This window comes from Aythya marila (genome assembly GCF_965140915.1).
Source record: "Aythya marila genome assembly, chromosome: 1".
Classification (NCBI taxonomy): Eukaryota; Metazoa; Chordata; class Aves; order Anseriformes; family Anatidae; genus Aythya; species Aythya marila.
In genome coordinates, this window is record NC_139042.1 from 67328326 (window position 1) to 67616683 (window position 288358).

The 288358-nt window shown below is 40.4% G+C and overlaps 1 long non-coding RNA gene across 2 annotated transcripts; it reads left to right on the forward strand.

Moving 5' to 3' along the window:
* Positions 1 to 112428: 112428 nt before the first annotated feature.
* Positions 112429 to 232312, forward strand: LOC309891928. 2 transcript variants are annotated; one of them, XR_014319571.1, is made up of 3 exons: positions 112429 to 112543; positions 206506 to 206550; positions 232221 to 232312. It is a non-coding gene; the product is annotated as an uncharacterized lncRNA (long non-coding RNA). The 2 variants fall into 2 exon arrangements; XR_014319572.1 differs by lacking the exon at positions 112429 to 112543 and adding an exon at positions 138600 to 138693 and having other exon boundaries at positions 232221 to 232239.
* The last annotated feature ends 56046 nt before the right edge of the window (positions 232313 to 288358 follow it).

Sequence of the window (288358 nt, forward strand, 5' to 3'; positions counted from 1 at the left end):
TTGCTGGTCCCTGATCTTACATGTGCTTAATTTTGCTTTTAGGAGTGCGTTTAAGGAAAAAAAAAAATCAAGGTGCTAGTTAGTGTCTTCTTGGCTTTGCCTCAGTAACTAATGTGAATATTCTTCTTTGCGAAAGTGATTTTTCAAGATACCTACTGTTGAGGTACTTCTGAGAGGAAACCCTACAGAACAAAAGAGGTTGTTTACTGCTGTTCTGTAACGTGTAAAGACATTTTACATGAAAAGTGACATTACTGTGTTCATGAAGGCGTGCATAATTAATGAAGTGATAGTTATCGGTGAGAAAGCTGAACTGTAGAGGGATTTTTTTTTAGTCGAGGTTTAAAGCGGTTTTTGAGTATGTCAGTGGCTGATGTTTTGGATAACTGATACAACTTTGGAATTGTCTGTGTGTGGATGCAGATAATCATATTAGCAGCCCAAAGCTGACATTTCTTCCAAAACACTGAATGCTGATCAAATAGCAAAGCTTTAAGAAAACAAACAAACAAAAAAAAATCACCACTACCCTGTGGTACTCGCTTTCTAAGGGAGAGTATCCGTTTCTTTGTTACCAAATTATCTCTGCCATATAGTCTCTACAGCATCCAGTAGTACCTCACTGGACCAGCTAGCTATCTCGTTCCTCTCTTGGCAGGGGGAAGTGTCCGCGTCACGGCCGTTCTGCGCTTTTGTGTAACTTGTCACCAGGGTACATGTGGAAGCACGGAGCTGAGCTCCTGGAAGAGATAGACAGGATTTGTTGCCTTTCTAGCTCATTACACTTTTCTTGCTTGCTGTCCAAGCAAGGATGCTGGGGTATATGATGAGTCTTTTCACTGTGGTGAATGTGGCCCTTCTTTATACATCATAAAGAGGCCAACAACAAAAAAAAATCCCTCTACCTCTACACCTGTTGTTCACCTGTAAAGCTTCAAGCTACAAAATTATATATATTTTAACCTTGTTTTGTCTTTCAGAAGCATACTAATTGTTTGCCACTGAGGCCTTTTATCTACTGTATTTTAATATGTTCATTTGATAGTCATCGAGATCTCTTTGTACTTCTAACCTGTAGATCTTGTCATGTTTCTTACTGCTCCTTTTTCCTTGTTCTCCAGTCCACTTTTAAATTGATAAATAGAAAGCTGTACACTCTCTATTCCAATTACATTTTACACTAGTGGAACTGGTATTTTGGTAGCGCCTTAATTTTGCAGTTGTGAAATGATTGTATCAACTCTTATCTGGGGCTTCTGACCAGATTTAAATGAGTATGTTTAATGTAGATAAACTTGAAACCATTTTTTTACTGTTTTAAAGCTAGTTATGAAATGGAGTGTGTACATATGTATAAATATAAATTATTAATCTGCACCTTTTTGTATCTAGTAAATACCGGAGGAGTTCATGTTCTAACCACATTTGGCACTTCTTGTTGCATAAGCAAAGCCAAAACTTTTTTTAAAAATTGCAATGTTCATTTCATGTATATTTGCAATATTCATGGGAAATGTATTTAATTTATGTGATATTTGGAATAAAACAGATTGAATTTATAAGCCTGTGAGTTTATGGGAAAGCTTGTTCGCTGTGTTTCTGAAGGGAGAAACTTGGCTTCTTGTTTTGTAGCTGCTCAGATGAGAAATGGGTATTCTTTAGCCCCAAGTCAGAGAACCATAGGGTCATAGAATGGCTTGTGTTGGAAGGGACCTTAAAGATCATCTAGTTCCAGCCCCCCTGCCATGGGCAGCCACCCGCTAGGTATGTATGAAATGTACCATGTCTGGTCCCACGGAATAAATCCTAAAGAATACAGTTATAATTAAGGATGCAAAACGCTCTACTGACAAAATCCAGTGAAAGAAAATGGCTCTATGGCACTGCAGGGCTTAGGTGAGGTTCCACCACAGGTCAGTAGGTGTGGCTGGGTGCACCCAGTAAAGGACTCTGGCGTGTGGGCTGGGCTCCTTGGGCAGAAGCACCAGAGTGCAGTTGTGAGAAAGCAAAGCAAGTTTCTGGAAAGTGTGTCCCAATTTGAGATCAGTGGAAGTAAAATCACGGCATAAAGATTGTAAATCTTACTAGGATTTTTATTTTGTCCTGCATGTCCTTAGCTAGATGACGTAGAAAGGTACAGTATCAAATCATGCCCATTTCCATGAGCCTTAGAGTGATGCCCTTCCTGGGACATGTAAACCTAAGTGGTGTGTTACCCTGTTTGCATTTTTTTCTGCTTCATCAAAGCAGAAACCCAAAATAACTACTTGGTTCTGTCCAGCAGCACTTAGGTTTGGAAAGCTGAGTACTTGCTGGAAGCTGTTTACTATTCAGCCATAGAATTAAAAAAATGAGTAATCTGGACCAAAAAAAAATCTAAGGCTGTGTGTCTGTGGGGGAAGAAAAAAAATAAACGTATGAATCCATGCCAGCACTTTCCTGAGTTCATTTCATGAATGTGTATAGTACACACAGCTGAAAGACAGACATGTTTCTAATCACATTTACGTTACAGGGTAGGGATGTGTTGTTTCTAAATGGAGATGAGTATCACTTGCTGACAGCTCCTGTAGCTCTGTGCTGCCGTATGCGGGGTTTGGCCTTACCTGCTATGTTTGGGAAATCATGTGTCCACAGAAGAAATGTTCTCCTTTTTCAATGATGCTTAAGTGTTTGTTCTAATACATATCTGCTTCTCTTTTGAGGCAAAGTCAATGTTGGAGCCTGGCTCCTGAAAGGACCTGGATTTTGAAGGGAAGCTGGACCAGAAGCTGTTCCTGAGGGCTGGGCCAGTATATATGAACAAGACTTAACTGGGCCATAGACTTACTGTGGACAAAGTCAGAGAAATGGTTCTGGTCCCCTTTCCACTCTCCAGTATACTCCAGAGGCAGAGCTGAAACTTCTGCCCTGCACTTTTAATGATTAGCCAGTGGAAGGAGGTTACCGGTGTGCAGGCGCAGTGCAGCAGCCTTCCAACAAATTCCTCTAAGGCATTCAGGTACTGAGCACGGACCTGTCTCTGCAGAGATCCTCAGCAGAGTTACGGGTAGGCATGTCACTGCAGTCACCAGTCAGTCCCAGGAAAAATATGCCGTAGTCTCAGCTAAGGGTGGATAGTTCAAGATAAGGGCAATTAAAAGGGGCAGGCAGCATGCTGGAAGCATTATGTCAAAAATTCTTTTCAAATTATACTCCTGGTTTCCATTCAGACCCGAGGATGGCATACTGCCAGTGCCCAAGAGCTTAACTTTTTTCCTTAACATAGCAGCAAAGGGAGACAACTGCACAGCCTCTTCAGCTCGTTCACATCAACTGTGGCATGAAGGCCTCTCACCCTCGGTTTGACCCACGGACCACATAGGAGACCCACCGCTCGTCACAGTCATGCTCTTTTCTGTGATTCCCATCCCCTGCTTGTCACTAGCCCTTGTTCTTTCCTTACCTGTTTTTTCTTTTCAAGGGAGAGAAGGTGTAAAAGGTTAGAAATAAACCAAGCCCCTCAGAAAATTTTGCTGGCTCAGCAGTTACTGGGGTTTGGGTCCAAGCTGCTCTCTAAGAGAGCAGGTTCAGGAAGCAGGACACCTCGTATCCTGCCACAGCAGATCTGACAGAGAAAGAAAGATGCTTTTAAAGGAGGAAGAGGGAGAAATATGTAATCTGGTGTACCTTGTTGTAAAAGGAAAGATAAATTAACTTTGAGCCTAGGCTCTGCCCTGCTCTGGAGCAAATACCCCGTGTTTTCTGCTGGTGTCTGAGGCACCTCGCAGCGTTGGCTGGCTGCCTTTGGCTAACCAAAGACAGTTTCTAGCTGATGGACTTGCTGTGCCTATGTAGTCACAGCGTCAGAAAATGTCTAAAAGCTCCATGCCAGCTTTATTTCTTTATTCTGAAACCATTCTTCTTGGACAGGAGGAGGCAAGGCCATACATTGACACATAGCCAGCACCCTTATGTTTTCCCCATTCCCTCTGTGAGTGTTTTGCAGTGTTCAGGGAAGGCCATGAGGCTGCGTGGGGATTGAGCCTCCACCAACACGTGGGGTGTGTAGCAATGCTGGTTAAACCAGTGGGGATGTTCTTTCTTACAGAGAACACGCAACAAGGCTGTAACAAGGCTGCCGAGCTGAAGTTAGTTTCTGCAGCTCGGTTATTCCAGTGGAGACTGGCATTCAAATAAAGTGATTAAAAGAAAATCCAAGTTACTTACCCAAAGCTAGAATTCGCAGAGCGTGTGTGCCATGTCTCTGCATCCCAGACTGCTCCCCTCTCCTCTCAGTTCCTTGTTTCTTTGTCTCTGCTGTGTCTGGAGGGCAGGAGAACATGTCGGGGAGCACCCTAACCTCAAGCACCATGTTTGTAGTGTCACCAGAACAGTTCCAGGGGAATGGCTGATACTGAAGCATCCAGGCTTAAGGTACACCATCACCAGAGCTTAACTGTATGGTGGAAACATTCATCCACAATGGAAGAAATGAAGTAACTTTCGAGTAAGTTTTTATGCTCTCTTACTCCCTGTTGTTCTGGATCAGCTCTCTTCGTGCTCTGCTCCCACACCAGGTGTAACCACAAGGCTCAGAATTAAGCACATTCAGTCCCACAGGCAGAGCTGAGACTCTGTAAATCTTCCATGAGAACTGGATGATATTCAGATGTCCTTTCTCAATGCTTACTAGTACCAGACGCTCAAAAAGTACAAGAAATGCTTGAATGGGAAAAATGAAAAGAATTTGGCAAGATATTTCTCCCCAGTTTCTCAATTAGAGGCTTATATATGTCTCAAAATAGCCTTTTCTTTCTCCTGGTATATAGAATTTGAGGGAGGCTCTAATCTTTAACAAGTAATGCTGGACAGTCATGGCGTTCATAAAAACTGCCCATTCTCTCTTCAACTCTGCAACATTGTGACCTCTGTGCCATGGCATACCAGCAAATTTCTCAAATTAATTGTGCATGGAGGTTTTTTTATTTTCTCTCTTTTTATTTTTTGTCCCGTTTCAGCATTTCTGTTATTTTTGTCATCTTTTCTCGCGCTAAAGAGGCACAAATCGATCACACTTTTCTAAAACAAATCATAAAAAAGCCTGTACCTCCCTCTCTTCACACGTTTGGCTGTTTTGTTTGCTGTGTAGGTAGCTGCAAGACTGCATTCAGCAGCTTTGTGCCTAAATTTTGGGCTCCTGGTTTCGCAGAGGTGCCTCCTTACCAGATGGTGCTTTCAGGCAAGTAATTTTCCTGTTTACTTTGCAGCAATTGACTCTGCGTAAGTGTCAGCTTTGGCTCGACCTTTTCAAATATTGTCATTACACGTTAATTCTGCAGTGCACAGGCTTCTTGATTTTATCTTTACGGGTAATAACAGGCAATTCTTTCTCAAGAATATGTACTAAAGAATCAGTAAGAGCTGGTGTTCTTCCAGTTACAAGGCAGCCTAGGTGTACCTCTTTTTTTTTTAGCAGAGAAATCCACCCCCCTTTAGAGACCCAGCTGCTGATTCCAGCTTGCCTTTAGCTCAGTGCTCGGTTACTGCTGTGCTTAGGGCTGGAAAATCCGCTGGCACTGAGGAGTTAAATATTTCTGAGTTTGCACTTGAGTCATCTGTCCCTGCTTTGGGAGTCAGTTTGCTTGCAAGCACGTATGGGATTGGAGTCAGTCCTGGAACACGAGCGTGCGGCTCTCACGTCTGACATGCACCCGCTCGGGCAAAGACCAGGGAACAGCTCCTGCACGTGCAAACATATCTAGAGGAGAAAAGGACACAAAGGACTCAGGGAGGATTAGCTAAGGACATGTTGTTGCTTCAAGTCCATTCATTTTAGATGGGAGAAAGAATCCAGGGAAAGACGTGAAGTTTTTGGCTGTGCCCCTCCTCCTGAACTGTGTGTGAGATTGTTCCCTGGCACGGATGCTGCCTGGCACAGAGCAGCCTGTGTCCATAGTGTTAAACCCTCTTTCCCAGACAAAATGTGAGGCTGCACATAAGCTGCCTGCTGGGAACAGTCCCCGGGCTGTGCTAACTCCTGAGCTGCATCTGCAAAGCCTTCCTCAGCCCTCCCCAGTTTGCTTGTGCAGAGATAGTTGTTTTTGAGCCTTGATGGTTGTTTTTACGTAACAAGAAGTTTCATGATAAGGGACCCCCGGTGTAGGAGGGGGTGAGCACAGCTGGGATTAGGGCTGGTAGGAAGGCAGTCCAGCTCTGTCTGGCTTCAGATGTGATGCTGGTGTAGGAAATCCTAGCATGCACCTCCTAGATGAGCACATATGCAAGGCTTCACAGTGCTCTGGCTTGATGTTCCTAACCAGAGTGTAAGGTCTTGGTCCTCCAACTGTGCAGGAAGGGGAAAAAGTCGAGGACTGGAGAAGCAGCAATGAATTTTGGCTGAAATCACAGGAAAATGTTCTAAGGTATGTGTATGTTACATGAAGACAGGATATGAGCTCAGGCTTGTGCATACAGGGCTGGTGATGACCCAAAAAGCCTGCAGTACGCTGCACAAAAAGGGAACAGAAGAACACCAATCTGGTCTGGAATAAATATCTGTCAGGCCCAGTGCCCTCCTCCTGGCAGCAGACAAAAAAAACAAAAAACAAACCAAACCAAAACTAAAACAAACAAACAAACAAACAACAACAACAAAAAAGAAAACAACAACAAAACAAAAACAAAAACAAACAAGCAAGCGAGCAAGCAAAAAATAAACACAGGGGGAACTGGGCAATACGAACACTTCATCTCCCATCCTGCAGCACTGACAAGACTTCCTGAGCCAGATCCAATGTCTGTGCATTTTGGAGCCCTCAATAGATCTCTCCTCCATAAATTTTATGCCATCTTTTTTCAACCCATGGGAAGGTTCAGCATCCACAGCCACGTTTGACAAGGATGTCCACAGGCTGGCTGATGGATGTATGATGGACTACTCATTCTGTTTTGTTTTGGATGAGGATATTACATAGAATCATAGAATCATTAAGGCTGGATATGATGTCCAAAATCATCTGGTCCAACCATCTCTCTACCACCAATATCACCTACTAAGCCACGTCCCCAAGCACCACATCTAACCTTTTCTTAAACATCCCCAAGGACTTGACCACTTCCCTGGGAGGTGCTCCTTTCTTCCTTTTGTGCCCCCCAGCCCTTGTATTGCAGTATTAAAGGTTAACTCTAGTACCTTAGGGCCCAGGTAGAGGCATGCTGGAAAATAAAGGCAGATTTTTGGAAGAAGCCATGTGGAAGTGGCCTTACAGTTGGCTTTTTTCCTCTTCATATACAGAAACTAAGAGGCACCAAAGGGAGGCAGGCATCAGGAGCTGAACAAAGAGGAACAAAAAGAAAGGATTCTTCCTCCAGGCCCTTTCTCTCTCTCTCTCTTTTTTTTTTTTTTTTTTTTTTTTTTTGTTCACAGACCTTCATTAGACCACAGAGTACAGGCTCAGTCATTCACTCCCTTAGATTCCTCCCGCAATTTCCCATAATTAGCCTTCATCCATATAAGCCTGAAGGACTTATTGCCATCAAGAAAAAAGAGACACCTCCATCACAGGTGCACAAGGACTGTGTCTGGCTTACTGAGGTCCAAGTAAGCCACCCAAAGGTGGCTGGATAGATGCCACTGTTTGCCTTACCTCTGTGTCTTCGTCAAAATAAATGAGGGATGGCAGAGGCTGTTTCTGCTGGCAGCAAAGTTTGTGTTATGTGATAGAACCATATTTGTAGCCTTTTTTTGTTTTTTTTTTCTATTCAACAGGCAATTTTGCTGTTTCTTCTGCCCACAGCTTCGAGAAAGCTAGGCAGCTAGCAAAGCAGAACAGATGGTAGAGAGAAATCTGCCTGCAGCACCCTCACTAAGTAGAATATGTTTCTGCTTTCTGTGAGGGAAGTACAGATGCACAAAACATAGATGCTAATAAGACTAAAACCCCTTTAAGCCACCACTGGAAGGTGGCAGTAGAGGTCCCCTCTGAGCTCTAGGAGCATCAGGTGACAGCAGACTGTGGAAGGGTTGTCAGGCAGGCACTGCTGTAGTAGTTGCTATCTGGTATTTGGGAAGATTCAGAGATACCAAGTCTCACTCTACACAGCCTGGACCTGTTCTGGCCAAGATCTGGGCTCAGACTGCCTGCTGGCTTCTTCTGCCTGTCCTCTGGATCTTGCCTTTCCATCACCAACTGCAGACTCCTGTTGGCATCTCTCTTCCACTGAAGCTGCTGCCCCAGTGAAAGCACATCGGTGAAAGAGGTATTCACAAGAAAATGAAAATAGAACAAATGCTAGGGACTTCCTGGCATGCTTTGATTTCAACATCTTTTAGATTAAAGCCATTACCCCTTGTCCCATCACTACACCCCTGAAAAAGAGTCTCTCCCCAGCTTTCCTGTAGGCCCCCTTTCAGTACTGGCAGGCTGCAGTGAGGTCTCCCCAGAGCCTTCTCTTCTCCAGGCTGAACAACCCCAACTCCCTCAGCCTGTTTTCCCCTCCAGCCCTCTGATCATCTCCATGGCCCTTCTCTGGACTCATTCTAATGTTTCTGTGTCCTTTTTGTGCTAGGGTCCTCAGAGCCGAATGCAGCACTCCAGGTGGGGTCTCACAAGAGCAGAGCAGAAGGGGAGAATCACCTCCCTCACCCTGCTGGCCATACTTCTTTTGATACAGCCCAGGATATGGTTGGCTTTGCAGGCAGCAAGCGCACATTGCTGGCTCATGTTGAGCTTCTGTCAACCAACACCCCAAGTCCTTCTCCTCCGAGCTGCTCTCAAGATAAGAGTTGCACACTTTTCATCTGAAATCTTATTAATCTATGAGTGCTTTGTATGCTCTTCTCCTTCTCCAACAGCTTTTCTGTCTCTCTCTTCCCTGTACCAGCAGGCAAAGGAGCTGTAGGGGAAGGAAGGCACTGGGGGAGGAGAGGGAGTCTGAAGAGAAGCAGGAGCTTGCATGGTTTTCTTGAGCCATCTCACCATGTCGGACAGCTTTTACCCACTACTCAGCTCACTGCAGACCCTCCTAAACAATACAGGAGGCCACTGAGCTGTGTGATTTTATCCTTACAGACAGGGCTGGAAGCCTCTGACCCACCTCCCCCTTGCTGAACATGGCCCAAAGCCCTGGTAGCAGGCCCAAATTGGGCCCAAAGCCCAAACACCAGACTTGGACTGTCAGCCCTGCTTCTCTCAGCTCATGCACCCCCAAAAATTCATCCATCTGCCCCGCGCTGACCCAAACCAAGGCCTAACCCTGGACCTCTCCTTCAGCCCCTCCTAGCAAGTGGCTGACAGAGCGCTGCGCCAGCCCCTCACACGTGGCGTTGTGTCTCACCACGGCTGTTTCTGTGCATAACGTTATGCCTTCGAGCTGGGCTGTGTCATAATTGCTGCCCACTGTTGTGGTTAAGGCATACCCAGAGTGTATAAACCATGAACTAATCCCTCTCCTCCTTCTAAAGGGCTTCGACTGTGCTTGCCAGCAGTGGCAGAAAGGTGCCTCTCATTGGGATTTAAAAAATCTCCATGTTAAGGCTAAACATGAGAGCAATGCAGACCAGGCAGCATGACCTTTTTTGCCTCAGCACCTATGAACAAACCTTCCCTTCATGTCCCTTACAGTTCGACAGACCCTTCTTGTCTTCCTATGCCCTAGTTCTGTGTTATTTTCCTCTTTTTTGCTCCCACGGCAACCTCGTATGTGCCTGGACTGGCTCCCTGAGCACCAGCGGGTGTTCCAGACATGAGAGCAGAAATTACACGTTGTACTGCTGTTTTCTGCTGTTTTCTTTCTTCAGACACGTTGCTTTTGGGGGAAGGGGTTGGTGTGAATTTAGCCTTCAGCCATGTGAGTGACTCAGCACTATTTTAATCTCCGTATCCTCCCAGACAGGAGCCTGGTTGTCCTGCCATTGTGTCCATCCTGCTTCCTTGCGCTGGCTAAGGCAGTTTTCCCTTTGCCCTTTTGCCAAGCAGTGGGACTTGATGATGCTCCTCTGACAAACGAGCATTGCCTGGAGTTTTGGCTCCTCGATGCTGGCTGCACACTGTGAGGAAACATTGCCCAGGAATCACAGGGACGTCATGTCTTAGCCTCCCTCTTCAGGACAAATTCATGTCTTGGACACAGAATAACAGCCAAATAAACACTGCTCCATTTAGGATTTCTCACTCACACCCCCTGCCTTGGGAGCAGACCCCTTTTTCTGAAGCAAACTCATCCTTGTCAGAGTTTCACAGGGAACACCTGTGTGAGTTGCAGCATGGGTTTCATTTTCCTTGGCTACCATTGTGCTGTGGGAGAACCAGGGACTTGAGGAGGACAATGATAAGACTGTAAATGACCATGCCTCGCTTTCAAGAGAGGTAATTAAACATCTGAAGGCCAGAGACGGAGATTAATGACAAGAGGACCCAATCAAAAGCTGTGGGGATGGTGACACTAGCTGGATGAAATGTTGATCCCCTGGCTGCTAAGGGAGCACAGAAAGCTGCCTTGATGCTGTGCTGCTGTATCTGAAACTTGAGAGAGAGGTTTTGAGACATGTGGAGATTTTGAAATTGTATTAAGTGATGAATGTTAAGAGGTAATTACAGAAAAAGAAAAACAAGCAAAATGAACAGTGTTTTTTTCCCTTCCTCCCCCAAGTGAAAATGGTAATAGAATATGGTCTCCTGGTGTAGTATAATGCTTTAAGTACTGTGTGTCCCAGTTTCACAATGCTCAGTACAATGTGTACAAAAACAAATATGAGTGTGTTGTGGTTAGGCTGTTTATCAGATATCTGCTTTGCTGAATATATATTTGTATATGTGTGCTATTTTCCCTGTGAAGTAACTGTAAAATAAAGCAAAGGAAAAATCCATTACCAGTCAATTAAATTTCATGGGGTCCTGCAAAAAGCTACAGAGGATGGTCAACATCAGAAAGCAAACCTATCGCATTGCTTTTATGTGGTGATGTTATTAGTGTTAATAACTATCCCCTGGATAAAGAAAGTAACCACAGCATCATTTTGCAAAGCTTGCTGTGTGTCCCGTCCTCTGCTATAAACCCTCCGATTATGGGATTACTGTATAGCATTGGCATCATTCAGCCAGTGCTAATAACTGAAACTGTCATCGTGTGCCAAAACTCCATTAACAAACACTGGTTCACATTTCAAATGACTGCTCATTTCAGCCAAGCATGGGCATTGTTTTATTTGCTGTTCATGAACCAGATTGCTTTTTTACATAAATATAAATTACTGCTTATGTCTACTCCATGAGATATATGGAAGGGGTATTTAGCCCTTCTTTTGCTTCATGGCATTCTGTTTGCAATCACTTCAGGCTACTCACATTATCATGGGACTTCAGTCCCTTACCTACCACAGGCACTGACTGGTCAAGGCAAAGACTGTGAAATGCTTCTAGGCTCAGTGGCTAGCACATGCTTTGCAGATTTTTTCCTTCTGTGTCCTTCAGCTCAACTGTAATTGTGCAGACAAACCACAACCCTCTTCAGCCCTCCGTTTGCTGAGATGGGTAAACCACCTCCCTCCTCTTCCCTCATGGTCCAAGTAGTCCAGCTCTGCACTTGATCCTGTTTTGAGTTCCTATGTTTTTAATATACATGCCTAGAAATACACACTGTATTATACTCCCATATTTCCTCACTTGTACTGGACATGTCTCCCTCAAGACTGAATCTTCCCTTAATGGATCCCAATGCTGTTGGTGGGTTATGATAAGCTTCTTTTTTCTTTCTCTGCTTTCATGATTTCAAAGCATCAGTTCATAACTTCTAGATAACATTTTACTGCTAGTTCCCAAACATATATTATATTGTTGAGTTTCATGTCCATTTAGTTCAGCCCTATGGGTCTTCAAGCACAATATTCTTGTCCTCCTTTGTACTGATGTTGTTCAGCTTTATGAAATGCTCCCACTGCTGATGTAAACCTCAGAAGTTATTAAACAGGAAGGACTTTTCCCAAGACTGATATTTGAGAAAAAACACTAGATATCTTCTCCCACCTTTGGTGAGACCCTTTGCTGACCTATATTGGCAAAGTTAAGTGACTTACACAATCCAGAACAAATGAATGCAGGTTAGCAGGTGCACTTGCTCAGAAAATGTGCTGTCCAGTTCCTTTTTGTAGAATAGGCTTGCACTGTTCCACTCAAACTGGGAACAACGATCTGAAAAAATACATATTCCCAACAACCTGAAACAAGGCATGCTCCAAAAGGCAACATTTCCAGTTCTCAGAGCCAAAAATAATCAGGTGACAAAATTCTCCAACAAGAGAAAAGGACTCCCAGCCTCGGTATATTATAAAGATACAGTTTGTAATGCCACTAATTGTAGTCTTTTGACACTTGAACCAGAGGGGCTGTCCAAGGAAGGAGACATCCAACATCATGACAGGGAAATGTGGGACCAGTGTGCAGCATGGACCCAACTTTTGATTTCTTTGTGGCAAGAGATCTAGCCAACCTGAGCTTTAGCAACAGCGTAATGCTTTACTTTTCCTCTTTGTTACTCAGATATGCGCTTTACTGGCAACTAGTCTTTTGTTTCTACAATAAATCACTGTTAATCTGTTTTTGCCTCATGTATCATTTTGTTATTCAGTACTCAAAGTACCTTCTTTGTAGTGTGACACCATCTCCAGCCACATAATTCCTTTCCAACTTGTCGTGACTGCAACCCAAAGGCTTTGTGATTTGTCTATTCATCACCATCTCTTTGAAGTTCATTGGAAGGATCCCATGTTGAACAATGTCAAGAACAATTGAGATTAATTAATTTTTTAGAACAAGTAGATGCAGCAATCTGATTAGTCTGTGTTGATTTTGTCCCATTTTGCCTTTAACTCCAGGTCTTTAGTAGTTATCCTTAACCTAAGGCTAGTCTAAAGTCTTACATTCTGTTAAGGCCAGCTTGATAGCTCTGTAGGTGCCTAAACAATTATACTTCTTAAATATTGGTATTACATTGCTTTCAGAAGGTAACATTTCTAACTGGACAGAAGCATAAAAAAGCCTGTCCACCATTAAAAAAAAAAAAAAAAAAAAAAAAAAAAAAAAGTGCTTTGACTCCTTCAGGAGTAAGGTTACTTGTTAAGTGAATAAAAAGCCATAGGCTTTTTTTTTTTTTTTTTTTTTTTTTTTTTTTTTTGCATTGGTTTCTATCTCCACATTTTCAGTCTCCTTATCCATATCACATTTAATTCCAGTGAGCATTAATGTCTTTACCAATATTTGCAATCTTACCTAGAGCATTTCTATACCACCTTTAGCCACTGGTTCCTTTTTCTTCTATTCATTTTTTATATGAAATTAAAGAATCTCTTCCTAGCTGCTGGCATACTTTTTGAAAGATACAGAGTTTTTGACAATAGAGGTCTGGGAAACCTTCCAGTGGCTATTAGATGTTGTTGCTGTGTTTATTGACCCCCATCTCTGCAAAGGCTACCGGCTCCTTTAGCAAAGTGTTGATAAGACTCAGCTGCTTTGGTACAAAGCTGAGTTTTGTAGCTTCGCCACAAGAGGTCACTGTTATCATTAGCAATAGGTAAATCTCTTTTTAGGACTTGCGAGGCAGGCATAATTTCTCCCTTAAAGAAAAACTAAGGTCATTTGGAATAAATTTCCTCCACATAATATCTCCCTCATATGCCTTTCAAAATGAATCTCCTGAGATAACATTTTTTTCATTCCTAAATTCACCACAGGAATCCAGTATTTTGAGGATGCAGAGACTATCCCACACTGTCCTTGCCAAAAAATGAGCTTTGCAAATGAAGACATTTCAATTAGAAAGACTTACAAGAACATGCTAAAGGTTCTGTTCACAGTTTCTCAGGACACCACAGCAAAACCCATAAATAAATTAGCATTGAAATTTTCTGTTACTTATGTTGGTAGTGGATGACAATCTCACTATGTTACAGGTTCCTTGTCCTAGCAGGTGGCCTTTTCTCAACTTAAAAGACGAATGGACTGGGGACAGTTTGTGAAATTGTTGCCAGAAGTAAAAGCATCCATTAAGATATCAGATCCATGAATTCCCCTAGGAAGAGGTTATATAAAATACTAGCATGATATCCCAACAGTGAAATCTGGTGGAGAAAAGGAAGTTTTTAACCAGGGCCTCAGGAATGTCTGATTTTCTGTCACCCCAAACTAGAAGGGCTGACTGTAAATTCCTCCACGTCACATGCTGGGGCAGAGTAGGATCTGAGCTATTTGAGCATTCTCCTCTTTCAGCAAAATTGCTTTCCCTTATCTTGAAAGAATCTCAGAAAGGCAGCATATTTGACTGATTACCATGCACACAAGGGCTTCTTTCCTTTTTAGGTCCTCATATGAAATGGAGAAGAAAGGCAGGGAGGTCACTGTAATGCACTGTAGACAGTAATTCGTAGCAGCAGCAGCGCTACCTGCTTAGCGCGAGTGCTTCAAAGTATTCTGCTGTCAAATGGAGGCCGCCATTCCTCACAAAAACAGCAGCTGGCCTCCTCAGAGGGAAACAGGATGGAAAAAGCAGAGGGATATTACTTTAGGACAGATGCAGATCAAATGAAGCAGTGCTTTGACTTGGGCTTTCTGCCCAAATAACAGTGTAACTGCTGTGTTAATGGAAACCCTGGAGGTGGAATGAATATAGGTCCTTCTCTGGGCAGGCAATAGCTGGACCAAAGTAATTCTATACCATGATTGAGGCGCCGTCTATGGAGACAAAAATAGACTTTGCTCTTTTTTTTCAGCATCAATTGTGCGTGTACTGAAAGCGCTTAGGTAAAATCTTCCACTCCATACCAAGGAAAATTGCTCCTTAACCTCCAGGTAAGTTGGTCCAAGAGCATTTCTAGTCAACACCTCTACAGACCTTATCTATCCGAGCACACCGGCTATAATAACTGATGCAGGCTACCAATCATCTCGCAATAGCTGCTTGGGAATTGCTCCCACTAAGGCACGCTGTTTGAAGAAAAGCCGCTGTATTTCCAGAGGATCATGATTATTCGGGAGAAATAAACTTCAGGAAGGTGAGGCCCCCTGGCGAGCAGTTCCAGACCAGCTCTTGCACTGAGAAGCACTAGTGGTTATGTGAGTGTCTCCCATTGTTGCTAGCAAAAGATGCAATCTGTAAAACACTGAGTAAAGCACTGGCCAAATTTTGTAGTGCCTCAAGTCTGGTTTGGACCACTTCATGAGCAGAACTTGATCACCCCAACCTGTAATAGAAACCAGTCGTGACAGGGGCAGCAAGGGAATAGGTTCTTAACAGGCAGTGCATCAGTACCAGAATCTCTCTCAGACAAGCCCTTTTCATATGACTGTCTCAAATAGTTCAGGCAAAATCATTTATATTACTTGCATGCTACAGCCTACTAGGGGTTAGCCCTTCTCTATGAAGTATAATGCTGCTTCTGCTATTGACATATCTTGTAGTTCTCCTTAAACTTAGGCATCCTCTGTGTGTCTCTGACATATCCTTAGGAGTCTTAAAATCTTGAAACCTTCCTTTTCACAAAGATCCTTGACACCTGTGATCTTTTCCTGTGTGGAGGGATGGTGTGTGGGGGACACACATATGACAGTGGCGTGAACCACAGGTTTTTGTGAGCTTGCTCTTGAATGCTTTTTACAACAGCTGGAAAGAACAGCAGAACCTGAACTGGGGTGTCAGAGGGGTAAATACTGGGAGTGGGAGAGCAGTAGGGATGGCAGCAGAGAGCAGAGACACCATCCCTGTTGTGGTGGTTTTCCTGTGAGAAGTGAGGAAGTGATCTATTGAAAAACAGTTGTGAAAAACAAACTCTGGAAGTGCTGCTTTGAAAAATGAGCATAAACCTTTCTGGGACACTAGTTTCCTAAATCTGGGAGGCAATCCAGTCTGGCAGTGTGTTCCCAGTCACCTTTCCTGGTCAGCAAGGGGTTTCTCCTCCCTGAAGAGGAAACCTTTCCCAAGTTTTCCTTGGTGTCCAGTAGTGCTCTTGCACTAATAATAACTGCTCAGATAGGGGCTGAAGGACAGGAACCTGAGTGACTTTTCATTTTGTTCAGCTATAGCTACTGTAAGGCAGGCGAATCTGTGGGGGTGCACTCAGATATACCTTGCCATTGAAATTCACATCTGTGACACAGTTTGATTCACAGCCACTGAATATTAGAAAAGCAACATTCGTGATAGTGATCAATATCTGTATTGCATTTCATGGTGGCTGTTCAGCTAATTAGGAAGGATGCCTAGAAAGAAGCTGGTTTATGAAACCTGCAGGTTTCCCTCTAAAGAAAGGCACAAAGGAGTAAAGCAGGAGGAATTAGCAGATTTGTCTTTTGAGCCCTGCGGAAAGATCCTTGTCACCAGTGGCGGAGGCACTATCAATAGGAGCAGGAAAAGGACACCTCCTTTGAACCTCTCTGCTTCCTTACCCCACAGAGCTTCGGATCGTGTCAGACGAGGGACACTGGCAAAGATGTGTGCACGCACAGCAGCACCAGGTATGGGCATTGTAGCCACAAGAAAGAAAGGCTTATTCCATTCAGCCCTTGTAATCCTGGGCAAGGCTTTATTTAGATGTTTCTAATTACCACAGTATGTTTAAATAGATACCCAGAGAAATCAGCAGGGAGCAACAGCTCTCCTCACTGCCTGGCAGGGCTGATGATGACAAGGGTCATGTAATGACTTAATATGATGCCACTTAATATCCTACTTAAGCAATGTAATTATGGGGTTTATTTGATAGACCAAGAAGGTTTATCTCCTGCAGAAGGCATGAATGAGATTGCCAGATGTAGGTGCTGCTGGGTTACAGGATTCATTTTTTATATTATATAGTTTTTACAGCCTTGTCCACTTGGGTGATTTTCATTTTCTAAATCCAACGCAGTCTGTCTCTTCAGTCTGTCTCAGTGGTGCCCCTGTATAAATAAGCCACTTTCCTCTAGTAGTTGGCAGCTCTCATTACAAATATTTTCTGCCAGCTGCTCTTGGAAGATTTCTTTATTTTAGCTCTTCACAACAAAATGGAGATCTCAGACACTCATCCCATGCTTTAACATAGTGTGTCTCAAAGGAAGTGACTCAGTCTTTGTATACAGCCTTAGTCGACAGCTAAGTTTTCATGCAGGAACATAAAAAAGAGATTTATGTAACTAATATAACACTGAAAATAAACAAGCCCTCCAACCAAGTTCAAAGCACCAGGTTAACACATACTTTCTAAATAAATATGATGCTTTCAAATTTGTCTAGACCTCATGATCTAAACGTTAAGATACTCAAAGAACCGGGAGGGGGGCTGTAATTTCAGAGACATTGGGGATTTTCTGTAAGGATTTGCAGATGCTGAGCTCCTTCCATATCTTCTGAAGGAGAAAGGGGAAAGGAGAGATCTTGGAGGCAGGGGGAAGGAGTGTCTGGGGAAGCGTGCCCCAATCGGTGCAACCCCAGCTCCTGTAAAAATGCTGAAGCGAATAATCAAACACCTGGAAGGGAGCGTGGAAAGAGGAACTGCCAACATGGATTTGTCAAACCGCTCTTATTTCCTTGTGTGACAGGGTGACAGATCTTGCTGACAGAAGCAAATGCATGTCTGGTCACGGTGTCTCGCGCAGAGCGCTCACAGGCAAACGCAGCAAGTGTGTGGTCGAGACAGATCTACGGCATGGTGGGCACAAAACGGCTTGGAAAGCGTTACTCGGAGAGTGCTGATGATTAGCTCATTATCAAAATGGAAGTTTTGATCAAGAAGGGCTCGGCAGGAGGCTGCCTGGGCTCTTTGATTGCTTGCTGTCTTTGGCAGTGAGAGCAATGATGATGATGATGGACTCAAGAATGATCCCGGATGCGGTTACAGACAGCAGCAAGAGGTGAGGATCCTCTGTGGTGCTGGGGATGGGCTTCAAATTGCTCGATGCCTTTGAGATATGGCCTAAAAAGAAGAAAGAAAAAAGGAAAAAAATACATTTAACAGAGAAAAGTCCAAACAGCAAATGCCAGAGGACTAGCTCTGCAAATAAATAAAACTATAAATCAAAAAAATCTAGAAACAATATGACCGACAATGTAGAAACAATACTGACCTTGGCAGGAGGTGTCAGGAGGAGCTGCCAGGCCTCGCACCAGAGTCTGAGGAGCTGAGACAGGCATCTCCTGGGAGCAACACGGATGGAGCAGACCTTGATGCAGGTGAGGGAGATGGTAGGAGACTGCAAAGACAGCAGCAGGGTTTGCTGGGGAGATTCAGAGGCTTCTGAATCCTGTGTGTGGTTTTAAGGCAAACAAGGTTTTTCTGGTGGTCAGGGCAGTCACCTTTGTTCCAGGCTGAATCACACACACAATCCAACCTCAACCTCAACCACAACCACAGAGTGGTTGGGACTGGATAGGACCTCTGGAGGTCAATTAAAGTACTGAGTGTTCAAAGAATTAACTTGGGAAGGGAGAAAGGGATGAGTAGTTGGCTGCATGAAGTCCTGCAGCTTGAAATTCAGGAAGATATTTACTTACCTTCAAGTCCACAGAGGTATGTAGGTGGGACTTGAGGTATGGGCCTTTCGCATCTAGCCTGTCTGAAAATACGCCACTTTTTGCATTACTGCCTCTTCCTCTACCTGGTTAGAGGGAACATTCACCAGACACACTGAGCATTTAAAGACAGCAATGAGAAGAACTTGCTACTATTTCCACCTTGAGAAGAAGCAGCTTTCTGCCCTGGGGACAACACAGGTTAATGACTACCTAAGGGGAAGGACATCCCACTATGCCTGTCAGCTTTTGACTGTCACATTGTGCCCTCCAGGCGGGCATCACTGAGCAACCAGTCTTCCTTGTGGCCGCAGGGAACGAAGGCTGACTAAAGCAATGCAAAAAAAAAAAACAACCCTGAACTGATTCAGACAAGCATGACTCAGCCACCATGTCGCAGTAAGTTTATGATGCTGAAGAAGAAATTTACTCTTGAACACATTTTAATTGACACGCCAGATTACATGTACTGAAAGAATATCTTTCAAAATAAAAGATGACAGACTTTCAACATCTGCTCTAATTCCCTGCAACTATACTAGCAGATGTAAACTGTTATGTGTTCTATTAGTAAATATCCTTCCTTTATTTTCTTTTTTTTTTTTTTCCTAAGTATATGAATGTACTTTTATTTTTTATTATAGCTATAATTATATACTATATTTTATACATTCATGCTCTAATTCTGGATTTAAACAAAAACTGCTCAGGGTGGGCAAAATTCTACTTGTAGAAACAGGTAGGAGTTTTGCTAATTACTTTTGTGGGGCTAGGGTTTTGCTCAATAAGATTACGCATGTCTCGGGAGTTTCCAGGAGCAGAGAGACTGAAGAGACTGAAGCTGAAGTTGTGCTTATATGGCACCTTAATTGCAACAGAAAAATTCTGGGGGTTTGTTGTTGTTTTTGAGCTACTTTGCATTTTGTTTCCCCTTGAGCTGATTGAGCGAGGAGTGCTTGTGAGCCCTTATTTTGGCTGTCTCACAGTGATGAGAGAATGGCAGAGTGGAGGAACTGTGCCAGCTCCAGCACTGCACCCCATCCTACAAGCCCTCTGGGAGGGCTTGCACAGATCCATCAGGGTGTCCCAGGGCTGGGGATTAAAACATGTAAAGCTGCTGGTATAGCTGATATTTTTTCTTTGCCAGCAACAGGTCTGCTTGAAGAAGCTGCCCAGCTTCTGCTCCCCTTGGATCTGCCAGTTCTTAGCTCGTGTGCACACCTCAGCCCCTGCCAAGCCCCAAAATCTGATTTAGCAGGGACCAACCTTCTCTAGCTCATTTTCACAAGAGTAGCTCAGCTGGTAAATGCGAGGGCAGTAACCTCCCGCAAAGCGGTGGTGACAAGTACGTGGGGATGATGACCTTTGCTAGTGGAAGCAGCCAGGACAGGATGTCCTGCATCCTCCAGCACCCGCTGCAGTCTGTGGCAAAATCCCTGCTTTTATTGACCATGCAGAATTGGTTTGGTAGGGCATTGCTCAAAGAATATAGCACACGTAGCTGACAAAGTGCACTAATGGAGTGGGAGGGGGAAGCCAGCCTCCACAACAGCAGTAGGCCATCAGCAGATGCATCATGGTGCTCATTCATCCAACATCATCCTCTCCAAATATCCAAGGAAGTTAAAAAGTAAGCTTTGAAGCCAGCCTGGGAGGTAGAAATTGAAGGAGAAGAGAAATTTGCATCTTTCTGTGCATTCAGTCAAAACTGCTCCCGTAAAAACACATAAAAGCCCCTAACCATTATGGATTTGTATATGCAGATTTAATTCTTCAGCTGCTTTATGGTAAGACACAGAAACCTGTCAACAGAAGCAATGTCACTGTGCTCCATTAGCATGAATTTATTTACATGGCTATCAACAACCAACCACTTAAATAAATCATTGTTAGGGAAGTGGACTACTTGAAGAATGTGGGGCCCATTTGGCCATAAAACACTAATTATCACAGCATCACCTCTCCAATGAATCACTAGCAATGAAACACCATTATGGAAAGTATCAATTTTCATGCACAACTTAGCAACACTGTACATGGTCAAGTAATTGTACCAAAGTGCCTAACAAATAAAACTTTTCCAAGAATATACATTATTCTCTGAGCAAAACCATCTACAAGGAGGACATGGTGATTTTTGCAATTGATATTATGAATAAATAACAGCTCAATCTGCATGTTGCTTATTGCTGCCTGGAAACACGGACAGCTCTTCACTTACAGCAAGAGGAATTCTGTCAAAACTTTTCTTCCTCAGGTTTGAAGTCACTTTTATATGTCTGTGCTTCTTATCGGGCAGAAGACTCACAAGGCCTTTAAAAGCAAACATAATATGGTTTAATGATGTGGATATGCAAATGAAAATATTCTCTGTCCAATACTTCCAGTCACTTTTTTTTTTTTTTTTTTTTTTTTTTTACCATCCAGATGCAGCATATCTTAGTCATGAGGCAGATAAAACAGGTTTTTCAGATTTCCTGAAAGGGGGAGAAGAGGCAGTTTAATATTGGTGCAGAACAGGGCAGGGTCTTGATCCATGGGGAATAAAATAAAATAAAATAAAATAAAATAAAATAAAATAAAATAAAATAAAATAAAATAAAATAAAATAAAATAAAATAAAATAAAATAAAATAAAATAAAATAAAATAAAATAAAATAAAATAAAAAATCTGCCTTTACTAAAAAGTGGGCATCTATTGTGGATCTTCTTCATGAGTCCAGAGCATCACCCCAAAGCAGCTGAGTGGGGTAGATGCCTGGTGCTCACCAACAGGATGTGTCCATTAATGAGGCAAAATGGGTCCATGAGACTCACGGTTCGTGCTTATCATGGAGGCTCTAGAAAAGAGGAGATGCGACTACTTGTCTCATTCTTGACCTGTATACAGACCGAGAGCCTGTTATAAAGAAGCACTCAGTGATGAATGCACTCCATCAGTCAATGCAGAGGAAGGAGCATTTCCTCCTGTCTGCTCTGGTTCCAGCGGCAAGCTCGCCTCATGCTGAAATGCACTCTCTCATGGATGTGGGCTTCTCCTGCATCCTCTGAGGACCGCAGTTGCACACTCACACACACCACAGCTCAGCACGTCTCATGTCTAGAGACAGAGTTCTCTGAGAAACCACAGCTCTGGGTCGCTCCCTGTGGTCTCTGTCCCTCGCTGGGGACACTGCTCACTTTCTGTGTTCCCAAGAACAGCTCCTGAGTGTCCACGGGTTGCAAGTACAGAACCGTGTGCTACATTTCTCTTTTGTTATCCAAGGAAATAGCTTGTTGTGGTGGCTTGCTGTTGTAGGGCACCTGTGACTCCCTGGGATGCTGTTGGGAACAGCATAGCAGGTCGTGGAGAAGGTTCTGGCTGGTGGCTTTGAGGTCATTTACATTCTTCTCATGTTTCCTCAAGCAGCAGTCTTTTCCTGACATGAACCCTGGCTTTCTTGCCTTAACTGAATCTCCTTGCTCGGGTTTTCTTTGCTAACCATCTTTTTACTTTCTTCTCCCATATTTACCTGCTACATGCATACCTGTGCCAAGAATTGGAGGCACAGGTACCTGCCACATGCATATCTGTGCCAAGAAACCCATTAGAGGATGGGTTTACACAGAGGTTGAACAGACACACAATGGCTATGCTGCCTGCTTCACCACAACCAAGTACAGGCCTGGGAGTAGGACACGGGGCTCTGTGACTGCAGACAGGGCAGGCCCACGACTCTTTCCCATGTCCTCTCCATGGATTCTGACTTTTGTGGCCACTTAACTTGCTCCTGGCACAAGCCAGTGAGTAATTCAAAGCCACTGGTGGGCAGCTCCACTTTTGGCAGGTTGGGTGTCTTCCCCGATCCATGAAACATGGCTGAGAGGTGACTCCACACACCAGTTTTCTCCCTGCAGAGACCCCAAGGCTTCACCCCAAGGCTCTTCACCTTAATTCCTCACCCAGATGCCCCTCGCCATAAGGGTGGCCTGGCACAGGGAATGAGGCTTACCCCTAAGTTCCCCAAAAAGCAATATATCTTCTTTTCAAATTACACACCCAGGTGGGCTATAAATGGAGAGTAACTACTGCACTCGAGAACAAAGGCGTTTGCTGAGCAGCGATAAATAATAAATTGCACAGGAAAAATGCATCCCCTACCTTGGGTTTTGTTTTGCTTTGGCTTAGCACAATTTCCACAAAATTTTGGCAATCATGCTGCCATTATCTTTTGACAGCGGCGGCCCCAGGAACTTGTTCAGCCCGCAGCAAGAGCCCTTTATGTACCTACTGATGTGTTGGTTCACAGACAGGCTGCGCGGGGCTGCTGATCTGAATAGCAATCAGATGCCAGCGTACGCCGGCTCTGTGCGAGAGCCGTGGACATTAATAACGTCTCTGGGGAGTGGCTGCAGCTGTAATAAAGAAAAGATAGCTGCAGTGTTTGCACAGCTCTCCTCATTCATACTGAGATGTAGTGAAGTGTGATAATAAGGACTTTACCAAATTTAACTGACAGCCTTGGGGGGGGCGGGGGGCATTCTACATGAGGGAGAAAAGAGGGGAGGAACATTTGTTTTGGCCAGACATAGGGGATTCGCAGGTTTTTTAAAGCGACCCTTTGTTTTTTGGTGGATTTTATTTTCTTCATATTTGAAACAACAGTTGCAGGATGGATATTACCTAAGGGGCTTTGCTTTAGAGCTCTGGCTCTGGAAAAACGTCACAGCACAGGCCTACATGCACATTTTAATCCTCCATCTCCTAACAGCATGGTTTCAAGTGCCTGGACATTGATTTCAGTGCAAAATCACCAATTTTCACAAGCTGGGCACCACTAAGAGCTGCAGGCAGCTCTGTGGCCCCTATTGTAGACAAGCTTTCAGTGGCAGTAAATGCAAGAAGATGGGAAAACGCCTGCAGGTGACAGAAGAGCCTCGGTAATTAAATGCAAGAAAGCTCATGTGGATACAAATGTAAACATGCATAGTGTCAACAAATGGAAAATTTAATGTCACATTGAGAGTTTTTGCCAGCTCTTTTTTTTACGAGTTTCAAGCTAATTGACACTATTAAAGAAATCTCAGTTGCTGGAGTCTTTTGATTGCAGGAGAATCTCATCTTCCACTTCAAATAATGGTTGGACTGCTAGTCCTTTGTCTGAGCTTAAATATCCTGAAATTATGACTTAAGGACTCAGAAACCGAGAGACAAATAAAAGGAACCTCGCTTGTATTAATTTTAAAACTCTTTTGACACTTAATTCAGCTGAGGCTTTCAAGGCCTGTGTTGAGTGCTTCAGTTTTAGCACATCTGAGCGTCTTACACATGCTCAGTGTAAGGCTTTCCTCCACATAGCAAATGTATGACAGGCACACGCGTGGGAGCAATCACACATGCGCATATTAATGCCTTTCTGCACTTTCTGAAGATATCAGGAAGGTGGATGACAAAAGAAAGAAAGTCCCTAAGTATAAAAATGTCAGTGTTTTCTTGTATAGGTTGGTTGTTCCTTTTTTTTTTTTTTTTTTAGTTTTTGACAGGCTGAGTTGTATCACAACGCATGTCATCAGCACAAGCCACCAGGCTGCCTCTGTGCAGCTTCAAGCATGGTCTGGGGGAAGAAGAGCTGCAGAAACACTCAAAGGCTTGGGAAGCAGCTGGGGATGAAACTCTACATGTTTGTGAAACTTCAAGCTGCTCGCTACCACGATCCTGTCTGGAGGGCAGAAGCGCTCCACTGCAAGTGCTTTTCTTCACTGTCCATGACAGATTCAGCCAACAATGTGATCCCTCATCTGCTGGCTCATGTTTGAGCTCGTTCCAGCTCCCAGTTATCCAGGCTTGGCTTAGTTCAGAAGGCATGTCTGAAATGTTCAAACAGCAGCCGTGACAGCAGCGGGGCAGCCAGGCCGGCCGCGAGGCTCTCATCTGACACTGCAGCAGGGCAGGGGGCCTGGTCTCACACCGCCTGTAGAAACAGCACCTTCCCCTCCTCCAGCTTTGTGAAAAAGCCCAAAACAGGCTGAGACAGCATGGGCAGGAGAATACTTGAGCTGTTGCAAAGGGGCCTCTCAATGGGGTGCTGCAAAGCTGGAAGCAAACCCACCTACCTCTGTTTCTTAATTCCTAGCCTACCAGGGAGTGACTGTTCCAGTCACAGGAGGGAATCTAAAAGATGTACCACAGAATGAGGGATGCTTGCTTACATGTATTTTCTTCAGATGAGTGAGGCCTCTGAGTCCCTGTGGTCCCACTTAATTTCAATACCTTGCCCGTGTCTCAATCCTTTTCACCATACCTTGCATTTTCTGGTCAGAGGGTCGGTCGCCTTTGTGCAGTCGTGGCAGCACAAGCATCTGCCAGTCCTTCAACATGTGCTTTAGGCTCGGCTTATGTATGTCCAACTGATTAATTAATCTCTGTGCAGCAACTGGAAAATGTAAAGTGCTACATAAAAGATAAGTATTACTATTGCTAAATCTGCACTCGACGAGTGTGACTTGACATAAAGTGGCAGGTTTTATCTTGCTCATTGCTACTATCTGAAAGAGGCCATTGAGAGCAAATTTCGTGAGCATAATTTATTCTCTAGACATAGTGGGATAAGTGGTGCACATGAGCAACTTACGCTGCATGCTCATTGGGAAGCTTTTTGCCTGCAGAAGGTTATTTTTTTCTCACACGTTGTCCTGCTACCTGTGACTCAGAGCTGTGCTTGCAAAGCATGGCACGGAGGGACATCATATGGGCAGGCGATGCTCCCTGGGGAAATTTGGACTAATAAACCTGTCGTGACATATGGTTTCAGAGCTCTTGGCAGCATACGGAGGGTGGGTTGCTGAAGTAATGCAGCAGATTGTAATGTGTGATGGGGGAGCAGTGACATTTGGGGTGCACAGGGCAGAGATGCTGGAGAGGATGGAAGGAGACCCGTGGTGCTGGAGGTAGAGGTGCCCCCCACCTCCCTCCTGGCTGCCCCCTTCCCACCTCTCATCCAGCCAGTGGTGAAGCCACCTGTGGCTCACACATCACCAGTTTTTTTTTTTTGGATGTAGATATACCTGAGATGGGATAGGGAGAGCTGCTGCCTCTTCCCATGCCTGCACACCTCCCTCAGTCTGGTCTCATACGGGCATTGCATAGACTCCCCAGCTCCTTGTGTAGTCATTGGGGATAAGTGAGGAAAAGGTATTTGCCTTCAGAGGACAATTTGGAAAAATTAAGTACCAAATTTTATGCATTTTTCCGTAGAGCAATCCACCACTCCAGCATGCTGAAGGTAGCTTGGAAGCAACATGCCTCATAACTACATATATTAACTAATATTTATATCTTGTGTGTTTGTTGAGAACCTTGTGCTACAGGGAGTTAATCCTGACTATTCCCTCTGGGCCTGATGGTAATATAAATATTTAATAATAATGATAATAATATTAAAGAGCTTTGAAAATAAAGAACTCCATAAGTGGTTCACACTGGTATTTTTATTAATAGGAGCACGGAATATTTGTGACTTAATAGCTGCTAAACACTTTCAATTGATCTGAGACTACAAAGCCAACATGAGCACATATTCAATAAATTGTACCCATGCTGTTCCAGCATGAAAGTGGGTCAAGATCCTGTACTTGGATAAATACCCATCTCTCCGCGTTAAGTAGGTCAGCCCTTGTCCAACCGCTCAGCATGGCTCGGACCTGAACTAGTACAAAACTGTTTTCACATGTACTTAATTTGTCAGCATTTAAATAAGTGAAGCACAAGGTCAACGGGAACATGACCTTATTCGTTTTAATGGGGAAAAGCAGGAAGGGCGAGGGTTACTTCTGCTAACGTTAAATCCCTGCCGTGTGTAGCAGATACCCAACTATGCCCAAGGAGAGATGAATCAGTGATGCCGCATGACCCCAACTCTTCCCCTTCCTGCCTTTCTAACGAAGTCTAGCATCTTTGCATCTCACTTAATTTCTTTGAGTTTGGCCTTCTTTAAAGAAAAAAAAAGCATGAACTTTTTCCTCCTCTATGTTACTGCTGATGGCTTCTCTTTTCTTTTTTTTTCAGCCTTTCACATTTCTTGGCATCTCTTTGCAAAAGAATGAAGGATCCAGTGGCGGTGCTTGTACACAGAGAAACTGCTCATGTAAGCACAAACCTCTGGCTTCTGCCCTTTTCCTGGTTTTCCAGTCCCTGTAGCATAGCATGCACGTGTTTGGCTGCGGTAACGTATGCTGGAGGGTGTAAATCCACCTGGTTAATGACTTAAAAACCACTTTCTTAGTCAGGTGAAGCAAGGCTCTGCTTAAGATCAAGCTCCCTCCCCTAACAGATGTGGTATTTTGTTTCAGCCTTCAAAGATTTCCCTGGTGTTCCTTCTGATCATCCCTGTTCCTCATCTTCCCGGGTTTCCCAAAACTGTATAAGAAGTACTTTACTTTTAACGGGTTTTAAGTTAATAAATGATAAATCCAGCCATTGTGGGGTAATGTGTCATAGCCTAAGGAAAAGAGAAAGGTCAAGAGCAAACCTCAGACACAAAATATGTGGTTTCCTTGAAAAGCCTCAAAGGTAATGGGGAAAATTTTTCTTCTTGTGCCAAGCAGGGTTTCTGGACAAGCTCCTGAGAATCACTTTCTTCTGGATCTGGTGCAAAGTCCCCAAATCTGCACTTAAAAATTTTAACCGGTCTCTGAATCCACAGGAGAAACAAAAATAAGGGAACCATAAAGATGAGGGCAAAGAAAAATGCCTCTCTCTTTTTATTCTTATTCAAAGCTGTGAAGGGATAGTTAGGCAGTGTTGTGTAAAGGCAAGAAGAGGGGGAAGAGAGCATCAAATAGAGGCAAATGCAGGGGAGGAGCAAGGAAGAAGGGAATCTTTGCTTTCAGCATCAGACCAGCATGCTACAACTCACCATATTCCCCAAGTTTTTTCCTCATGTTAGATCATTTGGGTACTGTCCTAGATGTTGCAGCAACACCACATGGGATTTGCTTGGAAGAGATGGCTATACCAGGGAAAATCAGAAAGAAATTTCACATGTTCTGAAGGTAACATACTCCAGAAACCCTGGCATGCTGTGAAGATGGTGACCTGAAGTACCTCTAGGACCTTAGGTGATGAGCAGAGAAAACATGTTAGTTTTCACCTAGTTAAGGTCAAAGGCAAGTGTCTGGCTTGGCCCATAGCCCTGTGATCTTGCATCCAACACCTGAATGCCATCTCTTCAGATGGCATTCAGGTGTGCAGACAAAGGGAGAGGTTTTTAGCTGTCTCAGCATCCCAAAAGAGTGGGATGGAGTTTTTGAATTTCTTTTGTTGTTTGTTTTTCAAAGTTGTTCCACTTCTTTCATTTTTTATCTCTTTTTATGTTCAGCGTCTCTGTGAGTACATCGCTAACTCTTGGCTTGCAGTGGGCTGTAACTGTGCGTCTCTGCATTAAGGTGCTGTAATGGAGAGTTATTTGATTCAGTATCAAACTGTGCAATATAAAATTATTGAGTAGTCTTATTTTTGAAATAAGTCTTTGGTGTCTCTTACATTCTGATATTGGACCTCTTCCATTAATTTCTGCGTAGTCCTGCATTTGGAAGTAATTTGTGTCTTGGAACTGCAACCTGAAATTATTGGCCAGCATTGTCTATAACGTAATGAGTGCTAGACGTTTATAAGCTTAGCGGGTTTGTCAAGAGAATATCAGCTTCCGCTCCTCACCCTATTACCAAAGGTGTTCTGGCTGACCCTACAGTTGCCCCAGAGTTTTAGTCATCTAGAAGTTTTGGCTTCAAAATCAATACGAGTTTCAGTTATGCTTATATATCTTAAGCAATAATAGCAAAAGTGGTCTGCACATCCGTCTGATGTTGGAGGCAACATTATCGAACAGCTGACAGAGCAGACAGGAGCTCAGCTGGCTTGGGCATGCTCTGCTGCAATGGGCTTTTGATGGGCAGCATGACATCTTGCTATAGCTGGGCTATGTCCACATTTTATTATTATTTTTTTTTTAAAGCAAATAAATGTATGCAAAATGTGACAATTGTTTCACTTTTCCAGCTTGGTTTATTCAAACTAAACAACTGTGCTTCACTTTCCGGAGAAATCTCTGTTTTGTGCGTTCACAGTTTGTAAAGGCACTTTGAACACACAATAAAGCTGCTTGATGAGAAAAAGGGAATGGTATCAGAGAAGCAGATTGGAGTCTGATTCGTTATAATTCTCTAAACATATAATAGTCATTCACCTCCTAATCTGATAGCTATCGACTCGCTAGGGTTTTCCAGTAGCGTGGATGAACACTGCCAGTAAAGATTTAGCTCCCAAGCTGGGTTCTGTTTCTTCTCCTGGACAGATGATGGCATTGTAACCCTGCTGTATTCTGCAAACCCAGTGAAGGTACTCCCAGAGCGAGATCTTGATTTGATTGTGCTATGCACGCTTTAGCAGCTTAAGATTTCGCCTTTTGCTTTTCATGTCTTCAGTGAAACAGATGAATGCTATAATAGCAGTAGTTTCTAAAAGGAAGACATGAAATTCCTACATTTATAATAAAAAAGTGTTACAAACCTCATTGTAATTCAGACTTGAACTGTTCACCCTGTGCACGTCCAGAAACTCATTCTCTAATACTAGATGCAATGATCTCTGGAGGGAAGTTTTCCATCTGTTTCCTTATGATGTTAAGCTGTTAGTGCTGTTCATTATTTATTACATCTACTGGTGTATGTTAAGCTATGATTTTCTTCTTGTCTGGTATTAAGAATTCAACTTGGTTAGTGTAAAAAAACCCTAGGATTTGCATATTGCACATTGATATTTAGCGTATTTGGGGTGGGGGGAGATAGGGGACGGTAATTGCTCCCAAGCTGCTTTTGTGCTGGCAGATAATTTATATTTAATTCAGTGATACAGAGCTAAATTAACCACTTAAGATGGAGATAAATATAGACATGCTATATATAGGTGGAATCTGCCACCATACTCAGATTGAAGAGCATTATCTCTGCTTGATTTCAGTGGAGCTACTGCAGGGTAAGCTGCCTCTCAATATGACCAAGGTAGGAAGAATTGGGCCCATCATAAATACGTATGAGTACAGAGTTCACCTATATGAATGAAAGTGTGTATGTGGGAGAGAGGGCTTTTAAAATATAAGCATGCATTTACCAGTGTGCATATTAAGTGGAAGCACACATGCATATGGTTTACTCTGTATTTTCAGATATTCTATTCCTGGAATATACAGCGGACTTGGGTTATTATTTTTTTCTATATAGGATAAATGACTAATTCTCTCTTTGGAGTCAGGAGTGGTTCAGCCCTATTCTCTGTTCCTTTGCAGAAATTATTACCTTTTTCTGAAAATAGAATTCTTGTTGAGTTTATCCTATTTCATCACTGGTTGCATTAAATACCAGCACTTCAGGTGTCACAACATAGCTGGGAGGGATAGTGTTTGTGTTATTATTTGCAATTATTGTATCAGGAACAGCTCTTTGTAATCAGCATCTTGCTCACAGAAATATCTTGGAAGATTTTACAGAAATAAGATCAGTATCTTATTACACTGTAATTAAAATATCAATTTTGGCTGGGAAACATTATCTAGATCAGCCACTGAGGTTACTGTTAACAATACCAATTCCTTTAGAATAAATATATGTGTTTCCAAACTGCATAATGGGAAGTTTTAGCATATCATTCTCACATGTAGTGTCTTTTGATGTGATGGAGAATTGTAGATGAACTGAAATGTTCGCTTTCCTGTCATGTAGCTGGTTCTTTATCATAATATAGATGTTATTAAGATAAAATCTGTCTCTCAGTATTGTAGTATTATAAAACTCAGAATTAGAAATGCTTTATCATTTCTGAAGAACAAAGGCTATGACTGCTTTAAGCAATATCAAAGTCAGACTACCTTTATCAGGGAGGAACATGAAGGGAACCACCAGTATTTGCCAAAGCATAAGTTAATTCTTGTTAGACTTAACACGGGATGTTTGCAATTACCAGGTAAAATAATCACTGAAAGATAAAACAAATACGCTTTCTTAGTGATGTTTTATCACTTTTATTAAGTGGTAGCAAAAATCACCTAGCAGGGAACAAGATTGCTTGATTGTACATCTGCTCCTTTGACTTCCAAGTCAGATGCTTATTTGGAGTAAATCAATACCACTTTGACAAGCCAGTGGAGCTATGTCGACCTACACCTACTGAGGTATACGTGTAAGGTACTGGATTTATAAGTATAACGGTATTATTAAGATGCCCTGGGCAACAGAAAGAAGTCTTGTTTTGCACTCATTGCAGATCATCTCTAGAAGACTGCACCCACTTGGAGGAAAAGTTTAGATGCAATTGTTGATGGATTGTGATCTATCTTGTCACAGTGGCATCATTCAGCAGTTTTTAGAAAAGGACATGGGAAAGTGTGGTTAGTCCCCTTATAGCAAGGCTCATTTGTATCTGCGAAGTCTATCTGTTATGCTGAGGATCTGGAGGTCATCTCTGGAAGATGTTCCTTACAGAGACAAGCTTTCCTCCCCCATCTGACATTGTGTGCTTTTCAGATGGTTTTAAAGGGAAGTTGTGGTATTCAATGAATGGGAAGGCGGTGAAATCAAGCAGTGAAAAGCCAGGAAGTGTCAGCACTAGGGTTTTGTACGCAGGCACTGAGTAACCATCAGTAACAATGTGAGTAACTTCTCATGGCATATGAACAAGGCAGTGCAACCCTGATCTAGTACATTCAAGTCCTAGGATTTCCTAGTTATTTTTCAAGCTATGAGTTTGATGCCAAAACAGTTGGAGGCACTGTACATATTCAGAAGGAGAGGTAATTTTTATTACCAATTAAACAAACAAACAAACAAAAAAAAAACATCAAGTGCCCACAATTACCGGATGGATTATTTTGTAAAATAAGGATTATATAAAATGTTTTTTAAACTGTGCTTTGACAGTGAAAGTACCTCTGTTGAGTCTCGCTGAGTTTGTAAACCTTTCAGAACCTTTCATTTGGTATCAGGAAATGATGTATAAATTGAGGAGGCTGCTTGCCTTCTGCAAACAGAAATTAACAACATAACCAATGGCAAGTCCTTCATGTTGCCTTGTATTGCACTGGATATGAAGCAATGGGGCCTAACCACAAATCAAATAATTTTGATATCAGGATGTTGGAAAGGATTAGTTAGGATGGATTCTTAGTGATTAATATAGTTTTTCACCTGTTTAAAGACAGCTTTTCAGTGTTTTGAGTTCACCCAAAACATTAGCTCCCATGATTGTGTACTCTTGTAAAATCCCATATTCCAGTCAAAGACAGAGAATGAGGAAAAAAAAAAAAAAAAAAAAAAAAGAGAAAGGAAAGAAGAAAGGAAGGAAAAGAAATTCTAAAAGCATTTTGTTCAGCCTCCTGCAAAGGTGGAGCTACCTGCCACTACTACAGCCATATCACCACATTTGTAGACACAGAGAATGTCCTGGCATCCTCGGCCTGAGGATCCTCAGTGAGCTGGAAAATCCTGATTGTATTAAAACAAAATAGTGTGGCAGAGGGGTGTGAGCTAGAAGAGAAAGATAGGAAAGAGTGTGACAATGAAAGCATCTACCTGAGTTCTTCACCTACAAACAGGTCAGGGAGAATGAAGGAATTAAACAGAAGTTATTTAAGACAAAAGATGTTTTAAATGTTTGCTTTCCACTTCTTCAAACAAAACAAAACAAAACCCATCTGGGAAGTCCCAGAAACAAAAAGCCTGAAAATGGGAACATCCAACCTATCCTTTCCTCCTGCTGCTTTTTCGGCACAGAGGGTGGCACAGCATGATCACTGCTCAGGCAGCAAGGTTGAATAGCTCTGTGCCACTTCTTGTGATGGTCTTGGTAAAGATATAATTAACCTCAATGAGAGGCTACCTCATACTCTCCCTGGAAAGTGCACTGTAAGGATTGCAGAGCTTAGAATTTGCCAGGTATACACTTGTGCATATATAAAAAGCTATATTTATCTCATCTTGTTAAATATGCTTTTAGCAGGAAGATTATGCCATCATGGTAGTTACACTCTGAAATGCAACTAACATGGCACTTACATTCTAAACCCTTATTTTCATTCACTTTTAACTTTCTGAGAAAAGTAGCTTTTGCATTGATTTATCATGCTCCACCTGGGACCAGACACGATCATTTTGCAGACAAAAGGGAAGTTTTATTAACATCCATCCAGTCATTTAGCCAATTCAGAGTTGTCTGACTGAGAAAAAGACATTTTCACTTTTAAATCAATCACATAAATTTTGGGGGCTGAGATAATTCATGACTTGCTTTGTTTCATAAAAAATACCATTTTCTCATGGGTCAAGTGGGTTTTTTAGCTTCCCCATTTCTGAAGAAGAAAGAGCAAATTTAGAAATAACAAAATAGTGAACTCATGCACTTATGCATATGCATGTATGGACCAATTTCAGAAAGAAATTTGGACAGGCAAGAAAATCTCAAACATGGGTCCCAGGTATGCAAGTAACCACAAACACGTGCAAATCTTTAATATGCTCACCAGAACTGTCCACATGCAGAAAGTCAGGCATAAGCTTAAGTCTGTGTTAAACTGGAGTCCTGGTAACTTAAAAGACGGGAGATATTAATTATGAGGGTTGACAAATCTCCTTAGCTTTTTGACTGTTACCTGCACAGCAGTTGATAAAATGTTCAAGCTAATGATATAAAGAAGTCAAATAATGATATTTCAGACTTACAGGTTTATCCTGGGATTAATAAATTATAGGAGTCCACAGCGAGTTGTGTTTGAAGGGATAGCAGCTGGATCCTTGAAAACAGATGGCCTTCCTTGTCTAAGTAGGCTTGATCTTGTCTAATCTTAAAAGCTAAGCAGGTTTGGGTCTGAAAGATCCACCAGAGAATATCTGATGCTCTAGGTTGTTGCTTTTCTATAGCAGCAATTGCTGCTCATAATGTGATGGGAAATTTAATGAGAATTTTGTAAAAATAAATAAATAAATGCAAAAATTATAACTTGATTTTATGTTTTTCACATTATTCCTGGCAGCATATTGCTAGAAATTTGCTGTGTTCTCAGGATGATAGGAATTTAATACAAGCTTCTTTTGTCTTAGTACCTGATGCTTTGTTAAAATGGCAAAGAAATCACCAGCCTGCTGCAGTGACCTGGAGCACAAGTTTTGAGAACAATTGCCCATGAATTGAGAAATTTTAAAATGACTTTAAAAAAAAAAACACCTCAATGATGTTTACAATATTTGCTGTTTCATTAGCAGCATTTTTGGTTGCATTTTTTTGTGTGTTTGTTTTGTTTATTGTTTTACATATACTTTTCTCACAGGTATCCTTAAAAAAAGCTGAGCATTTACCAAGCTACAGCAGGACCTTTCAATCGTGATTGCTCAATGCCAAACTAGTCTGGTTCACATCTAACTATTTGCATGTGTAACTGTGCTAGGTGTTGCCACAGGAGGCCACAAGGCTCTGTAGAGCTCATTTTGTGTCTGCCAAAAGAGACAGGAGGAGATCAGGTCCCTCCCTCAGCTCCTGAATGCCTCTTGGGTTGGCAGGCTCTGCCAGACAACACCACTTGCAGGTGTCCTTGGGAATTTGGTTATTCGGCTTTTGAGGAACAAATTTTCCACTTATAATTTTGTATTTTTTTTGTAGGAAATTGACAGCTACTGAGTCAGTGGTACTCAATATTCTAAATAATACTAACATAAAAATGGGATCTGTAAAGATTTAGCCTTTGGCTTTTGTGAGAGAAGCATGATGCCCTCAGGCAACTGGTTTATAGGTGACCACTGTAGCTGGCTGCTGCTAGCTGCTGCCTACCCACTCGGTGCCATCGCTCACATAACAAACACTGGTGTTGAAGAATGATCAGATTAATTAGTCTGTCAGCATGGAGGGATCTGGTTTATAGCCACTTGACTGTTTGTTATGGTGCTTTTTCTCTGAGCACTGTTAACCACATACAAATGCTTGGAAATTGCACTATTCATGAATCAAGTGAATATGGAGAGAATAATTGTCACTTCCCTAAAATGCAACAATCCCAAATGCTTATATAAGCATCTAGAATTAGAAAAATGCTGTTCTTTTCTGGTACTTTATTTTATATTGTACTGTATGATAGTCAGTGTGGTAAAAACCTATATCAATTACAGCATTTCATTACACAGTAGCACAAAACATAACATTGTATAGTAGTTTGCTTGCTCAAGAATAGGCAACTCTATCTCAGACAGTAATACCCCGTCAGAAATTCACAGTTAAATCATATCAAATGTCTCATTCTGTTGCAATCAAAAGAAGCATTTTTATAAAATCCAGTTGAGCAATATTAATCAATTCTACATAAACCAGGTTTCAACAACAGAAAATTTTACTTCTACCCTAAAATCTCTTAAATGCTAATTTTATGCATGTCAAAGAATTTCTGATGACAATATGTTACCTTTATCTTATAATATTTTCATACTGAATTCCTAAAAATGACAGGATTGCATGCAAGGTTAATATGCATGTACTTACATAAATGTGTTTCTATATCCCCTAAATACATATGTACATACTGATGCACATGCACGACATACAGATACCTATTTGTGATCGCTTTCCCTTTGACTGCAGCGTTGTCCTTTGTAATCCATTTGCCCTACAGCATCAGTTGTTCAAATGTTTTTTAGGAATTGCACGACTCTGTGCAGACTGTGATAGCAGCTAGCAGTTGTTTGCAAGGCCTCAGACTTCACTTGCATGTGTCTTATTTTTGTAAATATTTTTTTGTTGATGTAGTGGATGGAGGCTTATTAAAAATCCATGTTCTCAAAAGTCCTCAGATCCTGTCCTCAGAGATGATGTGCTATAAATGAACAGAAGATCAGTTTGGGAATTTTAATTTGATGATTTGATGAGATAAAGAGGCAAGAAATAAACAGTTAAAAATAAAAATAATTTTTAAAAAAGGAATTCTCCACCAAAGTATCTCTTAGAAGGCTTATGCTTTCACAAGTATTAGACAAACTACCAGATAACTCAAGTGATTTATGACTTAGTAGTGCTGAAAAGTCACCAGTGGAAAAGAAAAAAAATATTCCTCAAATGTAATTCAGTAATTTCCTTAATTTTCATTTTAATGGAAATAATAATATAGAGTAGGCAAAGTTATGGCTAGTTATTAAAGTGTCATCTGATTACATCACCAATTTATAGAAACATTTAAAAAAGAAACAACGTCAGATCTGGTCTACATGTAAAATAAGATATGGCAACAGTCTTCACAGGAGCAAAAAAATCCTAGCTATGTGTTTTGCTTTGAAGGAAAGAGTCAGGTGCCCCTACCAACTCAGAGAACAGCTGTGACAGTAGCACTTTGCACTTCTACAGTGCCTTTCACCTCACAGTTAAAAAAATAAAAATAAAAAAAATGCTTAATGCAACTGTTTCAATGCCACATCTCATTGACTCTCTCTATGTTTGAAGAAAATTTTGCTCACTCCTTAGAATGTTTAAATTCCTTTGTTTTTGGGAACCAGCTTATACTGGACCAGACTGTACGTTTAAAGGTGCTGAAGTCCCCTGACCAGGATGAGTCCTAGCTCACTGTGACAGCAGCATCAAGTTTCTCTTGAAGGAAAGCTGAGGAGGATGAAGGAGGGGGAGGAATAAGTAGGCTGAGGAAGCAGGTAGGTTTATCAACCTTCAGCCCAGCCACCCAGATATTGTTACTGGCACTGTGTGGTACAGCATCAACAACTGCACTTGCTGCTTCCCCAGGGGCAGACCTTAAAATACCCGTTTGTGCATTGGTAGAATAAGCAAATATTAAAATTGACACATTGTAAGACATTTTTCTCAGCTGCACCGAATAAAAGTAAAAAAAAAAAAAAAAAAACAAAAAAAAAACCAACAACAACAAAAAACAAAAACCTGAAGCTGTGTCAGATTGAATAAACTACTAGGATGAAAGGAGTGAAGTGATAAAGAGTTAGATACAAGCTACAGAAACAAACATGGAAACACTTTTTTTTGGAAAGTGAACGTGGTGTTGGGTCAGTCACCCAGTTTGTTTGAACTATGCTTTTGACTGAATGTGTGATCTTGAAAAAGCAGCTTCTATGATGGAAAAAATGGTAGAGAAAGGGTAAGCTGTTGCACTTTCTAACGCAAAACAACTTCAAGTGGCAAAGCTGATTATTAGACATTATTGGCATATTCACTTTATCACAGTTCAAGTTCTACAACATGATTTTTTTGTTGTGTTTGGGAAACACTTGATGCAAAAGAGTATAGATAAATGTTTTGAAAAACAGATGTAGACCTAAAGAAGACATCTATTCCAAAACATAAGCAGCATAGAAAACGTGTGCCTCATTTTTGAATTATTGGCCTACAAAAGAGTCTTGTTACTGTTCACCTGCTTTTGAAGGGGACTCGTTATATATATATTTTTCAATCTGTCCTAGACATTACTATTCAAGACATTTTTAAATATTATATTTCAGTTTGAATAAAAATATGCATTCGCTTTTTCATTTAATTGTTTAGTGTTTTAACCAGAAGCTCTAAGACATTTCCTATATCCCTGAAATGTATTAAATGGTGGGAAAGTGGTAGGAAAGTGTAGCACAAAAAAAAAAAAAAAGATAAGTTTTCAGTCTCTCTTTTTGTGCTGTACCTCATAGATTAATTATCTGCCAACTCTTCATTTTCATAAGAATTCACAACATCCAAAGTTACACTTGCAGGAAAGCCAATGTAAAATTTGATTTAAATGGGAGAGAGTTAGCTTAATATTTAGTTTTAACAAACAGACAAACAAACAAATAAAGATGCTACAGACTGCCAAATTCTGGTTATTCAAGAACAGCATAACTTAAAATATTTTTTTCTTTTTGTTCACGGAATTCTGCTGTAGCTCTTTTAGATGTAAATTTAACCTGATGACTCCCTTCTCTGGCTAATTAACACTGGCTTCACCATCGTGCTTTAGGATTATAATTGGCTCAACTTGCACACTGACTTTAAGACTATACTGTTCTCTTAATTATTTGACTTCATTAAGAAACTCAGCATTTAACATTGTTTTCCTTTGCTGAAAGAGATATGTAAATTCTGGGGACTTGTTCCAGCAAATCATTTCAATGGGTTCACAGCTTAAAATGTGTGAAAAGCCCCATGGATTTCTTCCATCTGGGCTATATTCATCAGTGTGATATTTTACTGTGTCACCTCGGGTACTGTGCGCAGCTTTGGGTGCCACAGTATAAGCAAGACATAAAGCTGTTAGAGGGTGTCCAAGGGAGGGCTATGAAGATGGTGAAGGGTCTGGAGGGCAAGACGTATGAGGAGCAGTTGAAATCCTTTGGTTTGCTCAGCCCCGAGCAGAGCAGGCTGAGGGGAGGCCTCATGGCGGCCTGCAGCTCCCTCACGAGGGGAGCGGAGGGGCAGGCGCTGAGCTCTGCTCTCTGGGGACAGCAACAGGACCCGAGGGGACGGCATGGAGCTGGGACAGGGGAGGGTCAGGCTGGGGGTTAGGGAAAGGGTCTGCACCCAGAGGGAGGTCGGGCACTGGACTATATCAGTGGAAAAAGTGGACAAGTTTTCAGGCTCTCTCAAGATTCCCAAGAATCTTTTTCCAGTGACAGCAGATGTTCAGTGCAAAGAACCCTTTCCTGTCAGCCTTGCTTTTGCTTGATTTGGGATCATTTTGGTAGCTTTGGGTCAATTCTGTGAATTTGGGCTAGTCAATGAGATCTGGTCTAGCAAGCTTCTGAAGTATTCTTTTAGTGCAACAAAGAAATACATTGAGCTCAGGTTAAGATGGGCCTACTTCACTATTGGAACTCTCAAGGCCCAGTTCTGCTCATATAGTTCAAACAAGCAATGATAATGAAGTAGATCTGACACATAATCCCTTTTCAAAGGTGCTAAGAGACCTTTATGTGATGTTGCTTTCACAGTGTTCCTTGGAGTTATTATTGGCTCCACCTACACCAATTCGCTCTCATGGAGCCTGACCCAGAAAAGAACTAGTCCATGTTTCATCTGACACTATCCTCAAAATTAAAAAAAAAAAAAAAAAAAAAAAAAAAAAGAGAGAGAGAAGGATAACTGAAGAGGTTATTTTCTAATGTATACCTTCATACCTTCAATTCTTCAATTGGAAAAGGCATTTTACTTTTTTCTAATAACTCCATCTGGTACTTTTCCAGATGTAAGTCTTAATTCTGCTCTTTAACAAAAACCATACTGATGTAATATCCAGGCAAAAAATAATAATTAAAAAAAAAAATTAAAAATTGCAAAGTGGAACAAACATTGAGAAATCTTTACTTGGTCTTTATACAAAGGTCCTTGTTAAAATGCCATTAAAGACATTTTTTTAAGAATCCATCGAGAGACAGGGTCAAGTTAAGGTATTTTGGCATCTGCAAAGTAGAACAGTACTATGAAAGCTCAGAAAAGGCTTTTAAGCTTGACAAGAAGCAAGATGTTGTGTAGGTGTGTTTGTGAAAGAGAGAAGCATGCAAGAAAGTGCCCAAGGAAGGCTTGCTTGCCTGGAACTAGAAGCAGATTTAAAACTGTGTGGGGCTGACAGACTGAGCAAGATCCAAAATGTGATCTTCATAAGCCTGGAAAAACACTTGCCATGCTTACCAAGTCAAATTGTCTTTTCATCTCTTGCTTCCTTCCTGTGACCACTTATAAGATTTAGTCTTTACATCCTCACTTCATTGCTAGGATGGAAACTTGCTTTATTATACTGAAAATTCTCATCACTGACTATTGTGAGCTTCTTTTATCTGGCTGCATTGAGTGGTCACAATGTTGTTGCCTACCAGTACACTCAGATTCTGGCTGCTGTAGGACAAAAAAACACACTCAATTTATGTAATTTAAACCAAATCAGGATTGAAGAAGTTTATTGATTTATTAACAACACCTAATTATCCAGCAATCAGTGAACAATACTTTCAGGATCAGTATTGGCAATACAACAGACAAACCACAACACTAGACTCTCCCACATATGACATAGCAGCTGCATGATTTCAAGCACACAAGCAGTTCCTTTGAGAACAAATCTATTGCGACATCAAGACCACATGGAATCACTTTTTCAAGTGATTTGTTTCTAGCTCAACAGGTTAATTAATTTCTTGAAGTGTTACGGCTTTGCAATAACTCTGTCTGGTATGAAGGTATATGGAGATGCCTAGAACTGAAATACAGAATTAAGCACAGATATAGAATCAAATCTTTTAGTGGTGTGATCAGCTCTCTTTGTGTGTGGTCCTGACTCGCAATTCCTCTGAAATTGTTCAGTCCCTCCAAAATGCATGTGCTTAAATCAGGGTTTGATGGGCTGGAGCCCTCTGTGTCTCATAGAAAGCTGTGTAAGTCTGAGCTTCCCAGCTCCAGCACAGACACATCTCAAGCTCCTGTGAAAATGCTGTCAGCCCTGAATCAGAGTGCAAAATGCAGTTATCAAAACTGGCTTGGGCAGCTCTTCAGCTGGGTGTAAGTAACTGGTCAGTCGCTCCACCTGAACATTGCCAGAAGCCTCTTTTACTGAAACCTGCCTCCTTCTTTTAACAAAATATGCCCATCTGGAGAAGATGTTGTACTTGGTAACCTTGGAGAGACATTTAAATATGAAAGTCATTATGAGCAAGGGTTGCTGAGTCAGAGAAGGTGATATAGAAACATTTTTTCACTATATATACATATATATATATTTTTTTTCCTGGAAGGAGTAACCTTTCCAAAATACTCACCTGTGTAACTCCACATCCTAGCTACTCACTAGCAGAAGCTTTTTTTTTTTTTTCCTTTTTTTTTTTTTTTGGACCACTCAGATTGGGTGGGTAGACATGTAGTGTTGCTCTGGAAGGGAGTAACTTCTGCAGAGCAAAGGGCCAAGAGATGCAAGTGACACAGGGAAATCTCAAATGCATTTTCTTCCATCTTTTTCACAATACCACCACATGGAATTGAGCAACACGTCTTCATTTCTTTCTGTGTATTGGCATAATACCTCTTTACCCTTCCTTTTCACAGTCACTTCCTTCTAGTGATGATGAATGTAGTACAAACAGCACAAGCATAATAAATTGGTTCTTAATTTCCTTCTAGCTGATCTTGAATTTGGCTGGTGGCTATAAGTGAAGTAAATGTACTAGAACAGTACATGGTAGGGTTTGAAAATAAGGATCTGATTGTCATAGCCAAATAGTCATTATGAGTGTTAATCACCAAAACTGAATTCCAGCATATACTTAACTGCACACCTGTCTGACATCTGGAAAATTGAACTAATCCATTTTATGAAAGGAACTCCAACTTGGAAATCACATTTGCTCTTGGCAGTGTTATGCCTACTATTGTTACAAATAGCCCTGAAGATGATTGGAATGGAAAGGAAATGAAGGCAATCTCCTTTGTTTTTCAGGCTGTGTATTTTGTGAGTTTGACAGCATTTGGAGGGAGTTATTTACCTTGTTTTATCCATGCCTATCTCACATACTGCACTGAGAGGGCTCATGCATGGTTTGCCCCAGGCTCTGCAAGACTGTCTTTACAGAAGCAGAAAGTGCAGAAGGTTTGGCATCAGGGCAGGGGAGAGGCAGCAACTGGGGAAGGAGTGAATCCCACCATGTGGTGAGTTCCTCCATCTCTTCCAACTGCCCTTGAGAGACCAGAGCAAAACAGAGGAGGTTTCATGCTGTTCCTTTCAAAAGCATTGAAGACTCCTTTGGAAGGTTTTGCTGGATTAAAATGTCCAATTTATTAGTGGTACTGTTTCAAAACCTTCAAAATCTTCAGATTTGTTTGTCCATCTATCTTGAACAAAGGAGAGAGAAATGTGTTTCAAACATCACCTAGAGCTTCTCAGGACCCCCTGAGCCCACTGGCAGCCAAATACAGGTATTGCTGGCAAACCATATAAATAGTGCCCCAAACTCAATGTGCCAGAGATTAAACAGAGATATTCATCTTAACATGAATTTGCCTTACATTAGGTACTTTATTATTATTATTATTTTAATTGTAACTGCTAATTGTTCTATCTGCCAACACAACAGTGTATCTTTTATTAATGGAAGTGGCAGTTATTACAGCATAGTATTGTATTTCCTTTCTTAAAAGAATCTACAGAATCTTACAAGCTGATGTATTTCTTCCATATGTCTTAGTTGTTTTGTCATAATAGCAGTAACTTAAAAAAAATACACATTACAAAACCCGAATCAGGCAACTGATTTTAATTTTGGATTTTTTAGTCCTCTTATAATGTGTGATTGAAAGTTTGTGAGGTACTCAGTGTGGTTTATAAAACCCTGTCAAGTGCTTGTAACTTTGGCAAAGAAAGACTTCTTAATACACAGTTTTTAATGTGAAATTACCATATTTTCAGTTAGAAAGAGAGGTCTTTTTCAGCAGCTAAAATTAACTGTTGAAAAACGTTGGAAATGTGCATGGTAATGAGTTCATTCCTGTCAAAATGAAATCATTAATATTAATTTTTACCCTCCTCTGAGTGACTCCTGCACCATTTTTCAAGTTAGAAAAGGAGTTAACGAATATGCAAGACCATTTCCTGCAGTACAGGATGAGCAGGTCTCCCACCACCAGCAAAAGGCTATTGTAAGTGTTGGCTTCTCCTTTGAGAAGTTTCTTCTTCAGTGTTTAACTTTTCCTCTGATTATTTACAGGCAAAACCATCAAAATTACTGTAAGCTTGTTTACTTCTAAAACATGTGATGTACAGACCCTGAGATTGCCATGAGATGGTTTTCTGGAAGGTTTTTTACCAGCTAAGCAGAGCAATACATCTAAGTTCAGACTATTCCCAAGGGACCTGTTTTCACTGAAGTCGATGGAAAAAATCCCATTGATTTCAGCATAGCTGGATCAAGTCCAAAGTTCAGACATTTCCAAGAGGTCTCCAAGTACAGCAAAAAAAATAAGGGTATTCAGAGGCAAGTGATTCACCAAAAGATTTCAGTATGTATTTAGTCTACGCTGATTAAATTACAATTAAGCATACAACTGAAATAAGTATGAATTTAAATGTCTTTAAATCTGTTTATTCTAAAAAATCACATGCCATACCACAGCCACACTTACCAAGCAGACAGGTGACATGGAGGCTTATACATGTGACAATAGCACGTAATAATAAATACGTTTGGTTTCTGTGTTAAAAAGTGCAGTTTTAATCGCACAGTACATCATAAAACTTTCAAAAGATGGTGTTAACAGTGGTATCTTCGCAATTTAAGAATGTCTTAGTATTTTTAACTGGATGCGCGTTGTTGGCTTTTGTTTTAATATGGGGGGGAGGGGAAATGATCAACTTTTGTCCTCATTTAATGCTAACTAAATATTCCTTAGCTACTGAAGTGACTTAATGACATGAGTATGTGGTCTTATCAAAGTCCCATTATTGTTCTGACAGTATCTCATTTGTATGCAAATCCACTTGCGTGCAACTTATTCTTTGGCAAACGGTGCTAGCAAGCCAGTGAGTGTCGTTTTAATTATGTGCATGTCTCTGTGTAGCATATTTGTTACTGCATATGAACATTATGCTGCTGTAACAACTACTGTACCTTATATCATGCTTATGAACAGCGGTGCAGATCATCGTGCAATTTTTATCATGAGTGATAGACGTGCTCTGTCAGTCGCTGTCACCCAAGGGTAATCGCAATACATAAGGCATCCTTTTAAATAAAATATTAATGGGGCACTTTTTTGTGATTGCCCATCTTTTTCATAATGATGCCCACTGGATATCTGTTCAATCAGTGCCTCATCTGGACTTACTTTGCATATTCTTGACCATTAAGAAAAATTAATCCTGTTAGACATGAATTGAAACAGAGACCCAGTGCACCTTTACCACAGAGGACAGCTTTTGCTCAGTAGATGTAGGCTGGCATCAAAGGATGAGCAGGGTCAGTAGATGTGTAGAGGGGGAGAGGAATGGTGTGTATGTAGGGCCGGATCTCCCATGCCAGGCATCTGTCACAGTAGGAGCTCCTTTACAGTGACTGTTTGTGCTATATATACCCCAAAATGAGGGAAGTCTGCTAGGTGGCTTGCAGGTCCCCTTTAGGACACCCCAGGAATCCCTTCCCAGCAGATGTGTGACACTCGATGTGTTTCTGCAGTCTCCAGGATGGGGCAGACAGACCCTTTCCCCGAGGTCCTATGGGCAAACCTTTCTTTTTCTGTGTTACATTGGGCAATATAACAATATAAAGCTGCCCTTGGCGGTTTCATGTCATGAAACCAGCCCAATGCCTTGTAAGACAATCCATGCTAAAGGAAACATGGTGCAAGAGTAAATATTGTCAAAGTTGGAAAAGTGGCTTCAAAACTGCCAGATTTCAGAAAAAAAAAAAATGAAAAGGACTGCATCAAAATCCCAGCTTCTAGTCAGAAAAAATTTAACACCAACCTTTGGAGGAAAAAAATGTGAACCTATCAGGAGAAGAATAATGATGCAAAATCAGCCGGCATTAATACAGAAGCATAGCGAAAGGACAACGTTCTCCTCTGAAGGTAACCTCAGCTTACGTGGTTAAATGCATGTGGACTGACTACAATAGAGTATCTGTGTGTGGTGCTGTGGTTTGATCTATTCAAGAAGACAGGGCTGGAGGAGCTGTCTAGGTCATTATCTGCAGTGCTCTGCAATTGCAAGTGCTGTATGCTTGTGTACATGCGTGTGTACAGGAGGTGTAAGATCCACATTCCTGCAAAGCTACCTGCATCTTGAAAAACATCTCGGAGCTACTGAACAGAGACCCTAGTCAAAGAAGACAACAAAACTTCTGCAATTACTAATAAACCTGACAAACTGATTTATGGCTGTTTTTCTTGCTGTGATTTGTTGACAGATTGTTCTTTATGCAAAAATTACCAAGGTTTAAATCTGCATCATATGGCCCCTAATTCAGCTGACAATATGTTACCAATTAAATTCCGCTTAAGCTATCATCAACCAGCGAACCACAGACTGTGTTAAAGAGAATGACAGTCAGATAGCCAGTAAAATCATTTGTGCCGTGATTCCAAAGGAAAGCCTATAAAGGAGGGACATTAAATAACTACATGAAAGATAAAAGAGCTTTTTTTTTTTTGTAGTGAAAATGAAAATGCTGCCAGTTTTGCGTGTAATGTTGGAGAAATATGGACAGGATCCCTGTCCTTGGTATCCCATATTGTCCTCACATGCAGGAGGAGCTGCACTGCAGGGGAAGTGCTTAGTGAGAAGAGTGTTAATGAAACTTAACCATTTGCCCTTTCATTTGATCTCCAATTACTCTTTGGCTGGACTTAGGCCCTTGCTCTTCGGTATTGTTATTTTCACTGGCAGGGAGAGGATACATTTACTGCCAGGGAAAAGATCGGATCCCACAGAACAAAGGTGTTGCCAAATTAGCTTCACTCCCCCTAGATGTTTTCTTCTTCACGGAGGTGTCACAGAGTGCCATTGGATGCCACGGGTCCCATTCCAAATACTGACAGTGGCAGCACACGACACCAGGCAGTGCACCATCTCATTTCCACATTCTGATAGGCAACCTTACCTGGGAAAGGAGCATTTCACATTTTGCCAAGAGATAAAAACTGCTGCAGACCCAGAATAAAGGTGCCTTTCCTAGCAGCCTTTGGCTCTGTTTGCTCCAGGAAAGAGGACAACTTCCTTGGAGTCCAAGTCATGCCATGCTACGTGGGCTGAGGTCAGCCTACAGGGTGGAGGAGGACTGATTTGGCTTTTGGCTTCAGCACAGCACCAAAGAATTCAGCTGCACAGTGGAAGCATGCCTGTAAATGCTGCATTGTATGGAGCTTCCCACTGTGAATTTTATCTCTCTCCTTATCTCAGCTTTAATGTTGTGGTTGCGTATTAAGTGTAGGTAAGAAGGGGTAGTAATCTTTGTTTAGAAAATTGAGCATCTAACTATTAACCCCAGTGAATTGAAAATTTACTCCTTTTCTCGCTATATGATCATCGCAGCCATTATTTACTTAAGAGCTTTTTAATGCTTTGCTGTCTGCATTGATGACTGCAGTGTCCTAGCAAGGGACTAGAATTTGGGATCTCATCGTGAGGTGTCTCTAATGAACACTTGAACTCCCCCTCCTTTCTGTACATTGCAGTACAAAATCATAAGCCAAAAAACCCCATGGAGAAGCAACTAAAATTATAACACTTTCAAAAAATACAAACATCCCTCTTACTGAAGATTACAATGTAAATCAGGCATCTATTATTTCTGTGTCAGTATAATAATATAAAAAGAATTTGCACATGATAAGAGGCATCCTCTAAGGATGACAAATTAGGCATAATAAAACAGTTAGGAAAGAACATAAATAAGAAGACATTTGGGGCAAATCCTCTTCTTCCTCTACAGTCATGCAAATAAACAGCTCGAGGGATACACATCCTGGCTGACAACGTAGCAGCCAGTCCCACAGAGGCTGTTAGAGACCTCAACGAGACCTCAACAAGTCTCTCATCCCAGCTATCCTGCCCCAAAAAGAAGGGGAGTAGCAGCAGAGTCTTTGGTCTCCATTCCTGTCGTGCCTTTGAGGTCACAAACGTGAAGAATTGCAGTGCCATCTTTCACCTTTCTGTCATCACACAGCACACTGTGCTTGCTTTCTGGGATGGTAAAGCCGAGGATGGAAAAAAGGTTGCCTCTCCAAATGGAGAATTAACATAAGGGCTGTGTATGAAATCAGATCTATGGCTCTGTAATGTCTTCCAGTATTTCTGTGCGGTCTTCATCAGCTCATCTGTATGGGCATATTTTGGTGTAACTCAGCTGAACTTGGTTGAACTGCTTCTCATGTTTTCCTATATGAAGTGAGAGTCAGTCCCTGTGTGATTCAGTAAATTTTTTCATGCATCAGCACTGTCAGGACATAATGTTTTTGCCTTTTTTTTTTTTTTTTTTTAATCTTGCCTGTGCATCAGTGTGTGGTGCTGGAGAAAAAAAAAAACAATCCTGCAGCATCAGGCAAAGCCCTTGCTGACTGCTCTGCTATGGTACATTTGTCAGTGCTTTTCCTGCTTTCTCGTTCAGATTTCTTTCAGTTTATTTTATAGGTTGCCCTGCAGATCGTGTGGGAATGCAGATCAGACTCTGCTGAAGAAGTTAGTCACGAGGGATGTCACACCAGGCACGAGGATAGCTTTCTGTTCTCCGTTTCCTATTTAAGAAGATGACACCGCAGTGGTCCTGTGTGGCTCAGGTCTCTGCAGCCCAACTCTACGGGGTCTGGCAGACTGCACGTTGCCTCCAGATTTCTGTGTGTCTGCGGTGATCGACCCAGGACCCACCAATTCTTGGTATCCTCTGGGATCCACCCAGCCCCCTTTCCCCTAGATTTCCCCTCCCATGAACAAGCTCAGCACCAGAGTGTAATGATCATTTCGGGGGGAGAGCAGCAGTCACCTAAGCTCAGTGCATATGGTTTTTAATTACAGACAAGAAGAGGACAGGATGGAGAAGTTATAGAGGAGCCGGGTTGTCACCTGGGGACCATGTACAGCAGATGGAAATCATAGTGGACTTTGTTGTAAATAAGCACACCTTGTCCCAAAGATTGGCTGCAATAGTCCCTGTGCTGACCCCCATCTTAGCATAGCACTGGCTTGGTGCACCCGGCAGCTCTGGTTCTGGAGGAGAATGGGTGCTTTGGGCTGCTGCTATGTGTGCTTTCTTATATAGATAGCATATTTTTTCCTCCTTATGTGATTTTTCAGATGGAGCTAGATCTGTCCAGAGGCTCACTGGTGGTGAATGCATGCATTAGTTAGACATAATGAACAGCAGGCTGCATGGCATTTTGCAAGAGTTCCCTTCCTGCTCTACCAGCAAACAACAGAGATAACTGCTGCCTCCTAAATTTTCATACTCTGCTTCTTTCTGGGCCCGGTCCAACTTACACTCAAGGTGTCTGGGAAATTTCCACTGTTTTTCATGGGTTTCAGTCTAGTCCATCCTAAGAGAGGGAAAAAAAAAAAAAAAAAAAAAAAAAGGAAGCCAAAGTTGGGTAATTACCCACTGGCATCTAAGCTGCATGTGCCTATAGGAAGGATACAGGGAAAACAGAATCTGTACCACTTAAAATCGTGTCACCATCTAGTCCCCAGCCAGAGTATCTGCTACAATTCCTAATTTATGCAGTGATTTAACATCACCGTGGGTCCAGCTCATTGAAGCAAATTTATATGCAGGAGCACTGTTTTAATCTTAGACTTAAAATAATTTTAATTAATAATAGCTTCCTTTTCCAGTCTGTCAACATATCACCACCTCTTGGCTTTTTAAGAATTAAAATAAATATAGAAATAAAAATATTAAATTATTGCCAGACAACCAGAACAAAGAAAACAGCAGAACCCTGAAGTCTAGAGATGTGAAAAATGGCCAAGAGTTTTCAACTCCATCCTGTCTACTCAACACTGCTGTAGCTAACTCCATCTTATTTAAGGCTTGCTAAAACTAAATGTGGAAATGAAATAATCAACATGCCGTAATAGGCCATCTCATCCTTTATTCTTTCAGTTTGTCCTTTATTCTATCAGACTCTCAGGTACAAGGTTTCTTTCCCACCCCTGGTTGCTATCAAATATCACCTCCACGACTTTGCCTGTGGCATTTATCCTGCTGCTACTCTAATTTTGCTTCCTCTTCACTGGAAACAGCTGCTCTACGTGGGTAGCTCGTCCACAGCATGGTGGGACGTTATTGGGAATCTTGTTGTTAATGTTAATGGAGCTGGTCCAGCTGCTGGCACAGAACATATGGCTTTACAGGATTTCAAACCCAAAACGTTCTCTCTGTATTTCAGGAGCACAGAGCATGGAGGACAGGGCTCAGACACCTCCTTGCTTTTAGCCCCTGGTCTTTCCTGAGGCTTATTCCCAGGAAGGGACATGGCCCCACTGCTGGGGACAGGTGAGATTGCTCGCCACCCTGCTGCTGCACCTCACCAGGGAAAGGTTTGTGGCTCCTCTCTCTATAGGACTGGGGAGATTATGGGCTGTTTCACCCCCCATGACTCAGAACTGAAAGTTAGTGTGTCTACATTGCCCTTTCCAATTTAAAGCAGGAAAAAAAAAAAAGTTGTGTTCAGAAACCACCATGTTGCTTCCAAAAAGGTTAAAGTTTACCCACCAGGGTGCCTCTTGAAGGTGTGGGATTTTCAACATTGAATATAAAATGGATGAGGGTAAGACACGCCTTTCTCTTTTTCTAAGGATGCACTCATTTAGTGAAAAGGGGCTATGAGAAACATCCTGAATTACAGTTTAAATGAGTTTAAAATTCCAGTTACTTATAGCTTAAAAAAAAAAAAAAAGTGTCTGAAACCAAATGGTCTCAGTGGGGTGGTGCATGGGCAAAACGTAAAATGACACATAATGAAATAAAGTAATTTTATTTGCAAACCTGTTCAGGAGCCTGGTACAGACTGTAACGATCAAGCAGAAGCAGTCTCTCATTTCTCTTGGTGTTCCTTTGCAGAGTTATGTGACCCAAGAAAGAAAACATTAAGATGTTCTGATTTCACCCTATAGGACAGAGAAATACGCTTTGGTTAATGCTTACCATAATTCTATCTACTTGGCTCAGACAGTTATATTTTTATGAATCTTACGTTACTTTCTGTCACCCTCTAGGCAACAATATAGAGTTATTACAGTATAAAGGAAAATGCTTCCTGTTGAGCTTATACTTGAACAAGTCTTAACCAAGTGGAAGCTCTTAATAAAAGGGTAAATATACTAAGGAATAAACAGGTACAGCGAATAAAAAGGAGTACCGGATTTATTGATGCTCAGGTTCATGGCATAGACTAGCGAAAGGTAGAAAACTCCAAGGTAAAGCTGACAGGCCGAGCTCGGTCAGAAATCTGAGGGAGTTAGAGTTTTGTTAAGTGAATTTAGTGCTCATTAAGGGATTTGCGGTGTCAGCATTACCGAGTGGAGTCCTCTCTCACCCTCACATCAGCAAGAGCGTAGTGCAGCAAGATTAATTCTGCGTCCGTCCTCTTCTTGGCCTCCTCAATAAAATTATCACCCAGGGACCCAATTGTTCGGTGCTAGCCGGTGCATACCTGCTCGCCAGGAATTTAGCTGAGATCACCCCCTCCTTTAATGCGGCATGCGGATTGTAGTGCCCTGCACTGGGCTGGGCTTCAAACACCAGATTAACTTTGTGTTATTTAAAAAAAAATTTTTTTTTTTTTTTGCTCTGTAATGATTTATTTGCATACCTTTAGTAACTGCATAACGCACAGAAGCCTTTATTGGCTGGCCTGTGCACTGGCATCGCTTCTTCACTTGATGTGTACCTGAGAGGAGGTGTCCTGGTCTTTGCAACAATGGGTAGGGGCAGGCACCCCGCTGTCCTGGGGGCTTGATTGTGCCAGCTCTTGGTGGTAGGAGACCCTTCTACCAACCATTAAGAGCTGCATAGACCTACTGGTTACAGATAACTTCCAGCCTGAGTTGAAAGGAAAATATTGTCAGTGGTGCTGGCTGCTTTCGTTAAGAGCAATGACAATACTTTGGTTCTCTCTGAAATGCCCACACAAATTGTTTCCTTCTGCTTTACATCTCTCTACCATCATTTTTTCCCCTTGTTCTCACTCCAGTTATTTTGACTAAAAGTTTATTTTGCATAGCAGAGTAAATAGAGATCTGCAAATACTAAACAGACTCAAGCAAAAATATTGGTGCACATGTTCTCAAATTAGTTACATGGAGTGTGGCTCTAGAAAACGCTGGTGAGTTTGGAAAAAATGAACTTGGTCTGGCTGTGTATCTTTCCCTCTCAGCCGAAACCAGCTAGATATAGTTTTCATTCTACTGGAAACTATTCACAATGAGTATACAAGTATATTGCAAACCCTCTTTTCCTATGGCCCCACGTGGCTTTTTAAGCCCAGATATTAAGCCTTCCTCAGCATTACCTTATCCTTTCTTCCAGACATCATTCAAAGGTACAGTTGACTTTCTAAATTACATCATATGTAAGTAGATTTATTTTTCCTTTTCTGCAGATATAGTTTAATTTCCTTTTCCAATTTGCATGGGTGCACACTCATAAATTTTAAATATATTTAACCTCTTTTCAAAAGACCCTTTGAATTTCTCTAAGGTCTGTGCCCTCTGAGTTGGATACACAATCTTTTGTACATAAAAACCCACCAAGACTTCCAGAAATGCTGCATTAAACACCTCCCTGCCTTTCCAAAAGGCTCTCTCTTTCCCTCATGAAACAAAACATCCCCCTGCATGATGCTTCTGTTAGCCTGTAATGGAGAGACGTTTGTTGGGGCTTTGCTGGAAACACAGTTCATCGAGTACCAAAATAGTGAGGGAAGGTCAGCAGGGCTGTCCTGGGCCCCAACAGCCATCCTGCCAGCCCACAGTCCTGGACATGGCCCTGACCAGAGCCCACTGCTGCTGGAGGAAGGCAGAGGAGATGTTTCAGCTTACCAGAGATGGACTGACCTGTGCCCATGGCAAGTCCTCTGTCACTGCCTGAGGCATTAAGAATTGATGAAAGGATCCCACATCAAACTCTTTATTTAATTTTTCTTCTCAAGTGCCTGTAACCTCTGAGTAGTCACCTTGCCATCCAGGTGGCATTACCACCATCACCTCTCTCTTGTTCCTCACGATTAGATTTCCCTTTAGGGGAGCAACCCCTTTGGGAAGCCCACATCTACACCCACTTTCCAACCAGATGATGAGGATGAACTATTTCTTTGTCTTGCCAAAGAGAAGGGTGAGGAGCAGAAGGCTCCTCAGTAGGACCTACCTCCCAGGCAGAGTGCTCCACTCAGGTTTGGGGTAGAATAGCTGCTGGGGGGTTGTATTAAACCCGGCCATGGCTGCAATTGCTTGTTCAATTTGGGTGGCCAGGCTGGGATAGCGCATTTTTCACACCAGAGGTGACCTGGGGAATGCAAAGGGTGGCAATGGGAACCGCATGGAAGCTGTACTTCTGTCCCCACTCCGCGCCCCATGGCACATCCTGGCTGCTGGTACCCAAGCCCAGCTCACCGCAACACCAGAGCCCCTCAGAGAGCACACAAAAGACCTGTGGTTGTTCAGCGAGGACCACCTGCCTCTCCTCCTTGTTTTGGTTTGTAAATGTAATTATCCAAAAACATATATATCATCCTAATCTTTCCCAGATGTCGTGGTGTTGGCTTCATTCAGGTCTTGCCCGTGCGGGCTGGAGGGGAGCTCGCAGCCTGCCTGGCTCGGTGTGGAGGGGGGCGAGGGGCTTGCTCTGCTCCGATGCCTTTGTCTCCTGCCTGCTCTGCCAGCACGGAGGTTTTCTTTGGGGAGCCACTGCTCCTAGGATGCTCTGAGAGGATGCAACCTTAAAACCAGCGCGGTCGCAGAGAATGATAATGAGGGCGTTTATTAAAGTCGTTTACCAGGCAGGAACAGAGTGCACAGGAAGCATAGCATAGAAGAGAGTGCGGAGTAATTGCTTAACTAAACCTGCTGCTGCTCACAATTTCAGAAACCTTCACGGGGAAGATAAAGGAGAGGTTAAAACACGCTTCTCCCCTCTGCCCCCATCCCATGCCTGGCCCCACAGCAGCCGCCTCAGCCCTTGGACCCCTGGCCAGGTGCTGTGCTGGGAGCAGGGTGCATGTCTGCCGGTCCTACCCATCACCAGCACCGCAGGTCGTGCCCTCCCCATCGCCCAAAAAGCCCCCATCCAGCAAAAGGGCTTTGTTCGAGCTGGCCCCCAGGGAAAGCCCAGTCCTAACGCTGGGCTCGGTCCCTTTGTTTGCAGGTTAAAAACTTGACCTTCCCCTCCCCTGAGCCCCAAACGGCCCTCGTAGCACTTCTGTCCAGCAATTACATCTTCTTTATAGATCTTACTCAGGCAAACAGAAGGACTGCGATAACATAAATAGGTCTCAAAACCTTTTGTGTGGGGGAAAAAAATACACAGGAAAGAGAAAAATGAGGGAAAAGAAATGCGTGTGTCTCTAATTGGCATAATTCCTTCAGCCCCGGCTCATAATTTAAGACGGATCAATTCTAGAGCTGACATGATAGATGTCATCATCAATACTCGGAAACAGCGATTTATATTTCTTCGTTCAGGGACACGGCCATCGACGCACCTCGGTGGGGGTCCTACATGCGAGTCGGGAGCAGGATGTGGCCGGCAGACGGAGACTTGACTGAGACTTCCAGCCACGCAACTTATTAAAATAATAAATATTTTCATTATCCATGGAATCCATTATACTTCTCTGTTTTAGCAATAGGTAACTAATAATTTGGATTAATTACCAAGCTAAATCATTAAAAATTAAATCCATATATTTATTTTCTTTAAAAGAGTGATAGTTTGCAACCATTTGTGTATTACGCATGTTAAGTGGGAGGGTGATGAAATATGTTGTGTTAACTGAGCTTTGACAGCATCTGTATCCATGCCACATTATGCTCTGGTCTTATCAAATCTCAGAAGCTACTGTGTATAAATAGACTGTGATGATATTTGCGGGAGAGAAATCATTCACAATAATTTTTTGGCATCTTCTGCAGTGACTAGAGAAGAACCGTCTAACGAATATAGCATATAATAATGCAATAAAGGGGTATATAAGAGCCCGGGATGAGGAGCACTTGTAGTGAATCAGAGTTATGGTTCAGCACACGCTACCTATCAGACATAAACACAACTTTCATCCTAAGGAATTTCAGAGCAGATTGCAAGTGGAAACGAATAGGGAAACCCAATTCAGAGGTCATTTTGCTCTCTGCTGAAGCAACGATTGGCACCATGATGGAACTTCGCAGTTACTTAATGAAACATTATCAGCTCGAAGACATATAGGTACGGGGGGAAGTAATGCTGTCCAGTGAGTAAAATTATTTATGAATGTGCGTTTTATTACGTTTGGAATACTAAACTAGGGGCTGTGCAGCAGCACAGACTGCGTGTTACTGAGCTCAGTACAGGAAAAAAAAAACTGTGAAACTGGATAGGCTGTGATATACAGCTGGCTGGACTAGATAATCCAGTGGTTTTACCTTGCTGTAAACTCTACGAGGTTATGAAAGGAGCTACGTTTAAAACTCCATTAAGCTTAAGCCTGTAAGTATCTAATTAAAGTGGGGCGCTGTACTGAAATTTAAATAGCAACCTTCTTGTTATAAAACATATTCAATGGACTACTTAAGAGCCCACTGGACAAACAAAACACATCCTAAAGCTCCGGGGGACTGATTCTGCAGCACCTACTCTAATTCAGGAGCACGTGTCCCTGAGGAGCCGGTACTGCTTGGCGTGGTGACGAGTTGCAGGAGCAAGACTAAATAATGCTTCCTGCCTTCTCCATCCTTTGGAAGAGATTTGTGTCTGGGCTTTATGTAAACACCCACCGAGGGACTGTATATGTCATGTCCCGGCTTACACGGGAGCTCGGAGTCATTGCTGGAGCTCTCTGTGAAGGCTGACTTGCAAAGAGATGTGCGTTGCATGCTGAAAAAAAGTGTACCTGTGCTCAGTGGCCTTCCTTCTGAGCAGGGTAGCAATCTGCCCTCTGGAGGAAATGCTGATGGATTAGTTTTTTGGGGCAAGAGCACGTCTGCGTTGGTGTGGCACAAGTGGGGTAACGAAGGAGAGAATCATGTCCTTGAAACACACTGTACCGATGCTGAGGAATTTCCTGTGCTAGTCACCAGAAGCTTGTTTAAAAATTTCTGTATCTCACGGTACCTCTGGAACTCCTTTCCTGGCCTGTGAAAGCGTTCGGCTAAGGTCCTGTGAATTCCCTGAGAATTAATTCGTTGCTCACCGGGTGAACGTTGTTTTAAAGGTAGGTTATGCTGAAGAGATACTAGAGAGAGATTTTTCACACAGGATGTGAAGAATGTAGTATTTCTCACCTCCCCCTTATTTTATGTTGCATTAAAATTATCTTTACTCTTCCTTCAGCAGTTGCTATGCCGCACTCAAGACAGAGAGTCTGGGAAGTGGGAAATGTCAACTTTTAAGATGATGTTCAGCTTTCTTGTTACACGCATTCTTTATGTAATGGTTTTGAATTACGTGTTGTTCACAGGCTTTCAGCTCTTCTTAGAAAGTTAGCTTGACTGGGCACAGTTGCTTGCTTATTCTTAATAAAGAGTTGATGACACTGGAAAGAGCCCAATAAAGAGCTGAGCAATTTCTAGGTGAATCTTTAAGAATATACATACAATGAGCAGTATTAGATGACACATAGTTTATTTGTATTTATACAACACCATGCTTTCCTAGAGAGGCAGGCTTCACTCCCTGCAAGAGCTGCAAACCACATCACCAAGTCCCACAGCAAGGGGTGATCGAGGGGGCTTGGTGACTGCAGGAAAGCCACAGGTTGCAACAGGCAGCATAAAATGTGTTCCTTCAGTCAGAGGCCCGAGCTCCTTCCAAATCTGTGCTCATTTATTGCACATCACGGTTCGGATCATGCTATGCTTTGTCATATATGGGACACATCATGGAAAAGGAAAATTCAGGGCTGGAAGGGTAACCTGCTGGTGTGGGATCATATACAAGGAGCTTCAAAAATGCCGTCAAGGCCAGCACTTGGCTGCTAAGTTGAGATTTTCAAGTGATATTAATTTCAATGCAGTTAGTCTTGATGTACTCTGCTCTGCCTGAGAATCGCAGCTGATGGGAAAGAAAAGAACACAGCAATAACAATATACATGCAAGAAATGTAAAAGAAAAAAAAAAATCTCATGTATTAAAACATATTAAAAACATAAAACATGCCGCCTATATTGCTATCATTATATATTACCGCCTGAAATTTAATTCACTCAGTGCGGCTCACGCTGTTTGTTTACTTTTTTTCTATTGATCTTGGTTTGGGTGATGCATTTAGGCTACAGAATTTCACTTCCAACTTTCCACCGGGCTTGTGCGCTGCCACCTGTTAGCACCACAGCACGTCTCGCACTTCTCAGAGTGGCCTACGGTCAGCTCCACCGCTGATGTAAAGAGGGTCTACCTCCAGTGATTTAGGCCGCAGAGACAGCCCAAGCCTCCCCTGCCCTAAATTCCACTTGGAGGGTGATTTAAGCACTGCTGCAAATCACTGTGCAAGCTGGGGCTCCGTGGGAGAATCGGGTCCGTGCTGCGATGCCAGTTGCACAATCTCACTCGAAGCACGGAGAGTGGTGCAGCACGGGCCGTGGCTTTAAAAGGTCAGCATAAATATGCCGCCCTCACTCCTTCGCTCATAAGTAATGTCTGTGCTGAGAGTTTTTACCTGGTTTTCAGGCTGTCTTCAGCCGCACTAACCATTGTCCCAGAAAAGGCTCTTTTCAGGTGGTTTTACTAATGCTGGACCAAGCGTGGCCTCTGAGCTGGCCTGCTTTTCTGCCTTTTCATCCTCATCTTGACGCAGTTAGGCAGGGGGGGTGTCTCAAGCCCTGCTGTCCCTGCCCACATCCTTCTCCACCCCACCGGGAAGGTGAGCAGCCAGAGCAGGCAGGAGCCAGCTCCCGCGGGTCCCTGAGGCTGAAGATGTGCCACTTCTACAGGGTCTGGGGACTTCTGGCAGTAGGAGGCAGCACCACCTTGGCTGTGCAGAGGCACAGAAGCAGCTCTGGAGTGGCTCGGGATTTTCAGAGGGCTTGTCGAGAGCCTGCTGTACGGACGTACGGGTTTTCAAACCTTTCCCTTGGAGCGTGTCTACACGGCAGCCCGAGCTGCGCCTGCAGCTGGTGCAGGGTGACCAACACGAAATGAAACCTGGCTAACTCGGGAATGAATAATATATAGCCCCACAGCCCCAAAACCGGCCCAGAAGGCTGTAGAAATGGGGCTGGCAGGGCTCCACGCGTGCCAGGGCACCACCTTCAGCCTCCAGCTGGCTTGGCTTGCTCTCTGAGAGCAGGGATCTCCCAGAACAGGATGGCCCCGCGGATATTCGCGCTAGCACCATCACACCAACAGCCCCCTCCTGCCACTGCGGGCTTTGCACATTGTTTCTCCCTTCTGTGATGACATGGCACTTCTCTGGCAGCTTGTCGCTCGCTGCTTAGCTAAAAAGCATGATTTTCTGGAAAGTAACACGCATTACCCTCCCCTGATGTGAGGCAGCAGCTACAGATGGGACAGCCTGCCCTAACCAGCCGGTCAGATCCCACAGGCAGTGCTGCGCTCAGGCTGGGCGCACAGACTGAGTTTTTTGGGTTTTTGCTCTCGTTGGGTGGCAGGCACCAACCGCTGGCCCCTCCATTTCTAACCAGACATCCCTCGTGTTTGAAGGATGTGCGTGCACCCGGGTCTCTAACCTGCCGTGCAGATCGACGCAGACTTTCATGTAGATGGAGCCTGTAGGTGGTATGGTTCGTACAGGTCTAAGGAGGAATCAGTGTGGGATTTGCACAGGTGTAGCTTATCTCACGTCCAAGGAGGATGCAAAAAGCGCATTAACCCAACCCCAGATCATGGCTGAAATGCCCCACGGGCAACAAGGGCCTGCGTGGGCACCTAGGGCTGTGGCTGGAAGTGCACGTGGGACGAGGCCCCATGGCCACGATACAGCCACCCCAATTTCCATGGGTGCATTGGTGGTGCGCGTGGGGCTGGGATCACGAGTGGGACCAGGATCACGCATGGGATTAGGATCACGCGTGGGGGACACCAGAGCGGACTTATTAAAAAAAAAAACACACAATAACACCCCAAAATCCCCCAAACAACCCCGATCGCAACTTCTGCGGGTGGAACATTTTGGGGTGCAAGTTGCCACCGGCTCCCCCTTTCCCCCCCCTTCCCCAAATGCCGCCGGCTGTGCCCTCCCCCCCGCGTCCCCCCCATGTCCGTCCCCCCCCCCAGTACCGGGCGGGCGCTGCGCGGGCGCAGCTTGCGCGGGGCGGGCGCCGCCTCGGCCGCGCTCCCGGCGCGCAGGAGGGAGGGGAGGAGGCTCGGGGGGGTGGGGGGGGGGAGAGCGGGGCGGGAGCGGAGCCGAGCCGAGCCGAGCCGCTTGCAAACGAGCGGTGCGCCGCGGGTTTCTTCTTTTTTTTTTATTTATTTTTTTATTATTATTTTTATTTTATTTTATTTTATTTTTAATTTCCCCCTCCTCCCCCCCCCGCTCCCCCCCCTCACCCCCACTCCGTTTTCTGGTGGTGGCGAGGAGGGGAAAAGGGGGAAAAGGAGGGGGGTGTCCCCCGCCGGGGTGCTCCGCGCCCCCTCGCCCTGCCCGCGGTGCGGTCGAAGATGCGCCCCGGACGCCGGGTGGTCGCAGCGCGGCGGCGCTGACATCGCTCACCATGGACAGCTTCGACTTAGCTCTGCTCCAGGAGTGGGACCTGGACTCTCTGTGGTGAGTGCAGAGTGTGGGTATGGGGTGGCTGGGGGGGGGGGGGGGAGAGAGAAAAGGGGGTGAAAAGGGGGAGAGCTTAAGAGCCAAGGGGGCTGGGGGGGGGGGGGGGGGGGTTGCGGTGGGTGGAGGGGGTGCTGCAAGCGGGGGCTGTGCGGTAATTGGGGGCTGCGATGATTTGGGGTGGGAGGGCGTGCGCGTAGCGGGAGGGGTGCGATGCGCTGGGAGGGGGCAGGAATGGGGGGGGTGCGGTGAGGGGGTGCGGTGCCTCTGCCCTAGGGGGTGCAGCACCCCGGGAGGTGCCCCCCCACGCCACTTGTTCCCCCGAGGGGGGCAGAGGGCTGACGCCCCCTCCCCTGGCTGCCGGGGGGAGTGTCCGGGAGGTGAACCCGGTGCTGGGCTGCGGGGGCCCCTGCACCCCCCTCCCGCTAATTCCCGGTGCTCCCCCGCCACGGGCACCCCGGGGGCCGCGCTCCCGGAGCTCAGCCCCGTTCCCCCCGCACGCCCCTTTCGCCCCCTCCCGCTGCCTTCACGTCCCCCCTCCTTTTTCTCCTGCCCCTCTCCCCCCCTCAACCTCCCCTCCCCATGCCCTTGACCTCCCCCTGCACCCCCCCACGGCCCTGCCCGCCCCGGCGGCGGGTGCGGGGCTGCCGGGGAGGAGGGGAGCCAATTTCGAGAAATGGCATTAGCGGCTCGAGGTGGGAAGCGCTGCCCTCCCCCTCCACCCCTCACCTTCCCCTCCCCAACCCCACAAACCCCATCACCCCCCCCCTCCGCATCACCTCCCCGAGGCGCTGCCGCTGCCAAGTCCCGGAGTTTGCTGCGGGAGGCTCGGCACGGCTCGGCACGGCTCGCCCCGTCGGGACGGGGCTGCTTTTGGGCACGGTTGGGGCCGGGGAGGAGGCGACTGCAGCTCGCATGCAGCCTGCTGGCTGCCTGCTTTGGGGAGAGGAGATGAGTTTCGCCCGAACTCAGCGGCACGCATCCCTGTCCCTCTATCTCTCAACTTCAACGTGTTGTGGGATCCGTGTCACCCGTCTGGAGGGTGCAGCGCCCGCTTATCCCTGCGGTGGCAGGTGTAACACAATCAGCCCCGAGGGTCCCACGGGTGAGCTCTGCTCCTTGCAAAAGAGACCTCGGGAGGATGGGGACAGCTCGTGCTGCGTGATGGCAGTGCCTCGAAAACGCGTACGTTGAGAGCATCCAGCCCCATAAAACTTTTATACTGCTGGGGGAACTTTAAAGAGCAAGTATAATGCAAAATTAGTTACTACGCCATAAAAGTTTTTAATTACAGTGCTTCTGCCCGTGACACAAGTTAAGGTTATGTCCTCGTTTCAATTATAAATACCAATATTCGGTTTCTACCCAAACTATAGCATTTCTCTCTGGTCTGGTTTTAAGTCTTTAGTCCATACACACAGTTTTACTATTAAATTCCTCTCTCTCTCTCTCTTTTTTTTTTTTTTTTTCTATTAAACAAGAATAGGGGAAATAATACTTTCATGCATTCAAATGCTTTTCCCTTTCTCGGTGAATGAAGGCAAACTTTGGAGCAATTTGCTTTTTTTTGCAGTAAAAGTGTGATGTTCATTAGTCTGTTCTGTAACCTAGCTGTTGAAGTAAATATTGAATTTGAAAAGCTAACAATGTAACTCTGGAAAGCCGGGGCTTTTGACTGTGTCTAGCAATTGCTGCTTTTCACAACCTTTTTAGTACACCTTCTGACTATTGTGGAGCCACTTTGAAATGACCACCGTAAGCATAAAAATGAGGTACAAGTCCAAAGAGACATCAACTGCTCGCCAGCTAAATTACATGCTTAAAAATGTCTCTATTGGTGTTAAAAGTGATCTTGTGGTTTCATAGATTTTTTTTTCCTCTGCTGTTGCTGTTTAGAAGATAGGTTCAAGAGAAGGGCTTCAAAGAGCACATTAAAAGCCAGCGTGTAGTAGCAGGCCTGTGTTCCTTGCCAAGCTCTCACCCCTGTGCACAGCTTCAATCCCCATGTCTGGAGCAAGGAGGTCGGATGCTTCAACCAGAGCTCCTCCGTGGAGCAGGGGCTTATAGGGGGTTCATGTCAGCATTGTTTTGGGGCCCCATGGTTTACTCAATGGCCTTGACTTGGAGTACCCAAGATCATGGGCTGGAGGCCTGTCCTGAAGCACTTGCTTTGGCAAATGCTTCTGAATCATTGTTTTGAAAGTTATACAATTGGTATTTAAAAAAAAATATAATAAGAAAACACACAACACAACGCAATGCAAACTTACAAAGGTGCTAGTAAAGGTACCTAGGTGCTGCAGCATCTGTGCAAAGGATGCTGGGCTGGTCTCTGATTGCAGGCAGGGTGCCTTCAAATGAGAGCGATTGTTACCAAAAAGGAAAATAAAATATACCACACAGATAACAAGCGAGTGCTTCATGGCAAAGAGCAACACTTAAGAGACTTAATTTTCTCGTCAGCAAGATTGAATGTTGTCCTTTATTTTTTTTGAATGTTGGTAATAACGACATTTTGCGCACTTAACTTATGACTGAAATTCCACTTTTGGCAATATTTGGCAAATGTTTTCCTTAAGAGTGCAGTAATTAAATATTAACATGCTGTTCTAAAGTGCTTCTTTTCTTTATTTGGTATGTTCTTGGAAAATCAAAAGAGTATGGAAAGGGATTTCCAGATGAACAGTAGCATGCTAATCAATCCTCATTGATTGTTACTTTTGTACTGTTAATGAATTTGCTCTCCAATTAATATGTGTTGTTATTTCTTTTACTCTGCTGTAGCATCAAAAATGTAGTAATGTATTGTGTTGTGGCTATAACATAGTATTGAACTAGTAAAGTGAAATGGGAGAATATTGTAAGTCCTTTTCTACTAAAGAGTACTTTTTCCAGGTTGTGTTGATGCCAACAACACTTCTGCTTCCCAGAAAACTACTATAATTCAAATAGTGAAAGCTGAGTACAAACTCAAATAGAAAATTTAACAGAACATAAAAATCTGTGGTGTAAACAAAACTCATGCCCATTTGGTAAGTTTTTTTCTGGAACGTTTAGGGATGATCAGCCCAACTTCACTGAAGGCTTCATAACTGCTGACTAACAAGTTTGTCCCAAACACATGGCGCTAATGACTTTGAAGCACAGCCCCATCTCCTGTTTTTCTTTCTGCATGTTTTTATTTGACTCCAGTGTGTGTAGTTTGATTTGTCCAGACTTAAGGAGGTGGATTCTCCAGTGCCTTATCATCTAGTATTTGTTTACGCCAGAGAAAAGAGATGGAAAATCTCCATTAGTGGTGTTATATATTCCTTTTGTACAGCAGAAAGCATATTATACATGACAGAAAGAAGCAAATGAGCAGACCAAAGGACTTAATTGGAGTGCCAGGACTAGTTCTGCATTACAGACATTCATGTTGTTATTTGCCTTATTTAACAAATCCCAATCGAAATTCAGCCAGCTCCTTAACTGTGCACCTAGGTTTAGGCACAGAACTAGCTCGAGGGAAGGCCATTTAGTGAAGGGTCTCCTCACGTGCCTGTGAAAGATAAATGCATAGGTTAAAGTTTTTCGCATTCATTAAAACCAATTTACATATTTACTAAATTACTTACAGTGTTGTGTCAAACAAGAAAATAATTTTGAGACAATTTTTGATACGTTTGTTAGCCACAAACAAAACAGTGTTTGTTTAGGTGAAAGAAGCCAAGTATATAAACAGTTTATTTGGTACTCATCTGATACTTCTGGATATTTTGAGATAGCATCAGTTTTGTACAGGTTGGGTAGTCATGTAAAAATGTATAGTTGTGTAGCTTCCAAGCTGAGATCAATATCAAATGCCACGGTGTAAGGTGGCCCAGTGTGTTTTACAGACCTTGTATTGAATTACTAGTTCATTTGCTATCTTTGGGTCTGTTCCTGCTCCATTTGAAGTCAATGAAAGTTTTGTTTGGAAGTTGCTATTAACAAAAAATGGCTAGACATCCAGCAGTCTTATAAATGAACCTTTTGTAACTTCTTGATCCCAGGTTGTCTAGCTTTTAGTCACTACATTTTATATTTGTGTAAGTCAAGATTTTTTTAATTTTCCTCTTTTTTTTTTTTTTCAGGTAGCACAGTGTTTACTGGGGATGATTTTAGAAAGCTAATTCTACAAATGCTTCTTCAGTCAAAGTAGAATATCTAGATGTTTATTTTCAGATAATAACAAGTAGCTGTTTTGGGGGTGGAGGTGGGAGTCACTCAAGCCATTCTCTCAGTAGGGTAAGATGCTGGGCTGGCCTAACCTTATACAGACAATATAAAGCAATTTTGTCCCTCTCACAAAAAAATAAAAAAAATAATTAAGTACCTCCTTTTATCTCCCATCTCCTTTACAGCTCTATTCCAGCCTATGTCTTGGACTTTGTCCCTTATTTCTTTTCTTTTAGCTCTTGGCCTCTATCTAGCCTTGGTGACACTTGAAATCCTATTTGTCTCATTTCTGTCGCTGTGGTGTTTTCCCTTCTGTCTTCCTCCCCGTGTCAACTCATGGTTACCACCTTCCCCTCACTGAGAACCCAGCTAAAAATTTGCTCTCTCTGTGATGATTATAAGTTGTGAGCAAACAATAACAAGAGTAATAACTATAGACTGTTCCCTTCCTTCGATTTCACAGCATGTTCTTTCTTCCCAATGCCTGTTTTTTAGGCTGTAAGTCCTTTGGGTCAGGAATTGCTTCCATTGTTCAAGTTTTTTTTTTTTTTTTTTTTTTTCTTCCTTGCAGCACTGAACAAATTGTATGTGCTAAACATAATAAGTATAAATCATAAGAAGTGAGCTTTTTCGTGGCCATAATACTTTATAAGTATCAGCTGAATAATATTATTTTAAGAATACATCTGTAGGGCCATGTGAGTGCTCATTTTCTGGATGTGATGTACCACATCTTCATCTGTTTTAAGTCTACAGAGCTCTACCAAGTCCCCTTTGCTGTTTTATATCAGATAAGTATCTGGCCCATCATATCTGATTTGCAGTATGCTCGCTCAGTCACCTTTCTTAGAACATATGTATATATATATTTATCCCTATACTTTGTTTTTGTCTGATAAATGAAATTTTGATACATCAGTTAGACAGGAAATGTGTTTTTGTATCTCTCCACTGAGGAGTGTTTGAGTGCCTAGGCCCAACTGTTTGAGGCAGGAGGATAACAGCTCCTTGAGCTTTCCTGCCGACACTTGGACTTGCAGATTTGTGTTGCTCTGGGTGTGTTTTCCATGAGAAGCCAAGGCAGAAACCTCCCTAGGTTATTGGAGGGGATTCAAGAGGAGGCATGAAGTGCATGTGGCATTTCACATTCTGTGTGAATATTCTGCGGAAAACACCAGGTTTCTTAAAACTAGTGGAAGAGATATATGGGCTATTAAGGAAAAAAATAGACACAGAATATAGGCTATGGGCACATCTTTCACATTTCATGTTCCTAATACATGGATGTATTAGGAACAACATCATACTCAACTTCACAGTGCAGTCATTAGAAAAACCAACAGCTTAATTGCAAGGCTTTTAACCTCATATAACAAATTAATCCACTTGCATCATATTTATGACTAGGAGACAACAAAACATGGATAAAAAGTATTCCAGCAATTAATTCACAGCATGTGTTCAGAGATACCTAGAAGTCTGGTTATAACTTTCTAAACAATAGGTGTAATAAAATAAAATCAATAGAAATTAAGAAAAAATAATATTACATACAGCTAGAAAACAGGGAGGTTAAATTCTTCATGAGATGAGTGTCCCATCTAACAGTCGACAAATTGCAACTTTGAAGTGACATCCTCACAGAATGAGATTTCGAAAATATAGCATTTTCTATGAAACCCAAAGACAATTTCTTTGTGTATGGGCTGTTTAGCTGTAAGGCTAATTCCAGTTGAAAACCAGAAGGGTCCTTTTTGTGAAAATCTCAAAGTAGGAAAAGGGAAAGCTGCAAGCTTCCTGGATTTTGAACAAAACTAGCTCTTTGAAAACTCTGCCCTGCTGGTTTATGGGAATTGCTGTTTCAGAGCCACTGCCCAGGGCTGGATTCCCTAGGTGACATCTCCCTTAAAATCCACAGGTCACCACGCTGGCCAAACCCACCATGAGCCTTGCTGTTCCTGCCACCCTGGCACTGTCCCGTGGAGGTGGTCCAGCTGCGAATCCAACCCAAAAAGACAAAGAGGTCAACTCCCAGTTTGCTGTGTGTTGGAGGTGGTTTATCTGACCATCTAGACAACATTTTTTGTTGGCTTTTGAAACTTTCCACTGTGTTCTAGTGGAAAGTTGCATGTTTATTCAGAAACTGGGCACTCTCTGCAAATATCTTGGGGTGACTGGAAAGCACTGTTCCATTAAATGTTTGAAAAAAGTGAGCGAATCAGCTGTATATGGAAAACAATTTTTGCAACATCACCACCGGGGCTACTAACTGATCTTCTGTCTGTTAAAATCAATGTTAGGACACTGATTACGCTTGCTGTGGCTGCCTAAGGCCTCAAGAGAGCAAAAATGGACACTTGTAGTTGAATACTTGGGTAATAATCTATATAATCTCTGAATAATTTGTGGGTAGCAATGAATTCTTGTTTAGGAGAAAGAGTGAATGAACTGTAACAGCAGTTACATGAACACGATGGCAATTACTAACATTCTGTGCTAAACATTTTCTATGTCTTTCCAGAGGTAAAAATACATGAGACAGATATTTAAGTTCCTCCCCTACAGCTTGATATCTCAGCTTTACCAATATCTTAAACAAACAGTTAATGACTTAAGTTGACTGCATTTTATTTTGTTAGGAAGATTTTAACCTGCATGCATGTACCAAGGACCTGAGTACGGATGCATCCTGGGAAATGTGACAGTAGGAATGCAATTTAAACCTATCCTCAGAGACACTTTATGTATTTTTTAAAAAATAAATTAGTTTCAATGCAGCAGTGGTGGTCTCAGCAGACAGGAAACATTTACAATTATGCAGGAGGGACCAGAAATCTCCACTAAGAAGCTTTTTGTTGCCGTGCTTTGTTTCTCAATAACGATGATCCACAACTGTAAGTATTTAAAACTAAAAACAAGAGGGTTGTATCGGACAAAGACACACATCTTCTTAATGTAATCCAGTCTTTCCGTGTGGTTGTTTTCACATGTTTCGGCCCAAAGAAAGAGTCCTTTGTGGCTCAGCCTAGTTTGACTGAATGGCAGGACTGGACAAATAGAGGATGAAGGGCAGTATCTTCTTACACTGCATATGTTTTGATTGCTTTGAGCTGTGATCAATTCTTATTGCATGTATCACTCTCTAAATCCACTGGGGAGGAACTGGTGGCCTTCTTACTCCATGCATTGCTATGATGGTACAGTCTAGCTGCCAGGGAACGATGACCTTATGGTGGTATGAAAAATGCAGATATGACAGACAGATAGATGAGGAAGGAAAAACATTGGTGAAGTATGCATTTCCAGCATTCGGACTTAGAAGTCATCTCGGCAGCACTGTCTCCTACCATTCATCTCCCAGTTTCTATCCTTGCCTTCCTTGCTTTGATCACTGTAAAGGTTTTGGGGAGCCTGTACTGATGCATGAGCATAGGCAGATATCCTAAACCTTTTCAATGAGGATTTAAATTCTGCTCAGTCATTGCCAGACAGTGCATACCTCATAGCAATGCACAAAGAGAAGGCTGATTTTTGTCTATGCCATTGACCACTTCTGATTGACCACAAGGGTTCAGATCTTTAGATTACAGGAAGGCGTGACATAATTTGAATTTTTTTTTTGGTCTTTTGTCTTAGAACAGCAAGTGCAGTAGACAGTTGAACCTCAGTCCAGAAAAGAATGAATGAATTCTGCTGTCAGAGATACTTTGGAGAAAAGAATTATATTGGTATTCTTCCAATAGAAGGAACAGTTTTACATTTTTTTGTTTCTGAAGCAGTCAGCGAGGGAACCTGTCATGTCATCAACTGTTTTTAAAGGACAAAGTAACAATAAAAGCTAAGTGTGCTTTTCTTCATTTTTGTTTGGCAAGGAGAGTATAGCATTTTCTGGAGGATGATGACCTTGAGTTAACTAAATGTCACCAGTTTAAAGAGTAAATTAATGTTACAATGTGCTTTGTTTGTGGTTAGGCTTGAAGGCTGTCAGGAATTTCTTAGTACAAAAGGTGATTGTGTGTTAGTCCATTTATTTAGGCTCCCTGCAAGAAAACCACCATGATCCCAACTGATCTGAATTAGCATCAACATGTTGCCTTGTGTATTTGGATATACCAATGTGTTTTGCAGCTAGCTTATGGATCTCTACCCCTTTTCACTGAGTAGATCAGTCCAAAAGGACCACAGGAACCTACATTTTTTCTTGGTCATTGAGTCTGAGTGCTGCTGCCTCAGATCAAAGAACCCTTTTTTAAGAAGGAGTGAATCCCTTTAGAAACTGGTCATGTTCTGTCTTAAAAGTGACAAAGTTTCAGGGTTTTAGGGTTTGGATTTTTTTTTTTTTTTTTTTTGTCACTGCCCCTGATTATGAAAATCTGTTCTGAAACCACAACATTTGTAGGAAAAATGTACATGTTTCCAATATATGTACATTAATGTATTCCTCCCCATTTAGCACAGATGATTCTGCAACATCTGAGGTAAAGTGGCATAGAGATAACCCCAAGAAAGGAAATTATAGATAAATGCAGTTCCTTTCAGACCTGCACGGGCTTTTGTAGATCCAGGCAAGGTGTCTTTTACAACACTCTTCAAGGCTTTGCATTGCACAAGAACCTACCAGTCTGGGCGCATGGCTGCGTGAACATGATTACATACTACGTGGTAGAAATGCAAGCTTTTCTTGTTGTTCTTAGAAGTATATAAGTAGCAATATCTTGAACTAATTACAGCTGATGTAAAGCACATTTAAGGAAACCCATTAGAGGAGAATTAGAACTAGAGCAGATTAGCTAGTCTTTAATGGCCTTGACTGTAGATCTTTTGATGCCTTGGTAGCTTTTCTAACACTCATTGCTCATCTGTCTTGACTAAATGACTGAAGAGCTTCTTTCAACTCACAGTCTGGTTGTAATGTGAAAAAATTGCTGTTTTCAGCTGAAAAAATGATTATCTGGAAAGGTAAACTATACTGAGTCCTGTACTATATTTGTTGTTGAGATTTAAAGCATTATTTTACCACTCAGTGTGACTGTGTAATAGAAAGAACAATCTCTAATATGCTTCCTTGGAGCTATTAATTATTTACTTTCTTGAAACACAGATCATAGACAATTCTACATGACTTCCCTTCTTACAGACTTTCTTGTCTCTGTCTTTATTTTTGTATGCTTTGCAAATGCCTGTAAATTCATTTTCACTGAAAGGGGAAATAAGTAATTTAGACTATTGCAGCTGTTTCATAATTAATTAATTTCAATTTAAAACAATCAAGTAGTGCCCATCCATTGTTCTGTGTGCTTTTCTGAGGCACTAAGATTCACAATATCAAAATAAGTTCCAGATGGAAGCACATACTTTATAATCAGAGAAAATAATCTGTTCTTTTCAAAAACCTGAAAAGTCCTGCCCTGATCAAAACAAGGTATTAGTCTGAAGTACATTTATCAAGTTTTTAGCCATTATTTTAAGAATTACTTAAAAGTACCATTTTTACATCTTATATAGGGCATTAACTTATAAATAGAACTATAGAGGGAGAGAAACAGTGATGCAGGAATGTTTGTTCATTCATTTCCTCAAATACTTCTGGCATCTGTTAAAATGTAACAAGGCTCAGCACATTTTCCCATTTTGGCACATTGTTTTCTATAAAAATGAGAAATATTTGCAATGATAAAACATATCTTTGCTAATAATCAATAAATAACATGTTCTCCTGAGGAAAAAAAAATACGGTAAAATGAACTAAAAAATATTGAGCAGAAGGAAAGCTGATCAAAATGGTACACTGAGAAGTCCTGTATGTTCCCATATGTTAATAAATGTTAGGGTTTGCAGAGGAACTTTTAATATGGCAGTTTGCAATAGGAATAAAATGTCTTTTCTGAACACAAAAGACACTTACGTAAGAGGTTTCTATTATGTAAATGTTACTGTTATTGGCGATAGCCCATTATAAAGAAACGTTTTATATTCCAAAAAGCATTTACAAATAATGGGATAGATGCAGCAGTCTGTAGTCCTGACTTGGACAACTTTCTCTTTGAAGTCAATGGAAGTTTTGCCTGAATAAAGGTGGAAGGAATTAGCCCATTCATTATTATCTGAATTACATCAAGAGTTGACTGCTAAACAATAAAATCATGATTCATAACATAACGGCTTCACTTAATTCTTTTGTAGTCTTAATATATCTCATTATATGGTACTTCTGTTCTTTCCTCTCTGTGCAGTATTCAAATTAATAACAACCACCTTTACATAACTGATGGTTAGACATGTTTTGCTGCCTTAGCAAGATCAAAGGATTTTATATACCCTTTTTGGATAGATACCAAGAATAGGGTGATCAATCTCTTCTGTAACCATTAAGCACAGTGTAAATATCTCAGGGTACCCAATTAGACACAAGTGGTTTGCCAGATGCTGAGAGCATCACCAGTTGTCAAGAGCTTCCCAAGTCTGTGGGGCAGCGCAGAATTTATTAGGGATTAGTGGTGGTCTGAGTTGTCACTCCACTGATTTGTGCTCTTTCAGCTGTGCCCTGCCGTAAGCCACCTGTATGATGTGCGGAGATAAGGTTCGAGAGGCAGATACCCTGCTTTCCTCCAGGCACCTCGGGGTGGGAAGGAGGCAGGGAAGGATGCTGGTGCTCCAGACCTTCTCTTCCTGATGACCAGAGAGGAATGGAGGTTAGAATAAGGGAGACAGCCAGATGAGAATGGGGAGCAGGAAAGGGCATAAGAGGAGACTGAAGAGAGCAGCCTGAGACGAGTGACCCCCAAAATGGCTTTAATCCAAAGTTGGAGTTAACCCCTCACCAGGAAGCCATCTGTAGCCTTAGGGCTTTAAGAATTCTTTTTATCTGGAAATGTAATTGAAACAAGATGTGTAACAGCTGCAAGATGTCAGGTTTGTCAAAGTAACTAGAAAAATGAGTTGTCTGACACACTCACACGCAGCAAAGTAACCTATAGTTAAAAAAAAAAAAAAAAAAAAAAAAAAAAAGTATAAATTATCATATGTGTTAAAAAGAGGAAGGAAAAAAAGGAAAATAGCCAAATAATAAAAGATGTGGTTTATTCTGGAGCATGGATGATGTGAGTTAAACCACTTTGAATGTTTCCAAAAGAGATAACAGCTTAAATCTTTACCCCAAATGAAACTGGTCATCTTCCCATCATGACTAGTATTTCATTCACGAACTAGAATGGTAGGTGCTCTGCATTTACCCATGATAATTTATGCATTACTTCTGCCTGTTGCTGTCCTTGTTATTGCATCATTGGACTTTGCATCTTTGGTTATGGACACATATTTGCTGCACCAGGTGCTGTACAGGCACAGAACAAAGTTGGTTGTGGGACAAAATTTTTGCAGACAAAATGGAAGACAAAAGACCATAATGGATATAGGCAAAACTGATTGTGAAGGAAAGATGGAGAGAATAACCCTAATAAACAGTGGGCACAGCAAGCTACCAGCCTGGCAGTGCTGCCAGATGTTTGAGCGTGGGCATGATGGGGAAAAAAGCCGGAACTTTCTTACCAGAACTTCAAAAAGAACAATGAAGTGATTTTGTGCGTGTTTATGAGGGCTCCTCCCAAGCATGAGTGACAGCACAAGGATACCCTGAAGGTGCAAGTTGAAAACTCGGAGGGTGAATTGCCCTACTGGACCAATTGAAGATTAAAGACAGCTTTTTTTGGTAGTTACTTTTCATAATGATGGGGATAGCCCACACAGAGCCTTGGGTGATGAGGACAAGAGGGAGCCAGGGAAGAGCTGTAAAGAAAAAGGGGTCATAGTCAAAACATCCTGCCTAGGAAAGGCTGCTTGCTGCGGCATTCCAGCTGGAGCTGGTCCTCTCCTGTGAAGTCCAATTGTGCAAGCTGATATATGTGTAGCAGCAGAAAAATGCTCTTAACAGAGCTCTCAGTAGATGAGTATGCTAAACATGTCAGTAATGCATTGCAGTTTAGGGTGTGAAAACTAAAGAATCACAGAATGGTTTGGGTTGGGAGGGATCTCAAAGACCACCTGGTTCCAACCCCCTGCCATGGGTTGTGCAGGACTCTCCCTTGTTGGGTAGCGTATCTCAGTGCTGTGGTGTTATCCGTGGGAGGGCTGGAGCCTGAGGTCATGCAAGGCCAAAGGCAATGAGTGTGTTTGAGCAATCCCTTCCTCTACCCGCTTCCACAAAGAAATGCCGCCTCCATGTACATGATGCTGCAACCTGCAGAACAACCCAGGACAACTGCTGTGAAGTGCTGTTGAAGATAACATGTTCAGCTGCAGGAGCAGCAGCAAAGCCAGGCGTTTGTGTGGTGGAGGCATGAGGCTTTGTTCTGCAGGCAGAAAGCCCCTGGATGGGTGAATTAATCCTCCAGGTAGGATAAGGAGGGATGGTACTGGGAGGGAAGGATAGTCACGGGGTTGTGAGAGAGTTCCCTGAGGCTGTATGCAGAGATGCTGGTAACCTCTCTCTTGCTGGGAGCTCTTGGAAAATGAGCTGGAAGAGAAGAAACTCCTCAGGGCTGAGCTTACTGAAATGGTGATAACTATTGGGTATTCTTCAGGGCACTCCAGCACATCATCAGAATATGTGTGGCCCCAGTGGGAACTAATTAAACATACCTATTGTGGTATTACCATGGAGTGTGGAGTGCGGCTGCAGTATTGCTCCTTCAGATCAGAGAGTGTCTTGGAGCCCACACCTGGATACCAGTCAAATGCACCCTAATTCCCACTTCCAGAAATGAATTGGAAACACACCTCTCACACTTTCTTTTCTGCCTAAAAGAAAATGGAATTCTGTTTTTTGAGCAAATACGTAATACAAGTGTTTTCATTTCCTTTACTCATATTCAAATGCAAAAACCAGCTAATAAAATTTCAGTGGTGCTTATACCGTAATTTGGTTGGTGAAAGAAAAGTCGTCTGTTAAAGCTCAAGTCATCGTAACTCATTAGGTGCTAATGTATCTGCTCCGTGGTACAGGAACAGACTAGCACTATTGAAATGCTGCTAGTTCGCCCTTAATGTGCTCACAGTTCCCTCTTGAGGATTGAAAGTACAAACAAGTTTTCTCTCAGTACACTTTAGGAGTATGCTAAAGAAGCTGTGTTTATGTTACCCCAGAAGTCTTTGTCTGCATGCAGAGAAGTGCAGAACCAAAGTGAATCCAGAAGTTTGAGTACGGTTGCTGTATTTCCTCCTCGTACATCTCAGGAGGAAAGGTGATTGTGTGTGCTCACAGATGTCCCGTGTATGTGCAGTAAATCCAACATGCTCTAAACATGCTGGCCTTGCTGCACCTGGTAATAAACCATTGCAATAAATCAGGTGATCTGCACATGCATAATAAATCTGATGCACCTGAATGCAGGCACACAGGATGGACATGCTGTGCACAAACTGGCCGCTTTCCAGGTCTTCTGGATGTCAGGCTTCCGCTGTGACTGGCTTACCTAGGAGTCCTGGCGAAACTGCTGACTTCTGCTTTTCATGTCAGAATTTCCAGGGCATGTCCCGGAGGGGTGGCACATCTGGGAGACTAAAACCATGAGCATCATTTTTTAGTGTGCCCATACCCATTCAAGCCAGGATATCACCCTGAGAAAAAACAACTCCACACCTACAAAGGTGCTCTTCCTGATAGCTTAGGCATTTGTGAAAATTATATCTCGAATCCTCACAAGCTCAAATCTATTCACCATTTGATTTCTTTGCACAAAAGTTTTGTATGTTTCAGGTGAATGCTCTTATCACCTCAGAGTATGGGCATCCATTCAGTTAGCATCAAAACGTTAATTTCATAGGAGAGCTGTAGCTTAAAAGCTGTGAATGTACAAGGATGTTCCAGAGGGTGGTGAAGGTCAGGGTGTCTCAGGTGGAGAGGGATCAGAGCATGGTAGTCCCACACTGTGATTGTGTGCTCCCCTCCCATGCCTGAAGATGTTCAAAAGCAGTGAACATCAGGCCACAGTGGAGATACTAAAATGGGCCCTAGAGGTCAACTGGCCTGGTAGAAATTATCTCCATGTGATGGAAAACAGTGTGGCCACGTGCAGATTGCCTGTTGGAGATGCTTCTTCTATTGATGGGAGCTTTTCCTTTTTTCTTTTTTCTTTTCTTATCTTTTTTTTTTTTTTTTTCTTTTTCTTTTTCCCTTTTTAATCTGAATGGGAGAAGGAACAAGCTCCATTGAGAAAAGGCAGCAGCAGAACTGCAACTGACCAGATCAGTGCTTCCTTTACCCCCACCTCTGCATTCATTTGAGGGGTAAAGGACTTCAGACCTGTAAGACAGGATGACTGATTTTATAAAAATGAAAATATTTCCCTTTTTGCTTTCTCTGGCAAATGAGCCTTCTTTGCCATCATGATATAGGCTGCATAGAAATGTAGCTGGGGACTGTGCTGGATTGTAAATCATTGCACTTGTGTGTAAATAAGGAGTACATTCAGAGGAAAGATGTTAGCATGATTTCAATAAACCAGAAAGCCTTTAAGATATTATGAGACCCTACCAAATTATAGTTGCAAGTCTCCCTGAGACTTTCTCTCTGTGGTTTTCTGTGCCAATGCAGGACACTGCCTTTAAGCTAATTAGCAATTCTGAGCAAAGTTGGAAGGAATTCATGTTTTTCTTCAGCTGGGCGACATGCTTATCAAGTCAGCTACCTCCAGACTGATGCAGCAGGCTGCCAACAGACTTGTCACAATTTATGAAGAGAGTTTTGTGGTGGAGATAGAGAGTATAATGAAAACCACATCCACCAATTAAACACCTACATTTCCGTTTGGAGTCCAAACAATGGATGGCTTTCCTTTTGCAAAAGAGATTTCTCAAATCAAAGCAACTCAGAGAAGAAATATAAATTAGGAAGGGAGTATTGAGCAGATCTTTAATGAATCTCTGGCACAGTGAAATAGTGAGGCATGACACATTCATGAATATGAACTAATTGCAACGATTCAGCTCTCAGCAATCAAGAAAAAGTAAAGCAACAAAATATGGGACATGTTCTGGTCATGTCTTCAGTACATGTGATATTAATCTTTCCCAAATGGGCAAAGAGTACACCTGATGCTTTTTGTAGTAGTGTGCGATACATGGCTTGAACACCACAAAATTAGTATAAGTAGAATTTTTACTCAAGTGAACAAGAACTGGCCTTAATAGTGGCAAGACATACAAAAAGGATCTTCAAAAAAAAAAAAAAAAAAAGGTTGGGGGGACACAAAAGGACTTGTTAAGCAGAAATCAGACGATGAGGTGGAGCCAGTTTATGACACACTCAGCAGTACTGCGTATAGAGAGGTAGCAACAAGAGCTTTGGGAGCTGTTTTCATTGAAGAAAATCACTAGTATCAAAACATTTCATTCTGGGGACACAGAAGAACAGAACAGACACTTCAGAGAAAGGGTGTCAAAATTAATTTTACATAATTTTACTGACAAGACTCAATTACCATACAGTTGATACAGGCCAGATGCAGTGAAAGATATTGCAGAAATACACAGAGTGATGATAAAAACAAATAGTATTATTATTAACACTGGGGCTGTATTTACCTGAAGTGGTGCTCTGATATTTTTTGGCACCACTTACAATGAGCATTGCAGCAGTAGGTCTGTAAGCAGTTTGCCTGTATTCATAGGGAGCAGCATCTAAGTCCATCCTGTGTTTTTGTCAGGAAGCAAGATGTTATATTTTGGGCTCAGCATCGCATGAATAAAGCCATGCTTTCCCTATACCTAGGTTCATAGGGTTAGGTGCTACACGTCAAGCTCCACTTCAGGCTCTGCCCCTCCAGGCTGTATCTACATGCGCAGAGCTGCCTGTCATCATGGGCTAGATGAACCTTTCCTGAGGGCACGTGCAGCGTACATTTGACACTGACAGTGTTTCAAATGAGTGCTGCTTTGGGAAGCTGTTGTATGCACTTCCACCCTTTTTCTTGCTGCCTGGGACACCTGACGGGCTGACAAGGAGAGGGGCTGAGCCAGACTCTTCTCTGAGGCTGCATTTTCTAACGATGATAGAAAGTCAGTAGATCATTCATTGTAAAGTACTTTAGACAGTAAGACATCTAAACCTGAAGTCTGCGATCTAAGGTGTGTGGTTGCTGAGAAAGTCAGTCAGTTAAGGCAAAAGGCATAGTTTTATTGCTTATGGGGAGCACACATTAAGGGAGCACAGAAGAATCGTAGGTCTCCAGTCTAAAGAAAATACAAGAAGCTCTGGAAGGTCAAAGTACAGCACGTAATCCACAAAGGATGCTTGTTAGCAGCCTGAAGACATACATACCTAGGCTGGAAGCTGAATGGGGTACTAAGGTACTAGCTGCCTATCTGAACCACTAAAAATCCCTTTCATTATAGCTGCTATTTAATATGCCTAATGACTGCCACATCAGCCAGAAATAACTCTGCATTGTTTGGAGACCACAGCTTGATTTTCTTTGTTTAACCAAGTGCTGCAGGTTTATGCCAGGAGTTTAATTTATCTGGTTGTGTGCCATCAAAGCAGATCCTTACTTCAGCCTTTACAGCTTCTAAGGAAGGTGCAGTGTAATGGTTTGTGCACACAGTGTAGGCAGAATTATCTTACTGAAATCATTAATGCAGAAACCCTACACAATCCAATCAGTGCTTTCTGGTAGAAAAGCACTTTTCCCAGTTTTGCTAGCGCACATGCCCAGAGGCAACCTGGGGACAAGCAGTCTCCTCACCCCAGGTACATAAGGGCCTGGAGATGCCCAAGATGTACACGGCCCACAGACCATACTGAATGTCACACATATACAGCTCTGGGATGATGTTGCCTGAAGGAATTTTTGTCATGGGCTCCCCATTTTCTTATGCTGGTGTTTTAACCACTAGGATGTTATCAAAACAGTGTGCTTGGTGGTGTCCTTGGTTTTATTTTTGAAGAGACTTTGTGCCCTCATTGTCTGACTTAAATGCCCAAGAAAGTACATGGATGGGACTCAGGTTGTGAGTTCTGCTTTCTCAGTGGACTCTAATCACAGCAAAACCCAAGTTCTCTTTGACATTTGCCTTTGGCGTGCACAGGGTCTGGCTCCCAGAGTAGCCTGCTGGGTATTGAGGACCTTGTTGTTGGGTGTTGGCTTCTCACCATCCTCAGCATGGGGAGTTTGGGCAGCCAGTGCAGCACTGTGAATTGCCTTTGGGACCTGAGTGCCCAACTCTGCACCCAGCCACACAGTCTTTTAAGTCTTTTAGGAAAGGTTATAGGTCTTAATGTAATTATATTTATTACATTTAATGTTATCTCACCATATTAATTGAAATCAACTGCTTCTCTCTAGTGAGGACTGATAAATGTTATTTCAGAGGGGACAGCAACATTGTCACTATCTTTTCGATTTTCAGACAAAGAATGTTTACCCAGAAAATATACCCAGTTTTGTTAATGCTGAAATGGTCTAAAAGACAGAAGATAATTCTTATCTACTCTAATCTATTTAGAATATTTCAGGAGAGTGCATTACTTGTGTCTGAGTGACAAATGATGATCTGGATTGCACCTGCTAGGTATGTGTCTGGGGAAAAGGCATGTGCAGCACGTAAGGGTAAAGGCATGCATGTCCTCATGCTCTCACGCAGGAACTATCGCCTATTCAGATTTTTTTCTGGTGAGACATAATAATTCCCAGTAGACAACAGGTCAGATTTCTAGAAGAATATCAATAACTATGGGCTTGCCTATATGAGCAAGCAAAAGACTTGAGGATGTAAACTGAGTAGCCTGCTGTACAGTCTGCAGGGTGCTGGCACTGGTATGTGGAAAATTACACACATATGTGCCATTATTTAACTGAATTTGCTTGTATAGATGTAAAATACAGCTAACATAATGCCCATACCAAATTTAAGGCATTTCTTTTAAAAATGAGAGGTGTCACTATACGGTAGTCAAAATTAGTGGCTTCTATCCAGACTTTGAAGATAGCCTTTATCTGTAATTGGCAACTTCTGTCATCCTCCCCAACCTGGTGCAGACATGAGCATGATGCACAGATTTCAGCATTAGCAGTAGCAGATGATTTCCTTCTAGAAGGAAGATGGGGACAAATAAGCATCCTGTTCTGTTCCTTTCAGCAAGAACATCTCTGTTCCCGCTGCAGTCGCTCATTCCTTAGGGCCAGTCACACCAAACAGTTTGAGATTTCACACCTAAGGCTTCTTCCACTTGCCTGTAGCCACCTCTGGACTGTAGCAGCAAAATCTCTAGCGGGTCCAGCTTTTTGCTCCCTCTCTTAGTCTTTTATATAAGCTCTACCACCAACAAAGGCCTAGGGCCCATCCTAGGGCTATGTTGTGTTGTAGGAGAAAGGGAAGATGTGGTGTAAAGGGTTTCCTGGATACCACCAGTATCCAGTATTTTCTCATCATTGAGAAGCAGGTAGGGAACTGAACAGCAGCAGAGTTTCTGCCTTGAGCCTTGTGTTGTTGGAGGGCTTCTTAGGGCAGGAATATTTTTCTGCTGGTTGTGGATGGTCTCTGGGATCACAAAGCAGAGTAGGGAATCTGGCTGTTAGCGTGTATCCTCCCTAGACCCCAGCCTGCTTTCATGGACGCTGGTTATTTCTGGAAATGAGTAGAGTGCAACATGTATACATTAGTAGAATCAAGTCCTTATGCTGTTCAGGAAAATTTGGCTCTGAACTGTATAGCTAAAAAAGCTGTCTGTCTGAGCTGCTTAGAATACTGCACAGTTTTTGCCAGCTGAATAAAACCAATAGAATTTCTATGAACAGAAAGCTTTTGACAACAGTCTTTGAATTATGAGTGGCAAGAACCATTCTCTTCATTTTTAACTTCTAACCTATGATGTATAACGCAACCCTCATTTGAGGATAAGAGGTTAGTATCTTATTGACTTGGTTTTAAATTGCATTTCATTGTATTAAAGAGTATCTGTCATTTTTTTTTTTTTTCCTCTGGAGCTAGATATACTGTAATGTATGAAATATTTGACTTGCATGTAGCTGTAAGGCTAGACTTTGGAAAACATTCAGCTGCAAAGCTAAAATGGTATTTAGTGAAAACATTCCAGAAAATTATGATTTTACAATTACCTTATTGGTAGTTTGATTTTAATGTAGTTTTTCTGATAGGTACCTTTGTACTTAAGGATTGTAAATTAATTAGACATACTGTTTCATCTACTCAGGAGGCAGGAGAAGAGCTGAGCTAATAGCTATGGGAGTGCTGCACCAATTTGAGACTGAGGCTAAAATGACATGATAGAGGGAGAGGTTAGTCCTCTCCCAAGGTTGTCACTCCTGGTCACATTTTAATGTGAATTTATTGGACTGAAAGAGGTTAAAGAGGTAATTCTGCACAAGAAGAGAGAAATTTCTAACATAAAATGGAACTCATCAATAGTCCTTGTGTCTATAGGGAGTTGTCAGATTCCATAATATTAACCATGTAATTAACAGGATATATAAAGTGATGTGCTTTCAGATAATTTATATTTCAGATGCCTTTGAATGTGCTAATAATACTTTCCCTACTTTCCCCCCCCCCCCCCCCCCCAGTCTGTTGGAATCACTGCATTCTTATTTATTTATTTATTTATTTATTTTTCTTCTGTATAAAAACCCTTCACATCTATCAGAAAGCTCTAACTAGAGCTCATTCCCAAGGGTGACTTAATGGACAAAGTATGGATAAATCCACATGACAAATCCACTTTACAATATGGCACAGCTGGCATTCTCTGCTCAAGTTCAGCTCACAAATAAACTTGTACAGAAACTGCATTGATGCAGAGTGCAGGTCAGTGCATATTGCTTCATCATGTCCTGGAAATGACCTCTCATGCTGCTGGTGGTGATGCACCATCTTTTGCATCTCCCTTTCAGACGAGTGAAGGTGCAAGGGGTTGTTTGCAGAGCACTTTGGAAGAAAGTATTCATTTGATCTTGTTGGAATTTTGTTGCTTTTCAAAACCTCAGTTTTCAGTCCTTAGTGACTGGGCTTTGCATACTCATAGGTTCTACACAGACATTGTCAGGACTCAGCATTTATTTTATTTTATTTTTTATTTATTTTTTTTATTTTTAATGAGCAATGTAGGTAGAAGGGGAAAAAAGCTTTCTCAGGCTCTGGACTTAAACAAACTAGACTACATTGTATGTCATGCTTTTACTCAGCAGACCCACTGCACAAGCTCTTTGCTAGTGTTTGAACCTCCCTCACACTCCCCTTAATAGTGTTGGGCAGAAACACCCTGATTTTCTATGGGACTTTTTGGAAACCTCAGTCAGATTTGGTTGAAATCAATTAGCAGGTTCAAAGTCACTGCTGGGAAAAGGGGAGCTGCTGATAAGACACTGTGGTCTTATGCTGTGTTTCTTTAGGGAACCACACTGATCAAGCAATGCCTGTCAACCTGTGGAGCAGAACCGCATTAAAAAGAAGTATTTCTTGTTTCAAAAATATATTTACTTGGAACATGGAAAAAAAAAAAAAGTGCAGGCTGGGTATTGGCTTGGAGCCCAAAACAGATGCTCGCAGGACATTTCCTGCTGCAGAAAATCAGGCCTTTCAGCAGAGGTAGTGGGGAGATGGCTGCTTGTCTGCCAGGGGCAGTTATGCCTGCACCAGGTTTTGTGCAGCCCCTAGCACAGGAAGAATCCTGACTTCTGGTGTCAACAGATAAAGTAGTGTAAACCTACAAAAATAAGTGAAAGGGCAAAGGCGGCCAAAGGCTGGACCTCAGCCTGAGGCAGCTCTACCTCCCCGTTGCGTGCTCTGCAGCATTTTGAAGGCCAGGCTTTCACCGTTACTGTCTTCTGCTCTCTTTGCGTGCCAGAATCTATACTTGCATGTAACATACTGGATTTATAAACCGACTTGGCTGCTTGATAGTCTGATTACATTTCACTGTGACTGAAGAGGAAAATGCCTTGTCTAGTTGCTGGACACCGGCCTAAATATAGACCCATGCAGGAACATAATTCTGCTTGGGGGGCAGCTGAAGAGTTTCTGGCTAGTTTGTCCTGCTGTCTAGAAGTAGAGTATGGGAAAAAAAATACCATTTTCATGCTCTCCTGTTGTAGTAGAAACACTTTTTTTTTTTTTTTTTCTTATAGCTTTGATACATTTAACTGATAAAGTAATGGCATTTTAGACATATTCTAAATCTGAGCATATTTATATCCAATGTGGACAAAGAGCAGTATTTTATAGTAACACGTACAGCTTATCAGAAGTTGGAGCCTTTTCTCCTCCTATAGCCTGGCCATGCCATTGTGAAAATTCACTTATATAACCACATCCAGCAACCGAACAATAAAACATTTCCAGTCACCCTACAAGTTCATTTCATAATAATTTAAAACTGCCTGTTACAACCAATAACTTTGGTTCTGAAAACCAGTGCAGCAGTTATAAAGTCCTGGCATATAACTTTTCATGGAAGGCAGTGGTTTTATCACAGCCATGAACACGCGAGTGACCTGGGGCATAAAATTACTGCTCAAAAAAAAAAGAAAAAAGATCTATCTCCACAAAATGCTCAGATATCCACTTATAACAATTACAACAATGATGATTTCACATCTGTTAGGCAGACAGTTTTAATCTGTAAAAGGTTAAGTATTTGACAGTTACTTGTTCTTACATACAGATTATCTGCTTGAGGTTTTAACCTTTAGATGTACTTAAGCAACTACTCTTTAAAATTTATTGTGTAAAACCACCCAAATAGAAATGGTCTCATTACTTGTAACTAAGGAATACAGGTCTGGGAGACTTTTCCCTCCTTTCTTACCAAATTGCTCAGCTAGCTTTGCTTCTTCCTTTGTGTTTAAAAATATTTGTACACATGCCACTTCAATTTCTACAGCCACCACTTCCTAATTAAAGGATAAAAGAAGGATTCTGTGATTAAACTTGTGGAATCAGTTATTTCTACTTAATAAAGGATTCTGCTTGAGAACATTATTCCTGCACATTGAATTTGGTGAAGTACCCTGAAATACAGAGAGAGGGAAAAGAAGGAGAAGGTATGAATCTTCGTGTGCCCTTTACACTTCCCTGGGAGTGGAGACAGAGGAATTATTTATGTAGCAGCAGGAAGATCTCCAGATTTCTGCAGATTTTTATTAATATTTCTGAAGTATCATAAAACATCGGACATTTTAAACCTGTCACAAGGAAATGAATTAAATTAAAAACTATCACGTGGAACTCAGATGGATGTGTTTTTTTCTTTTCAGGCTAGCATTTACACAGCTACAGTGTGTCAGTGAAAAGGCTTTCTCATTCACAGAAATACGTCTTCCCATCCCTCACTTTTTCCTTCAATATATATATTAGACTACCTCAGTCTTCCTGCCATGTTTCTCACAGTCATGAACTTCTTGTTCTCCCAAAATAGCCATAATTTGGGTCCCTGAGAATATGGTCGTGGTGGCCTTGCAGGGCCATCTTTTATGGAGAACCATAAACCTTCCTGAACAAGCTTTCTAACATATCAGGCACAAATGTGTTTCTTGTATTAGGCACATAAATGCTCTGTATCTGTGATTTTAGGGGATTTAGAGATAAGAGAGAAACCCTACTTGTGGAGAGCTTTCCCTTCTTTCTCTACATGTAGTGTCATGACTCAGAGTATGGTTATCTCAGTGGTGGGTGTGTAAAGCTTCATATTTACCATGGAGAGTAATGTATTGGTAAGTGCTCTGTAGAGGAAGCACGTGGAGGGCATGCAGCTAATGGAGTGGATGCAAACCCAGCATGCACACTGGGCAGCCCCATGCTGCTCAACAACAGTGATGTTGCTCTATAGACCTGCTCATCCTGCTACCTACATGCTCTGGTAGACTTCACTTTGGTCACCTGTGCTTGTGGAGGCTGGCTCTTATCTATGCAAAACTATCCATACAGAGCCACTCTGGAGGAAGTTTTTTCCATTCTTGCAGTGGCAATAACCGTTGTGTTTTTATGCCCCACTCACCTTGCATCATTGTAGATGAGACTGCAGTAGGTCTGCCAGCCCCATAATACTGTGGACCATTTCAACCCCATTAAAACCTAATGGATATATAGTGACTGTAAGTGTACCGTGTGCCAATTAGAATATTTAAACTGGGCAATAAAAAGGAGTTAATAAAATCACATTAGAACTTGAAAATATGATTTAAGGTAACTTTTTTTTTTTTCTTTTCTTTTTTTTTTTTTTTTTCTTTCTCTTTAGATGTTTGAACAATAAGTTTTTTAAAGAAAATTACTCTGACATTCTTTGAAGGCCAAGGAATATGCAGAAGTATGCCTTCTTTCCGTATTTTCTCTATATATTTCACTATATATTTAGCAATCTAGTGAGTCTTTTCCCTCTCACATTATAATGAACTCTTTCAAAACTGATAGCTAGTGAAATCATATGCTTAGCTATATGTTTCACTCCATACATAGAGCAAGAAATTCACTGAGAGTACAGAATGCCAGTGGCACTAATATGTAATAGTAGCACTTTTAAAGTTTTTTCATCCTTCTGTCTCTCTGGGATTGCCAGTCCCACCTGTCTGGTCTCTAAACCTCTCTACTGGTATTTAAATTAAAAAAAAAAAAAATAATAGAAAAATAGTGCGTGAAATTTTAGAACTTTGCAACTGGGAAATTTTCACCTTATTTGTTAACTGAAAAGTAAATAGAACAACTTATTTTCTCTTCTTTTGAGTTTCAGTGATGCAGGATGCAGTATTTCAGTTCAATGTAAGAGATTAGAGAGCTATGGGCCAGCCGCACACTGCTATGAATTGGTAGAGCTCCATTAACCTCAATGGAATGAGACCAGTTGATTGATGGTAGCTATGGCTGTGGCCTGCATCTTCATCAGAAAACACAAAATTCATACATTAGCTATAGTTGTCATGTGTGGAAGCTATTATTGAAGTTAATTGAATTAATTCAAATAAATATTTATGTTTTAAGCAAAACAGTTTATGTTCTAATAAGATAACAAACACATTTTGCGCATCCTTTTCTTTGCTGGATTTTCTTCCCTACAGATAATGATCTTTCAATCTCTGTTCCATAAATATGCATGTCATGTTCAGGTTTCTATTTAAATGCATGCATGAGTAAGTAGCACTGAATTTGATTAACTTCATTAACAATAAATAATGAGGAATACTATTTTAACTGTTTTAGAACAAACACTTACTCACTGGGCTAACGTTACTTGCTTGAGTTACCTTCTTCATCCTAATGGGATTGCACACTGGGGTAAAGTTACTCAAATATGTATGTGTAGGTTCAGTCTTTTATTATGTAGCAACCTTTAGAGCTTTTACTATCTGGCAAGCAATCATTTATATCCTTTTTAAAAATATTTATGGCTTCTTTGACTAATTGCTTCTTACATGACTTAGAGCCTTTTGCATTGGTACCATTTGTTAAAACACATCCAGAAGCAGGCAGAGCAGAATCATTTTTCAACTTTTTAGTGTCATTTTTATAGACAAATAACACTTGTAAATGATGGATAATAGCCAGCAGAATGCTGTGTTGTATAAAATGAGCATGAATTATATTTGCTGGGAGATAGAAGGTTAACTTGCCGATGAACTAATTGAGGAGCCTCATGGTAAATGCAAAGTGGTGCGTGCACATTATAAACATGTCTTGAACTAGCTGAAAGGGGTATTTAGGATAGTTCTGTATTTCAGGTCTTATTTTGGATACTAGCTGGTCTTTTCTTAAAAGAATAACCCTCAGAAGCCCTAACAAATCATAACGAGCCTGTAGGAAGTACAGAAGGGGAGGCAGAGCAGGTGTCTTTAATAATAGGACATGTTAACCTGTCACAGTCTTGGGGAGAAGATCCCTGTGCTCCTCCAAGTCCGGTGCAGGTTTTGGTCACTTCCATTTGCAGTTTGAACTTGAACATTTGTTTCGTGTCATGTAAAATACTGCTTGCTTGGCCAGTATTTGAAAAAGTCACTGCATTTTTTTGTGTTCTGCAGTTCATAGTTTACATTTCTGCCATATTTTATGGCAGAAATCAAAATAACTGCCTTTCCTTTACCCAAGTAATATATGCAGTTGTATATTACAAACCTGTGTGACTGAATAACTTTTCTATAAGAAAGTGTTTGACAGATGCCAGTTAATGTCAAGGGATACAAATGCTCAGTGCCAAGAGATGGCAGAATATATAAATCAATCTGGCTACAAATTGTTTTTTGCATAAACAATGCAAGACTGTGACCTAAGAAGACCTTATGCAAGTGCTTAACTTGATGCATCGGACTGGTTTCAGTGATTTAAATGGAATTATTCAAGCATTTGAAGTGCGAGTCTTCACAGAATTGGGGCTAAATGAAGTAAAATCAGAGTTTGGGCTTGCAGGTTCAATGGAGGCCTTCAGAGATCTTTTTTCACTCACCCTAAAAAATCCAAATGTTACGATCACTTTCTGATTAGACAGGTTGGATCCAATCTGTCAGTGCTACCTTGCACTTTACCAGACATGACTGCAGAGTGGGGGACAACCTTTGGTCTGTCTACTGAGTGGAGACTCTTGCAGCCGGTTACTTGCAGGCATTTAACCTTTCTTGTTGTGGTGACTTCTTCAGGTGTGGGCATGGAGAAAGCTGTAGACCCTCTGAACTGTTGTGATGGTTTACAGCTGGTTTGTGTCTCAAGACTTGTCAGCATGTCCCCCATGATATGATCAAGCATGCCTACAGCATAGCCAGAATGAAGGCATCGTCCTTGCGTGTCAGCCATGTGCCAGCTCCTGTTGTGAGCTGAGCTCTCTTGCACTGGGGCACATTTTATACCCACAATGTGGCAGGTGGAGCCCATTGTGTGTTAGGGATGAGCACTGTGGCTGCTGTACTTGGAGGAAGAGGAGCAGAACAGAGTCCTGCTGCGCCCACCCAGTTGCAGGGGCAGGCACCAAGGCTATTAAATGCCTCATCACTAGTTTTTCCTCAGGACCTCTGTGTGCTCTCTGAAGCTCTGCTGAAATAGGGAGTTTGGGATGACCTCAGGACTCAAACCCATGTTCCCATAGAGTTTTCCAGTGCTTTGGTAGGGTTTGCTTGCCCCTGTGGGTCACTGTAAATACTTAACATTGTATTTACACATCCTGTCTTTAATTTTTGCAATGGTTTCAATTTAACTTTTAAATAAATATTTAGGGTGGGGATAGAAATTAAACAGTTGAGCTCCTGCCAGCATCCATTTTTTTTGTCCTTTTTCAAAGGCACTCATGAGACTCAGATGTAAAACTCTGGATAATATCCTTCCAGTTATGGCATCTGGCTTCTTGGCAGCCTCTTTGAGAAGTTGGCAGGCTTGGTGTTGCCTTTAGATCCAAAACTAGCTCTCTGGTAATTTTTTTAAGATGCTTCTCCTTCTGCTTGTCATTTTTGCTTGGTTTACCTTTGATTCGGAGGAATTTCTGCATTATTAATCATCCGAGTCCATGGTGCTAGCCCAGTTTTCTGTGCTAGCCAGAATTTTATGGCAAAAAAAAAAAAATAAAGGCTCGTTAATGGTTTAAAGATAGGTACATATACCTATTTTACAGTGGTCTCCAACTGTGTACACATTTTTTTTTTTTTTGAGTGAATCAGAATAAAGGGAATCTTAACACCATTGGACTGGAATAGCCTGAAAGTTTTGTTTCAGTAGTTTCTTTATCATTGCAGTAGCACTCAGATCTGTTTTTTTGAAGTGGGAGCTCTTTGGAAGATAATGCAATAGTTTTAGTACAAAAAAAAAAAAAAAAAAAAAAAAATCATTTATGTAGGGAATGTTTGAATACTGCCACATTTCAGATATTTTTTTTTCCTTGCCATTTCTTTGGCTTTCAGGATCTAAACTTACCACCCTGTGGATCCTGAGTACATCCTTCAGTCTCTTATAACTCTCTGCCTTCTGTATTTTTTTCTATATTGTGCATAATGAGCAGCTGTGGATGTGTGAGCTTGTGCCTGCGTATGAGCGTGTGCGTTTGGAGCAGTATTGCCTCAAGGCATCCAGCAAGTCCATGGAGGGGAGCATATTTGTGCACACGTACACATGCTGTGGACTGCTACTGACAGCACAAAGTCAGTGTGGCTCCCCTGCATTGCAAATATTCAAGAAATCAGTGTCTGTGTTTTAGTTTGCATCTTTATTGCCATGCTGCTCCATGATGTGCACTCTTTCCTGAAGCCTTGGAGAGGGAAGGGCTTGAAGTCTGTGATATTTCCTTCTGCACCTGGGGAGCAGTACTGCCATGCGGAGGCCAGCACTAATTGAAGCCTTTCACACCACAGCAGCAGGAGCTAGCACCAGGCAGGCTCCCCAGGCAGCAGCGTCAACTTGCAGATAGTGTCAGATCACAGGCTCAGCATCGCGGAGTCGTCGCTTCTCCAGCCCCAAGCGAAGGCTGAGTGCCTTTCTCCCTCCCACCACATCCCTCAGCTCTGTGCCTGGGACGCTGGCTTAAAATCTTGCTGCTTTCTACTGGGAGTGATAAAGAGCACTTGGCTGTGCCTTGCTGTTTGTGGTGGTGGGTTTACACTGAATGGCAGATTTGCAAACCTCTTGCAGTATCTTTGGATCATTCCCTCTTCTTTTGGAAAAGGCAGTCACACCTCATTCTTTTTATTTATTTATATTTTTTTTTAGGGTCAGAAGAGGGAGAAGAGTGTAAATGCAGTGCTATATACACAGCTGCCTCCAGCTGCAAAAGCAAGGCAGAGTGCCTGGGTGGCTGGGCAGGGCAGCCACTGGTGTGCTGCTGCCCACTCAGTGAACCTCAGTAAAATTACCTGGGAGGGTACTGAAAAAAAGCAAGTGAGAAGCTCTGATCTGGGCCAGCATTGCAAGCTTTGAGAAAAATACCAGGCTTTTCTATGTTTTTTGTTTATTTGTTTGTTAGTTTGTTAGTTTTGTCAGAATACATTCTAGTGGAGCAAAAAGAATTAGACCAGGGTGAATATTTGGTCAGGAAAGCTGTATCATTGTTCTTTAGTCAATTCTTGCACATAAGAAAACCCTTTCAGGGGTTTCACATTGAACAATCTGGAGAGCCAGCCTATGTTTAAAAGAAGGTGTATGTCAGAAGGAAAATATTAGAGTGCATCAATGTACTTCTCTTATAAATTAAGATTCTTCTGAAGTCTCCTTGCAATTTAACATCTACAGGCTCCTTTATAAAAGGTACACATCTACTTTACATGTATATAGCCTAGCACTTACAAACTCAGGTTCATTACAACTGTAAAAAATGTGTGTCAATGTATTACTGAGTTTAAAAAAAATAATGCAACCAGCATTATTTCTGTTTTAATTGATGATGCCTCTTCCCTGTTGTTGCAAAGAGAGTCGCCTAATTACTGAGGAAGGAACAACATGCCATGGTCAACATTTCATCAGTGTACCAGCCCAGAAAACTAAGTCCAGCTCATCAGTTTCTTTGAAAAAAAAAATAAAAAATTACAGGAATCCAAGAAATTCTACAGAAAGCAGAATTATTCAAAGCCAAGACACTTGAGGAAAGGCCAGAAGTTACTTGTGCATAGGCTTGAATATGTTACAAAACACTGATTTCTCCAGTTTAATTATTGACTTTATAATAAAGGCACTGCTCAGAAATTTTGACTAATTGCATTCATTTTCAATTCCCATTTCTTTTAATTAGTTATGACTCAGACTTGATTTGTTATCTTACACTTCATTATTAAAGATAGTTAGCTATTGGAAATTGCTGGTGCACTTGGTATAACCTCCCCGCGCCCCTCGTCCCGCATGCAAATACAAGAGAAGGTGCTGTCAGTGAAAGGTCAGAGATGGTGTCCATCAAGCCAGCCTTTGTTATCAGCTGCCAGGCGGCGTGGGGAAGGGCAGCACCAGAGAAAGGATGGCCTCACTGACTCCTCTAGAAGCACCAAATGCAGACTTTGAAACATTTTGAACCCATACATGAGCTGGCTCGGTCCGGTCTCAAGCGAGCTTTCATCACTGCAGTTGATCCCTGTTCCTTTTGGAGGAGGGATAAGCTACCATAATGTATGCTCATCTGGCAGGGAACTGACTGCATTCCCTCAGCCGATTTGCCTTGACTTTCAACAGCCCCTGTGAAGACAAATCCTCAATTGCAGCAGTATTTCTCTCCTCTTAACCTACAAAATAATTGCCTCAGCTGAGATACATCTCTATTAGCTTTTTAAAAATGCTGACTTTTTAATAGCAGCTTTTTTTTTTTTTTTTCTTCCTGAATTACATCAGACTTTCTATTTATACACTGTCTTCTGCGTTGCAGTGGATTAAGAGAAGATAGGTCTGTGATCTTTGGCCACACAAGATACTGTCTTGATTCTTATTAGAGGTTTAGATTTTCATCATTTTTGCTATGTTCTGCTTCTTAAGGAGAAATTTAAATAGGAAAGAACGCCTTTTGTGGTGGAAGTTATAAAATGTGGCCAAGCAGTCCAAAATGTGACTATTTAAATCCGGGTGTTTGATCATTTCTTTTACATAACATTGCTGATATGCAGAGCTGTGGTACTTCATTCTACAAGGAGAGGTTGCCCCAGTCTTTGGGAAACTTTAACCACACAGCCATCAACACCATTTGGACAGCATCTGCTGCACACTCTAAAGGACCATAAACCATACAACCACTATGCCCATGCAGCAACAGTAAATGCAGCAGAAATGCATCAGCTCTGATCGCTGAATGTTGAACGAGGCAGAGCGCCTTGTGAGGTAGATCTCATTGGGATTCCCGATGGACTGTACAATTGCATCTTCAGCTTTATACTTCAGAGTACTGAATTTTGTCACAAGTGATGAAATAATGCTATTCAAAAGCAACAGTATGTAGTACTACCTGCCAGTATCATTTACATAGATTAGGAAAATCAACTATCAATTAAAAGCATAACTCTTCCATTTTTGATTTTTTTTTTTTAATCCTCACTTCAGGTTTAAAACAAAATACTTAGGATGAGCTTCAGGGAAATCATCTGTAAAGAATTTTTACAGCTGTCCTCCTTTTTAATTAGCCAGAGTGGATAGATAATTCAAGTTTCCCTGGAAAAAAAAACACTCAAAAACTCATATTTGTAAAGGATAAAGACATTAACTTCTTGTTCCAAAGAAGTTTAAATTGCACTTGGTTTGCAAACTTGCAACTCACTGTGTAATACAAAAGGGTGGCTCAGGATATCCGTGGATGATGACTGTCTGTTGTAGTTTCATATTGTGCAGATAACTGAATGAGCTGAATGTTTATCTGAGTATTGATTCTGAGTTTATGAATGCTAAAGACAGTTCTCCATGTCAGTGGTTTAAAACCTTGGATTAAAATGGCTTGTCTTGTTGCTTGAATAAAATGTAATTCTGGTAATCTGCAATTACTGAATAAGCATTAGCAAAAATGGGAGAAAGCACTGAGGTCACAGAGAGAGTGATACCCAGTCACTGTATGTATTTATTAGTGTCACCTATGAAAATTTATGAAGCAAAGTAGTGCTGAAAGAGTTTGCTGTCTTTCTAAGCAATGTTCATTTGAGGAATTGCCTAAGATAAATGGGTTTGGCTAATTGAATCATACACTTTCAGAGTGTGCTACATATAAAACTAGACTAGGAAATAAATATAATTAAAGTAAACATGCCCTTCTAATTAGTAATTGTTTCTGCTGTTTTAAGCAAATTTCAGTGGCACAAAGTAGCTGTTCCAGTGTAAACCTAATAATGGAGGCTGTAATAACAGGTGTAAATTAACACAATGGAAAACATTTACAGTGTAACATTCTAAATTAAAAATGACATTAACAAGTCTGATTTTTTAAAAGCTGTATAATTAACATTTATTCAACCCCTGACAAATTAGTGCTATACAAATTCTAAATGATTTTATTTATAGCTTATAATATTTTTCATGCTTTATTTTTATTAAACGGTAAATGGAGCGAATATGGTTAATTTATCCAAGAATAAGTCATGTAAGGGCAGTGATAAAGGAAAGACAAAGAAAAACAGAAAGCAAAGATATTTACCCAAAGGCATTCTTTTTATAAGTGATGTGCAGGAGTTGTTTGAATACTTAACAATATCATCAGAGTCAGTATTCTTGGTGATGTATTCTCAGAAATAAAACATTGTGAATGGTTTGAGTTTGGAGGAATGCAAGTGCAAACAGAATGATATCTATTGTGCAATAAAATACTTTGATTCCCCCAAGTGCATCCTCAAAAAAAAGCATAATGTACTGCTAAGTGCTTAGCATTGATGTTTGTCTCTACAAATAAATATTACCAACAATATTTTCTTTTTATGATGGCAGCTAATAGAATGCCATGAACAGGTACAGCAAAAATTTCCAAACTAGAGAAAAAAAAAATTGCTTGCCTTAATTTGTGACTAAAGATGCCATGATTTCCACATTACAGAAGATGTCTCATCAGATTCCCAAATACATGTCAAAATGGTATATCTGCACCTTAAGCACATTTTTTTCCTCCTTCTTGTTGATTTTATTGTAAGCCTGAAAGCCTGCAAGTGTAAAAGAAAAAAAAAAAAAAAAAAAAAAAGGCATATCTGCTGGGCATAAGGATATTGTATTTTTTTTTTTTATTATTTTTTTTTCCAGCTTGCTTATGAAAAGGAAATCTGCATTGTCTAATTTGCATTGTCTAAGAAGGTTGCAGTGAGGAGGGTGTCAGTCTCTTTTCAGGGGACGAGTGACAAGATGCAAGGAAATGGTCTGAAGTTGTACAAGGGGAGGTTTAGATTGGATATGAGGAAGAATTTCTTCAGAGAGAGGGTGGCCAAGCATTGGAATGGGCTGCCCAGGGAAGTGGTGAAGTCTCCCTTCCTGGAGGTATATAAGTGGTGTGTGGACTTAGCATTAAGGGACATGGTTTAGTAGTAGGACTCAGTAGGTCAGGTTGATGGTTGAACTTGAAGGTCTTTTCAAACCTAAATGATTCCATGATTCTATGATAAATTGCAACACATGGTAGGAGAACTCAAATACTGTGACCTCATATTTCCAAAAGTGAATTTGTTAGGCTGCAGTTGCCTTACAGCTGCAAGTCCTGAGAGAAGGTGAAACAGTAGCTGTTTTCATGTACAGTGAACCTGTACTCCAGGGCTCAGCTATTGAGGTGTTTGGCTCCTTGCCAACTGTGGTTTTCAGTCACATCCTGGATGTCCCCGAAGTCCACACTGATGACTGTTTTTCCGAGTCGTTTCTGAATGGCCTGTACTTCATGTTTGGCTTTATGTATGCAGTTGGACATAATTTGGATCTTATTCCAATCTTATCAGGAATAAATTAAAATAGTACACTTGACATGAAAGGGTTATGCCATTTATATCACCTGAAGACATTAAAAATTTGAGTTTGGGGACTGAGGGACCAGTTGTGACATTTGGTCATAAAATCCTCTTTTCTTTGCCTGTCATTTGCCTTCTCTGTTGTTGTAAAAGAGAATTCAGGCTTTTTGGGCACCACAGAGTTTGAGAGATCAAAAGTAAATTTCTAATAGAAAATATAAGCTGGTCTGGGTAGCAACCTTCTGGAATTTTTAGCATCAGAGATTAAGTTCCTGATCACGAATACAAGATATTTTAGAAGCTCTATTTGTTTTTCTCACATCTCCTTTTGCATGCCCTGCATGTCCCTGTAGCAGCTAAACATGCTTCATTTGGAGATGATGGAGAATATATTCCTGCTCTCACATGGTTACAGATCAGTTTCTGAATTCTATGACTAAATACAGAAAATTTCTCTGTCCTTTAGTGTATATATTAAAATTGTGACCACAAAACATTATTCCAGATGCCTGTCTGTGTAGATCCCTTATTCCATCCTCAGCTTTGAGGCAGGACAAGCATACCTGGGTCACCCTGACTGATAACAGTACAACTTTTTTAGCATATATTATTCCCTCAAGAAGATTGTGGAGCAGCTGCATAGGTGCTAGGGACTTCCATAGGCCCCCAGCCCAGAATTAATCTGTGTTTGATATATGTTCATCATGGAGACAGCTCTCTACTGCTGGGAAGTAGTCACCTTATTTTGGTACGTGCTAACAGGACGATACTCATGGAGGAGAGGTTTCCCACATGACAATGTAAAACACTGTTGCTCACCTGGACAGAGGACAGGGGGCTGTGTTGTTCACTGGGTGTTTTCCTATTGTTGTTTATTTTGTGGATTAAACCTGACTGAGTAGGTGAAACCTTAACAGTGACAGGCTGGATGGTGGGGACTGGGGTAGGAGGAAGACCAAACAACCAGTTCTTACATAAAGAAGCTGTGAAGGAAGCTGTGGAGTAGATAGCCAGCCTCTTCCAGCACTTCTTTTTTTTTTTTAGTTAGGTAGCATTTCTAAAATCATACCTAAATCTCCACTTCTGCAAATTAAGAGTGACCTAGCAAACAGAGAACACAATTCATCACTGTCTGCTCTGCACCAAGTTTTTATAGGTGGGAAGATCATTAACGTGTGTCTCCCAGTCTTTTCTTTTCTGAACTAGACAAACCCAATTAGTCCTTTTCCATACCTCACTCCATAATGAACCTGTCTGTTCTCTTCTGGGCTACACCATGTTTTCCTACAGCAGAGGCCCCAAGGACAGACACCCTATTCTAGAAAAACCCATTCCCCCTCCATGACCGACCTTTTGGATGCAGCACAGTTAAGGCTCAACTTTGTCCACCCTGCAAAGCAAGATGTAGGTAAAATAGGAGAGACTGTTTCATTTGTCGAGAACCAGGGCCCAGCCGCAAGCCAGTTTGTGGAGAAGGTTGTTATCAAAACAGCATAGGCAATAGGAAGAAGGTGAAAGGAAGACCCGGAGGATATGAGATGTTTTGTGTGCTTGGATTGCTAAAATGTGACCCTAAAGGACCATGAATCATTCAGCTGGTTCTTCTGCTGCAGGATACTTTCTGGGTCATATCAGGTTCCGGGAACCTACAGCCTTGTACTTCTTCGTTAAGACTGGTGCTATTTTTACATGCCCGTGGTGTTTCACAGGTAAATTCTGTGTGGCATTGAAGATGCGCAGTAGAGAAATTGCTCCTCCTTGTAAGCTTTCATGACAAGGGACATTAAATAGGCTACACAATATGACAGTTCCCCCACTGGAAACGGGAGGCTATTAACTCTATGATGTTTTTTTTTGTCTTAAGCTTCAGACAATCAGCTAATCTTTTAGGGTTACACATTTTCTTTAGCATTTGAGCAAGTAAATTCATTAAGGGATATGAAGTTCTGGAATTTCTGTTTTGTTTAATTTGGCCCCAGGGAGATATGCAGAGCAGCATATTTTTTCTGTTCTGTGTATATAAAATGAGATATGTCATAATATGTTAAACCTAGGCTTTTAAGTTGTTAGAGAACACATTAATTTGAAATGAATAAGTTTAAATAATAATATTTTCAACTTGATACTAAAGTCTACCCAGCTCAACTACTCCTTTTAATTTAGTGCATTATCCATTTCAGAATTTATTTCCTGAGTTTCTAATGAAATTTGCTTTCTCTTTATTGTGGTGTGTTCTTAGTATCAAATTAGGTAGGTTAGGTATTCACACATCAGGAGCAGCAAAATATTCTGCAGGGTCATCTAAAAATTCAGAAACCTTTGACAAACCTTTGTTGCTGAGTTGCTGAGATATTATTTTGGTTCACAGCAAAATGAGCATGGGTATTATGACAACTATTTCATGGTTTTCCAAGAAACAGTCTCAATTTCAAAACTGAAGAAATTCTCTGAACTTGTTTTCTTTTAATTGTATTTAAACATATATATGGATATATTTATATCTTTATGTAAGTCTTTTGCTTTCCATCATCTAGAAGGAAGTAATTCTCTTCCATTTTCTTTGTTACTGAGAAATTATGCCAACATTGTTATTTGGAAAGTTTTAAGGAAGGCTAAAAGTAGTAACAACTTTCTGTTTAACAGTGCATGCTAGCAACAAGATACTCTCTCACTAATAACAGCTTCTTTTTATTTTTTTTTGCACTGGGATATTCCAGTTACCATGTGTGAATTGTACTGCACTTTGCTTAGAGTCAAATAAAATGTTTTCTGCTCTCTCCCATCCTCACCCAGGTCATGTTGTCCCCACAGTGGGCCCATCCAGCAGGGTGGAAGAAGACAGCAAACAGCTCTGCCAGGCTTCTGTTTAGTGTTATTTCAGGTTTCTTCCATCAGGCAAAGCTTGTTGAGTAACGCAGCTCTTCACCTGTGTTACAGCCCCCTCCAGGAACACCATCTCTCTGACCTGGAGAGATGTGTTCACTTTTGGTTGAAAAAAATGTGGTATTAGAACTTCCAGAGTCATCCCACGTATTTAAAATATTAAACACCTTCAGTGAGGTTCAGATGTAATTTCTTTACAAGAATTTGGTACTGTGGGGGGCTTATTGTCATCACTTCTAAGACTGCAGAGCCTGAGAGCATGTGAGCAGCCAAATCTAACCTGTGTCATTAGCATCCTTATAAGCATTTGGTTTTAGCATGGCGTACATGAGTTTCCATGAAGTGCATGGATCACTATATGGCCAGGATAGAGCTTATCTTGTCATCAAAATCCTATCCATTCTTAACCAAATGAAGATCAGAGGACTGTGGGAATTTAGGCTGATAATCTGGCAATATAATGATGCAGGATGGGTTCCTCCCATACTGCTTTTCTGTCTCCTGCAGATCTCCTACCTTAAGCATCACCATTTTGCTGGCTTTTCTGAACTGGAAAATCAGGAGAATTCCTTCACCCTTGTTTTCACTTTGTTCTTTTGTTCACCAGTGAGAAAATGTGCATTTTGACTCCTTTTGGTTGTATTACCCTATCGAAACAGGAAAATGTTTTTATGCATAACCTGTCAGAGGAGGATTTTAGTCCTCCTAAGTTATTCCCATGAAAACAACTTCAGCGTGCTTTTGGGGAGGACACACAAATTTGATGTGCTTGAATGCTAGAGTGAGAAAAAGTCAAATGGAAGCCTAATGCTTTAAAACATTTCAGAAATTTGCAGAAAAAAACAATCCATGGATTTCTAAGCTGCCTAACATAATAAAAGGTGATCTTTGCCACAAAAGATTCAAATGGAAGTGCTGTAGACATTTACAAAGCATGTAAATTCATGCCTTTAGAATAATATATACAACAGATTCTTCTTCATGCTCTTATAATAATATATAGAACTTAGATACCTCTTCCTGCTTTCAAAATGAAACATTGAGTAACGTCACTGTTATACTATACAGGTAAATGATATCTTTATAATTTACCTTGACACAAATATGCATTTATGAACTCAGACTTAAAATAAAATATACAATAAAAATACAGTATTTCTGTCATCATCTTTTCTTATTGTCATTAAAACTGGAATTTTCTGAGAAAAAACAGTCAGGGTGAGACATCTGTTGGAGAATGAGGACACGATGTTTCATCCTGCTTCATCAGGTCACTGGCTTTCCCATGTTGGACTGGAACCAGGCCGATGCCCTTCAACACACAGCATCTGCCTCTTTGGCACAGTCTCTTCACGGGCATCTCTGAAACAGCCTCTGCATCTACCCCCACCATTAATGCTTCTGGGTAATCTTTTATTGTTTTTGTGTCCATTGCCTTCCAGTTCAGAAATATCTAAAGACATTCTAACCTGCTTGAAACTGGGCACACTACACAGGCACGCTATTTCTGTGAGTTAAAATACAACAGCATATTTTGTGTATAAGCTTTGTACCTTTATCATGTTTATCATATAAGCATACCTTCATCATATTTTCCTGATGTTACATTTGGCCTGGATTTGTAGCATGGTCATGTCACCACCACTCTTCTTAAAAATGAAATAGAATGTCAAGAAAGGCACAAACATTAATGATAAGATTGTTTAAAATTTTTTTTGGATGCAAAGAGAGAGAAAATACACTCATCCCTTTGCATGTCACTTAAGAAAAGGAGTGCTTGGGTGCTTCTCTCTGTGACTCTGAAGATGGGCAGCACGAATCATGATGTAGTTGCCTTCGCAGGCAGAAAGAATTAGAGCTAGCATGGGTAAGGAGCATACATGATTTACACCAGCCACAGAATATGAAAGTTTTAACATTTTCATCATTTTAAAAAAGAATTTTAGTAAGAATTAGTAAGAATTTAGTAAGAATTTTTATCCATGTATAGATATAAATTGCTCTTTTATGCATGAGTATGCTGGCTTTGTCTAACTTTGCTTCTTAATTTGTTGGCTACATGTCAAAATATGATAGAGCTGCACAGGGTGATCAGGGTGTAATGAATAAGAAGCGTAAAGCCTTGTGATTTCTGTGCGCTGTGCAGCATCATGCAGGTTCCAAAGACAAGTGGTGATATTTGTAATTGGTCAAGCAATAATCCTCAGTCTAGTTTACATTGTCCACATTCAGAAGGAAGAACTGGGAAGCAATTTTCATTTTGCTGCAGCTTAAATATAAAAAATGTATTTTATAGAAGCTAGCTAGTTGCATGGTACAATGAAATCTGGCTGGTACTCGTTTCTTATGAAAGGAGGGTGGAACACCCTCTATAAAGCATTTTTTCATTGTTTTTGGACTGAAGTTGTACACAACTATCATATTTTCATGAACCCAGACTTCTTACAGTGGTCTGCTTGATTCCATTAAAGCAAGCTGTTTGCATACATGTTAGGTAGATCGCTAGATTTAGGGTAAGGTTTTGATTCGGGTTTAGGTTTAGGCTGAGATTTAGGTTTAGGTGTATATGTCATTCCATTTTCTATTGTTCTACTTCAGCAAAGCTGAATGAAGACAGAACCTTGTAATTCCCCTTAACAGGATTTTATGCTTTCAGACTCATACAAACAAAATTCTATTGTTAAAAACAATCGTGGTTTCTTTGTATAGTGAGCTATATATTAGGTGCTCATATAAGCAAAACCAGAGGTTTTAGTGGATTCATTTTTGGACATTTGCTGCTGGATTAGTATTAATTTTATTTTTTTGTTTGTTTGTTTGTTTATCTGTGCAGCTGGCACAGGGTTTAACAACTTTGGTTGTTGCTTTACCTGCATGTGAAGTCATAAACATCATACAAGTTTATTTTTAACCTGTAGACATGTTAACACACATCTATTAAACATTTAGCTCAGCCTTATCTGGATATTGTGATGATTCTTCTGTAATACTATTTAGTATATAACATGCTACAGTAAGGTCTCCACCTATACATTAAAAAATAAAATAAAATAAAATAAAATAAATTAATTAAAGCAAGGCATCTCAAAACATTAATTCTATTTCTACAGAAAAAAAAACAAACTCAGTGACTGTCCAGTGAAGTTCCCAATAAGTGATTTTCTGGGAATACATAAAATCTGATGACTTATACACTGACTTGTTCATTATTTGTTTCACACTGGGGCTGTTGTGTGGTTTCCATAACACAGTAAATCATGATTTAACAAATAAAAAAGATTGTCACCCAAGATCCATTTTAAGCCAAGTGAAACATAATATAATATAAAATTTACATCGTTTTCTTGATTAACCCTGATGAACCTTCAGTCATTATCCATTATAGTAAGAGTAAATTGGAAATGCTGCTTAGTTAATAAAACATGTATAGACATTTTCATGAGTCATAGATTTGATGGTTGCTAACAGCTGACATATTCATAGTGAAATACTGTACTTTGTCTTTCCATGAAAGTACAATACTATATGGATCTGAAATGCTGTGTCCTGCATGGATCTGAAATGCTGTGTCCTGCACTTCACACAGGAGGCAGCCAGTGCTGTAGTTTGGAGCCTCTTGGACATCAGATAATTTTGAATGCTGATCTGAAATAAAGAACACACAATGTAAACACAGACAAGATTTTGCAACCTTTACATTTAGGTACTGAGTCTCTGCGTGACCTTCAGTCATGTTTCATTGGGGCTCTTAACAATGCCAGAAGGTCTGGAGCTTAAAATATTAAAACTACTGAAGAAGTCTTTATCATCTGTGGAACCCTGTAAAGTTTTGCTCTTTTTGCTACTGTGCCAGGAAGGTTTTCTAATAAACAATCTTGTTACCTCTGTAGTGGCAAGATACTCTTAGATCTGGCCTTAATGTTTCATTACAGTCTTTGCTTTTGCTACTTCATCAAGTTGCACCAGAGTAAATTGTTGATAACAGTTTTCTACTGGTTACAAAGCCCTGAATTATGATTATTATTAATATATATATAAATCTGTGCTATGTGAAGTATACCTCAGTGTACCTCTCAGTCCTGCAATTAGCTGTGGATAGATGCATCACTGTTCAGAGCCCCATTGAAAGAATATCCTGTCTGAGCTGCCAGAGAAAAATGAGAGCAAGGAGGTTTATTTTTTTAAAAAATACATATATATTTTTAAAAATACCAAGAAGTCATTTTGACAGCTTTTTCAGGAAGCTTGTTTGTTTGTTTATTTAAATTATTGAAACTACTACTGAAAATTTTCAATGTCTGAAGCCCAGTTTTCTGCAAATATGCCAATAACAAACACTGTGAATAAAGTATTAAACATTTACGGCAAAATATCAGACAGGTTTTAAAAGGCCAGATTTTTTCATTACATTTAAAATGTTTAGAACATCCTTAGAAATTATGCATCAACAGGAGTAAATTCAGCTTATTGCAAGATTCAGTCTATATACTCTTCAGCACATGCACCAAGACTATATGAATAATTTGCCTATGTATGCACATCCCCTATGGAGATGAACTGGATAGCTGATTAAAATATATATAATTTTGGACTAAATATGATTGAAAGGAGCTTGAAAAAGAAGTTTCAAGGAAAACCAAAACCAACAACAACAAAAAAGAAACCACACACACAGGCTTGGCAGAAGATAACTGGAACAGTTTCCCATGCGTAAGGACTTGAGGGAAAGTCATGAAGCTGAGACAAGGAAGGTTCAGGTTGGATATCAGGGAAAGGTTCTTCATGAAGAGGAACAGGCCTCCCAGAGCAGTGGCCATGGCACTGAGCCTGCTGGAGTTCAAGTTGCATTTGGACAATGCTCTCAGACATACGGTCCAATTTTGAGTGTTCCTGTGTAGATCCAGGAGGTGGACTTGATGATTCTTGTGGTTCCCTTCCAACTCGGGATATTTTATGATTCTATGATTCTAAGGATGCCATAGGAAATCATTGCCAACAGGAATCATTGTGGAGAAAAAATAGACAAGTGGGGCATTGTGTCTGAAATCTTTGACATCATTCTCAAGGATGTAATACAAAACTGGATCAGATGAACAGCAAAGTTAGGTAAAGCCTTGTTTAACAGCCCAGGGCTAACTTAGCAATGTTAAGTTAGGCAGAAAAAGAAGGATTCCTTATCAATGCCCTCAGCTCTTGTATTTTTTAACGATAATGTAAAAGTAACATTAACAAAATCAAATGAAAGAGCTTTACTGTGCTTTGCCTGTTTTGTGATCTTTGGTCTTGCTATTTTTTTTCTCTCCAGATGGAAAATATGGATGGGGGAGCAAGAGGAATAGTGTCCTCTATCTCATCTGCAGTATCTATTTCTTGACAACTAAACTCTCCATTTACTTTCAGAGTTTTCAAATGTAATTTTGGATTGTGGAAAAAAAAAAAAAAAAAAAAAAAAAAGCAGCTAATTCCAGGTGCAAGCTTATTAATAGTGGTGAATTTGTAACATATTAATATACTTTCAAACAATACATTGTTAGAACAGTGTACTGAATTTTCCCATAAAAGTTTAGGTCTTAATGTGTGAAATTAAAGGTAATAGTAATGTTCTGCTTCTCACTTGACACACTGTTGTTATTAGATCTCCATGCATTATAGGTAGCTTTGCTAGCAGTTTCAGGGTTATAAAAAAGAACAAAAGAATTTAATAGAAAAAAAAAAAAAAGAAAGAAAGAAGGAAATAGTAAGGCATTGAGTGTAGGATTATCTGTTACTACTGAAAGATGAATTTTTTGATATCGATGTATATTGTGGTTACGGTTTGGTAAATTTTTATAACGTAATGAAGTGTTTTTTCCTCAAACTGTACAAAAAATATAAAATCAGAATTATGTCTCAATTCCTCTCATTGGGCAAAACTTTGCTGAGGAAAGAAAATGTGCGTGTTTTATCTGTAGCAGAGCAGGAATAGCTGTTCTTGCACCAGCAGATGTTGAACTAAATTGGATTCTTTTTTAATGTTCCTCTGTTGTGATGTTTACTGCTGTGATTCAACAACCTAGATTCCAGTCTCAATTGCCATCGTAGGTTTTTCTCAATATTTCAACACGTATTTAAAATTCAGTCAGGTTACATGCAAAGCCCTCATATTTTGAGAGTGCCTCCAAGATATCAACTAAACCCACAATTAGCCTTTTCTTGGCTCTTTCCAGTTGCCCAGCATGGCTCCTCAAAAGACCTGCCTTGGACACTCAGATGCTGATTTTGCAGATGTGGGATATATATATATATATATTTGAATATATATTTGTTTGGTGGATATGATATACTTAACCCTCCAAATGCAGCCTCTGGTTTCCATCTCAGCATTTCCAGGCACATAATTAAAGCAATCTTGCACCTTACAGCCCGCACCTGCCACTGAGCATGTGGCCATCCCAGCACAGCTCCATACGAGCATATTCATGTTTGCGCAGCAGTGTTTCATGGTTAATACAAATCATAAACAGGCTGTAAAAGATGAAGCGTCAATGAATCCTAGCTTTAAAATTGCTGGAAGCTAGAAGTTTTAAAACTGATACTGCAAAGTGAAAAATGAAATTTAACCAGGCATTTTGGTGAAGGAAAAATAATTTATTGGATGTAAGATGAAAAGCTGTGAGAGTAAACATCAATCTCATCTTAGACACATGTCATTGATTGATGTTTGCTCTGTGCTGCTGCCTGGAGGTAAACTCTTTGAAATAGCAAAGTAGGTACTTTATCTGTCTGTGGGTAGGAGTACAGTTTGCTAAGTTACTGTTTTTTTGAGACCCTGCTACATCTTTATGTTCAATCAAAGAGAAAACAGTAAATCAGAGTAATTGCTTTACCCCACGGCATTTCTGTTTGTAAATGGGAAAAAATACTGTAAAAATCCTCAAATTAACTTCTGCTGTTTAAGCGAGATAAAAAGTCTAAAAATAAAATAAAATCAGTTGCGACCTAGGAAGGTATTTTATTGATTATGTCACTTGGTCATCAAAGGCTGCCCCTTTGTTATAATCGAACCAATACTTCAAGTGTCATTAGGGAAAACATTTATGGCTCAAAATGTAAGGCTGCCATCTCTAAGGGCTCACCGTATCCCATTAGCAATTAGTTCCCAAACAGGCATCATTTATACTTAGCTGAAAATGGAATTGGTACTGAGAAACTGGCCAGCAAAAAAACATGGATGTGAACAGTGGAAGAGAAAACAGACAGTAAGTGATGGCACTCCGATGTTGTCAGGCAATTCAGCAAGAAAAATAACCTGAATTGTTGTAATTAAATTGTCAGAATTTGACTGTTTTCTAAAAATGTTTGGGGTTATTGCCCTTACAAGGTCCCAGGTTGGCTAGTCCTTTCGTGTTTTAAAGTATTACAGAGATATGAGAATGATAGCTCTATTAAACTCAGACCCTAATTTCCATTCTGAATTAAGTCTTATAATCACTGTCCTGCATAAGGGCTGAGATGTTTTTATTTTATTTTATTTTATTTTATTTTATTTTATTTTATTTTATTTTATTTTATTTTATTTACTTTTTATTTACTTTTTATTTTGGTGTATGAGTTTTTCCCTGGAGTTACTCTTTTTAGTTACTTTGGCATAAATGTGGTAATTCAGGGGAGAAACAGGCTATTAAATATATAAGAAAATATCCTCACTTTAGCATGAAATTTAGTATGTTGAATCATGTGCCAGATTACAATTTGCAGGGAAATGTTGAGAATAATCAGAAAGCCATTTAAAATTCTTTTTTTGAAATATTAGCTGTTTTTTTTCATTGTTTTGAAACAGTTCCAACTTTGCACATAATTCAAAAATGACTGTGCTAAAATTTCATTTAAAAGATATATGTGTCCTCACAGAAAACTTGTTCATGGGTCTAGCTTTATCCTTGAAATTGCCATATTTTTTAGTCACTTGCAGTGTGAATTTTGGGTTTGGATTTCTTTTGTTGTTGCTGTTTTTGTTTGTTTGTTTGTTTGTTTGTTTGTTTTGTTGATCAGTTTTGTGTTTTGTTTTCATTTGGAAGATGATCAGCTTTGCACACACCCTGGGGATAGTTAAACCCTGCACCTGGGGGACTGGAAGTGATATTATTTCCACAGTGATGGGAGCGGCTGATGCCATCTGACGGTGTTTCACACGGAGCCTCTTCATCTGGTAATGAGAAAGGAAGGGTCAGTTTGGGCCCAAGTGAGGATGTCTGGGCGTGAGCTGACAACATCTGGGAAAACAGCTCAGCCTTTGCAAGAAGCATTTAGGTCTTCTCACAGGAAGCCCACAGGAATTGGGATTTTGCTAATTTAAGAGATCTTTCCATGTCACTGTGAGTCATCAGCTCTGCTTTTGTTTTTAATAAGTCTAGACTTCAGAAAGTTTTGTATGAAGTACAACGTGTAGCTGCTGGGGCAAAGGAGATCAAACTCATGGGTCACAAACATCAACTGCAAATAAATAAGCTGCTTCTGCTATATCTATATTACAATATTTATGTGCATAGGGGGTTAGAAAGAGGCTGTGGGGGGTGTTACAAAAAATAATCTGACAGGAGGCAAGGGGAGCACCAGTGATCTTGCCCCCCGTTTTCCTACTCAGGTCCTTTACTGTCTCAAAGCTGCCAGGTATTAGAGGATGGTGATCTGGTGGCCAAATGACTGTATCTCTCCTGAATCTCCCTTTGGTGATGTGGTGATTTTGTGGTTTCTGGAAAAGTTGAGCAGTATCATTAATGCCCACAACACAGCTATGAAAGTGGGTGATACTTCAGTAAAGGTGCAGTGCTTCAGTTTGTTTAAAGTGACATCTTCTTTGGAGTGCAAAACTTGGGGGTATTCCCTATGGCTGAAGGACAGGAGAACATGTTAGTATATTGTCTCTATCCAGGTAATCATGGAGGTTAGACCTTTTATTCCACTTGTTCCAAATAATGATGTCTGAGGGAGGGCAAATTGAGGCAGAAATAGTGTGCTTTGGAGAGAAAAAAAAAAAAAAAAAAAAAAAAAAAGAAGAAAAGAGAGAAAGAGAATCCTCAACACTTAAAACTTTAGGCTTTTTATATGATTGCTTTCAGCCTAGCCTGAGACTACATAACTCCGTGGACTTTGTAAGAGATTAAATCCAGTCCCAGGTATTTCAGGTAAGGTTATTGCTCTGCTCCTAGGCTGTCCCCTGAGCTGTCTGTGTCTATTTCTAATTAAGGACTAAAGGATATGGTTCCTTCTGATGTCAACTGTAGCGTGAAGAAAACTGTGGGTACTTCTGGCAGTGCTGTGGTGAGGCTGTTGCTGCCACCACCCTCCCAGCACAGGTCAGCTCTTCGGTTCAGGCAGCTCTTGTGGGGAGCAATGACCAAAGAGGAGGTGCCCAGAAAGGGAGCCTTCCCAAAGCCATCACAACAGCTTGGCATTTATTAAATGTGCCTCCTCTGAGAAGTGTGGCAGCCCATTGGCATTCTGATCTGTACAACACCGGAGAGTGAAATTATTGAGGGTATTCCGGGAGAAGCAGAGAAGGTAGAGCTGCTGTGACTGGGATGATGTGTGTGGGAGGTGCTTTGAGTCTGAGAAACTGGTATTTGGATGTAATTAACTGGTCAATGTTTCCTTTTCAGCATGTCTCTTGGCAGATCTTAGGGCTAAGATGAATCAAAGTGTGTTTTTTAAAGCAGTGTGCTAAATTCAGAATAGTGCAATTTTTGTAATATAACATTTAGTCATATATATCTTTTGCATGTATTTGACCCATCACTCATGCTTCATGTCCTTTAAACATGAATTTGAAACAGGCACTGCATTTAAAAAAAAAAAAAAACAATATACATGTATCATTTAAAATCTATTTAAATTAACCCCTTTTGAGTTTTACCTCTATAAAACAAATATAAATGACACTGACTTTTGAGAGATGACTGGTTGTAAGTTCTTTGGTTACCCTGACTTGCAAAACTACTTCAACATTTTGGCTCACAGTACCAAAACTCTTAACCTATAAAATGATGTGTGAGTGTGCATATAACATATATATATATATATATACATACATGTACATATGTACACCACATGCATATGCACAGATGCTCCAATGGGGGAAAAAAATCTGGAGATATTTTGTGAACTACACAGCTTAGCTATGGAAATGATAAACATAGTGTAAATGGTTAAAAGGTACATGTGCATTTGGGATTGTTTTAAATTACAAATTAAAGGAAAAAAAAAAAAAAAAAGAAGGAAGAAAACTATTAAAAAGAATCATTTTCCATTAACTGAAGTGTTTGCAATAAAGACAATTGTAGCAGTTGGCAGCGTTCTCCTTGAACCAAAATAAATAAATACATTTGGTGACATACGTTCAAGGAAATGTGATTCTGCAACATTCATGCAAATAAGGAGCAGCCTTGCAAATGCTGGAGATTTCGCCATCTGTATTACCCAAGGAATACAACTCTCGTAGTTCTTCCCGACTTACTGCTTATAGATGGCATATTAGGCATTGTCACACTGTTGCTCCATTTGCATAATCGTTCTGAATTATTGCAGGTTGTGATTTGTGGGGCCAACAGTGAGTGTCTCATTCAGGAAGGGGTTCAGAAATCTGAGGACTTGTATGTCTTCATCAAATAGTCCTTCATCAAATGAAGGGATATTAGAGACTTGTGTGTCTTCATCATATAAAGGGATAAAAAGTCCCTCCACTTCAGGAGTATCACACCACAGCATTTTTAAATTTGTGTGAGGCGTAGTGAAGATCGGTACACTTGTTTACTTCCTAGAAACTAGGTAGGGATCAGTATTATAATTAATCTCAGAGGAGCTGCCCATCTTTATTTGACTGCAGGCTACAATCCAAATGCAAAGCATCTGAAAAAGTCAACAGGGGATGGGGAAAGGCAGCTGAGGATGAAGTTATAACTGGATCCCTGCAAATTCAGAGGAAAAAAAAAAAAAAAAAAAAAAAGTAGAAACAAAAACCAACACCTAATAGCAGTTATCCCTGGTGGCATAAAGCTTACTTTAAACACAGAGATGTTTGTTAGAAAGTCTCTTATCCCGGCTTAAACAATGGGAGTACAGGGAGATGGCATGCTGTCGTGCCTGAGGACTATTGGTCATGCAGGAGTAAATGACAGCTGCTCAGCCTCCTAGCCTCAGTGGTGTGCACAGTACGTGGTCTCTTATCTGGACCCCTTTGGGATGCCTTTGCTAGTCCCTTCCTCCTGGAGGATGGTGTTTTCCTGCCCCAAACTCCACTCCTATGAATGTCTCCTCATTACACTGTTTTTTAAAGAGGGAGTATTAGTATGAATAACATGCTTACAAAAAATATAGTATAAAAACAACAGCAACAAAATTACATCCGTATGCGGAAGAAAAAAAAAATTGGTTGTTAGCTGTCTTCAACTTGCTGTACTAAAATCTTATGTTCACAACAAAATTCTGCTCAGTCTTGGGCATCTGCCCTTAGCTGGCTATCAGGAGGGTCACCTGAGAGCCCACCAGGAGCTGGTCTTATCCCACCTCCTAAGTCCTCGTGTGAAACCTAGTTGTTAGGGCAGAAGGAGTCCATGAGGAGTAAACAGCATTTATAAGTAAACATAAGGTTTTGTGTTCGTTTGTTGACTGCTAAGGCATTGTTTCTAAATCCTACTAGTGTCTAACATATCCTATGTATTTTCAGCTCTCTCAAGTCTTGAATTAGAATCAGATAGCTGTTGGCCTTTTTTGCAGCCTTGCCTGAGGCACACTAGGTAACATCACGTGGGTAGCCAATGCAACATATGTTTTGCAAACTGGGAAGTGGTTAGCAAGGCAACATTTTTTTTTTTATTAACACATGGTGCACTTACATGACATTAATATATATTTCTTCTTTACAGATTTACAGTGCCAGAAGAAAGGCATTAGCTGAGCTAGGCAAAATAGGCAATCGGCGCGCTCGTTACATTTTACTGAAATAGCATGTAAACCACACTGCATGCCTTGGTTTCCTGTGTGATGGGAATAACAGCATGAAATGTCTAAACCTGTGTTGTTCTGAGGAAATTTAGGGAAAGGTTTCTCTGGTTTATGATGTCATGCATTATACCATAATTCTGGGGGGGGGGTGGAGAAGGGAGTTTTTTTTTTTGTGTGTGTCTGTATTGGAGCCAGACTAATTCATTTCTAAAAATTAATACTGTTGTTGAATGCAGTGATTTTATTTCCTCTCCAGCTACACTCTACCAGCCATACATACCCTATCATGCCAGTATTCATTTATTCGTGCTCTGAAGTTGTGATAATGTCAAATCCATCAGAAAGAGGAATTGTTTCAGCAGTAGTTTCACGACTTGGCTGATTAACAGAGATCAGAAGAAGCAGCCTAACTGTGGAAACCACTACAGCATGTAGTTTTAACAGCTCTTTAGGGAGCTAGTTAATGAAAGAATCACTACAGAAACACATCCATGTAAAAAAAGGAGCATTCTCATACAACACTCAGAGGATATGTCATAAGTGGAAATATGTTCATAATTTCTATTTACTCATAGCTGTAATTACCATCTGCCTTAAGAGTACTTTCAGTCTTTGTCAAAGTTGCTTAGATATTTCCTTTGTCACATTTCAAGCAGAGAAGTTCTGCACAGACTAGATCCTGCCCTGTGATTTCTTTTTTATTCTTCTGTAAGAATTTAATTATCTATTCTCTGTGTGAAGAAAGCATCAGCATTCCCAGAGACCTGAGCCTCCCCAGCCTGCTTGGACTGGCATTCATCTGATTCATGTTCTTGCTTATTTTTGCCATCTGTCTGCAAAACAGAGCTCTTCACTTTTAAACTCACAGTGGTTTATATGTTGCCCGCTCATTTTTAACTCTAAAAAAAATCTATTCCACTTTTTGCTGCAGTGTCTATGAGCCGGATAGAAACGTGCTGCGCAGGAAAGAATGGGAAAGGAGAAATCAGGAGGCCCAGCAGGAGGATGGCACATTTAACACAAGTTACTCCCTCTTCAGTGAACCGTACAAGGTAGATGCTTCCTGTCTGGGTGGCTCTTTATTTATTTATTTATTTTTATTTGACAGTATAAAATCACAGCCTACAGTAAGGCATTGTCCAGGTCTCAGCAACCTCCCACAAGTACCAGCCTCACAAAATTTGCATAGAACATTTATGGTTCATTGAGAATTGGATTTTTCTTATATTAGCTTCTTACAGTGTTCAGCAGCACATGAGAATGAAATAAACGAGAAATATCCTAACAATATTTGAGGTGGCATTAAAACTAGGAGGTGAAGGTGATGGTGCCCTGTTTCTGCAACACTTAGGAGAAAGTAATTGCGTTAGAATTGTGTGTGAAGGACAAGCCATACAGTAAACATTATGCTCTGGCCAAGGTTAATGTGATGAAATATCTTGTTTTGATTTTTTTCCCTATAAGCATTACTAACAACATTTGTCTGCTAGGCATGTTTTGCCCTCAGCAAAGGCCGAAGTAACTCAACTCCTTGTTTTATCTCTCGTGGAAACACTTAATGCGATGAGGCACAACCATCTCTCCCCACCTCGTGTTAGGAGGGCCAAGCAGGATCCTCTGCACTTAACTGCTATGTCCAGAAGTTTCCAATCAAGTCCTTCTGAAGGGTAGACCAGAGAGCAGCATCCCATGGAGGCTGCTTCTCTCCCCTAGATAACCCATGACTTTGATGCACACAGGCAAAGCTATGTGCTTTGGGTGCTTTAGTGCCTCTTTTCCCATATTTGGGATCTGGCATTTGGCTCCTGCACCTGACTTCAGTGCTTTCGTGTTTCTACCTGTGTGTCAGGGTCAGCTTTTAACTTTCTATTCCTTCCAGATTGTTGCTGTTTCTAGTCCCTAATAAAAAAGAAAGATCTACCACTTTCAAACCATGTCCCTTGATAGAAGACAGTACTGTCTGCCTTGAAGCTGACTTCCAGCTGCCCAAATTTCAGATTCATTACAAAGACATTTAGAAATCATTGGAAATGTCTTGAACTCCTCCTTACAGCTCCACTTGAAAAAGTCTACCGTGAGACCAATCAAGGACTAATACATGGAAAAATGCCTGAAAAACTAAAGTTAGCTGTCTCTTGGCATTTAGGGAGGGCTCTGCTGCAACAGGGACTAATAATTTTCCATTTGGTAGGTCCGAAATAGACCCCTCAGAAAAAAAAGGGCATGTCTTTTTGCTGGGTCCCTGATACTGTTTGTTTGTTTGTTTATTTATTTATTTATTTTTAGTATGATATTTTGCACACCTTGATTATTACCTGTGTCCCAATTACTGACTGCCACAGACTTCATGTATCATGGGCACATCAGTAGTTTCTGAATTATTTATGATGTTTGAAAACATTTGTGTGCAACCACAGTATAATTCCATCCACTGTAATGGGAATGGACAAAAATTCATTGCATGCTCTAAAAGTAGTGGGTACCCCACAAGAAGGTCAGAATAAAGGCTTCATCCATACTTCTCACTTTTAAACACTATGGCTCTATTTTGGACTCGCCTGTAGAAAAGGTGCTGCAGAGATACATCCCACAGCTGACTTATTCAAGGAAATGCTGAGAAAGGCAAAGCCTAGGACAGCTGTATAAGTTGACCACTGTTCTTCTGGCATGACAGTCACAGCTGCTTGGGAAGGCCAGTCATTCTGACAGTGTCAGACACCAAAACTTCAGCAGTGGGATACTCTGCATGTCATATCCATACTGACAATGGACCTATTGGGCTGTCTGACATCATCTGAGTATTTCTGAGCTCTCAGTGTGGGGATGCAGAGCTATGCCTTCATCATTTTTATCTTATTGTAGAGAGAGACAGAAGAAGAAGTAACATTTCTGTAAAAGCAAAGCTGAAACCGACTCTTACCTTATTTAAAGACTGTGTACAAGTTTTAGATGTTTCCACAGGGGAATGAAGCTACAGCAGACATTCACTGCAAGCTCTGATCAAATTCAGTATTCCTCTGCACAGCTTGAGAAACATGAGCTAAAGCCAGAGGATTTGCCATTCAGAAGGCCATATCTGAAAATCAAAGACAGACTGGAAATCTCTTAAATCTTGTGTCCTCTCTCACCTTGACTTGTCTCACTACTCCTGAAACATCAGATTTTCCAAAAAATCTTGACTCTTTGGGTTGCCCCTTATCCTCTTTATTTCAAAGTATCCATAGCAACCTTCTATGAAGGATTACAGGAAATCCAGTGTCTTTTTACTAGAAATGTCTTTTAAAGGAGGTAAAAAAGTAGGAATTTCATTCTGGATATTTTCTGGATAGAATACTTTGCCTCATTAACCATATCAGTGTGTTTTTTTTTTATGAAGAAAAAAAAATCTGATGTCCTTCCATGCAACCATCAGGTTTATTTTTAGAACTGTTGGATCCTGCAAGTCTTCAAATGTATGGATACATCTTACTTAGCAGAACATAGAGCAATGTAAGTTAGAAATGTTTGCACAGAATGCTTTTCCCACTTACTCATTTTGTGATTGTTTTCCCTATGTGAATGATTAAATAAAGCCAGCAGTATTTCAGAGCAAATAATAGGACAAACTTTAACATCTAAAGCTCATAACAAGTTACCTCAGATCCCATCTGTTTCCTGGGAGAATGTAAGTCAGCTCTTCCAGATGAGCTCAGCTCAGCACAGAATCTCACTTCAGGACGTCCCCAGTTTATCCAGAAGGAATAAACAACACCAACCAGTTGACAGCCCATGCAATGATAGAAACGTTCAGTCTGTTTGCTGCTATTGTGGTTATCTGGCATCTATCAATAAGATGCATCTCTGTATGACATACATATCTTACCCATATAGAAGAAAATATACTAAATTCTCTGGGCTGGTGATAATCTACAGATAATCTGCAATTAGGCTTTTATTTTTTCCCATTCAGAAAACAGCAGTCAGAAAGAATGGACCTTCTCTTAGAGAAGCTGGGCTTCCTGCGGCAAAACTTAGACATAAATTCTCTTACATCCACAGATCGAGAGGCAGCTGGATAGAGAGCTGTCTGACAAGTTGTATCAGGGGCCCTATTCCATTCTGTGGTCCTTGTTGACATACTCCTGGAATTTGAGGAAACCTGAAGCACAGGCTGGCTGAGACAGGCTGGGCACAGACCCAAGGGCAGATCTCCATCCCTTGAGGAAAGATGCAAATGCACCTCTCTGCAAGGTATCTACACAAGTTAGAGGATCCACAGGAAATGCAGAAGAGATCCACTCAGTAAAGAAAACTTCTCTGTGCTTTCAAGAAAATAATTCTGCTGGTCCAGGAGATGCCTAAGTGTAGAAACCATTTCATTGACCCCAGGAGACACATATATATAAGTCCAACCATCTTCAAGATCAATCAACCTAACTCCATATAGCCATGAATCTTTCCTCCAAGCAGCCCAGGATCTCCGTGCTGGTCGTTTTTTAAAGCTGATCGTTTTTTTTTTTTTTCCTCAATATCAGCCAAGCACTCCCACATAGATGCCTTCTGTGCCTCTTAATCTGCCCATGTTTTCTACCCCAGTTAAGGTTGTGAACTAGACAACTCATTGCATCTGCAGCACTTTCTTTTTAGAAGTACATGATGCTTCCTGCTTTTGAAGCCTCTTTAGTAATAACCTTTTATCTGGGACTCCAATGTGGTTCCAAAGAAAGAGAAGAAACGTCCCCTTCTTAAGCCACGTGCTGTCTGTGAATTAATGGTTCATATTTCTTTGTGTAGCAGGTTACTGTCCTTGTGACAACAGCTGCATATGCAGAGAGAACATCAGGCTATAGAAGCTGATCCATCTTACAGCAAGTTTGCAAAGCAATGTTTCAGATGCAACATTACTGAGCTTTTCCCTTCCCACTTCCCTTCAACATATATTATTGAGGTGTATTCAGCTCTGTTAGACAACATTGTTACTTGCATATCAGAAAGCTAGCCATATATTTTCAGTAGTTGCAAGGTACTCTCCCTGAAACTTGAGGGAACAAGTTGCAAGCAAAACAAGACTGTTTCTACTGTTGACATTTACAAGGCATTTTTGCTTGGACCTAGTTTCTTTTTAGAAAACCCTTTAAAGAAGATTTTGAACAAAAGCAGTTTCAGTCCTTTTCCCTTGCAGTTTTTCTGAATTATTCAATTTTATTGGAAGTCTTAAAAAAATAATAAAACACTTTCACATTTCCAGAGTGACTGGTATTGCCACTATGTCCTTCATGTTTTTATATAACTTTAAGTGGGTCTTCTCTCCCTTTACCCTCTTCTTTCTCCAAGAAACTGATTCCTTCTTAAACCAAGATCCATCTCAAGAACCTCTTCGCCTTCTGAAGCCAATGGTTGTTTCCCCATCCATATTCCATGTCTGAAAGAGAGAAAGGAGAACACCACCAGCTCATTAATGTCTTCCTCTGGAAATGTAAAGCAAAGAACATCACACAGCTGATTCTTGGCAGGGTTCAGAAAAATTTTCACTGCAGAAAAGCTAATGATACACACTTTTGCTTGCAGAGGCTTTTTAAAGAAATATTTTTCAACCCTTCTCAGTATTTTTCTTTCACTTGTTATATCTCTTTGTGGAGTTTCTGCCTATTTAGTCAGGAAACAAATGGGTGATTTCAAAAACAACAATTTATCTTAAAGCAGAGAAATGTTGGCTATGTCCCTTCTACAACCACTGAGTATTGTGAAGAATCTGGGGGATTCTGTTTTTTTTTTTTTTTTTTTTTTTTTTTTTTTTTTCTTCAAAGAGGCAAGTGCCTTGGAGTAAGCATCTCAGCAGAGTACTTTCAAAGAAGGGATGTAATGATCTATAGTTTTCCCATCGTGCCATGACCTGTCTTCAAGTCACCTCACAGTGTTTGGCTGGCTTAGACTGGGGAGTTCATTCAACAATTACACTGGGCCTTGTGAGGCTTCCCAGTTGCAATGTGGAAACTTAAGCAGGCAGAGAAGGAAATCAAGAATGCGATATTTTCATTCATGGCTGAAGGATAGCCTGCACCGGGCTATAGGAAAAGTTTTATCATGGTCAGATTTAATCCAAACCATTCTGTGGAGTTGCAATAATAAATTTTCTAGTTTCCAGGTAATATATTTTAACTACAGCATGATGCCAGTGATAGATTTCTTTTTTTATATACTCTAAGGCCCTTTATAGCTTTTCCAGTTCAGGGTAGATTTAAGATGTTGACAAGTGTCTTCAGAGACAATAAGGATTTTCGATTTCATCCCTCAACACTGCTGCTGAATAAGGCAGTGCTACTTCAGTAAGGATTTCAGCAGAAGCAAGCAGGGAATTTTGTTTGTCTTACGTTGACTGTTGTGGAACTCTCACTTTTTGTTTTGCAGACCAACAAGGGGGATGAGCTATCAAATCGCATCCAGAATACCCTGGGCAACTATGATGAAATGAAAGACTTGTTAACTGACCGATCAAACCAGAGCCACCTTGTTGGGGTTCCCAAACCTGGGGTTCCTCAGGCATCTCTCCCCAAGCCCGATGAACATCTTATTGCAGACTCAAGACCGCCACCTCTTCCCTCTATTTCCAGCACTTCTTCTTCCACACCAGCAGCTCTACCCACGCAGCAGAGCAAAAGCACCACAATGGGTTGGCAGAAGGCTGGGCACAATGCCACTTCAGAGGGCCAGCAGAGAGCCAGCAAACATGGGCACCACTCACTGGAGTCACACAAGGGCGACTTCAAACTGGCGAACCAAAAATCCAGTCTGGAGAAACTAAAACGCTATGCATCTAGTCCCACTTCCTCTTCCTCCTCCTCCAATGCTGCTCAGCAAAGCTCACTGAGGGCCACACTAGGTGACAACGCCAACAGAGTGCCACAGCCTGCGAAGCTAAGTTGTAACACAGAAGGAGGAGCTCAAGCGCAAGAGAGGCCCTCAAAGCACGGCGGCGGGCACTGTGTCCAAAACTTCCCACCATCTCTTGCTTCGAAGCCCAGCCTGGTTCAGCAGAAACCAACAGCCTATGTAAGGCCGATGGATGGTCAAGATCAGGCCCCTGATGAGTCTCCAAAGCTGAAGTTACCAGCAGAGACAACCAAGTCATACAGGGGAGTGCCTTCTAACAAGCCTGATTCGGCCAGGACCAAGTCAAAGATAGCAAAGTTCAGCATTCCTAAGCAAGAAGAGGTATGTGTTTTGGTGCTTTTTATGACATCCCATCTTGAATAGGTGGATGAATGGAAGCTTAGAACTGCAAGCTTCATCTGTCTCTTCACACATTTTTAAAGTCTTAGTTTGCATGTTTAAATTTTCTCTTACTCTTCTGACATTGACGTACTATATTGCAAATAGCAGCCTCACAGTAATGCAAAGATATCTCAAAAACAAAATGCTCACTGTCTTTAGGATTGTAACACCTCCTACGGTGGCACTTTCTAATAGTACACATTCACTGACTTCTTTTTTCTGAATGTCCATATATAAAGTCTGGATATTTTTAATATTTCTTTTTGCTGGGCTTGTGTGTTACGTTGAACTGTTCATATTTAGTTTACTTTTTTTTCTCTTTGGCAAAGATTAAATGAAGTGGTTGTGATAAGAAATAGTTTTGCTATCCTTAGTGACATCAAAGTAGTTTTACAATCTAAATAAACTACATAACAATATGAGATCTACAGAATAGATGAAAATGTAACCAATAGATGAAAATGTAACCATGAGACTCTCCTTTTAGTTCCTTGTATCTGTTTCTGTTTCAAACAGATTTCTAAGACTGGGATTTTCTTCCTAAAGAACCACAGTCTGTAGAAAACCAGTCTTGCTACAAAGATTAGAACATGTCTAAAAAACCTTCTACACAATATTTCTGTTATCAGCAGTAGATTATGATGGTAACTGCTTGGAATTATTTTACGTTCATTTATTTCATATTCCATTGACTTCAATAGGACACCATATTTATTGCTTGTAGAATCTGTGATTTTCTGGTTTTCAGTTTTTTGAATGGGGAGGAAATGGTTGGTTTTGGCAGAATGAAGGATGATTTCTTTTGGGGAAATGTATTGAGAGCCTTGTAAGTCAGTACAAAGATGGTCACATCCTCTTTTGTGAACTGATAGAGCTACCATGACTTAAACAATTTATAGTATTTATTGGAGTAAATGATTCTATTTGACTGAATCACTGGGAGAGTCTCAGAGCAGAGATACTGATTTACTCTTATTTGACAGCTGTGCGTGTCTTGAGTTGTTTTTAGTTTAAATATTTCTGTTTCTGGCGTTGTTAAAGGAGAGGAAAACTCTCGTTTTCAGTGAAGTTCTCTGGCCTTTTAACGCCTGTTTTTCAGAAATGGAGTTGACTGTTGTATTCCCCCTTCAGTTTGGTTTAGGAAGTTTCTCTGGAAGCAATTACTTCTCTCAGCTCCTCTAGGCATTATACCTATGTGGGTTTTTTTTCCCCTCTAAGTTTAAGTTCAGTCAGTTCCAAACAACTCTGAAGTGATGTATTATTCCTGAAAAGTGGTTGTTTTTAGGCTCTTAAGCAAATTTGATAAGCAAATTTAGCATTTATAGGTTGCTGTAATTGTGCAGATAGATCAGGTAATGGCATATACTAATATCCATTTAGCTATTATTTCCTCCTTCAGACTTGTGCTTCTATCTGAAAGTGAGAAGTATTGTTAGAATTAAAGAAGCCTGTGGCAATTGTCTGAATCTTTCAAATTTCCCTCTTTACATGTATGCAATACCCTAGGGACCAGTTTGGAAAGCGGTTTTGATAGGCAATCATTTGCTTGTCTGAAATTCAAGATTTACCATTTGCATTCCAGAGTTGCCTACCTCAGTAGGAATGAAAGCTTTCACTTGTTGTATATGATCCATAATGATGCATAAGGATAAATTATACTGCAGTTTCTAGACATATAGACATATTTGACATTGCTTTAAACTAACTTGCTTAGATACTGATGGCAATGTAGGGTATGGTAGGAGAGCATGGACTACAGGGTAGCTACTAAGTGTTCACCAATTTCTCACAGATCTTGTGGAATGCAATATTTTTGAAACAGTATTTGATAACATAATATAAAAAATAGCTGAAGTTGAAGGAGGTAGACAAAAATGAGGTTAGGGGATCATAAATATGACGGACATATTGTTCAGAAGAAAATAGTAGATACTATGGGTGGTGTTGGAATTTGAATCTTGAGCTAGTGAAAGACAATGTTTAGATTTCATATTTAAGGGCTGAAAGTCCTGGTGATAAAAGTGTCCATCTTTTTTTTTTTTTTTTCCTTTTTTTTTTTTCTTTCCTTTATCCTGACAATTTCTTTGTTCTAACATTTTCCATCCCAAGTGACATAAGATGAAATTGGTAACCCACTGTTATTGCTACAGGGAGAAGTATTGACCAAGACTGAAATGTTTTTGTTGCCTAATCCACCCTCCCTTTAATTTTCAATCATGTTTCTTTTTGTTTCAAAACATTTTTCCATTCTTGTTATTTTTTATCATACATCTCCTAATACCATTTTGTAAGAATTTCCATGTTGTTTATTTTTTATTTTATTTTATTTTCTGCTTTCAAACTCATAAAATTTCTTCTCTACATCAAATGGCCACTGTTCCTCATTAGGGGCAGAAGTTTTAAGCTGCTCTCAGCACAAAAGCTGTCACAGTTTTGTGAACCTGTGCAGGCAAGAATAAGTTTCTCTTGTTCAGGATGGGGCTAAACGTGATGGCCAGAAAAGACCATGTATCCCTAGTGGCCATGGCATGGACAGAAGAGAAGAGATGTAATATAGGACGGTCATGAAGGGAAACAGGCTGACAAACAGGCTAAGACAGTGTCTGGAAAGCTATATGGAAATGGAAATGAGTGGCAGAAATCTGCCTGAGGGCAGCCAGGAGAATATGGGAAGAAAGGGAGGGGCAAAGAACATGGGGATGGGACATAGTGGAAAGAAACTTGATATATGCTAAAATAAAAGGTATATGTCTGAAATAGTAAGGCACTTACTGCACTCTGGGAGCTTAGTGTAGGCAACAACAAAGTCTTCAAAGGAGTCAGAGAATGACCAAATGATTGAAGTTGGAACTGACTTCTTGAGATTCACTAGGCCAATCTCGCTGCTAAAACAGTCAGCTAGAGCAGGCTGCCTGTCACCATGTCCAGTTGGGTTTTGAACATCTTCACAGATGGAAACCCCAAAACTTCTCTGGGCAACTTGTGCCAGTGTTTGATTGCCCTCACAGGAAACAAGTATATTCCTGTGTTCAGATGGAATTTCATGTCTTTTAGTTCATGCCCATTGCATCTTGCCCTGTCAGTGGCCACTACTAAGAGTCCTGCTCCCTCTCCTCTGTTGCCTCCCATCAGACGTGTTTATATTGTTGAGTTGCCCCAGCCCCTTGAGCCTTCTCTTCTCTGGGTTGAACAGTTCCAACTCTCTCAGCCTTCCCTTTACTGAAAGATGCTCCACTCCTGTAATCATCTTTGTGGCACTACACTGGACTCACTCCAGTAGGTTCATATCTTTCATGGACTGGGGAGCTCAGAACTGGCCCCAGCACTTCAGATGTGGCCTCCATGTCTTCCTCTGTTCATCTAGTCAGACCCCAGCCTGTACTAGTGCATGGGGTTATTCCCCCCCTATATTCAGAATTTTACATTTCTTCATTTTGAACTTCATGAAGTTCCTGTTAGACCATTTCTCCATCCTGTTGAGGTTCCTCTGGATGGCAGCATGACCCCTGCAACTAATTTTGGATTGTCTGGATGGCAGAATGATGCCAGAAACCACTTTTCTCCATTTTATATTACCTGCAAACTTGCTGAAGGTATGCTCTGCCCCATCATCCAAGCCATTAATGAAGATGTTAAACAGTGTTGGTCACAGTATTGACTGTGTGGACACACCATTATGAACTCATCTTCAGCAGGACTTCGTGCCACTTGTCACAACCTTTTGGGCCATTTAGAGTCCTAGCTCTCTGTCTACCAGCCTAGTATTGTCTGACCAAGTAGAGAGTTGAATGTTAAGAAATAACCATTTTCTCAACTCCTTCAGGTTAGATTTTCTTCTAAAGGGCAGATGTAGTGATAATCACTTTGGTTTTATTTTGAACATCATATGGCTACAGGCAGTTCCAGATTCCACAGACAGAGAAAACAAGGAAACAAGAATATATTGTTATAAATCTCTGATTTGCAAGTCCCCTTTCAAAGGCACTCACACATTTCCATGCACTTGTATCTAGCTTATGGTGCTTTCCAGAATCTATCAGTATATCTAATAGTTATGCACTTTCATTTGTGTTTATCAGTTTGAAGGAACGATCACTGGAAAAATAAACACAAAATGAAGCAAAATTAAACCTCATATAAGAACTGAAGAATAAGAAGCAATGTCACACAACATGTGTGAGTTTTCAGCAGGATACAAAATTGTCTTCTGTACATCCCTTGAGGTTTTCAGAGAAACAGGGCACAAAGTTGGCTGCAATACAATTATTATTCACTAGAAATAAATGCACTTGGATACAAATTAGACCATTACTTTTCAAATACATGAAAAGGGTTGATTTTTAATGTAGTTCAATACCTCATTTAATATTTTTAATCAGTTTTGGAAAGCCTTCAATATCTTGACACAGACTAAAGCTTATAATTTTTTTTTAATTGTTTTAATGAGAGTAACTTGGATAGACCTGTGTGTAGAAAGGTATCAGTTACTCCTTTGGGAATTTAATCTTTAGGAACCAGGTTCATCAGTGTTAATTAGAATCCATACCCAACCTCCCTGTCCTTCCAAAATTATCATATTGCTCTGTATAAATGATAGCTTGTCATCTCAAGTACTGATACTTCACATTTTGAACTACTTAGGAATTGTATTGCTGAAAGTAAAAACCCACTGTACTGAACAGACGGGAAGAGAAATGTATAAAGGAAAGGAAACAGGAAAAGCATGTGCCTTTTATTTCTACAATTTTGTTACAAGTGAGACAATAAGAAAAAACTAAGATGGTAAATCATGTTCTTTACATTTGAGCTCTGGTTTTGAATTTCATCTTGTGGGCTGCATGCTGATTTTTATTATTACATTGAAGAAGCCTTATCTACTCTCCTTTGCTTACTTCTGTAAGGGTTATGGAGTAAGAAAATCGAGGTTGTATTAAAAAATGACTAGTGGTCTAATGGTAAAAAGGATAGATTTTGTTCTGTTAAATTTGAGAACATGTTTATGTGAAATGTAGATAAGGTCATCATGAGGACGTGTACTTATTTCACTTCATGGAGTACTTACACAACTTCTTCTGAAGCAGAAGTAATGCAAAATAGATTAAACTTTGAATCTTTTTTTTTTTTTTTTCCTTTTTTTCTTTTTCATTTTTGCCCTGGCCTTACTCAGGCAAATTCCTATTTGCCTGGATAAGATACTCTCTGCAGTCTTTCTCGTTTGAGTGGCTATATATAGCTATCAGCATCTGGCATACACAGTAGCAAGTGTTCTTTAAATCTGCAATTTTTTTTTTCCTATCAGTTCTTTCCCCATGTATTAACGGAAACCCAAAACCAACCAAACAAAAAAATCCATCTCTTTTCTTTCCCCTTATCCCCTCTGAAAAAAATAATCCCAACAATAGACTTAATATCATCAATTTGTTCAAAATTGCATTCTTTTAAGGAGAGATTCGTTGCATAGCATGGACAATAAGTAGGTCCATGCTTAAAATTGAAAGTGGAAGTTCCCATGTGAAAACACAAGTGCATCTCCACCTTATTTGACTACACAAGTTCCAGTGTAGATTAAACAGGGAAGGTGGTCCTGATCGGCACATGCTTCCTCTGGAAATAGCATGTATCTGGACCTACTGGGAATCAGTGTCAAGGAAAAGGGTTTAGGGGAGATCTGACTAAGTGCCTTTCCTCAAAGGCATGGTGCAGTCTTCCCCCTGCTGTGACAGAGCCTGTTGGGCTGCTGCAGGAGGAGGATCCAAGCAGGAGTTGAATCCAGACTTATTTTTTTTTTCTCTGATTCCTGGGGTGTATGATTCTGACCCAGAAAGGCAAAAGTGAAAGCAGAGGGGCAGTTAAAGATGCTTTTAGATAAAAAAAAATAAAAATAAAAAATGAAGAAATGAGTTGAATTTATTAGCAAAAAAACGTCCAGAAATCCTCTGGCACTATTCTAGTAGACATCGGTGCATTCTAGTCTGGAGATACAGGCACAGAATTAAGAGTGTTGATACTCCTCTACCATTTATCAACTTTATTGAAGAATTGCAGTGCTTGAGAATCCAGTTAGCAATCACAGCACTCGAGTACTGTAAGTATGAGCCAGTTGTAGATGTTTTCTTTCCCAGATGTTCATGGGAAAGAGTTAGCAAGCTGCATTTACAAGAAGACACAGCTCAATTCATCCCTGTAATGTTACCGCTGACCTTCCCCACAAATAAAGGATGTTTTCCCACGTTAGACAGGAAGAACTGGACAACAAGAGCAGTGTGGTGCAAAGATCCCTGCTAGTCGTAGGTTATTCAAGACCTTCTAGTGAGTCCGTGGGAGGGCTGTGCATAACTGCCCATTTTTGTGTAAGAGAGTTCAACAGACTAGGACTGGAGGGAAAGAATGTATTAAATAGACAGAGCAGTGTTTGAAACTGTTAATAAAAACAGTGGAGACCACAATGTGCAAAGATGGATTTTCCACATAGATTTCAAATTATGATACAAGCCTCTCCCTTTCTAGCAATCTGTAGTAATGAAGGCACACAGTAACTGTGTGTGCAGGCAATTTTGCTGAACGCATCAGGCTTAATTTTTCTAGTTATTCTTGCATTGTCGTTGTTGTAGAAATAAAATGCTGTTTAAATACCTTTACTTGTCTGCTAGAGCTCTCTAGTTTTACTGTTTCCAACAGGGAAAGAGTTTCATTTCCCTTTTGAATTATTATTATTATTATTGTTTTAAATCTGGGAAAGCACTAGCTAAACTTATCTATAGGTTTGAAAATAACGAATTGTTTTACTTAAACCTAAAGTTTTCTGTATGCATTGCTTTCCATATGGTGTGTGCTATGCATTTGTTGCTATGGTGAATCTCTTGTTGTCCCTCATTGTTTTTAACTGGTAGGATGACTATCATCAGAGAAAAATCTCCTGAAACTGGATATAAACTTACATTTGTCAAGGGAATCCCTTAATGTACACACCTGCCTTTTCATGAGTTTTTCCCAAGATTGTTTTTTTTTCCTAATTATTGAAAAAAATATTCTGTGCAGCTCATTGGGGTCCCTTATAAATGAGATCCTCCCTTCAATAAAACTGGTCTTCCCGTCTTTCAAAAGATAAACAAGTAACTGCTTTTCTAGAGTTCAGTAAATGTAATAATATGGTTCACTGTGATAAAAGTGTGTTCCTCTTGCTTTTATTATTATTTTTTTTTTCAATGAGACAGGATGGTTTGGTTTATGAATCAGATCTGGAGTTGATACAAAAGTGCACGCATAAATTTGACCACAACCCTGTATAATTGCTTCTTCAGTTCCTTTTGGTAAGTAGTAAAGATATTGATGAAGGAAATAAGATTTCTAGGAGTACAAAAACATTTTTTAATTGCACATTTTGTCTGATTTTTCTAAATCCATCAGTAGTACTTATGATGATGGTAACGGGATGTAATTAAAAATCCTGCCAGAAACAGGTGGCACTGCTATCACTTTTCCACCTTTGGCCCCATTAGCATGGATTGCTCTGAATCTGTGACAGTGTTCAGCAGTTGGAGAAACCCTTCCTTTTCTGGATGTGCTGCAGAGGCTGTGCACTATGGCATGGCACTCCTGCAAGCACAAGACACTCTCCTCAGCTCCCAGTTTCAGATCAGCATCTCCTCTCCACCTGCTTGGTGGCTTCTCAACAAAAGAGTGCTTAGAGAGGGCAGGGTATGTGCGGAGAGCGAGGGGGGATTTCAGATTACCAACGAAGTATTTAGACACTGCTTCTCAGACCTCACATTGTACGACACTAGAGCACTGTGTCGGTGTGCAGTCAGGTGTGGAGTCCAAGCCTGCATTGCTCCTGCAGGGACTCACATTCCCCTTTCCAGTAACTATAATGAGGTGGAGCACTCCTGTCTGCTCTTTGTATTCACAGCAATCTATAAGGTATCACAAAGGATTTAAAGGTAGTTAAATGTCTTTTTGTTGTTGTTTGATCAGTTTATGCAGAGTGTTTTATTTTATTTATTTTTAAAGAAAATACAAGAAAAAAGATTTTATGGATTTGTTCTGTAGTTTCCCCCGTCTTTCATAAATTAGAGTGGCATGAAACTACCATCATTGTACATGCACACTGGGGTCAGTTATGACTGATGAGTAGGAGAACCAAATGAAAATACAAAGAGCTTCACAGATCACTGTTAATTCCAGCTAAATAAATAACGTGTATGTGCCACTTGATATGTAAGGTTAAAAAGGTCAGACCTCCAGTAATTGTTGTAAATGCACCCAGCCAGGCCAGAAGCAGTTAAATTCTTTATTGTTGGTCACATACTCTCTTACAGTAAATGAAGACAAATATACCCTTAAATATCTGCATGTAACATACTTTATTCACCCTGCACGTCGTAAAGTTGTCATTTCCGTAGCACTTCTGAATAGGGAAGATCTATCCCTGTGGTACCACAAAATAGCTTCCTAGAAAAGTAATTAACAGAAGGCTGTTTTTTGGTTTGGTGTTTTTTTTTTTTTTTTTTTTTTTTTTCTCAAGTTAAGAAAAGATAAATAACATAGACGTCTGATTTCCTGTCACTCTTGCTTAACTTTGTATGAAAATGGATAGCTTCCAAATTAAAGCAGGCACCGGCCTGTCTGGAGAAAAATGCATCTCCAAAGAAATATGTACATTACATATTCATGTAGTTCCAAATCTCTTAATTGTATTTTATGTATAACAATCTCATGTACTGAAATATGGTACCCTTATTATTTCTTGAGTTAAAACCAGCATGCCAGAGAGGCTGAGCTTGCTTTGTACATGGTTTAGGATAAGAATTTCCTTTCCCAAATTCCCTCACGTATACCCTACTCTCTTCCCTCTCTACCACCAAGTTTCTCTAAGATATGGAGGCCCAGTGTGAGGTGGCTTGACACCACATTTTATTCAGAAGATAAATACACAAAGAACATTCAAGACAGTGAGCCACAGGGTTGAGAATACATAGACCCAGCATTTTATCTCAGAACCAAAAAATTGATATGTATACTCCTCTATTTACTGCAAATGTCTGTAATGGAAGCTTGTTTAGGTACAAAGAGAGGAAAAACAAGAGCATTTCTTGTTAACTCTTATCATTGTGTCCTAATACCTGTTTAAGGAGTGATGGGATTTGAAATGTTCTCTTTGCTTTATAACCCTTTTGAAATGATGTTGAAGATGATTTATTTTTTCTTGCATATGCTAGAGATTATTAGCATTCACACACCGACAGCATAATCTGTTGTTAATCAAATTTGGCATTTGTTTAAAGCTCATTGTACAAGTGCATCCAAATACAGAGGCAGGAACTATGTGACTATTTACGTGACTACTGCAACTCCTAGACCTTAAGTAGAAGACAGCTAGAAGATTATTGATTACAAACACAGTCAAAAGCAATTTTATATAGAGTGGCCATGGTTTGGCAGTTAGGCATTATTTTAAGAAACCTTCTTCAGTTTAATTACAATTTCAGGGACATCTGATACAAAGAAACTTATTAGCTGGTTAATTGCTGATCTCTTGGAAGTACCAGTCTGGAGCTGAAATATGCAAAGGGCATGGAAAGGAGAACTACATGTAAGAGCAATGTGAGATGGACGGTTTGAAAAACACCATAAGAGGATAAAGAAGGTCTTTCTTGGACCAAATCACAAATGTTTAGCAGGCAGGGAAAGTAAAGCATATACAGAATGAAAGGATACAAGAAAGATATAGGCCCCATAAGAGTGTGTGTGTGTGGGGGGGGGGGGGGGGGGTCAGTCTGAGAAGAGAAGAATTATGTCAGAGCCTGAAGAGGAAAAAATGAAGTTATGCTTTGAGAAACCCACTGAAATTGCTGCTGGTATTTCAGCCATAATTTATGATAAAGTCCATGTGCAAGATCTTTCACTATCTTAGAGATGGCTGGGAAGGCCTAAAAACTATTTATTTGTTTGTTTGTTTATTGTTGCTGTGTGTTTTTTCTTGTACCTGTGAAGAGCATGCACCATCACTTGTTCTGTAACCACACCATCTCTTTAGTGGTTGTTCCCCCCCCTCCCCCCCATTTTTTTTTCCCCACTCAGAAGGTTTATAGCTTCTTATAATAATATCCTGTTACATTCTCATCAATAAACCAAAAACGATGCATCTTTTACTACTGCAATCTCATTTGGGAGTTTCAAAGCCCTTCATAAGCATTAACAGCAACTCTGACAAGAACATACTAAATTCATTTGCAGAGGAGTCAGCTGAGGTGCAGGTGGGTGGGGACACCTTCGCAGATGGCACCCGTGCCACCCCGAGTCAGTATCAAAGAGGAGAATAGAGATGGATAGACTGAACTCCTGGCTCTGCCCTTGGATGTCTGCAACACAACTCCCTGTGTAACAGCATAGCATATAAAACTGTTCCATAACTTCTGCAATGGAAAAGAAACTTATGCAAAAGCATAAGCAAGGGCTGCTTGCTGAAGTCTCAGTTAATGTTGCTTGCTGTATTTCTTCCTACCATTTAGGTCACTTGAGGCAGAGACAGTTCCTGAGTGATTATGTCACTTATGGTTTACCACTTCCATTTGAGTTATTCACTGATCATGCTCCACTTGAAATTAATAGGACTTTTGCCATTGAATTCAGCAGTAGCAAGATCAGGGTTTGACAGGGATGAATATTTCTTTTCTACGTTGTATGAACTTCCTGTGGTCAAGAAGATATTGCTTGAGGGAAGACAGCCCTTTTTTATTCAGTCTCTGTTTTGGTTCAGAAACAGAGATGCAATACTTGTGGCTGTTTTTGACATCATTATTACTTTGAAGAAATTCAGCAATAGTATTGCAGAATAATGGTCGGTGGCAGAGGGTGGTATTTGAATTCATAAATGCTATACTGCATTAATCTATTAGCTTCAGGACATACCTTTAGAGCATCAAAGGAGCTTCTTGACCAGTCCAAGGTGCTTGACTCATTTTTCCTCTCTGGTAATTAAAGTTTCTAGCATCCTGTTCAGAATCAGTTTCTTCACCATCTCTTAAGTGAATAAATCTAGGTGAGTGATTTCATGACAGTTGCACATTAGGAGTTATGGCATATCCCTGCACATAACTTACAGAACTATCTCAATACACGGAGAAGAGACCATAAAACATGCTGAATGGGGATTTCTCAGATATGCTAATTGCTGCTATATAAAGAGCACGGGATGAAGAGCTGACACAGAGGAAGTTCAACTAGAAAGCACCTGCCACAAATCTTTGAAGGTTCACGGACGAGCAAATCCTGCTGCTGCTCTTCACCGCAGAGCTCTGCGTGGTGATGACTTTGTATATGCAGGGAGAGAGCTCCAACACAGAGGGTCAGGGCAGCAGGAAGGCATGGGCTGAAACATGGCTCTGCCACCTCTGGGAGCTGCTGCTGCCATCGGGGTGACAGAAGGGCTGTCAGCTTTGCCAGCACCCCACATGAGAGCAGATCCCACCCTCTGACTCTTCACTGCCTGGATGTGGTACCCAGGCCTGTCCCAAAACCACACCAAACACAGCCCTGATGTATTTTTCTTGAAATACTCTGGATCACATTTACTGTTCCCGTCTGTCCATGAGTTTGGTTTATTGCTGCTTTTGTTAGATCAGACTTCTGTGTATTTACAGCATGGGCTGTTCTAGCTGATAGACTTCCACTACCTATTCCGTGAAGCTTAGGTTTTTGGGGTCAGACTCTTTCCAGTGGTGCCCAGCAACAGGCCAAGAGGCAATGGGCACAAACTGAAGTACAGGAAGTTCCTGCTGAATATGAGAAAACACTTTGTTACTCTGTGAGTGACAGAGCACTGGAACAGGTTGCCCAGAGAGGCTGTGGGGACTCCTTCTCTGGAGTTATTCAAAACCCACCTGGACGCCGTCCTGCGCAAAGTGATCATGGTGACCCTGCTTGACAAGGTCATCTTGGGCCAGATGATCTCCAGCAGTCCCTTCCAACATCAACCCAACAACCATTCTGTGATTCTGTGATTTGCTGACAGGAAGGCGCTGTATGCATCAGTGATCCTCTATTTATTTATTTATTTATTTATTCTCAAAATTTGCACTGAATAGGCATCTATGCTCAACTGTGAAAATGAGCTTGAGATTTCTAAATGACTGCAAAAGAATTTGCAATGTAGAGGGGAACACGCAGTTCAGCAAACATGCTGTAATCACTCGAGAGTTACACTGTTCACTGGCTATAGATAGGCATTGGAGTGGAGTGGGGTTGGATCACTGAGCTCATTTTAAGTAGGCCATTAAACATCACCACTAATACTGATTTTTAGCCATTGCACTTGAACCCTTCGCCTTAGGTTGACCTGGCAGACAGAAATCATAAGTGCTGTGCCCCAGCAGCTGACGGCTGCTCGGCTGCTCCTACTGATACTGCGACGTATTGTTTTTATACAAGATTCCTGTATTATCAGTAAGATACTTGTCCTCCTAAATGTAATAATTAATGTGGAAAGATGAATCCAAATACTCATTATTCAATGATTTTAACTTAGAATTCCTTTTTTTTTTTTTTTTTTAAAAAATAAATCAACTAGGCAAACCAAACAGTATAGAAATGAAATGTGCCTTTGCAAGCCCTATGGGAAATTCAACTAATGAACTGAAAAGGATCAGTTTCTAGACAGGCGAGGAAGTCTGCTTAATTTAAATAAATACATTCAACTATTTGCCTCCTTATTTTAAAATCATGGTTTTGGGCATGATCCCATAATATGAAGAAAGTAACTTGAGTGCAGCCTATGCGGTCTGAAACACCAAGCAAAATACAATTAACTTTAAAATGGCAAATTGTAATGCTATTAAAAGAAAATCTTCTGCCTTCCGGGTGTGACTATCTTTTAAATGTGATGATGTCACCCCGTGAGCCGTTAAACCGTTATCAATGAGCAGGCTGTGCATTTTCTAATGATTACTGCGGAGCTGAAAAAGACTCTGTAATGTTCCTCCAGTTTGTTCATCATTTTTGTTTGATAATTGTCCTAAAAATCAATGACAGCTACTGAGTACAGAAATTTGATTGAACCAAGTATAAATATAGGCAGCAATTTAGGCTGCTCTTACTCAATACGAAAATGTCTTTGGATAATAAGTGGATTCCTATCTAAATTCATGAGTTCTTTTATGACATTTTGGGTTAAGCCTGAAATAGATTAATCTTTTTCTGATAAAGTTGCATAAGCTGTGATTTCTCCGGTGACCACATTTAATTGGATATTAAATAAAGTGCTTATCTTTACACCAACAGGTTTTATGGGCTGGATTTTTTTTTCTGAACTGTATTTCACAGATTAAGTAACAAGTAGTAGGCGCACACACACACAAAAAAATGTTGATTAAACCGTGATATGCTTAGGTTAAAAATTTGACTGTGTTGGAGTAGATAGGCTTTTGAGGTACATGACTGCAATTGAGGGTTAAGTGCAAAGGGCAGAGGGAAACTGAAGATGGATGCTAAGCATGGTGAGGTCTTCTTCCTTTCCCAAGGATTCTCCTGCAAGCATACAGTGGGATGGTTTTCCCTTGGATTCAGCAAGAAGCTTCAATTCCTTATAATGTTTTTGAAAATCTTGAGGTCAGGATTCATTATGCGGGGTGCTGTACAAGCACACAGTGAGGCATACCCTGTGATTGAGTATATCAGCCCTGGAAAGGCACGGAAAGGTTAACAGAAACCTGGAAATTAAATTAACCTATCACACCTGGAGGAAGGAGATAGGGACCATGTGAAGAGAAGTACCCAAATGGAAAACATAGATGGCATTTGGGAGGGGGAAGACTTAATAGGGTGAGCAAAGACCACACTTGGAGGAAGAGTGAGAACAAGAGAAGAGGGAGAAGGTGAAATCACAGGCCAGTTGGTGCTTTGGTGCTTTGCTCACTAGAGAAGGAGGTACAAGAGAATGGCTCCGTGGCTCCAGTGCTACAGAAGATAGCCAGGACTCACTGTGTTCCCTTTACTGATAACGTAGGGCACTCTGGAACTGTGAGGACAATTCTGTCCCAGGAAAGGGCAGGGTGTTGGAGGAATCCATCTGGGTGCACTTGTGAGATCAGTGGAAAGAAACAGAGCAGCTGTGCAGAGTGAGACAGGAACCACCAGTGTGAGCTGGAGGCATTGCACAGGGAGGAAATAAATGAAGACATTTGTGTTGAGTAAGCTGTGCTGAACCAAATGATGTGGAGCTCACACTAATTGCCTTTTTTTTTTTCCCCACTGGCATGACATACTGTGAACGTGAGAACAAACTGATTCCTCCCTATATAATCAAGCCTACTTTTGGCTTTCTGGGCATGGAGCTGGCAGCCATGTAATAGCATTTTGTTGGTTTCATTTTCCACCTATATGGGACAAGAGAATTGCTGTGGTGCTCTGCAACCTGCTCAGGAACTTGGACAACCTTTTCCTGGTGGAGTTATTCTGACTTTGGCAAGCTGGAAGAGGTGTGGCATATTTTTTTCTTTTTTTCACTAAATAAAATTTACCCATTTCACAAAGCGTGCAATTGCTCCAGACTTAATGTCAGGCTTTGAAATTTTAATTGCTCACTGAAGGGAGCTCGCTCCCTGTGGTGAGCTGGAGGAGGCTGGCAGGGCTACAGGTGCCACCACCGTGCCGGCTGCGGTGACTCCTGGCGGCTGGCGTCAGTTGGCTGAGGTTCAAGGCACAAGGTGTTAAAAATCCCACGTGCATTACTGAAAGATAAAAATAGAAAGCAGTTCCACAGAGTAATGGGGACAAGCATAATGGCCTTGTACTAATTTCAGTCTAGGGTCACTGGGCCCTCTCTTTTTTGCATAGTTGGGATAGCTGTGTCCAGATGATAAAGATGTTGACAATTATCATCTCAATCCTCCAGAGACCACACAAAGCTACGTCTTTTTTTTTTTTCTTTTATTTTCTTTTCCTTTTATTTTTTCCTTGTTGTTTGTTTGTTTTTCTTTTATTTCTAGTTTGTCATGACTTTTGACATTGGCATGAGGCTACTTTATAGAGGAATTTCCTTTGCTTTCTTGGCTTGTAGTAACGTAAACATTTTGTTAAGATTTTTTTTTTCTCTGAATCCTTTTCTTTTGTCAACAGTTTTTGGGATGTTTTTCCCTTTGCTGCCTGTCACATAAGTCAGCTAGTAGTTTAGCAGTCATTATTTCCCCCTAAGCTGCAGGAAAATTGCAAATTATTTACAATTTTTCTCTGGCTTGTTTTATTTCCAATGAAACAAGCATTTCTGATAAAACACGGGGAAAAGGATGACAAGCTTCAGAGCTCCTGTTGTTTCGGAGGCCAACTGCCAGGCCAGGGGTTACATCTCTGTTCAGCACCCAGCTGAATACACTGGTTTCTGTGGCAGGGAAGGCTGGTGGGAAGGTCTGGCGGCAGCCACAGCCTGCCCTCAGAGACAAGCTACAATGCATCCTGGTGCCCAGGTGGGAGATCCAATGGGTGTCTTTAGCTGTCTCTGTTAGCAAGCCAGTTACAGCAATCCCTATGAGGGGGTGACTATTGTGTGACCAGCTTGGTGACTGGGACTTTTCTTAGCAGAGCATTATCTGTTTTTAAACCTTGTGCAAAACCACAGAGAATGTTGGTAGCTATGTAGCATAACCTTTGAGGCATGGCTTGCCACAGTGATGCTGGCGTGTGGACTTAATATCTCTCTAATAAGTGGTCCCCAATGGTTCAAGGGAAGGCAGATGTGTATGAATGCCTCCCCTCTGTCAGAGTGACAGTGCTAAGGTTGACAAAACAGTATCTTGACAAGGCCAAAATGGATGTAATTTGCATTTGCATGTACCACAGACCAGAGCCTCTACAGGTATAAATTGGCCTCGTGCCACCAGCACTCACAATTTACCCTTTTACTTTCTGATCTCTTACGAGCATGCAAATAATTCACCCAAATACTTTTCCAGAGTCCATGCACCCTAACAGTAGTTTAATCTTGGGTTTAGCAGAGGGACTTTGTAAAATTCATGTACACAGATAGAGTGTTTCTAAATTGCCAACACAACAGCAGAAGCTTAAGTGCAATTTTTATTCCAATAAAGATCTGATGAAATTATGCCTAATGGTCTGCAGACTGCACTTTTATATGCACTTGCATTGCTCCCATTGACTTCAACTGCTGTTGTCAAGGTATTTCAGTACTACTGAGCTAAGGATCATTACCCTGTGGTATGATAATACATAAAACTAATGCCACCATTTTTCCACTATAACAACAATACCTAGTGACTGAAGGCTACCTCCAACCCAATAGCTTGCAATCAAATATTTGTTTCAGATTTCAACATCCATATAAATTTTGAGACTGACAAAAATGACGGGATTTGATTAGCCCATGTCTCCATTTTGATCTTTGATTATTACCATAAAGACAAAACAAACTTGGCACCCATGAACAGATTAAAAATATTAACGTTTTTAAATCATGAGGATTTTAATTTGGAAGTTGAGAAAACTATATTTGAACTAAACTTTCATTGGCTTTCATGCAAACAACATTGGAATAATATATCTAGACTGTAAATATCCCAACTCCCAAAGCTTGTGTCTTTCTAAAGCAAAACCATCCCCTGACTCCTGTTGGTGTAGCATACACCAGAGAGTATTCATACAAGTCCTGGAGCTGAGCTTAGTTATCTGATTTCTGATATTAAGAAAGACCCAACAATTTTCTCTGGTTGCTCTAATGTAATGGAAAATACTGTACTTAAGTGCTGTTTGGGAAATAGTTTTGCAGAGATTACTTTTCTGGTTGCTAAGAAATTAAAAATTTTAAGCACATCAAGGAAAGAAAATTCAATGATTATATAGCCTTTGCTACACTTTCTTGATTTTTATTACTTTATCTTTTGTTTACTGTCTAAAACAAAGAAAACAATATGGAAAAAGTACAACTGTAAAGGTCTTGAAGAGCTGACTGGTACTACCTTTATGATAAAATGGACCATGGATCCATGGATTAGGTGGGGAAAAAAAAAGAAAAAAAAAAAAGACTCTGAGTTCCCTTGGAAACCTTGCAAACTCATCTTAAAAATGTACATCTTCCAGAAAAAATAGAAATGAGGGCTCGACAACCAAAACAGAATCCAGACGTGCACAAAAATGTCTTCTTACTGTTTCTCCTACATCACTTGCACTGTACAATTACACATAAGGGATATGCAAAAACACAGTTGATTGATATGGCAGGTCCTTCTGATATTGTTTGCTACCCAAAATCCTGGGGTTATTTGTTTATTCCTATATGTTAACTGCTGTAAAGATGGGAAAAGACATTTGCCATATATATTTTTTTCTGTACCCTTGTCCTTTTGAGAACCAGCCATTCTTCAAGAATAAAAGATGAAAATATCTATGAAAGAACAAACAATAAAGCTACACACAGATTTGGAAAACTGTGTTTTTCAGGATATCAGGCCAAAAAAAATTCATTGCAAAGGTATTTCATGGTTCATCAAACACTGGGCTTGTTCTATAAAATGCTGAAGAATTTTGCTTGCGGAAGAGATTCAGCTTTGATTGAAGAAATCCTAATTTGGTGTCCCTTGCGTTCAGAGTTACTGCTACAGATTCACCTGCTTGTGCACTTTTCAAGCTCTTAGAGCTGCATTGTCTGACTTTTGCGTATTTTATGTGACAGATTATCAATGCCTAAAGTCTAGTACCCTGTACACCAGTATTGGCATCATAGAAGTCTTCAAACATAACATTACCCAGACAATGTGACACCTCTTGTGTCCATTACTGAATAGACAAGTAGAACAAGATAGGAAAGGTTTGGCTTGTGCAGCATCAGAAAAGTCCTGCATGAGAGGACATGGATCTGTGGCTCCAGTTAGGTTCAGGAGATCTGGGCTCCATTTCTGGCACTGTCTCCTTCTTGTGGGTATCTCCTGCTGTCTCTGAAGGGCACAGCCAGCTCTCCCTGTTTCTAGAAAATACCAGTAGAAAGTGGTCAGCTGCTATCCCTGAGGCTGCACAAATAGCCTCACTACCACAAGCGGATGAGAGTGGTAGAGGCTGTTGGAAGGTTAAAGGCTGTAGCCTGTATTGTCTGGAGGCCCCTGCTGCAAAATGAGAATAAGCTATACACAGAAACAGTGTACCTATCATCAGCACCACTCTGCTTTCCTGGCTGTGTAGCCCCCTCTTTATTAATGGAGAATTCATCTGAATTCTTTGCACGCTGGTTTGCCGTTAAGTCTTGACATTTACCATGTGTAGGTAGTTACATACTTCTGTGAAATAGCACTGATGATGTGGTGGCATTAATTATTTGCATTATAAAGATGTCCACTGTCTAGAAACTGGTGCTCAGGCAATAACCTTCTTTGTAAGCATGTAAAGAAGTGTGTGCAAATATCTACAGTGATGCTTTACAAGCCCCAGCCCCTCTGTGTAAAGGTTCGTATCACTGAAACGTGCAGGTTTTAAACCCTGCCATCTGTAATACACAGCATATCAGCTTCTGAAATGAGTACCATAACAGGTCTGAGTATGTGGAGCTTTGTATACCTACAGTAAGAGGATGTATTCAGGCTGCTTTGATCAGGCTTGCGTCTGTCTGAAAAATAACTGTGCTCAAACTTAATCATCTAGTTCTACACAATACTTAAATTAATTCTGCAGAGAGGTTTAAATTGAACAAATGTATTCACTAGGGAAAGTATAATGGCATGACTGACTCGCTTAAAATACATCTAGGGTGAAACTGTTCTTAAAATTATCAGTGCATCTGTAGATTTGCTCTGTAAACAGTTTGGTAGACTATGGACCCCAATAATCACATCCTTTTTCTTTAAATATCACAAATTTGCAGGGAGAAAACAATTCCAGAATAGCATTGTGAGAGTTTGCATGAAAACAGGTTATTTAGCTGCAAAATAGCTGTAACTCAGAAATATGCATCCTTGGAGCGAGGAGATGAGAAGCCAGGGAGTCTTTCTGTGTTGCAAGAGAGGCTCTCAAAATACCATGTGCAACTTCTGATGAACATGTGTCAGCTGTGAGGGTTTGGCCACTGTTACATTAATAATCCCGCCCTACTTTCACAGGGCATGATGCTATACCCTTTTTTCTTTAAAAGGGTTGCATTTCTTCTCTACTAGATCATGCCAGGTGACATTTTAAAAAGTGCAGATAAATGAAGGAGCAATAAATTTAGTGCATCTCATGATTAAAAGAAGACTCTCATTTCTCCCCCTTTTTTTCTTTTATTTTTTTAAACATGTCATTTACAAATAGTGGTGCTAGAGGACAGTTCAGAAAGAGATTTGAAATTGTATTTTATTGGACATGGTAATAAATTGTGGTATTGGATTGCACAACCAAAGGGTGGACTTATTAGGTAGTGGTGTTGCATTATATTTCATACACTGACTGAATGAGTTTGATGAGCAAAGACAGAGTATTAGCATGCAAACTACCCCCATTGTTTCATATTAAAAAGTGAATATTTAAGAGCTGAAAATGCAAATTTGTTTCAGTTACATGGCGCACATTTTTCAGTATGCAAATGTGCCACATCTGTGTATTTGTTTTGCTGCAGACACAACCAGCAAGAGTTTAGTGATGAAATCTGTTCTTAATTATGATAGCAGCTGTTGGAGCAGTAGCCATTTTTTTCCTCCTGATGTGAAGTTGCCTGATTTACTCATTTTTGTCTGCATTTGTCAGGGCTGCCAGTGCAGAGAGAGAACTCTTTGTGAGAGGTTGCAATTTGTTTTCTGTGCAAGAGCCAGTGAAAATTGACTAAATCTGCACAGCAGGGTAGTTTTGTCTTTTCTTTTCCTGCATTGCAAGCTGTTGTACCTCTGCTCCAGCACAAGAGGCCTATAAAACTACCAAACAAATGAGTGAGCTGTTAACTGTTCCAGCAAGTATCTTAAGCAGCGGTTCATGTAAACTAACTATGCTTTAATGAAGAAGGAAAAAACTGCCTGACATCATAGATGTGGGACAGATGGTATTAATATGATGCATTGATAAACAGTTTGGAAGCTTATTTTTCCTTCCTCAATTATTTCATTTCCATATATGAGCCCAGTAGATTACTGAAGTTTGCAAATGCCAGAAAGTTTAATACTTGTTTCCTCAATATTTTGATGATGGGAAGAAAGAGAAAGAGTGGGAAGATTATAAAAGGATGATAAAAAAACTCCTTTCTGAACACAGCATCTCTTACAGTAATTTGTTAATGAGGCAATGCTGTTGCAAATCAACACAGAAAACGAGCAAGAATGCTTCATAGCATAATGAAAAATTGGCCAAAAATTGCAGTGAAAATGAAAGCAGAATAAAAAGAAGACATAAGTTATTGATACTTAAAATTCTGTGCTAAGAGTCTACTGAATGAAACATTTATGGTCTCTCTACAGTCATAGACTAATAGTCTGTTTCACACTGGATTGTTTCTACAACAATATTTCATGTCTTGTTGGTTTTTTTTGTTTGTTTGTTTGTTTTTTTTTGTTTTTGTTTTTTTTTTTTGATCTAGAAAACACTAAATTTAAACAGGTTTCAGCCCCACTCCTTTCTTTGTTAACTTTGCATTATCCTGCATGACGGAAACCTATGCAAATTTGTCCATAGAATATACTGAGAGCAGGTAAAGGCTCTGCAAGAGTATGCAAAATCTGGCATTCTTTATTACGAGAAACAATTTGCTTTTGCTTCCACAAACAGGAAGAGTTCAGTGGATTGTGTAGCTCTTTACTTAAGAGAAGGATTCTCCCTTTATTTTATGCAGTTCAGCTTTTCTTGTTTCTCTTTTGACCTTTAAACCTTACATTTATCTAAAAGAAATGCAAGATCACAAGAATATGAAAGGGTGCAGGTAAACTTTACTCATAAATGGAGGATATCTCAAAGTTAACTTATCTGACATAGTAAATCTGTAAATATAAAATGAGTTGACTTATGGATTATTTCTCAGTACAAGAATATGCTTAAAAATCATGGGGATGGGCACACTGGAAACTGATGTATGGGCATGGGTATGATGGGCTAATAGGAAAAAAAATTAGTCCATGAGTAGTTGTTTTCTTACAGAAAAAGGGAGAGAGAGAAGGAGAGAGTGGGGAAAAAAGAGAAACAGGATCACACAGTGGATTATGGTAAGGACCTGGAATAGTGTAAACATGTAGTAGATAGGCAAGAAGACAGTGCTTTATCCAGTGACAGGTAAAGAATACTGTGGCAGGACTCACCTTGGGGTACCGCTGCCTCTTTGCTGCCAGAGCAGCCACCTTCATGATGGGTGACTGCAAGGCATCATCTGGAATAAATGGCATGTACTAAAATTAACAAATTGTTCTAGTTTGCTTTATTCTTCTGAGCTTTCTAAGACACTTGTCCATTGCCAGTTTTACCCTTTTGAACTACATATATATCTCCCACTAGCCTGAGCATGAGAACTGTGCTGTTAATCTCTCCAGTTCCCCTTATTTTTCTTTACGCATGACTTCCTTTGGAGAGTTTCTTGGTATCCTGTCAGGAAGCCCAGATGTTATTGCTAGGTTATAAAACTAGTGGAATATAAAAGCTTTTTTAAATTTTTTTTTAAACATTTGTTTTCATGAGAAGGAGAGTTGGGATGGCAGAAGGAGTCATAAGGAAGTAACCTGAGAAGGGAGGAAGGTCTGGATTTTCCACTGAAGTTACATTTAAAAGGTGCCTTCCATGAATTTCTGTTTTGTCTATGTCTTGTCTTCTCGTTGGACCTGGCATTAGGTGTTTCACGTATAGACATGGTCATGTGAACCTAGTGAATCAAGGCTCCCATTGCACTCATTTGAATGAACTATTTTGGGTTGCAATTAATCTGACCTTCCCAAATGTCCAGTTAGAATATGAGAAATCCTTAAAAGCATGCAATTCTCTCCATTGACCAGCAAAGGAAAGTAGAGCAGTTAGGTTATGTGTTGATGTCTACAGTTAGTGAAATAAATTCCCAGCTTTCTCTGTTTTGTATTGTTGCTGTGCAGAGCCTGTTGCATACCTAAATAATTACTGTAGGTTTGAACAGTAGTCACTGAACCTGTAGTTGTGAATTGCATATTAGTCACTTAGTGTTTTTTCCTCCCCCCTCAAAAAAGCACCGTTTACAAGAGGTTATAGGTTTTAGCAAGGTGTCTTCACACTTTAGTATCATGATTACAGTAATAAATATACAGAAATGTTGCTCCCTAGCATTATGTCACTGAAATTTGCTGACACAGTAAATTGAAAATGAGATACAGTGAATTATGACTTATGACTTCAGCATATGTTACAGAGGGTACTTTAATAGAAGAGGTGCATATGATACTAATTGCACTGTGAAATTGCGCTATAATACTTCAAGTAATCACACTTCAAAGTGACAAAATTCTCTTAAAAGGCATCTTCCCCAGAGACGTTGTCTGTTCCAACTTTTTATGTTTTCTCCTTATTGAATAAAAAAATTAAAAAATTACTTTTATATTGGCAAACATTTTCAAATATATTCTGTATAAAAACAAATGTCTGATACTGCATTTGGATCAATGCATGTGGGTGTAAAGCACTTGAGGCAGAGGAATCTTTCGACCCCCTAGATGAGTTAGTGTGAGAATAAGGGAGATAGCTTCTTCCCATTTAGGCAGAGAAAAGATTTAAAGACATACTAGAGATGTCACCTCCTGCTGTCTGGTAACTTATTGGCTGTCAGCCAAGATAAGGAAAAAAGATGCCCTGTATTCAACACCCTAGTACACGCTGGTTAGAAACGTCTTCTCTCAGGAATTTGGAGAAGAAACCATTCCTGGTCCCTGCTGATCAAATCAGCAGTTTGGTAGCAGACCCCCAGGGCTACTGATGAAGAAGTGGAACATTTGCCTGCTTCTCCTGCTTCTCTACCTCACTGCCCTATGTTCCCACAAGTAAGACATTTATCCAAAAAAGAGATAGGAGGCAGACCTGTGTCCCTGAGGGAGGTCCACACAGACTTACCCCAGGACTCACCTTCATCACCCCACCCCATGTGGGATGTTCTTATAACATTGGCTATTTTGCAAGCTTCATTGTCAGTGCAAGGATGTGTTTGTCAGGATTTTTTTCATTGGATAACATGACATTTTTCTCCCAAATGATTCCTACAACTACATAATTCCTGGAGCTACAGTTCAAAGAATGAAGGAGTATAGAAAAGTGCATAATGTATAAAATCTACATCAATGTAGATTCAGAATTTAGATCTGTTTGAATATCAGGTTTCTTCTCAGCTATTTCAAGCAAAAGGACATCATTTTTAATATGTAGATAAGGAAAATAGGACAAGTCCTGGCTCCACTGGAGGCAAAGGTAAATTTCTCACTCATGTCAAGTTGTTTCATTGTTTGTGGTATTTTGTTTGTTTGGTTGGTTTGGTTTGGATTTTGTTTTAGCTTGGTATGTTATTGATACAGATAGGTTAATTTTCTTGTTGTGAATAGTAGATTCTCCAAAGCAGTTAGTATGGAGCCAAACAGAAGTAAGAGCTTTCACTGGAAGGGAAAACAAAACAACAAGAACATCAACAACAAACACACTGAGAAATGTTGAAATTGTTAATTCCAAAATTCCAAAGTCAAATATTTCAAAAGTTTAATGTGAAAAAATTCCCTCAATTCAAAATTTTGCTTCATTTCTTACTTTTTCAGGAGATAAAAATATAAAATCTAAGCATTTGATTTCCAATCAAATAAAATGTTTTGATTGATGTAGTATAATTAATTTACTATTCCTTTTCTCCTTTTTAAAGAAATAACAAAACAAAAATATTCAGCTCAAACAAGAACAGTTTTTCTTACAATTTTCACTTCAGCTGCTAACCCAGAAAACCCATTACTTTCACATTTTTAATTCATGCTAAAATCTTAGGAGCTATTTTGGCCTGTCACTTGATGGGCATATTGCATAAAATATCTTAAATATTTATGAACGTATCAAACTCTATGACACAAGTAGCTTGCTTATCAGATTTGTTTTCCAAAGTAAACTTTACAGCTGTAACTCTGTATAATGAAGAAAATCTTGCTTAAACTTATGTCAGAATATAAGAAAGCTTTCCATTATAAAACATATGGTTTAAAATAAAAGAGTGGAGGAACTCAGAAGGTATTTTTTGTCCTTCCTATGCTGGGTGTAGACTGAACTATACTAAATGTTTAATTCATGGCCAAGAAATATGTGATTTTTAGTAGGTTTTCCTGCTGGAGTACAGCTCTCTGTGACTTAATTGGAAATTTAATTTAATTTAAATTGAAAAGTGTTTTTCATTTGTGAAGTATTCCCATCAGAAATCTAGGGTATCTTACAGAATTAAATTCTGTATCACTGTTAAACTCTTACTTGAATATTTCTCATCTGTGTTCTCCCATAGTTATAAGTCTCCATGTCTGAATTTTGCATTGTGTGTACTTGATGAGACATTCCCTTATTTAATGCACCCATTTTTTTCCTAAAGAAAAGGTGACAATGAAAATAAATAATTAACAGAGAAGTTAGGAAGTGATTAATTTCTTGAGCATTTGTTGAGGTAGTGTTGCAGTAAACCCAGAATACAGTTGTTTAGTATACCATAGAAGCAAATACAAAAGGCTTCACCGTTACCCCACGGGAACCCACTGGCACCTTTCCAAGAGCATCAGGACAGCATTTGCATTGCACAGGGCAGACTGCCACTGCCATTTTCTTTAGTACAGATATAAGGGACGCAGAATCACAGAACCAGAGTGGTTGAGGCTGTCAGGGCCCTCTGGAGGCCACCAGGCCCAAACCCTGCTCCAGCAGGGCCACCCAGCGCAGGCTGCCCAGGCCCATCTCCAGGCGGCTTTTGGAGATCCCCAAGGAGGAGACCCCACAGCCTCTCTGGGCAGCCTGTGCCAGGGCTCCTCACCCGCACAGCACAGAAGTGCTCCTGGGGCTCAGGGGGAGCCTCCTGGGGGCCAGTTTGTGCCCAGAGCCTGTTTGGGTACTGGGCACCACTGACGAGAGGCTGGCTCTATCTTCATTACACCCTCCCTTCAGGTATTTACAGACATTGATGCAATCCCCCTGAGCATCCTCTTGTCCAGGCTGAACAGCCCCAGCACTCCCAGCCTCTCCTCAGAGGAGAGCTGCCCCAGTCCTTGACCATCTTTGTGGCCCTCCTATTGGACTCTTTCTGGTATATCCATGTCTCTCTTTTACTGGAGAACTGGATACAGTAGCCATTGTGCTTGGAGTTCTCCACCTTGACTGGAGTGGCTGCCTTCTCTTTCCAAGATAGAGTATTGCTTCCCGGAGCCAGGAGTCTTAAATACCGCATCAGGCAGAGGAGGTGTAAAACTAAAGATATTGAAGACAACAAGGATGAAAAATGCATTAGAGAAGTGCATGGCTTTGGTAGCACTTCAGTAAATCCTAGGTTAAGTTTTAGGGGAAAACCAGTTTAATTGTCTTTTCAAAAAACCACTTGCAGTTTGGTCGTCAGTGTCATCTGGAATAAACTTAGTAAACCAAGTCCTAGCATTTTGGCCACACAAATTGCTTCCATCACTGGAAGAACTGCTCATCTTGCTGCTCAGATAGTTATTTCTGCACTGGAAAAGCTGGAAAAATGTGGCTTTGCTTGTAGAATTTTACTTTATTTTCCTTGAGGGTGGAAGAAGAGATGTACACAATGGTGTTCCAACATCAGTGCTGGGAGCGTGTACTGCTGCACAATATTACTGTTTGAAGACAAGGCCCAGTCTTTCCAAAACTGGGAAACTAAATACTTACCTATAGGCACTGACCTGATGTTCTTCATTGATTCATCATCACACCCAGAAATCACTGCTGATATCAAATGAAACTGGGAGGTTTCTGCAAAAAGTATAAAAACCTGAGGGGGCTCTTGTTTGGGAAATTGATGCTTTTTGTGTTACCCTGGCTGCTTTTTCTGCTGCTTTAGTTACTCGCAACAGAAGGAAGTTTCTGTGGCTTTAGCACAGCATGAGACTTTTCTTCAAGCAAGAATTGTGACCCAAGAAGTGCCACAGCTGGATTGGGGAGGACGTCAGGATATGAGGGTATGTTGGGTGCCCAGGATCAAAACCCAAACCCACCAGACCTGGCATACTTTGAGAGTTTAATTTTGAAAGTCCCAGCTTGGGTTAAAAAAAATATAATCTTTTAAATTGTTTTCCTAAGCATAATGCACTGGAAAAACAAAAAGTGGGAAGCAGGTGGATCAATATGAGCTATATATGGCCTTATTCTTATTTATGGTATGGTCTCTTTATCTTGCTTTGGCATTATAAAGGAGCCCTAAAATTAGTGTAGAAATTGCAATTTAAATTCCATTACGTTCACTGTAAAGAGATTCACTGTCAGGATGAAGGAGGAGAGGCATGGTTTAGTGATAATGAGAATCAGGCCCATTATTCCCAAGAAATTCATTTTGTTTGAGTGAGAGAAGGGGAACTTCTAGGTCATTTCAGTAGTTATTTTATTCTGTAAAGAATAAATAGAGGAGACTCTGTACCACTGGCAAATTTGATCTATAATGTCTCGTGCACAAATCAGATTGTTCAAATGAACCTTGATCGCTGCAGAGAAGCGTAAGGGAGACTGACAGGTAGTACTTGGTTTGCAGAAAATAAGTCTTTGCTCTGCAGCTGATTGACTTGCTCACCTTTGCCTGTAGATCTGATAAATGTATTTTGCCAGTGGGTTTGCACATAGCTACCTCTGTTCTTAAGTAAGCTTCTTTATTTCTGGGCACTTTTGACAGACAGTATTTGTATATGAATACACACACCATTCGGGAAATATTATGCTTTGTTCCTTATTGTGCTGTTCTAAACCACTTTGACTGTAGTTTTCCCAAGTCACGAGTGCTTACTGCCATTGATAAAAATGCTCTTCATGTTTAGCAGCAGTGTTTCAAGGTCTTTCTCCCTGTTCAGAAAACAGTAATACACCATATTTACTCACTTTTGTTGAGACTTTAAAGATGTCTTAAGAGATTTAACTGAAGTAATTTATCAGATAAGGCCAAATGTGAACCAATTTAGCCAAAATGGTAAATATTTTGAAAAGCTGTGAGCTCACAAAAGCAAGAAATGATTACAGTGACTATTTTGGATTAGGTGCAAGTAAATGACCCTTATGAAATCTGGTGATAAAAACTTAATTTTATTCTCCCATTCATGACATATTGGGGAATGTTAATGGCATTTTTATTTTACTTATTTTATGTACACTGGCACTTGCTAAAAATATCATAATGTTTGTATAAGGCAACCTAATCCAATGGTGATTATAACACTAGTATAACGTATTTCTGTTATCATGCTCTTCTTGCTTTGCAAATGATGGCATGTAGATAAAAAAAAAAAAAAAAAAAAAAAAAAAAAAAAAAAAGGTATATCTTTCTGAGCTGTTTATTCTTCGCTTACTTTTAATTCCTTAAGGGGTATTAATACAATCAGTTGGTGAACACAGAAAAGAGAACTTGGGTTAATAGTCTGTAGATCAGTCTCTCTATCTCCCTGGAGGATTTTATCTTCTAGCTACAGCAGTATGATGAGGTATATGGCTGGGTTTTGTTTTAATTAATGTTTTAGGCTTCTCTTCCCAGAGAGCTTAGATGGATACGGTGTGATCATATTGCACCACTGTGTCAGAAGTGTTGAATAACACACTTATTTCTCTGCTTGGAAAGACTCAATAATGAGTTCACAGGTGTTAAATTAGAATTATTTCAATCTATTGTATAAAGTCAGACACCAATTAATTTCTCAGTCTTGGTTAGGGAAAACTGAAGAACAATCAGGTAAAAATTTTAAAGCCCTGTACTAAATTGCTTCTTTACTCCAAGGTACTGCAGCCTTATATCTAGCATGTTTGGAGTTATGTTTCTAAAGAAAAACTAACCTTAAAGATAGGAAGCACAATTGTTATGCGACACAATAAATTTAACTAACTATATATCTCACAATAATACATAAACATGCTCTCACCCCAAATCACTGCAAAGGTTAAATTCTGTTTGGAATAATGTTTAAATGCAACGCAGAAATGACGGCTTTCTGGAATTAATGAATGTTTCTGCTGGTTTGGGTGTCTCTCGTGTTCTGATTACAGGACTTGATGCAAGGCTCTTATTAAGAAAATGTCTCATTAATACACTACCTCTAGAAGGGAAGAATCCTCAGCAGACTTTCCCTCCCATTCAGCAGATCACAACACAAGGTCCATGCCACAGCCATTTAAACATGAAATGGAACCAAGCAACCTAATTAAAATAATATCTGCAGAAGCTCTATGTGCCACCAAAGACCCATACATGAAGTAATCATTTTCTGTTAAAGGTTTCATAAACAGAAAACAAAGGAAGCATCTAGTTTGAAACAAAAGCCCCAAAAAATTCCAAAGGAGGGAACAAAATGCTTATTTATAATCAAAAACACATAAGACCAGCCTCAATCAAAACTGCTTTTAAATTAAGACAGAAAGAAAAAGACTGAGAGAGTGTCATGTTTTTGCAATATTTATTACCCCAGATAATGTTTTCCAAAAATATTAAATGCTACAAAATAGGCAAAGGTTATCTAACAACCTTGACATGATCCAGACCCAAAAATATACACATAAACAATGGCAAAAAAATAATAATAAATAGTGGATAAAACTCCTCCTTCCCTCAGCAGAGTTATGACAAGGCCTTTTAAACACCATTTAAAAGCTCTTTAATCCTCCTCCTTGTCCTCCTTCCTCAAAGTACATGAGACTTGTGCTGGATTCAACCAAGGGTAAATTCATCCAGTCTGAATTAGCAGTATTAGCAGCACTTCATTAGAGTGGGAGAGGGGAAATGATCCTTTCAGAGCTTGTTTTAAGAAAGCTTGCATTCAATGAGTAAGTAGCTTCCGTTAATAGGGTATCTATAAAAATCCTTCCTTTATCTATGTTTTCATTCAGTTAATACTAACGTAGAGATAAGCTACAAAACATAGGAGAGGGCTTACTTCTGAGAGTTGCTTATGTAGCTGATGACAAGGGATGATAGAAGTTCTGCCAGGGATGAGCGCTGGTGGAGGATGCTGAGAGGAGCAGGTTTAACTTCACTGAGCAATCAGTATACAGCATCTGAAGGTCAAGGGAACTCCAGAGCATTTGAAAAATACATAAGGTATGTGGAATGAGACTTGAGGGGGTTGCAAACTGTACATCTTTCTTTGGGTCATTTTCTGGGCAGACTTGGAGCTGATGTGATTTTTTTCACAGCACGTGTTAAGGGTGTATTTTGGTAGTGATATTAAGGCCAGGTATGACAGTCATTACCACTTCTGAATAATGGTGCTGGTGTACCGATAATGCTGCTGCAAAGCAACTGCAAGTGGCTCATTCACATCTTATGTGGCAGTCCTTGCTCTGCCCATTGTAAATGATGAGATTAGGTTGGTCTTTGAGGGAGTGACATCTTAATTCCACTGGAAATGGTCTGGAAATGTCAAATCACTCTACAAGAGCACAGCAGAAATCCCCCTCTCAAACCAGGCAGTGGTTGAAGAAAAGAACTGGGTGAAACCTTGAGTTTCCATTTTGCAGTTTTGACATTTCAAAGATTATTTTTGTTCCTATTCAGAACAGGCTATTTAAAATCCAGATAAAGTAGATTCTCTCTAATTGGAATTCTCACAGCAAAAGCATTGACGCTTGGTGTTTGCAAAATTAAAGATGCTCCTTGTGACACTCTGGGTGTCCAGAGAGGTGATGCCAGGCATCCTGGGTGGGAAGGCAATGACATCCCCAGGACACGCCAGGGAGCAGCTCCTCCAACTGGGACATAGGAAGTGCCCGGAGTCCCTGGCTCCTCTGGAGGCCCAGCAGTAATTGCTCCCACCTCATTTACCCAATAGCATCATTCCCCGTCCTCCCATCCTGGTGAGCATTTGGGGAACCACACAGCTTGACAGAAACCAAGAACACCAGGGGACCCCCATGTGGGAGCTGTGTGTCTGAGGTTCATGGTGTTTTTGAGAAGTTACATACTACTGCAAGACAGACTCTGAAAACACGGTCCCTATTCAGACAGCCCCTGAGCTGGAGCTCGAGATGTACATTATTAATTCAAGTTGCCTCGTTCCAGCTGCTATGCATAAAACTGGCTCCATAGTTATTATCAAATATGAATGTACTTCTAACAGCTTCCTCTTAAGTGAACTAATGTCATCTGAAGCATACTTATGTCTGTGTCAGGTGCCTGTGGTCAAATGAGATAATTTCACTGAAAGTTCTAATGCACATTATTTTGAGCGGTGTTTTCCCAAAATGTTGTATTTTGTAGAGGAGCCAAAGATTCATCAATATCCTTTAGACTGTCTGTTTCTTTTCTTGATCGCCTTTCTCAAGCACAGTGTGGTTTCTGTACAATTCCTTTCCTTCACTTCCTTTCTTCATGAAATGTAGATAAACAGAGTGGATCATACATTTGCTTGTCTCACAGAGGCAAGTGTTTTGGAGGATCATTATCTGCCAGGAAAGGTGAAAGAGTGTCTTGCATATATATATACAGAGTATGTTATACACAGCTATTATTTTAAGTAAACCCGTAAAAGAATAATTGTAAATACATGGTAAGAATTTTAAAAGGTTCAGCACTGACCTAAATTCCCACTGACTCAAATTCAACCTATAGAGGTAGGTTGAATTCAGCAAGGGTGTTCTTGAAAATCTCAGCCTTGTGCTTTTTTTTTTTTTTAAGGAAACAGCAAGGCTGGAGATGGGAAAACAGCACGTATGTTCTGGTCTCTGTCAAATGACATTTGCTGTCACTAAGAGCAGAGAAAGTAGCAGAAACAGAGGATATTTAGGGTAGGCAACAAAAATACCTTCCTGCCCTATCATGAATTTGATAAATAGTGTGAGTTCTGCTGTGTTTCTCTCGCAGGGCATTCAGAAGCAGTAAAACGACACATGCACTCATTTTGTTTATATGACAAGTCTTCCGTTTGGAAAAACTGATGAATGAAATGCCACATACAGTGGCGCAGGAGATTTAATTTCTCTTCAGGCTGGAAAATGCTTATTGCACTGAAGTCATGTAATTGTGTGCGTGCTGGTTTGTGTAAACAGGGCGCTGCTGGCTGTGCACACCTAGGAGCTGTGCTCAGAAGATGCTGCTTGAACCTTGTCCAGGGTTGCCTGCCAGCACCTCTTGCAATGGGGCCATGGAGATGGTGATTCCCCAGCCTTGTGTGCTGCCAAAACATTCTGCCACATCATCTTGCCACTTGACAGACTAAACCTTTCAGGCCAAAGGATGCAGTCAGTTTTGCAAGAGTTGTCCTTCATCTGGCGAGCATGCCCAACAGCTCACAATTCCTCCCAATTACCATGCTGGAGACTCTCCTTCCCACAATTATCTCACTTCTCCTGACATCCCCTCAGCTCCCTGGAAACAATTCATTTCAGAGGCTGGAAGTCCTTGCCTGGTGGCTTTCTCAAAAGTCCATGTCTCTGTTGTATAGAGCAGCTGGGAGAGCATGTGTGCAGAATGGTTTTGTTTTTACATCTCAGGAGTCCTTTGTCTCTCCACATAGGCTTCGTGTTTCTCCAGGGCGGTGGTGCCAGCCCTGTCCTCCTCACAGTCCCCTTGGAGCAGTCTTTGTCCTCCATGATGACACTTTTGAATTAGACAAAGCTATCTGTGTTTTCCATTTTGCAGCCTTCTGTTTTAATGTCTTCACTGACTGTTTTTTTTTCTTTTTAATTATTTTTATTTTTTAAAAAAATATTCTTGTGGGGCTCTATGCCATATTGTATGCTTCTGATTGTGTAAATTCCTCCAAGCTTAGTCCTGTTTTCTTTTGATACCTGCTTAATCATCAGCAGGCACATGTGCAGAGGTACATTTTTCTTTTCTTTATTTCTGTTATGTGTACCTTGTGCATCAGGTGCAGAAGAAGATTGGTGAGCATTTATCCCAGGAATGATCACAAACTGTTGTCTATAGAATTTTTGGAGAGTGACCCTGTAAACCATCTCAGCAGTATCCAAAAGGATGTATGTTTGAGTATACTATGTCTGTGTTATCTGCCTCACAGAAACTTAAATTCATGCAGGTGGATTATTTACTTGGGGAAAAAGCATGACAGGTCAGTGAACGGGGAAAAGAGAAATGTAAGGAAATGTTTTTTCTATAGCGTACATGCTCCACGTAAGAAAGACAGTGATTTTATTTTTATTTATTTATTTCAGGAGCTTCAGCTGCCCCCTAATATTGTCTTCATATTGTCCAGGATTAGTGCAACCAGCTACATCCCACTCACAGTCTTTTTTTGAGCAATCTGTGTCCAACACAATGAGGACCCTTCAGGGCAGTGTCCTTGAGGCACCTCATAGTGGATGCATGGTAGCACAATATATCCCACCTGTGGCTTCTCTCCAAAACACTGGGAACAGTTAAAGTCTATGGTAAAGTGTTTTGGGAATTTTCCCCTTGGAAATGCTTCAGACTCATCCCCAGCCTGCAGCTCTGTGTGCTTGGCCCCATGGCAGCCAGCTAGATTTGGTTGTCTCCATTCCCTACCCCAAGAGTTTCTCCACATCCCCATGGTCCCCTCCTCTCCTTCTCCTGCTGCTGAGCTAAGAGGTTGGCCCAGCACAGTGGCATGCTGCAAGCATGGTGGGGTTCAGGGCCCTGGGTGCTTTGTTGGACCAAGGGAAGAATCACAGTCAACTCAGGATTTCTATACTACAGAGGATTGAGTTTGGCCACTGCAGAGGTGCAGGGCCTTATGTGATGGGGTGGGATGTGGAGGCTGGATAGAGAGAGAAATGCTTGGGGTGGGAAATGGAAACAACCTCTTGTAGCAAGGAAGGAAGAAGCCCAGGCAATCAAGCTTGAAACTGGCCAGCAGTCATAAGACAGGCAGAATCAGAGCTGTTTATTTTAACAGCATCATTTGACATGAGGAAAGTAGCTGACTGATTGTGACCATAGTATAAGCAATATTACTTGTGTGGTTCATGTTTTGTTTTGGTTTTGTGTGTGTATTTTTTATTTTTTAAATGCTTGTTTATATGGTTTTACCTGTTTCCTCACCCTTTATTTGTCTTTCTGTCTAAAGTCTTTAAGAGTCTCAAATCCAGGTAGCATCTGCTTTTTGTTTGGGAACCACCTGGTGTATTAAAAGTTCTCCAGCAGTAAACAAATGACGATGATAATAATGGCAGTGTAACACATACAAGTTGCAGAGCAAAATTACTGATTCTCCCAAAGAGCATGGAGGTCTGGGGGAAATTTGACTGTTCTTATGTTCACATAATACAAGTAAGCGGAAGCTGCTTGGGTTTGCAGGGAAGCAGAAATTTGTTTTTTTTCTGGGCTCATATTTAGACTGGAAGGAAAAAGCAAAAGAACTCTGCTCCTGATTATGCTGTAAATCAAATTAACTTTACACGTCTGTTATGTCTTTCAAGTTTAGTGTTCTATGAATTACTGCCTTCATGTTTACACTGTTAAAAGTCTAATGCATTAGTAAGCAGCAATCACCACAGCTTTGCTCTGCATTAGCAAAAAGCGAGGGGAAAAAAAATAACTCTTTACCAAGAAGGACTGTCAGGGATTACTGTGTGCGCACGTCGTGACAAACCAAACAGCCTCCAGGGTGCTTATCTCCACTGCTGCTCACTTCATGTTTTATCCATTAAATGAGCATGATGATGGTATTTCTTCTTATTTCTTGACATCACTTTTACTACACTGGCGAAATTTAACATGCAGTCATCTTGGCTCAGTTCAGTTTTACTGAAGCAGCAATGTCTTATAAATTGGCTTTGAAGAAATAATTTTCTTTTTAATCACAGAGTTTAAAAAACTCCCTCATTCACTGGGTGCATTTTGAAGAGAAGGACCTGGGTTAAGCAAGTTTAAATTTGGTGAGATTAAGACAAATATGCAAGGCTTTTCTCACATTACCAGAATTTTTATTATTGTCCAGTTTTGTGGGAAATATATTAATTTTAAACATATTTCAATAATGCAATTGGGTTAGTCATACAGAGAAGTCAACAGTTAAGACAGTACTACTATAATCCATCACTATTTTTAAAGGGTCATTCAAAAAGAAGAGGAATTGTTCAAGGAAACAGATTTATTATAAATGTATTGGGATTACATTCAAATAATGGAGCTGATGTTCCCTGGGAAAAAGCTTTCCCCTTCTTCTCTGTTGTATGTCACTCCTTATTTGCATTTTTAAAACATTTTCATTGCACTCTGCGGAGTTATCCTCACTTCTTCTGTTAAGAATTTAGCATAGCTGAAAGTGATATTTGTCTCCAGTTTCTCTGGGAAAAGAATAACAACTGCTGCAGAGAAGACAGAGAATTTCTGATTGTTGGGTTTTCCCATAAAACTAATTACAAGATTGCATATTGCCTGGCATGATAGTCTTGGAGCTGCAGCCCCAGTTGGTTGTGACAGGATGAGAGGGCATACATGCCCGGCTGCCAGATGGGATTTGTATTTGAAGAAAAATTCTGGTTTTGACAGGGCTATCATAGTGCCCTGCTGCTCGCCTTCCTCAGTATCGTACAGACAGCTCTCTTCTTCAAAGATTGGCTCATCTCTTGTGCGTCTGATGTAGAAAACGTATCAGACACAGCAAGAACTTCCCAGATCCTGAGGTGGATTTCCCCTGAAAATGATTTAACTTGCTGCCTTTATCTTCAATAAATCTTGGCAGCCAGACAGCACAATCCGTTGCCACTCACATCTTGCTTTGTATGAAAGTTACCCTTAACCTAACATGAGCCATTTGATCCTTTTAAAACTGCAAGCTATCTGTGGTGAGGCCCTGCTTTTCAAAAACTCCACGGTGACTGAAACAATTATTTGCCCTTTTTGTCCTCGTCATCCATTGTTCTTTTTTATTTTTTTTCCCCTAGTGTACTTAATCACCCATATCTAAATCCAGCCCTACATGTAAATAAATACAGAAAATTTCAGACCATTTGGTTGTGTATGATAATGTTTAATAAAAACAAAAAACATTGTAAATACACATTCAAGAATGACACAGATGCATGTTTAATGTGAGACTCATTTATAGATTGAAGAAAAGCTGCAATACCTTCCTTGTTACAACATTGTCTGTATCCTAGAGGAAAAAAAAATAATAAATAAAAAAAAATAACATATTTTGAAGAAAAAAGAAAAAAAAAAAAAAAAGGAAACTCATTCTAGGGTGTTCTGATACATGTGGATATTATTAATGAGTAGATGTTGCCCATAGCTAGGAATGGGTTATATCCTCTAACCTTGGTGCACATTTGTAGGGAGACAGAGAGCACTCTCATCCCTCCCTCACATCAATGTTAGACCCTCACAGTCACTAAAACGCCAATATTTTTTTGGTGTGAAAACAAAAAAATCTGGATTCAGAGCCCCATGCTCTGGAGTGGGCCTGCCATGCTGTCCAGATCTTAGCTCCTCTCCATCCCCAGTTCCATGCTATGAACATCCAGCAGTTCACATCCAGTAGGGCTGGAATGTGCTATCACATAGATGTCCCCAAAGTAATTTGAAATGTAAGACAGCAAGGTTTCCTCATGGGATGGGAAGAAATGAAAAAGGATGTATGGACCTAGGTTCATCCTGAATGGCAGTCAGCAGATGGGAGAGCCTCAGAGGCTTCAGATAGCACCGAACCCTGATGCTGGTTAACCAGATCCAAAACTAACTGGCCCAGGGATTGCAGCCACTGACTCTCATTTTAAGGTAGAAATGCAATGTATTCAAGAGCAGCATCCTGTTTTGAAACCATATGAAATAGGTGAACTTAAGCCATCTGACATTAAATTTTTCATTCCGGGTTTCAGATTTTTCAGCCACATTTTGCTTTACCACTCTGTCTTCCTTCCACCAATAAGGAAATCACTTTAATTCCTGTAGCTTTTAAGTTCAAACCTTGATGTTCTTTCAATACATGGTTTGGAGATACAGTTTGCATTTGTAATGTTAGAAAAATATTTTCAAAAATTAAGAATTAAAGCCTCAATATTAATTAAAACTATGTTGTTCCAGATTGAAGTACTTGATTAGCTCCAGAGGACAGTTTATAATCATTTTTGTCTCTGGTTAGTTAGCAAAAGACATTTAAAAGTCAAATTTATATGCAGTAGGAGTGAATGCTAGTAAAATGTTTGTATTTAAAACATTTTTCACTGAAAAAAAAAAAAAAAAGACTTCTCTTTTTCTTTTTTTTTTTTTTTTTTTTAGGAGATGCAATCTTTCTTCAAAAATCTTTGATTGGTTCATTCTTTTTAGGCTGAAAGAGCCAAAGACTGAAAAATACTCTGGGTGTTGTATATGAATAACTTAAATCTTTTTGCAGAAACTTTGCAAGCAGTTCTAGTAGCAAAACTGAGACAATAAAGCTTGCCTGGAATTCTGGATCATTAATCAGTGCTTTTTATACAGAAATGTTGCTTGAATTGGCACAGTCCCACACATTGATGGGAAAGAACTGCAGAATGAAGTCTTTTTATTTAAAAGAAAAAAAAAAAAACAACACTCTAGAACCATGACTAGCAATATTATACTAAAAATAGTTGCTTTCTTTGACTTTTTAGCTGATTAATTGGTTATGTAAGAGAAATATTTATAGCTTAGAAGCAGCTCAACCTGCTGCATGCCCAGAAAGGCATAGCATGACATCGAAAATTTTGAAAGAACAGCACAAATAGAAATGACTTTTCTTCACTTTCTTATCATTCTAATGTAACACAATGTAATGTAATGCAATGTAAAGATGTGATATGATATGATTTAGCACTTAGTCCAAGAGACAGCAACCAAAAACTGGATATTATTAGCCCCTTAGTTGGTCCTAGGTCTGGCACATTTTTCTTCGAATGAATGAATGAACAAATAAATGAATGTCCTAAAAGCAGAGGTGGTTGATAGAAGCAAGTTTGATTGGTGGGCTATAGTAAATTGAACATAATAATAATAATGTCTCAGATGGCAGTGTCATTTCTTTGCCATTTTGACTGATTTTACTTTACTACATATAATATTTTCCCTGCAGAACAAGTGAAGGCATCATATGCCAAGTATATTTCACGTTGTGGCATCTCCACTGACTCACAATGCTATATTACATCTGCCTTAAAAATTTGTCTTCTTTTTAATAGTTATGTTGTTTAAGAATGCCAGCATTTTCTTAAAGTGTGTAAAGTCACTAACTCATCAAGCTGTTGCCATCACTAACAGCAGAGAGAGAAGAGAGTCTAAGTATGTCAAATGTACTTTTTTTCCTTTTTCTAAAATGTTCTCCACATCTCATTTCCCTGATTAGGGATAGGATCAAGAAAATGAACTTTCATGCTCTGCATTTTGTCTGTTTCCACTCTAGCTCTTTTATTCTATGTGGGCTGGAACAAAACTTTTCCATTTAAATAGAACATATGAGATAAAGTTAGAAAGAAGAGAGGTGAATAGCAAAATAACAGTTGAATTTCAGCTGTAGCCAAAGTAAAGGAGACAAGCCAATGCAGAGGGAGAGACTAAGCACTCTGATGGTGGGAACACATGTAAGTGCTGTGTGCAGTGTGTTGGCGTCACTTGTCTGCAGAATGAACTCATGCAATCTTCATAGTTATCTGTGCCCCTTCTCATTGTGCTCTGCCCACTAGCGCTGTCCCTAACTTCTTACTCAAGAAGATTGCCTTCCATGTAAACACTCAACTTCTATTTTCTTGAAGGCAAGCTAAGAAAACAAGCCCTTCACAAGGGGATGAAAAACCTATCTTACAGCTTGAAAGTTAAAGTTAAGATTAAAAAGCATCATTTTGTTTTTCAGTTTCATCTACACTGGAGCTTTAGGTAGAATCAGGAGTGGCTCTGAAGTCAATCTCTTGGTCGTCTCCACTTACCAGACTTCGGTTCACCTCTCAGAGTAGTGTTAGAGTGTGCAAACTAGATTGCTTTCACATGAAACTAAACCAAAACTTTGCTCCAGCACCATGCCTCATGCATTCCCAGACATTAATGGGCACTCAGTCAATAGAAGCAGACTAGCACTAGTCTGAAGTCAAAACACTGAAATGCAAGTAGGGATGGTCCTCGCCATGAACTGTTTCCATCTACAGCTCCTCTTCAGCTCTTCTTGACGATGAAATACTCTTCTTTACTCAGGCTCTCTTTCATTTACCATGACCTTGGTTCATCCAGTCTGTGCCTCTTCCCCAGTTCTGCCTGCTTCGAGGATGCTTCTTTCTTTCACAGTTAAAAGGTAGCAAGGCATGAGGAAATGAGAGAAGTCATGTAGCTTAATGCCAGCTGAAGATCTCAACTCCAGTGCTTTCATCTGCCAGCTCTGTCTCTCTCATGCTCAGAAGATTTTTAGAAAGAAAGGCTGGCAGAAGAAGAATGACTTGTTGGGACACAATCAACAACACTTTTATGACAGCTCCAGCCAGCTTTACCCCAAATTTACTTCAAGCAGCAGTGCACCTTTGGTTTGATTTTTAAATGGTAATGTTTACTCCTTATTAATACCAAGACTGCTTTATAGTAGACAATTTTGAACCAAATCTGTCCTGTGCTCACACTTTTAAATAGTCACAAAAGAATTTTAACAGTTGCCTATAAATTTAATTGCTTCATAGCAATTATTATGTCTGCGTTACAGAATACTATATGTTTTTTATTACCCTTAGGTCCCTCTTTAATAGGAGTGCTGTGCTTTGTACAAGTCAATTATTTTTGATAGTTACAGTAATTAATGTTTAATTATATTTTATTAGCCTCATTTTGTTCAACTACCTTGGAAACAATCCAAGCATTTCTAAATGCTATACTTTGTGTGTGCATGTGTGCACACATCTGCATACTCTTCATGTGTCCATATATGCAACCAGTGAGTGCATTATTCTCACAGAGGGGGAAATGTGAGACTCATCTCAGAAGACTGTAGAAACATACGGGCTGTCCTCTTTCCCATGGCTATCAATGAAATCCCTCATGCTCATCTCACAACTGCAAGCAGATCTCCCAATTTTCTCCTGCACAGACACATATTTGATGTCTCCTGGTAGATATTTCTGATGATTGCAGAACTGTATTTTCAATGGCTTTCAGTAGCCACACGTATGAGTGACTTTTTCCTTCTGATGCTTTTATTTTTACCTTCTATTCTTTGTTGGCTTTCTACCTCCTTCCCCTTTCATTTCTCTTTTGCCTGGAAATGAACTTTGCTATTTATTCTCCTCTTTAATTCTGATCTCTCTTCCTCCAGTTTTCCTTCTTTTCCACTATTCTTTCAATGGCTTCTCCCATTGAGAAGCCATTGAAAGAAGACAGGAAACCTTTTCTGTCTTTCTTCCCCACTTCAAAGTGAATAGGAAACCTCTGTCTTCCTCTGAAGTGCCTCTCCTAACTCTTGCTCTCCACTGGGTGTATATCCTATCTCAGAGTCTACACAACTCTAGCATTTTATATTTTGGTTTGCTTTTTCTGTCTGGGGTGGTGTTCCTGTCCTCTGTTCTCCTTTCCTCCTTAGTGTTTTGTCTCTCTCACATCTATTCCCTCCTTCCTAAATATGAAAACTGTATGTAATTTGCTCTTTAAAAAAAATGCATAGCTTTTAATTTCTGAATTTTAATTTAATCTTCATGATCTTCATATATTTGTCAATTTTCCTGTGAAAAAGGAGACAGCGCCACAGAATTGATAATAACTATGTAGTTATCTATTGGAATTTCCTGTTCTTGAAAGAAGATGCCACCAGTTACATTTCTGCCACTAAACTTAATTTCCCAGGAAATTCAGGAGACTTTTGTGCTTATGGATGATTCTCAAATGCCAGAGAAGACTCCACAGTTGTGGAAAATCTTTTGGCGAGATGTACACTACTATCTGCTCTCCTTCAGGTTTTCTTTTTCACGGTTTCCATAGTTGATCTTTTTCCACCAGGGCAGCAGCTGTGATTAGTTTTGTTTGGAGTAAACATTTATGTTATGGAAGTATCCAAAAGCCTTAATCAGCCTTGGAGCTTCATAACCTGCATGGCATACATTTGTAGAAAAGAAAACTCCTTCAGCTGAAGGAATGCTGCTTAAATGGCTGCAATGGAAGCTTGGCTGTATGTTGCTTTCAGAGCTAACCTTTTGAGCATATTTGCCTGTACAACAGTGCAGTGAAAAGCAGCTGCACACAACTTCTTGAGGCTGTCATTCCACTGCCAGGTGTCTTCTGTTCCTTTCAGTGATGATTAAACTCACCACAGTGAATTTTGCACATAAATCACGGATCAGAGTCACAAATGAAGTGGGGGAAGGGACCTCAGTTTTCTCACTCATTAATTCCCCTTCATTGATATATCCGTGGCAAACCAATGTTGACATGTCAGATTTAGGAGATGGATATTTTGCACATTCAAAGACAGCCAGTGTTTCCTAGTCATCTCTGCTTGCAACACAGTTTTTAAAGTCAGACCAATATTCCTTGCTCCAGCAGGGAAGGTGCTGCCTAGGAATTAGTTATTCAATGTAATACTTGAATTGGTTTAATAATGTTTATTGGGCATCAGTTATGAAGAAGGTGTTTCCAAATAATTGGAAATAACCCCATAGAAAGGGTTATACTGACCTCATATTAAGAATATTTTAGAGCTGTTCAAATGAAAGCTGATCTACAGAGTGTATTAGAAGGAGAAATTGAAACTGGTTATGAGATACTTGGAAAGGATAAATATAAAATGATCTTCAACATTAAAAACAAACAAACAAACAAACAAAAACAAATAACAACAAAAAAAAAAAAAAACAAACAAAAAAAACACAGACAAATGCCACAAAGAGATATAGTTCTTAAGAACAGATCACTTCTCAGGAAGACATCCAGGAGAAACAATGAGCAAAACTTAAAGGGCTTATCCAAGTGGTCATATACAAGTTCACCAAGTTCACTTTGAGACTTTTTGAAGATTTCTGTGATGAAAAGTTGCTTGACCCCCCTTCAGGCAGAATGTTTTCACTAGTACATATATCAGACCAGATATTTGCCTATTATAAAAAATTTAGGTTCTGCACCAATAAAGCAGAGTGGGTCCTTGGGTGAGTACCTAATGATTCGTCTACTACAAAGCTTACTTTTTTTTTTTTTTTTTTTTTTTGCCACAAGTCCATTGTGCCCTAAGGAAACCTTCCAAATACACTTAATCAAACAAAATATGTTCCCATTAAAAGATCGAACAAGTCATCGTTTTCCACTGCTTATCATCCAAAGTTTACCAACTAATTCTAATTGCTCAATTTAATTGCCAAAGGTCAATAAACATTTGTAGAGAGTCTAAGAATGTGTTTCATTCATCCACCCTTAAACTTTTGCCATAGCGAAGACTATTGATGGCACAAAGAGCTTTGACAAAGGTACTGCTGGTCCTTTCTGCTGAAAGCAACCCTGATGGCCTCCTGCTCAAAGGTCTTCACCACCACATAAGGACATACAGTGAAGGACTCAAGGGGTTTCTTCAGACACATAATACTGTTCAGGAGTTATTCAGCCAACTGAAACAGCCCCTTCCCTCACTTCAGTGCGGTAATGCTCACAGACATGACATTAAACAAGCTCTTACAATGCATCTAAGTGGGAGCTGAGCACTGTACCCCTCTGCATTGTAACGCAGGGTGTGAATTCTTCTGTAGCTAACTCGCATCAAGCCAGAGAGGGCTGTTTTGTAATGAGATTACAAGACGTGATAATAGCTCCCCAGTTATAAGCTAGATGCCAAGACATTTGTAACTGTAAAAGGTATTACAGATAGGAGACTGGAGAGTGCACTCTCAAGCCTTCTAACTAGTAGATGGGAAGCAGTTTTACAGCTTGAGCAGATTTACTACTTCCCCCAAAGAAATCTCTCTCTTCCAGGGCTGAAAAAGAGAAATCACTGGAGAATGCCCAGATGTGATTGTGTTCAGCCACGTTTGCTTCTGTCAGCTCCAGTCCCATGCATCTGCTTGCGGGCTTGAACCCAGGCAGCATCAGATAAGCTGATATTGCACATGAAGATACACCCATTCTGAAAAACACATGGGAATTTTGTAACTTGTGTTTCCCAGCAGAAGACTTTGGAAAAAGTCTGAAAGCATTGATGTTTCCAGTGTTGCTGGTTGTTAACCTAGGAAGATAAAGGCAAATTCAAAGAGAACACTAATTACAAGAGATAGCACTTAAAAATAGTGAAAATACCAAGGACTGTACAAACTATTTCTTAATCTTAGTAATAAATGTAGACTGTAAAATATTAACAAAGATAATGACTAACAGATTAGAATTTATTATGCAAGACTTGATTCACCATAACCAAGAGGGATTCATTAGAAATAGATTACAATGTACAGTAATAATAACAGACAATTATTGAACATAATAAATCTATGTAAAGAGAGGGATGAGTTAATGTCTGTCTTTTCCATTACAGGAAGAAAAAAATCATCCAGTCATGTAAACTTGATTTTGCAGCAAGAACAAGCAGGTCTATATGACAGAAGAGAGAGACATGAATAACCAGATATGGAATCTTGTCTCAAAAAGCTTTTGTAGAAAAAGGCACAAGCTCAAAACACCCTTCTGCTCTTTACCTTTTAATTCTTTTTTCCATATTAAAGTCTAGTCTTACTACTGTAATGACCACAAATATGTGGAAGTGAGATGGATTGGGCAAGGATAAAGTAAATAACTGATAAATAGTACATTAATATTTCTATCACAACCAACACATGCTATTCACTAGCATTCTATTTGATTTAATATTTTTCTTTATTTAGTTCATTTAGATGATAACAAAGAAGGATGTGTGGGTTTTTAATACAGCTTTAGTTATTATTTGGAACACATAATGGCAATATATTTCTCATATGCAAACTTCAATATTAGAATCAGTGTTTTACATTTTATTGATAAATTGATTCCAGCAAGAACTTTTATATGTGGTGAGGTGTCAGAAATAACATTCTTGTCATCTATGGCAAGCTTTCTTCGATTGCACCTCCAGAAAACATCTGCTTTGAAAATTGTTAAAATAGGAAACAGTTCTTTCTAAGTTCTCACAGTTTTTATTCTGTTTTTCCTCCTGCCTTTAGGCCTTGTACCATTCAGCTCAGGAGTTATCTTCTGAATAATCCAGTGATCATGTTATGCCATTTATCATAACCCAAATTGAAGTCCTTTTCTAGACATTGCCAGCTGACAGTGTGGGTACCCGACATGCTGAAGTCACTCTTGAAGCTTCGGAGGTGTTAGAGTAGGTCACAATTCATGTCTATCTTACTGGCTACAGGTAGGTAGGTGGCACTGCCTTTGTTGTCTGCTCCAGTGGACGGTCCCTGTTCCACTGGCCAGCTACAAATAGTATTGTTCTTGTTATTTCTGTTATTACTGACAAGAACCATAGTAATAAACATCTTGCTGAGAGATACTTATTTAGACAAATGCCTTTCCTTTGCTTTTTCACTAAATATCTGTGCTTTCATTTTTTTTTTTTCTTTTAGAAGTTACAATGCTTTCATTTTAATGAGACAGTTAAGAGCAGCTGGCAGACATACTGTTCCTCTGAATGATTGACCTTAAGCAGAATAGAACATTTGTAAATTTAAGATTAAAAAAAAAAAAAAAAGCAAAAACTGTACTTTGAAAACAAGGCTCTTGATGCTATCCTGTGAATTTTAGATCGAAATCTAAATTTCTGATCTCTGTAGTGAAATACAAGTAAAAGCTGAGGAAAGCTAATAAATCACTCTCTGATCTGAACCGAGCTCCATTAGAAACAGAAATTTGTTGTTTATAATGTACACCTCTTGGCTCTCATTAAAGCCTTGTAGAAATGATACACTGTACTTGAAAACCATAGATCGGAAAATAAATACATTCGAGCTGCGTTGCTGGGCCAGTGCTCTGTATCCCAGTGGTAAACTTAGCCTATTAATGGCTAATGCTTTAAAGAAACACAAAAACCCTAAGGCTAGACTTGTATTGCATTGTAGCTGCATAGTAGCTGCAAATATTAATCAAAGCTTTTGAACTTTTGAAGTAGCTGATTGTCCTTGATCATCTGTAACTGAGTCTAGACCAACTTTTGACACAGTTGGCATAATTGCTCCTACGTGAAATTATCTGGTATCTTTTTTAAAACAGCTTTATTACCCAAATAAAAACCATACTCAACAGGACAAGCAGCAGTGTTTTGCAAACACAGATGTCCGTGCTCATCTGCTCTGATGGGGTGAGTTCTGGAAGCCCCAAGGAAGCCTCTCCTAACCCCTATTCTCAGCATCTCTGTCCTCATCTTTGCAGGGAGCAAAGAGCCTCGGCACTGGGCCTCTTTTTCCAACTTTCTTCCCTCTCACTCTCCCGTATCTTCCTCTCATCCTTCCTATGTAGTCTGCATCCAAGGCTCCTCATGACAGACAGGGAGCAAGATCTCTTGCTGCCCACTGAAGATGGAGTGGCTGAGGCCACTGAGGCTCCCCAGCAGTCCCTGAAGGGAGAAGAGAATAAATCCTCTCCTGAGCTCTTTTTTTCACTGAGACTAAGGGAAGCAGGAACATTAGAGGAGCTTTTCCCTCCTGCCCTGAGGTACATGGTGCCAGTGGGTAGCATACTGCCTCTTGACTGGCTCAGTAGAGCCAAGAGTATCCTTCATTGCTCCTGCCTCAGATATGGGCTTGAGGAATCAAATGTTTCAGTTTTCCAGCTAGCCACCAAATATATTACGCAGTATTCAGAGAACTACCGTGCAGAACCTCATACAGGGGGATTGTTCATGTTTTGTCCGTCATTTTTGTGTGGTACAATTGCAGGAGTGTTCATGGATGAGGCTGTCCCTCACTTTCAGAGCTTCCTCACAGGGAACACACATGGCAGCTTGTGTGTCACAAGTGGCTGCAAGGCTATTGTGCATTAGACCTGCAGTGACATGGAGAACTTGAGCTGCGTCACAGTGAAAAGAAATAGCACTCGTGATGTGAAGTGAGTCACCCCCGTGTGGCTGACTGTTGATTGAAGGCCACAACACACTCCTTGGGAAAGTAATTGCTCAAGTACTTTCTTTTCACAGCCTCTTCTTTGAGGTAGAAGGGAAAAAAAAAAAAAAAAAAAAAAAAGTATTTTGTTCACTTTTCGAACTCAAGAAAGGATGTCTGTCAATCTGACCTTTATCAATTTGGAAAGACATGCCAGCAGCTGAAGGGATGTTCTCCCACCCTCATCTATTTGGGCAGATAATGCGTGTATGGGCATAGTCTTCCTTTAAGCCCCAGACTTGGTATTCTGCATGTGAAAGCAGTTGGGTTTGGGCTGGGTCTTTCATCGCCTGGTTTTGGTTTTGTTATTGATTGTTAATGATTGCTCTATTCAAATCACGTTTATGGGATTAATTTGTTGGTAGTGTTGCACTGTGCATTTAAACCACTGAAATGCATTTCCTTTTAATTTTGAAACTGCTTGCTTTCATCTGTATACGGCCATTTATTTCAGGATTTACAAATCTGCAGTGTAATTTGTTCACAGTTAGAGTTACACTTACTCAAAGGGAGATCTGGAAAATGAGGTGCAGATTGCTGTCAGAAGACACAGATCATTATTTTGAATATTCTTTGTAAAAAGCCATTCATACTTTGCTTGTACAGTGTTATATGAGAGGGTGATCAGAAGGGAACTTACTATCAGGGAATATGGTGGATATTCCACTTGAAAAGGTTGCTTTTCAATAAGTAAGGAGAGGTAGAGGTACCATTTTACCACCTTGTTCCAAGTTCTTTTCTAAGACTTAATGGTTTAGGGTACATCATTTTAGTCAGACGTGCACAGCTTTTTGTGAATCAATGTGTCAGAGTTTTCCGTGGTCATGACTTCTGTTGTCTCAAGAAGAAAAATTGGATGGTAAAACTGATCCACATATTTAAATTAATTTAAATCTATTCATTAGTAAAGAGTAATCAGAAAGATAAAAATAAGTAGAAATCTCAAAGGACCAGCTTATGTCCTGTTATGAGTGACTTGCAATTTTGCCATTAAAACAGGGGAAATAAAGCTATTTTTTGAGTTATAAATGGATGAGAAAAAGCAAAGTTAGGAAACAAATTTATATAACAACACATTATGCTGCTCTTTTCCAGATTTGCTTGAATTGATTAGGGAGCAATGTAAAACCTCACAACTCAGAGAATGTGAACAAATGTTTTTTCAGAAGCGTAAAACTGAATTTCAGTGATTTCTTCTCACATTCAAGTACCAGAATCAGCCTTGACAATAAACATGGTTATAAGAATTAATACAATTATTTGAGGGACACAGAGTCTTACAGAAGGTTTTCACTGAGCAGAAATATCCTTAGCTGGTATAAGTCAGTATAGCTCTATTGACGTCAAAGGAGCTGCAGCAATCTCCACCGGCTGGGGAAGCAGTCTTCTGTGGCTAGGAGTGTTTTTTCCCCAATCCGGACGTGCTGCTTTAAGCATTTTAGAAAGAACAGGAAAAAAACTGCCTCGTGTTCTTGTGACAATTGCTTGTTACTGCTGGAGAAAATATTATACTCTGTGTACCTCAGCACAGACTGCTGTAACAGAAAGACACCTTCATTTGTGAGAATTATATCTGAGTACTTTGGACATTATTCAGTTTTACTGGGCTGTATTTACTTTAACTGGTTTTATTTATTTTCTTTGTGTATAAGAATTTACTACATACACATAATACTTTCTCTCTTCTTTATGATTGCATTTGCCTTATCATCTGATCTCAATCAAATTTGTTTTGGTAAGAACTGAGCTGTTACTTTTTACATATAAGCACTGAAACATAGGAATTGCCATCCTGGGCTGGACCAGCTGTCCATCTGCTCTAGTATTCTGTCTCTGGCCTGAGCTCTCAGCACAAGGCCAGGCACTGAATCATGAAATAACCTGCCTGAGGAGGCACTGCCTCCATGTTTCCAGTTGGTTTATACTGAACCCTGAGACTTCGTGCTTCTCATTACAAAAACTGTGCGCTACTTAATGTAACACAACTTATTCTCCTTACCTATATAATGGTCCAGTCCCTCTTTAATTCTGCTAAGCGCCAGGCTTTTCTTGTTACTTTGTGATGGTGAATGGCACAATTTAATTGCATTTCACCTAAAAGCAGTTAAATCTGTCACTTTTCAGTGTCATCAGCTTTTCCCTTATTTTTGGATTACAAGAAAAGGCAAATGGCAGCATCCAATTGACTTTTGCTGCAATAATCCATGACCCATTCTTCCCTCAGCTAAACCATTCAAATATTTTCCATCTGTCTTCATCTGGAAGTCTACCCATGCCTCTTATCATTTTTATCAGCTATTTCAACTCCTATTTTCCCTGTACTCTCGTTCAGTCTCTGTCCCAACTGTAGGGCAGTTGGGTGCCTCAGGGCATTGCACAGACCCAATCTCCCATTTATCAGAGGATTTCTGGATAATATTTTTGCTTCCTTTCTGCCTACTTTACTAAGTTTCCACTAGAAATCTAAGCACTGGGTGGTGCTTAAAGTCTAAGCAAAGGGTGTTGCATGACCAAGCATTAACTGGTCTTCTTCAGTCAAGAGACAACTGTCAGGACCTCAGAGTTGACAAGTTCTCACACAACCCAGAGTTAGACAGCAAGAACTAAACACAGTATTTCAGAGAAGGGCATGTCACTGACATATGTCAAAGTTGTTTTGCTGACACTTCACAGGACACATTTTGCTTGCCTGTCAGTATGGCATTACTGAAGTCCTTAATTACACTTTCCAAGACACAGTGACATTTAGATTTTTTAGAGAATCTGACTTTTTTTTTTTTTTTTAAGTAGCATTTTGTTCTAAATTATCAGAAAGGTTGTAAGGAAATATATCACCAATCTCAACTAAACTGATGTTGGTTTATTCTTCGTATGAGCATGCGTCAAGGAGAGGAACAGGACTAATGCATAGTCCTTGTGTCATTAATTTCAAATGAACGAGCCTGATCTCTTCTGGTTGGCAGAATGGGAGAGATGTGAGAGGAAGAATCTCACTAGATGTGATCTTTTACCTGCACCTTGTGAGATGTGGCCTCAAACCTGAAATTAAGCAGAACTGAATGTAGATTTCTGCTGTCATCTTGTCACCTTCACAGCATGGTGACTTTCTCTTAGGTGTATTTAGCAAGCATACAGAGATCAGAGTGAATAAGCTAATGATATGACACATTCCATATGACAAATATGACCCAGATGTAAAAAAATAAAAAAAAAAAAAAAAAAAAAAAAAAGCCATTGCAATGAGATCAGTGTCAGAGCAGAACAAAAACTGAAAAGTTTAAAACCTTTAAGATTACCTAGGCAACATAAAATCCACAAAATGACCTGCAGCAACTGGGGGGAAAAAGCAAAATCACCATGCAAAATAAATGATAATTGTGTGACAGAATCATAGCCTTTTAGCCCATACATATATTTATATATATAGTGTTTTTACTAGTAATCTAGTAAAAGAGAATAAATATAAACTACTTTTCATCATGAAGGATCCCCTCCTGACAGAGAAATTGAAGTACAATATTGTTCTTCACAATGTTATACTTCATATTTCTGATAGCATTGTGCATTTATTTAAAACAAAAGCTTCTTAAATCTCTGCCTATCTTACTTTAAGGTAAGTTCAATGTTTTCTGGAGCTCAACAGACAAAAATACTCAGCTGAAGCCGATCCTTCTTGTAGTGTTAGTAACTAAAGTGAAGGACAGAGAAAACCTTCTGTTTGCTCAAACTTATTGCATCTGTTGGTGTGTCTTGGTGGAGAGACATGGCATGGCAAGGTTCTGTCCCTCTTTGCACAAGGCAGAGTGGTTGCATAGCACAGTTTTTGCTATATTCCCAGCAGAACTGTTTAAAACTATGATTCACTTAGGTACTTTGTTGTGCAGTGTCCCCTGCATTCCTTCTCTCAGATGCAGCCCTCTTCCTCAGCAATTAGGCTGAGCACCTCGATTTAATTCACTCTATGGCTGAGAGGAAGATCTCCTCCCCTGCTAATGAAAGGACAAGGACTGGTGAGATGGCCTTGGCAAGGCCTCGTGGTCAGGGGCGTGTACTTGGAGCAGGACCCCACAGCCTCCCCAGCTGCTCCCCAGCCTCCAGCAGCCAGGAAAGGAGGACGTGCACCTGCACCCACAGCAAAGCTGCCTCCGGTGCAGACATTTAGGGTGGCTGTGGCTAATGCCAGTTGACAGGTACAAAGGACTCTTCCTCTGGCAGCAGTGGTAACTGAACCATTAGGTCTCCATTAGCAGCGTAGGAAGAAATGGTCTACAAGAAATGGTCCCGAGCCATTTTTTGAAGTGTAATTTTCTAGAAGTTCATTTTCACACTCTGTTATGGGCCTGGAAATCCATCAATATTCAGCAGCAGTTTGGCTAAACAAATGTTTTCAAGACTGCCTCTCTTCTTTTCTCTGTATTTTTTTGTTTGTTTTGTTTTTTTTTTCTGATTTTTTTTTTCAATACAATCAGCTCACTCTAAATTGCCAACCTGTGCTTTATGAGTGTCTCAAGTTTTGTTTTAACCAGTATTAATACAGACAGCCTGTCAGCAGTCTCATTGTGTAAATACTCCATTAGTTCCCTAAGGGAGCCATCTTGCTTTGAGCTACTTAGCGCTTGGTCTACTGGATGGCGGCTGCGAGTAGGCCAGTGTCCCCAAGGAGCAAGGTTAAACAAAACCCCATAGCACGTCTTGTCTTCATTTTTCCCCTCCTGCCTTAATGAATGCTGAGTGCTTTTGTTGACGGCTGGGAAATGGATCCCTGACATTAAAAAAAGCAGCAGTTTCTATCACTGATGGCCATAAGGCTGAGTTTGCCTGGGAGAGAGCTGCAGAAATGGTTATTGTGGATAATGGACCTTGGTTTGCATGTCAGAAGTGTACAGCATCAGCAAGCTTTGACCATATCGTGCCTCCTCAGCATCTCCCTCAGTCTAACGGCAAAGCAGAAGCAGCTGTCAAGATTGCCAAGAAAATATATTGAAAAGGCAAACTGAAGAGATAAACACACACAGACCGTGCTGCCGGACTGGAGCAGCGCACCAACAGTAGGTACTAGCAGCCTAGCGCTACATTTCATGTCACACTGTTGTGCAAGCTCTCTGTTGCCTGCAGCAAATAAACTCTCAAAGCCATAATAGCAGAGAAAGTGACAGGATGAATTAAAGAGCTGCAACAGCAAGCCAGTAATAGAAGCACAGAAATGTTCGTTTGATACCAGAAAGGACACCCAGGAAGGCTACAGCCAGCATCTAATGACAAAAAAGATAGCAGGGACCTCTTTGAAGAGAGTAGCATTATGGCCATAAAGTAGCATCCATGCAGTTTTACATCAGAAGCCCTAATGAGTCATCACCCTCCTGGGGTGGTCCAGGTGAATCATTCCATATGGGTGCTTTTAAAAAGAAAGCAGGCACTGACTTCAAGAATGTCACATGCCTCTATGTGATTCTCTGGAATCTACTGGATCTATGATCCCTAGTAGGACAGAAAGCTTTGGGGAAGCGTGGAGAGATTCCTTGGATGTTTCAGAAAGAGCAGACCTGATTAAAGCTGTTTGATTTCTATTGCAAAATAGCAAATATTGTTAGAGGTTTCTATATTCAGGTCTAATTAAAAATAGATGCATTATAAGCCATGCCAAAAATCCACATATGTTAGTGTATAAATATATGTATAAATATACAGGTAAGTAAATATGTCTGTATATGTGTATATATGTGTATAAATAAATATGTGTGTAGAAATACATAGGACACCCTGGTGAAAGTGAGAAAAGGTGTTGCAGTCTCTCCTTTTGATCCACACTTCATTTATTAACTTTTCTTTGGAAGGGAAATCAGAAACCAGAAGTCTTCATACCTGGATGAATGCCATGACCACCAAACCGCACAATTATTTTCTTGTCTTTAAATACTTCTTCTGTCTTACTGTATGTCTTGTCATAAAAAGTTTGCTGAGTAAGCACCTACCTTTGCACCTGGGCATTGTGTGATAACAGCAAGAAATTTCCATCACCTACAAAAAGTCATTTAATATTAATGAGGACACAGCTAATATTAGCATCTCTGTGTAAGTCTACTCAGTTTAATTTTCAAAGTTCTCTTCAGTCCCACACATAAATGTTCTCCTTCTACCATACCCATAGCATCAATTCACAGAGATGAATTTGGAATTTCACAAAAGGCGTGTAGAAATTTTTTTTCTAAGATCCTAAAGCAGAGGAGAAAAAAAAAAATCAAACAGAAACAAACAAAGCCCGGCACCCAGAAGTGGGTGTCTCACTGCCAACCTCTTCCTCTAGGGAAGGTCAAGCATCACTGTCATTGTCACTGGAATCTACCCAGAACCGGGCACATAAATGTCAAATCCAGGGAGGATGATAGTGGTATAACACCAGCCTCCAGGAGGGCATGGTTTTCCTGGAGATGAGAGGATCTTGTGCATGTGGGTGCCTATAAGCATGATCTCAGGCATTTTTGAATATGCATAACAATTTATAAATACTTTTTGATTGTCAAAGGATCCAGCATTTGCTCCTGCTGGTGATGAGCAGCTCTCATCAGAGTGTCTCATTGCCTTCCCTTCTCCCACCCAAAACAAGCTGTAATGCTCCCAGGTTACTTGTAGCCAGTCTTTGTAGTGAAATAATGGAAATCCATTCAGGAAATAACCATTAACTGATTTGTTTTGCTTAAAACTCAGAAGATTCAGTTCCACTATCATCACAGTCAGGAGTGGTAGAAATATTTCAGGGAAGGAAAGAGCCTTGAGTAAGCTGTGTGTGCTTTGCTTGAGTTCTCTAGCCAAATGAAAAATGTATTAAAGCTTGTTTAAGAATTAGGTGAAAATGAAAAGATTTTTTTTTTTGTCATCAGAATGAAAAATTAGGGGAATTGTTCTAATGGAACAAAACATCCTGCTCTAACCCAAAGGTCAAATGCCACTGTGGAACAAACTTGTGCTAAAAACAAAGGCAGTGTCTAACTAGGCCAATAAAACAGGATGAGGAGAAGGTGGCACAGGTACTTGTACCCAGAAGCTCCATGGTGTAGACGTTTGGCTCAGATGTGGGAAATCTATTTCCATCTCTGCTTCTGTGTAGGGCAGAAATTTTGTGTTGTGAGTGCTGTAAGCCACAGCATTCAGAAGACTGTCCTGACTGCAAACACATAGTGCAGAGAGGACAGGGAAGGGGTTTCTAGTCTGGATGCTGCCCCACTTTCTAATCACAAACTGGTCTCTGGCACAGAGATCAGAGCCCACACCCTGAATGAATTCCTCAACAAGCAAGGGAGTTATTTACTTGCTCCTTCTCTCTTGAATATTAAGTATTGAGTGAAAAGAAGTGCAACAGCTTTAACAGAAGAAATTGCATTTGTCCCATCTCCACATTGATAAGTGGCTTGATGTTGCTTGGACCAGGATGGATCTAAATGTTGCTCTTTCTTCTTACTGTGCCTCTGCTTAGCACATCATGTGCACAGCAAGGCCAGGCTCATCCAGTCAGTTTTGCGGGAGCTCTTCTATTTTTGCACCTGACTTGCAGTGAACATGCAGTGAACCAGAGAGAAAAGGAGTGGTGATAACATGGGCTCACATCCCTTCTTGTAGTCATTCAAGTTAGTAGGTGGATCTGAACCTGGCTCTCATACACACTGTGTGCTAAAACTGGGGTTAACTGCAGACAGATCACTTATCAACAGTCTTATAAATCCAAACCTGATGTTTTTGCCACCTGAAACTATTTAGTGAGTTTATAAATAATTCTGTGAAGGCCAACATTGAATTTTTCAGTGCAATACCCTAACATTTTCAGTCTTTTGTCTCAAGAATGTGACCCAGGCTGTCTAGGACTCCACAGATTAATTGCTGAATTTCCATGGAGAAACAGCATGGATAGCTGTAAGCCCTTTGTGGTGTATGATCCAAGTACGATGTTCCTGTAAACAAGCTGCAAAAAAAGAAAGTCTGGGATTTTATTTTTAGAAAGAAAAAGTGTGCTTCTTAAGGCAATGAATTATATTTGATCTCCTTTTCTATTGCTCTTCTCTAACCTCCAGGTCCAAACCAAACAACAGTTCAAAGGCTCAGTCAGCTGTAAGACCTGGACCTGTGGTCTCATAGGCAGGCCACAAAACTGATCAGAAATTTCAGCTACTGATTCAGTGTAACAGGGAAATCATTAACTAAGGAATCCAGTACTGTATTCATTCCAGTACTGGCAATAAGTTTTTACTGCATTTAATCCAGCAAAGCAGTGATGAAACTGCATTTTAGAAAGGCTACACATGTTGCTTTTTAAATACCTGCTAGTCATTAAATTATTGTATATAGAGAGATTATCTTTCATTCATTTTATTAAGTATTTTACTGTAGTGATTTCAAAGTTTTAGGGGTCAACAGATCAGTGCAAGACCCCAAAGTCATTCACAGGTCACTGTGTATTCATCACACTTTTAGTTGAAAAAGACATCAGTGGAAATACTGAAAATGTATCTAGAGACCATTTACCATGGCCATGAGAGTCACCAGTGATCACTGGAGCAGAAATTAGGAAAGAATCACACCAATAGCAAAGCCAACATGCACCATGTATTTAGAAGGGTGTTAAATACATCTTTTGCCTGCTTCAAAGTGATGCACTGATGTAGATCCCTTTTTTTTAACATGTTACTTTAAAACAATGACACCTGAGAATTGAATGCAGTACAGAATTTTTAAAATACTAAATAAAGCAAGTGAGATATGCTGAGTTTGACATTAAATAGGTTTTACTGGAAGGCTTTACAGGTCATACAAAGTCTCAAGATATAACAGATTATATGTCTGTTTGGTCAGGGTGTGAAACTGAAAGGTTTAATTGGAAATCTAATCCACTAAACACTGTTCATTTTGCTAGTAAATACTGACTTCTTCCTCACCAGTAAAACAGTTTGAAAAAGACAATTTAAAAATAAATGTTTAATTGTGGGTTTCTCAGCAGAAGATAACACTAATGTAGTCATGTGTTGCGCTATTTCATGCATTCATTTTCATTCTCACATTTTTAAGATTATTCCTCCAATACTTTAAAGATGAGAAGAACATTTCAGAAGAAAGTGTGGAAAATGTGTATTTTTTAATTTCCTATTCTTTCCCCAACCAAAACACTTTTTTTTTTTTCTTTTTTCCCCCTTAGGAGAGTTACTGAGAATTCTTTATTTGTGAAAATGTGAAAAAAATCTGAAAATTGTAAAATCTGGAAGCATTAGATGGAAGCATTAACTAAATGCCTAGAGCCCAATCTAATCCTCTAAAAATGGGCGCACTTGGGTATTTTGGGTTGTTCCTCTCCCAAAAGTCTTGGGTTATGGAAGGTGCTGGAGATGCTTCATCCTGGGGATGGGGAAACTTCTCTGTGCAACCATGAATGTGTAGAGCATGGTCTTCTTTTAGACAAGGCCACCTCTTGTGTAGGCAAGCTGCTCCAACCTCTCTCTGCAGGGCTCTCTGATAACCATGTCAACTGCAAGACGGTTTATTGCCAGCTGTGAACCAGTTTGACATCACAAGCTTGTGTTTAGATTTATTAAGAACAAGTGTGTGCCTCTATAAGCTATGTAAAGTTTCCATTTGAAAATGCTGAAATCATGAAAATCTACATCAAAACATATCCAGGTGGCCTACACTGGCTTCAAAAATAAGGAAAATAAAATGTACACCTGAACATTTCTCAAGTCATCAACCTCATGTTAACAAGCTCACTTGACTGAGGGTATCCTCTACATGCTTAAAGAGGAAACATATTTTGAATGGTCAAAATGTAAACAAAGAACACTTTATGTGGTAAATGCAAAGTAGAATAAATTTTTAAAAATAATAGGAGAGAAGTGCTGGATTGAACAAGCAGTAAATTATTTATTCCCTTTGGACAACTAAACTACTCTGAAAGAGAAAAGCTTTTATAAGAATTGATTGTGTACTAGCACATTATGACTGGAGCAATACCATACCATACTAGTTCTTCAGGGTTTTTATTTCTGTAATATTTTTATGTAATAGCCAAAACAATAAATAAAACCCTGAAATTTCTTTGTACTCTTTGTGTGGCGGGATAATGCAGAATCCATGTCAGGCAAGGAACTATGCAGTCTGTCATTTGTCCTTATTATTGTCTAATATAGTATCTGATGTGGGATGTTAGTTCATGAGAAATCGAGACAGGAAATAACAAGAAAGATTGTTAATCCCCATTAAGAAGAATAACAGTGTCATGAGAAATACTAGGACAGTGTTCCATTAGGGGTGTTAAATGATGGGAATGTACTATCCCAAGAAACTCTGGCTAACATCCCTTCTATCTGCGGGTTTCCATGAAAGTGCATTTTTGACCCTTTACAGAGCATTCGTCATCATGAGCATAACCTTTTGAAGGTTCCCCTAGTCATCTCCTCTACCAATTCTCCCTGCTCTAACAATTGGCTTGGGCCATGATGCATCTGTTCCTTACCACTGCAGTCGGGTAGAGGATGAGAAAGATCTGTTTGCACACAGCCAGTGCAAACACCATGAGGATTACAGCCTCTGGCTGTAGGGAGAAGGCCATCTCTGCACAGAGGGGCAGGCTGTGACCTTCTGCTTGGTTTTGTCATGGTCTCCAATTTCTCGGGAAAAACACTTGCATCTGAGTCCAGTACTTTAAATATCACAGTTTGATCATTAATTGTTGTGTGAGTGCTAGCTCTAAATCAAAATCTGTAAAACGACAGCCATAAACCTTGGGATAGAGATTTCACTGCTGACCTCCCTCTGATATGTTGCCAATTAAAATTGGTAAGGTGTGCTCACTGTACAACATGGAGTCTGAAGTTCAGACCTATCTCCAATATGTAACTTGCAAATGTTACTGCCCCAAACACCATATTTGAATACAAGACTGAAAATCTCTGTAACCTCTGTATAATTAAGGAAAGTTGTTAGAACAGGACCCATGAATGCACACTGAAATACCACTATAAGCATTTTTTCTTAGAAAGTACTGTTTTAATCAAAACATTCTATAAAGCAGTTGTAGAAAATGACCTTTCAATTTTTAGAGATAAATCAAATTTTATTTTCAGTCTATCACATTTTAAATTAATTCTGTGATCTTATGTATCTAGAAAGTCATTTTCTTGATAGATCTTGATTGTTAGACATTTCTATGGTTAGTTCCATAGCTTAGCTTCTAACACTTTAAAATATCAGCCTGGTATAATTTATCCCTTTGCCTCATTAGACAGTACCTGGGAAAACAAGATAAAACAAAACAAAAACCATCACCACCAACAAAAAAACTTTAATTGTTAGAACAAAAAGTTATTTACTGTATTTTGAACTAGAATATTAAGCATAAATATAAATCAGAAGACCTGCTGAAACAACTAATAGTGTGTTTTGGTGTGGCAAGCCAGGGGTGTGACTCCTAACTAATAATTTGTACTAATACAAATTATGAAGTGACATTTATGAACTGTATTTGGCATAATACACAAAACTTTAGCTAAATGTAGAACTATTGATCTGCACTTGTGCAGGCAAATACTTTTCCACAGGTCACAGTGGTTTCCACCCTGAGTCTTTAATAACACCAGGTTGTAAGGTTGTTAAGGTAATAAATGGCAAGTTAAATTTTATAGACTAATCACTTCCACTAATCAAAGTTTACTCCTCCATAATAAGGAGAACGCAGCATTTTTTTATACATTGAGCCTTATATTTCTAATAACTGTAACTTTATAGCATGGCTTTTCAAGTTATTAGCAATCTATTACATCTATATGGCATGATGCATAGAGAAATGCATCTGAACACTGGGTTTGAAAGTCCTGCCAAAGCTAACCAGCTGGAAATGCTGCAAACGGGGCTGAGCTTTAGAGCTACTCTCCTTCCCAAGACCCGTGCCCCTAATTGTGGGCTGTGAATAGTGTCATCTGACTACTACAAATTCACACCCTTGAGATACTCCTGACTCGGGCAAGGCTGCCTGACGTGCTCCCTGTTCCCTTCTTTCCCCTTCACTCACTGCCTTTCCTGTGTCAGTTCAATGGTGAGAGCACTCACCTGGAAAGGGGAATAGACATTTTCCAGTCTCTCCTTAGCCTGGCAGGTTTTCAAGTCCATGTTATTTGTCTGCTAGACACTTGCAGCATCTGCTGCCCACTCCTTCCCTGAGGGCAGATGGCTCTGAATCCATCCCACTGGGGCTTTTATATCTTTAGGAGTGGCTCTTCAGACTGCTGGCACTATGGTCCCTAACCTTAGCAAAGCATCCTTGCCATGGAGGTCCTGGCTAGAAGGAAGCCCTCATTCCTCTGAGGGCCATGTGCCTTTTTATGCCAACCCCACAGGTTTGTTACAAGAGGGCTGCTCATGGCAAGACCAGCAGGTGGAGAATAGCAGTCTGGGAACCTGTGGCAGGGCTCTGGCTTTGGCTAAGGGGTAGGAGACAATTCCGAGCCTGAAGAGGGAGGTACACGAGCCAGTTCAATTCAATTGTGATGACCACACTGGATGATACCTAAATCCCATTATGGGTCAAGCCAGCATTTTCCCAGCTATGGGACATCCCTTTCTCCAAGGCAATAAATATGTAAGTGCTTACAATGGTGGTGGTAAGAAGAGGAAAGATCAGCTACACAGTTTTGATCATCTTGGAGCATCCAGAAGTGAGAAGGATGCAGTGTGTGCAGGAGCCAAGTGTTTTTTGCACCCTTAGGTGCAACAAGAGCCCTCTAAAGGCTCCAGACTCTCATGTAGTGGAGAGACCAATGTTCCTACAGCAGCACGGACTGGGTCTAAGCTGTCTGTTTCCTACTAGTGTTTACTAAAAGCTAGTTAATTTGCTCCTAAATGGAAGCACAGAGAATGAGATGTTCTGATACAGCTACCCACCACTCCCTGCATGATGTGAAACACCAGTGATATCTTGCGCCCAACAGGAAAGCATGTGTTGAGTGACAGACTAATCTTAGTGGGCTGGTTTTGGATTAGGTACTCTCTTTTTTAATATGGGGATCTTCTTGGATCACTTAGTTGTATCAGCTGTATTTGTATATTCTAATTTGTCCAGTTATTGCACTTTGTTTCTTTGCTTTTCTCTATTACACTTTCTTAACTTATGCATTTTTAAGTTGTTTTTATTTTGTTTTTATTTTTTTCCCCTTTTTGTCCCTTACTGCTAATAGACTTAACAGTATTCTCGGAAAATCATCACATAATTGGATTTAAACTTAGAAATATTTTTTTTCTGGTTTGTGAACTTCACAACTTCACAGTAATGAGTCTGTTTGTATCTGATATAGTCCAATAAAGGTGAGAGATAAAATAAAATCCATGCATTTCACTTGTTATTTTACAGGAGGAAAAAATAACAGGGAAAAAAAAAAAAAAAAAAAAAAGTTCAAATTCACTTACCTGAATGAAATAAAGGTATAATTAGTGCCTGAAACATCTGACATCAAGGCTATAAAATCATCAAGGACACGTGAAGGAGGCTGAAATTTTTCATTTAAAATGAACCTAAACAGATCTTTCAGTGGCTGGTTTGAAATATAAAATTAATTAGCCATGATACAGTAGAGAAACAAGAAGGACTAGAAAAAGCTACAAAGAGTTAGGATTATGCCACGCCGCCCACAATGCAATTATTCAGGCACTTCCATCAGGTAGGAAGGAGCACATTCAGGAAGATGTAGGTGGGATGGAGGTTATGAGGTAAAAGGTAGGCAGGGAAGGTATGATTTGGGTTACTGTCAATTTCTCACTTGCCCGAGAGGTATCATGGCTCTGCCTGGGGCTGTTGGCAGGACGGGTCATGCAGTTGGCATGTAAGGACCTGCTCTTCTCAGTGAAGAGCCCAGCATCCTCACATACATAGGTGATATGTGAAGGAAAGAAGACAAACTGCATCTGTGTCAAATTTGGCCCATGTCGAATTCCCAAAGCATTGCCCCCAGGCTCTCAGCCCTCCATATTCTGTGTGGGGTCCGCTTCTGCAAGCACCAGGCAATACACTGCCAATGCCAACTGCTCCCACATGGTTCAGAATGGAAGTCATATTTTTAGAAGTATTTGAAGGGAGGGCATAGGAGATTTATGGCCTTGGACATGTTTGTGTTGTTTAATTTGTTTAGCAGTAGTTGGTAGGATAATCTATGAGTGCACATCTCATGATGGAATAGAGCCTTTTATGTCCGTAATGTATGACTATTATATTACAGTAACAGACAGGACAAGGAAATAACAAATGGGAAGATAAGAGATTAGTATAGTCTTTAAAAAATGTCTATTATTATTCACAACTGTATAACTGTCATTGCTGAAGATAAACTGTATTATAAAAATACAGTATAACATTATCCAAATTAGAGAATCATGGCTTTTAGAGGCATAAATACCATCTTTCTGGCATTTCAGCTACAGTGTCACTGACTGGTTCTGCTTGTTCCATGGATTGTGGAAAAGCTAAATCAAAATTTCCTGACAACTTCTGATTCAGCAATTTTAAAAATAAGTAAAGGTTACACTTACCTGAAAGCCTGTTTTGGGAAAATTTGAAAGGTGAAATAAGAGAGACAAAAGTGAACAGGGAAGAGACGGAGGCAGGGAAAGAGACCAGAGACCTTGGAGAGGTGAAGGAGAAAGAACATGTCAGACAGAATAAGAAGGATACCTGATGTGCAAACGTACAAATCAATCCAGGTTAATTAGGTCAATCTATCAAATTGTTAAAAAGGTAGGGAAAAGACCAGCTTCAGACAGCAAAAATTAATTGCACATAAAATTTATGATGATGGAATTAAATAATTTTGGCTCTTCTTATCCACTGCCTTTGTGAATGACTTCTTCTAAAAACATCACCATTAGTGATGCTGTTCAATTACCATTCATTTTGAAATTTCCTAGGTGTTATTTCTAAAACACACTAAGCCAAAACATCTCAGACCTACAGTGTTAATTTAGAATACTAGGTGCTATTTAAGACTTCACTATTTCCAAGTTCCATTGTCTGCTATTTGTGGTGTAAGTGAATGCCAAACTGAATAAAATCTGAGGCCAACAAGCAAGGTTAAGGCATGGCTATTATCCAGTTAACTCAAATTGACTCGTACATGGCTGGAAAGGATGTTCAGCTGACCTGGTTAATGAGTGGTTCATGAACTGTCACTCTTCCTGTTCATGGAGACGAGAACTGGGTGTGCTTTGAACAGTTTAAATGCATGAGCAAAATGCTATAATTTCAGTGGCATCTGTTTAACTGTTGTAAATGACTTGGGGTACTACCAATTTCTCAGGAAAGTTCATTTCCTATCTTCTTTGCCCATCTTCTAAACAGGCCAGAAAACATGGAGGAGCCTCAGCTAGAAAAGAGGCAGAGATTCTCAGCTTCACAGCAATACAGGTTATTTAGGTCACACATCAGCACCTGCAAAGAGGTGCAGGCAGGAGGATGCTGGTTTTCCAGTTGGACTTCGCAATCCAGGGCCAGGACAGGAACCTGTGCTGCTGGGAAGGGGGAGAGCAGGCAGCTTGCAAATGGGACAATTGGGAACACATGCTTCAGATAGGACACATAAATAGGCTGTGATACTCAGGAGTCCTCTGGGGCCTCGTTTTATACAGAGATGCTTTTCATTTGTTAGCCAAAGCAAACTTCTGCTTAGGCTGCTGGAGCCAGCCTCTGTGTGAAAAGTTAAGTCATTAACAACCCCAGTAAATTTCCTTTTCATGTCAAAATCTTAATAAATATTCAAAATTGGTATTTTAATACTGTTTTGTGTGCTTACAGCCATTTTTCAAAAACAGTTATTCGCAACATTTGTTTAATCCATGACTGACTTGCAATATTTTACAGATATGGTGATTTTTAGGTTAGCAGTGCTGCAAGTGGCCAGTATCAGTAAGTCAGTTTGTCCCACTTGGTGCTGCAGCTTGGTTTTCTCAACGTTTTGAAGTTAGTCCCCAAATCTTTTCACACTAAGAACCAACCCGTTCCCCTTTGTTCACCACAGTAGCAAAGATGGGATTCATCTGATCAGATGCATATATTCAGTGTTGGCATCTGAGCTAATTGCCTAGACTCTCCTTACTCTCAGAGGAGAGAAACAGGGACACCTCAGGCTTGGCTAGGCCAGACAAGTGACATGTTCTGGGTGCACACTTCTCTCACAATGAATCGAGGTGATGAGAATGTGGATGCCTTAACGTGAGCCTTTCCAACCTGTGAGTGACACTCTGCAGGGGGAAGACAGTTCCCCTTTAGCAAGTAGGGAGGGATGAATTGCAGGTAAAAGAGTCTGCAACCCTTACCGAACAAAACTGCTTCTTGATGATTAATTTCCTGCTATATTTCTTATATACCACTTTTCTCCAGAGGAGGTGTGCATTTCATAGTTAATTTTACATACCGGGCTTCTGATGGACTGTCTGGCGTTTGAGGAGGGAGCTGTTTTGCTTTTCATGTCTTTTTATTTTTCCCTTGAAATATTTAACCATGGTTTGGTCAGCCAGAGTTTGTTGTACGTATGTTGCCCAAATGTCCGTATGCAAAGCACAGTAATCCTTGAAGTCCTAGCAGTGAATTTCATTGCTGTTTAAAAGCCTTTTAACAGATTTCTAGAATCAGCTTGGGACCAGAAGGAAATAGTGAATATTCACATTTTAACACAAATTGTCATTCATCAGAGTAACATCTGCTGCTACTTTAATGTGCTGTTTTATCCAGGAAACTGAGTCAGTGACAGCTAAGTTTTATTTGGAATTTGTGCTGATATCATGATTCTTTGGAGGGAAAGGGGAGCAATGGAGAGCTTTTCATGTTCTGGAGGTGTTATGAAAAAGTTAAGCAACTTCTGTGTTGCAACTAACTAAAGGAAAACCAGCACCAGCTATATCAAAGGAAAAAGAGCCTAAATGAACCCTACCTCTGCATGGCCTGTTGCATGGATGAACAGAGTTCATCCTTCCTAAGTAGCCCAGACCCTTGCCATGGGTTTTGCGGGCTGTGTGTGCAGGAGCAAAATTCTATTTTATGCTATTCTAGTGGTATCGAAGGCCAGATCCTTGACGACCTACTTTTTATTATTTTGTCAAACAATATGCATTATTCATCTTTATTTGCTTTTCTACCTCTTCCAACCTATTAATTGCTTTTCTGCTCTTTGGGATATAAGAAATCAAGCCAGTAACATAGGTGGTGATCATGATGGTAGCACAGACAGACAACATTAATAGAAAAGAATCAGGCATTTTTTTTGTTTTTTAACTGAAGCAGTTAAGTGGGTCCACTTGTTCATTAGAAGTACATTTAAATTGGCTTAATTACATGTTCATTTTGCTATTCATAATACTTTAATACAGGATACAGCATAATACAGAAGTGACACCTCCCAAATAACAACTCCCTTGCACTTTCAAACATGATGTTGACCAGGCCTGCTTTAATATTCTTTCACTGTTTAAAGCAAGTGAATAAAGCAAACTCATTTATCAAATGAAACTAATAAAACCACTGAAATATGATTACTTTGCTGGTGGCAGTTGAATAGGTACTATGTTTAAATGTTTGATAGAGTACCAAACAGATTCATTACAATTATTGCTCACAATAAAGATAACCTTTTTTAGGTTCTGATCCTTCAAGCATTTGTACATCTGCTTAACTCTACAAATGAGTTCAAAGCAACAAATCCCAAAGGCATGTTTTCAGGACTGATACTTTACTGCCTGGACTCTTAAATAAAATATTGCTTAAAGTGTAAGGAAGTGGATGAGTTAATTATTTAGTTTGTTAATTGCAGTCTTTAACACAGTTGCCAGCAAATAGAACAGATAAGTAAGAAGAGTCACAACCTGTAGAGATTTAAAAATACAGAGAGAAATAGAAAGCACCATTTCACCATTTGCATAAATTCCTGGAAGTAACAGAGCAGCTCAGCTTGCAAATCAGAAATTGTGAATGAATTCAGCAGATTTGTCAAATGACATGATTTAAAAATAACTGATGGGTGTAGCATATGTCAAAACAACCCAGAAGAGGCAGCTTCACTGCCCCTGCTCCTTCTTCCACAGGAGTCAGCAGAGATTTACTATCTGCCTTACCGGGGAGGAAGGTTGCTGCTCATCTCTGAGAAAGGACAATTGCACTCGAGCCTACTTTTGCCCTTACCCCAACCCATTGCTTCTCTGCCCTGGTCCCAGCACACATCTGCAGAGAGCTCTGCAGAACTAGGGCCTTTTTTTTTTTTTCCCCTGGTAACAGAATCTCTGTCTTCCTCTGAGTCAGTTGCCTTCCCTGTCCTTTATCCTTTATGGTTTTCCTCAGAAACACGCTGCTTCTTCAAAGCTTTTCAACAAGAAGCGTTTGACAATCTGTTGGTGTTAAGCCAGGTTTATATCAAAGCACAGCAGTGAAGTCGTATCTCATCAAACAGTTATGGGACTGATTTTTTCCCTCTGAGGTGTGGCTGATTTGCCATCTTTCCCAAACATGCATATGATCTTCACAGAGCAGTATTATGAAAAGGGAATAGTTTTGTGTTTGTTTTTTTTTTTTTAGTTTTTGTGAGCCAAAACAGCGTCACAGGCCATAGGAAGCATATACCATGTCATCATATATGAACCAATGGGCAGGAAAGAATTTGAGGAAAGAAAGAAATTTATACCATATATATATTTATACAGAATATATTACCATGATACACTGAAAAAATGTTTTTATATCATACATGAACATCGTTGGTGGAACATGGGAAATGTTATAGCTCTGCTGTTTGTTTCCAGTTACTGTCAGAAAATTAATGTTTTGCTGAAGCAAATAGATCACCACTTGGCAGCTGTTACTGGCAGGACAGACAGTGAAACACACATATGCTGTGCACAATATTTCTGTCTCCTTTTCTTTCTTCTGACAGTAAATGAAACAAAGTAGTCATTGGTGTTTCCAATTGATGTTAATTTTCTCTTTGTTGGTTTCTAACCAAGATGAGTATGCAAGAATTGGCTGTAGTTGGTTTTCTTTAGCACTCAGCCCTCGTTGATTCTGCAAGCTGAAGCTATGCACATGGACAGATTCAGACATGTGAACAGTTTTCTGGAAGGATGCGTCATCCAGAAGGGTCAAGATGATGGCTTGAGATGTACCCTAAAACTGTCAGAGAATCATTATCAAAAGGCAGAATACTGTGTCCCCCTCCTGAGTTCTCTGGCTGAGTTCATGTGCCCTTATGGAGCTCTGACACTGCAGAAAACCTATACCTGACAGTCATCTGCTAGTCATCTCAGCTCCACCAGGGGAGGTTGCATGGTGAAATTTGTCACTTCAAGAGAAAGCAGTAGCTGTTTTCCTTGGCTTTCATTAAGGCTCTGTTATTGTTAAAGCCTACAGTAATTTTGGATTTCTAGTCTCACTTTTCAAAGCCAGAGGTAAGGTTCAGAGTTCCCTTGGGAACAGCTCCCAGGATTTTCTCCTCGTAGGTCTCTGAGGCAAACAGCACACAGCCCAAAGCTCTTACTCTGGGTGGCCATCTAAAGAGCTGGGTGGACATGCAGAGCTCTAATGTCAGAAGAAATTTGGATGTCACATCTCTCATTGGCGTGGTAAGTCTGTGGCATGTAAGACTGAAGGATATGTTGGGGCCACTTTACTTTGACCTTAGACAATAAGGATGGAAGGGACTGAGGAAGGCCAAAGGGGCTGTGTCCCAAAACCAGGTTACAATGGTTCCTCTCAGATATCAACTGATATGTCTAGTCAGCTTGATCCCTAGAGATTAAAGAGCACAATCCTCAACTGTATCAATGTATTTAATAGAAGTTTACATGCTAAACAAAAAGGAAACGCAATTATTTATTAAGTTCTGTCAGCTTTTGCTATCTCTCCTTTTCTTCATGCCCTTCATTTTCTTTCAATTAACCACCTAACACAGTCCTTTTTTTCTCATCAGCAGAATTTTATTTAGCTAGCTGTGCTTTTGTAGTCCTTCAGACTTTCAAAAGCCTCTGCGCCTCAGCTCTTTATTTCTTAAGAAAGCACCTCTACTTCTCACTGTAGATTTTTGTGGCTATTCATGATGAAGTTTTTGTAAAGTTGCCTCTTTGTTTCTTCCTGTCCCTGTCACACAATTTCTTTCATGTAGCTGCGGTGCTTCAGGAAGGGAGACTTCTCTGAATTCTCAGTCTTCAGGGAGAGCAGGACGCTGCATCTCTTACAACCCTGTGCTTTTCCATTGGCAAAATGTTGGTAGTTTCTTCAGCAGCTCTCCCTTGGTTTTCTCCAGAGTCTGCTGAGGAATTTTTAAGAAAAAAAAAATGTTCCAGCTTTATCAATGATGTCGTTACTCAAACTCATGCAACCATTTCAAACCACTTAAGGTTTAAAGACATAAAGACATATGTAAGTCCTTTTTTTCTCTTCCTTTTTTAATGTAATGACTACAGGAAAGGCAGATTTGCTTTTTGAACAACTACCTACTGCTCTCTCACACTGATGAATTTAGGATATACTTTTTATCACTGTCATGTTGCACAGGATTCATATATTTTCCCTTGCCGTCCCTAAAATGTGGATGTTCACGTCTAGCCTAGACTCCTTTTATAGTCAAAAGACCTAAACAAGTATCTCCAGAGGGAGATTCATCCAGTCTTTCTTATGCACAGACCTTAGAAGAAGAATCATTCCAGTCTGCTTCTGTCCATTGACTATGAGCAGAGCTGACGGGCTATGGGTTGAAGTGTCTAGTTTTTACACTTTAATTCATATGGATAATACCCACCTATAACCTCAGCATGATACCAAAAAGGTTTATAAACCTTCTCTGTGTCATTTTATGTTGCTGTCATTGCATTTTTCTATTTACATGCATATCTTTACAAAGTTGACGCATAGTTTCTCGCTTTCTCTTGTCTTACGCAAGCCTCATATTTGTCTCAATATTCTCTTACCACCTTAAATTCACATCATAATCATATTGTGGCAGACTCTGCATGACTTTTGCACTGTAATCTTTATAATAACGTTGTAACTTCTTGAAGTAGCTATTATCCTGCTTACAATTAAAGCTACATAAAGTCACTTCAGAGCATTCTCATTACTTATCTCATCAACTCAAATACATCAGCTGTTACCAAATGTTTTATTTTTAAAATACCAAAATGAACTATTACAACTGTGATTTAGATTCATTACAAATACAAAAACAGAGGCTTTTCTTCCTTTTCTTTCCCCATTCTTTGAGTATTTCTTGTCTTGTAGAATATTCAGCTTTACATACTGTAGCACTCATCCAAAATTGCTGGGCCACATTCAAAATTGTAAACTTTCAATTGTGCCTCACTGGTGAAAAAAACATTTTTTGTCATTATTAGTACTCAAAGCAGCATAAATATAACTCCAATTTTGCAGCTCAGTAGTGGCAGACTAGATATTTTCACTCGAAATCTTCATATCAATAGTATTTCTTTCATGATAACATTTATTTATCAAAGTTTATGCTGCTTTGACTTTTTATAAAATAACAGCAAAGATAAATGAATCGATTGACCCCAAGAGCAGTTTATTTATCCCTTTAGTCACACTTCAGTGGCAAAATCAATACTCTTCTGAAATATCTGATATTACAGTGGTTCCAGTAAATACTGACATTCCTGAGCTATGTGAAGGGGGAACAAAAATTTATTATCAACTTAGATTTTTAGTACTTTCATTGATTTTTCTGGGAATGCTTGTGAATTTTTATTTATCTGTAGCTAAGTAAGTGACCTTTGTTTCAAATAAAATAAAATAAAATAAATACCATACACCCCAAAGCAAAACCAAAACTCCTTAAGTTTAGAACATGTAAAGAGGGAAAATGCACACATCTAACAATGTCAGTGACAAGGATCTTGGCAGAAGAGTATGTCTGTGTTTAAATGATGCATAGCACACTACAGTGTGTTCTTTCTCATACTATCTCTGCGTTTGAAACAGCATAACATGTAATTTTTTTTACACTGATATTGTTGACATTCACTTTGTGTGACAGCTGAGATGTTTCTGAGTCTTGTATTGCTACCAATTACTTTGATACAAGAATGGAAGAGAGGAGTGACCTGAAAGAAAAATGAAAAAGTACTAAACAGATTACATACTTCAGCTTATAAACAGATCTAACTCCTGCAAACATTAGCAAGAATTATGCATACATATGGAATAAAACTTTTTGTCTTATTTCTTATCCCTCAAAGCTTTGAACATATAGAAACTGCATGAGAAAGATAAGAATCAATGGAGTTCCTGAGGGCAACATGGAATTTCCAGTTTGGGGGATCTCACTGAAACAGTATTTGACAGAGTAGCAGAGAACAATTTTCTTAGCTGTGCTAAACTGAGAGGAGCCCACTGTATCAAAATTTAGAAGATGGTAGTCCCAAACCATTCTAGTGCCTGGGACAGAGGTGGTCTGGAAAATCTAAGTTTGCCAGGCACCAAGAAGCATGGGGTCATTCTGGATGGACAGAGCGGCACAGGAGGGAACCATCAGGGTCCCTTCCAGCCTGGCCATACCATGCTCATGTGCTCTGAATTATAGGGTAGTTGTTCCAGTATTTGTCAAAAAATGGCCTAACATTCACTACATAGCTCAGAAGATGTCATGTGTCTCTGCTCTCCATTCTGAGCAGACAAGGATAAAGAGAAATGAAAGGGGTAGGTGGAAAACTCAAGGTGTAAGTCAGCTTTCCTATTTTTTGTATCTTGACCTCTTACTGATACCCATATTACTCATCTGTACATAAAGAATGAAATATAAATATAAAATGCATATGCAGAATTGCACATGTCTGTATATTTATATAAAACTGTGATGTTTCTTAGAAAAATTATCTTGGAAGAACAACCTTTCCAGTAGTAGATTATTCAAGACCTGAAAAAACATAGTCTTAAAAATCTGAAAACTTACTATTTCTTGCCAGTCCATTTCTTACCCAGGATTAGTGTGTTCATTTCTGAACTACCTTAATATTAATTAAGCCATGGTTAGATTTAAATCTTGAACAGTCTTAATCAAACTTCACACACAAATAGGCAAAAAAATGATAATGAGTGCTCTGACTTGGTTTTCATGCCATCAGCTGTCACTTCATTCAGTTCTTGTCGTTAACAAGTTTCTTCTGGCTTCCATTGGCATCGCTCTTACAGAAACACAATCTGCTATCAGCAAGAAATAATGATATATGTTTATTGTTCCTTGATAGAAGTGTACTTCTCTTCAAGGTTCTTATCAAGAGCAAAAAAGGTTCAATGGCCCCGTGCATGTTTAGGAAGTAGACCAAAAGGTGTGAAAAGACATCACAAGCCCTATCAACAGGTAGATACTTCATTGAGTCTTCTGTAAAGTATAGATCTTTTCTGAATATAACCTCCTCCAAGGGCTTTTCACTCTTTCCTGTTTGCTGGTGCTAATGTGTTCAACAAGCCAATCTAATGAAAAAAAAATATAAATAAAGAAAAGATATTTGAGATATTCTGTTTTTTTTTTCCCCATTCATTTCCAGCTGCATCCCTTGATAATCATTAACATCATCCAGAGAGAATTATCTCAAAGTACATGTCCTCCTCCTTAAGATATAGCAAAAGATTAATTTTCTCCAGAGAAAAGGAATTCCATAGCTTCATTACATCTATGTAGACCAGAAAATCACTTCACTTCAAAAGATAGTATAATTAAAATACATTTTCAGAATATGTATGAAAATCAGAAAAGTTTTAAGTAAAGGTTCTATCTGCATGAAAACTTAAATGGGTGTATGGTTTTAAGGTTAGCTATTCCATACACTTTTTGTGGACCACAGATTAATAATGAGCTTCCCCTCTTTGCATAATTAGGGATATATCATGTCAATAAATTAAATAAGTGTTTCAAACTGTATAGCTAGTAGAGGAGGACTGCCTTATGGAAGAAAGATATGAGTGCAGATAACTTTGAAGAAGTTTTGAAAATGTATGGACAATTATTGCAATGTACTGGAGCTGTCCTGGACAGTGTAAAGAGGGTAACCTATAGGTATTGTCATGCTGAATCTAATATTGAGAAAAAAAAAGCTTCAATTTTTCTAAAGGACATCAGAGAGAAAATAGCCAAAACAAACAAACAAACAAAACATTCAGAATGGCTGCTAGATGATGGAGTTTTACTTTCCAAATATTGCCATATTTTTTCCAGAGTCCTTTCCTAATATGCTGCTCTTCCAAAGTACTGATAAGTTGTCTTATTTGTCTGTAGTAATAATTGTTACATACATATACTCAGAAATATGTTGAAAATCAAATATACTTTGAAATTTGTAAATAAAGCACCACCAGAAAGTACCAAACATATTGGAGATCTGGAATAAATATTCTGAAAGGAATGTTCCTCACATTTTCACTTCTACTTAAGGCGTGTTTCTCAGAATTTATGCCTATGGACCGAGCATTGATTCCTTACTACTCAAAACAAACAAACAAATAATAATAATTAAAAAAAAAATGCTCTTTACTAGTAGGTTCAAAATTAGCAAAAGTTTTGTAACATGGAACTATTTATAAATGAAAGAATTTCTCCAGTTTCAATCAAAATCAGCATGTCTGACTAAGCAGAATCACATCGTAATTAAAAATTAGAGGACTGATCAGTTTTATGCTAAAATAGCCCTGGGCCCAATGTTATGTTGCTGCTGGATGTATGAGCCATGTTCCCCATGAGGCTTAGCATGTCAGATAATGAAATGTTATACTGTATTGAATTGTTGTCTGTGCATCCTCTCTTAAATACAGGAAATATAAGGATTTTAATAGACATACAGGAGGGGATACTTAGAAGTCCTTGCATGCTTTCCATTTCTACCACCTTCCCTCTGTGTAAAGTGCCAGCGTATGTGCTTGAAGTGCCAGCAATGCTTCTTGCCATATGCCAGCCCATTTCAGTGATTTTGACTGTATATATCTCTGTGTGTATTCATATGCATATATGCATACATGTGCAAATGACATAAGGTCAACTGTTCCGTGCCAGGTGCTGAAAGCAGTCAGAGTAGAAGAGGGAGAGAACTGTAACTTTGACTCCTTTGAACTCAAATTAAATGTGAAAATGAGTAGTTACTTGAAATGGATTTGTCAAAATAGCCAAAGGGAGTTTGGTGCTCATCATTCATATTTGAATGGCTTATGGACAACTAAATCCCTTGGCTCCTTTGAAAATCCCAAATTTAAAGGATATTTCTTGAGCTAGCAATGAGACTCAGTGTTGTGGACTTACTTCTGAGAAATTGGCATCGTGAACCTTCAATCTGATTAGTTACGCAGGTACTTGTGAAATTGCTTTATACCAAAGCCTTAAAAAATTACAGAATGTATACCAATGTTTAGAGAAATCATCACAGAAAGAAACACATTGTGCCAACAGGAAATAACAAGTCAATATGCCCCTGCCTTCCTATCTAGGCAATCTGCCTATCCAAGTATTTTTTTGTAAATTCAGAATAAATTTTAAGGGTTTAAGGGCATGCGGTCATATCATCATTTTTATGGCAGCCAAATTAATTCTTTCATGCAGTGTTTGAACCTAATGGAGATTGACTGTCCTGTTTTCCTATTGTAATGATGTGTACCGAGTTGAAAATAAAGATGTTGAAGGATAAAAAATAGTGCTGTGACTGCTATTGATTAGCTGTCTTGTTTGCTTCATTGTTCAGGCTCCGTTGGCCTCTTGGGCAGAAGGACACCCAAGTATAACATCCCTGACATTTTCCTGAAAAGATGCATGCCTTAAAAGTGACAGCTTTACTTAAAAAATACAGTTTTGATGTATAAATGTGGTAGTTTTAGCTGAAAGGATTCTGATGGATTAGAGCAGACAAAGAGAAAGATTTCTGAAACATACCTCAGGTCAACCTTGTATTGAGAATAGATTTAATAGCAAGTGTCTTACATGATGATGACACTACTAGAGTCTCTGCATTTCAGTGTATGTGGGAATGAGTAAGAAAAGCTGAGCTTATCTTCAAAGACAGAGCGATTAGGTTATTCTGACTAATGTGTTCAGCTTTCATTAAAGGCTCTGAGCAGTCATGAATTCCAGAAGACTTGACTATGTGCACTGAAGAAGAAAGTGGCCCTCAAACCAACACATAATTCTATGAAGTATACAGACTGTATTGTTAAAAGCCCCCGTACAGATTGTTTTTCACAATCCTCTGACAGTAGGCGATTTGATACCGTTTTGTTTATTCACTTGCCTGTTTTTAATGCAAAATAATTGGTGTGAGAGTCATATAATTAAATTTGTAAAAACAATTACTTTTAATTGCATGCATATGCATTTAATACACTTGAATGTGTCTATTAAAATAACCCTATGGCTGTTGCTTATACAGAAGTCAAGCCATAATTTACCTAACTCTCTGTCAAAGTATTTAAAGGAGTCAAGCACACTAAGTGATTTCATGTATCACCTTTAATGAAATGCACGAACATATGAGCATGACTGTAAGACTGGGTCACAGCCAACATTAGAAATGCCTCTGCTCTTATCAGCGTTATGTTAAAAAGGGCCAGATTCTGCCACGACTGCTGTCATGCCTGGGAGAAAATGGAATTGCTCAGCGAATGACCTGTAACTCAGTGGGGGTGGGGATATTAATGACTCGGTGTGCTAATGACTCTGTGGCAAAGCAATGCTTTTTATTAAATCCTCTAACTAGTTTGCAGAAACCTGGGCAATCTGTCAGTCAGTAAGTGGAAGCCAGCCAGCAGAAATCCAAGGTTTCCAATGCACTTCAGCTGGAGGTATCACAGCGCTGACCTGACTCCCCTTCTTCTCATCCTGTGCACCTAGGAGTGAGACCAGCAACTGCTTCTCTTTCATCCATGCTTTTTAATGATCCTGCCTTTACAAAGCATGTCTAGCCCTGCCTGTTTCTTGGCACGGTGCATCTCATCTCCTGGCTCTTGACAAGGTCTTCTCAGTCTGCCCTTACAAAACCTTCCCACAAAGATCACCTTCCCTGCTGGCTATGTCATCCCATTTCTTGTCTACCAGGTCAAATTTACATTTCTCCTTTTCCCCTTCAAATCCCCTGATAAGTCTGTTCCTACCCTTGTCCCCGATGGGCTAAAAGCTCTGCTCTGGCAGGGACACCGTGTCTCCTGCCTCTGTCCCTGCCACTATACACGATGGGGCATCTCTGCTGAAATGACCCACAAGATCTCTCTTTCCTTATTGCAGTATCTCCAAGGAATTAATCTGTGCTTTAGCATCCACCAGAAATGCAGCAGTTTCCTTTATTTGTTTACTCATATTTAAAGTAAAGTAAATTTTAAGTTAAAGAGTAACTCAGTTTTGATAATAGCTATCTGAATGGCAATCTTTCTTTCTCATTAGATTTAAGCATTGCAATTGGGTATTTCATTATATAGTCATGTGCTATTTCTCAAATAATGCAGCATATTTTTGGCTGAACTAGGAACCATTAGGTACACTTTTGCTGTATCTTATAAGTATGCAAGTATGTGATAGCACTGGTGTTCAACTTATCTAACAATCCTTGATAGACTCACAGTAGACACAGTGTAAATGGCACTTACAGACAGAAAACATGGTAAAATGATTTCAAGGAATATATTATCAGATAAAATTTATCACTGAATTAACTTAATACATATTATTTGAAGCACTATCTCTCTTTTTAATCCTGTGAGCACTCATTTTATTTCTAAAATTTTAAGTCCAGGACAAAAAGCACTGAGGAAAAATGCATGTGATGGCTCTGATATCCATTTGCAACCTGCAGTACTCTCAGAAGTCTTTTTCTTCTTCAGCATGTTTTACACATTTTTGCTAGGGTTTGCTTCTAACTCCTCATTTGTGTTCTACAAGGATATTTGGAGAATGTTTGCAACTTCCAATGTAGCAAAAACTGCTAAACTACACCATAATTTTTTTTCTTCTCACTTGCTCTCTTTTCTTCCCATTTTTTTCAGTACTAGTCATTTTTGAGCCTGTACAGCCTAAAAAACCCTCAAGTGGATAGAGGAGTTGTAGCTAATGCTGCCAGAGTCAGGTTCCCAGATAGCTCCCAATGTAGCAAGCAGCAGCAAATGAAAACAGCCAAGGAACAGGATTCATGTGCTCAAGGGAAATGAGAACACTTTACACAGAATGAGCCTAAGTCTACTACTTTCTTCATGCTTTGGTCTTTTTCACTTCCATCATTATTGTTGTCAACATTGTCACTGAGATGAATCCCACAAGGATGTGGCCCTCTTGCCGACCAAATACCATCAGCCTTCTGTCCTGTCATTTCCATAAAAAGATCTGCCTGCGCCTGTCACTGTTGATCTTGGAGCACTACTGAAGACTGAAGTGATTTGACGATTGCCAATCCCTACGCGGTGTCCTCATGTAGATGTCCTGTTAAACGCTGATAGTCCCAATGCTGGGGAAGAAACTGGAGATAAACCAGGGTTGACAGAGGTTAGAGGGGGGGTGTCATCAACCAATTGACTAGTCCAACAAGATTACTTCTGATTTTGTCCTCCTCCTTAATTTGGAGCAATTGGTGATAGCTCCTCAGCCCTGGCATTTCATTGCTGCTGCTGGTATTCATCTCACTATGGGAAATGTGGCATTGTAAGGTTTCAGCTGGCCATCTAGCAGTGGTGGCAGCAGCCACCCAAGGGTAATAAAAGCCATCATCAGCTTTTCCTTGTAGCTGGCATGAGAGGTATGTGGCTGGCAGCTGAAGGCTTCTTCATAGCAGTGGACTATGATTTTGTACATGCCTGAATTAACAAAAGCAAACTTTATTTCAAATTTAGTGACAAGCTTCCAGCATTCTACCTCACTTCGGGAAGTGTAAGGTAGGAAGTGAAACAATCCACTGTCAGCACCTTACCTGGGGCCCAGATGATAGATTTATTTAGGGGTATGTTTTCACTAGCTGCAGGTGCCAAGGAAGAGCAGAGGTTGCAACTGCTGTGCAGCACTGATGGCTAACCTTCGGGCAGCCTCTCCATCCACTGCAGGAAGCATCGAGGCTTCATTCATGCTGAGAAAAGCCAGAAAGACTCCAAGGCAGAATGGTCATGTTAGCTTTTCCTTTGTTGTTATTTCTGTTCTATTTTTAAAAATCAAATGGAAATTGATTAAAAAAAATAATAAGCTGCAAAACCTAACCCTGATCATTTCTATGTATGCAATTAAAATTGTGGATCTGTGGATGAACATTTAAATAGTGAAATTTAAATAGTGAATTTGTACTGTTCTATGATGAAATGCATTATCTCATTATTTTCTGGTTGCTACAGGGAAAAAAAAAGGGGGGGGGGGGAGGAGGGGATTTAGAATTAAGAGTTTCCATTGCTTTCTTTCTCTTTTCTGACTTCCTGGGTGACCTAAGGTCAAACAGGAAGATTTTCTGGAGCTTCTATTCCTTCTTTGTGCTTTATTTTTGGACAACCAACTGAACAGACTCATTTGTAGCAATACATAGGATCCATGAATCTGTGTTTCAATTGTAGTGTAAAAAATTAGGTAAAACTAGTTACTGAAATACATGTGTGTTTGTGAAAATGAAAGTCAATGGAAATACAGACAGTATACCTAGGTCTGTATGTGCACAAAGATGGGGAAGGCAGACCTTTCATCTAGTAGCTCCTCTGTGTTTGAAGACTAGTCACGCAAAGCATAAACTCTGCTTCTGTTTCATATGACTCTCTCCTACAAGTTGAGTGTATTTGAAGTGTCTTCAAATGTATTTTCAGCTCCAGAAACTTATTCTGTGGGCATAAAGTCTGTCCTTAATTTGTAAATTACTGTCTTCATTTATAAACTACTATACTGTACGCATTTATTTTAATCAGTCACTGCAGTTATGAATGCCAGTCTGATTTCTGAATCAGCACTCAAAGATAAATGATAGATGGTTTATTAAGTTCTCTCATCTAAGGTTCATGATGCTTAATTTTCTTAAGTGATAATATTTCATACTATAAACCTGATTTTTTTTTTTCTTCTTTCTGCTTAGGGGAGTTTAACCTAATTACATATGTGGTCTTTTTAACAGTGCAGCGTGGAGCCATCACTCAACTTCCATAAATCATTATTTTAACTTTTTTAGGAGAAACTCTTCAAAAGGTCACCTGTCATCAGAAATATTCTAGCTAAAAGTTGCAACACTTAACTGTCTTTAGGTTCTCCTAACTCAATTACACCAATGCATCACTCATCTCTCTCTGGGTTTGCTGTAGAAGCATTGGTCTAGGGGCATTTTTTGGATCCTTGGCAGCCAGGCACCATACATGTACTTACCTCTTTCACAGCTGGATGGTTTCATTGTAACCCCTGGTGTCTCTCTCCAATATTTTGACCTCATAAAAGCATAATGTCATTGAATGTTGAGATTTTATGGTAATTTATTCTGAAGATTCTGGCTTTTAAATCTTCCACATACAGTTTAATAACATGATTCTTGTCATCAGGCAAACTTTACTTCCTCTGTTAATATTTTCATCTTCATTTTACATACACACAAACATATATAGATAAAATAATCTGGAAATGATTTACAGAAACATTGGATAAAGAGGAAGAGAAGGAAAGAGGCAGATAACAAGACAACTAAAGATTAATCATGGCAAAACCAGACATGCTTTTTGTTTTTTTTTTCCCCATTCCTGTTATATTTTTGTTTGGACTGGCTCCAGAGAAGCCCTATTCCTTGTTGCTCTTGTTGTGTGTGTGTTCATGCATAAATTCAGGTCAAGTATGAAACCTCTTTGCTACATTCCTGGTAAGAATGTGTAATGTCCGTATCAACAGATAACAAGAAATCGGAACTAATTTAGCTCATGACCCTGGGTTCTTTTTTTCTGCCATTACCAAAAAATATGGTGTTTGCTTAGTTGTTAATGTATGCAGTTCAGTAAATTAGAGCTGCTTGAAATTTCTCCTAATCCTTTCCCATTGAGGGTTTCCCTGGACTAAGTGATGCTGAGTAAAACAAAAACCACATGCATGCACAGGTTTCTGAGATTTTCCGGATCAAATATAATTTAAGGAGCACAACATCTTTAAATGAGGTTTTTGTTTTTGTTTTTTTTAAATTAGTGCACCAAAAGCACCAATGAATAAACACTGTTTACTGAAAATATGCTTTGCTTGAACTTGGCCATTAAAGTATACAAGGGCTGAGGGGTTATTTTGCAATGAAAGAATGAACCAATATATAAGGATAAAAGTAGAAAAATGGTTTAACACACAGCACAAAGATGTTTTTGAATGAATCAGTCTTTGCTATTTAATTTACATTTTGAGGGCTCATTAGGATGATGAATGACACTGCTGGAGAATAAAACATACTTCCTGAACAAAAGAAAATCTCTGTAGCCTAATAACATTTTATGCCAGCACTTACATTTGTCAGAAGTGGATGCTATTTATCCCTATGATTATTTAAAAATCATTTTTATTGTCCTTTGTGCTGTGTCCTCTTCTGGGAATTTTAATTCAGAGTTTGACACCTACTTATTAACTTCCATGAAGTATGGAGTACAAAGGCTTATACTATATAAAGAATTCTAACTAGCCATGTTTATATTGCCTGCAGCTGTATACAAATTAGCTCAGTTTGGATTCATCTCTCTTAGAGATGGAAAAAATTTGAGTTGTGTAACCTTTACCACCCCAACAAAGTAAATGGAAATTGAGCGTGGCTGACCTGGACGTATCAGGAGACAGCAGTAAGTCAAAAGAGCAAAGAGGAGGAATTTATGGCATTAACATCATGAATTAGGAATCTCTACAAGTTGAAAACATTCATTTCTCTTCCTTCCTCCTCTGGAAGGATGAGGATGAAATAAGAATGCTAATATTTCAAACCTCAAGCCAATCCACTCCTTAATCAGTAAATAATTACTTGCTGTCTTGCCTTCTTTAGTGCTTAGGCATGCCTATACTCTAGAGTCAAAGGTATGCAAATACTGGAAAACAGACCATCTCTGGAAAAATGTCAAAATATTTTGGTAAATTATACACTATTACAATAATTGCATTTCTATAGTTTGTCTTAGAAAACACATCGCTTTTTCACCAAACATTAGGAATAAGAAATTTATTGTGCGCAAACTGTAATTTCACTGGTATTCCCTCTTCCACACTTCCTGCAGTAGATCTGCTCAGCAGCAGTGATATCCAACCTTAAGGGTGGAATAAGTCAAGGGCTTCATTTGCCTTGCTGAGGGAGTGCTCCGGTTGCTCAGGTAGCTTTCTATAAGTGCATGTAAAAGAAGATGACACAGTTTTGCTTCGTTCACTATGCTATGAGATGGGAATGTTTTATCTTGTGGTCATTACTCTTCCCAAATCCATTCTCATCTTCTTGCAAGAAGTCCATCTGACAATAAAACAGGTTGCAGAAGGCAGGAAATATTATTTCCTTACATCTAAACCTGCAGATTCTCATGTTGATTTTTGCATGCATGAAACGGTACCAGTCATCTAAAAGGTGGAATCCCAAATTAATGATCATTTTGATTTCTGAGGGAATTTCTAGTCCACCACTGATATTTTCCTTAGATTTTTGGCACTCCATATTTTGTGGACAATCATATATAGGAGAAAATTACCTTGGTAACATTCCATAACCCTGTGGCATCTGTCCCTGTAATCAGTAGGCAGACACAAAGATTTGGCTCAGTTCCCTTACAAAAGTGTGCGAGAAGTATGTCGTGGCACAAACTGCAGGCTACTGTTTGGAGAGCTGCTACTGAGTCCCTGTGTGGTCACAGCCCACAGCCCGACCCAAAGCACACATGAGTTGGTCCAGCGTGTACCATGTGCTGTTCCCCATCCCTTAAAGGCCTGCATCTGAGAAACCAGCTTAAAGTCTGCTATCTTGACCTGGAAAAGCAGGTCTCATGAAGACAGGCCTGGTTATTTTCAGAATACCCATTTTAGGTATTTAAGGTGTTTTTAAGGGGATTTTTTGTTGTTGTAGTTGATACCCTGATATCCTGGTGGAATTACATTCTGCCCACTGAAAATACTTCCAGCTCTTTAGATTGCAAAATGTCCTCTTTATTATCCTTCCTAAAAATATATAGTATTGCCCATAGAGAATAGCAGCTACATTACATATTTAAACTTATAAATGTCACTACATATCTACATGTCCTATACTACATACACATACTTTTACATATGTGTTTCTGTTTGTGTGCTTGTGAAGTGCTATACAGGCCTTCATAGTTATGTGCATGTGTGCAAAGTACAGATTGTTGCAGACTATTTTAAACCAAGACAACCCCAATTAATCCTTTTCAGCCATCACATGGCAGGACATGCTGCTTTCAGAAATCACATCTTTGGTGTTAGTAGCCTTGATCAATCTCTGGACTGCGTTCAGGCACAGGTAGTAGGTTATTCTGGGTATGCTCAGGGTGCGCTCGCTACCGCTCGTGCTTGTACCCACAGGGAGGTCTGACTCACAAGTGGGCACAGATGAAGGGTTCCTGTCTCTGCTGTAGGGATCCACCGACTGTTTATGCAGCAGCAGCAGCAACTGCAAAACTGCAAATTGCCAAAATCAGTGCTAGTTTATTTTAATATGCCAGACTGTAAACTGTAGCAATTTAGCAGCTGCTCTGCAAGCAGGGACCTCCGAGAGAGCATCGGTAGAGAGAGATAAGGATGGAAATGTAAGCTTGGCTCCTTCCTCATTCATGCTGGTTTTTCTTTTTTAGCTCAGAGGTACAGACATTCTGGGTAGCAAATGAAACAACATGCTTTTGCAAAGGCAGAGGTTTGATTTAGGAATTATTTTCTAGGAATGAGGAATCCCATTATTTCCTTGTGTCTTGAATTTCTGTACAGTGCCATCAACAAGGTAACTTGGGCAGTGACTGCACGATGACTTAATCTCCATGGATTAAGAACTGCAGGCATTCAGCCCATAGTTTTTGACTGAATTCCCTTCTGCAGGTATTTAAAATCCTGTTGTGTTTATAGCATAAATGTATACAAAATTTAAATCAGCTGGGGATTGCTCTTTAGTGTGGATTTTTCCTGCAGCCCTACAGCAGAGTTAACAGAGATGGGCCAGCTCTTGACTGCCAGGGCTGTGCGTTTCCATGCACAGAAACAGCCAAAAATCCTTGCATGCAGTGCTTGCTACCGTATCTGGTTTCATAGCTGTGTTTCTGCGGCAGAAATAGGATCATTTAAAAAAAAAAAAAAAAAAAAAAAAAAAAGCCAGTTTGCCAAAAATGTTCCTCTCTGTTCTTCACTAAGTATGTATCGCTACAGACAGTACAGGAGCATCCATGATTCTGTGCATTTTCCTCATCCTTTACGTGCCCCACTATTTTGCTGGGCTGCTGGGGTCTTAGAACTACATCTGCAGATAAAATGTGTAGAAAATGCTCTTGGAAGTATGACTGGGGAAACAGAGACAGAAAGTTGAAGGAATACCTTAACAGTATGCACAGCTTTTTGCTTCTTCTACATTATCATCATGTCTTATTACCCAATGTCCCTGCATGGGGACATAGGTCCATAGCCTTAAGGCTAAGAGCAGTTTTGCCCTTTTCTCCTTCCAAAAAACAACTGGCACCTAAAGCTCTGAACCCTTCACCAAAGAGTTAATTCTCAGGGGCATGAGCCACTCATCATTTCTTCGACAAACAAACAAATAAAGAAAAGATACAAGGGCTTGATCTCTTTAATGCGCATTCTTTAAAAACCAGAGTGCAGACTAAACATAGTAATCTGATGATTACAAATTACTCAGTCCCATAAACAAAGCATGACAACTGATGACAATGTGGTATCATATATCATAAATGCACAGCATCCTCTCTCATCCAAAACAAATAGTTTGGAGTATTTCAAACCCACAACAAATATATTTAATGCAGATTGCTGTGAAACAATGTGTGTTTCTCTGTTTCTAATGCTGTATACAAAAAAAAAAACAAAAAAAAAAAAAACAAGCAGCCAAGGGCTTTCTGTGTTTTATGCATTGTATTCATTTATGCTGCCAATTCTACTTATTATTCTACTATTCTGATTTGAGAAAAAAAAAAAATCAAGGTTTTCTGTATTTCAAACAGTGCTCAATGCATGTACATCTTAAAATTATAACAGATGGTTTGTGAAGTAAATTATGAGACCCTAACATAATTCCTGTGTTCCTGATAGATTTCTATTCTTGCTAGTTAAAGTATTGATCACAACCCTTCTATATCCATCGGTAGCTTGTTATGCGAGGCAAATCAGCTGCCATTGTTACTGATACAGAAAATCTCCCTGGGTAACCCATGATAGGTTTATTACATAGGAAGCTTTGATCCTCAGGACTCAACTAAGATATTTAAAGTTCTTACAAAGGTGTGCTGGAGTCTGCAATACACATTCAGATGTCTGCTGTCAAATGACTCCTATTCAGCAAACCTCTATGAGCCACGTTTGAAAGTGAAACAGAAAGATGACACCATTCATATCTTGGCTTTTTGAGAGGTCTTTGTGCTCCCCTGCCTTTTGGTAGCTGACAACTCATTCCAGGCCCTATCAAAGTTGCATAACAGAATTTGTAAAAAGCTACACAGAAGGGTTTAATGTGTTGAGAACAAATAACTTCTTTGTAGATACCCACCACATGATGAAAGAGATGGAGGGTAATAGACCCAGGACTTCAGTTACCTTCAGTTATGTCGGGGAACAAAAGAATAAAATAAAACAGTGAAAGGCAGCAGAGAACAATAAAAAGGAAAATACTAACAAGTTTAATGGATTCAACATCCTGAAACATGAATAAAAGCCACTGAGATAAATTCATCAAGATCACTTAACAGTGAAGCTTGTGGCTTCTTGGCTCAAAGGCTTTCCTATTGTACTCACGTTTTTGCACATGTAGTTATAATTTGGGGTGCCATAAGACCTTCCAGTTTTTAGAGGGACAGAGATCTGCCCCTGCTGCTTAAAAAATGCAGATTTGTTGTACTTGACCTAAATGGAAATTTTTGTGAGCTGGAGCAGTATTGCAGATTTTTTCCCCATTCAGCTTCTATTTAAAATTAAATAGGGCTACACTGAACAGTTCTTCCTCTAGGGACAATATATTGCCAGTTCTTAAGTGAAGGATCACCTCAGCTGTTCAAAATAAACAAACAAACAAATAAATAAAAAAAATTTCAAGAGCCAGCTCACTTTTTTGAATACAAACTATGAAAGCTTTGGAAATCAAAACCAAATCAAACCTAAGAGCAACCTAACCTTTCCAAGAAAATTCACAGACACCTCTAGTGCAACTTAGCACTTATTGTTGTCTGCAACCCAATAAAAATTAACCCATAGCATCACTGCTGTTTTCTCCCTTTTATTTTCTCTCACTCTGCTGTGTGTTGCGTGCATGCAAATGCTGTTGCATACAGGATTTAAAGTCTTTTTTTTTTTTTTTTTTTGGCAGTAATACTGTGAAGAGAGTAGTTGTCTGTAGGTATCAGACAGGGCATTTCAGTCTTTCCACCAGTCCTGCTCCTATGGCACTACACTCCTATAAAGTGCCTTATTGCTAGCTTTCTGTATTAAAAAGAAAACCATTAATGTGACAGTGATAAGTATTTACTGCCCCTGACTTACATGGCCAATAGTCGTGGTTTGTACAGTTTTGTACTTCTGCGGTTTATAAATGATTCTCCATTAGCCTTTAGTTGTGTGGGAGAGCTGTATGCAAACAGATGGGGACTGGCAAATTTCTACTGGAAGGGTAGGCAAACTCTTCCAAAGACACACAAACAGGAAAAAAAGTGAGGCCAGTTTTTCTTTCTTCTTTCTTTCTGTATTTCATTGTTACTTGTAAGAGCTACAAGCAAAAAGAAAGCCAGAAGCATTGTGACCTTCAGATGAAATATACACTTTAAAAGGAATGCCAACTTGAGAATATATGGAAATAAGAGAAAAGTGAAAGCCCAAAGAGAAAGGACTAAGTTAATTTAAAGATAACCTTTTGTCCTCCAAGTCTGAGGAACCAGTGTGGCACTCATCAAAAAATGTGAACTAGTAGTATGCGACTAGTTGGGAGCTGCCTAGAAGCTTCCCCAAACTTGTGATATAAATTATGCTCCTGATTCTGGTCTTCTGATTGCCCAAACCATAGGGTATAGGCATGTAGTCCACAGGAAAACAGGGATGAGTGCTGGGAAACTGCCACTCCTTGGGGCAGATGGTTTTAGGGATGTGGAAGTATCCTGAGTTCTGGAGACAAGTACTCTGCAAGGCAGCACAGTGCTGCCTGATTCTTGCCAACCTGGTCAAAGGGCTTTTGTCCTCTCCTGAAGAGAAACAGTAGGGCTTGCAGAGATTTGGTGGGAAAGTAAGACTTTCATCAGGATTTGAAGAGGAGGGGCAAGGAAAACAAAACAAACAAACAAAGTCGAAGGTATTTGTCTACAATGCAACTTTATAGATATGCTGAATTTGTTGATTCCCATATCAAGGCTACAGTTGATAAGATCAGACACTGGCTTGGCTGGTTTGGTCATTTTCAAGAAACATTTTTTTCAAAGGATTTTATATGGTGTATACATACATATATATATATCTATTTGTCATGATATATTCCTGTTATCACACATATTCTTAACAGAAAGAAACTGGAACATCTGAGCCTTGAGACCTTACAGCATTGACATTTTTATTTGAAATTTCACATATCCTATTAACTCTGCAAAACCTGTAGAGAGTACTATTTTTCAGTAGCTGTGCACTGAGTGTGTTCCCATCAGTCTGTCAGGGACCACGGTATGGCTGGGTTTTTCTTTCGACTTTCAGGAATGCTGAGAGCACAATAAAGCTCTGCTGAGATTTTCTCTGCAGCTTGGAGAATTGTGCTATTTATCAACTTCCACGCCGAGAATCACCTGAGTGGACCAGAAGTGTCAAGGGACTGCTTTAAAGATGCAGATGTATTTGATTGCTCATCTTCGCTGATAAATCTTTGGGTATCCAGTAGCAAAATACATCCTTCATGGGAAAATAGGTGTTCAGGTCATAATTACCATGACCAGAACATGTTTTTGCTACCTTAGCAATGAGACTGAGCTGTGATTCTCAAACCACTGCTTATCACTGTTACTTAAAAATAACGGACTTCTTTTTAACTCCCAATCCTGATCCATGTTTTCTATGAAAAAAATATATTTTGTGTAGAACAAGGAAAGCGATGTAATGTAAGTGTTTCAGGCCAAAATTACAGACTTCAAGTTACAGTCCAAAAAAGAAAGGAAATATACATGAGTTTTGCCCAGACGAGTCAGAAAAAGTGGTTTCTCTCTGGATTAGCATAGATTGTTTAACTCTGCTGCCTTCATGGACAGATGCTCAGTGTTCTTCATACCTGCTCTGCCAAGGGTTCTTGATGGTTGCTGCCTTCACCAAAGCATTAGTTTTGAAAGTATGAGCTTTTTTTTTTTTTTTTACTGGGAAGGAGACAATGTCAAAGCCAAAATTGTCTACTTTTCAGATGTCAGTGACATCTTTGGACTAGCAAAAAGCTTTGGTAGAAAGCCAAAAGTTACTCTGGTCTCCTGGCCATAGAGGCTTTTACCTGTTAGAGTAGGTCAGGGTCTCGGTCTCCAAAACTAAAAATGCAGTTTTCAGCAATAGGCATAAATGGAAACAAACCTTTTCTCTCAGTGTAGCAGTTGATCATGAGCTAAAGGCTGGTGTTACCTTCTGGAGATACAGGGTGCTGCTCAGTGTTTTTGACTCTGGGCTGCCTCTTGAAGATTTGGTAATCCTATTCTAGCCCTCAATGAAAGCCAGACCTTTCCTGGCCCTATCTTTGACTGAGGTAGTGGGTGAAGCACCAGCTTTGTTCCTCACCATGGCAGAAAACACCCTTGTTTCCTTTGTTCTCTCCTCAGTTTTATTAAGCAGATGTTCACCCTGATTTTTAATATAGCATTTCAATGTTAATCTCTATCCTTTTGACTTAGAACAGGTACTGTTCACATAATGATGTTTTATCAACATTGAATTCCTCATGCCAGATTCTGCTTCTTATCCCCACCACCATCGCCCAAAGGACAGTTTTTTCCCCATGAGCCACTTCTAGATGTATGTAAATAGTCTTTAACAAACACCTGATAGATATTGCTCTCCCCATCTGGGGCTTTCTTCTATCAGGGGTCTTTTGTGGGAGACATTTCTGCAGAGCTCTGTACTGTAAATCCATATATATGTAAGAGGATTAACCCTTTCTGCATGATAGTTTGTAATCACATAACCTTTAGCTCAGTGGGAATGAATACCAATTATCATTTATAAACAGTTCCTCTCATTATGCGCCTATTTATGGCATCTTTTATAGCTTGCTAATTACAAGCACACAAAACAGAAATGTTTGGAGTTAAATAATGTAAACAGGGATGTAATTGATTTTCATGTTGAATAGTTTTTATTGATTTATTGTTAATTAACATTTTAAAGGATCTCTTGGCAAAATAATCCATTTAATTTATTGAATATTATGCTAGATGATGGTATATTCATATTAAAATGTCACAAAAAGATTAACATTTCCACAATACTTGTTTTCCCAACTGTTGCTGCTTTACAGATGTTATACAGTCTCCCCAAATGAACACAGACAATACACTAAATGCAATCTATTGATCTCAGACCAGGTCCTAGCGGACAAGCGGCCACATCACTAAAAATAGTGCATTCCAGTTGACACTAATTGGCCATCCGTGTAGCAGGGAGGATGGGCATCTAATGGGGAGCCAAACTGATCTCTATCACACACAGGGCAGGCTCCTTGGGGCTGCTGTGGAAGCACCGCGTGGGCTAAGGGGAGAAGCCCTTATATTTGCAAAAAAGCCTTATCTGCTGGAAACCCCAATCACTCTGGGGTCCATAATGGAAATTTTCCAACAGATAGACAGCTGTGTCAAACAACTAGTCAGTTAATAACACTCAGAGTATGCATACAGTGCTGTAGAAAATGTAATAAGCTGAAGGCATTTCCAGAGGACCCTGCTGGCTCTTTCTAGTTTTCAGATGGGAAGGGGGCTGTGGAATCTGTTCAATGGGCTGTCGACAGCATTTTGCTGAATGCCAGTTGCCTTCAGGTCACTTGCACAGCACCTCCCAGGACTGAGCACATAGAAAGGATTAAAACTGCAAGTTGCAATCTTCATTACTATCATCCCAATATATTCCTCAGATGAGTAGCAAGAAAGTGTAATCACATCAGCCCCTATTTTTTCATTAGTGAAGAAAAACATTAATATACTGTGACATGGTATTGATTTGATACAATCAATCTTTCCCAATAACAATAAAACCTTTATATTTTATTAATAGAACAATGCAGTTCTTCTCCATTACAGCTCCCTTTTATTGTTGCTGGGTCACAGTGTAATTCTGATGCGTTTAGCTTTTTCTTTTTTTTTTTGAATATAATGTAAAAGCCTGTAAAATTGTTCCACCGATCTGCCAGTAGGTTTCATTTGAGGCTCCCAAGCATCTTTTATTAGATGAAATGTTACCAGTGCAGCTCCAGTAATTGATTGTTTGATGGCCCTCAGGGGTGGGGAGGGTGAAGAGGTTTCAGAAGGGTTCTTGTCCTTTCAGTCTCTTGATTTTTTTGTGATGTGAACTTGAACTCAGACCATCTCATCAGTGTGAGGAATCCTACCCTAACCTCTCCGCTCCTGGCTAGACCCACCGCTTCTAAATCCCATCTAAACTACTTGCCTAAATTCAAGAGAAGCCCCCAGCAGCAATCCAGACTGTGGTCCTTCAGCATCACCTCACTTTCTGACCCTGGGATTTCCATACTTAGTTCAGTTCCTACATTTCTCTTATTTAAAAAATAAAAATATAATCCAGTGAGTGCCTTTTCTTCTACAACCACAGTAAATCCATTTTCACCTAGACGTTGGCCTGGACATCCTTGGCTCTTGGCTCTTTGGGTCTGCATGTAGGGCCAGCACAGCCTAAGGCTGGTGATACTCTGGATTGTGGCTTCATTAACTCCTCTGCAGTTTCCCTTCTCAGAGGCTCTGGCCTCCAGAAGCTGCTGTCCTGCCCCAGTTGTGGGTGAGCTGCTGAGCAGGCTGTTCTGAGCGAGTGTCACTTACTGTGAATAAAAGGCACTCTTGGCCAATTAGCTTCTCCTCTCTAGTGTGCATGGCAAGTCTATTCTAATTTTCTATTCTACATTTCTCTCTCTTTGTGGATATTTTTGATTCATCTTCTTCGATTAGATGGAATATCTCCCAGTTCCTGGTACAAGACTGGGGCATGACATTCCAGTTACAGCGAGACCCCCAATTAGTATACGCGGATACTTCCATTCAAGCAAAAGGCTTTCATCGCTTGCTCTTTATTCCTCTTTTCTTTTCTTGGAATAAAATCTTTGTTAACCTTTTTCCTCTTCCCTTTTGAAGCAAGAGCAATGTTGCAAGATCCCATGGTAGGAAAAATAATCCCCATTATAAATATGAAGACTGTTTCAAAAAGAGAATGAGCATATTAAGGGCAACAGTTTATTAACAGTCACTGCAAATTAGATGGCTTTAATAACTTTAATTAGTGCAACACTTTCTGACACAGAGCTTGAGCAGAATTCAGCCATTCATCCCCATCTCCCTCCTGCACATCTCAGTGTCTTAGGAAATAGCAGCAATTCCTTGTAGTAAAAGTGAAACAGCTCCTATCACAGCAGTGCGGAGCACAGGAGAATACTCTATCAAGACTGTGGCCACTGGCACTCTAAATCAGTAGAACGGAACAGCGTGATTGCAAAGCAAAGCTTTCAGAAACCAGGAACAACAGAAAATCCAGCTTCCTCAGCAGTCTTTTCATTTCTCTTTTCTTGGCATAACTGTGCACTGTCCAGTCCTGCTTGCTTGCACACTCGGTGAGCTACGAGGACCCTTGGCCATTGAACTGCGGGGAGATGGGCAGCATTACTGAGGCCAGTGAGTGGCATGGGGGGACAGCAGCGTGCCCCAGCTCCCTGGCACACAGCCTGCTTAAAGTAGAGGGAGGCACTGCTGATGGGAAAGCACTTCACCCATGAAGGTCCAGTCCCATTAGTCATGGAGAAAAAAGAGGCCATTTCAGACTCTGATCTGGTCAGATGTTCTGTGTGCTTAGTCATTTCCCATATTGACCCTGTCCATTTGTCAGTACTGAAAAGTGCCTGCATATGAATGTATGCATCCTATTTTATTTTTTGTTTGCAGAAAACATTTTTTAAAGTCAAAAATTACCAAAGTGAAACATTTCGATATTTTGTTTTAATGAGTTCTTGATTTGGAGCTCTATCTTTTTTTTTTTTTAACTAAAATTTGTAATTACATTTATTTAAATTTGGTATTAAAATGTTTCAAATAGATCATACCTTAATTTCTCAGGTGGACTGAAATACACTTTCTAAAATTTCATTCTGCAGGCAATGCCACACTGTTAATATTTTGTAACGGGACATTAAAATAAAATTAACATCGCCAGTGGGACAAAGTCTACACCTCGGTGTCTGACCCCCAGTTCAGAACAAAAATGAATTCCAAAAAGTGGACATTTCCTGAAGGACAAAAAAGTGAGTTTGTAGCAGGTTCAGATCTAATGTTTTAACTAGCCCACCTTTCCTGAGGTCAAAAGTCCTGCGTGTCTCCAGAGAATCATGGGTTTAGTGCAGCTATCCTATAGATAGCCTTTTAAAGATCTACCATGTATAAGGAAATCAACAGCAAGTTAAACCTTAAATGTCTACAAAACTTTACAGGGCATGTGCAAATTAATTTTACATAAATTAATTTACATCCTGGCTGTTTCTCCACAAACGCCCCAAAAGTCAGCTCTCAGGTCTCAGGCACATCTCCCTGCTAAAAGTCATCATTGTACTCCATAAAATTGAAGGTGTTGAGATCTCTGCAGAGAAATATTTTGGGGATATTTTGGGGAGGGCAACAGTTCTCCATGACCCAACAGGCAAAGGCCACACATGTGAGCAAGTAAAAAGATAAGGAAAGCACCTACCAGCTTTGCCCCACAAAAGTAATCTAACAAAAATAAAGTTTGGGAAAAGCACATCTGTATGATGTAAGGAATGATGCACATGCATCTGGATGTAGCACTTCCAGAGAAATGACTGCCAGAAAAATTTAGGACTGGGGACTCTCATTTCATAATGGGAATGAATATTTTTCTTTTTTTTTTTAAGCACACAGCTGTTTCCTTGTATTGATGTCTCCTGGATCTCCCTGTGCTTATCTTTCCCATATTGTTTATTTTACAACTTGTGAAGTTCTTCTGTAAGAAATGGATTACACACAAAATGTTACATATGTTTATGCATGTGTGTGTATCTCCATACCGTTATGGTCCTGCCTGGCCAAGAAACATTTCTGATGTGCTTTCAAATCAAGGTCCACCCATGTGGGTTATTTTTATATTTTTTCTCGCCAATATTTGGCTTGTGCCAACATTTCCTGCCTGATATCTCACTTTGGGCAGCAGAGCTGGGCACATGATGGCCAATGATGACAGGTGAATGGCAACCCAATGCGACACAGCGAGCCTGGGTCACAAATAGAGCAGCGAGGCTGCTGAGTGTGCACCTCAGCCTCCCAGAGATCTTAATCATGCCTAATTTGTGTTGGAGGCTAAATTCAGTAACTCCCGGAGGCTTTGTAAGAGCAAAGAGCACAAATAGAAATAAAACCAAAGGCTTGTACCACAGAAATCTCCTAGGCTAAACTGAAAACAGATTCTGGCAAAAGATTTCTCTTTCTTAATGCAAAGATTTGAAAGGAGGGAATCAGAGGCAGTCAATTCCTTTCTGAGGATCTGAGGAGTTTCTTTATATACCTCCATGTGAAATCTGTTGGTAAAGGAAGAAAAAATAAAGTAATGCTCCGAAATAAAATTTGTACAGATGTAGTCTTTTTTTTTTTTTTTGTGAAATGACATCCCGTTTCTCAAGGAGTTGGTGTAGCCTTTAGTCAGCCTCGTTTCTTATGGTTCTCTGTGCTTTGCATGGTAATTAGCTCTGTGCGTTATCAGCAGTGCGATGCTCCCGGCTGTTTCTCCAGCAGCTGCTGCCGTGCTCCTTGGCAGCAGCTCCTTGCAGCCTCCTGCCTGACGATGTACCACCGCACGTGTGTGCGCACACTTACTGATCCCCTGCCCACACTGGTTGATATGCAAAGGCAATGGGTACAGCAGCGTTGCAGGGAGAAGAGGCTCGAGTCTGCTTCCCCTAACAGTTCACTAAGGGTCACCAATATTTAGCTATTATTTTCGCCAATATGGTTCATTGGAGGGCCAGAGAGGCAAGTTTCTTATGAAAGACCTCAAAATGCAAACAAGCTGGATTCATCAATGTCAGGATGAATACAGGGTAGCAGTTCAGCAACTTAGGGAACAGCAGCCTCAAAACCTTTTTTTTTTTAATTATTCAAACATTTATTGTGCAAGTGTTCTGTGGAATGACTGCCCTGTGTAGACTGCAGGCACTTTGACATCATCTGTTTGCAGGTGCTGCATCATGTAGGCAGCACCAGCACAACATTGTATGGATCAGGCATGTCCACTCATGTAAATACAGCTCTGTGCAATTTGGTGCCCACAGGTAATGCAATCCCTGCTTTTAAATCAGATTTCAATAAATATTTATTAGGTTTTTGTTTGTTTGTTTGTTTGTTTTGTAGTTATAATACAACCATGAAGTTATATTCAGCTTGTCAGATTCACAGGCAGTGATGGTTCCCCTGTAGTGTAAGTAGAGATACAGTGGAGAAGAGAAGTTTTAAGAATGAGAATGAGGAATCTTTTCCAAACCCAGGGCTCAGACACCTTTCAGACCTGTCCTAGGTCCCACAACACTCTGCATTGTATTATACGATAACACAAAGAAAAACATTATGGCTGCAAGCCACATGAAATAGACTTTGCCTGTTGTGTGTAAAACATGGACTCTAACTTCTCCACCCTTACTCTAGAAACTTTCATATTAACAGTAATGGAAGATACTTACAAGCAAGTCAGGATTCAAAGCAAAAAATATATTTATAAATTTATAAATTTATACATTTATGTTTGGCATTCAAAAGATGAAGAACAAAGAGGATGGTGTAGAAATCATTTGCTTGTTTGTTTGTTTTTTCCAAATATTACTTTAATTTTTTTCATAACGTCTTTGGTCTTGCATTTCCGGATTTATTTTTGCCTTTTGAAAGTCACTGTGATCATACTAAGAGAAGTGAAAAGATTTTTTACTCTCCACCCAGAGATTTGATTTGCTGGGGAGTATAGCTATAGTTTTAGTTCTGTGGTAATGGAAAGTGTGATTTCTTGCAGATGAACATCTGTAGACTTATTTCATTACACTTCTAGGAGGAATATTTAATTTTGAAACAGAAGCTTGTTTCTAAACCTACTCTGAAATATCCTGTTGCCAAATTTACCTTCAGTTACTTTGCCTTGACTAATAACAATAATAATAATAATAATAATAATAATAATCTGTATTTTAGCATCTATGCATTTTATACAGCATAAGGTGATAGGTCATCTCATGCCTCCTTGTATAAGATGGCAATGGAGGAGAATAGTGAACTTTGTGTAGGGCAGCAGATTCATTGCTCTGCAAGCAAAACACAGAGGATCAAGAATTTACACTCCCCACTGTAGTTAGTGGGATCATAGAATAGATCAACTGAATGGTTTGGGTTGGTAGGAACTTTAAAGTTCTTCTTCTTCCAACCCATCTGCCATGGGCAGGAACATCTCTGACTAAATCATACTGCCCAAAGCTCCATTCAACCTGACTTTAAATACTTCTAGTGATGGGGCATCCACAACTTCTCTGGACAACCTGTTCCAGTGCCTCACCACCCTCTGAGTGAGGAATTTCATCCTAATATCTAACCATAATCTGCCTTCTTTTAATTTAAAACCATTACACATTGTTCTATCACTACATGCCGTTCCTTCTGTCATGGCATCCCTTCCTTCTATCGTGTCAACGGTATGACTCAGCTTGGTGTCATCCACAAACTTGCTAAGAGTGCACTATATTGCATTGTCTATGTCATTAATAAAGTTATTAAACATTACTAGTCCCAATATGGATGCTCCATGGAGAGGGACACCACTCACTGTTGATCTCCACAAGAATATACGCCAGGCTCTGGGGAAGGAAAAGAATAAAATAGAGGGAAACCCACACAGAAGAGACAAATAAAAAATAGCTAATACAATTTCTAAAAAGTCTAAAATATCCAGAGATTGTTGTGCAGTTTCTAAATGCATGTTTCTGTCTGTCCTGTTAGCTTCATTAACAACATGAACCATTTTGTTTGGTCTCCTACCCCAGCGGCAGGGAAGGTGGGACACAGCACTGTGCAGCTCATGGAGACACTGGTGTGATGAGAACAGGCCTGTCTGAATGATACTGAAGATGCTCTTTAGCTTCAGTACACAGGACACAAGTAATTCTACACAGACTGACTTTGTAGTATGCTTAGCTCGTTTCCCTTTGAAATCAGCGGTGTAACTCCCAGTGACAGTAAAGCTGAAAGATGTGTTACACCAAGAGTTAATGCAATTCATTTGTCTAACAATCAAGGGCCATACTCAGCAAAGATCAGCTAGAGTGCTGGCAATAAAGACCTTATAACTTTTTATGAATTGGCGTGAAATAACAGCCACAAAAAATTATGAAACATAAATTGTTCCCTAGCATATGCATGGCTGTGGTGCTTCTGACCTTGGTTACAGGTGCTAGGCTATGGGAGGCTGTGAATTCAGGCCTCTTTGGTGACACAGCTCAAGCTGGGGAGTGTCAGTGATGACATTCAGGAACACAGACTGGCTGATTTTATCATTTGGGTCTGGCAGGCACAAAGACGCCCATTTCTGAAAGTTTTTGAGTACCTAGATACAGATAAGGCACAGAAGTATGGTTTCCAGCTGACAAGGACATGGTTTAGTGAGTGATATTGGTAGTAGGGTGATGGTTGGACCAGATGATCTTGAAGGTCTCTTCCAGCCTTAATGATTTCTATGATTCAAAAACTCTTTACTTTGGGAATTTTTCAGGGAATTTCAAAGCACCACAGAGGGGCTGAGGCTGTCAGGGCCCTCTGGAGGCCACCAGGCCCAAGCCCTGCCCCAGCAGGGCCACCCAGCGCAGGCTGCCCAGGTCCATTTCCATGCGGCTTTGGAGGGCCTCCATGAAGGGAGACTCCACAACATCTCTAGGCAACCTCCAGCAGTGCTCAGACACCCATGACATAAAGAAGCATTTCCTGGTTTTTAGACAGAACCTTCTGTGTTCCAGGTTTTGCCCATTGCCTGTTATTCTGGCACTGGGCACCACTGGAAAAGCCTGGCTCTGTCTTCACTGCACCCACCCTTCAGGTATTTATAGAGATTGATGAGATCCCCCTGAGCCTTCTTTTCTCTAGGCTGAACAGTCCCAGCTCCCTCAGCCTCTCCTGGAGAGATACTCCGGTCCCTTCAGCATTTTTATGGCCCTTTGCTGTTCTTTGTTCTTCTTTCCAGTATGTCCACGTACTCCCTTGTACTGGCAGGCCAGAACTGGACACAATATTCCAGGTGTGGCCTCACCGGTGCTGAGCAGAGGGGAAGAATCACACCCCTTAACCTGCTGGCAGCACTCCTCCTAAAGCAGCCCAAGCTACAATTAGCTGTCTCTGTGGCAAGGACACATTGCTGGCTGATGCTCAACTTGGTGTCCAGCAGAAAATTTCATGTGTTGAAGTAAACCCCCCAGAAAATTTGCTTGATGCAACAGCCACTTGTATATTGTGGAGAGCTGCTGGAGATGGGCAGCCCCTCAGCTTCAGTACCTCCATCCCAGCATCACGGTGTGCCCTGTCTTCCCAGTTGTGCTGGCCAGTGCAAGCAGAGCATGGGCAAGGGGCAGCAGGAAGGGTGGGACCACAAGCAGACACTTCTTTGCTGGAAGAAGTCAGGGTCCCAATGGACAACTGAGCAAAGCATAGAGGATGGTACCAACAGAGATAGCTGCTCTGCCAAATCCCCTATTTACCCTTTTCAGAACAGCCCCAGAATGAGCCGCATAATTCAGGAGAACTGAATTCCTGTGCACCCTCAGCCCCACAGTGTACAGTCTGGGTTTAGGGGTCAGCATTTTAGGGAATCACAGCCTTCTCACAATGGCCGTGCTGCCTGCACAGTACTCAGTGTGGCAGCTTGTATCACAGCCCCTGCAGCTCTCCTCTCAACATCATTGCTGCCCGTACACTATACGTCGTCAGACTTCACATAGGCAGTATTACCACAGAGTCTTCCCTGAACAAAGGATACAGACAGATGTTATTTATTTAATATAAATAAAGGCACATATTGGATCTATGTACAGGCACTAACTGTTTTACTTATGCCTACTTATAGGCAGTATATCTGAAACAGCATGAACCACACACAAAAGTGGCATAAACAAAATCCTATGAATTTATACAAATATGTGCCAGCCATATGTAAACATTGCAAATATCACATCTTCCTGTGGTGATGATGGGGAATAATTTGAGAATTTTCAGCAGTGCAACTTTTCAGAGGCTGGGAAGACTTGGCCTCATTTTGAAACTGTAATAGAGTTTTGAATATATTTCATGTGACAAGCGTGTCCTCAAACCTGCTATTTGTTATTTCTTTTTAAAACACAAACAAACTCTTTTCTCATTTTGTTTACAGGACAGTGGAACAGGAGATAACAGCTGCATTGAAGAAATATTGCGGGTAGGAATTCTAAAAAAAATATTCTCTTTCTAGTACCATTTTGTTTACTCTAAAAAGGCAAGAGAACAACAAGGATATTGCAATTACTGCTGTTAAAAATATTATGCTTTTAGATTGTGATCTTTCTAAGGAACAAGTAGGCAAAAATATTTAAACACAACAAAATAAATAAATAAATAAATAAATAAAAAGAATTGAAAATCTGTGTTAGCAACCTTCTAGAGCCTCTGGATTTCACTGCTACTTTGTGCCAGTGTGGCTGACCTTCATGCATGCAGAAGCAGATAATGGGATAAATTATAAACTGAAATGTACAACGATGTTTCAGGTTTACAAACCATGCAAAGTGCATGTTTCCATTAATCATGACTGTCAAAAATCTTAATTTTGAAGGGAGGTCTAGGAAGGTCATTTTCCACCTGGATTTAATTAGAATCCATTATGTAATGTCATTATGTCCATTATGTCCATTATATAATGACAATGTGCAAAAAATGCAGTTATTTCCATATTTCATTATTATTTCTTTTATCCTAGTAATTTCTAGTTTATTTTCATGGAGCAAATTAATACACACCCAGACAGATCTGAGCTTGAATCAACTTTGATATTGATTATTTTCTGAGGCAGACAAACTAATAAACAGTGAACCATTTTTATAATTTTAACTCCTGTTCTTTTCAGTTCTCTTTCTACGCTGATAATTCAACAATTTGCAGTGCTCATATATCAGACATAAGAGTCAGTAAAACACCAAACCAGGTAGAAGTAATGTCAAAACCTCCCTATTATCCTCTGTGCATCCACAGCTTGGACAGCCACTACCCAAATATTTCAGATTGCTTATAAACTACAGGACTATAAATATTTGGTTTAGAGATTAGTAGTGCATTAAGACTGCTGTTTCTAAAGGCATTTCTCCATTCTCCATGAATATGTTAAATACAGCTTTTAATTCTTAAACTGGACAAAGAGTTTATCGAAGGGTGATTATGATGGATTACTTATGACTTCACTGGCAGAGCTTTTAGTTAGCTAACATTTACAAAGTAGGCTTTTGTAGGACTGAACTGCATATTCAACAAGCCTTAGCCCCAGTCCCTGTTGTTTTGTTACAAATTAGTAGCAGACAGTATAATTCATGAGAGCTTTTCCCATTTTTCATGATGCACTGAGTATATGATGTGGTGTGAGGCTCATTCGCCCCTTTTTAATGCAGGACATTAAAAAAAAGCAGTGAAAGAAGCCAGTCTTCCTCCTCATAAGTGTGAATTGTTCAAGTAAAAAAAAAAAAATGGAGAAAAGACATGGTTCCTGCCACGAGTAGGAAAGTGGCTATATGAGAGGTCCTAGTCTCGTACAGTCTCATATGATGCAAAGTGCACCGTATGACCTAGGGATTGTAAGGTACATCTTCAAGCTGGTGCTGTCTCTCTTCTTCAACTCTTGGGAACATTCCTCAAAAAATATTTTTATGAAGCTTCATGATAAAACATGCAGCATGTTCTTGGATGAATAGGACCCTTTTCTTCATGAGGATTTATTCACAAATTCTTTCACTTTGGTTAAAAACTGAATAAATCAACCCACTACAAGCAGTATTGCCAAGACCTCTTTTTCATTTCTGAACAGGTCATGGTGCTGGCTGCAATCCAGCCTCTTTCTGAAGAAGGCAGCTTAAGAACAAAAATACCCACCAGGGTGCCTGGGTGAGGAACTGGACAGAATAACTCTTCCTTCGAAGGACTGCCGAGCTGCTCTGCAGGGCACTTTTCCCAGTGTCCTCCAGAGCAACAAGCTCCTGGGTCCTCCAGCATCTTTTACCTTTGCCATCTTGTTTCTGAGTTAACATTCTGAAAAGTCAGGTTCAGAATACCTTAAAGCACACCAAGTAATACACAGGGTTTTCAAACCTGGGAGTCTGGATCCTCACAGAGCAGGAGGTAGTAGGCAGTTCAAGCATACTTAGAGCTCAAAAGACACACTTCACATCAGTGTATCCCTATCTGCTGAGGCTTAAAATGCAGAGTGCACCATTTTCATCCTCCAGCTCCTGTCCTCACATGATTATCAGTCATTTTGGATAACCTCTCCAATCTGCCCATCCTCCATGTCTGTAGCCTGTATATCTCTTTCTATTCTGAACTTCCCTTGCAATGATTTGTCTGAAACTAAGCGTAAATCTTGCAGACTGCTACTCTGTGGCATTTCCAATTGAAGCTCTTTATTCACAAATGTATAGTTCTGGTGTAAATTCTCTCTAAATTCTCTCAACAAATGTAATGTTACCCATGTCCACTCGCGCTGCTGCATGGATCATTTTCCTAGCTTGATGTCATAGGATCATAGAATCATGGAATAGTTTGGGTTGGAAGAGACCTTAAAGATTGCCCAGTTCCAACCCCCCTGCCATGAGCAGGGACACCTCCCACCAGACCAGGTTGCCCAAAGCCCCATCCAGACTGGCATTGAGCACCTCCAGGGATGGGGCACCCACAGCTTCTCTGGGAAACCTGCTCCAGTGCCTCACCACCCTTATAGGAAAGGATTTTCTCCTTGTATCTAATCTAAACCTACCTTCTTTTAGTTCAAAGCCATTACCCTTGTCCTACCACTACACTCCCTGACAAAGAGCTTTCCTGCAGGCGCCCTTTAGGTACTGGCAGGCTGCAGTCAGGTCTCCCCAGAGCCTTCTCTTCTCCAGGCTGAACAACCCCAACTCCCTCAGCCTGTTTTCCCCTCCAGCCCTCTGATCATCTCCATGGCCTCTCTTGTGCTGAGGGCCTCAGAGCTGAATGCAGGGCTCCAGGTGGGGTCTCACAAGAGCAGAGTGGAGGGGGAGAATCATCTTCCTCTACCTGCTGCCACACTTCTTTTGATGCAGCCTAGGATACTGAGTGCACTCAGTCCCACTGTCCATGTCACCGACAAGGATGTTAAACAGTGTCAGTCCCAATACCAGCCCCAGAGGAACACCACTCATTACTGATCTCCACCTGGACATTGAGCCACTGACAGCAACTCTTTGAGTGCCATCATCCAGCCAATTCCTTACACACCGAGTGGTCCATCCATCAGATCCATCTCTCTCCAATTTAGAGACAAGGTTGTCATGCAAGACAGTGTCATATGCTTTGCACAAGCCCAGGTAGATGATGTCAGTTGCTCTTCTCTTATCCATTAGTACTGTAACTCCATCACAGAAAGCCAACAGTTTTGTCAGGCATATGTCTTGCCCATATCACATTTGTCTTTGCATCTCATCACTGTCATCTCCTTCTCTATCACACGCAGTAGAGCTATTTCTTTCCTCTTTTAAGGCCTCAAGTCTACCAATCAGTGCTGACATGTTAGCTACCACTTTAGCACACCCATTAATGCCAGCTTCTGTCACCCAGCAGTGTGCTAAGTTTTGCATGAATTAATTTCTCCCATACTTCCCATCAGATCAGGGAAAACACCTTCCCAGTTACCTCCATGCCTACTTTCAGATCCCCTCTTGAGAGCTTCCCTTTTCACAGGGATGGTGGAAAACCAGTGGTGAGCTCAGGGGTATACCTCTGTTTCCCATGCTTGAACATTGCTGTCCCACATGCCCCTTTCACAGACCAGTCAGGCCAGATGTATCCACCTGCTCTCTTTTATCTTGAAAAGTGAGCTTTCTGATAATACAAAAGCCATTCTTAGGTAATCTCACAGTACAAATCAGTATCAGCAGTGGTTGTTGTTTCTGATGGTGCAAACAGCAACAGTAATAATATGCCATAGCTACTCACATCATAAATTACTGGCATACAGACATTTCCAGATACTGTACTCCAGGCCCTCTTCTTGTGCTGAACAGATCCATCCACTTTTAACACAGATGTTCTGGTTTTCAGAAACAAGGAAAGTCATTTCTGTGTCTTTGTTGGAGGTACTGTTCGCTTAATAAAGCTAAGGTTTACTTCTACTAGGACAGAAGGTAGGCAGGTCCCATAAAGGTGTCCAGAGGCAGAATGACGAAAATCCAAGGGAGCTGCAGCCCTCCTTGTGTTTCCCTCAGAAAAGATGCCTCTTCACTGGCAAACTTAAATGTGTTTATTACAGGAAGGGCCACTTTCCCTTTCTTTTCTGGCTTTACAGAACATCAGCAAAAGGAATAAGATGCTTAAAAATGTATCTTTTTAAGGAACACCATTATAGCTGTCTCTTTGACAACACAGAGCAGAAAGCATCCACCCTGCTTAGATACTGCATTCCCTGTGTGTCAGATCTTCCAAGGGATAGACACTTCCACAGCAAGCCCCAGGTCATACTGAAGGTCCCAGTGAAGATGAAGGGCAGTAGAAGGAGTAACTCACACCTGCTCCAGCTGCTTCCCCGTGTTTCCTTTCCCTGGTGTGTGAGAGGAGGCCAGGGCTGGTTTGTGCACAGACCCTGTCTCCCACAGGTTCCTGGGCATGGCCAAAGCTAACGTCTACTTGGGCTTCCAAGTCAGTTTAGGAATAGCTTGAAAACCACCAAACCTAATCTTGCACTAACTGTGATGGGAATGTATAGTTTTTGTGCTGTCTTGTGCAACGCAGGGTGCCACGACGCAAGTCTAGCCTTTTCTGGTGTGTTTTTACTGCACGTATCAGAGCTCTGTACACTTTGTAAATCGAGAGATCATTCTGCGCAAAACAGCGGCTTCCAAAGAAAGCCCCCAAGAACTGAGGCACAGAACTGCTTCAAGTCCTGAAGGAGGTTGATTAACAAGACAGTAACCCTGTCGAGATTGGAGCTGTTGTAAGGACTCCCGCTGAGTTTATAATCACTGCAGGAATCCTGAACCTAATCTCACCCCGTGCACTAATTCAGAGCAACTTCTTCAAAGTGTAGTGACTCCTCTGTCCAGCTGCAGGCACGCACGTCAAGGATAGAGCGACTTCTAAGGAGAGACTTCGAAGTAAATAACTGCAGTAAGACCAAGTTGCAGATGTAATGTCAAACTGAGAGAGAAAGGATGCGTTACTTGACTGTAGCCATAAAAAGCAATTCCTTGGAAGCTTTTGCATTGTAGGTGGAGGACATGGCAGAAAACTTTGAAGCGGAAAATATGAGTTATACTACTCAAATATCCTTAATTCCACTGTGCCCTGAGCATTTGCTGCCCGAACTGCTGAGACATCTCCAAAGCTGATCTATTCCCTGCCTCTGCTAGAACATAGGCTTGCTAAGTGAGATTCATAATTTTGGCTGGTTTCTATTTGCTTTTATTAGTGTGTGAAACTGTATATTCTGTTATTACTGATGGGCTTTGGAGTAAATGTTTATTTTGCTGTATTACATGCAAAAAAAAAAAAAAGAAAGAAAAAATGGGAGCAGCAAGGATCTTGTCTCTCCACTAAGTTAACTGTTGAAACCAATATCCGATACACTCAGATATAAATTCAGAGTGTATTTGCAATGGATTTAAAGAGAAAGAACATGTTGGGCGTAGGCGATCCAGGGTTTGTAGGATAAGTGGTTTGAGATTGATCTTCCAGTCTTAGCTGTGATTTCCTAGAGCTGCAGTGGCTTTGTTGAAAGGAAACCCACATGCAGTCTGAGCTCTGGGTCTTGTGAATACCCTCTGTTTTTTTGGGTTGACGTGAGAAGTGTCATTAATTGGGGAGGAATGGATGTAGTGTGGAGTGCTTGGCCTGCAAACACCACTTGGCTGCAGGAGGTAGAGCCAGTGGGAAGCTGATGGAGCTTCCCAGAGCAACAGAGCACAAAGCAAGGACTGCAGGGAAACCAAACACAACCAGTCAACACAGAAGAAGCCACCTCCTTTGGGACAGCGAGCAGTGGAGAGGCAGGATGGGATGTGGGATGGAGGACAGATAAGTTCTGTTTTTTTGGTTTTTTTTTTCTTTTGTTTGTTTTTTTAAGGATAGAGAGAAAAATAAGCTAGGGAAGCAGTACAAGGACTGAGACTGCAGCTGCAAACATGCCAGAGAAGGATAACTGCTTGGTGCTGCAAGCCTCCTGTGCAAGGTCAAGTGCCCTCAGGTGCCCTTACAAATAGGCTGTGACTCCCCTTGGCCACAGGACAGCCACTTATGAAAATATGGCATTTTAAATGTGATGGCTGCAGTGAGTGATTTGCTTGAATTTCTCTACCTTGTAAAACTAGTCAGAGTATGTAAAACACAGGACTCCTTATTTGAGCAATATATAAAAATAAAAAATAAAAATGAATGAAAACAGCATCTAATTCTGTATTTTTCCCTTTCCCCACTTGGGATCCCTTGGCTCATTAGCAGCCTTGCTAATTCTTTAGCAGAAAGCATTAAGGATCAACCCATCAAATATTCAGGGTTTTTTCAAACCTGAACAGCCATATGTGCCATGAGATCAGCTGCACTCCATCAGCTGATTGAATTAAAACAAGAGCAGAGGTAAATTAGAAACTGTCTGCACAAGACAAATCCTGTGAAAACATGAAATCCTACCAAACACACTGTCACTGTGAATAAGCATCACAGTCAGCGGACCACATGTCAATACTTAGAGGGGAGAAAAATCAGTTTCTTAGGGGTAGGTTGTTAGTTCAACAACTGTGAACTGCTGCCTTGTAAATGTTAATGACTGTAAGATCCCACTGGCTTCAGTTAAGCTCCTGGTGGAGTCGGACATGTGAAGAATTACAGAACACAAATATGGTAATCAGCCCTGTATTTCTTTGCTTTCCAACCTTGCTTTCCAATGCAGAGGGAAAGATGCACAGGTGGAACAGGACCCACTTTGCCACACTGCACGAGCACAGGCGTGCAGATCAAGAGCTACCCCTGTGCAAGCAGCGTGGTTTATTGCAGTCTCACTGCTGGAGAGAGGCTGCTGGGCAGCTCTGGGAGGAAGGTGGGGAGGCCACCCTCAGCATGGCACCTTGACGGGGAAATGCAGATTGTTTTTTGTGTCTGAGCCCAGGGGGATGCTGCAGGGAGAACCCAGCAACTTCAGGCAAAAGAGAGGCGGTGGGGGAGAGGGAAGGTATGAAAACCTAGAAGAAGCCCCGATTTGCTGACACTACCTTTCTTGTTCTGTCTCATAGAGTACAGAAGTACTCCAAAGTGATAGAATTGCATTAAAAATGTATCAGAGGCATAAAATATCATTCATTTTCCCTGTAATCTTTCAGAAGAACTTTCACAACACTGCTTTGCTTTCAGTACCCTAAATTTCAGAGCAATTCAAGCACAATTTTGGCAGAAGTATACCATTAATTGCATTTCTTCAATATCATTCTTTTTGTATTTCTTGCTCAAACAAATGAAAAATCATACTGAAGAGTGTTTAGAAAATGTGCCATTTCAACAAGGGCACTAAAACTCAGAAACATTAAGCCACAGTTAACCCATCTAATTCAACCTCCAAGAATGTTGTTCTTTCTATCACACCATGACATCCAGCTCTTTTGTTCAATACCTTTTCTACAGCAATTTACCTAGGTCAGCTTTCCTCCAGCCTGTCAGCCTGGGTACCTCTGGTGGTGTGGATGACAGCCCTGTGGAGCTTCATCGAAATCTCTGCCTGGAGCTCATCCAGCTTCTCAGTGAGAATCTGCAGTCCTACCATACCTTGTGCTGCTGTAGCAAAATTAGCAACCATACCAGAGCTAGGTGAAGATATTTTGGCTTTGTCCACGTAAGCGGCAGTGACTACAGAGCAGGCATACCTTTGTACTCCGTCATCCCTCTGACTCATCAAACCTTGGCAGCTTTCCGGGTGCACCATCTGTACATGGTGCCATGGCCTTTCTCTGCCTGTCCTCTACTGGCAGCGTCTCTTTATTACCTCTTTCTCCATCCAAAAGGCTGTGGGGAGACTCCTCTCTTTTCACAGCTTTTGTTCCTTGGAGGTGGCCCCAGACTGGCTTTCTCAGATTATCGGAGTCTCTCTCCAGGTGATCCACTAGTCATCATCAGCCTGTCTGAGCTGAAATTGCTTCTGGTTTGGGCACCATGCATTGGACATCCTCTTTTTTGCCCACATTGTGGCTTTCATTTGTCAATAAACATTCACAGCCCATTTGTCAAACCTAGGCATGTCTCTTCCCTGGCCCTGAGCATATAAAATGGCTCTGCAATACAATACTAACAGGGATAATGTCAGCCAACTGTTAATTAGTTGTACGTCAGCAGACCCCCTGAATTGCCACACTTACATTTTTGCTGTGTTCACTGTCATTGCTGAAACCAACGTGTCAAAGCAGTCTGAGGTTTGTAGTACATGGCATTATGCATAGTTTGTTGTGTGCTATGCATTTAAACCTTGAACTTAATGAATCTCGGTGTCAATGAAAAATATCACTTTAAAAAGGCAAAAACTATAAATAGTTTAGTGGAAATAGGAGATCAAGCTAGCAACCCTTACGGTGGGAATAAGACTTACAATAAATGCCACTCAAAGGTAACCTCTGCTTCAGTCTCCTGGGTCCTGACGGGACATGGAGGCTCTTTCCTGTGACATTAGCCATTCACACAGTGGGGCACTGACAGTTTCGTGCACAGCAAAATATGACCTGTTTTGCATGGAATGGAGTGGTGCAGAGGAAAGAGACACGTATTCTTTTTAGAGCGTAAGTATCTGATGTGTGATGGATTTGTATTAGGAAGAGGCAGGCCATTATAAAAGAGATGGTGAAACACTACCATGCTAATGTGGTGGAATTAATTTTCCAAATTGCTGTTTTGTAGTGAGTGTGTACACCCTGTTATTTGACAAGGAGAGAGAGAATCCAGAATGAATTATCCAGCCTCTCTGCAATACAAAAATAATACAGTAAAATACTTTCTAATTTTTTCCTCTGTTTAGAGTGTTCCACAAAGCTGGAAAAGAGGCACAATCACCATCTTGTTCCAATACAGATAAATGATTCCTTGTTATTAATGGCAAAGGGCCAGATAGATCCTCATTTTGTCTCTCCCTGCCGCAGCTCCTCTGAGGCCAACAGAATTATGCATATTAATACCAGAAAGGACCTGCACTATCAGTCCTAATGAAAGAAGAATAAAATTTGGGTAATCGCAGATATTCACACTGCTATGAGCCTGAGGTTTGGTGCCTTCAGCTGTCAGCTTTAGAAAACAACCTACTTTCTACTCCCATTGCTAAGGTTCGCTTAAAATGAAGTGATACCACAAAGGCAGCGTGACTTGAGATGGGAGCATCCTCCAGTATGCTGAGAGGAACCATCCTCCAGAGGCTTTCTTATTCAATGTATATTCTCCCATATAAAATTTCTGAATTAATTGAAAAGTAATCTATTTTCTTCCTGGATTAAACTGGGCATTATGCAAGCTGGATCATCAGAGCAATGCAGCAAGATGCTGTTATGTGGTGTACTTTCGACCCAGGCTAATGTTCCTGTTTTCCTCATCATGTTGCCAGTTATGGCTGTAGAGTAGGGGAAGGACAGACAGAGGTCTTCCTGTAGTGTGTGCACGTTCTGGGATGTATGCTGCAGTTGTGGCTGCAGAGCTACACAGTCGCTGCCCTACTGTCCCCCATGCATAAGGATGCAGCCCTACAGACCTACTGATGGCCCCATACTAAGATGCATCTCTGAAAACCTGCATTAGCTTGGCTTGTGGATTTCAGTGGTCGTTCTTACATGTGTATTTTGGCCATGTGCCTTTTCCTGTCTCCTGTGCTAATATTTTCAGTAGACATGCTCTTATATCTAAGAAATTGCTGTGTGGTGCCTGATTTTCCACAACTGAAGACGATCGGTGGGAGCACTCCTACCACTCTGTCCCATTTTGGTCTGACCCAGGAAGTGTGAGCTGTCTGTTTATGTCTCAGAGAGGTAATTTCCCTCATTTGGGAGCCGAGACAAATATTCTCTTGTTAATCTTGTTTAATCATATTTAGGAGCAACACATGAGCTAAAAGTTAGCTTCACTTGGCAGAAAGACCAATTAAGGAAATTATGGGAGAAAAGAGGAGCCTGCTAAAGGGAAATTAAATCACTTTCAAGAATATTCCATTGCAATGTCTATACTAATAAATAAAATGGACTAATAACCATTCTCTTGCCCTGAGGCCAATCAGCATAGCATGGCTCATGTCCAAGGAACTAAACTCTCTTACAGCCACAAAGCAGAGCGGTTTCACCCAAGCTGCCTGTGCGGAATGGCTCCCAGGCATGCATGGATTTTATCTGCATGAGCTGGCCCAGGTCACAACTTATTGGTGTCAATAATTTAATAATATGGACGATTGTGAATCAATGTTCAGGTATGTGGCCCCGTGGTGTGTTAGGATAGGTGTGGTCCAGCTTTTCCATGCAATGTGCTAGGCTTCCTTCCGTCTTGTACAGAAACTCAAAGACCCTGGAGAATAAATACAGTGCTAGCCATGCTGCAAAACTTATGATTGGAAATCTTAAACAGTTTTAATTCCATATATTTTGGCGTCTTTTTTCTTTTGTAGTTTGTTACACTTGGGACATAGTTAGTTGTTCATTTTGTTGTTGTTGTTTGGTGTTTTGGTGTTTTTTTGGTTGGTTGGTTGGTTGGTTGGTTAGTTGGGTTGGGTTTGGGTTGTTGTTTGTTTGCTTTGCAAAATTGTGAGAAGTAAAAAACAATTTTGAAGGAAAGAGAAGAATGTACAATCATTGGTCTACATGATTCAAAATGCTCAAAGTCCATAGAATATTCTGGGAGGGACTGACTGAATACCAATCAAGTTTTGACCAACCGAAATGCCATAGCATCTGTCCTTTATGGTTAGTGCTAAATGCTGTTTTCTGTGCATGGTGCATTTTGTCATTCTTAGGGTTACTTTAGGTTTACTAGATCATGGAGTAGAATGCTGTCAGGTGTGCTTCAAAACTGAAATACTTGGAAAAGACCCAATTATTTCACGTAGTGATTATTGATATCGCCCTAAATAACGATGTTCTGGACTCTGTTCTTCAGACTGTAACATCGTACAGTTTATAATGAAGATGGTGATAAACCATCACACTTCTGACAGTTTCTGAAAGCTTGATTTTTGCCAACAGAATTAATTTAATTAAAAGTACATGTCCCTTGCAATAATATTAACTATACTTAAAGACACCAAGACATAAAAGGGCTTACATATAAACTTCAGTTAAAAAAACATGCAATTTTATATAGAAATTGCAGTCCTGTCACTTTACCCTTGGGGAAAAGAAGTTATTCAGAACAATAACAATAACTTGGTGGGAGAGAAAGTGGGCCTCAAGCAGTAAAAAAGTTTCTTTCCAGCTGTGTGGGTTTTCCACAGGCTTTTTCTTATGAATCTTATCAAGTTATTTGTTATTTACTCATGAATGCTGAACAAATATCGAGCAAATACAAGACATTATTAATTTCCCTAGCATTGCACGTACGCATATGTAATGGTTCATTATAACCCCGAGTTTTCAACATATTCCAGTGTAAACGAGAAGAGCCAATTAAAAAAATTGTAGACCCTGATCCAACCTTTGTTGACTTCAGATCCTGATGTTGAATTGAGCACCAAAAGAGAAAATTATGCCTATTAAATCGAGTAAACATTTTCTTCATTTATCTGTGTGGCTTTTTTCTGTCAGTGAAAACTATTTTTTTTGCTAAAAATGCCAACCCTTAGAAACTTAATGAGTATTAATGAAAAGCTGGAATAATTTAACATGGACAAAAAGAGGGTAATTTTCCTTAGACGTTTCGTTAGTATGAACTGAATCCTAAAAGGCCTATTCTCCTTGTGGTTTGTCAGAATAATTCTCATTATAGTCAATAGGAACCAGGTATATATGCATCAATAGCAGAAAAGACTGCTAAATATAGTTGCTGCCGTGGCAGCTAGTTCTCTCTCTCGTTCATCAGATGCGGAAGCTGAAAGCTGCAGCAGCCTCACACCACAAGAAAGATGAGGCCTGAAGAGTTTTATTTTTTTTTTCCTGGGAAAAAGAGGTATGAGCTCAATTTCCAGGCTCTTTAGACCTTTCCTGAGTGGATGAAGAGTCTGCAGCCTGCTGTGTTTGGGCCAACGTGTGGTCAAGCTTCCCTGAGCAGAGCAGGCTACCAATATTAGACATGTATGTCATGATTTCCAGCATATGTGGCCACCATTGCAGACAGACATGCAGGTTCTGCAGTTGTTCCAAAAGAATTTTTTTTTACATTTTTTTTTTTTTTTTTTTTTACCCTTTAGCCAGAGATGTACATCTCTAGGGAAAGCAATAAAAGATCTGCATGCTTTGCCTTGCCTAAATTTCCCCATCATTTTTTTTCTGTCACTCCTCAGCTGTCTTGCTTCTCTACATGACATTTCCACCCTATCTTCCAAGCTCAGCCTGGTTTTCCCTCTCCCCTCCCTCCTGGGCAGCAGCATCTTTCATCCTCCTTGGTGTCTCCCCGCTCAGAGAGCTGCCCCTAGGCTGTCTCCTCCTAAACAAGCTGCCTTTGTCTTCTAGGCCCCTGGGGTCTCACAGGAGTCACTTAGGCTCTGTGATTTTTTTAAGACTCAGGATTAGTATCTGATATCTTTTTTCTCTTGTCTGGGATTTTGGACACTGCTGTCCAAATCTAGACCCCCATGGAGGGGCAGAAAAAAAAAAAAAAAAAAAAAAAAAGCCCTTAACCTTTTGTTTTCCTTGGTTAAGATCTATACAGGTGCTGATAGCTATTGACCTTTTCATGGGCAGACATTAACTTCTTTTCCTTGTCTTCATAGCACATGGAGTATAAAGCATTACAGAGTAAAAAACAGCCATAAGGAGTTCATAAATTATACATAGGCAGATTCCCCAAATCATCATGCGGTCCCTTCTGCAAAAGATGCTCTGTATCAGTTATTGCTTTAGTTGTTTATGTACCTTTCTATATCTTCTCTTTTAAGCTTTCATAGATTCACTGATTTTTCTTTCTTTCTTTTTCTTATTCTTTCTTTCTTTCTTTCTTTCTTTCTTTCTTTCTTTCTTTCTTTCTTTCTTTCTTTCTTTCTTCCTTCTTCTCTCTTTTTTTTTATTTTATTTTTTTATTTTTTTTTGTACTTTCAGTGAGTTCTGATTTAAAGTAATCCAATGGGAATCTGAATTCTTATGCCTCTCTCTGTCCCTTCTTCCCAGTAAAAAACATGCAGATTGGATGGACAGGTGGAAGAAGTTCTCAGCTAAAACACAGACTTGCAGTCTTTGCTTTCAGTGTCCCATTTCTTGAACCTATGACACTGGGGAAGGACCAAGCCAGACCGCCTGTGCTTTAGGCACTCTCATGTAGCCCCTGGCACTGTTTCTCACTGCAGCAGCTTTGCAGACACACAAGACTGTGAGACGAGCTTGAGAATGTCCCTTCTCACACAATTCACTTGGCAAAAGCTAATTCAAAAGTCATATGGCACTGAAAAAGCCATGCCAGCTAAATAATATATGCAAGTACTGGCAAGCTCAACATACACCGAAGTGGGCTAGTCCATGATGCATTTTTTTCTGTCTATTCAAGTGCCAAAAGATCCTTTATTTGGCCAAGAGCCATAGGAATGGTTATCATTGCAGAGCACATCCTAGAAATCATGGAGAATTTGGGGCCAGTAAGACGTATCTAAGTATGGTGAAACCATAGTTATATGTTCCTTTATCATGTGCATGTCCTCAACTTTTCCACAAAAGATACAGCTCTTACTTAATTTTTAAGGCTATGTGTTATCCTAAGCATGAGTTTTTCTATAGCAATGATAAAATCAGGTCTTACAAGTAAAAACTTAGGTGTCTTTAAAAAAACAAGGTAAGGATTTTAAAGCGTTGTTACCTAGGCAAATGCATTTTTATGTAGCTCATATCCCAGAATAAAAGGATAAAAAGAATAAAAAGGATAAAAAGAATAAAAGAACTTTAAGGATCCTACAACTAAAAGTGTGTTAAAATATATGAAAACTGAGCATTCTGCAAGGCAAGCATAATAGCAATTAAATGCTGAAGCCAGTAGAGGTAAAAGAGAGAAAGTAGCTGGTCATACACCCTTCCATCCTAGCCTTTCCTCTCTGTCTCACGTCTGCTCTGTGGCTGCTAGGCACCTAACCCAGAGTTCAGCATGCAGGCAGCCAGCTTGAGCACCCCTTGCAAAACAGACACAGAAGAGGCCGGTGAAATTTTTATTGACAACCAAACTCTTTGCATTAGCTCTGAGCAGATGGGATGCATGAACCTCCTGGAAGATCTAAAATGTGAAATGTTTTATAAGGATCTGCAGAATGAAATATATTTTTCAATAAAATGCCGCTGGTCCATCTAAACTGGTGCTGGCTAAGGGGTACTTCTAACCTCACATGTATGTGTCCTACCTGTGTAGCCCTGCATGCATCAACACATGCAAGTATCCTGAACCACAGTTTCAGCTCAAAACAAAACAAAAAAAACAAACAAACAAAACCACCTGGATTCATGAATTGAAAAGAGTCACAATATAGTTCAGGTGGGTCTCAGATCTGGAAGGTGGGAGGACAAGGAGTGTGGAGAGTGCTGCATAGCACTACAGGGATTTTGGACTAAGCCAGACACAAACCAATATGTTCCAGAGCTACCAAATGTTTAAGTTATTTATCCTTAAATAGAGATAAGGTGTGAGAAAATCTATAAAATGCACAACCGCATTTCTCTGTGAAATTACAGAGTTTCTTCTGTTTGGAATAATGATTGTAAATTCCTCAGTATCACGGAGGCTATTTAAGGTCACTTCTACCAAAGCATATTTGAAGAAAGTTCAGACCTTTTGCGTCTGCCACTTACATTCTGATTATCTGTCTGGAGGCAAAGCTCCTCATTTTGGCGTGTAATGAATAAAATGCACAAGTGGAAGGAATCAAGATAATGAATTTGCAGGATAATTTTACTAATTATCTTGTTGCTGATCATAGAACCAAGCCGCTGCAAGTCAGTCCTTCCACAGTTATTAATATGCAATGCCTTAAGCTGTTCTTGTAACATTTATTACTCATCTCGCTGGCTCTACACTAGTTGATAGATTTCTATTAAATTTCTAAAAGTGAAGTCACTAGCAAGTTCCTCGTTTTAAATGTAATACGGTAAATTATACAGATTCACCAAAGTGTACAGTAAATGAGAGCATTTAAAATAAGATGTTTTCTACTGCATTTGTGTTAGGTGATGAGATGAAATTTATCTTGCCTTGTTGTAGTTATTTGTTGATAGGTATCTAACCTGCATTACGAATTTAATCTCCCTGTGTCATGGGAGAGAGGCTGGGACAAATTGTCCTCTGGAGATGCCTCTCTCCCCATTGATTACAGAGGGATTCCAGTCAGTTGACAGAAATGGGCCATGAACTTTTTTATGACTAAAGCGATGAGAGATGAAAGCTTGTTGTTGAGGAGTGATAAATAGGAAACTTTTCGACAAGAAAAAATAGAAATAAGTAATAGTACAATGAGATAATGATTGCCCCCCAAACAGTTTGGTTGGCACTGTTTAGAAGAAGATAACTGGAGAATGCAGCCCTGGAGTCCATAATGATCATCTGCCTTTGGAAACAGCTCAAGAACACAAGTAAGCATATATCAAGGCAAGCCACTGATACCCCAACTGCAGCAACGTGACGGACAAGCTTGGGAGTCACGGCAGGATACTCAGTGCAGCTTAAGGGTAAAGGAACAAATGTGAACAGAGATGACTGAAGATGAAAAAAAAAAAAAAAAAAAAAAAATCACGTTAAAATACATGCAACAAAGACAAAAGCAAACACAGCACTGAGAAAGTGACCAGTGGGATTTTACTTTTCTCTTCTACACCCCAAATGACCAGAAGGAGCTCACCATTGGGACAGCCTCCTTGCTGCCCAGAGCAGGTCAGAGCTGTCTCCCTGGTTTCACTGACCAAAAATTTGAAAATCTGTGTGCTGCCTTTGTCACTGTGCCCTCCTCACACCCCCTCCAGACCTGGGAAAGCAGCATAGCAGACCCCGTCCCTGTACCCTCATTTCTGTTTCATCCTAACCAGGTTCTGCAGCTACCTTGTCTCTACCTTGTTCAGTATTTGGTTCACTGCCCAAGTGATGGAGAACATTGCAAAGCATATACAGTTTTTGCTTAGAAAAAAATAAAAATTATCCCAAAATATCCATTCAGACTATTCCTGCAGCAAGCTAAAATACCATAAAGTTTTTGATAACTAAATCCATTTGGTGTTTTATCTCTTCCTTCAAATCATTTCCCTTAATATTATACAGAACTACAGCACAATAAAAAACAATAATGGTCAGGTACTTGGCTTAATAAAAGAGTCTTTTGAACTGCTATTGTAACATAGAAAAGAGGTCAGCCATTTCAGCATAGATCTTAAAGTTAGCTGGGTATATTTGTAATATTAACAGAAAAATCAAAGCTGCTTCTCTGCCAACCATGCTGCAAATAAGGATGCTGCAAATAAGGACTTTAGAAGCCCCAGAGGATCATGCTTTAATAAGTTAGTCATCTAAAAGCACTGTTGCAGACAACCAGAGGGTACAAAATAACCCAGACCAGAAATGATCTGACTGCAGAGAGAAATTGGAAGGCAACAGGTTCTCTCTAGACAACTGGATAAAAACCTAGATGGTTTTGAAAAATAAGCATTTATCATGCTGCCTTTTTAGTTGCTGTTTCATGGTTTGCTTGTGCTTTTCTCTCCCACAGAAGTTCATCAGAAGCATTAAAAGCAGAAATCAAGTGCTATTTTCAAGTTTTGTTTTTGTTGTTGTACAAATTTGAGAGCATACTGTGCTATAAATAAAAGCTTGTAAGTAAATTCCCAGCATATTAAAACCTGCCTAACAGGAGATTAAGATGGTCTGAAGTCACTGACTCAGATCATAAACAGTGCGCTGTTAGCTGAAATGATTAATCACTTTGGTACAAAAGAAAAGAGGAAATTTGTTAAAAAATAAGCAGGGGGCACGAAGCTAACTCCGGGGGCAAGCTGATTGGCTGTTTAATAATGTATAACGAAGTGTGTGCCAGATCAAAAGCAAATCACATGCAGCTGGCAGAAAATGAAATGGCATTAGGCAAAGTATTTGTCTAGCTATGAGGCTATTTAGGAAACTACTGTATATTAATGTAATGTCTATTAAAGCTTTTCAAATTAATTTTTGCTGATAGGGACCCATAAATAAAACATGATATACGCATTTCGTGTAGGTGCATGCACACATGTATATGCATTATCTATTGTAAATACTGCAAACATTCAGTTATATCTTTGCACAATTATTAACAGCAATTCAGGTTAATTAAATAATCTTGAAATTCTTATTTTAATCATTACAGTGTGGGAAAGTGTGCTGAATAATTGTTACTTGGTTTTGTTACAACAATATTTTTGCTGTGACAGACTTTGACAAAAATCTATGGTAGAAGGAAGAAAAGAGAGGTGCACTGCTGTAACACCCCTGCTCCTCACAGGTCACGTTGCCACCCTAAACATCTGAAAATGAAAGAGCTGTCTGCTTTGCTTCTGGTGGCATTTGAATGAGTCAAGTTAGCGGCAAGCATGGGAAGCCAAGGGGCGATGCTCACACATCATGCTTTTCCATCATCATTCAGTTAAGACACTGGTAAGACACTGGTATGCTCATCCGTGGCTGAGTCTCAGCTTGTGGAGAAGTCCAGAGGCACATGCTTATGCATCTGGTGCAACGTGGGCCTACTTTTAATCTAGCAGAAGTCTGGAATACAATGCCTGGCCTGAAATCCCAAGGCTGTCCCTCTCTAGCCCCATGGTTTAACCATTAAGTTGGACATGTAACCTGTTGTGCCTTCTGGGCTCGCAGCCTGGGTTTTCCACCTAGCCAGAGGCCCAGCTTCAAGAAGAGGGAATGGGCAATGTTCTTTACCAAAACTTAGTGTAGTCTGAAGGTCTCCTGAGGAGCAGGAGCCACCTCAGGCTGACAAGTGCCTGCTTCTGGGCCAGGTACCATTTTGATTCTTGCTTCACCAGCTTTGCTCCAGCTGTAGGCTCAGATCTAATCACTGAGCTGCTTTCCAGCCTCCTATGGAAGGCAGAAACTTTTCTATCTTCACAAACCTTTCTGTAGCTCTCCTTTTCTTGCATCAGTCATCACATGAATAGGGCAGTCTTACATGTCGTACCTAATGGGTACGATACTCACCTAGGGGACTGAGCAGCTCGAGGTGAGCCCCAGCACTGCACAGGACATCACTGAGTTCATGGTGCCAAGGAGGAGAAACTGAGAAGGCTAAAAACATGTCAACCTTTTGGACAACCTGTTCATAGAATCATGGAATTATTTAGGTTGGAAAGGACACTTAAGATGATCAAGTTCAACCATTGGCAAAGCCAGCACAGAGGGAAGGACCCAAAAGCAAACTCCTGGGTGGGCGCTGAGGCTGACCTGAGCAGTGGAGCACCAAGCGGCCTCTCTGCACCCCGCACTCATCTCCACTAAATATTTCAAGGGATGTCCGCTAAATATTTCAAGGGATGTGCTGCTCGGTGTCATTACATAACAAGCGACACCGCTCTGCCGTCACACTGCCCTATTCTTGTCACTTCGCAGCGGAGGCAATCAGCTGATGCAAGGCGGCACGCGTTTGGAAAAACAGAGCTCATGCAGATTGGCAGTTCTGTGCATTTCTGGAATTATAAACAACAGTTAGTTTCTGTCACCGCTTACTGAAAACACGGCACAGCTACTGAAATAAGTGAGCACTTAAGGGAAACCCAGACCTTTTATATCTGCCACTTATTTCCTGATTATCTTCCTGGAGGTCAGGCCCTTCATTTTGACACTTAATGAATAAAATGCCCACGTTGCAGGAAATGGGATAATGAATTGTGAAAAGACATAATCAGCAATGACTAAATAATTAAGGGAATTGAAATGTAGAGTCATGTGGGAATGCATTAATAATAACATGATTTTTCCATATGCTAAAAAATTCTGCCTGTTTTTAGAAAATCAGTCATCACACACACTCTGTGGCAAAAAAAAAAAAAAAAAAAAAAAAAAAAAAAAGTTAATGTAGACTAATAGGAACTGTAATTAGATGTTCTGCTTTTAAACAGCTGAATAAAAGATGAAATCATATAGAAAGTATATTTAGATACAAGCCAGAAAGTAAACTGATTATTATTCATAGTGCTGTTAATAGGAGCTGTAATTTATGCATCTAGTGGGAATCATGTTAGGCAATTAGGAAAGGGAGTCACACTTGACTTCCCTTTATGCATTTACATATTTATATATTTTTCTATATCTTGCCGATGTCTCCATCTTTCCAGTTACCTTTAATCCAAGTAACTGCCTAGAATAATACCTTTTACAGTGAAATTCTCTGTTGGAGTTCAAAGTTGGCCTTCACTTAGATTAAAGGAAATTGCACAAGCTCCTCTTTGATCATCTTTGTCCCCTGACATTGGACTTTCACCGGTCGCTGGTACTACATGAAGAATGGCACTTTTTAATTTCTCGCAGCACTTCACCTTCAAAGGCCAGCGGCGGAGATGATGGTGGCAGTCGCGCTGGGCTCTGCCCCCTTCTGCTGCCCTCTGCCTGGCTCACCCTCAGCCCACTGACTCAGAACCCAGGTGCAAGTGTTCAGTCCCTGTGGTCTGCCCCTAACAAAACCTGGAATCCCATAACCTACCAACCCCCAGCACTAAAATCCCAATGATACGAATTTCAGTTCCAGTTGGAGCGTTGTTTTTGTGGAATATCTGGCCCTTCATATATATTTAATACATTCAGCCCTTCAAAGCCAGGATGATTTATGCTTATTTTGTGCAACAACACGGTTATTGTTTTCATCCAAAGGTATCCTCGTGTCTAATCCCATGTTAATGCAGTCTCTCTGTGATCCAATAAAATATGGGTCAGCCCAAGAGGGTAGCATCGCCAGCTATGTTTGAACAGATGGGTGGACTGAGGTACAGAGAGCTGTCGTGGTTTGCTCAAGGTAAAAAAGCAAGTCAGTGGCAGAGCGAAGATTAAAATTCAAAGCATGAGATCAACGAAGGATTAAGTGCCGTGTTCATCTGCTTCATTTCCAGACGTATATAACGTGTACCTCTGATAACCTGCAGGTATCTCCGTGTGGAAATATTCAGCTCATGACTTTCAACAAGCAGAGGCAGGGACACTCTCCAGGATCAAGGACGGGACCCTTGGGGACCTCACTGAGGGGTGGACTTGGTTTTTCTGGCCTTTTCTTGTTTCTGGCTTTGCTAAGGCTGTTCTTACGACCACTTTGCTGGTGGATGCTGTGCCTCCTAGGATCGCACCAGTGCATCCTCAGGGTGCAGGATGCTTTTCCCCCCTCACCTTCTCCCCCGCTACCCCTCCTCGAGACAAGGACCTGGTGTCCTGGCACGGCCGCCTGGCTGCAGGGCTCGTGTTTTGGCTGCCGACCATCTTCCGTAATTGGGCTGGCGAGTGCTGCCCTCCTGCTGCTGGGGGCCGGGGCTGTTGGTGCCAGCTGCTCCCCCCACTGCAGATGGCCCTACTGACACCCGGCCACCCGCCCACCGACAGTCCTCTCCTGCTGTCTGTCCTGCCACCCTCCTCGCCTACCCCATTTGAGAGCTGGGAAGCAGGGGGTGCTCCTGCAGCTATGCTAGTTAAGCTACAAGGAAGAGAAAAAAGCAATTAAAAGGAGCAAATGCAATCCCATGCATTCCGATACTGCCATTTTTTATCTGTTTGTGTTTTCAATTCGCCCCCCTTTAGCATCCACGGTGCGTTTCCCTCCCTGGCCATCCTGGGCGTTGCACAGGTCTGGCTCATTACGTTTGCTCTCGGCAGCTGTGCAATGCCTTGGGATGGATTCTGCAAGGCTTAAAATAGAAACATTCCTGCCTGCTATTGCTGATGTATCATTGGGTAATCATTAAATAAATTCAGTGTTTTACTGCATTAACAAAAACACATGATTGTTTAACAGAGTATATTACAGAAGATGGAGGCTTTAATGGTCTCTATGGATTTTTAGTTTGTAAGAGTACATTATGAAGCTGTCTTGGTAGGGTGCTGTTTTCATATGTGAAAGAAGTTACTGGCGTTATACATCATTTTTATATCTTGTTGCTAGGCAACATATCATAGTGCAGTTATTGCAAAGGTGTCTGCTTCCTCGTTAAAAATCTTCATGTTGCTCCTTAATTCTGCAAAATTAGCTCCGTTATTGATCCTATCCCGCTTCCTCAGATATCTATTGATTGAGGTTTCATCTGTTAGGTTTGGGAGAAATAGAACAGCTTTCTATTAACCGAATTTCGGGCTGAAACCTAAAGCATATGCATTAGTGCTAATCTGTAGTTTCCCTGTTCATCACAATTTGTTTTCATGTGGGGAGCTGTGTGTTTCCATTCACTTGGGATTCCAAATCAGAGAAGTAATTTAAGTGGCGCTGTATTTATGGTCTATGACAGCTAGGCTTAAATAAACAGCAGTGACAAAAGCAGGAGCTACATTGGGTGTTCTGGGAAAGGTCTAAAATCTGCCTTTAAAACCCATTTTCTTTCTTTCTCTGAAATAATCCACAGTTCCTGCTTCAGCACTCTTCTCTTGCGAGCTCCTGTTACATTGAAATTTCCAATCTGGGGGCAGTTTTGCCTCATCTTAGGTCAGGCTGTGTAGGATTTGGGGCTTTACAGGACCTAGCCAACTTCATCACCTCAGTTCATTCGCATCTGGAGAAGGCAAACCTATTTCAGAGAGGCGCGTTTGGCAATAGCAGGCAGTATCGCTCCCAAGTATCTTCTGCACAACAAAACATGATTTTTTTTCCTTTTTTTTTTTTTTTTTTTCTTTCTGAGTGCCAGTATTTATTCCCTTCATTACCACTGCTCCCTAGCTTCCCTGAGTTGGAGAGCTGTGTGCCAGGGCCATATGTGCTCCCCAGAGGCAGGGGTGGCTCTGACACATGTCCCCTGATGCCTCTGCAGGTTCACGTGGAGCAAGGGCACGTGGTGGGGGTGCCAGCACCAGGCTCTGCTCCGGCACTGGGGGGACCAGGGGCTTCCGCAGACCTCTGTGTGCAGCAAATGGCTCTTTATTATCCTCATCCCTCATGCCTTTGTTACCAGCATATTGTAATTGCTTTCATTAACCAGGCTTAATGCAGCGGTGGTTGGTGTAGCTACTGTTCATTCTGGGGCAAATGGTACTGTTGTAATATCAGGTTTTAATTAAGCCATTCTGGATAAAAGCTGGCATGCTAAAAGCTTCTAAAAATGCTGTTCCTTGGTACACACCCACGCAACAACAACCAGTAAATCAATGGGGTTTATCTAGCCTCTCCCTTGGAAGATGTAATATGGCACGTGCTATTGGGGCAGCTATTTCTAAAGGCATGTGATCCAGAGGAGGCGTGGGGGGAGGAATAAAAGAAATATGAAATAAGTTCATTCTGTTATTTTTTAAGCTACGAAAGAGTTAAAATAGATACAAGACTTTGTTACACTCTAAAGTGTTGTTTGTTTGTTTGTTTGTTCAGAGATGTGCTAGTAATTAATTTATAATGCGACTAATTAGTTCTAAGGAATCTTAATAGATAGAGCTGTAAGTGAAAGAAAAAGAAATTGCAAAGGCCAAAATGTTTAACTTCACAGTCAATCAATGCACTTTCTTAAAAACTGTCTGCAAGTATTTTTGGCTGTGTTTTAAAACTGATGGTTACATGTTCACTCTCAAATTTCACCCCTGGAGCACCCTGGGCTCTCCCTCAATAGCAGCACGGCTCCATTCACACCTGACCTGTTCCCCTGTAACTCTCAAGGGAAGAGACAGGGTGGCCTCACACCAGTCTTCCCTTTCTTCTCATCACACAATGTGCCTTTAACATTTGGGCCTTGGGATCATACAACACCTTTATCTCTGTTATTGGCACTACCGTTGTTTTCCCACTAACAATTCCTCTGCTCCACACCACTGGGCTATGACATGGAAAAAAGAGTTTTGGTACATTTGAGAAGTCTGACCAGAGTATCTCTAAATCTTTTTCATTTGATTGCTTGTGTTGGAAAATCTTTTTCTTCCTCAGGATGCTCAAGAAGAGATAATCTCTGTCTGACCCTGATAGTAGTGAGTGATGAATATCCAGCCTGACCAGCTTGGGCTAATTCCTTTTCCCACATCTCTGATGTCTCTGAGGCAACACTGTTAAAATGGATGCAACTCACTGTAGTGAAAGAAGAGTTGCCAGAAGAAAGGAACAACCTTACATTTCAAAGAATGGATTTGGGGAAAACAGTCTCTCTTTCATTGTCTGCTTATCCATAAAGTCATATTTTATTAGTGAAGTTTTGCCAGTTGATCCCTTGTTACCTGCTTTGACCTCTATGAAAACCCCTGCAAAGGTGATTGCATGGCCAGTGAAGTCAGTAATATGGCTAACTGGATGGGAAATTTCCACCTCAGGTAGATGAGTTGGCTCAGTTAATCACCCATTGTTTCTCCATGCAAAAGAAAAGTCTCTCTTAACCCACATTCAGTTTAAAGAATTAAACAAGAGAATTTACCCAGGTTCTGGGGAAAAAGGTTGGCTTTTTTTCCATTTTGTCAAGGAGACACATGGCTTTCAATATGATACCTATTTCTGTCTGCCACACACTGACATGGTCTGTACAACTCCCTATCACATCATCTCAGCTTTTCATGGGTCTACAGGGATTTCTGGATGAAAATATCTCCTTGACCAGGAAGAGCCATATTACCAACTTCTATTTGCTATGCACTTCACTAAAAAAAACCTGGATGTTTTACTCCATAAAATTCTCTGCTTCCCAACTGCCTCTCAGGATGCCCATAATTCTTAGAAAACTCAAGTAGTAGGCTGGATCTCTGTAATTTTGTTTCTCCAGTGTGATGGATCTGCCAGCCCTGTCTGTTGCCTTTCTGTGAATCTTAGTCTCCCAGAACCAGAGCCAAATTTCACACCTGGTGCCAGCCAGAACCTGATAGTCTGACATTTTTTGGACAACACTTTTCAAAACATCTTAGTGCCAAGTGCAGAAACCTCTACAAAGCTAAATGCAAGAAGTGTATGGACTGGATTGCTTCCCAGCAGCTCACTCTCTGATCAGCTCAGTCAGAGCACATCTATCAGCTTTGTTGTTGGATCCCAACAGCAGGGTCACATCCACTCATGTCATGATGGTTTTGGCCTTGTCACTTTCATTGCAGTTAGATCAGCTTAGAGGGAAGAAGAAAGAAGAAAAAAAAAAAAAGAAAAAAGAAAAAAAGAAAAAAAAAAAAAAAAGAAGAAGAAGAAAAAAGAAACACTGAGCCAATTTTCAGCTTCAGCCATGGGACCATTTGCTGGCATCTGTTTTCCTGTATTGTCAAACATAACATCTCTTGGCCCTTGCTGGTCTTGCCCCTAACTTAATTATCATCTCTTGGATAGGATATAGTAGTGTATGATGCTTCTGATCAGCCCACTTGTCAAATGCACTGTGGTATTTCTAGGAAAAATAAAGAAAAATCACAAATATGCCTGGTAGAAGTTGGGCTACCAAAATACATCAATAGTCTTATTGAAATTAAGACTCTTTAGCTAATCAAAATTAAATCGTAGTTTCCGTGTATTGCTTCCTTTCTCTGCATCCATCTTGAGTTTCATCTCATATGTTTGGACTGCCAGCCCTTTGGGGCAGGAAATACTCCTTCACTGTGTGTGTAGAGCACTTCACTGAGTGGGTCCAAAATGTCACTAATCATTACTCAGGGAGAGCCACTTTCTACACATGGGCACACAGTGATAGGGCAAGGGGGAATGCCTATAAACTAAAAGATGGAAGAGTTGGCTTAGATGTTAGGAAGAAATTCTTCATCCAGGGGGTGGTGAGGCACTGGCACAGGTTGCCCAGAGAAGCTGTGGATGCCCCATCCCTGGAAGTGTTCAAGGTCAGGCTGGGTGGCGCTTTGGGAAGTCTGGTCTAGTGGAAGGTGTCCCTGCCCATTACAAGTGGTTGGAATTAGATGATCTTTAAGGTCCCTTTCAACCCAAGCCCTTCTATGATTCTATGATCACCAACTCCTGGTCATGATTATAAGGTAGTTTCACATCCCCAAATCAGATTATTTGCAGACAGCATGTATTCCTAGCTGAAAGGAGAGCCTGTTCTCCTCCATTTGATGAGGTACTGAGATCTGCTTCCTAAAGCTGTTTACTCTCCAAGACATCAATTCCAGTTGGTAAATCAGAGACCAGCACTGATAAAGTTGTCTTCCATTGCTCCTTGGGTAAGATTTCTCCTCCCACATCTGGATGTGCACCTGGGACCACATCAGATGCTGCTGTAGGGGAAACCAGTATCTCGTGCACAATAAACTTGTCCCTGAAGCAAAATCTTTGTGGACAGCCCCTCTTCAGGAACTACTATTAACATAAAGTTACCTTTTTTTCCCCCTCATTCTGTAATTAGACATCCCAATTATGTAGTTTAATCTAATTAAAGTAATGATGCAATTATACAATAATTGATACATAATCGGCATGCAAAAACCTGCGTAAGTATTATTTAACCAACAGAGCAAATTCTAGATGAACCTTTTCACTCTTAAAAGTATATCATTTTAGCAGACAGCTTCAGGAAGGATTTTACCTCCTCAAGCATTTTTAAACCCTTGCTGCTACTAGTAATATATATTTTTTCCCTTTCCTGGGCATCCTGTTTCCACTGACTTCAACAGGAGCTGAGCAGCTGACTTCAACTGAGCACCCATAGACATGGGAAAAGCCTCTGAAAACCTCATCACAAGCATGTCATCCAGAGATGGTGAAGTGTTACACAGAAATTTCAGCAATGCCTCATATTGGATTGCATACTGTTAGAGATTATTAAAATAATAATAAAAAATATCATCGCCAATTACAAGAGAACACAGCTCTGTGGCAGTAATACTGGTACTTTCTCATCAAATTTTACCACTTAAGATCCTTTGTAAAAAAAAAGTAATTAAAAATTACTTCGATATTATTCAAAATAACTGCAAAATTTTGTAAAATGCAAAAATACATATGAGCACCATGCTTACAGATGCATAAACTGTACTTTAGCTTTGTCTACATGCAAGGTCTCATGCACCAAAATCGTCAGGACATGCAGATGAATGCAGGAGTCCTCACTCTAACGACATGGACAGGAATCTATTTTCCTGTATTGGCTTAGTTTTTCTGAAGCAGATAAACTGAGAAGCCTGTGTTTTGTGGTATAAGGATGTTAGCTGTATCTGTAACAGCCAAAGACCCATGTTCTGAAATGACATCAGAGACCTGGGGGCTTGTCTGATAAGAAATGGGATTTCTTCTCATCCTTGGATAAAATTTCCTTTAACGCAGTCTCCACCCTCTTACTGCTGTGCTGCGAACTGTGTATCCTATATGGCTTTTCCCACTGGTGATGTGGCTGAACATCAGTGATATTTTAGCCTTGTTTTGTAAAGCACTGTGGAATCAAATTCATACACATTTATATAATGTTCTATAATTAATCCAGTGTGTCTGGGTGCGTGAAGAAATGAGAATGCCCTGTCCCTTTCTTTGTCTCTGTTGCATAACTCATGGTTTAAACTAGGTTTATTATCTTGTGAGATGCTATATGGCAAGTTTGTTCAAAATGCCTGAGTAGCTGTGTTGATAGAACTATTCACGAGCAGGAAAATTTCAAAGTAAAATGTGAATGTTTCTTGATAAGCAGTCACTTGGGCTTTTTTTGTTGATGTTTCTTTGCATGATTTGCTACTAAGGATCTAGTTTTAAGTGTTATTACCCATATGTGTGGAAGTATAATTTTGATTTGATCCATATTCTCTTTAATGCCAAGAGTGTTGAAAAAAAACTTTTTTAATTTGGTTTCAAATTCAAATATGATGGTTTTACAGTTATCTTTTAATTGTCAGTGTTCTTATTGCTAGTATAAGTGTTTGTGTTGCCAGCCATAATCATTTTTTCAAGACAGATGCTGAAAATATATAAAAAAAAAAAAAAAAAAAAAAAAAGCCTATGACTGTATGACTGAACACTTGCTTTTTCATTGTGGTATAAATTCATTCCTATGTATGGAAGCCACTGAGAGCATGCACATCTGGCCCAGAGTTTCCAATCTTAAGAAAATCTTAGAGGTGCCTAAGTGATCCCCTAGCCTCTGCCAAGGTTCACATAGAGAACATCTTTGTCTCACAACATTTTTCTTTTTTCCCCTTGGTGATAGAACTGATTCTAAGGGGTCTGACTGGTGGGAAGAATATGAAGAAGGTTTCACATTTCAGTCTGAGCCCTAGGTCCTTGGACCTGAAGGGTGTAATTGCTTCAGAGATAGAAAAATGCCATTCACCTGCCATTCTTAGGTGAAATTCTCTGCTCGATGGGATAGAGAATGTTGGTAGGTCCTTCTAGTAACAGACATCTGGAGACTGAAAGATATCAAGATAAATACAACCACAAGCTATGGGAAGACTCAGCAAGAATATCACTGCACTAAATAAATAAATAAGTAAATAAAATTCCATGAAATAATTCAGCATAAAAATTTAACGTCCAGGTATTTCATGGTTTTGCTTGCCTTTGATGCTCACAGAGGTCTCTGCAATGTAGCTCACAGGAAACACCATGCTGCTAATTTTCCACTAACATTTGCCTGCATCATTTCAGCAATACACTCACCCATATTTGACACAGGAACTCGACCTGGATTTACCAACAGTTTGGTAATTCTGATAGGTCAGGGGCTGCTGTCTTTGGTGAAGATACAATAACAGCCAGAGTATACCTGATCTCATATTGCTAAGTGTGATTTAAAGGAAAATCTTTGAAAGAAGTATAACTGCCTGAATTACTACTCTTTTATATGTTTTTAAATGAGAATGTAAAGGCCAAGGGCATTTTTTCCTATTTAATGCCATTAAATTCATCATTAAATCTCTCACTGAACACTGGGTGAATTTAATGGTGCCCTCAAGTGCCGATGCTGATGCTTGACTGTGTTAATATTGTTGTATATACAGATACAATAAATAACACTTAGCTAAGATAGTATTAGCAACCTTATTGGGTATATCAATATAAATAGCTGTACTAATGAGATTAAGCATCAGAAACCAATGGCAATGTGAATCCAGGCACTGGGGCTAAAATATGGATAGGGATTCAACACATTGAACCTATCAATAAAACCAAAGAGACTCTACTAAAAGCTTTACTGCTAGTTGCCATTAAAGGATTAATTTGAAAGTACAGTTTTTATCTTTTCTCATCTCACTTTATAACGTGCTCTGGCTAAAACTTCTGCCTGCCTTGTCCACAGGTATTATCAATGCTTCTGCTTGCTGAATAATCTCTGCAAAGCCCCTGGCAGGCCACTCTGCTTTGCCTGACTTTAACCAGTTCCTTTTGGTCGGTGTGATTCAGCACTGGAGAGGACTGAGTTTGTACCACGGGTGTTTTTCGTGCCTAGGATTCTGTATGCAGGGTTGCATTAGCTGAGTCATCTCTGGGTAATTGTTGTTTCTCTTCTCAACATACACCAGTTGGATGCAATTGCCTAGCCCATGCAAATTATTTTAAGCCTCCTGGCATAATTCCAGGATCCCCTTTTTCTCACACAAAAAGCATGAAATGTTCTGATTACAGTAGTCTTTTACCATTGAAGTAATCTCTAACTCTCTTCATTTCATGTGGAGGGTGTTCCTTATTTACACTTTTATTGCTCGAAGGAGAAAAGCTCTGTGTTGTGATATTTCTTTTGATGGGATTCTACGTACAGTAAAGCCTTGAAAGATACATACGCTGCTGTGTCTTACTAAGAAACTTTTCCAAAGTGAAAAAAAAAAGTGATCTAAAGAACCACCTTTAATCAACAGTGGTAAAATCTTTCCCTGGATATGAGACTTATTTAAGACTTAAGTGGAAATTAATTGATACCCAGACATAATGTGAATCTTCTTATTCCAGTGAACAGCAGTTTGATGGTTCTCCTGAAGAGAAATCAAAAGTTAATACTTGCTGCTACAAAACAACCCTTTATGGCTTTTAAGATTTTATATTTCCAGTGCTAAGGCTTCTCATCCTAATTTCTTGCTCCTTAAAAAATCAGTAATAATTAAAATGTGATAATGTTGTGTCCTGTTTCCTTTTTCTTTATGTATTACTTTAATTTTTCAACATATTTTTTATGAGATAACAAAGAACATACATACATTCTCATTTTCTTTCACATGACAGCAGAAGAATGTTAATTTTGCTGTAAAGTGAACAAGTAAATCATGGGTAGTTAAGAGCTCAAAAATAAACAATCATTTGTAACCATTTTGCTTCCTTTCATGCCTCTGTCATGACACAGCCCATAATTTCATAATCACCTACTGTTTGCTGGCAAACATCTTTAGGAATGTTTTAGAGAGTTGTAAAAACTTTTGTTAGTGTCATTTTTCATAACATCCTAGCTGTAAAACCAAGCTGTCTGTGTACTGCAATTCTCGTAGAACATTACCAGGAAATATCTAGAAATGGTGAGGCAGCACAACACAGTAGATCATGAAGGGTTTCTGTGGATACAAGTCATTCATCTAATCAAGTTTACTCATTTCATAACCAGACTACTTATAAACTGTTTCAAAAATATGTTTGGGTTTGGAGTTGGTTGGTTTTTTGTTTTGTTTTGTTTTGTTTTGTTTTGTTTTGTTTTCCATTCAAAATAATTTATCTCATTTGGTTTTAAACAATTCAGATAAATTAAGTTCATTTGGCTTCAGTTAAAAAAAAAAAAAAAAAGGTTTCATGCAGTCTGTAACACTCATCACTCATTATGTAAACGACATTTAAAACCATTGTGTTGTTTTTTGTTGTTGTTGTTGTTGCTGTATTTTTAATAGGTGTGAACTGCTTATGCAGACAATGTCTATGATAATGAATAAGGTGGTAGTGTTACTCTGCTTCTTAATGAAATAAAATGTGTAATGGATGGAGCCAGAACACGTGCTTTGGGAGCAGGGTATATTCAGTGCATTATCATACCTTCTCTTACTTTTTCCAAGTGGAGTTGCAGATTGGCATTGTCATCCTCAATACCTTTTGTGCCAAGATATGGAAACGACAAGATTCTCTTAGGGGATTTTCTGACTGAAGAGTCTTTCAACCTTAATTCCATTTTTATGTGTTTTACCTCATAATGGTAGCATAGTACTTACAGAGATTACAAGGGTGCTGCGATGCTTAATTCAAGTTTGTAGAATACCTTGAAAATGAAAGACAGTGTGTACAATAAGCACTAACTGTTATTGTTTCAGGGTTTAAAGCAGACAGAACTTGAGACAATGATAGCTTTGAAGAAGCACTTAATATAAACGGTAGATAAGAGTGAATTGCACAGTTAAAGAAAGGTCTCCTTCACTGCTCCATGGGCATATTTGCAGCTCGAGAGAAATACAATTCACAATCAGTTTTAACAAGAAATGCCAGATTGCCTAAGGACAACTGGAGCAAACAAATGGGCCCTCCTTGCTGACAGCAATCTCCCCAAAGGCCACCCCGCAGAGCAGGGAGCAGTGACAAGTGCTGATCTATGCTCCTGAGAACACGATGGGGAGCAGTGGTAGCCCAGGTGGGAGAAACATCATTGCAAGGGTTTCCAGAAGCACCATGCTGCTGGCAAACTTAACATTTCACAACATAGAAACAGGGGACTGGCCTCAAGGCTTCTCCTCCCCCTTGATGGTCTTCTCAGGGCCCAGATCTGGGTCCCTTTTCCAAGGCTGCAGCTGCAGCCCCTGAATTGCACCAACAGTGGTTGCACCAGCTCTGCAAGCAGGGGTACTGCCCTGGGATCCCATTCTCCAATTGGCCCTTTCACAGGATCTCACTCCTAAGCACGCAAAACAACCCACAGATTAATTTGAAAAACAGTCTGTCTGTGTCTGCTGACTGGTGGCTTTGACTCTGAGAAATGGATAAAAGTGATGACAAGATGATGTCAGTGCAGCCAGATCACCAAACCCTTTACTGCCACCAAAAAGTCCTGAATTATCTGTCCGTGCCCCATTAGGGCAAAGACTGGAACATAGCAGTAGGACAAGCACCTTATCACTTCCCAGATTTTAATTTTGCCTCTGCTCTGAAAAATTAAACCTCTTCCACTGTTGCATGTAGTCCGTACAGGTGTACATGGATGGGGTCTCAGGAGGCCTTCAGGGACTTCAGGTGGAGAGTGCATCCAGTGGGACTTCTCTACTAAAATCCTCAGCTATTTTGAGTAGTCCTCTGGTGTATCCTTTCTTCCTCTTATCTCATTTTGGGTTTGAGACACATTTTCAATCAAATCATTCAAACATCAGTACTGGAAGATGTCAAAAAGAAAACGAAATCTCTTTGCTTCTCTAAAATGTTGTCAGATATTCTTGTCCACGAACGTTTCTGTCAATTCACAGGTTAATAAATTCAACACTTGAAGGTGCAGTCTTATGGTCTATTTGAGGAGGTTCAACTACATGTTTCGTCATTTCCAAGAGAACCTCTATCACTGTACTGTGAAAGATTTAAGATTTCATTTTCACTGCAGATGAAGTTCCAAAGTTATCTAGTAATTTATCTAAGAGGGACTATCCTGGTTCTCCAAATCTCTGCCCACCTGTGCTATTAAAGTCAATGAAAACTGCTATGCCTCATAACTTCTGAACAAAATCATAGCATAAGCATGCCATGTGCCATGCACACACTTTAAGACACTGCTCATCCCAGAGATTACAATTTACATCTGCATATACCTATAGGAACTGGACTACTACTCACATACTACTACTCAGTTCCCCAAGTGCAGCAGGCTCTGGCCAGCCTTTTACCTCATGGTCAACCTCGGAGCAGGCCCAGCAGTCTCTGGCTCTAGCACCAAGCCCCACTCTGCCACCTTGTCACCTAAAGTGGTTTTGTTTCTTGCCTGCACTGGTGGCAGATTCTCTGGAGAGAGTTTGCGTTGTTTCCCTAGGGAGCCCTGGAGGGAGGAGGGCAATGTTTGCACCTGGCTCCTACTTTTTGTAAGGGCTCATTCTCCAGGCCCCGAGGTAAGAAGTTGGGACTACACAGACCCAAGTATTTCCTCTACACCTATTGGGGAAGGAGGGCATCTGCATTACTGAAGATGACAGGAGTCAAAGAGCCAGCTAGTGGCCTAAGTAGTCCTGCTGGAATGCTGTTCTGCACAGCCCGGTCCCATTGCCAGCAAGTGAGGATGAGCACCTAATGGGGAGCACCACAGCTTTCTCTCCTGTCCGCACCCCAACCACTCTTCCAGGCTGAGATAGAATCCAAATGTGACTTTTTAGAAGAAAAAGGTGACATAAATGTAACCAGCCATCTAACCTGCTTGCCACCATTAAAACTGGAAAACCTAAAATTGGGCTATCTATATAATTAAGGAAAGCTTTTTAGGTGATCACAGCTGACCTTTCTAGAACAACAATGTATTTTTAATGTGAAAGTATTAAAAGGTCATGTGCAGTATATATGTTTCTAGGAAACACAGAGAAGGGAGCAAAAAGGGGTCTTATGCATTCTCGAGCTTCATCCTGATAGGGAGACAACCAAGATATAGAAATATGGTAGCCCTGGAGATAGACATGACCTACAGATGTGTAACACAAATGTTAAGGATTTTGATGGACTGAAAAAATAAAAAATAATAATAAAAAAAAGCTCCAAAACAAAAAACATGAATCCCACTTTAGATACCTTTTAGGTGTGATTCTGAACATTGCATTTTATCACCCCATCTGACTAGTGTTCTGACCTGTGTAACAATCCAGATAACTGCAGTCATTCTCCCCTGCTTTGAGCCTATTACCTTGTATTTGGCTGGAGCATATCATTTAGAAAAGCATCCTTTCTTGATCTGAAGACTTCAAGGAATTTCAGGTATTTCTGTAGCACAGTGAACCACCAGCTCCTGAGATGTTATTCTTTTCTACCTAAATTCTGTTTGCCTTTTTCTCCTTCTAGCCACCGGTTTATGATACAAGAAGGCAGCATGTGGCTGCAAATAAGTTTCCTAAAAGTCATGTTAGAAAAAAGGTGTTTGTTTACACACACACACACCTCACAGATATTCATGAGATTAAAGCATAGTACCTCTTGTTCTACTAGAGCTGATCTCTGTAAATCACTGTCATCTTTTTTGTTCCTCTTTTCACCCTTTTCACCTCTCATTTTCCAGCATTTTTGAAGAAATGTTGACAAAGGAAACAGGCCGTTCCAACATCAGCCTCACAAAGTTCTACTGTGTTATTTCCTTTTTCAAACACACAATGATTGAACAAGCTCTTTGGGCCAAAGCATGAGATAGAATCATAGTATCACTGAATCACTGAATCATTAAGGTTGGAAAAGACCTCCAAGATCATCTGGTCCAACCATCTCCCTACCACTAATATTACCCACTAAACTGTGTGCCTAAAATAGTGGGACATTATTTTCAATTGACTGTGCACTGTCCCACTTTACTACGAATATCTGGTATCCTTCATTCATAGATATGAGTTTGTCCATGCTCAGCTCTGTATGTATCTGTACTCTCAGCTGAATTGGTCTCTGTCAGCTTCAGCCACCACTTTGTGCCGCTGTTCTCCTTCTAGAGTAAGAATCATCAAGATTTAACATCTTTCTGTCAATTCAGATCTAGGAGGTACACAGGCAGCCTTGAGAACAGATGGTTGAATTCACATACACTGAAGCATGCAGTGCTACACTGATTTCTTAATCTCATTCAGAATAAATGCCTTGTATATGAACAGATTCCCCAAGTTGTCGGAGTGTCATAAACAAAATTGTTTGCTAATTGCAGTCAGCCACATCCATGTAAGGCTGTCCAGGCAGAATTTACAGGCCACTTTGCCTTGCACAACGTCTGTGCTACAGAAAGGAACAGGGAAAGAGAGACCCTGCCTTGGTGCTCAGATCCATATTCTGAGGTGCCAGCCTGTTGTAATTTTTACCTCCAAATTTAGCAAATTTCTCCTAGTATCACTAAGAAACTGTAATGGCAAAGCCTTACTGAGCTGTGCTTCATAAAACCACATTTCAGACCACTTTAAATTCTAGTACTTTAATTCTGATTTCTTTCTTTCTGTGGTCTTTCTTTTTTTTTTTTTTTTTTTTACCCTCTCTATCACCTTTTCACCCTGACCAAGGAGGTTGTTGTAATAGCAGGAAACAGAAGCTTTCCCTCACCTTGTTAAGGCTGACAGCTTTGCAGGTCCGTTAGCCAAAAGGTGTTCTGGTAGCACCTTAAACCTCAACCCAGAGCACAAGATGTTTATTTCATGTAATGTCTGCCCATAACCTGTGCACAGAGCACACAGGCACTGCTATACTACCCATAAGTTTGTGAAGCTTGAAATATTCAATTAGTTGGCTGAGTTAAAATTATTGATTCATACCCACGGGTGAGCATCCACTCTAGATGCATAAAAGCACTCTTTGTATGAGCCCTCAGGTTCCCAGGGACTATGTGAGTCTTTCTGGTACCCCAGTCTTCTTAAACTGGCTTCACAAGTATAAAAGACTGGAACTAAGATCAGCTTAGGTCTATCTGGTTACTATTTGACCTTCTGTCCAGGGGATGAATCAGGACCATTAATGTACCTATCAGAAAGCTTCCAGACTTGCACAGGACAAGAATCCTGAAAAAAAATTCCTAGTTTCAGAAAATTAGTTGTGTTTGTTTTTTTTTCCCCCACAAATCTTTCTTTGATGACATCCTTACATTTAGCAGCATATTTTTGTCTGGGATAAAGGAGTGTTTATATTAAAACATTACATGCATTTGTGGCAAAGATATTTCAGCACTGCTAAACATTTACCATGGTGGTATTTTGTGTTCTACAAACCACAGATGTTTTTCATAGTAAATGTGTCTGTTTTGTAGCTTTTGGCATTTTTTGTCTGCTTCTTTGTCCATATTAATACAATCATCCATCAAATACAGAGTACGACACTGACCAGTGTCTTGGTCTTTATTTCTGATAGCCTTTGTTTTAATTTCTTGAAATATTTCCAGATCAATCCTGAGGCTGCTACCGTTGCTTTGTTAGCAGACTGCAGAATTAACATGCTTGTTATGATCTCTGAAAATGTCAACTATGTGCACTTTTTCATTATTATTTGAAATCATGCAGAGATCTGGACCTTGAAGTATCCTAGGTCTTTTTCTTTCCTCTTTCTCCTCCCCCCATTCCCAGGAGGCAGCTATTCATCTTCATTAGCCACTTCTGTTAGCTTGCTGCCAACTGAGACCAGAAAACTGGCTGCATCAGTCTTGCATGGCAATTCAGGAATTAGAATCCACAGTCCTTGGGTGCAGGAGGTTAATGCACTAATAAAGATTGTACCTTGATTAACCACATCATCTCAGCTTGCCCAGGCAAGGCTGGTTTTCAGACAGTTTGTCATATCATATGGCCCACTGCATTCAGTTAAAAACATAGCTTCCCAACTAAGATCATAGAGGGCAGTTTTGTCTCCTTTTTTCATTTTTTTGATGTTGTTATTTGAGTGAAGAATATTTAAAAGTTTTTATGGAACCCCCCTAGTTTCTGTTCTGTAATATACCTGTAGAGGTACATGTTCTTTCTTTCATGATAGAGGCAAGAAATCTTTCTAGCTTTAACTCTGGTATGAGAGAGCCTGGTGCATGTTATGCCCTAGCTAACACTTGCTCTTAGGATCAAGCTGTTATTCTCTTGGATATCCAGAGCTGATAAGCTCATTTGGACCACATAAATGAATAACAATATGCAACACTCCTTGTTAAAGAATTATAATCACACATTGAAGGAACTAACTAAGTCCGTTTGGTAAGTGGCTGTAGAATTTTTTCATGTTTAACTGTCCTAGATTGTTGAACCTTGACTAAATGTTGCAGGTTATTTGCAGGATGGTTCCACTAAAGCAGAGATAAATTCCAAACATAAATTTATTGCATTGGCATTTGTGATTTGCTATAGAGTGATTTGATCCACGGATCACATTACAAATGTTCATGATTTGGAGTGGTTTAGTTCTGCAGATACCAAACATCTGGAGATTTAATGCTGAACACATTATTTAATGCTGCCGTCTGCAAAATCTCTGACCTTCTCCCTTTCCAAGGGCCTAATTTCTTCCTCTCTTCTTCTTTCCTTCCTTCCTTCCTTCCTTCCTTCCTTCCTTCCTTCCTTCCTTCCTTCCTTCCTTCCTTCCTTCCTTCCTTCCTTCCTTCCTTCCTTCCTTCCTTCCTTCCTTCCTCCTTCCTTCCTTCCTTCCTTCCTTCCTTCCTTTTTCTTTTTCTTCCTCTCTTTCTTCCTCTCTTTCTTTCCTTTTTATTTCCTTTCTCTCTTTCTTTTGTTCTCCCTCACTTTCTTGCTTTCTCCCTAAGATGCACATACACACGCACACACACATAGAGTCCTGTTTCCATTAAGCAACTAAGGTGATGTCCACCTGTGTGGGTCTGAAAAACTAAGCACAGCACAAAAGACTCTGTCACAAGCTACACAATTTTCTGATGAAGCCCATTGAAAGAAATTTGTGTCATAGAAAGGAACAGGGCCTTGGAAGGGTCTTGGGACTAGAGGCAAAGGGGAAATATGGTAGCATGTTTTACAGCAGACTACCATGAAAAGGAAAAAAAAAAAAAAAAAAGACTTCTAGAAATCATTTGAGCAGGAATAAGGGAGACAGAACTGCTGACTGAGACTTGGTGCTGAACCAGCACCCAGCTCAGCACAAATAGTATCCTTTAGACTATTTCTTGTTCCATCACAGAGAGATCATAGTGGTTCCCTTGTGTCATCTTCCAGTTAGTGTGCGTGCAAAACCATGTTTGTCATTTATCTCAAGTTTAGAAAGCATTTGACATCATACATGACGTAAATATTAACCATAAATCAAAACCTGCCTAAATAAGTGCATGGAAATGAAGCAATACATTAAACTACAGAAGCTGAAAAATGGCAAGATATTTTGTTGGGTTATTGTAGTTCTGAATAGCACGTTGCCAAAAGGCTAATGACAAAATAAAAGATGTTCAAATGGAAAGAAGAAAATGATCAAGTGCTCAAAGGAAAATAGAGAATTTATGAAAAAAGAAAAAAGCAGTAAGTAGGTGTAGTTTGGAAAAGTGACATCTTAAAGAAACAAGAGGAGACAGCTTTATATTTCTGTTTTATAGATGTATATTTGAGGCTTGGGTGAGAAAAGTCACAGCAATAACAGACACTAGAGGAACCAAATTTTAAAAAAATGAAAATTTGATTCTTCATATCATGAGAATCTTATCATAGTGAAATGTTGTCAGCTTCAACATAGTCTCCAAAAGTTTCATTGTCAGACACTTTGCTTTGGATGTTTGACACTAAAATCATAGCCATATTGTCAACCAGTGGCAGTGGAGCTTCACTGAATTGAAAGGGACCTTTGCCAGCTGACAGCACTTAAAGAGAGAGTCTCCTATGTTTAAAAATAAAAATCTGTTTTATGAAGAGAGGAGAGTAACTGAATTAAAGGTTCTCAAACAGTGTTCTCTGCTAAGGGGTCTTGGAAAGCTCTTTTTTAGTTTTGTGTTGCCTTTACTTTCAGCTGAAAAAATATATTCAATGCCTACCTAAAAGCTGCATTTCAGTATAGGTGACTATAAAGAAAGCCCCTCTGTGGTCCCTGTGTGCTGTCCAGCAGAGTATTTGCAAAGGAAAATTGTGTCTCACCAATCCCATATAATTCCTGTGACATGTCAGTAGAGCTGTGTACGAAGTTGAGCCAGCTAAGATAATTTTCAAAAGGTATTTGACAGGGTCCTTTATGAGATGCAACAAAAATTTCTTAAATCACCCTCTGTGAGAGACAAAATATTATGAATCAAGAATTGGCTAGGTGAGCACCAGCAAAGAGGAGGATTAAACAGTCAATTTTCTTAATGGGCCAATGATACGTTCGAGTTGTGGCAGCGAATGAACAAGGTAATACATGTGGCGAGAATTTAAATTTAGATGAGACTGAATTCATGACTTGTTTTTAATTACAATTTTTCTGAATTAGTTCGCCCATTCCTAGAATCATACACCACACAGCAAGATTGATAGCACTAGATAAACAGCATTGCCTTGAGTTTGGAGTAAATACTATTATTTACCTCTGCATGGTACTTTTCCTGAAAAATTACCTACAAGCTAGGGTTAAAAGCCCCAAACAAAACACCACAATGCTGACATTAATCCACGGGAAATGTCTCGTTACTTAATTGTTGCTGCAGAAACTACATTTGGAGCAAGGATACACAGTACTATAGATTTCTTTATCTGAAGGTTTTCCCTTCAGTGAGAAGAAAAGCATAGTTTGTATGCTGACTAAGATTAACTAGGTTTAGGCATTTTTAACTTGTAGAGCTGAACATTTACGTATAACTGCTGAGAACTGATTTACGACAGGCAGAAAAGAACACGGTTGCAGAATTACAATGTGCATGTGGATGAAACGTGCCGTTACCACCACCACAAAGATGTCAGCTGGAAACAGCATCACTGTAACCCGTACAGGGAGAAGCATGCATTAATAAAAATGGAGGCAATCAGAGGTCTACTGAGACCTCTACTGAGTGGCCCGTTGTAATTTGGATGTCCCTTCCCATAGATGCCTCCTCTGCTGTCCCCTTGCCCACCTTGTCCCTGTACATGCAACCTCTGCTGGTCCTCATCATCCCAGGCCATCTGAGCTGCCCTTCAGTCTGGTACATCTGGCTGCAGGAGGAGCAGGGCTGTCAGCGTCATCTCAGATAACCTGTCCTGCAGATGGGCACGCATGCTTCTCCACTTTCTAAGCAGTCTGCTCAGGGCTTCATTCTTCAGTTTAGAAATCTGTTTTCCACACTTTGGGACCTGAAATGGTGTCTGAGTGTTTCTTTTAGTTAACATTGTTCAGGACTCTAAGGTTAGTGCAACCAAGGTGGGAGAAAGATCTAAATCAGTTTAAGATCAGACCCTGACCTTGTCATGGCTGGAACATTACCTGGTTCAAGATATTTCAGAAACATTTTTTGTCCTATTTATGTTTAAAACATCCCGGAATTATTTCTCGTTCTGATTTCAAAAATCATTTGTGCCAATCATTACTCTTAATATCAGTTGGAAGGTGCAGAAGATCTTAAGAACATTTACATTGTTAGTGCTGTTCATCAGCAGATTTGAAATGCTGGCTTCGGTCCATTGGATGTTTTATGCCAATACTGTCAATCCCTAACACCAAAGACAGACAAGTTAGCTGACCAGAAAAGAGAAGCTGTGCATGAAATATTATTCTCACAGTCCTTTTGAATTCCAAGTTGAATCCTTTTTATTTAGTTGGTTAGACAGCTGCCTTTTAGGCTTACATTTTCAAGAATTTCACACCATGCACTAAGAAAAATCTTTATATAATAATATGCCACCACTAGTGCTTTTAATCTGTGTCAAATATCTTCAGAGAGAGCCTAAAATCACAAGAGTTGGTGCACAGGGACATATTCTATACTTGTTTCTGCTTGCTGTTGACCTTTCTGGACACCTAAATCCTTCCTTCTGTTTTCTAAGATTCTCTTCTTGGCAGTCAAGTGGAGACTGTGCCCATAGTTCAATGCTTCTCTCATCAAAAAATATTTTACTGCATTTAAAGCTTACCACTGCTCAAAGTCGACAACCCATAGTTTGCAGATTTTTTTATATATTATGTTTTCTGTTTATATTTTAGTTTTTGTTTTCTAATTTGATTTCATTTCGAAGTCATCTGAATTTCAAAGAGTAGCAATAAATAGATGGTAGGATCACAATTCAAAATATTATTCTGGTAAAATCACATTCAGATATTCATTATAATACCAATTATTAACCAAGGTAAATATCATTGATATTACTAAATCTGTGTGTCAGAAAAGGTTACATCAAACTTAAATTATGTAGAAAACTTTATTATATACGACAACTCAACGTACAAAGGGAGGAGAAGAGAAGCTAAATGAAAAAAAAAAAAGAAAAAAGAAAAAAAGGACGATTAAGGCCATTTTTCATTGAAGTGTGGATGAGAAATAATCTTGGGGAAAAGAAAAAATGAAAGATTTTGACATGTCAAAAAAAAAGGTCACCCTTATTTTTAATCAGCCCTCTAGTCCTTTCCATGGATGAAGGTATCATTGTCAGACTTGGGCAGGCAAGGAGGGAGGGAAGAGCCCTGCTCCTGCTAACAGATTGGTTTCTGCGCAGCATATAGCAGACTTCTCAGAGGATGTTTCCATGAAGGTGACAGTGGGGGTCAGCCACTGTATAACATGGAGGAACTGATGCTTAGGCAAATGGAAATCATAAGTACTGAGCATTTCACAAGTAGGATGACTTTAGGTCAAAACCACCAGAAGCTCCCAGGCTGTTTGGCCCAATTCTTTGATTGACAGAGGTATAAAGCATTGCCCTTCAAAAGAAAGGAGTACATAATTCTTTCTAATGCAAGCTTTGGTTCTCAGAACATTAGCTCGTAGGAAAAAACACTTCATTTGGGAATGGAGTTTTACAGGTGGAAACACCTTTCCTCTGTATGCACAGTATCCAATTTTCTAGAAAGTAAGCAAATGGTCATGTAAAAGAAAAACAGAAAAAAGAAAATGAGGAACTGATCCCTTTTTTAGATCACAGCCTTAGGAGTAGAAGTCCCTACTGCAACTCTGCTTTCCACCAATTTGCTGTCATAAACTCTTACAGTTGGAATATTTCTCAGTATGCAATTCATTCATCATTTGTAAATATCAGCACCTATGGTACTTGCAGCTGTAGGACCACTCCCTTCCAAATGTCAAAATGCTTGCCTGTGTTTTTAGTAGCCTGTGTTTTTGCTTGCCTGTGTTTAAAGAACTTACTGTATATTAAAACTTACTATATAGTGCAATTGCTGGCACTTATCAGATAAACGAGTCATAAGATGAACAATCTGCCTCAAAGAACTGAAAAGCAAAGCAATTCTGATACTGAAACTGCAAACCACATGATGTGCTGATTACAGGCACCCACATAGATTACAGAAGTATAATAAATCATGTAACTTTTTAGCCTCAAATAAAATAAAAGAATGTAGTTTTTATTAGGAACTAAACTGTTTATCAAGAACACTTTAAAGGTGACATTTATTACTAATAAACTATGTTGAAAGGGCTGATCTGTTCATTGGCAGAAGAGCCAGAGACTTTCTTTTATGGAAAAAATGCCCCATCACAGTCCATGCAGGGTCAGGAAACACTTCCATCAGCACTTGTGAGGGATGGGCAAGAGATTCACCCACACTTTCTTTCAAACTAGAACAATTTCTTTTCTCTTTAAAAATAAATGAGTCATGGAAATAAAACTCCAGTATTATTCTGGGAGTGATAGTAGATCTCGGCACATCTCCTTGGAATATCACTGAGAATCAATTCCAGAGTCAGCTAATGGTATCAAAAACCCACAAAGCATCTGTCAGGCAAACTCCTGATAGTGTCAGTGAGTCCCATGCTTAGGCAGGATGTTTTTTCCTCTTCATCTCTTGAAACTTATGGGTTGGCTCTTCAGGATTGTCATCCTCTGCATTGCTTCTCATATAACTTCTGTTAAGTTACTGTGCACCCAATATTATAGCTGTTGCTGCTGAACACGTCAAAAACCACATCCATCTTATAACAGCCTACACTAGAGAGGAACATGAAGCCTCTCTCTCAACAAAGCATCTCCTATCTGAAGTATTTAACTCACACAGATCCGTTAGTCCCTACCTTCCTAAAAGCAGTCTTGCTTTGGAGACCAACTCATTCTTCCTTGACTGGTGACGGCATTGAAGGTGTGTCTACCTGCTACCTGAAGCTGGGTCAGAAATGACTGCATACAAGTCAATTTGAGCTACATGCATCTCTTAGCTATTAAAAATGTCTTTAAAAAAAATAAATAATGGGGAGGAAGCAAAGGTAGAGTGCAGCACACCTTGTTTAGGTTTTGCTGCACAATTGTCACCTGCAAGGCACAAAAAAGTGGCAACTAGGAGCTGATTCAATTCCTTCAATATGAAAAAGGCAATTTTAGGAATTAACCATTGGGCAAGTTCAGTGTTGAACATTTACCATTCTGACCTTGACTGTGAAATCTATTCTATTAGTCCATAGAATGTACTTTATTACTCGGTCACAAACTGAGATTTCCGTTCCCATACTACAAAAAATAAAAATAAAATTATTCTGTTAGTCTCACCAGACAGAATACATTGCATGATAGAAGTGTGGTTGCTGATTGGCAGAAAAATCAAACTTCTTGCACTTAAGATGCATTAACTATTCAGGAAAATGAAATGGTACTTACGAACTTCTCTCAAGAATGTGCGATAAAAATCAATGTAGATCATGTATTGTCTAGATTATATGTAAACTGGGCATTTCCTAGAAGCTACAGTAACTTACGTATTCCACTACCCAGACAACTGTGCTACTGATATACTGTTATTGTCTCCTATTCCATTGACTTTCTAAATACAGTCTGCTCTACAATATTGTTTTTCAGGAGATGACCCATTCTTGGCCTCCACCACTATCAGCTATTCACACACCAGGGAAGGCAGAACAAAGCAAGTTTTCCTTCCCAAACAAGGTAAGAGATGTAACAATGTAAAAGCATGCCTTCTGCACTTCAAAATACATCCTACATGAGGTCTGGCTAAGTATGTGAGGGCTCTGGGCTGAGGCTGATGTAGTGCTCATGACTTTTCCATGTGTGTGCTATTATCCCCTTGCCTTTTCCTTGCCTCTACAGCAGTACACAGTCTTGTTTTCATATTTTATGGCAGCAACACCGACCCTGGTGTGTTGGTCACAGGTTCCTTACCACAGGGAAAAACACAGGTGTCCTCCGTGGGGTGTCCAGAATGGTGCCTTCTGTAGGCACCTGCTAAGGCTCCTGACCAGCACTTCAGGGCATATACAGCTGCTGCAAGTCAAGAAGCTCCTTCTCACATCCAGTAGCTCTTGCCTCATTTGCCCGTCAAGGACTGAGATGGGCTTTGCTAATACACTGGCCTGCACAGCTAGGGGCTGAGGAGAGGGTGGATTTCCCCTGCTACCAACCTGGTTTCAGGGGTATCTTTGCTACAGAGGCAGGCAGTTCAGTGCAGTGGTGCCTGGAGGGGCCACAGAAGTATCTTCCAGGGAAGTATTTGTCTGTCCAAATCCAATGGCGGTGGACTGCAATGTCCCTGGTCCCAAAGGACCAATGCCACTGGTCCTGCTGATGCTTCCTTGAGACCAGCTCCACTAACGTATATGTATCACAGGCAGCATATGATGGGGTACAGTGAAGCTTATTGGCAACAGCTTGGGGAAACCACATTATTTGTACTCGGTAAATCAGGATGGAATGAGGTCAGATATCCTATGGATGAGACAATATAGTTCTCACATTTTATTGTCATATACTGCCTATATGCTACAAGCATCTTTCTTGAAATATTAAAACTTGAAAGATGGTATTGATGCCATTTATAGCCTTTTTCCTGATAAAGAAAGTTCCTTTGGTAACTTTAAGTCCATTCTGCAAAATTTAGTGCATGGAATAATTGTAACCACAAAGCCAAGAAAACGTCAAGATTTGCCTACAGTAAAACAGCTTTTCCGTGGATGGTAGTGTCATGATTTTGAAGTACCAGGGGTGTAAACCAAAACATCTCTGGCATGTTATGAAAGAAAAAGAAGGAAATAACTCACTGTCTTTGCTCATTGAAGACAGACAGTTGATTGAAGATGGTAGGCGGGCTACAGTCTTCCTAAGTTAGAATAAGCCCAGTAGGACATGGATCAACAACTTAGCAGCCTGTGAAACGTTCAAACATGAATGACAAAAATGAAGTGGTGCTTGCAGCTCTGCAGTTTCTGCCACAATTATTACGATGAAATGCTTTTGTGTAGCACATGTGCAGATGTGTATGGGCAAGTTATGCCCCTATTGGCAAGCGTGTATGATGGTTATTAACTCACTTCCTCACAACTAATTGTACTGTGATAAATATAGGACTAGCAGAACCACAGACTGTAGGGCAAAGATATGTGAATGATGGCTGATATTGACTTTCTCATCTTCTGTCTGCCTGTTGATCCATCTGTCTGGGAAATACTCTGATAGCTTGAACTGCAAAGCTGTTTTGGAGGTCTACCATTCATTTTTAGAGACCTTTCTAGTTGGTTGCCTGTTGTCCTAACAAAGTAGAATCCCCACTTTATTTAAGCTAAGGATGAATGAGATTTTATCTGATAGTATATGCACATACCTTTATACATATAATGACATGGACACTGTATTGTATGCTGGGTGGCCTGCATAGCCAGAAATTAGAGTTCTTTGTGTGAGATGTGGATTAAGTACCTGGTGAATCTCCTCTTGGAAAAATCCTGCGTTACTGGCCATAAAAAATGGTAAATTTAGGTACCAGTTCTATTTGTAAATATATTTTAAATAATTAAAATGTATTTATTTAGCCTTCTCTGAATCTATAAAGTTGGATACTTGAGAAAGCATCTGCTTTCCAGGCTTCCAAATGCAAATAATGGTTTCCTAATTTTTCAGTTGTGTTTTCGGAATATTCATAAGCTAACTATTGTTTTTCACAAAGTGTAGTGAAAAACCTTTGTTGGATCTCATAGGAGATAACTCCTTAACTCTTAGGAAGCTTTCCCACAGATAAGCTACACAGCTGTACCAACTTGTAAGAACCTGAGAAATACACCAAACTGTGGAGGATGACAAGTTACTCAAAAAAATGGGTCTGTCAGTCAAGTAGTGGGCAAGACCAGCAAAGAGGCTAAAAGGCTAACTTTGGGGCATCAGCTCCTTCTCTCCATCTCTCCATCACCATGCAGTGTATGGTATTGTGAATTCATTTCCAGCCTTTATGGAAGTGCTGAAAGATCAGTTCAGGTCATTTGCAGTTTCTCTTCAAACCAACTCCACTCCAGAGGAGTAAATAGACTGCAATCCTTTATCAACAACAACAAAAATCCCAGGTGAAAAGGTATTCATGATCTTGGGAATGAGAAAAAGCTTGTAAGACTCTCACCTTGTTGCAAGGATGCAAATCATTCTTACTTTTCTGTCTATAAAAACTGAGTGTTAGCATCATTACTTCCTGTACATACCAAACTACTTTTCACCTGCAACTCAAGTAATTAGTGATTTGACACCCTGAAACTTGAAATTTATTAATTGGGCTATTAAAGTTGCAAAGGCCACAGGAACTATAGCTAGACTCGTTTTGATATCAGTCTAGCAAAAAAAAAAAAAGCTTATTAATTAAGTTTTATATATCACATATACAACAGAAATACATTTTTGAAACTGTGCGTGTGGATACATCCACCTATACATCTCTATATGCTCTGTGGATGGGAGGGTGTATGTGCATATGCTACATATGCATATAAAATCAGACCTCACTAACATTGGAGGTCTACATTAATCCACAAGAATGGAAGTCATTGTCAGGTTTGAAGTGTTAGCTACTGCCCGGTAGGTTTTCCAGTATAACACTATCACGAGAGCACGTGAATTTTCTTTCTCTGTGGAATTAATTTGTACTCTTGAATTTACTAGGAAGGGCCAATGACTGTCTCTTTATTTCTTGTTTTTCAAAGCTTAAGGATAATTGAATCAGTGTGTGATGTGACAGGCTGCATGTGCTTTCCTTTCTCCTATCTCTGTCACACTTTGTTATGTACAAATGATTAGGCATTATTTGATTGTAATTTTATTAAAAACATCTTAATAAATAAACTTTAAATGAATAATTAAATTTGATGCTTGTACAAATGAGCTTTCATGTTCAGGCATTAATTCTCTATACTTGTGTGGGGAAAAATGTTGTTAATTCTACTGCCTCCTTTTCTAGAATACATCCTAGAAACAATAAGGTTTGAAAAGACCTCCAAGATATCTGGTCCAACCATCACCCTGCCACCAATGTCACCCAGTAAACCATGTCCCTGAGCACCATGTCAAACCTTTCCTTGAACACCCCCAGGGATGGTGACTCCACCACCTCCCTGGGAAACCCATCCCAATGCCTGACTGCTCTTTCTGAGAGGAAATGTCTCCTCATTGCCAACCTGAACCTCCCCTGGCACAACTTGAGGCTACTCCCTCTAGTCAGTCTTACTTCAGTGCCAAGTAAAACTACGGAGTTTTTTGTTTGTTTGTTTCCTTTTTGTTTTTGTTTTTGTTTTTGTTTATTTTTATTTTATTCTGGGAGTTACTGAAAAACTCCCAGAACTGAGTTTACTGAGGTCTGTTGATGTGTCTCAGTGTGCCTGCCAAGGGCCAACCTGGAGAATCTGCCTGTCCAAGACATTCCCTGGGTGATGGTGCCTCAGGACTGAGCACATCAGACACAGAATACACTGCTCAACAGGCAGTGGGAATTGCTCTTTAAAGGTTTCTCTGCAGACAAACTGTATAGGGGGTCTGAGGCAGCTTAGGATGATTTTGTTTAGATGCTTGCAACAGAGACAGCTGTTACCAGCCAGATTCTTCAGAAACTCCATTCCCTCCAAGAGCTTCCCCCTATGCAGATGCCAACAAATTGCTCATGTTAACAACCACTCTGTCTATGACTACCTGTGCAGCACTTTGTGGGGGAACCTGGACATCGGGTACTGAGTGCACCACTGCAACACAATTGGGAACCATTTCCCCAAAAACAAAAAGAGCTAAAGTCCAGCTGAAGTAGGAAAAGACCTCTGAAGTCACCTGGTCCATGTTCCCTTCACAAGCAAGGCCATGTAGAGCAGGCTGCCCAAGACCATGCCCATGCCAGGGTAATTACAGACTTACCAGTCTAGCATCAGCGCCAGCTGCACCTATGGAGAAAGTTACTCTAGGACTGACTGAAAAACACATGAAAGACACTGTAGCCATCACTCATACACAGCATAAGCTTATGAGGGCACTGTTTTGGGGACTATTAAGGTACCACACAGTTTTAGGGAGCATATGAGATATGTTTTGTGTCACATATGAAGAGAAGATGCAATTTGTCACTGGTTTAGGGAGCTTGTGTGTGACATGCTAAGCCTTCTCATGTCCAAGAGCTGCAAGGACCTTCACCCAAACCTAGAGATGCGAGGCCAGGGGGATTGCTGTGATGCGTCTGTGACGCCGGTGACAGCACAAAGGACGGGTCACAGTGCGGAGGCTGTCATCAGGGCCAGCAGCAGGCAGCGCCACCCCACTGTGGCCTGGGCCGTCGGTGAGTGCAGCTCGCACCTCCTGCTGGCTATGGCTCGCCTGATCTTCCTCGCCCTGGCTGTGCTGGGCATTGCCCAGAAGCCATGGTTGCTGGATGATCACATGGATGCGGATACACACGAGAGAATGCAAGAGCATGCAGAGCAGCTAAGTCAGGGCATGGCTCAGCTGCTGCAAGAGATGGAGCAGCAGAGACTGGAGCAGAGTCAGGGGGTCCTGGGAGCTCTGCTCTTCACTGCCTTGCAGCAGTGGCACCTCTGGGCCTTGCTTGACCTCCTTGTGCTGCTCTTTGGGCTCTGCCGCTGGCTCAAGAAAAGGAGTCGTGAGCCGGGCAGCCGCAGCAAGCAGGGCAGCCCTACAAGAAAGAAGAAGGACAATGGTGATGCAGACCAAGACGGTGACTCGGACGACACCTGGCATCTGGGCAGGGTTTGGGCTGACTGCAGCCAGTGGCCAGTGCCGTCCATGGCTGACAAGTGCAAGGTGGTGGAGGAGCTGGTGGACGAACTTCTTGGGGCCTGCCGAGGACTTTGCAGCAAGTGTGCCTTCAAGCCACAGCTGCAGCCAGCCATCGGCCTGGGCTGCTTCTCCGAAGGCTGCAGTGCCCACCAAGACAACGTCGTCTACCGCCTGCTCGTGCCCCTGAGGCCTCCCCCTGGACACGCCTTCCACCCAGAACTCGGCGCCATGGGGAAGAGAGCAACGAGGAAGCCGGGGCTGCGTGTGGACCTGCAGTGCACCTGCGTGAGGGAGCGGCTGCTGGGAGACATGCTGTGCTTCCTCCACCACTCCGAGGACGAGCTGAGCAGAAGGCAGGAACCCAGCCTCCTACACACCCTCTGCACGGGCTCCTACCTCAATGTGGAGGAAACCACGCGCTGGTTCCAGGACCTGGTGCAAGCAGCCTGGCAGCTTCTGCCGCGCTCGCGCCACTGCCGCCTGACACTGCTGCCCTCCCGCCGCTCCTGTAAGATCAAGCTGGCCAACGCCTCCAAGAGCACCGTCTCCATCGAGATCACGCTTGGGGTGCAGATAGATGGCTCGGACAGCTTCCTGAGTCTGGAGTAGGCCACGCACAGCGTCAGCTGCAGCCCGGCGCAGCCACACAACACCACTTTCTCCAGCAGCGCAACACAGACACCTGTGCGCAGCCGGGCACTGACCAGCCAGACCCTTGGGCAGACTCCATTCCATCCAGGAGCTTCAGCAAGGCCACCTAGAGCAGGCTGCCCAAGACTGTGTGCACAATGTGGTACTTACATCTTAGAATATGTTCACATCCTCAAAACAATATGGTTGTAGAAGACATCTATCATCATCTTTGCTGTTTCTCTTCATTTTTACTGTCTTTAAAGCTTAGTCCAGGTTTTGATTTCTATTTAATTGTATGTGATGTTTTGATCAGCCATCATTTTGTTATTTTAGAATTAAACTATCCACTTAAGGAAAACTGGTGTTTTGTCACAAATTTGGATCGATTAATATCAGAAGCTATGTTATGATAATATGGTTGTCTTTTCAGTGCCCATTTCTTTTACTTTTTCCTTTATTGTTCATTTTAACAATCTGGAGCCAAAAAATAAATAAATAAATAAATACATTTTAAAAAAAAATCCAGAAATCAAGCCTTCATCTTTTGTTTTTTAAGTTACATAATGGAATATTTTTTCCTACCTCAGTGAGAGTATTCTCTATTTCATGACCATATTTTTACTAGGCTTTTTATTAAGAACAATTTGTTGAGAATCAAGACACTTTAAAGAATCAGTTAAAAGGAGAATTGAAAATATTATAGCTCTTGCTTAGCTGAAGTGAAATTTGAGACAAAGCAAAGTCAATGGCAGAGGTAAGATACCATTCTAGACAGTTAAAAGGTAAGGGTGTATTCTTCCTGAAGTTGATGAAAAAGAGTAAGCAATTTCCTTGTTTAGCAGTTTCAAACAATTTTACGAACACAAGGATATTTCCATAAAAATAACTCTATTTCCCAAAACAGAAAAGAGTTTCTCCACCTATAGGTATATAAATTCACTACTCTGGAAACTGAACGTGTTCTAAGAGCCTACTTTTATTGGCAGCCTGGCTGGCTACTAGAATAACATTTAAATTCAAGGGTATATATCATTATATCACCACTGCAAGACGATTCTGACTTCATAAGATTATATTCAGTAATGGGGGTGAGGGAGGAGTCTTTAATATTCCTTTATCAGAAGCCATCATAAAATGATGATGTAATATGTCAAAAGAAGACAATTTCAAATTATTGAGAAATTATTTTCAGCATATGAAACATGTATAGACATTGTGAGCATGTGAGACGTTCTACTGTAGATGATAGTAGAAACTCTTAATATTTGCCCCAGAATTTGATGTTTTCCGTTTCAGATGTGTAGGGTGTCACTGAATTACAGATGTGTGCTATGCCATAAAAAATATGCAGATTAAAGTCATGCAGTCCAGAAAGCCTTGACTCCAAAGCAGATGGTGCAGATGGAGATTTGACCAGCCAAGTCTTCAAGAGCCCAATGCCCACCACTCGGACAATCTTCATTTGGAGTTGCCAAGAAACCCTCGGGCCCTCCAGACCCTGAGGCATGTTTCTGCAAGACCCAGCAGCAAAAACTTAGCTCAGCCAAGTCAGAGCATCCTTGAGCTCTCTGGGGACTTGCAGTTCCTTTCTTCAAATTTCTACCTTGGAGATTTCTATGGTTGGCATCTCTGTGGGATCTGGTGAGCAAGTGAGGAGATGGCACAGACAAAGGGAAATATTTTAGGATGTGTTTCTGTGTTGTTTTTTGTTTTGTTTTGTTTTGTTTTGTTTTCTTCTTAAATTTAAGACCAACCTAAGGCCTGAAGTCTGGCTTCCGAGCTGTAGCAAACCTACAGACTTCTCAGCCATTTCACCTCTTTAAAATGTAGCAGAAATGTATATATATTCCAGCTTCCAGCAAGTATAATGAACAAACACATAAATAAGAACCTCCCACTTCCAGCTGTGTGTCTGGTCCATCACTCAGCCTCCTTGTACCAGAGACCTAGTCCAGGGTCTGATTCCTCACCAAAAATTAATGCTACGTGTGCCTGGCCTCTCAGTGTAGTTCTTACTGTTGTAAGTGCAGTGTGCACTTGATGTGGTAGTCCTCTGTGTATGCATGTTATCCAGGAGCAGAGCTGCACAGAGGACACCTTCCCTTCAATCAACCATAGCCCACCACACCTTGGGCTGTTTCTGGCATGATGGAGGGCCCTGAACTGAGTTAATGGTTGTATTAAAAGCCTTGTGGGCACAGCAGAGGTACTCAACATTTTTCAGAGAAATAACTGGACAGAGGCCATTTTCATATAGCCTGTTCTGGGTTGATTTTATGGTAACCAAGATTCTAATGTGAGGTAATGAGAGGAGTAGCTAATGAACATATATGATAATATACAGTAATGTGCTCCTATCACCAACATGGGGCCAGTGACACAAGTTTTTAACATGTAAAGCTTAAGAGTTGCCTATCACTGGACAGAAGTATTTAAAATGTAGCAGATTTAAACAAACCTACTCAGAAGATTTAATGTAAGGCTGATTACCAGCAATGCATTCTCAAAAAGTGTTCAAGGCACCTCACAGCTTCGCAAAACATCTGACATTTCTACCGCAGTAAAATTACAATATCATTAACATTGTTTTGGTCAACAGGGACCAGACTGAGAGACCCCAGATATAGTTAAAGGTCAGGTGTTTGCTTGATAGAATTTTTATGTTAACCTCATATTTCAGTATCTCCAACAGTGTTTTTTTTTTCTTTTCTTTTTTTTTTTTTTTTAGATGATAGTTATTTTCTTCTTCTCCTTGTATTCTTACTTTATTTTTTCCCAATTTAAAAATCTTTTACTATAGTATCTATTTATTTTTCTCTCTTATTCATAGGCTTCTTTCACATTTTTATAAATGTACACTAATTCTGTGAGTAAAATATATGAATGTGAAGAAAAAACAATTTATTGTACCATATTCATAAATATCACAGTTGTGATACAAGGCTGACCTTGTAATGTCAGAGACCCAGTGCTAAAGTCTGTATTTCCATTCTCCGGTGCTGTCAATATCAACATGTGAGAAGGAAAGATTAGCTTTGTTACTAGCTCAAGAATCCAATGGTCCATGAAACAATATTGGTCTTCACTCTGTCTACTCATCTAAACTCATGGAAAATAATAGACAAGTTTTGGTTGATCAATAAATGAACAGTAAGCAGGAGACTGGTAATAACTATAAAAAGAATTACACCTTTAAAAGGTTGCTGTGAAATAAGTTTACAGGCCTTTGCATTAAAGTATTTTCAAAGAAATATTGGATTTATTCTTGTAACTGAAAATGACTTTTAAACCAAATGAACAATTAACAATATTGTTTGTGTTGTTAAGGTAATGTTCAAGCAAGTATTGCAGCTAAAAAGTGCCATAAAAATAACACATTGTACCTTCTTTCTGTTATTATTGTAGGAGTCACAACAGGGATCTACAGGACACAGCAATACAAGTAAGTACTAACTTGTTTATGGCTGCATTGGGTGGAGGGAATGACAATGACTGTGAAAACCAAGGGACTGAGAAAGCAATGGTAGCAGACCGGGACAGCACAGAGCTTTGCCAAGAAGTACTCTGTTTTAGCCAAATGTGGGGAACTGAATTCAAGGGTGGCCATCAAAATACCATTTCTTTTGGTGTACTGGGAAAACCAGAAAGGATTCATTTCATGATGGCTATTTCATTATATAGGTGAGAAAGACTGAAACAGCAAAAGAATGGCTTTTCTAAAATGCTAGAAAAGAAATGACCCAGTTGCTTGGGCAAGGGAACTGCCAGATATAGGCTGCCAAAAAATTGTCCTGAAAAACCTGTTACCATTTATCTGTCATAGGCAATGGTATATTTTGTGGCTATTGCACCATAATAAACCCCATAATCTTACTAATCCCATACCAAATAATGCCTCAAAGACCATGTGGCTGTGGGTCTTTTTGGCTAGCAGTGTGGGAAGGGAGGTGTTGTATGCTTGCATGGCTCCTGGTTGTTGCTTTTCAGTGGACTCCAATATACAAATCGTGGTGCAGATCAGCAGCACTTTAATTAGATTTAGTTATGGTAAAAAACTTAGCAGCTGTATTGAAAGGAAAGATTGAACTGTTCCATGAAACAAAGTATTAATCCTCTCCCCTGACACCTCTGTCTGTTGTTAATGTTGTCTTGCATATTAAAAATACATGATCCTACTCTGCTCTCGACATAAAATCGTCTCAACCAAAAGAACCATTTTGTTAGCTTCCTGACCTGTCAGCCAGCACAGAGCCCTGTTTGCAAATTACAAGGCTGTGACTGAAGATGAAAAATGCCCTGAGCTGGTAGGTAGGGCTTTGAAAGTGGCTGGTCACCCACTGTGTGAGGGAGAAGACATCCAGCGAGACAAGCCTGGGAGACGTAGGCTATTAAAACAGTGCAGCTCTTTGCCAGGGAAAGGTCGGCAGGCGGAAGGCAATGTTGTGAAGAAACATGCAGTGGTGTCACTTAATTGCCAGTGTCAGTTTGATATTGCTGTGAGGACCAGCACTAAGGAAATAATAAAACGCAAAATGGCTGAGGTCCTGTCAGAAAATAATGAATACAGTAATGAGAGAAGGAAGCACAAAAGGGCCATAATAGAGAGGGCTATGCAAACATGCAAAGAGTCATGCGCATGACAAACACACAAACTGAGCTGAGGACTTTGTGATGACGTCAGAGGCCACAGTGTTTGGATAGCTTTGGACATAGTTTTATTTAATGTATTTCCTTCTTGCAACACTTTAATAAAATAGGTTGTTCTGCAGATCTATTAAAACATGCTCTCCTGTGAATTAGGGAAGCAGTCATGCCACCTTACACCTTGCCCCTTACTCCTGTGGTGTCCAACTTCACTTCACTTCCAGTTCCCCCATCAGCCCTCCCCACTATGGTACCTCCAGCTTCTTCTTATTTCCTTATTCATCCTGCTCAGCAAAATCAGTGTATGTTTGCTGATGGGCTAGAGTGCACTTGACACTGCCTGGCTGGGTGATGGCAACCAAACCAAAGAGTGGCTGAACCCATGCAGCAACATTTTCTTCACTGGTATCAAAATTTAGGATTGCTGGCAGACACTGAGACACATTCTCTAACGTTGCAGAGTAATTTGACTACCTCTGAGAGGTGTATCCATGAGGATTCTTTGTCAGGGTGTTAGAAAAAGACATGGAATAAGACAGAGGCAGAATAAAACACAGACCTTACCAGTCTTGTACAACAAACTCAAAGAAAAATAATGGAAAAAGTATTTTGATGTTAGGAAATGCTAGCAAATGACTCCATATGGAAAAGAAATGTAATAGTCTATGTACTGCATTATCCAAACACACATCTTCAGAGTCACAATTAGCTGGTATTCCCCATTGCACCATGTCTTCTGTGGAGTGGCTCCTGAGCCCGTCATTTGCAATGTTCTTACTTCAGCTGCTAGCATTGCCTTTCTCATAGATAACATTTGCATTTCTCTCATCCTTACCCACAAGGAAATCAAAGCATTTAAAAACCCTTAATGGCCGAAGTTGTACTGCTCTGTTACAATAAGTATTATTTATCCTTGTTATCCAGACAGGTAAACTTAGCCTGGCTAAGTTGAATGATTCACCCAAATTCCTACTCAGAGGAGAACACTCCTTCTCTGGTCTTCCACTATTCATCAGGGAAATCCTACAAAAGTCCATTTAAAATAGATTCTGAAATGGTAGAAATCTAATCTTCTCATCCGGTTATATTTAAAACAATTAGGAAGGGAGTTTTGTGAGATGTAGCAGGAACTAGCAAAGAATTCCCAGGCCAGTGGCTGAGGATGATGTTTTCCACCATGGTCTTCTGGAGGCATGTGCATGCACACACACCTCAACACACAGGCGTGCACACACACACACGTCCACACCCATTTCAGAAGACATACACAGTGCATAGCACCTGAATGGAAGTGTGCTAACAGTAGCCCTGTGAAGTAGGTAATGTATCCTTTGTCAATTCCCATGTGACTAAGAAAAACAACAGACTACACAAATTTGCCCATTAAAAGAAACCAGAGCTAGACAGGTTTTAGCGGTCCAGCAAATGCCAGCCTCCCACAATGGTACCTGCATGCATTTGGCAGGTAACATGAAAACTAGAAAGAAAAATCTTGGCCTAGCCAGAAGTAAGTGTGGGAAAAAAATAATAAAAAAAATAAATAAAAAGTTGTTCTGACAGATAATTCCCTTTTATTTTTCCAATAGCTTAATAACAGCATATCTGTGACATTCAACTATGCTTAGCCTATACACATTTTTCAAATTTCTGTGATTTAGTCAAGTGTGAACAAAGTTGGTAAGGACTGATAAAGCATTAATGACCAGATTTTCTACTCTGATAGGCTGGACTGATGCATTTCTACCATCTGCAAAAGCTTCATCCTCCCCTTCCACACAGAAGTATGTTAAGTGATGATTAGCATTAAAGCAGATGCAAATGCTTACTGTAGGGTAATTCATTAATATCCAGTTTGGCTAAATCACAGAGATTCCCTTCCCTCTCTCTCCTCACAGTACTTGTGCTGTTTCCCTTGTTGCTACATTAACATACATTGCTGAAAGTAGAACTAATGTGAACTCTGGCAAAGCACTCAGGAATCCATATTCCCCCTCACACTCAAACAAACCAGTGTTCATGGTAATAATTCATCACTTACAGAAAGTCTAAGTTACGAATAGAAAATCTTTGAATATGTGCCAACTGTTACTGTTGGTTTCTTGTTCCAAATTACCATAATGCAGATGAGCTCCAGGGCTCCAGGCATCCTAAGGCTGACAAACATGCACTGTAGCAACAGCTTTCTAGCCAGCAGGTTATCATCTGGATATGCTTTCTGAAGTCTCTGTTAAAAGTGAAAAGTGTCCTAGAGATTATGGACTAGATGTATTCCATCCTGTGTGGCTGCCCAGCTTGTGCTTACGTTTTATGTACCTTTAGCTTCCCTAGTGGTTCACAGAGGGACACTGGTATTTTTGAAGTCATCCAGAGCTTCCTTTTCACTAAAGATTGGGCACATAAGTTGGGTACACTCAAACCTTTCCATAGGGGAGGATGAGATCTACAAGCACCACAGCAAGGTGTTTGCACTACCCAAACCTCCTTTAGTAGACACACACATTCAGAAGCTCACTTTCTAGAGTAAGTCCTTCAGCATGCTTCTTTACAGCAGTGGAAAGACATTGGTGGCAAAATCCTGCCTCTTCTGATGGCAAGAGCAAGTTTTCCAGAGGTGCCCCTAGCAACCATTCCTGACACCTCAACACTGTATAGAAACTGAGGGTGAGATCTTTGCCATCAGCGAGCAGATGATGCGTAGTGTTCATGTGCATGGAATAGAGTAGGGGCTGATCCAGAACCCACTCAGCTCAAGTCAATGAGTAGAAGATCAAATAAGGGAACACTGAAACAGTCTGACCAAAACAAACATTTTTCACAGTTTTTTTCAGAAGGCACAGGTGGATTTTGGCTTAATGAAGTTTGTTAAAAGGTAGTGGAGGAAAACACATCCATCAGTAAGCTAGTCACACACAACCTCTGTGCCTCCTTGTCTGCTAGGCAACATAAACTCGTATGTAGACAGCTATTTGTGCCCAGCAACACACAGGAGGATCAGCAGCTGCAGTCATGAGGTCCAGAATTCAAGTTCAAGGTGATTCAAGTAGAGCAGCATGCCCTGTTCATCCATGTTAGAGCTAAAGAAAAATCTTGTGCTGAACTGTAACTCTCTCAGGTTTCTCAGAGTGATAAGTGCAGTAAAAAACAATCACCTTATTTTTGGAAAGAATGAAAGAGGGAGAAGGAATTGGCCTGACATACCATGAACAGTACCACCCCATCAGCTATCAGCCTGCTTCCCTGGTGTCTGTGCTATGTAACTAAGTTACGTTGGGCAGATGTGGTTTTGGACCAAAGAAGAGGTCATCACAAGCCAATGTACTTTTCTAGGATGCTTGTGAGTCATAAGGAAACATGAAGAAGAGGAAACCCTTGACCCCCCAATACTTCTCAAGTATTTAGGTACTTAAAAAAAATAATAATAATAATAATAAAAAAAAACTTAACTTGAAAGTTAGCTTTTTCTTACACAAAATAGCAAAGAGGATTTCTCCAGCCCCTAATTACAGCAGCTGAAGATTAGGTCGAAAGGTGTCAAAACACTTACTGTGTCAAAATGAGCATGAATCCAAACATCCATCTGCAGAATTGTGTCCTAATCTCTGCCTTAGTAGCTTTTGCTGGTACTGTTCTCCTCTGTATGAAATGGTTCCTGGAACAGGGTGTGGGAGTCTGTGCATGTTGGATGGGATGCAATATCAATAGTAGAGCTGTAAGACCCTGGAGAAGTCCTTTGTATGCTTCCAAGGTCTGCTGTTCCTTGTAAAGGTTGAGTTACTTGAGTCTTTCTGCCTCCCCTGTAGAGTTTTCTTAACTGACATTGCCAGAGTACAAGTGCCAGTGACAAGAAAAGTCAAGTCAGGGTTGACTCCCAGCTTACAGATACTCCATCAGTGTCCCAGCAGCCCTGTGATTGCCTCAGCAGTATTCCATGCATGTGGCAAGAGCAGTCAGTGTTAGCAATGAGTAGAGCCTTGGCATATCGCATCTGAACAGTTTCCATATTCACCCATTTCTGATGTCATTTTCTTTTTCTCTTTTAAAGGAAAAAGTGATGTAGAGCCAAAGAGTCCAGAGAAAAGTGCAACACATACATCGTAAGTCACTTTTGCTTTTATGATCAGAGAAAGCATCTATGTTTTTTATCAGATTGGTTGGGCAAAATGGGATTTGTCTGTTGTGTTGTTGTTTTTTTTTGTTGGTGGTGGTGATGTTTGTTTGTTTGTTTTTCTTTCATTAAGATAAAGCTCTTTCACTGATGCTGTTCTTAAAAAGGTTTTTTAGATAATGACTAAACATTAATTATTCCTAGAACTTTTGCATGCTATTAAGTCAGAGATCTTCACAGGTGAAATGGCTCCCTATCATGCTGAATAGATATGAAATTATTTTTGTGGGTGTGTGAGGCTGGCCTTTACAACCTGACTTCAATATTACCTTAATGCTGCTGGAGTTTGTCACACTTGCTAAAAAACATCATGTCACATATGCCTTTGATGTACTGATGTAATTTTAAAAGACTGCAGTCTGAAGCTTCACCTCTGAATTACTTGAAATCCAATTACAGCTATCTCTGGTCTCTCACGATTTTGTTGATGTTTTTGAATTAACAAAAGAAGTCGAGAAATAGATAGGAACAGGCACTTGTAATATATCAGTGTTCACCTTCACTCTAGTGCAACAATAGAAGCTTTTACCATTTTTAACTCCAGTATACAAAGGACTGAATTGTTTTGCCAACATAAACCAGTCTACGAAACAGATGGGCTGAAAGTTAGAAAAATAAATAGCAACAGTCTCCCAAACTGAGCTAGATAAGTGAATTCCTTTAATATTTACCATGCAGGAGCAGTATGCATTTCTACAAAACCATTCACCTTTTTAATCCCATTTGAGTGAGCGAAGTTCTTGTAGCAGTCAGTCATGTGAATTTTAGAGTGCATCTTGCCTGTAATTTATGTTTCCTGATTCCTGTTATTTAAATTCAGAGCGTTACATCATGTAAATCTCACAAGGTGTCACCATTTGTTACACAGCCAAAAGTAGTCACAGAAGGAGGTACTATAATGGTGATTTATAGTGGGATGTTTTCATTTCTGCTGCAAATACACATTAAAAATCTTCTGGAAATGAATCTAGAAAAAGATTTGACATCCTGTAAGAAATGACTTGTCCTGTAGATTGTGTTGTGGAATGTAATTACAGTATGTGAGCATATTTAACCAAACTTATTAAATGAATTAAGCATTAGCAGCCTTATGCCTTCTGATAGTATGATTGCTGGGAATGGTTAATAGAATGATTCCAATAATTATCATTTTTAAAAATAATATTGCAATAAAAACCAGAAGAAGAAGGGTTTTAATGCCATCTGGAGGTATTTTGGAGAAATGAACACATTTATTTTCGCTGATACTTAGCAATATGTAAAACATGAGCCATACTGCACAGTGGTTTTGCTAGTCAGATGGTATTTTATTCACGAGGAATGTTTTAACTTTCCTTTATTCTCCTTTATCAATGTAAAACTTTAAACCTTGGAACTTAAAAGAATAGGGGTTGAGAGATACGCCCTAATATATTTTGCTCTGAGACTAAATGTTGTGCCATGTAGTGTGCCATTTGAAATACAGCAAACTTCAAAACCTGCTTAGATGTGAAAAGTTCCTTGCCTAATAAGACAAATAGTGTGTCCTTCTGAAATGATGCACAGTTTTCTATATACAGGGTATTTATAATGCTTATCTTTACGCTGTTGCCATATGCTAAGGCTTCCCCACAGCAGATACTGGTTCCTAGAGTAAATTTTAGAAGCAGAAAATACTTTTACCCCTGACAAATGGCTGTATTCAAGAAGCAGGGGGCCCTCTAGTTAGAGAAATTGTTTGTGTGGAAAAGGAAACAGGAGAGAAAGTGGGACATGAATGGGAGAGAACCAGCAAGTATTGCACCAAAAATAAAAATAAAAAATGTGAGGCCTGGAGCTAAGAAAGAGGGAAAAGATTGCAAAGACTGAATTTTCAGAAACAGATATAAAATTGAGAGCAGTGGCAGAGAAAACCAGAGGTCAAACTGGAAAAGAAAAAGCAGGGAGAGCAAAAGCTGTTAGTAAACTAAGATGTGTCTGTTATTGAATAGCACTGACTTCCTGAGTGCCACAGTGATGCAGATTAACACATTTCAATGTGTAGGTAAACACTGACATCCCCCTTCTTGTTCTGCTACATTTTGTTGGCCTTCCCCAGGCTGCTTCTCATTTACACTTTCTTCTAGGACAGGCTTTTACCTCTGGCTCTCAGACAGCTGTGAATGCAGATTTGTCCTTCCTTTTGGGGATGTGACAGATCACACCTGAGCGCAAGATGTGCATGGAGAGGACACCCCAGCAGGACCCTCTGTCCTTCTGGTGAAAGGCCCATGCCCTCTTGTGAGGTATTGCTCCCCGAGGGTTACAGGAGTCCATCCGTCTGCTCCTGGTAGGGATGTTGAGAGGGAGAGACACTGATGTAGGAGAGGTGGCACCTTCAGGTCCGGCTGGCAGAAACTGCGGGGAGCCAGAAAGGATGCACTGTGGATTCATTTCGTTGTGAATCATTGTTTCCGCATGGAAATGAAACAAACAGCAGCAGAAAAACCCACAAAGCGAGGCGTGTTGGCCTAGATAAAAATAACAGAAAAGATGGGGAGGAGCGAATTAATGTTTCTTTCTTGCAAATGTCTTTTTTATTTTCCTCAGGCATGTTACAAGCCACATACTCAAGCCAAGCTTATGTGACTCAGTGGCAGTTAATTCATCCTTGGTGTAGATTTACTACCACCATCCAAAGGTTATTTATGCAGCTCCGAAAGACAGGTTGATTGCCCTCCTGAATCAGGCAGTGAGGCGCTCATGAACCAAGCATTTACATCAAGTCTCACCTGAAAAGATTCCTCCTGCCTTGTCCACTGGGCTCCATCCAGGGCCTCAAAATCAGGTACTGGGATTGTGCTCTGGAGCCAAAGGGATGAAGGTGCTGCTTGTAACCCCTGCAAGGCGGGAAATCTAGAGTGCAGGATTTGTGCTGTGCTTTTCAGAGGGGTTTGGGTATGGGAAATGTATTGTTTTGAATAACATCATGTTTTTTTTTTTTTTTTTCCTGTATGCATTAACTCTGTGGATGGACTCTGGTAGGACATAGCTCTCCCCTGATAATAACATTAAACATTAAGAAACAGGCATACTTTAGATGATTCACATTAATTGATGCAACATCCTAATTAGGCAGATAAATAAGGGCAGTCATTACAATGCTGGAGATAACTGAGATGAATGTAAGAGAATGAGAATTATGCAAAACCAAGGAGGAAGATCAGAATCTGAGCAGATTTGTGTCCTTTTGCACACTGTTCCTATGGTCTTCACCATGTCTGCATGCACAAAAATCACCTGAACTGGCACTAAAGGATGGCAATAAAAGGTGCAAACAATACAAAGGTGTTAAGCTGTCTTGAGTCTTCTCCAGTTGATTCATGTTCCTTGTAATTGAATGCTTTTAAAGCCATAAGAATTCTGGATTTGAAGGGCTTTTTGTTGTTGTACTCAATATGTACAGCTCTCTATGGGTCAGCTTCACTGCACATTTCTAAACTTTTAGGACTGCTCAGAAATATTCAGCAATGTTTCATTCTTTCGGTTTTGTGACGGAAGGTCAGTTTTCAATGGTTAGAAAACTTTCACAGTTTTGTTAAAAACATCTAATTTTTATTAAAATCCCTTTCCCCCAGCTTTACCTGTTGTAGGCTGAAGGACAGGGTTAAGGAGGGTGAGAGAAATGGACAAAGTGCTCTTTTGGTCTTTTATATTTTTAGATATGGGGTTTTAGTCTTTCTTTGGGAAAAAAAAAAAAAATATTCCAACCAGTGCATGTGTTTCAGATGGTCCAGTAGTTTCATGGTAACTTCTTATCTCACCGGGGGTCTGAGATCACCCATCCTTCCACATGGAAAATATGACAACAATTCAAAAATGGCACAAACACACAGAACACCCCGAAAGACCCTCGCTCTTGGGATGACTTTCGATGTACTGTCTGTTGCGATGTTCTTCAGTACCTTTTTGTTTGTAAATGATTTCCAGTTCAGACTACCCAAGGTTAATCATGCCTGACTGTGATTCACTGCTATGCATTTACCTCGACATTTCCAGCGCACTTACTTAATGATATCAGCACTAGTGATGAGATACCTCAGTGCTGTCTCTTTATTATCCCTCCCACAACTGTTTTCATGCTGAGCTGCTCCAGATTTTTCCCTCCCTTTTTACAAGAGAATTAACCAAGATTGAGGGAGGCTTCTATAATTTATGGCAGTTATGCAAGTTTTGTCCTTTACTAATACTCGGAGAGTCACAGATCTCAGTATGTGTGTTCACTTGTTTGCTTTTGCCAGGCAGAAATAAATGTTGGCTCCATTCCTTCTGTGAGACAGTCTCAGGCATCACTTGGAGAACAGTTTGCTCAGGGGGATCTTCATTAACAATACTAAATTCAGCGGTTTCCAAGCTGCCCATTTGCAGAGATTAGTGCTTCGGTCTCTTGCCCATCCAGCTGCTAACATCATTCTCATCACCCTGGAGGTAGAAATAGGAAACAGGTACTCAGACCAATGTCACTCTTTTTCTTCCTCTTTGCAACCTATGTCTATACTGGCACAAGCACTGATATATTTTTATTTCTTGCCTTTACTTCCTCCCTTGTATCTTACTCCTTGTATCTCCAGTGACCAACAGATAGCATTTATTAGCCAAAAACTGGGTTTCCCATCTTGCAGATGGGAAAATAAAGGCAGAGGGATTACAAGGTGTCTCCAGAGAGCAGGGGGAATCAGTCTCAAATTCAGGAGACCAGCCTGAGCAAGTGCTGCCAGCGCACCACCGTGCTCCAAGCCCCAAGGAGCTTTGCCTTCCACATCTGGATGGCGTCTGATCTTGAGCCAGGACCACAAGTCTCTCAGGCAACCACTGCGACCTGACTGAGCACCAGAGTTGGAAGAGGAGCCCTAATCCCACCTCACTTTCAGCAAAAGGCCTGGTGCAAGTTATTTAAAGTTAGCCTTGGCTTCCCCCCATCTAAAATAATAATTAGACCGCCATGGAGACTAGCTCATTAATATTTGTACGAAGTGTTGAAAAATGTAATGTTCTGTAAAAATGGCTAAGGATTACTCATCCAGAACAGTAAAGGAAATGAGTGGTAGTTTAAGTTTTTTAAGACAGACTCGGGTAATAAGTGGTGAATGTCCTGAGCAGTGCCAGCAGCAGGCAGAGGCTGAGGGCTGGGTGCAGGGAGGGTTGCACTGCTGCTTCTCCTGGTTGCCAGCAGACATGGGGAGCTCAGGCAGCCCCTGCCCCATCACCACTGGCTTGTCCTGCCCCACAATTTCAGTTGTAGCTTCTTGGACAGTCACCACCCAACTTAAATTAGGATTTGGCTTTTCTCTCACTACACCTGAGGGAGGGATGGCAAACAAGGAAAGCACAAAGGATGCAAGCTGGAGAGCAAAAAGCCTTGCAGTGGTACATCTTAGATATCCTTCTGCTTGCTTGCCACAAAGACTGTGATGGCTCAGTAGAACCAGAAGATAGGTGAAGAGTCTGAAAGACAATGGAAATGGTGAAATTCATGCAACTGTGGAAGTCAACTCTAAGGAAAGGTGCCCAAATTTTTCTGGTGTATAACCCACTTTTAGCTTTCAGATTAGGATACCAAGGCAACTTCTCAAATAGCCTTCCACAGCTCAAATTTGGGGCATTTTCAAGAGCAAGAACTTCTGCAGTGGACATACATCAGACAGTGACTTGGTGATTTGGTCCTCTTTCAGCAATTCCATGAGCTTTATTGCAGGCCATCATGAGGGTATCAAACTGGTGAGTCAGTTCAGCATCATCCAGCCAAAAACACGACTTCCAGGAGTTGGTGGACAATTTATTAAAAACAACATTTTTTTTTTCTAATTTTTATTGTTTCTGAAAACATCAGTTACACATTGTATCAATAATGGCTTTTAATGTATGCCTGTGATGTATCTGAGAGAAGTTTTGAAGTCCATACTAAAACAAAAAAACAAAACAAAACAAAACAAAACAAAAAAAAAAAAACATACTGAGATGAATGAACACAGTGTTCTTCAGAGCGATGGAGGTCTTCAAAACCATAGAAGCAAACGTCTGGTGTTTATCCATGAACCAAGTAGCTGGCAGGAGAAGAAGGCTGGCTTCATTGCACTATCCCACCTGTTTACTTGAGCCTGGGCTTGCAGAGCTAACCCCTAACACTGCCAGACTGTCATTGCCCAGCCAGTCCAGCAAGAGCAGCTAAAATCTTAAAATGCACTCCTCAGCTCTCAAATTCCCATGAAAAAGTTCTTTTTTTCTGCCATCTCCCCTGAAGCATTACCCTTAGTACATGTACAGAGTGCTTCTCTGTGTATTAAACATACAGACCATTAAAAAAATACAACTCCACAGTAACTTCCTGCTCCAAAAGACAGACCAATTTCACCTGTGGGATGCATCAAAGCCCTGGCTGTATTGTCACAGTACTGATGTAAATGTCGCCTGCCAGTTCCTAACCTTCCCTTAGCACAGATTTTTGGATTTGTGGTATACAGTGCTGCTGACAGTCCACAAAAAACTGTTGTAAGTTGATACCAAGAAATCTATTTTCTTCAAACCCTATAAAGACATTTTCTTGGAAGATATTTGCCCACACATGTCTCAACTTAATCTGTCTTTGAGGTTTAGCTATGTTAATGAGGAAGAATGGATCGGTGTTTTGGGTGATATTTTTTTTGCCACATAAAAATTATAGATGCATAGCAGTCAAAGGTGATACAAGTAAAAAATATTTAAAAACATATAAAATCGTATTAAAAAAAAAAAAAAAAAAAAAAAAAAAGAGAGAGAGAGAGAAAAGAAAAATGATAGCCAGGAAAGCAGATGAGATGGTTTTTATTTGCTGGATTTAGAAAGAAAACACATGGAAGCCCAAGCTGACCATAATTGCAGCTGTGGTTATCCTGGGATAAAGTTTAGCTTCCGTAGTGTTTCAGTCAGACAAGAAAAGCCTTATCTGAGATGTCAACAGGAAGGGGGATAGATGAAGTCTAAATAATAGCACCTCTGAGATCTGGGGAAGTTTTGCGATTGACTTGCATGGGAAGAGATAGGGCTTTCACTGCCCTATTTTTAAACGTCAGTCCTTTCTTTTACCAGATGCAGCCAACAGCTGGAGATAACTGCCCTTATTGCTGCAGGACTCAGCACAGGGTTTTCTTTATAAAGTCTCTCCTTGTTTAGCACCTTTCCCTTCACTCTCTACCTGTACAGTGACCACCAGGGAGAAAAACCCAGAGCTGGTGGCTGCTGCCCTGTTTGTTGCCACCCTCCGCTCAAAGCCAAAGGGGAAGGTGCAAGAAGCCCTCACTTCAAAGCAAATGTGCTCAGCAGCTTTTGCCCAGTTGGAAAACTTACTACTACCTTGGTCATTATTTCTAATTTTTTCAAGTGACAAATGTTTCACTAGCGCTTGTGTTCATTTACAACACTTAGAATAAAACTGACCAATTTAGCTAGCTAAAATACAGTTATGATTGAGGAAATGTTTTCCCGTGTTGCACCAAAAGCATATTATTTTTCTCTTAGGCACTGTTTTCCTTGGACTTTGTCATTTGTAAGGGACTAATTGGGAATTTTGAATGCGGCACAGTGGTTAAAGAGGGGTTGCCAGGAAAATCAGATGCGAATACCTGGGAAGAACTCGATTTCATCGGACGTGCCATCAGAAACCATCTACCCCGCTGCGTATTTCCTCCCTGAAGGAAACGATGAAACTGAAGCTAGGAGTCTGGCACGCTGGAGTTGCATTGTGCATGCTGTTGGTTTTGCCGCGTTAAAGTTCCCAGATGATGTTTTGGAAATCCTGCACCCAGGCGAGAGCTGTGGCAAGGGAATCTGCCCTGGGTGCTGCTGGGTTGAGGGCAGGGAGCAATGAAGCACCATGCAACATGTCCAACAGGAGAGAAACAAGATCAGGAGTATTCGATATATCCAGGCCTACAAAACCTGTTTTTGTGTTGTTTTGTTTTGTTTTTTTCCCTTTTCTGCCAGTCAATGGACAGAGGGTAATCTGGTCCCTGGGCTGAGTCCATGGCTGGAGGAAGGCGAGGTGTATGCAGGGTGGGGAAAGGAGGAGGGACAGGGAAGGAGAAAGAGAGATACAGGTCTTGGCCACCTGCCAAGGAAAATAACCAGCATTTTGCAAAGAGAAATCCTAAGACTGAGGTCATAGTATGGAAAAAGTCTGTTTCACAGACTCTTTAGCCTGAACACAGGCCAAGATTTTTTTTTCTTTTTTTTTTCTTTTTTTTTTTAATATATTTTTTTAAATGCAGGCATCCTATTAACATTTGAACACTAAAGCTCGTCCAGGAATGGAAAGATTTCGGAATTTGAAGTACCCTAGTTTTCTACTTTGTTGTTATGCTGATATATATAATTTTTTAATTATGAGAAAGCAAAGCATTGAACAAGAAGTTCTCTCATTTTGCTTTTGAATTATTTTACCACTATGAAGATCAAATTAAGGGGATCTAAAGAAATGCTTTTTTTTCCCACAGAGTGACCGACTCAAAAAAAAAAAAAAGGCTTTTCAAGCTTGGTGGACAATTTTTTATTTGCCATGCAAAACAGAGAAAGATACTGAAACGGTCATGAATTTTCCTGTGTGGAAAAGTTCTACAGTTCAGCCATGAATAGCTACATTTTTTTAAACCTTTGTAGTAGCAAGCTGACAGCTTCATGACAAATTACTTTTTATACCTAACTAAACTAATTATTGAAGCTCTTCTGCCTTAATCTCTGGACTTGGATTTAATGTCAGAGCGTGGATATTTTTTAACTGTGGGAAAAAAATAACTCCTTGGATTTGTTAGGATGTTATTGCAAGCAAGTTTTCTGGTCTTTGATTTGCTAAGCTACAACTGGAGTCTACCTTCCTCAGGGTAAGAATATTTCCACATTATCATTTCACCTGTGGTATTTTAAGAGTGAGAATATTATATCTTCGTGTGTATCTCAGCTTTATGCATCCTATTCTTTGTTTAGCATGCAGACAAGCTACATCTCCCCAAAGAGATGTGGAATATATTTATTGGCAATTTAGAATTGATGATAGATTTGACAAGCAAGCAGGGTGACGCACTGAAGCTATCAAAGCTGGAGATGAATCAGGACAAAGGTTCAGATGAGATGCATTGTTCCAGAGATTCAAAAGGATTTTACTTACAGATCATTCCAAAATCAAGGCAGCTGTACCACTGACTTACAAAGAGAAAAGCTCAGTTTTTACTGAGAAAAAAACATGGCTTGATTGGCCCACAGACCTTTTATGGCAAAATTACAGCTGACATTTCTGCATGATGTTTTTTATTAGTTTTGTAAGCTATTTTGTCGGGATTCATTTGTGCTGATTCTCTCTTTCATGTTATAAACTGTAAGCAGTTGTAGGTAGAGAGAAGGAATCTCTTGATGTATTTCTTTGTAGATACACTCCAAGAATTGCAATAGATCAGGTATGCTAAATTAAAACTGATCTGCTACCTGATGAACATGTGAACTTACCGTTTATTTCTTTGTGTTATAATTTAGTGTAAGTATAGGGGGGAATTCCATAAACTCATCACACACTTTCCTACTGTCAAAGCAAAGACAAATCAACACAAATAATCTCCTAAGGGTATTTAATAGCATGGTATGCACACGGTATGAGCAAATTGTCTGTTTGTATCTTGTTCAGTGACCAATTTTTGTGCCATTTGAAATGGCTAGTTATGAGGGGCAGGCAGGAGTTAGGGATGAAAGTTTCTGTCCTGAAGTCCCCTAGGAGCTGTGGCGGGTGAAGCTGACATGCGACCTGCCTTGATGTAGCTCAGGCAGAGGCCCAGAACACCCTAGAATGTAACCTCAAAAATAATTTGTCATCACTCTGGTTTGTACTTTTTTAGCTGTCGGGGTTAAGTCAAAAATTCATGTGGCTACTCATGTGAAATCCACATGCTTTTCCCATCAGTATAACTTATACAGTAAGTGTAATATGAGACACAAACTGTTTAATATTTGCAGTCACTGTCAGCAACAGCAGTTTCTGTAGACTTCCATGGAGGAAAGGATGAAACCTTTTGCCAGAAACTGTTAAAAAAGCCTCTGTCAGAAAGTAAGGTTTTGATCTTGCAAATAATTACAGACAAGCATGATGTTTTCCAGCAGGACTTGCTTCAGCATTATTGTTTGAAAGACCAAAAGTTCCTGTGGGTAACTGGCCTCATGTTTAAGCTTTACTGCCCATCTCCAGTTCAGTTAAAAACCATTTCCCTGTCAGCTGCACACTTTACTGTGAGCACTGTTGGTAAAGCAGGATGAGTTTTGTCTGTCGAAAAAAGTGGCCTGCTACAGAATGACTGCACATGGAGACCAAGGGGACAAAATAAGGAACTTGTGTTTACCAGGGCCTGCTTCTTCTCCCCATCCCTCGCAGCCGCCACTGCCATGCCAACCTTCACGTCCCGCGGTGCAGTAAGCCCAGCGCAGCTCCGGTAAGCACTGGGGCTGGGAGACAGCCATATGGTCCACCTCCGAAGAGCTTTTTCCAGCTTCCTATTGAGAAAGAGAGAAGGAAACCTCTCCCTAAGGCTGTCCCCTAGGTTTCATGGCTGGTAGCACTCCCCAGCTAACATGCAAGGAGCCCTGCAGCACCCACAGCAGCCTCGTGTGACTGCTGCTGAGTAGCCAGGAGTGGGGAAACGCCTCCAGCTCTGAAGCATGGGAGACAGTGGCATAAAGAGAGGAGGGGGAAGGCTGGAGAAATGGTCACAAAAGACTTGTCAGCTAAATAGGATTTTAGAAGTTTTGTTATCACATCTAACGCATATCACTAAACAAATACAAAGATATTTATAATGCATAAACAGTGAGACATGGTTGCAAAGCTGGATGATGGTAGTTAGATTGGTAGAGGGATCTAAAATATTGATATTTTTCCCAACTTGCATATATTTCACTATGACCACAGTAGGTAGATGACAAACATCATCCACAGGCATTATGGAAAGATTATAAAAGCCAACAGCCTTCTTTTCAAAATTATTTTGATTTATTTCTATCTAGCAGAAGTAGCCAAGTACATCTTTAGCATGATCCCATTTGGCTCAGTGACATTGCACAGCTATGAATTTGCTATGAGAAGATCAACTCTTTCTCTACCCTAAAGAACATAAAAGCCTCAGTGCCTAGCTGGAGAGCAAATGCCTCTTGCTCAAGCCGCTTATGTTTTTCTACTTGAGAAAAATTAAAATCTCATCTTATTTCTTTGCATGCACTTGTCATCCACTCAGAGTTTTATCCAAATAAATCGCTGGTTCTTTTCAAAGAACATCTTCAGTATAAGTTGCATTAGCTTTAAAGACTCACCAAGAACAGAGTGGTCCAGGCTGACACTCTTCGTTTCCAGCAGAGAAGCAACTGCATGAATCTTATCCCACAATCCTGCAGCTCAGTTAATTAAGTATTTGATGTCCTGAGAAGCTACTGCCTTCCAAAGCTGAGGAGAGGGAGCTGCCAGGCCCTTTTCCCTTCTCTGGCCACCAGACACAGTGATGTCCGGAGATTTTCCACCCATCACACCATCTTACACAGCTCTTCCCCTCTCCCCACCCCACAGAGCTGATGAAATTAAATAGCATCAAAAATTAACCCCACCGTTATTGGAATGCAGCTGGGTAACGCGTGACCTCATTTGCCACTGGGGGAGAATACGTGTTTGCTGCTTCAGTCTTGGGGGCTCTGTGTATGGGACACAGGAGAAACTGGTAGCACAAGCCCCAGGGAACACCTCCCCTGCAGGACCACCACCCCTTTGGGTGCCCTCAGACACCTCGGGCTCCAGGTGTCAGATATCAGATATTTCTGATATCTCTTTGCCTCATTATCTGCTATCCTTCCATCCTGGCCATGATCCCTTCTGCATTTCTTTTTCTCTCTCCTCTTTCTTGTTGCATCTTTTCTGCTGCTCTCTTCCTTCTGTTTTTGTCAGGTTCGTCACCTGCAGCCTCACTTCTCCTTGCTTTTCACTTCTGCTGGCCCTCCCCTCCTCATCCTTCCGATCTCCACTTTTGCCCCCGAAAATATGTCTCCCATGTCTCCCCAGAAAAATGGAGATACGTGTAGCAAGGGATACACAAACATGCCCCCAGCAGCTCAGGTTCCTAGATTAATGCATATGTCTCATTGCCTGCTCCTCTCCACCTTTTTCTCTTGATTTCTTCACTGTGTTATCTATGCTCAGTGGTAAGCCACTGGGATGAAGACTAGCTTTTAACTCCTTTGTCGGGTGCCCTGGTATGCCCAGATCTTCCTCTGGGTCACATCCTTTTCTGTTAATTCTCTTTTAAGAATCACATAGGAAAAAATGAAACACAGAGAGATGAATATGGAGCAAAATTTTAAAGTTAGCTACCAAATGCTTTCCTTTTATAATTTTCAGCATGATTGGCAGGTAGGTTTATTTAATCAAATTGCCTTTTCTGACAGTGTATTATTTAATGAGGGAGCTCTTTTTTTTTTTTTTTTTTGATTGCATAGGAAATGTAGAAGCATTTGAGGAACTCTGATGTGCTATTTACTCATCCATTATGTTGGGAATCAGTTTAATTTCAATGTCAGTAGAGTAATTAATAATCATAACAGTTATCTGTCACAGAGAGATCTGTTTGGGGATTTTCTCAGCAAACTGGGATATATTCTCCATTCTTTCACCAGAGAAGAATGTTTTTAAAAATAAGCCACATTCGAATGTGTTTTTATTTAGATTATCCCTTCCAGGCTGATAGCAGAGATAAAGTATTTTCAGGCTTTAATTCAGTGTTGAGTCATTGACATGAAATCCTTTACTAGCTTGTTATCCATACTGGTTTTTTCCCCCCATTAAATTCACTCAGTTTTTCAAGCATCAGGAAGGATGCAAGCATCAGGAAGGATGGCTCCCCCAACAAAGTGCATGTTCCTTCCCTGTAACAAGCAATCAGGAAAAAAAGACACAGTCGCAGAGATAATGCAAAGTCCCCTTTTGGCAGTCGTGCTAATTTGGGCTGGCCTCGTTCTATTTTCAGTGTGGCACTTCGCTGTCAGAGGAACAAAGTGGCTTTACGGGTAAGAGCAGCGGGTGCTGGAGCGGATGGTGGTGAAGGGGCAGGGGGCCCACGCTTGGTTTGGGATGCCTTGGTCTCCGCAGTTATGTGCAGCCCTGCTTAAGTAAATAACTGATAAATGAATAAAACCTTTCAGCTGATGCATTTGATGAGTAGTAAGACTTTTTATATGGCTCTAAAGAAAGGGCAGTTACTGTTAAATGAATTGCTTTTTAAATAAAACACATAAGAGAAATTTTTAAATCCTTCATTGTTCCTTAAAATGTTTTAGTGCCTCATTAATTCTTGATTAGCCCCGTTGTTAAGAGGCCATGATTATGTGGTAATAAGGTATAGGAAATTACCTCAAGGACTGTAGTCATGTCACACTGTACATGCTACAGTTTGCACCCCATCAGGTGCTGAGACCAGATGCCTGTCATTTAAATGAGGTGGTGGGGCTCATGGTGGTGGTCCTGTGCTGTGTGGTGGTTCCTGAGGTGTGGGTCTTCCAGCATGGTGGCCTTTTGGAGCAGAAAAGTGGAGAAGACCTGGCAAAGCATCCTCCTCTCAGCACCCTCCTGCACTTCAAGGGCTCCCCAGTCTTGCCTTTGGGAGAGCACAGAAACCTCTATGAAACAGTGGAATAAAATTAGTTTGCAATTACATTCATTTCAGTAATTTCAGATATGCCTGAAGCTCCCATGGATGAAAGTCCACTCTGCTGTATGATTTGTTAGGCAGAAAACGTTGTAGGACATTTGGTGCTGGGCCAGAAGAATATCCCCAAACCAACAGCTTCGTCAGGTCATTAGTATTGCTTTTTGAAGCCCCCTCTCTTAAAGCCTGCAAAAACTATTGGCAGTGCTAATCATTACCTTTTCACAGACAGGAAAATGAGCCTTAGGGGCTATTTTTATTGTGATTTGCTGCAACATTAATTAGCGTTCTGAATAAGAGACATACTTCAATGTTCCACGCTACATACCTTTATTTTTCACCGAGTATAATGCATTTTTCCCCCTAAATCTCTTTGAGGCCACTGATCTTAATGCTCATGGTACATAGCTCCCACTGATTACCTATACAGGAGTAATCAGTGGGAGCTTCATGCTTCATACTTCATTTTTGAAAATTTTATGAAAATAATTATTAGCAAGTTGTCATAACTCTTACAAGGGTGGGGTAAAAAACAGCAAAAATGGGTGTTTAAAAGGCTTTTCTGTGTGCAGTTTCAGATCTTGCTGGAGAAGCATCTGTAGTCCAAACCAAAGACACTTGGGAGTTAACTGAAATCCCATAGTGCAGAACATCAAGAGTTAACAGTCCCAGCGAGAAAAAAGTTTATTTAGTCCTATTCTAAACAAGCAATATAACAAACCCCTGTTAGGAATGAATGATCTCTCACATGTTGCTTAAAAGAATTGAATTTTGATTTAAAACACCAAAATAGCTCAAATGTTATGGGTTTTCTGGAGGAAATTCAAATTGTCCAGTCCAATTTTATTTTTTATTTGTAACATTTTACATATGGATAAATGCGTTCTTTAGTTAAAAATCCACTTACCCTGTTTCAGGCAAGACCATATACTTTCCAGAGTGTTATAGACTCTGACATGTTGGCATATTCTGCTCCAGGAGCTCTGCTGTGTTCTGATTGTATAAATATTGTTCTATATAAAAGGATGCAATTTCAGCACCACTTCACATTTCCACCTTGTCCTCTTTCCCATTGAATTAGAATAATCATGCGTTTGTTCACTTTTGACCTCATAGCATGTTGGGAAATTTACCTAGGTAGAGGTATCTCATTACAGAATAGTGTTAGGGTACAGACAAATAATAAATTGATACCTGTCTTGATATGATAGGTCTTATATCTTACTAGTTAATGAACCCAGTAATAAGGAGAATAAATCCTTATGCTTCAGTGTACAACTCTAAGGAAGCACTGGAGAGAGTAACAATAAGAAAATCCTGACAAACCTTTCATTCAGTCCTCATTGTTCCATGATACTGCTTTAAATTATGTTTAAACTTCAAGAGCATAGACCATTTAGAAAAATATTTAGCAAGGGCTGTTTGTGGCATCTTTTGAAGAGTAAAAACATTTTTGCTGTTAGTGTGAGGATAATAGTGCACTAAAAAATACAGAATGACTTCTTATGACTACTAAAGACTGTTAGAGATATTCTAAAGGCTTATGAAACTTCTGAAAAGTTATTGATGTATTTCAAAGTTATTTGTTAGTCTCCTATATTTTTGCCTGTTTTATTCAGTATTTTCATTAGCTATCTCTGCTGTCTTCAGTGAACTAAAAATATTTCAGTACCCAATAAACCACATGTAGCCAAAGCCCTTTCACTTATCACTAAAAAATCATTTGACTAGAAGGTAATATAATGGGCTAAATTAATTACTGATGAAACTCCATTGGTTTTACTAGAGTGATGCTGATGATGAAACTAACCCAACATAATCAGTTTTGTAGATCCATTTTTGATCACTAACATTATTAGTACTAAATTGAACTATTTAAAAGTCAAGTGGCATCACTCATACATACGACTTTTAAAATATATATTGCATGATATAGATATAATATTTTTATATAAATTATTTGCAGATATACTAAGTTAACACATTACTATTTGTAGAATTTATGTTTCTTTAGATATCAAAAAGATAATTATCCGCAGCTCTGTGACTATTAAGTACTGCATGCTTGCTGTGGGAGTACATAACCTACCACACCCAAAAGTACTTCTAAAATAATAATGATTGTTTTGATTAGATTAAATTTGTATTTTGATTAGATTAAATTTGTATTGTATTAAAATAACAACAAGTTAAATAATACTTAGAATTGTATTTTTTTTTTTTCAAATGTGGAGGGCATAGGTAGATCCTGATAACTCTATGAAGAATTAATTTCCTTGGAACTCTAGAGTATCAGATAATCATCAGTGTAAAGCATTAAAAGAAAACAACCAAACGGTTGTATAACGGAGCAGATTTGAACAAGTGGTCTTAATTCCATTTTAATTTTGTTTATATAAAAATTTGTTTATATATTTTTATATATATGTATATATGTATACACACCAAATCCTTGAATTTCAAGCCTGCAACAATCTGGGAATCTATATCCTGCATGCTTGGTTTATATCTCTTGCAACACTAATATGGTGTAGAAGTTTACTTCTTTGGATGGCAGTCTGACAGGTGATGACAGAAAAATGTTTCACAGGAAGTTTCAATTAACAGCTTATGTGTGGGAAAAATGAAAGAAGACAGAATAACTTCTGAATCAGCATGAATAAATCATATTTTGTACAATACAATTAAAATTCACATAGGTCAGCAACAACAACAACAAAAAGTTGTATTCATTTTCTCAGCAAAATAAAAAAAAAAAAAATTTAAAAAAAAAAAAAAAAGATATATTTAGGGCTAGTCATTTTGTTTAACTTATCTCACTCCAGAAAGTGTTTGGGAGACCTTAGCACTTAGCACTAATCCTAGATGTTAACGTATTTCAAAATAATGTTTTTGTCAGAAGAAAATAAAAGCATAGCATCTCAGAAATGTTGAAACGAATGATTTTACATTGAAATTAAACTTTTTTTTTTATTTTTTAGTGGAAAGTGTTTCTCAACTCTACCAATTGTCAAGCATTGTGGCCAGAGTCCTCACACTGCTCTTGATGACTGAACTATTTGTCAGAAAATTCCACTCAGCCCTAAATCCCTCACACCAGGCTTTAGTTAGAGCCTTGTCCACGCTCAAGCCTTTGTGAAAAATGATTGTCGACATTTTCTCAGGATGACTCAACATTTCCAATGATTTAGGACAGCAGAAAGCTTTATCAGACATAATTTAGACTTCCAGGTTATTATGTTTTACAAGATGGTTGCGGTAGTTAGCAGCTGGGCAGTAGAATTTGGCAATCAGAATACAGTTGTGGCTAATACATTTTTACACAATACTCCTATTAGTTAAAAAAAAAGGATATTTATTTGGAAGTGACATTATGGCCCTGACATATGATTTTCGAATACAACTTTTTCTCAGAAACTGCCAGCATGGTACTGCCAGCATGCCAGGCTGGTGTCCAGAAGAAAATTTAAGAGCAGTGATAAAATGAAAGGGGAAAAATAGAAGCCCTTCTTGCAAACAGGAGTTTGTAATAGATATTCTGACACAATATGAATGATGAGGGATGGAAAATTCATAACGGTGTGTAGAAGTGCAACACACACTCTGTGCATCGAAGACCGCCCTATAACTCATAAGATAGTATGTGTCAAGTGAGTTATGAGAGTTGTTCCCTGGTGTATATTTTAAAAGAGACATTAGAAAGGAGATATAGCGTGGTTTACTATTTGAGAGCTAACTTCATAATTTTGTCCAAAACGTGTTTTTAAAGAAAAAATATGCTTTTCTTTTTTTATATATTGCAGTGCAGGTGGTGTACTTCTGCACTGCATGTGCAGGATCTGAACACAGGGAGTAAAGCCCTTCCCCTACCTGAAGGAGCAGGCCTCAGTGGGTTATTTCTGCTGTTGTGGTGTCCAAAGGAGATTATGTCTGAGGAAAGGGAATTTCCCATTCTGACTCCCAGAAGGGTTTATCTCAAAATAAAACAAACATTTTGCAGGCAGAAGCACTGATGCCAAAGGAAGACCTGATACTGTTCCTCCTGTATTTTGGTGGGAGTGCTATGGTCCAGAGGGGTCTGCCCCACTGGGGTCACCTTCTCCCTTCTCAGCACCGTGTGATCAAAGTGGAAGCAGAGAGGAGAAAAGAGAATAACATCACCAATGCACCATCTCCTGATAAGTTGCTCATGTGATGAGCTTTGTAAAAACATTGGAAATGTCCTGGACATGGAGGTGGCCCATTGGTGAGCAGCATTACCCTGTCTCTGGGCTGCGCACACTGGGCTAAGCTCTGTGCCACGACCCACAGCTCACTCACACTGTGTGGCAGAACACCACGTGACATTTCAGCTGGCAGCTTTGATTTGCTTTTGTAGCCTGCCCTGTAAAGGAAAACCTGATTTTTCCCTATGCCTAGCCTGGCTGCAAATGAAAGGCACTGAGAGACCTACTCATGGGAGCAATTTTAGCCTGCTCCTGCAGAAAAGAGAGGGCTGGAAATTTTGACAAAAATCACAGCAGGCACTCAGCCCGTTCATATTTAATGTACAGAACTCTCTGCAGCCCACTTCTCAGGGTCAAATGGTCACATCAGTCTGGCCATGCATGGGCTCTGAGGTCTTTCTGCCCCTTGTTTCTTTTTTTTTTTTTTTTTCTGGTACTGCACTCAGAATTAATTATTTGACAATATGTTCTGACACTGTATTATTTCAACAGCAGTGGAATGTAAGGGTATGTAATTAGGAACCAGAATATAATAGTGCTATGAAGATGGTTTTGGCAATGAGATTTTTTTTTTTTTTTAATTAAAATTTCATTGAGGTGTATGTGTCATGCTCTTGCCCTTTCCAGCATGTGGGCAGCAGTGTCCATGAGGGAAGGGGAAAGCCTTTGGGGATGCTTGGTGGTGGAGCACTCTCCCAAAGCACTGTTCCTCCTGGATCGTAAGAGCCTGCACGGGCACAACATACCTTAAAGTCTCTGTGAAGTTCCAGTTTTACAGTGAAACTCCTGCTTCTGCATTTTACTTTGGTTGTGGTTACTGGGGGGCAGCTGTGAAGTATTTGGGGTTGTGAGGAGCTCATTGCATCACAGACCCGTCTATTTCCATATTTTATCCTCGTGGACCCTGCCTTTAAATGAAACGGCCTGCTCGCTTCCACGGTAGCCAACTGGGTTCTTGTCTGTTTATTTGCTTGTTTTAATCATTTTGTCTCCATCTAGTCAAATAAACCTGTAAATTCAGTGTGTGCTCTGTGGGACCCTGTCCAAAACTATACTGTCTCCTTCCTGACAGGGCTGACAGAGAGTATAATCACTTGTATTGTCCAGAGTACTGTTTACATAAAGGAGCAATAAATACCTGTTGAAATTTTTACTGGAGGCCTCCCAGATGGATGGTTCATTTATTATTACAGACAGGGTTTCATTTACTTAGTTATTAAAAGAAGCAGGCCGCTACAGCCCATTTATAACTATATTAAAACTAAATGAAGCCATAAGTATTGGAGATGGGACCGAGCAAAATACATACAGTGCCCTTCCAGGAAATAGCTAGGAGGAGTATTTGAAAGGAAATGCTGAAAACTTTGGGGGTCCTGTTGTGTCTTTCAGAAGCAAGCTGCTGCTGGCTGGAGCTTGCAGGGGTGTAGGGGAGGTATAGGTCCCATATGTTCCCATCCCGCCGCTCAGCACCTCTGCTGTGTCTCTGCCTGTCACACATGTGCCTCCTGGAGAGACCAAACCAGACCATTCCCTCCCTCCTGTTGCCTTCATTTCCATGGAAAGCTCTGGCTAGGGCCATCGAACAATCTTTTAATTTATCCCAGAGCCAGAACATCACTGAACAAGGACAAAAAGAGTAAAGATAGCCTGTGGAAACTTTGCAGAGCTGGCACTGCACAGCTGGAGGGCTAGTTGCTGTGCCCTAGGTGCTCAGGGAGCAGCTCAGTGCTGGGGGACACACTCTGGTCTCCACTGTACCCCCAGCTCCTGTCACAGGAGGGGACAGACTTGCTCCATCAGCACTGGTCTGTGAAGCAAAGGCAGATGCAGCAGGTGAATACCCAAGGTCTTAGTTTGCCACCAGAGGTCCAGTGTGGCCAGCCACTAAAATAAAATTAAGATTGCGCATGGTCTTTTTGGCACTTTTCTGGCACTGAGGATATTTCACCAGACAGACTCACCTCTGCTTTGAATAAAGGTAAATCAGTTGCTGGATGTAAAGTACAACATTGCACAGGAACAAGATCTTGATTTTATTGTATCCAACCTTGGCCAATAAAGGACAGTCCCAACACAGGAGGGCTGATGTCCCACCGTGGACGAAATTACTGACCAGAAACAGCTGAGGTGGAAAATGCTAGAAGCAAGGACCTGAGTAGAAGTTTGGCTTTTTAAAATCAGACCCTATTCGGTTATCACAAGACTGCATTTCCACAAAAAAAAGGGAAAAGATAAAAAAAAAAAAAAAAAAAAAAAAAAAAAAAAAAAAAAGCTTTGCAACAAGCTAGCTCAGCTTCGGTGGTGAAAGAAAAGTAGCAATTAGTACTGAAAGAACAATCTATGGGATAGAGAGAAAATCTAAAATAAATGAAACATGAAAGGGGAAAATAAGAATTAATCTAAAAGAGAAATTATAGAATACGGATAAAAGGAGTGGAGGATACCAGAGGAAAGTTCAAAGATAATGGGATTAAAGGTGTTCTTTAAGTGTATAAAGAACAGAAATAAGGAAGTTCTAGCAGTAGTCCCTTATCAGCTGGAAATATTGATGTTGTTAATAACAGTAGATTCAATGTATATTTTTTGTAAGAGAAAAAGTAAAGAAACCAATAGATAGGAAGCTGAACAGTGTCTAGATTGAATTATTTTTTTTAAATCGCTTACCTCATAGACAAATATCTGTAAACCTGAGAGCTTCCAAGCTGCCTTGTAGCCATCAAAACCACTGGCTAGTAAAATCTGGGGGAGAGCTGCTTGTGATGCACCTTGAAATGCAGGGAAAACCCCAGGAGACAGCTCATGTCATGATATGTGCCAAAAGACCAAGGAAGAAAGTTTAAGGTTTTGGACAGCTTGCCTGGCACCTATCCCATACAAAGTTTTTGGGGAGCTCAAGTAAGGTTCCTTTAATTCCATGAACAAATTGAGGGATAAGAACATAATGAGTGCCATTCATTTTTTTAATTTGAAGGGGGAAAAAAAAAATGTATGTTCTTATCAACCAAAGCTGATTTCATTCTGTGAGGAGCTGGCAACTTCGGCTGATAAAGTTACTAATGAAGCTCTAATAGACCTTTAAGGCTTTAAAAAGTACAGCGTGCGATATCAATTAAATGTAAATTAAAGGAATACTGGCTCTTAAGCCATCCTGAATGTCATGGCAATGAGGGATCCTGGCCCAAGGAGCATCTCTGGAAGCAGCTGAACAGGGATGAGTAGGAGATACAGCATTGTTACCTATGACATAGACGGAAATTACATTCACCGATGGTAAAATGTGTGGAGGATAGCAGAGCAAGAAGCAGCGAGGCTGGAACAGGTTATCTAACAGTTTGAATAACTTAATAGCTCTGCCTCACTTAAAGGAAGGAGGCTTGAAGGAAACCAACCCAACTTTTTATATCCTGGAACAAGGAAAGTTCTTCTGTCTCCCTTGTTCTCGGCAGGGACTCTGTCCTGGGCAGCTGCAACTCTGAAAACGCTTCAGAGATGGAGGTGAGCAGGATCAGAAGCTTGTACCCAGCAGGATGTCCTGGCACAGGCAGTGTGTGAGCCTCTGGTGTGCAGGGGGTAGCACAGGGACAATGAGCTGCTGCTTTCCCCATTGCTATGATGATACAAAACACTTCTCATCTTAGCACAGTAGTACCTGACCAAAGTTTGAAAACCTCTAGCTAACACAGCCTCATTTCCCTCTCCCAACCAGCACGAGATGAATAAACACCACTGCAGCCTCAGTTATGAGCACTGCTAAATGAATGGTCAGCATTTTACAGATGACTGCAGTCATCCGAAAGGGAGCAAGAGAATAAAAATGTGTGGGATGATGATTCCAGCATGAGGACAGATGCTTATAATGCTGGGATTAGGCAGAAAGAGGCTATTCATAAGAAAATAATCACCGAGTACAAAATCAGATACTGCACCTTCAGCGGGAAGACTTAGCAGCGGCAATTTTATCTCAGACACATAAATTCCCAAAGATTTCTGCCACAACAGCTGACACACAAGGCAGCAGCACAGTTCATGCACTCTTATTTCATTTCACATTTGAAATTAATATTTTGTAGATGGCAGCATCTGAAATTGCTAGGAAATCAGAGAGACAGAGTTAGCAAATAACTGCTAATCACACCCAGAGAGCCTGGAAGGAGCAGGGGCAAGGAGACAAGAAATGGATTGGAAAATTGCGAGCGGCTCATTCAGAACTTTTATTCCCCAAATGTGTTTCCTCCCATCACACACAGCATGATTAGCCATAAAACTTTGGCAAGTCCTCAGAGTGATTGGGCTTCTTAGGCTGGTGCTTAGGCACAAGCCACTAAGTAGCTCATCATTTTTCTCTCTCCCTGAGTATATGTGCATTTTTACGTGGCTTCTTTGCTCAGGAAGTGGGCTCACAGTAGTTCTTTTCCTCAATTTTCAAATGAATTTTTCTCATTTCTAAGGAGGTAGTTTGGGCCCTTCTGCCCAAACACCATGCTGGTGAAGCTGCTGTGGTCCATGTGGTTGTGAGAGGTTTTCCCACCTCACCAAGGAGACAGGAACTTCACCATGTCATTCTACGGGATCTGTTTTCCTGTTCTTTTTCTTCTGTTTGATTTTTGGCTCTGCTTTCCATACCAGCCCTTGGGAACCATCTACACTGGCAGTAATGGCACACACCATGAGTTTTTATGGAGTTCAGGAAGGAGCAGGTATCACGTCTAGGGTGTAACACCAAGGTAAAGCATTTTCTCCTCTCCCCTCCTTCCTGGGGGTGGAGGGATGAACCCAGCCTTGTGCAAGTGGCAGAAGCCTTATTTCAGTTTCTGCTCATAGGAGAGAGTAATGGCTGCATCACTCAGAGAGGACTACCTTGCATTTCTAATGAGACTGCCGTTGTAATGGGAATTTAGCAGAGCATTTAGCCGGTTTAAATGGTTTGGAGAGTGGTGTAGACCATCTTAGATGGATTCAAGCCAAGGACTGAAAACTTCTTCAGAGCATCCATTTTTTATTGGAACTGCTAATTCTATTTCTATGGACTTGGTTGGCTTTTCAGGCATTTAAATTGTACACTCTAGAATTAAATCTCACGTTGATATATATACTTCATTCCAGCATTAAGTACGTTAATATTTCACCAGCCGGATTTTACTGGCCTTCTTCCTCTCTTTTTAATTAGGTTTGACAGTATCCTATATAATCATGTTTTCCTACATGTTTCTGTGTAGTAGAACCTACACAAACTGTTTGTTGATGGGTTTTTATAATTTAAACATCATATATTCAAACTGAATTTCGGATGCTGCAAGCAGTGCTTGCAGAAGTCTTACAAACCTACTGAAAGCTCAATTACACCATTTATAAAGCATCCTCTTGATCTAGTTGTTTACCTTAATACATTAGCTTTTGACTTTATTTTGTATAAAACAGGAATAAATATTACACTTTTCAAATAATATAAATGCATGAACTTTTTAAAAGTGAAACATTTGCATCAGCTATGACACTAAAGTGAAAATTAATTTTGGTAATCAGAATCCAATTAATTAGAAATTACTGCTGTATAAAAACAGCTACTCCTATATTTAGCATTAGTAAACAAGGCTATTTGAAATACCTCTTTTGGCTTTAGATAAGTAGCAAATATAACTGCCCATCTGTTATGTTCAGGTAACTAAGGTAATCAATGCAACATTTGTTTCCCTTTTTTTTATTTATTTAGGGGAGGAAACCTGTTAATTTGTTTATTAGGAAGCCTCCAGCCATATTTTTGCTACTATTTATCTTTTAGAAAATAAGCAAAGAGAGACAGAAAATGAAGGTACATTCATCTTTTTAGTGCGTAAGTCATATGACATATGTGTGCACTCCTAGCCAAAATAATCCCAGTATCATAAGAGGACAGTCTGGGTAGGAAACGTAAATCCCACCTGGCATTATCTCTTATTTTTCTGGGAACAAGGGTTTAGGGTCTTGCACAATGTGGAGCTTTCAGGAAAGTTTGGCTTTGTTTTCCTACAACATGAAGCAATACTTTTTCTTCTCTTTATACGGGTGCATCATTTGTGACTTTAAACAGCTGGAGCCAGTCTGAAAGCCTTCTAGCATACTGCTACTTAGAAAAATATCTATTTTCCTCCTGGGTTTCTTGTAATATTGAAACTAATGCCCAGTTCTTGAAAGGTCACTATGCACTTAGAGGGAAAAAAAAAAAAAAAAAGTCAATATTATGTATTAAAAAATAAGATAATTTGCCCCAAAACACTCTCATTCAGCTGAAATGTTGTGGTGGTATAAACTTGAATGAGCAGTTACTTCTACGATTTTCATATTTCATCACAGCTCTTTGCTTTGTGGGGTTCCTCTTTACTTAAAATCAAGGTATTTTTCTGCTACCGAAATCCCTTTCCTATATAATGAGCAGAAATCACAAAAGTCCTTAATAAAGATGGTATTCTGACTGAGATGCTGCCTAGCATTAAAATGTAACAATATACTTGATCAGATTAACACATTCATGAGATCTTTCACAAATTGCAGAGACGGTGAATGCTGAATTTATTTAAATGACAATCACAACATTCACACATTTGTGCCCCAGGCTTGCAAACCATTGGCATGTTCTCTCCTAAAGCATTAGTGTTAATGATTTAATTGCTATTGATATTTTTCCCTTTCCCGTCTCATTTTTTTTGTTCTAATTATCAGAATTGTCATGAAGAACCT